At 38.4% G+C, this 288,358-nt stretch overlaps 9 protein-coding genes and 2 long non-coding RNA genes across 16 annotated transcripts; 5 read left to right on the forward strand and 6 right to left on the reverse strand.

Moving 5' to 3' along the window:
• Nucleotides 1–27,222: 27,222 nt before the first annotated feature.
• grcc10 (gene rich cluster, C10 gene) lies at nt 27,223–29,459 on the reverse strand. The gene is made up of 4 exons (XM_065268862.2): nt 29,331–29,459; nt 28,754–28,851; nt 28,494–28,670; nt 27,223–28,022 (listed from the first exon to the last, which is right to left on the reverse strand). The coding sequence occupies exons 2-4, from the start codon at nt 28,803–28,805 to the stop codon at nt 27,883–27,885; spliced, it is 369 nt and encodes a 122-aa protein (XP_065124934.1). The 5' UTR covers nt 28,806–28,851; nt 29,331–29,459; the 3' UTR covers nt 27,223–27,882.
• Nucleotides 29,460–29,719: 260 nt separating this feature from the next.
• Nucleotides 29,720–32,339, forward strand: LOC135750089 (uncharacterized). The gene is made up of 8 exons (XM_065268861.2): nt 29,720–30,099; nt 30,188–30,258; nt 30,338–30,517; nt 30,712–30,773; nt 31,735–31,782; nt 31,865–31,897; nt 31,973–32,135; nt 32,216–32,339. Exons 1-8 carry the CDS (start codon nt 29,939–29,941, stop codon nt 32,224–32,226), a joined length of 729 nt encoding a protein of 242 aa, XP_065124933.1. The 5' UTR covers nt 29,720–29,938; the 3' UTR covers nt 32,227–32,339.
• Nucleotides 32,340–33,264: 925 nt separating this feature from the next.
• saysd1 (SAYSVFN motif domain containing 1) lies at nt 33,265–34,822 on the forward strand. Its single transcript, XM_065268793.2, has 2 exons — nt 33,265–33,678; nt 33,821–34,822. The coding sequence occupies exons 1-2, from the start codon at nt 33,481–33,483 to the stop codon at nt 34,124–34,126; spliced, it is 504 nt and encodes a 167-aa protein (XP_065124865.1). The 5' UTR covers nt 33,265–33,480; the 3' UTR covers nt 34,127–34,822.
• Nucleotides 34,823–35,118: 296 nt separating this feature from the next.
• On the reverse strand, nt 35,119–42,282 carry LOC135750022 (NLR family CARD domain-containing protein 3-like). 2 transcript variants are annotated; one of them, XM_065268778.1, is made up of 6 exons: nt 42,137–42,282; nt 39,553–41,595; nt 38,579–38,743; nt 38,047–38,220; nt 37,070–37,116; nt 35,119–36,963 (listed from the first exon to the last, which is right to left on the reverse strand). In XM_065268778.1, the coding sequence occupies exons 2-6, from the start codon at nt 41,457–41,459 to the stop codon at nt 36,440–36,442; spliced, it is 2,817 nt and encodes a 938-aa protein (XP_065124850.1). In that variant the 5' UTR covers nt 41,460–41,595; nt 42,137–42,282; the 3' UTR covers nt 35,119–36,439. The 2 variants fall into 2 exon arrangements, with proteins under 2 accessions (XP_065124850.1, XP_065124851.1); XM_065268779.1 differs by lacking the exon at nt 42,137–42,282 and adding an exon at nt 41,784–41,838.
• Nucleotides 42,283–48,265: 5,983 nt separating this feature from the next.
• On the reverse strand, nt 48,266–72,482 carry LOC135750021 (NLR family CARD domain-containing protein 3-like). Its single transcript, XM_065268777.1, has 7 exons — nt 72,384–72,482; nt 62,453–62,600; nt 58,746–60,581; nt 53,292–53,465; nt 52,736–52,909; nt 50,327–50,373; nt 48,266–50,230 (listed from the first exon to the last, which is right to left on the reverse strand). The coding sequence occupies exons 2-7, from the start codon at nt 62,581–62,583 to the stop codon at nt 49,695–49,697; spliced, it is 2,898 nt and encodes a 965-aa protein (XP_065124849.1). The 5' UTR covers nt 62,584–62,600; nt 72,384–72,482; the 3' UTR covers nt 48,266–49,694.
• A 1,396-nt stretch (nt 72,483–73,878) lies between these two features.
• Nucleotides 73,879–85,204, reverse strand: LOC135750020 (NLR family CARD domain-containing protein 3-like). Of its 3 annotated transcripts, none has more exons than XM_065268774.2 (7): nt 85,077–85,204; nt 83,814–83,982; nt 79,609–81,480; nt 77,245–77,418; nt 76,602–76,775; nt 75,431–75,477; nt 73,879–75,334 (listed from the first exon to the last, which is right to left on the reverse strand). In XM_065268774.2, exons 2-7 carry the CDS (start codon nt 83,942–83,944, stop codon nt 74,799–74,801), a joined length of 2,934 nt encoding a protein of 977 aa, XP_065124846.1. In that variant the 5' UTR covers nt 83,945–83,982; nt 85,077–85,204; the 3' UTR covers nt 73,879–74,798. The 3 variants fall into 3 exon arrangements, with proteins under 3 accessions (XP_065124846.1, XP_065124847.1, XP_065124848.1); XM_065268775.2 differs by lacking the exon at nt 85,077–85,204 and adding an exon at nt 85,013–85,072; XM_065268776.2 differs by lacking the exon at nt 85,077–85,204 and adding an exon at nt 84,208–84,369.
• Nucleotides 85,205–91,586: 6,382 nt separating this feature from the next.
• cebpz (CCAAT enhancer binding protein zeta) lies at nt 91,587–119,036 on the reverse strand. The gene is made up of 16 exons (XM_065268773.1): nt 118,649–119,036; nt 116,455–117,944; nt 115,449–115,680; nt 115,247–115,379; nt 115,078–115,166; nt 114,944–114,997; nt 96,309–96,411; nt 96,157–96,225; nt 94,237–94,303; nt 94,041–94,147; nt 93,894–93,954; nt 93,074–93,255; nt 92,894–92,992; nt 92,197–92,264; nt 92,017–92,098; nt 91,587–91,871 (listed from the first exon to the last, which is right to left on the reverse strand). The coding sequence occupies exons 1-16, from the start codon at nt 118,820–118,822 to the stop codon at nt 91,726–91,728; spliced, it is 3,156 nt and encodes a 1,051-aa protein (XP_065124845.1). The 5' UTR covers nt 118,823–119,036; the 3' UTR covers nt 91,587–91,725.
• A 258-nt stretch (nt 119,037–119,294) lies between these two features.
• Nucleotides 119,295–127,326, reverse strand: LOC135750109 (uncharacterized). Its single transcript, XM_073816315.1, has 4 exons — nt 127,252–127,326; nt 121,585–121,638; nt 121,094–121,487; nt 119,295–120,874 (listed from the first exon to the last, which is right to left on the reverse strand). Exons 1-4 carry the CDS (start codon nt 127,324–127,326, stop codon nt 119,874–119,876), a joined length of 1,524 nt encoding a protein of 507 aa, XP_073672416.1. The 3' UTR covers nt 119,295–119,873.
• bcl11bb (BCL11 transcription factor B b) lies at nt 127,063–164,044 on the forward strand. Its single transcript, XM_065268780.2, has 3 exons — nt 127,063–127,837; nt 136,315–136,674; nt 159,554–164,044. Exons 1-3 carry the CDS (start codon nt 127,774–127,776, stop codon nt 161,500–161,502), a joined length of 2,373 nt encoding a protein of 790 aa, XP_065124852.1. The 5' UTR covers nt 127,063–127,773; the 3' UTR covers nt 161,503–164,044.
• A 16,503-nt stretch (nt 164,045–180,547) lies between these two features.
• LOC135750043 (uncharacterized) lies at nt 180,548–210,584 on the forward strand. The gene is made up of 4 exons (XR_010532562.1): nt 180,548–180,664; nt 206,117–206,366; nt 206,526–206,692; nt 210,035–210,584. It is a non-coding gene; the product is annotated as an uncharacterized lncRNA (long non-coding RNA).
• Nucleotides 210,585–230,151: 19,567 nt separating this feature from the next.
• LOC135750035 (uncharacterized) lies at nt 230,152–232,544 on the forward strand. 3 transcript variants are annotated; one of them, XR_010532555.2, is made up of 6 exons: nt 230,152–230,404; nt 231,103–231,248; nt 231,581–231,636; nt 231,777–231,862; nt 231,943–232,058; nt 232,197–232,544. It is a non-coding gene; the product is annotated as an uncharacterized lncRNA (long non-coding RNA). The 3 variants fall into 3 exon arrangements; XR_010532553.2 differs by having other exon boundaries at nt 230,152–231,248; nt 232,197–232,540; XR_010532554.2 differs by lacking the exon at nt 231,581–231,636 and having other exon boundaries at nt 230,152–231,248; nt 232,197–232,538.
• Nucleotides 232,545–288,358: the final 55,814 nt, after the last annotated feature.

Here is a 288,358-nt window from a genome sequence, read left to right on the forward strand (position 1 = left end):
AAAGAGGAAGATGCGACAAAGAAGACCTAAGACAGTTGAGCAACTAGAAGTCTGTATTAGACAAGAATAGGACAACATTTCTATTCCTAAACATTGGTCCTCCTCCACCTGTTCCTTTATATGTACATTTAACTTTTCCGGCCTCTTATTGCTACCTGTCCCAACTTTTTTTGGAATGTGTAGCTCTCATGAAATCCAAAATGAGCTAATATTTGGCATGACATTTCAAAATATCTCACTTTCAACATTTGATATGTTATCTATATTCTATTGTGAATAAAATATAAGTTTATGAGATTTGTAAATTATTCCATTCCTTTTTTACTCACAATTTCTACAGTGTCCCAACTTTTTCTGATTTGGGGTTGTATTATCTAATATTACAATTACAAATAACAAGGTCAAAACTTGCAGTACACAGACTGATGATAAAGTCACAGATCGAACTTTGCTTATGTCTCTTGCTCAATTATGTACAATATGGCTTTTGGTTTACCTTCTGTGGGTTTGAACTTTCCACTGACCACTTTAGATGTATCATAGCTGTAGAGAACACAGAATAAACCCACTAAAAATGTTGTCAGGCAAGATCTAATTTTGGACAAGATATTTTAGTAGGTTCACTGACATTTACTTACACCCCTAACAGTCACATCATGCTTACTGTATAAAAACTCAGTCTCCAATGCGTATTAATGAAAGAAGCAGAGGCAAGCACACGTGTTTCAACAACGTGTCTCAACAACTATATACATAGATGCCCCATTAATGACTGGGATTCATGGAGCGGTTGAATGGGGCATTATGTTTATATTTATATATATATATATATTGCCCATATAAATGTAATGTATTTTTTGGTTGTGTTCTAAAAAAATATATATATATGATCACTGTGCCATTGCAAAAACAAATATAATGGTGTGTGTGTGTGTATTCTAAATGGCATTGTCACTTTGCCATCTTGGGTGTGCATTATTCTCAAATAATTCAACAGTCTGTGGTCAATTAATTCTTACATAAATGACACGTTTTCTTCTGCAGCCCACCCTGCTTAATTTTTTAAAAGGAGATATTTTGGTGAAAATTCATCAATGTATCATATAGCACACACAGATCAACAGATCTGTGATTCAGATATAAATGTTGTACAATGGATTTTCATTATCATAAAATTGTTTAATGATGAAGAGAATAGTTCAATCAAAAATTGAAATTAGAACAAAACCTTATCACTCTATGATTAATAAACTGTGTGTATTAGTTTTGATGGACGGATGCATGTTTTAGAGCTTTAAAGGATTAGTAAATTTTCTTTAAAAAAAATCCAGATAATTTATTCACCACCATGTCATCCAAAATGTTGATGTCTTTCTTTGTTCAGTTTTTAAAGAAAACACTCCATGATTTTTTTCATAATTAATAATGGACTTTAATGGACCCCAACACTTAACCCTTAACTCAACACTTAACAGTTTTTTACGGAGTTTCAAAGGACTCTAAACAATCCCAAACGAGGAATAAGAGTCTTATCTAGCGAAACGATTGTCATTTTTGACAAGAAAAATAAAAAATATGCACTTTTAAACCACAACTTCTCGTCTATCTCCGGTCCTGTGATGCGCCAGCGTGACCTCACGCAATACATCATCAGGTCAAGCGGTCACGGATAATGTATACGAAACTATGCCCCAGTGTTTACAAGTGTGGGGAAAGAGGACCGTTCCGACGTTGTTGTATGTTTAATGATACTAATTAATGTCTTTGTGTCTGTTTTAGGGATGTTCACATTGACCGTTTAACCGTTAACCAAAGGTAAGAATTTATGACCAATTAACATTATCAGTTAAAATAAAAAATATTTGTTAATACATGGTGCGTGTCGTCATGAGCCGACACACATTTCGCCACTTTTCTATCTTTAATTTGTGAATGTCCTGTAAATGACACAAATGATTGCTGCCCTGACGGTCTGATAAAGTAATCATTTGTATGAGAAATCATTTGTATGCGTGTTTGGAAGCTGAACGGAGACGCGCGCGTGTCCGCGGAAGATGACGCGGTCCGTCTCGCGCACATCCGGACAGACGTTCGCTGATGGCCTCTGACCCTTACCATAAACATCTCTCTTTTTGCACAAACGGAGAAAGACGACGCAAAACCAAAACTTTCTGAAAAGTGTCCTGCTTTAGAAATGACCACTGTGGTAGATGAAACGGAGACAATCTGCCCTTTGGATATTAATCCTCTGGACCGACCGCGTGCTTTTTAATAAGGTAATGTTGCGTGAATATCTGATAATGTATGAATCCTGGTTCTGTTGTTGATCTGTCGCTGCTGTTTGCACGTTCAAATTAAATGTTTTGTTTTTACTAGTTTACAGACAACCGTCAACTGTATTTTTACTCAATGACAATTTCATATTAAAATCTTATAAGTTAACGGTTAATGTTCGGTTTAGAAGCTACGGTTGTCGGTCGGGAAAATTAACTGATATGAGCATCCCTAGTCAGTTTATTGTTTAAAATGCGCATTTCACATATGTAACACGTGACCTTTCTACGTCATTACCCAATTACGTGAGGTCACACTGGCGCATCACAGGACCGGAGATAGACGAGAAGTTGTGGTTTAAAAGTGCACATATTTAATTTTCCTTGTCAAAAATGACAATCGTTTTGCTGGATAAGACCCTTATGCCTCGTTTGGGATCTTTTAGAGTCCTTTGATACTCCGTTGAAAAAAACTGTTAAGTGTTAAGTGTTGGGGTCTATTAAAGTCCATTAAAATGAGAAAAATCCTGGAATGTTTTCCTCAAAAAACATAATTTCTTCTCGACTGAACAAAGAAAGACATCAACATTTTGTATGACATGGTGGTGAGTAAACTATCTGGATTTTTTTTAAGAAAATGGACTAATCCTTTAATAATGGGGCATTATCCTTCTTTTTTAATCCCCATTAAACCAAAGCAGTCTCATGCTGTTTTAATTTTCTTGTTAATGTGACATCACACAAACAAAGCCCTGCCCACAGCCACTGACTGACTGGTTAATTTTAACTCCAAAAAATGTGCTTGTTAGCACATCGTAGCACCAATGAACATAAATATACTATGGTATCAGACTTTATTCACAGGAATCAGATCTGTTGTTAAACTGAAAGCACTCACTGTTTGTTGGTAAGGGAGTGAGGAGCTGTGGCTCATTTGCATTTAAAGGTACAGACAAGAAAACAACACACAAATCTAAATAGGGTCATTTTGGACGTGCTATAATAAATGATCTGTGGGCTATTTTCAGCTGAAACTTCACAGACATGATCTAGGCACACCTAAGACTTACATTACATCTAGTAAAAATAGGCATTATATTGGCCCTTTAATATAACTCGGACTGTGTTCGGCCAAAATAATAAAGTAATATATACCTACACTTAGTATGGCTTGAGGGTAAATACAATAGGGGCTTATTTTCATTTCAGGGTGAACTATTCCTTTAACTCAAGACAGCAGATTCCAGCAACACAACGGCTAACATTCAACCACATCAGAATCCAGGAACGATTTCACACCCAATCTGTAAAAGTGTGATAATCTACTACAGTGAGCTTTACAAATTAAAAAATTGTGTTTCAAGCTTGTGACTTCCTGCTCATTACATTACCAAGCAAGCTCAAAATAAAACGCACTCGACAAGAAATATTGCTTGTCCCAAAGACATTTTGATTAGAACATCAAATCAGAGAAGAGGCATTAAATTCCCTAACTGAACTTCTGTCAGGATAAGATGAGATGTCACCTGGCACTCAAGAGCTGACAGACAACAAATCAAAGCACACGTTAACAAGACTGTCAGTAGGAAGCAAAACAGCATGTAGCTCATTTCTTCAGCACTCCAATCTGTTTAAATACAATCTTCCTTCATAACAAAATTGTTGCATTTAAGACATGAAGTGTCTGAGGGTTTGGAAAAATGAAGGCATGTCTTTAAAGTGCTCTGCATTACCCATTATGACAATTGTGTGGTTAGATGAGGACACAATCATAATACAGTAAAGAACAGTTTTGAAGATAAAAAAAAAAAATATCTGATCCATTGCATTTCAGGCATATGTTTTATTTATATTTAAAGATGTTTTTTTATTTTTTGACCATGGGTGCTATGTCACCAAGGTCGTGTTTGAATTGAATGGGGGCTTTTGGGAACCCCAGCTCTTGTTAGTCGTTTCTTGACCGCGGGCAGTGGTGAACTCAGCATTTTTTGTGGCAGCTACACTTGAACCCAATCATGGAGGACGGATTACGGATCAGGGCCAATGGGGAAATAAGTCACTGTACCGAAACAAAAAAATGAGCCACTGCAGATGTAAAATTGAAACAGAGAGACAAACCGCCCTTAAATATGTAGCGATAACTACCGCATGAGCAACAAACAAAGAAATAAGAAATGTTCAGGTCGCCCTAAAAAAGATCATATCTCATAGCAGTTTTGATGTCACAAAACAATTGAAGACTTTATATTATGATGAAAAATATTTGCAATGTAGTGTTTTGTAAATGGACTGTCCTCCAAAAATAACGACCTCATAGGTTGTTAGTGCAAGCACCTTATTACGATGTAGAGTGACGTATTAAGGCATTAGTGTCCTCTAGCATCAGTAGCTTATAAATACAACCTGTTGTTACGTTTTAAGTTTTTTGCCTTATACATCAGATTAGACACATTTAATTTTATGAATTTGTAAATGTAGAAACGGTTTCATAAACATTTATGGTTTTAAAGATATTTTGGAGCATCTAACCCCACCCCCACCCTCACCCTTACCCTAAACCCAACCACTTCTCAACCATATAAAACACAACACGCACGTAAAAGTACAGTCAGGTAAACAGTATAAAAGTTTTAAGTTTTTTCAAACCATTCGCGTTGCCAACCTTGTGAAGTAAAGCCATACGATTACTTTATATGAAGAACTCTGTGATCAAAACGCACAGTCAGATCTCATTCAAACATAAACCAGCATGTTGTAGTCGGTCACAAGAGCCAATAGCGCTTCAAATTCTTAGCTGACGTAATGATACAATCGGTCACGAGACACACGAGAGTCAATGCCTTTTCATAATCATAGATGCCATAGCATCACAGCAGTTTCTGAAACGGTGTACGTCCGGATCTGATATTTACAGGGGATTGTCATCACTATTGCATCTTTTCTTCAAATAAATCGATCGTTTGACCTCTGTACACTTGGAATATTTTAAGTTCATTTTTAAGAAGTTATGACTGTTTTGTATGCTGAGTTTATATCATATAATAAATAATTGGGTATGTTATTTGCCCTAAATGCCTGAATAGTGTAATGTGTGATAAAATACAATTAATCCTGGTGGTTTAAATTGAAAATCTTATCCCAGTACATAACATCATAGCAACAGTATACCCCAAAATATCATTTTATACCCTTATATATTGGGCCCTATTTTAACGATCTAAGCGTATTGTCTAAAGCGCACAGCGCAACGTCTAAATGGGCATGTCCGAATCCACTTTTGCTAATTTAACGATGGGAAAAATGGTTTATGAAGGGTTAAAAGGGTTGGTCCTTTTTTTTAATGAGTAATGGGAGTATTTTGGTAAACCAATGAGAGTCTTAGCTCTCATCCCCTTTAAAAGCCAGTTGCGCTGACGCTATGTCTAATCCCTATTTAGATGACGGACTTTGTAAACTGAAAAACTAAGCGGAGGAAGAAGATCCCCAGTTTAAGATTAATCTTAAATAATTGTGTTGTTTTTCACTTGTATTGAAATTGTTATTTTTTTATTAAAACCTTTAAAACCCGTTTTCTTTTAGTCATAGAAGTAAAAAAGCAGGCTTTTAATAGCTTTAAATGTATGGCTATCCAATATCATCAAAAAATAATTTACAAGTATGTAAGAAAAGGTTTGTACTGTAAAAATACTTTATTTGTAACAAACAGGAGATAAAGAATTTAAAAACGACTCTCCGCACGTTTCAGAACTTGGACAGCGTCAGGTTTTTTTTAAGCATTACTTAAAAATGTTTCTCATCTCACCATATCCACAGGTACAGAGTCATCATATACAATAAATCCGTGAGGGAGCATTTAAAAAAACATTTAAAAATAGATGCATTTGTTTAAAGTAACACTATGTAGTTTTTTTACCTTTAAATAATGTCTCTAAAATTATTTCAGTGATAGAACAACTTTTAACTGGACAAATTGTACTGTTGCTGCAACCTGATCAGCCTCCTAGCTGCTACAAGCACACTCTGAAAGTGGTGGTGGAGGGTAGGAAACACAGCCCCGCCCCTCCCCCTGCCTGCAGAAGAGTGTCTGATACCAGGCACTGTTGCGCTTTTCAACCACATGGGGGAGCAGTAAATCATTTTTACATGGAAACTACTGTTGCTTTAAAGCAAAGCATTTATTTTCTTACCAGGCTACAGATGAAGCAGCTCTTTGCGCCTTCTAATGTCTCATAATCGGTCCTCATTTATGTCTAAGAGACTCAATAATAATCTTTTACATTCAATCCTTTAATCTTTCATATTTAAATGCGTTTTTGTGCTGCTGCGCACTCATGTATGTGATAAGCAAACCCGCATTGTCGTCCCGTTTATAGGCGCATATTACTAATGCGCTTTTAAACTAACAAAAAAACTTATTGCGCCATTGACTTTAGACTTTAGAGCAGGTTTTTGTTGGTCAATGGCGTAGTCTATTTTAGTTGACTAAATAGCAACGCGCCAACAATGCGCGAACACACCTCGTTTTCAGACCAGAACGCCCATGGGCGCAAAAGGGGGCGCAAATGCATTTGCTATTTAAACAACGTGGTGCTAAACGTGAAAATGATAATTGCGCAGGGTGGAAACTAGCAAAAGACACTTGCGTCACGCATTGCGCCGGGTGTAAGTTAGAGCTCTAAAAGTCTAAGCTGTGCCTAGATTGTGTCTGTGAAGTTTCAGTTGAAAATACCCCACAGATCATTTATTATAGCATGTCCAAAATGACCCTATTTGGGTGGGTGCATAAAAGTGCTGTTTTCATGTCTGTACCTTTAAATGCAAATGAGCTACAACAGACAGTGAGTGTTTTTGGTTCTGATCTGATTTCTGTGAAAAGTTATTTGTACAATTATTTGTATTTTTTATTTAAATATTTTTATTAATTATTTATTAATTGTACATCTTATTAATTTGAGCATTTACTAATACATTTTTTAATCAAAATTTAAACTGTTAACATTAGTTAATGCCCCTCAAACTAACATCAATTACTGTAATGACATAAACACGAATTAATAAATGCTTATATACAATATATTGTATACATTTTTTGTTCATAGTGCATTTACAAATGTGAACAAATACAACCTTTTTGTACAGTGTTACGGAAATGTGCATTTCATATTATTCAGTACACATAAACAAATAATTCAGAGTTTGTTCTGTTTACAGTCATAGCTCTTATACAATATGAATATGAACCCTGAACGAGCAACTCGAATCAAACTCGTGTACAATTCGCTGTATAAATCTTTTTAAAGGTAGAAAAGTGATTTAGATTTTCTCTCAATGCTGTTTGATTAACACGAGTGACAGACAGGAGCAAAAATTAGGTAACTTCCCCTTTAAGACCAAAGTCCGGATCTAATATACGGTTACTCGCGTTTTCTCTTTTGGCTGTTTACGTTCTCTTAAGACCTAAATGATTGTGTCTATGAGAAAACTTGCAAAAATAGGAATTTTGATGCATGTGTGTATTTAGGGCTAATACAGCGGAATTTTGTAATTTGTAATTTTTGAAATTTGGTAGTCACATATCTAGTAAAAGACTACAGTGAACGTCCTGTAAGAACCATGGTTACCATGGGTCCGATGCCCAATTCAACTAAAGTTTGATGCCCCTAATATTAGAAATATCATAACTTTCTCAATCCTCAGCGGATTTTTACAATCCAGAAAATGTTGAGCTTTGGAGTTTTTGAAAATGTTGTCATCATACCAAATGAATGTCCAACCACCTTGTAAAAGTGGATTTTGCATAATATGGGCCCTTTAAAAAACTAAAACCTATGTGTTTACTGAATGTTAGGTAAGGTAAATGTCTTTGTGCTCAGGGCAGTGTTGGTCTTTTGAAAGCCCACTGCAGCCAAATGCTACACAGAATCGACTGCCTGTCAACTGATCGTCATGTTCTGTGTTCATTCTTCTGTATATGTTCTCTGAATAATTTTGTGGACTGTTGCTGTCGATGTGAACAGCTGAATAACTCTGCGAAAAAAATGGGCTGTTTATTTTTAAGGAACAAAAGCCGCAAGCTTGAACTGAGAGTGAAAACTGTGGTAACACTGAACATAAGGTTCAGACTCATTAGCATCATTAGCATATTTACACTCCCACTGTGACAAATACATCATTAACACTTCTGAAGTAAAGTTCAGAATCACAGACAGAAAAAAGGTTCATGATAAATCTTAATAATGATCTTACTTCATGTGACATTTTCCTTTCTTTACAAATAAACAGGTTAAACATCTTTCGTTAAGGCAGAATTTATCAGGCTGCAGTTTTCCTTTGTTTCTATTTCATCTTATCGAGGCAGCCTTATTAGTAACGGTTTGAAGTTCCCATATTGTAGTGTACATAAACAAACATTATTGAACAGATCTACTGTGACTTTTAATAGACCATTTAAAAAATGTAAAGGGCCGTTGACATTATAACGATAACGATAACTTTAACTATAAAAAATATAGTTTTGAAAATTGTTGTATATTAAAGACAAAAGCGGAGTTCGCACCATAACTATAAGGATAAAGATACAACGAGCGATATCGTTGGGGTCACTTTCTGAGCGTTTTCTCCCCACCTGATGAACGATAAACCATTGACAGCCAATCAAATCTATTTCAACATCAAGTGCACGCGCACTTCAAATGACAGTGGAAAAGCTCAATGCAGAGGTCTATTATATAAAATTACCTCAGGTATCCAGCGCTGATGCTGTGAAATTCACTAAGTAATGCTTTTTACTACCACACTCACTACGCCAAAAGGTAAGATATTAACATAGATTACACAAATTAGATTCACGTAGATTTACGCGAAACGCAGCATGTTGAGGACAATTGATGGTAACCCGCTAGGTAAATGCAACAAGAACAGCATATTTACATATTCAGTAACATGTAAACAATTGCAAAAGTTGTTATTACAAGTATTTGCGCGAGTGCCTAAAGCTTCTTCCATTCAAATAATACAGACAGCATGACTTGCTAGCAAGAAGGGTCTTAGCGTAACACGAAAACGTAACAGATGGAACAAATTAACTTAAAAACTATAAAACAAATCCCTTATCTTATCTTAAAGGAGTCATATGACATTGCTAAAAACATTATTTTGTGTATTTGGTGTAATGCAATGTGTTTATGCGGTTTAAAGCGTAACTAAACCCCTGGTCAGAGCCTGACTCCACCCACTGGCAATATTTGAAAAATGCAAAAAAAGTTGGCAGATCCCAAGGAGATAGAGGGGACGAACTAATGCTGCATTCCAGGTCGGTTTTTAAGTTCGTGAATTACGACTTCAAAACCACGACTCACGACTCTATGCGTTCCAGGCAGCCTGTAACCCGTGTTTTTACAACCGTCTACCTGTGAAAGTGCACTGGAACGGCAGTCAAACCCGTGACTTCCCACCCGTGAACTCGTACTAGATCGATGTACTCCCAGTTCAGAGTCGTGAGTCGTGGTTTTGAAGTCGTGATTTACAGGTTACAGGTTGCCTGGAACGCAGCATTAGTGTGTGGTGAGATCGTAACAAGGGCGTGGTGATCTTGAACCTGCTTACGTCACAAGGGTATTTTTTGGACCCAACATCCTAAAGGAAAATTCAACTGCAGTAGCCACCATTCAACCGGAAGAGGGCAGCACTCAGACGTTTTTACACCATATATTGTAGTATTGAAACACTTTACATCCAAACTTACTAAAATCAATGAACAGCACTAATAAAGCATCATTCTTACAGATCATTAACTAAAAAAGGTTGGTTTAGGGTTTAGTTACGCTTTAAGGTTCAAAAACACATTATTTTCCACATACTATACATTATTGTTGCTCCGCCTTTCTGAAACACGATTTTTACAAAGCTCTAATTGGCCAGATATCCAGTGCATTGTGATTGGCCAAATACCTCAAGCGTGTGACAGAAATGTAATGCCCCTTACCATATTTGGAATATCAGTTATACCAAAGCACTACAGTGAGAATAAAAGTTACACCTTTTACGTATATACGTATACATTTAGGTGATGTTATGCAAATCTTCGCACACAGTGATGTATATATTTGGAGGCGTTTAAGGAAGTGGATGAGCCTTTGGGTTTGAGTCTTTACAGATCTTCTATATGCACAAACAGCTTTTTACACTCCAAAGACAAATAAAAACATGAAATCGCATCATACGACCCCTTTAAAAAATTATGAATATTCCTGGTTACAAAGTTTGTTTAGTTAAATTAATGATTTTGTCCAAATGAAAAAAATCACCATATTAATCTATTAAAAAATAATACATGCACAAATACTGTGACATAGGGACTTGAGCGACCTCTGGATAAAAGGCAAGAGAGAAATATAAGGAGAGACACTAATACATGACCAGTTTATTTTTAGCCCAAAGGAGGAATCACATGATTCACACAAACAAGCTACACATACATTCTAGAAAATGCTGTTTTTTTTCAACCCATCCCTGCTGGGTTAAATTAACCCAGAAAATGTTTATATTTAACCAAACAACACAGAACAGAACCTAGCATTTTGGGTTGCAACAGCCCTGCATAGGTTCAATTACAACCCAGCAGGCCGGGGTCGTCCCTTTCTGACTCCCTGGGTGTACAACTGTTTATGTAAGACTTACAAGAAATACCAGAAATAAATACCATAAATACTGTGAGTGTTGTAGCATAAATAAGAGCCAGTGTTGGTCCGTTTATAAATCTGATAAACTCACACAATTATAAAGTTTCCAAGATGATCTCAGAGATCAAAGACCAGGTTTGTCCTCTGATGCTTATGAATTCAGCAGCCCTGGAGGAAAGTAAGATAGTAGCTATGGGGGTCCAGGAATCCCCCTCAGAAACACCTGAAACTGTCTTCCAGTCGCCATAGGAACAGCTGAGAGATTCTCTACAGTCTCTTCGTCCCTGAAACCATTTAGTTCAGCCAATTGAATCTCTTGAAACACCTGACATGAACCCTTCTGAGATTCACACTAAGCAACAAAATTTATTTACTTAAGGGGAAGCCCAATGGTTGCCTCTTTCTCTATTTTCACTCTCTCTCTCTCTCTCTCTCTCTCTCTCTGTCTTTATGTTGCTATTGTAGAATATACAGTCCGAAAACAAAATTCTCGCTGTGGGAGCTAATATAATAAATAAAAAGGCTTTGAAAGCTGCCAGAGCCGGGCATCTCCACAAACTCATAAAAAAGAACCAAAACAATCCAAAGTTTTATTTTAATACAGTTTTACAACTACTTTTTGAAACGCGCATCTCCATGCGTGCGTGTGCTTATAGAAAGTTTCATAGGACGCACGTGATACACGTCTGGATCCGAACTTTACTTCCGGTTTCGTTTTTTTAATGGTCTGACTAGTTGCTAAACTGATCTCTTGAACAAATGCCTTGTCGAAAATAACAAATGTTTTGGTTTCCTAGGTAATCTATGTGTTGTTTTCTTTTGCTTGTTATATAAATAAACTACGTTTAAAGTACTTTGTTGTTATTTATTCTTAGCGGAGTTTACCGGAAGTTACGTGCGGACCGCGACAGCCGCTTGTTTATGTTGTTACTGCTGAAACCATCTATAAGTAAGTGTCCATTTGACTATGTGTGTGAGTCTGTGCCCACAGAAAACAGCTCACTTTAACATCTTATTTTGGTCAGATTGTTTAAAATGGCTTGAATATGAATATTTGCAAGGTTTAGAAAAACATGCCAATGATAAACGTTCTATATAAATAGTTATTTATATTCTGTACAGGTGTTGATTGTTGCACAGAAAACGGAAACCCAAAAATAATCCTTAGGATTTTGGTGACGTTGATCCTTGCATGGTTCATCAAAATGCGTCTTAATGCACCTTTCGAACTTGTGCGTAAATGAAGAACGAATGCCTAACGCCTTAAAAAGTCATAATAAAAATACTTTGATTAGACAGCAGCACACATGTGTAAGTGCATGAGGGGAGTAAAATATTTGTTTAAATATTAATTAACAGAGAATTTCCATCACGGCAAAGATTAAACAATTTGGTTCCGTTAAAATGTTTTCTATGTATATAGGGGCCTACAAAGCGGCAGGGCTGTGGGGGTGTCCCCTACGCCAGTGCCCAAGAACCCACATACTGACAGTTTACCTCTCATTAAGAAACCACAATCCTAGTAAATTGTCAAATTACAAAGCCATTTTAAATCTGGTTTATGTAAAAAAGAAAAAAAAATGTGTCCGCTTAACTGAGCTTCTTCTTGCAAAAACATACAAAAAATTTCAGTCGTGATTCAGGCCCGATCACAGCACAGAAACTGTGCTTGATTAAAGTGCATTGGACAAAGGGTGCATCTCAGTATGAGTCTTACTCAACCTTATGTCATACATTTAGAATGATTGCAAAACTACATTTGATCCTACAAGCCTGATCATTACCATTTTGTTTATTTAAACTGGAAATTAGCTAAGGTAATGGTGCCACAGGGGTCTGGTTTAGGCCCTCTGCTATTTTCAGCATGCTGACCCTTGGTATTATCATTATAAAATAGAGGTGTAACAATACTCTGAACCGTGCCAAAAACTTGTAAAACACCACCCTTGGTACGTTCCACAATACTCTCAGGGCGTAACGAACATCCGTGCAGCACAAAGTGGTACAATCTGCATCCTCAGTTAAATAAGCCTCTTAAAGATGTTTTGCTCATTAATGTATTTTAAATAACTTGTTGTACTATTGTACACAGGCGGCGCGTTGCATGCTTTAGGGTTGAAGATGCAAACGCTTTCCACGTGCTCTGCTCAAGCACCCTTATAAATGGCTCATTATAGTTGTGCGTAGGTCCTACAGCGTAGCCCCAACTTCGTAGGCTACACGTCACCTAGATGAGGATCAGATCACATTTTAAGTCAAATCACTATAGAAAACCCATTCCTAGGGGTTCACATAATTTTATTTGCCACTCTATATAATAATAGATGACCAGAAATGTTCTCCTATTAAACTTGGATAAGACAGAGATATTATTTACTGAGCCAAAAACCTGTACACAGAAGCTCTTAGATAACAAGAGGCATTTGGAAGGATGCACTGTTACAGTTTAAGACCTGGGTCTTATAATAGAAAGCAGCTTCACATGTTTCACATGTCACAAGAACAGCCTCCTTCCATTTCAGAAACACCCCAATTTATGGATTTTATTATTCATTTCAGGTGCTAAAATGCTACCTCATGCATTTACGACTTCTAGTCTGGATTATTGTACTGCGCTAGTGGTTGTCCTGCATCCTCAATAAATAATCTACAGTTCACAAGCATTCAATTGTATTCCAGTTATATCAGTTCAAATCTATATTTTTCTTTAAATGTCTACAGCAGCTACGCTAATTATTCTCCATTAGCTTTTTGTGTCCACGTTGGGACGCCCTAGAGATTTTGCCAGCTTCGGTTTGGATCCAACATCTTATAAAGATTTCAGACAACACACCTGCAAAGAGATAATGCCAACCCCTGTGAGGACAACAGATGACTCTGAATCAACATGCAAAAATGCAAAATTTTTACATATATTGTACTCAGTATGATCACAACATGAAATCATTGCTCTACCGTGCTCATTGTTTTCGCTTAAATGAATACATTATGCTAGCTAGCATTGTACATTTCTGCCACATGGACCTTACTTTGACATCTCTGAGAAAAGATTACTTTGGTATCTTTGGATAGCAGAGGACTATTTTCAGGCGCGGCGTAATATCATTGCACCTCCTGCAGCCATGTTATGGCGGCAATGTACATCATTATTGCGCCAGAAATGAAAGTTTAGTTCCTAGAACATCGCAACTTAAAATGTTCAGTTACATCCATCTTAGTACACGATGTTTTTAGGCGCGATGCTAATGGTCTAATCAGATTCAATGGATTGTGCTAAGCTTTGCTAAAAGTGGTACCGCCAGACCCCGAGTTCGGCTGAATGGATTCCAAAACTCTTAAGGGGATCGCACACCGGCCGCGCCGTTCTAAAAAATTCTAACACATTGTTTTCTATGAGTATACGCACACCGGTGCCACCAGGTGGTGCCTGTCCGCGCCGCCCAGCTGTGAATCAGGAAGTTGCTCAAATCCCTGTCGCGCCACACAGCGCCACTCACATAGTTTAACATTAAATAACATCATATTTGTCCCAAATCATTAACGATTAACATTGGCTGCTAACGTATATTTTGCATTTTGAAGTAGACGCTATCTGACGAAGATCGTGCTATTTAATGTGTACTTCCAGTTTACAATACCTCCGAGTTGTCCTAGACGCTTCGACGCGGTGCGACGCTGAGCTGCGCGGCCGGTGTGCGATCCCCTTAAGGGAGCTGGAAAATGTGCATATTTTCAAAAAAAGTGGAGTGTCCCTTTAATACTGTGCCGCAAGAATCTAATTGGGGCCACAAGAATGCAAACGTCTAGAAAGGGTCATGCTACTGGCATCCCAACCCATTGGGCATCCATAGGAAAAAAGAAAATGTGAGTGCATCCTGCTTGTTATCTATATTAAAAACTATATTTGGAAAAACAAGTCGTTTCCGTTTATTCATTTTGGTTTCAATTGGAAAAATGAATGAAGGAATGATACACGGATTCCCTAATAATCCCATCAAAGCTGTGCAAAATCTGCTGTGAAAGCTGTTTGTGTAGTACACAGATATTGTGTGTGTGTGTGTGTGTGTGTGTGTGTGTGTGTGTGTGTGTGTGTGTGTGTGTGTGTGTGTGTGTGTGTGTGTGTGTGTGTGTGCGTGCGTGCGTGTGTGCTTGGTGTGCTTATTATACACCTACTTGCCACATAAGTAAATATATATAGGTTACACAAAATATTGATTTGATAGTTTTTACATTATTTGTAATAAATGCAAACCTTGAGAAAAAAAACATTTCCTATGTCTCCCTCTGCAGGTGAAGTCTACTTGAGAAAGGTTTGACACATGACACGTTAACCTCCACGGGCCCTGACATGCAGAAATACACCACCATGCTCTATAGCTGAAAATGGTGCCATCTTGTGGTACAATCAAAAATTGTGCAGAACTAAAACAGGCTTGGTTATGAACCAAATGTAAACTGCAGAAATAAATAAATGACATGAATTAAAACATACATCATAGATGCCATTGAAGTGATCAGAGCGAAATGATGATGTAGCTTTATGCTCTTCTGCAATGCTCGACCTGATCCATATTAAAGCATGGTCATTTAATGAGTCATTGATGCAGCTGTTGATCTGAAATCTCCTCAGAGACAAAACGTCATTATTATGCGCTCTCTATCGCGACCTCTGAAAAACGCTGAGCTCGGTTAAACGGACGACAAAGGTTGAATACCATTCAGAGATTTTCTCTCCGCATCCTCTGTAAGTGGAAATGACTGTTTAAAAATGAAAGCACTGTGAATGTTTTCACAATCCTTTTGACATCAAGACAGTTTTGAGATGAATATTGTTGGATTACACTGCTGAATACATAATCGGCATCAGATACCGGCTCAGACAAACAGATCTGAGTGTGTTCAGGATAACCTCCAATGACATCAGCCTCCCTCGTCTCCATAGAAACAGCAGCAGGCTCTCTCAAAATATTCACTGGTATATTGAAGTAAACTACAGCCATTTGAGACATAGAGGACCGATACATGGACCACAGTACAGAAGGCCATCGACTATATGAGTCTTTTTAAAAGCGACTTTGTGACATATCTGCACTCTCGTGAACACTGAGATAACCTGAACAGAAGCTGATGCTTCAAACTGTAGAAGACTTTAACAGTATTATGGGTTAGGATAACCTATAGAAAATGTTTGGCTAATCATTATAGTCATTTTATCATATTTACCAGCATTATATTAGAGTGTAATATCTGTAGCTCAGTAAATGGATCAAGTCAACTGTGTCTCAAGTTGATGTATTTTTTGGTCAAACTATGAAAATTCAGGTTAAAGGGCCCATATTTTGCAAAATGACTTTTGCACTTTTGCAGGGTGTTTGGACATAAATGACCTTACAATAAAAAAACATCTCCTTTTATTTTTTGACTGCAATTTTATTATCTTAAAATATATAGCCCCACCGACAGCCACTGACTGACTGGTTAATTTTACCCAAAATCTTTCCTAAATGTGTTGTAGCGCTAATGCGGCTAAATATACTATTGTCTCAGACTTTATCCACAGAAATCAAATCTAATTTTAACTGAATGCGCTCACTGTCTGTTGAAAAAGGAGTGAGGAGCTGTAGCTCATTTGCATTTAAAGGTACAGACACGAAAACAGCCAATATTTACTGCCACCCAAATAGGGCATTTTGTACATGCTATAACAAAATAAGCGGAAACATCACATATACATGCTTGTACATTTACAGGTGCACAAATCTGTCCAACTCGTAATCACTGTCTTTTTTTGCTATTTTTCAAATGAATAACGCTGGCTTGCTCCGCATAGTTGGCTGAGCCGCTAACGCTCTGTATAACAATCCGACATACAGCACACATCTCCTCACTATCTGCTTGCTACCTGACCGCTGATCAAACTGTAAAAAAAAAATGCACACTGTAGACAGCCCAGGCTCTACAAGCTTCAATATAGACCTTTTGCGAGTCGACGTCACAGTTACGTCACGCGCGCATGTGGTGGCAGAAAAACAGTGGAAATGAATGAGACACGAGTGAAACTAACAATATAACTCTCTAGAAAATGTTTTGTTGTGCTGTTGAGTGTCAGAATAGGAATGCCAAAATAGATGACCTTCTTTTTTATAGTATACCGTCGTCGAAGACACCATTTGAAGATAAACGTAGGTGTTTATGGTTGCAATAAAAGCCCTCAACCGGACAGACTGGAGTGATGAAATCATCTGAAAATCTTTTAATTATTTGAATAGAAAATAATTAGAGAAGATATCCGGTGTTCTGTCGAAGTCTGATCCCTCTATGTGTTTCTTATAGCGTTTTCATCACGTTACGTTTATAATTTATTTAGAAAGATTAAAGATTTGAATTAGTTCATAATATCAATAATATTACCATTTATTAAAGTTTTCGTATTTTTTCTTTTTCTATTACTTCTTTTTACCTTATATCTTAGCCTATGTCTTCTTCATGTTTGTTCTATGATGTTTACTAAAAATATATAAACAGGAAATGATGAAATATTTAATAAATGATATTATACAGAATACATAATAGTATTGCTCTTATAAGTACTTCAGCAATTCATACTGTAAAAATAATTGATTTACCAATAAAGAACAATACATATACATTACATACATGCACACAATTAGTAGCCAAGCCATTTAAACCTTTAATTTATTTAAAAAATAAACGTAACTTGGTGAAAACGTTATAAGAAACATTACAATTAAGAGAAATATAGGGGAAACAGACTTCTACAGAGACCGGATCCTTAAAAATCACAGTTTAATGCTAAAACACTTCACACAGCTATTGAGAAGCATTCACTTTCTGCCACCAGTTGGGCTCCGCCCACAAAAAACGTCATCTCTGTTTGCAAACATGCAAAAGGTCTATACACACAGTGGCCAAACCTGCACCACGAAACAAAACAAAGTTTTACAGCCAATAAACGCCAAGAAGGATTAGGGGGTGGGGGTTGGTCGCGTTCACGAAAGTACGGAAGGGAGGGGGAGGAGTTAGCTATGCTCCGTTTGTTTGAAAACAGTTCAAATATCAACAACAAGTGACGTCGAACATATTCGCTTAGAGAGCCTTTAAAAGAGTTATTTAGAGCAACAAGACTTAAAAGCGATCTTCTTTGCGCTGAGTCACACATCTGAAGCGCGTGCACACAAACGTGTGAGTGCGCAACCTCGATATAGTATTACAGTTTTAAAAATATCTGTTTTGACAATAATTCTCGCAGACATATTCTATTAGGTCTTGAGTGAATGTTTGATTAACTGTTGAGGAAAAATATCTATCTATTATATCCTTTGCAACCTATCCTTGCATTATACAGTAGATTTTAAAACTGTTTGTCTCAATGGCAATCAAATAAAATAAAAAAGTTAACAGGGGAAATTTCATGAGACTTTTTTTAAGATGTCAAATAAATCTTTGGTGTTCCTAGAGTAAGTATGTGACGTTTTAGCTCAAAATACCATATAGATCATTTATTACAGCATGTTAAAATGACCACTCTGAGGTGTGAGCAAAAATCTGCTATTTTGGGAGTGCCCTTTAAAATGCAAATGAGCTGCTCTCTGTACTAAATGGCAGTGTCATGGTTGGATAGTGCAGATTAAGGGGCAGTATAAACCCCTTCTGACATCACAAGGGGAGCCAAATTTCAATGAGCTATTTTTTCACATGCTTACAGAGAATACTTTACCGAAACTAAGTTACTGAGTTGATCATTTTACATTTTCTAGCTTGATAGAAGCACTGGGGACCCAATTATAGCACTTAAACATGGAAAAAGTCAGATTTTCATGATATGTCCCCTTTAATATATATTGATATTGTTTTGATTTTGTGTGTGCCAAATCTATTAGGTTCACCAGTGATTTTTAAGGTATGGATGTGGTAATTTTGGATGTTTCTCACAATTAATTTTGCTGACTCTGTCATCTTTAAACAGGTAGTTCATTCATGTTTTGTCAGATTCCAACAAATCATGCATTGTTTTGAAGTTTTTTAATAGAGAATGTCAAAATATATATAACATTTTTTAGAAAATTTGCTCATACCGACTCAATTTGCTAGCCTGACTATGTCAGACTTCGTACTTCCGCTCAATTTCATTGCACTTCTAAGATATCTCCCATTATAACCGTTTCCTTCGGCTCCAAAACGGCCGACACAATCAACGAACAGAGGGCGGTCTGAGAGCCGTGATGTAGACGCTAAGCGCCTTATGTAAGATTGTAGTTTACAGCGGAAATGGAGACACAGAAAGCTATTCGCTCTGCTGTGGAGAATATTCCGGGCATTTGCCAACTGAAGCCCGAACAAGAAGTGTTTGTTAAACATTCTGAATGGAGATGATGTTGTTGTCCTACTCCCGACCGGTTTTGGGGGAAGTTTACTTAAGTATTACTGATCATCAGCGTGAAACTGGGGAGGCCAAAGGCCGGCAAAGCAATAGTTGTGATTGTGTCCCCCTTGGTTGCTCTTATGGAGGATCACGAGGCAGCAAAACTCGGTCTCTGTGCTGAACAGAGCTTGGTGCACAATGATCGAGAAATCATGGAGGGGAATTTCATGGTTCACAGTTAATGGTGTACGACGCGTGGGCAATCATTCTTTGGTGACGTTCCTGATTAACCAGAAAATAAGGTCATGATTTGGGCCTGCTTTGTTGCATCGGGTCTGGCCAGCTTGCAATCATTGATGGGAAGATGAATTTCCAAATTTATTCTTCAGGATAATGTGAAAATGTCTGTACATCAGCTGAAACTATGTAGGTGGGTGATGCAACAAGATAACGACCCAAAACACCGGAGAAAGTCCACAACTGAATGGCTTTAGAAAAACAAAATCCACCTTTAAGAGTAGCCAACTCAGAGCCAAGACCTCAACCCAATAGAGATGCTATGGATTGACTTGAAGAGGGCCATACACATGAGACGTCCAAAGAATAAGACAGAGCTAAAGCAGTTCTGTCAGGAAGAATGGGCTAAAATTCTTTCTCAGTGATGTGAGGGTCTGATCCACATCTACAGTAAGCATCTGGTTGAGGTTATTGCTGCCAAGAGGGTCAACCTGTTTTTAATTCTAAGGGTTCACTTAATTTTTTCCACTGCCACTTGAATGAGTTCGTTTAATAAAGACATTAAAGATCTTTAGATACATTTTATTTGTCAATAACCTTGACTTGAAGATAAGATCACATTTTAAGACAAATTAATTCAGAAAACCACGAAATTCCAAAAGGTTCACATACTTTTTCTTGCCGCTGTCTATTGTAGAAACAATCATGTGGATTTTTGGCAGAAACGGTGTTTACCATGTTAAACTGCAGAATGCATCCTTTGAAGGTGTACCAGGGTTGGCAGGGAATTCATAACGCTATAAGGAGTGCATTACATCTTGAGATTCCTATTAATTTAAGACACTCCTATTAATTTGGGACTTATAACTAGCTAACAGGTCATAAATATTTATTCAGAATAATGCTGGATGTAAGAAACCATGCCAATGAAATGACTGTAGTTAAAAACAGCTACTATACAAGAATTTATTCATCTTGTTAAAGGTGTTTGCTTTTGCTTTTTAATATCCCAAAAAAATCTGAATGGAAAATCTGTGTTTTAAAGGTGTCTTTTTTCCTGTTTTCGCAGCTTTGATTGTGTTTACGATGCGCAATATAACATGTGTTTCCACAATTTACTTATCTCTATAGCGCTGTTTTTACTGTCCTAAAAACAGGCTGATGTCTTCCTTGTTATATGACAGGGGTTTTCAATCTTTTTTTGTGTGTGGACCACTATTTGTAATCAAGAATTTTGGCGGGCCACCTCATAATACTCATAATAAAATATGTCTACACAAAGTCCTGAATTTATCTGCACCTCTAAATAGGCTTACTAGCACAAAAACTATAACTGGTAATCACATCAGTACAACAGATTCTTAAAGGCGTTCTAAGCGAATCGGTATGTTGATTTTTTAAATGTGTTTTCAAACAAACTGAGCGTAGCTAACTCCTCCCCCTCCCCCTCCCTTCCGTGCTTTCAGGAACGCGCCCAAACCCAACCCCCAAATCCTTCTTGGCGTTTATTGGCTGGAAAACTTTGTTTTGTGTCTTGGTGCAGGTTTGGCCACTGTGTTTATATTGAAGTTTGTAGAGCCTGGGCGGTCTACAGAGATCGCGTTTTTTTACAGTTTGATCAGCGGACAGGCAGCAAGCAGATAGTGAGGAGATGTTTGCTGTATGTAACAAAAAAATTTTATGGTCTAAAACGCGTGAATCGCTTAGAGCGCCTTTAAATATAATTTTATATATTTTTTGCCTTTACACGGACCACTTGCAGTACCCTCACAGACCACTAGTGGTCCAGGACGACAGTTTGGGAATGGTCGTTCTATGAAGTCCCTCCTTCAGAAACACGTAACGAGTTCTGATTGTGTAGTTTGTTCAGTGTGTTGTGATTGGACAGCATCTTGGCGCACATTGTCCGGAAAGGTCACGCCAGATAAAGTAATAATCGGACCTCAGCAAAGGCCAAACAAAGGGGATTTGACTCTGGGATGAAAATAACAGCATCTCAATGGCATGGTGACAAAAAATCTCTACTAACACAACTCTTCTCCATGGAAACACAACAAGGTCACGCCCTTTTTTCGCAAATATTTCTATATGGAGAGGTTAGTCAAAAATTCAGAATATTGTCATCAAATAGAGAGCTGTAGTCTAAACCAGCCATTCTCTGTAGTCCTTGAAAAGCGAGTTCTGTCAAAGGAAAACCGTTTTTCAATATTTTACTTTGTTTTTACTATGTTCTCAACTTAGACAAATTAATACATACCTATATTTCTTCAGTGCATGCACTTAATTTTTGTACAATGCCTCGTGAATGTGTTAGCATTTAGCCTAGCCCCATTCATTCCTTAGGATAAATTTTACCTCTTAGCAAAAGGAAAAAACACCAAACACTTCCACGTTTTCACTATATAAAGACTGTTACATGAGTAGTTACACGAGTAAGTATGGTGGCACAAAATAAAACATGGTGATTTTTTCCATAAAAATATTTACTTAAATATTATTTTCTCAATAAAAAACAGCTAGCGCAGAATATGACCATGCATTTTCAAATATTGGTCCTCCAAAACACTTTCCAAATGATCTGCATTTAGTTCATTCTGCAAAAATTTTAATCCAAAGCAATGTACAGTGAATTCATGATAAACATTTAATCGATATTTGTTTCCACTGGAATTCAAACCCAGTATCCCCAAATCACAGCACTATCCTCAACCAGCTGAACCCAAAACAACGCAGAAGTGATTTACTGTATTCTCTATTCTAAAAGAACATCGATCACAATACCAAACACACTCATTGTGTAAAGATGTCAACAACCAATCACAGGACAATTGTCACAATTTAACTTTACAATGAATAACTGAGGGAAATGGCATGGAGGTAACACGGAACACAGACTTTTCACTGGCTGATGTGAACCTGCAATCCACAAATCATCTCTCTAAGCCTGAATTTGAGATGAATGAGAATGCCCTTAACATCTCATCCCATTTCTTACCTGAACTCTTGTCAAGGAAAAGGCAGCAATGTGTCTGCAGTATCCATGGTAACACCTGTGGCAGATGGAGAGATGAAGATGGAAATAGTACAATGGAGTAAATATCACACACAGAACAAGACAATCGGTGAGTGCATGGAGGGAGATGAAGAGATGAGATCAGCTGTTTTACTGTTACAGTTAATCAACCATCTGCATGTGCCAACCACATCACATCACTACTTAATCCCTGCAATCCCAAACTTCTCAAACACACAGCGTACAGTACATTATGTTCTGCACCTGATCCTTAAACATCACACAAGGTGCAGCCTCATAGAGAATTGAGCTATACGTAAGAGATGCAGATGATGATGTCATCAATGTTTTTTTTTTAGTATTGGCAACAGCAGGTGGGTTAATAATCTAACAAGGATTCGTATTCATGACATCTGCAGAGACGTCTGGAGTCACACGTGAATCTTTCTATCGTGTAAGTTTAACGCGTCTGGACGTGTTTTATCGATCATAACACTACAGTATATCATGTTCATGAACAGCAGCTGCAGTACCTTTTTCAGAGCTGACATTCTCCAGCGGCTGCCAGCATCGCTTCAGTCCTTCATCTGAATGATGTGATGTTTGTAAGCACGCGGGATCGGGCAGGTATGTATCAGCAGTCCATGCTTTTAATGTACAGAGAGATGGGCTCAGCGCTGCAGCATCAGCAGGAGCATCAACCGCAGGAGCATCATCTGACACACCATCGCTTTATAACCCACATACATTACAGACAAATAACAGCTCATAATTCATCACTACATGTGAATAAAGCCAAGAAAGTCACGTTTAAAAAATGTGACCTTGGCACATGCTAACAAAGCGTCGCTGCAATACATAACTTGACAACTTTTAAAGCGTTTTGACCACGAGGGGCGCCAATAGACAGACTGAGGCAAGGGCATGTTTTGTTATTATTTAAACTAGATTTCAAAGCGTTGTTCTTTAACTTTCTGCTTGAATTATAGCATCAAAATAAATTTGCAAATCATTTTAATTTACTTATTTAAATTGCTGATGAAAATACCTGAAAATGTTTGAAGAACAGAAATATAAGCCATTTCCTGAGCGTGTGTATGGTTCTTCGTCTGCAGCGCATATTGAGTTTCTGCACGAGAGCGCCCTCTGGCTTTTGGATGTGGCGGCATTTCACCGTAATTCATCTATATGGGGATTCGTATCCAGCATCATCTGCGATATATCGGTACACACCTAAAAACTTCTATAACTTATAAATACAAGTTGAAATTGCTTAGCTTAGTTTGAATTAAATAACTTAAAAACATGTTAATATGATTTATAGATAAAATCATTTTTTACAGTGCATATGCAACCCATCTTCATGCTATACTGAGCGTAGATTAAATAAAACAGACCATTAAAATATAATCGTATAAATTCTCATTTCAGTGTGATTTTAAGATAAAAAATTATTACATAATTTCCAATTCTTCAGAATCAGAAAAAGTATTATTAACCCTTTGTTGGGGATGTTTTCAACTACTACCGTATGTTTTTTTTTTTTTTGTCTTCATTTGGCCACAACTTTCTCTGTGTTTCGGCAAATGGAATGATTTTTGGTAACTAAACATATTTTTTGGAAAATGCTTAGAATTTTTTTTCAAAAACATCCAATAAATTAAATGGTTGTAAAAATGTATCAGATTATTTTTTACATTTGTTTTTACATAAATCTTTTAATCTACCTCAGTACTGATCAAAACTACCAAATGTCCATTATTTTTCCGTGTTGTGTTTGCAAAGATTTATGTGTGGTTAATGGTGCCACATGGTGATCAACAGTAAAAAATGACAAATTTTACCTCTTAGCAAAAGGAAGAAACACCAACCATCAAGAATGCATGATTATATGGTGTCATGGCTTTGCAATTAAAAAATGTCTTTATAATACAAGTCAATGGGGCAAAAACAGCCATGAACAATAAATGAGGGAGAAAAGAATAAAATCTGATGATGCACAAAAACAAAAAATTCATCAAAGCCAATGTTTTTATTAATCTTTGACATGCCCAAGATGATAAATGTTGTAGTAAAGGTTAAAAAAAATCCAGTCTGTCACTTTTTATATTGAAAATCTGTCATTCCCCCCCCCCCAATAAGTGACATCAGTTATGATCTTGACAATTAAAAAGTTTAAATTATAAGACATTTTTGTAAAGATTTGGTAGTTTTGATCAGTACCGAGGTTGATTAACAGATTTATGAAAAAAATCATCTGATACATTTTTACAGCCGTTTAATTTAGTGGATGTTTTCATCCACCAACGATGCAAAAGGATAGTGAATTTAAACAATGCACAAGGGTTAGGTTTTTTTATTACAGGAGCCTCCAGTGTAGAAAGTACAGACATAAACAAGAGTGCAACAAACAAGGTCCTGCAACATACGTAATATAGTAAAGACATACATGAAATAACTGTAAAAGCAATTCTATAACTATAAAGATGTATTTTATGAGTGTCCAATATTTATTATGTTTTTCTTTCTTTATTATGTGTTCAATTTAAGATGTATTTACAAATATGTGATTTTATGTGCAAATATGCAATTGTTCTGATGTCATTGTGATTGACAGTGTGAAGATTAGTTGTATAGTTTTCTTGACAACAAAACTGCAAATGTTAAGAACAAACTTCGTTCACATACAATATACATGAAATTTTAATTATTTATTAAATTAGTGATAACATTAAAGGTATATAGAGTTCTGTCTCATTGCATCTCTCATATTAATTTTCTTCTGAAAAAAACCTCTTTGGGGGAATTAAAGCTATTTCACGCGTTGCATAACTTAATCCCGATTAATCTATTGCAGAATAAAGGTTTTTGTTATATATTTTTGTAAATATATTTTTTTCTTAAAATTATACATGCACGTGTGCATATTTATATATACATAGTTATTATTCACAGTTTACACAAACATATGATGTAAACAAAACCTATATTCTGCAATTAAATGCGATTAATTGTTATGCAACTACTTAAAAACACTGTTTAAGAGTGGGATTCCTCATGCTAAACAAAAAAGCAATTGTAGTTGTTGAGTATTTCTGTGCCGAATGCACTTTGCCAGCGTTCGTATAAGGGGCTGGACACACCAAAGCTTTTACGCCCGCGGCCGGCACATGTTTTCAATTGATTCCTATGGAAACTCAGCGTTTTTCAAATAAGCAAGCAGCTAGCGAGTTTTTTCTGCGCTGAAAACCGGCGTTCGGGGTTTTTTCGTGCTGAGCGTTCAAAAATATTCAACTTCGAGTGAAAAGCTCCACTTATCAATATCAGTTCTCACACGGCCGTCCAATTACAGTGGATGAGGGGCGGGATATTACCACAGCAACCAACCAGCTCACAGCTGAAGTGTCACAGCTACCAAAGCGCTCGGCTGAAAAACAGCTGGCATTCGGCGTCCTTAAGGCGTTTCAGCCGCGTTTAAAAGTTTCGGTGTGTCCAGCCCCTAAGTTTCGGAAGTTTTTTCAGACTTGAAAAATTAATACGCAACAATCTTGCTTTATGTTTTATAGTCAATTTCAATGCAGTGAAAGTCCTTATATGGGCGCTTTTACCGGAATAGCGCATGCACACACCAACCAAGAGCCCACACACAACACCACCGTAGAAGTGTTTTGTTATTTGTGAAGGAAATTTAAGCTTTCCTCATGGAAACAAAGGTAGTTTGTTTATCTGGGGTAGCATGAACATGTAGTGAATCATAAGTTATCCAGAGATAGTGGCATAATGTTTTGTGTGTGTTGCTTGCTCGTGACTTGCTCCGCCCGTGGTACGCCTCCAGGAGCTTGGGTTTATTCAGGAACTTCCGCTAGAGCTGATCAGTCTTTGATAAAACTAAAGACTCTTTTTATATATGAAGGAACAAAAGGTGCAAAAGTTGTCACTGGGACGGTATCTTTGAGGTAGCAATATGCACCTTTTAGATACTTTTTAAAAAAGTAGTGCCCCAGTGACAACTTTTGTACCTTCTTGCACCTTTTATCTGAGGATGAAGGTACTCAAGATTAACATATGATAAGCAAAAACCGCACGTGTTATGTGAGCTTTAACCATTTTTATTTCTCTACTTTATCACAAAAAAAATATTATTGCCAAGAATTACTGCTGCATTGTTAAAATAAAATTTTGACTCAATACATTGTGTTGCTGGAGGTAGAATGATTTAAACAGAATGGGTTAGATTTGCAGATTATTTATTGCCCTAACGTGCCGTCGGACCAAATATGAAACATTTGGGCACAGAAACCAACACTGATTCAATTATGTCAATATTCATCTTAATTGTATTATTTTATCTTCATTTTGGATTGCTGCTGTGCACCTAGTAATGCTTTTATAATATTTTTTTTTTTAAACATCATAAATTAGGATCAAGTACAAAGTGATGGTGATTCAATTTACTCCACTGTTGTATTTCTCTAAACCATTTCTGTGATTTAATATTCATCAAAATGATGGTGTTCTGACGTGCTACCCTTGTGTTGTTGTACAGATGTTCAGAACACTAATTACAGTTTTCACAGTACTAAATTGTGGTTACTATAAAGTGAAATAATGAAAGCGACTGTTTATTACTCAGTTCTCGCATTAAAAAATGTGTGGTTGTTTCATAATGAAAAGCAAATCTCTTTACTTTCAGTAAAAAAAAAATATTTTATTGGACAAACACTGAATATTTAACAATTGTCAGTTTTGCTCAGCATATAGGAACCATGCCACATTAAAAAGAAAACTTTAAAAAACAAGCAGACCTCCAAATGGAAATCACACATTAGTGTCACATTTGATAAATATAAGCACATTCAACACTGGAAAAACAGAAGATAAGAAAAAGAATAAATATGATGAAGAAAATACAGATTTGTTTGAATCCTATTCATTTTGTTGAAAGCAAATGGGAATGTAGCACATAACTGCTGTGTTTTTTTTTTATTGAAACACATTGTTTTTAATCCTCCTCAGTTTAAATAGATAGTTCACCCAAAAGTGTTGTTTTAAACCTGTATGAGTTTATTTCTTCTGTTGAACATAAAAGAAAATATTTTAAAACATGATAGTAAGCACACAGTTGACAGTTTCCATCGACTTCCATAGTATTTATTTCATACTATGAAAGCCAGTGGATACCGTCAACTGGATACCTCAGGTTTAAAACAACATGAGGGTGAGTAAATGATGAAAGAATTGTTATTTTTGGGTAAACTATATCCCTTTAAGTCTGACTGGGAGTTTGTGCCGTGTCTATGACGTTGGAATTCCACTGCCGATGGGAGGAGTAGAGAGAGGAGGCAGTAAAATACTCTTGAGTTTTACTGACATAGCTGCGATCTCTGGGTCCTGAGTTTCATACATCTTCACTAGTCGAGCGAATTTGAGTACACCTGCAAGGGAAAAACAAAGCCATAAGTTTAAAGTTAAAGGGGATGGATGTCTCATGCATTCTGACTTATTTACACTGTTAAAAGAATTGGATTGGAAGATTGGAAAAAATTGGAAGTTTTTCTGTGCCAAATACAGTCTGTCAGAACTTCAGAAAGTTTTTTTGGGTATGATGTCATAAAGGGTGGAATTTCTTGTATGGGCACCTCTCCTGGAATAGCACGCACACACATCAACCAGACCGAAAGCATGCCCATCAACGTGCTTTGTTCGGGTTACAGAAGTCATGTGTAGTGCTGTACAGGACTTGTTTTGTCATTGTTGTGTTATTTGTAAGGTATGTTTATTTAACTTCCTAAACAACCTAATATAAATAAGGCCTAGTAGTGAATTAACCTAAACCCTGTTTGGGAAACTGCCTCAATATCTTTAAATGATTTTTTTGCAGTAGTGGATTGCATTTTTACTCTCACCCTCTCCTTCATTATTAAAGCCATATGCTTTAATGACCTCCTGCTGGATTTGGGTGGCCACAGGAAGCACGAGTTGCAGCATCTTGCCCATGTCATTGCAGGCACTCTCTCTGGCTTCTTCCATGCGGGCTGCATTCTCAGGCACAGAAAAGGCCTGGATCACCTCACTCAAAACAACTGGAACACATGAGAGAACAGTCTGGATGAGATGTGCTGCTGTCCGTGGATATGTGGTACTGTAACGCAGTGATTTCTCTCACCTCTGGCTTGCTCTACAGTGAGTGTGGGCTGCTGTGCTGGGGCAGAGGCCATGCTGGCTTACGCCACGGTGGAGATTTACTACAGATCTCTGCGATTGCTGTGAAGAGTTAAAACAGTAATACAATTACTAAAAAGATTTATATGATGAATTATGATCAATGCTTAATGTTTGACTATCTTCACTCTCACGACAGAATATATTTTTATGATCAACAACATGTAAATCTGATTTTAGTCAGATGAGTATTTCGACTGTTTTCATGTTACTGGTGTCACTACAAAATCCTGGCAAACCTGTAGACATGCATTTAATTATATAAATCATTAAAGTCTTATTTCAGGGTGATTTCAAGATGACTAATGCGATAAAAAATTATCACTGAATAAATATCAATACACTTCTATGACAGATTTATTAATGTTGTTGATATCGGAATGGAAACTACTGCTGATCTATCCATGCAACGTTACTTCCGCTATACGCGCCAATAGTATTTAAGTTATCTCCAACATCGAAAGCAAATACATTATTGCTTATAATGTAAATAATATTCAGATGATTTCAAAAGTACTTACATTTTTATTACCAGTACCAAATCGCAGACTCTCCTGTGATGTGAACGCACTTCCGACTGGTGCATCCGTAAAAGTGTCCGTGTGGAACAAAAACCGTTAGCAGTTAATGTACGATGTGTCATAATAATTCTTTCTAAATCGTGTTTTCATTCCAATAACTTAAAATGTTTGGACTGTGTCATTACAACAGTAAAAGTTATGATCCCAAACGTTGTTAAAGTAACGAGTGATAACGAACTGATTGTTGTTTTTCCCAGCACTGGGGCGGTTGTTGCTAGAGGGGATACAGCTACGGCCAAATCTCGCGAGATGTTAGAGTTCAGATTAGAATGAAAAACAGCGTGCATCCGGCGAGATTTCACGTGATTTTGTTGTAGTTGTATCCCTTCTAGCCATAATCCCGTTCTTTGTACATCCGAGATGAATATGCACATCCAAGATGACATTATCGCGCTAATTATGATCTGGCTAATTCGGTTATTCAAACGCAATTATTGTTGATGATTAGTATGGCTGGATTTGGTTATCTTGAGATAACTGCGCGTTTAACTGGTTTAAAAGAGGCTATGTATCGATAGCACAATAACTGATCAGCAACGCTGTTTACAATGGCCAAAGAGCGCGCTCAGTTTTTCTCTGCAGCAGAGCAAGAACTTTTACTGGAAGGCTATGCAGAATTCCAAACCTTAATTAAAACCCAAGGGAACACCTCAAAAGCTGCAAAAACCAGGAGAGAGGGCTGGCAAAAAGTTGCAGACAAATTAAATGCGTAAGTACTGACCATATTACATGTTTTATGACGCATTAATGTATATATTATGTACATCGTAACCTAACTTTATCATCTCTGATATTAGAGCCACCACAGGAGGACCCCTTAGAACATTGGAACAAGTAAAAATAAAATACAAAAATATTTTACAAAATGGTAATCTTTACTTCTTTACTACTGTTTAGTCTCTATTTCAAAAATAGACTGTGAAATAATGTTTGTCTGTTTATAACAGCCACTAAGAAAAAGGCTGAGCAAATAAAAACAGGTGATGGTCCTGCATCCCCATCTTATACTGCGGCTGAAGAGCTGGCCCTTGGGTTGAATGTCGACTGGCCCATTGTTAGTGGCATCTCGGAGGGCATCTCTTCCTTAGACACAAAGCCGGGGACCAGCAGCAGCACCTTCATTACTGGTAAATGAGCTTTTATTTGTTAATTATTTGCTGCCTTACATTAAGTGAAATCCAAATGTCTGTTTAACTATGTTAAATCTCGAGTGGGGATGAATTGCATTGATTTAAAATGAACTTCTAAACCTATTTCAGCGGAAAGCATTGCCATGATATTTTACTGTGTACTTCGTTGTGTTTTTCCCCCTAATGTACAGTTTCACATAATACACCAACACTTTTACCTGTTCCCATGCAAGTGGTGGCTGAAGCATGTGCAGTAAGTGGATTTTTTACATCATTAGTGAAGACGACACATCACTTTAATACATGGGCGTCAGTAAAAAAAAATGTGGGTGGGTCTAAGGTTCATTCACACCAGACGCAAGTGATCTACATGTTAAGTCAATGAAAGGTTCGCGTAAATGAGGCAGCACAAGTGACGCAAATTGAGAAATTGACGCGCAGGATTTGCGTTAAAAATCTGAACTTAACCTGAATTTCCTGTGTAAACCAATCAGGAGCTTGCTCTAGTAGTAACGTGATTACGACGTAGCGAGCTGAAGCAAAGTGTTTTATTAATCAAAATCAATGTCTTTATTCATAAATATGTCCTCATTGGTGTCAAATGACCTCTGCCAGTGATCTGACTTTTCTTTGTAAGCTTAGAATTTCTTCTTGTTACTTACATTGAACTGGTAAGTACAAGGAGATGTGGATGATGTGTGGATGATGCGAGTTAACTAAAAATGTTCAAGCGTCCAACAACGTGCAAATAGCACGATTAGTTCGTGTCTGGTGTGAACGCACAATAAAACTTGTACTGGAGCAATATTCTCATATTCTGGAGACCTTTACTTAAAAAATTGCTTTTATAACCTAAAAACTTAGTTTACCTTGTTGTGTCGCAGCCAGGAGTGCAGCAGGTGAAAGTAGCAAAGTACATTTTCAAAAACACCAAATGGATTTTAAATTATATGGAGCTCTAAATTAGCCAAGTGAAATGGATTTGAGAAAGCAGCAGCGTGGAAGTCAATCCTGTAGCTAAATGCGAAACTGAGTTAATTTATTAGGGCATTCCTCAAGTGGAATGGATTTCATTGACGGCGCTTTGACAACTGAACAAATTTATGCACTAAATTAGATAAAAAGTTGGTGGGTCCAATCATTGGTCTTAAAAAGTAGCACAAATAATGATTGCGACGTCCATGCTTTCATACCATTTTGTTTCCGTTGCATAGGACAGTGAAGCAACTCTCTCAGATGACTGTCCCTTGAAGGAAGAAGCTGTAAGTGTATCAGTAACCTCTTACCTAAATTTGATGTACTCATGTATGCTACTTTCTATTCTGACTATAGTATGATTTGCAGGAATCCACATCTGCAGAGAGAACGGATCCAGAGGTGGGCAGTGTTGTATTTTCCTCTTTATTTTAGCTGTATGAGGTCTGTATTGAGAGTTCAGTGTCTTCTGCACAGATGCCAGAGGGTGACGTCCAGTCCCTCTATAAAAGAAGTCTTCAACACAAGGTTGAGTACTACGAGCTAAAAAAGAAAAAAATGATGGGAGAAATTGAACTTCAAGCTTTAATGAAGAAAAAGGTTACACTAGAGATCGAGTTGCTTCAAAAGGAAGTTGAGAGTAAGTACTAATACACAACAATAGTCACGCAGAACACTATTGTTGACCTTGCATCACAATATGTATTTATATTTTTGCAGGCAAAAGATGACCGATAGCTGTCTTTTTTTAATAAATCTTATTAAAACTATATTTGTCTTGTTGTTTTTTGTGCACTGTCTGGAGGTCATCATCAGGCTACACCTCCACCATAGGTAGTTGTGTAATATAGCAAATGCGAAAATGTTGCACATCCTGTGTCAGGTGCAGCCCCCTAAAAAAACTGATTTATTTCAAAAGATCTAGAGCAGCTGATCTTCCTTAAACCCACAGCATATGCAACACTTTAAATACTGAAACATTTAATTTTAATTCTCGTTGTGTTTGTAGTTTATTACGAGATGGTGTTTCTCCTTTGTGCCATCGCAAATAATACACCCACACTTTTAGCCGTTCCCAAGCATGTGGAAAATGAAGCATGTGCAGTAAGTGATTTTTTTATGTTAATTTTTCATAAAAAAACAAATGCAACTGTTTTTGATAGCTATTTATGTTCAAGAAATCCTCCGATGACATTTCAATTGCATTATTCAAGAAATTTTTCTGACTGAAACACAAGAGTCCACATTAAATAAAAGTCCTAATTATGCACAGTGTAGTAAAAAAAGTGTAGTAAACAAAATGTTATCGAAAATATGTGGGGGAAAACAGTTGGTTATTTGCATTTGTCTTTTGGTCACGTGGACCTACTGTGATTTACTGATGCAAAAAATGGACAGGGTAACATCATTGTAGACATAGTTTCAAAGAAATAATTAGATACAAATTACTAACCAAAAATTTAAATAAACTTCGAACACATTTTGTTCATAAGCATCCGCAGGTTGCGCTCGAGGACACGTGACTGCTACAGACTTTCCGTATCACATCCGTTTAAAAAGGTACGATCTAATCTTGTTTACATGAAATAAGCCTGCTTCTGAGCAGGTTTACGCTTCCAGACCTGTTGCTATGACAACAACTCCAGGATGTGCTTTTAAATAGCAAATAATCCAAGATAAAGTAAAATTCAGCTAATTTAACTGAGTTAGCTAAATTACGTACGATGAACGACGGGCCTCAGTGATCGACTATACAACGCTGCGCAGACTTGCCGCGAGATTAACGCGAAAGCAGTTTAGAGCTGTGCTCTCGCGGTACTTTGATGTCAAACGCCGATCGATCTGCGCAGCGCGTCGTGAAGTTTAACAAGACCACGTGATAACAATACGGAAGTCTGGTACATATGGACCAGAGAGTATGCGTGGCGATTAATTCGACAACTTTCTAGATTTTCGCTGTCATTAAAGCTTTGTGGATATAACATATGGAGCGCAAGCTGGCAGAATTCAGAGCCCGAAAGAAAGTTCAGACCGAAGCGGCGAAACCTGCTGATTCCGAAATTCAGCCTGAGATTAAAGTTAAAGACGCCGAGCTTCAGATGAAAGATCTTGAATCCTCCACAATTTCTTCTGCTATGCCAGAGCTAAACCCCCCCACCAGCATTCAGAGGTCACCTACAGAGGTGAGAGGAGACACTTTATCCTTCAGCAACATAACAGCATTGTTTTGGTCATACCCTGCTCTAGCATACTATATTAACAAACATAGGTGCAACTTGCCTGTATATATTTTTTACTTTTAATTCTGTGTCATCTTTCTCCTAGGTTGGTGGAGATGGTGTGCTGGACTCTGGTTCTAGGCACTGGCTTTTCACCAAGCTGACCCTGTTAAAGGTGCTACTGTGGTTGGTGCTGCTGGGACTCTTCATTGAACTGGAGTTTGGTCTGCCGTTTTTCCTCATATCTCTCTTCTACTGGCTCTATGAAGGTTTAAGGAGCCCAAAGGCACGACAGCCAGGAGAACTGAGCGCATATTCTGTGTTTAACCCAGACTGTCAGCCCATCCTGGGAACTTTAACAGCAGAACAACTGGAAGGAGAGATGGGATACAGACCAATGGCCAGAAGATGACTGAACAAAAGCATCTACACACAGCCTTAGAGTTTTGCCATTTAAGTAGTGCACAATAAGAGTATAAACAGGACCTAAAACATACTTTTATACAACCAATCTGCATTATATTAATGCCTCTTAATTTAAACATATGGGGCGGTTTCCTGGACAGGGTTTAGATTAAGCCAGCACTTGGCTTTAGTTATATATCAGGTTATTTAAGGAGTTTTTACAAACATACCTTACAAAAATATTACTGGTGTGCATCTTTAGACAAAACAATTGCACTGATATATATTTTAAGATATGTGAGTGCAAGGTGTTTTTAATTAGGACGGCTTAAACATGCATTTTAACCTGGGACTAGGTTTAAGCCATGTCTGGGAAACCACCCCTTAATGTAAAACTATAAATCATAAATCATTATTTTTATTAAAGTTGAGACAAAAATTATAGTTTACGTAATACATCAAATACACTACCAGAAAAAAGTTTGGAGACACTTGACAGTTTATGTGGCAAAAAGTACTCGGTTATCAGAAGTTTTGACCTCCACATTCTGCATTTATTAAATAATGCTTTTATCTCAGTATCACACAACATGATCATTATGAATTCAGACATGAAATATATTGGTGATGGTTTTATGTCATCTGTCATAATCTTCATTCTGTTATATTAAAAGAATTAAAGAGCACACACTACATTCTTCTACATTTTACCCCTGTTTTGTGTTTTTGAACAAAATCTCAGTGATCAATGTCTTTTTGGCATGTGTAATCGTTTAAGTTGTTTGTTATTACTGTTCTTTCTAATCTGTATATCACAATGCAGAATTATTAGTCAAATTAACCCTTGATATAAGACAAATCATACAAAAGACAGCGCACACAAAAGAAAACCCCAATAAAGTTGTCAAAATACACATATATTTAAATATATTTAATGAATGTAAAAATGAGCTTTCTGCAAATAACCAAAACATTTCAGTTTGAAAAGTTTTATAGCAATTGTAACTGCTTAGTGGTTTTTATTTTTCCAGAAGGAAATTGTTAACATGGCACTGAAAGAAAGCAAGAGGTTATGTTTCAATGAATACGATCCATATATCCATCTATGAAGACTGCTTTCTCAAGTGCAACTAAAATACCCGTGCAATATCATTACTGTTTCTTTACAATTGTTCTTATTCCAGTGTTGTGCGTACACAATATAAAAACAATAAGTACAAAAACCTCCTTTAACTGCTGTAGGTCCTTTTAATAACCTGGTTCCATGACAGTGCATTTTGCTTGGTAAGCAGTATTAGTAACTTCAGTAGTCATCAATATCCAACTCTTCCATCTGTGAACCACGAAATAACGCCTCTCCAAAAAAAACTGTGCAGTAATGCATGATCATTCATTTTGAAGTTAAAATAACTCCATAGAAGTAGTGAAGTTGTTTTAAGCACGCTAGCCCTTTCTTTTATTGGTTTCTCCTTATTTTACCTTTTAAGATTTATCTTTGAAAGTTCAAACCTGGTGTTGTAGGTTAGGTATGTTTATGTAGTATGAAAAGTTAGAATGAAGCAAATTTCTCACAAGTGAAAAACAAGATTTGGTTCCCTAGTTGACGTAATAAAAACCTGTGCACTTGACTTTAAAGGGGAAATATCATGCAAATCTGACTTTTTCGTTGTTTAAGTGCTATAATTGGGTCCCCAGTGCTTCTATCAACCTAGAAAACATGAAAAAGATCAACCCAGTAACAGCTCAAGTCTCAAAGTAGTCCTCTCTTTCACAAGCTGTGTTTCCATTAAAGATTTGCACAAAACTTTGGCATATTTTCTAAATGTCAACAAAAAACTATAGAGAAATGATGGCGTTTCCATCAACCGATGTTATGCGACTAAAGTTTTGTGATGTTGTTGTCTTGCGTTAAGTCGTGTGTTCGACTTCATACGGTGCCACACAGACCAACATGCAGATGACATCAAAATACTGCCAGAGCGACTCGAAAGCATACAAAGCAGTCGACTCCCGAATTGCTCTCGCTGTATTTTGATGTCATGCACTTCTCGGTTCTTGTGACGCAGCGTGACGTTGAACACACCTCCTCCAACCATGCCATATTTAAAGTAGGGGTGTAAGAAAATATTGATACAAGTTGAAACTTCATCTGCTCTCTGCCACAGATCGTAACAGCTGATCCTCTTCCACACAAACAGATTTTTACATCATTGAAAGAAGGAAGTGATCAACACTGAAATCTGTATTTCTCCTGTCTCAGCGGCAACATGAATGGGGTTCTAACTATACAAAGCTTAATGCAAATGGGTGAAGTGTCCCTTTAACACAGAGACACTGTGGATCCATGATATAGTCCAAATCCAGCATAGAGGGGCTCAGTGAATTTGGAGTGAAATGTGTGTAAGTGTGTTAGTGTGTGCGTGTCAGAGACGGCGTAGAAGGACAGAGTCCCAGCCCGCCAATCCACATACACTCCTACTTTGTTGCAGGGTGGTGAAAGGGCCGGTATATCAGTGGTCTTATAATTGTGCCATGCGGAGTAAAGGCTATCGCAGCAGTAAAGATTCCAGGATATCTCATTCAATCCAAACCTACAGAAAGTCCCGCCGTTCCTTCTGATTCCTTTATACGATACCGATATGTGACTCCAGCCATCCCACTCCACTTCCCAATAACAGCGTTCCGACAGACTCTCCTTACACAAAACCTGCTCAAAGAGCCAAAATCTCTCGGGATGATCGGGGTACGACTGCTCCTCTTCAACACAGGTCACCTTTTTGTTTCCTTCAGACAGAACAAGGAGATTATGTGCTGTGTTTGGGTCCAGAGAAAGATCACATGGGTCTGTAAACAAAATCAGAGATTAAAATATTAATACAATCACTAGATGTCTGTATGTTTGCTGGCTTTTATGATTTTTATATACAGATGGATAGTAAGGGAGACCTACATTTTTGTAATCCTGGGGTGATTCGACAGGGTCCTCCAAAGTCCAAACTAAAGAAAGACAAACATGAAGACAAAATGATGTTTAATAGGCCTTGTGTAGTTGGTTACAATGAAATAAACACCACTGTATGCATTTACATCGTACCAAAACTATGGTAGGGTTTAAATTGGATTTATAGTTCTGTGTAGGACCTACGCACCAGTCTTCATTCATACTTTTGCATCATTGTTCGCAATTACACATGCAGATTGCACGGACATGTTACAGTTTCAAGGCAAAAACAAAAGAAGCATCAGCGGTGATGGACGTAAATAGACAGCGCTTTGTTGTTGTAGCTTGAGTAGGGTGACCATACATGCCATTCATTCCAGACGCGTCCTGGCCAGGATTTTGGGAGTTGTATTTTTTCGACCGCACACGTCATCAAGGTTCTCACACTTTACTTAAAAAATATAAGGCATACAATCTTTTTGTTCTTACTTTAAAGTGTCCTGGTTGCTTCTCTGAAATAGTAAACCTCTATGGATGACGTATGGTTTGACAAATACGACTTCCGGAAGACGCACCAGAAATCCTGGCCAGGATGCGCCTGGGAAGAGTTGCACATATGGTCATCCTAAGCTTGAGTTGTTAAATATAGCTCCTCAGCTTGGTCCATCTTTGTTTTTACCCTTCACACTTTAGTTTTTTCCTGACGGGAAGGGTTTAAGCAGACCAATCACAGCGCTTGCGTTCCACTGACATATTGTTACAATTTTGGAGATGTAAGCATCAAACTACAGCGTATGGTTTGCATCTATGCATAGGCTACAGAGTGCAACTGACACAGAAATATAAATTGGACTTAAGCCCACTTTCACTTATTTAGTATCCAGTTTAATTGCATATTATTCTAACACTGTAAAATTATTATTATAATATTACGCGATAATCGCGATAATCATTTTATAATTCCCAAAAATTTCAAGTGCACATACTTGAGTTTGTCTAGTCTGCAGTGTGGATCTCTCAGTAAAGCAGACAGCATCTGAACTCCTGGGTCTCCAGGATGATTGTAGCTCAGATCCAGCTCGATCAGATGAGATGGGTTTGATCTCAGAGCTGAGGCCAAAAAACAACAGCCTTCTTCTGTCACTAAACAGCCAGACAATCTACAAACAAACAAATATACACATTTTTATTAAATACTTTTCATTCCTCTGCAGAATGTAAGATTTTACAAAGCAGTAGATCAGAAGATCTGTATTTTGTGGTGTTTAGAAAGAAACAGACTGTCAGTGCATGCAGCATGATACAGGAATTTTTATTTAGCTTTTAAAGCACCAGCTCCCAGGAAAACTGTTCATTTACTTATCTTGTTAAGTAATAACTATTATTTTAGGTTGCCAACGCAACTATTTCAGGTGCAGTTTGGAGCCTCGAGAGGTCAAAAACGTCTGAAAATTCAATGTATCAGAACATTTTTAGAGATAGACAATGAAATATTTTGATAGTTCAGTTGTTGGGTACCTCAGTATCTCCAGTTTACAGTGTGGACTTTTCAGTCCAGTACAGAGGATCTTCACTCCTGAATCCTGCAGGTCATTGTTAGTCAGGTCCAGTTCTCTCAGTGATGAACGTAAAGCTGAAGCCACAATGTCACAGGACTGATCCGTAAGATTACAGGTAGCCAGTCTGAAAAAAGCAAAGCATTTTGGTTTCACTCTTAATGACAATGTAAACATGTTATGTAACTTGTCAGTTGTCGTATGCTGTTTCGTCAAAAGATGTGAACATATCTTCATCAGTGGTTCTCAAACTTTTTCAGCGTGCGACCCCAATTGTGTACGGTGCATCCCTTCATAGCCCTCCCCCAAAATGTATGACATAAAACATTTCAAAACTTAAAATTGGAATTAAACAAAACACATGTATTAATACAATGTAGTGCTCTTCGTTAGCAGCTTTTTCTGACGTAAAATGTATTTTATAAAATGGCCCCCCAGTTTGAGAACCACTGATCTACATTATTTTAAAATATTTAAAGACACAGTACACAGCATATTTTTTGCATACAAAGTCAATGCGAATAGACGCGAACTTGCGCAGGGCGATGTAAATGGTTCAAATTGGGCGGCGGCACCTGATAAACTTGTACTATTCGCCTCAAATGCGTCTTCACGCAAGCTGAAAATATTCAAGAAGCGAAAAATATGCATGACACAAAGTTAAAATCTGCAAGTAATCTAGAGCGAGGACCACGATGCTTCGTGTTTGGTGTGTATGCAGCACAAAGCAGAGAGAATTTTGCTCTTATGGGGCGTACAAACCAAACGCAATTTGCGTGAGTAGATTACACACAAAGTCAATGCAAAGAAGCGAATGGACGCAGGGCGATGTGAATAGCATAAATTGGGCTGCGCAAAAAACCCACGAGTAATCTTAAACGAGGAACGCAATGATTCGTGTTTGGTTTGTACGCAGCATTAGTCTTTAACACTCACAGTGCTTTCCTGCAGTTTCTCAGAGCTGGTAACAGGTTTCTTCGACCCTCTTCAGATGTATTGTATTTTTTTAGGTCCAGCTCATCCATCACCTCCTCTGACATCTGAAGTATATAGGCTATGGCCGAGCAATGTGCAGCAGAGATTTGATTTCTTGAATTTCCCTCCGACTTAAGAAACTCTCGAATCTCTCTGTACAGAGTCTGGTCGTTCATTTCAAACAGACAAAGGAACAAATTGATAGATCTGTCAGCTGAGAGACCACATCCATCTTTAATTTTGTTTTTGATGTAAGCAGTAGTTTTCTGGATGATCTTTGTGCTTTCCTCCGTGTGTGGCAGTAAACCCTGTAACAATCTTTGATTGGACTCAAGGGAAATACCGAGCAGAAATCTGAGGAAAAGATCCAGGTGTCCATCATCACACTTCAGGGCTTTCTCTACAGCTCCTTTAAGCAAAAAATAAAGTGAATCAAACATCTTCAGTGTCTCGGTTGTGTTTATTACATGGGTGTGAAACACGTAAAAAGCTGCGAGAAACTCCTGAAAGCTTAGATGTATGAAGCAGTAAACTTTCCTCTGATAAATCACAGATTCCTGTTTAAAGATCTCTTTGCAAATCCCAGAATATCGGACTGCCTCAGTGGCATCAATGCCACAATCTCTCAGATCCTCTTCATAAAACATCACATTGCCCTTCATCAGCTGTTTAAAAGCCAGTTCAGATAGTTTCAAAAGCACTTCTCTGTTGGACTGCTGGACGTTTAGGAAGTGTATGTACATTTCAGTCAGAGTTTTAGGGATTTCTGATTTGTCATTTTCTTTCAGGATTTTTTGAAGAACAGTGGCTGAGATCCAACAGAAGACCGGTATGTGACACATGATGTGGAGGCTTCTTGATGTTTTAATGTGAGAGATGATTTTGCTGGCTTGATGTTCATCACTGATTCTCTTCCTGAAATATTCCTTCTTCTGAGAATCACTGAATCCCTGGATTTCTGTCACACGGTTTATGTATTCAGGAGGAATCTGGTTGGCTGCTGCTGGTCTGGAGGTGATCCAGATATGAGCGGAGGGAAGCAGAACTCCTTTCATGAGGTTTGCTATCAAAACAGCCACTGATGATGTCTGAGTAACATTAAAAATATCCACAGACTCTAAAAACTTCAGCTCGATTCTGCTTTCATCCAAACCATCGAAGATGAACACAACTTTACACTCCTCATAAATCTTTGGGTGCAGATCTTGAAGTTCAGGATGAAAGTCGAGCAGAAGTTTGTGAAGACTGTACTGATCATCTTTAATCAAGTTCAGCGCTCGAAACGGAAGCACAAACATGAAATCTACATCCTGATTGGCTGTTCCCTCGGCCCAATCCAGAATAAACTTCTGCACGGAGACGGTTTTTCCGATTCCAGCGATGCCTTTAGTAAGAACGCTCTTGATTTTTTCTTTCTTATCTTCTCTGTCTTTCTCACATCCTGATTCAGGTAAGATATTAAATATATCACTGCAGTGGATCAGTTGGCATTGTTTCTGCGTCTTCAGTTCTTTGTCAATCTGTAACACCTCATGTTCTTCATTCACTCCTTCACTCTCTCCCTCTATGATGTACAGCTGTGTATAAATACCGCCCGAGAGGGCTTTAATGCCCTGTTGTAAACTTTCATACTTGTTCCTCATGCTGGTTTTGTGAATGTCTTTGACTCTCTGCAGAACATCATCATCAGGTTGTTGGTTCAGATCCATCAGTGTGTGTTTCTGCAGCGCTGCATCTGTGTAGTGTTGAGTGATGTGAGTCTGACAGTAGGAGCTACAGCAAGTCACACAGGACTTTACAGCTTTTTCACAGCACACATCACACATTACATCTTCAGCAGCAGCACCGTCGGGTCTGGATCCTCTCATGACTTTGTATGGATGCAGGTCTGTTCTTGATCTCTTTTTTATACAGGATAATCAGAGTCTTCAGATCCACTGGTATGGTATATGTTTGCATCCATGTTTCTGCATTGGCTCTCAGCAGTGTTGAACAGTAGAGTCACTACAAAACATTAAGTTATTAGTTAAACTACATGTCTTAGTGGGGTGGTCTCAACTACTTCATGCTGTGATGTTACTTATCAGCCATTCAAAAGTACTGTGGCATTAACTCGATTTAACAAAAAGTGGCAAAAGCTTTAAATTGTCAATCTAAAAATGTTTAGTAGTTTGTATAACAAACTGTCGTACAGGTCAGAGATCAGGGCTGCATGGCTTCCTTTAGGAGGTGCTTCAGTAGACACCTCATGAAAGCACGTAAATATATAATAATGTAAATATATTAAACTCACCTAAAGATTAAGAATCTGTGAAGAGAATGCTCGAATGAAACCAAAACATTCAGTTCAAGTGTGTGTTTGTGATGTGTAACTTAAAAAAGTGTAAACATTCATATAATGTAAACATTCATAACAAGAGAAACACGATACAGTTTGAACAACCGTGTCTGTAATGTAAGTAAGTAAGTAATCGTATCTTTTTAAAAACACCCTTTGACATATATTATTATAAAGTTAATCAAAACAACAATATGGAAAACTAACCTGGAAATTAATTTGGCGATTTCAGAAGTTTTTCCAGTCAAAGACGGCGTTCACTTACAACTTTCGCTTTCGCATCTTACCGGAAGCGCGAATCTATAGCGCGCGGAATCTCCAGAGCGGAAATCTCTGAGCATTGCGTACATATCTATATTGCGTATGCCAAAAACGTCACTCAAGGCTTAATGCAATATATGTTGTGATGTACATTTGTCACTAGATGGCGCTGTATGCTCTATGTTATCTATAAAAGCTGACAATTATTTGTTGTATGGCGTGTTTGCCTTGAGAATAAAACTTTAAGAATGGAAAACTTTCTTGTCCTTATGTTTTGGATTATCTGAATTGAAACAACAAATTGGCGACGAGGATTTGCTACATAAAGATGTCTGCCGTTTCTTATTTTCCTACGCCATTCTTACCATGTCCTGGTGAGCCATTCCTTCCTTCCCTAGTTTCTATCCTAAAATGTGTATTAAACATTAACAGCAAATGGTTTAGGACACAGCAAGCTCAAGTTCTTATAATGAATAATGAAAATCGTATTGTTTTTTATTGGCACTATATGCATAAAAATGACCTTGAGAAAATTTCACTCTTTAAACAGCTTTATAGTTGGAAAACCAGCATTTCTGGGTGACATCAAAATAAAAACAGATATGTCAGCAAATTTACCAACGATCAGTTAACATTGCATTGATATAAAAAATAAAATAAATAAATACAGTTGTCTTCTCTGATTTTTGGCTTATCAAAAAGTTTCAGACAGATTAAACTAAAATTTACTTTTGGGGGAAAGTGATCGAAACTGTGAACACATATTCCAGTTTTATAGAAAAATAAGTAAAGAGAGACTTTGTGCTTCCTGTGATATGCTTTTCTTATTGTTTTATTTTACTGCTGTATAACCTTCCAAATTTGGTTTTTGAGTGTTAATCAAATCTAGTTTACTGGTTTATTACAGCTGCGATAAAGATAAGAGCTTCCATGTTGATCATTCAGTTTTCCCAATTTATTTAAGGGACATTTCATGTTCAAAATAAAACCTGTGCAACATCAGTAACCCAATAAACCACTGTTATTCATAGTAGTAATATTTCTGCATTGGAAAATATTTACTTACAGATGTAGGAGTGTAATAGAAAAACAACAGAACAATTGGTCCTTGTATATTAATCCAACAATGCATATAAACAGATTTTTTTGAAAGGGCTGCACAATTAAATGATATTGTGAGTTATTTCCCCTGATATTGTATTAACATTTATCATTTTTATGAATAGTGTTTACATTGTTTTCATTTCATTATCATTGTATACCTGAGGCTTCATTGTAACACTATGTGACAACTAACCCCACTGTGTAAAAATGTTTTCAATCCCTGATATCAGTTACTAGGAGTTGCTGACGTGTTTCAAAATTGTGTTATGTTTTAGGTAACAAGACAGTGATTGAAATAATATAAAGGTTGGATTTGGTGACTTACACACACAACTCAGAAATCGGGGAAAAAAAACATAAGACGAAGAAATTTACTTTTGTGCCTCCAAAACACTGAAGATTTGTTTAATATCTTAACAAAAACACATCAAACTTTTCACAAATTCACAGGAGATCTTCTGACAGTAAGAGAAAAAGGTATAAATATTTAAAGTAGCTGCATTACAATTAACCCTGCGTTAGTTTGTGCCCATCACCCCTACAAGGAAACATGGATCAGTTTAAATATATCAGAATACTTGAAGGGATTAAGTTACTCTTTACAGAAGAGGAAATTACCCTAAAATGGGTGTTTCAACAAGATAAAAAACCCAAACACACAAGTGGGCATCTTGGTTCCAGACAGAAATTATTGAGGTTATAGAGTGCCCAGCTCAATCCCCTGATCTCTACCCCATTGAAAACTGTTGGGGTGACATAAAAAATGCTTTCTGAAAGCAAAGTTTCTGAAGCAAAACTTAAAATTTGACAGGAACTTTGAATCCTGGGCTGAAATATGTGTCAGAAGTTGCTTGACTTGATTTGACACAGATGTACAGCAGTTATCAACAACAGAGGTTATGCAACTAAATATTAGTAATTTAATAGTTTAACCCTAAAGAGAACCTTAAAAAAAATATGTATATGTTCCTAAGGCCAAAAAATGACACCTTCACAAAAACTGCTCTAAAAATATCATACATCCATATTTTTTCCCACTTTTAAGGTGCAGTGTGTAACTTTTAGGAGGATCTCTTGACAGAAATGCAATATAATATACATAACTGTATTATCATAAAGACCTTTCATAATGAATCGTTATATTTTTATTACCTTAGAATGAAACGTTTTTATACACATACAGCGAGGGTTCCCTTATATGGAAGTCACCATTTTAGGTCGCCATGTTTCCACAGAAGCCCTTAGCAGACAAACTTTTTTTCTAAGTTGTCTCAGACCATGACATGTTTGTCCTGTGTTGGCTACCGTAGCTTCTCAATCTGTTTCAAAAGTGAGGAGTGAGCTGTGGACTGAGACGTTGGTTGCAATTCGCAACCTCACCACTAGATGCTGCTACAATATACACACTGCACCTTTAAATTAAATTGTGAACTTTTGCTGCATGCATGTAATGGTGAAAAGTAGCGCCACCTAGTGGACAAGTATAAAAATCAAAACTTGAAGGCCAGTAGTCCAAAATGATATCTTGATATAAAGGTATGCATGAGGGCACACTAACATTATCCAAACCAAACCATGCCCCAGCGCGATTGTCTCCCCTCCCTACTCCCCCAGGTGCATGCACTCACACTGTACTTTTTATCGATCCGAGTCCGGGCACGCTTTCGTCATTAAGATGCGATTGTTTTGAAAAAGCAGGAAGTAAAGCTCTCTCTTAACACTGGAACCCACCGTAATGATAAGTCTGTGTTTTTTATTCGGAGTCGTTTGGTGCGCGATTACAGTCAGCCCACTCACATGTCATCATATTGCTTAGTTGATCTGTCACGTGTGCAGCTCGGACATTCACGTTACCCCGCTGCTCGCAGCAAAAGGTTTTTACGGAGGCTGATGAAGGCGAGTGGTCGCGCAACTGACGTCTTCACCTTTTGAATCGCGCTCAGGTGCGATTGCGCTCACACCACAGCCTCCCGCGCCTGAGCCCAAGTGAACCGCCCGGGCGCGGAACAGAGCGATCACACTAGTCAAACAAACTAGGCTTTGGGGGTCAAATGCGCTCGAGCGCGGTTTGGTTTGGATAGTGTGAGTGCGCCCTTAGTTTGTGTTAAGATAAATGGGGGTTCAAAAATGGTAGTTATAATGGTTTTCAATTGGGCATTTTTGGGCTCTAGGATCACATATTTTAAGCCAATTTAAAGCACAGATATTTTAAGCTAATTTAAAAAACTGAAACCAAAATTCTAAACAGATAAAAAATTATTAACCTTTGGCAATTTTGGGCAATATTCAATCATTACAGTCAAGCGGGTTTAAAAATAAAAATGTCCCTAGGATCTCTTGAGGGTTTAAAGTAAAGTTAAATCTTAAAAAAATTTCCTTCGGTTTATAAGTGTCTACAGAGAAAAATATTGACACTGCAATTTTTTTGAACAGCTTAATATTCATTTTCCCTTGCTTCCCTTTAAAAGAACAAGACTAATATTTTGATTTTAAATTGAACGTGTAATGTTTTCAATACAATTTATAACATTGTAACGGTCAGCCCTATCAGCTGAGTTACAAATAGTTAAAATGCGTCAAATCTTACTGTGTGAGGTTAAAACAATGATAAAAGGATGACACACAAGTGAAATGAAATTAAAGTGTGTTTTGCAGGGTTTTTTTTTTTACGAATTTCTGCAACTTGCTTGTGTGTAATAACCATTTAAAGTGCTATCCATTGTATTTTATGTTGTTGGGTATCACAAAACCCGAAAAAGTATGAAAAAGTACAGCGGTTTGCAATGATTCTCCTTTCCCCCACAACGCACTGTATGACGTCACGCTGGGGAGAGAATTTACCAAAGCCGCATTGAGAGCATTGAGAATGACTATAGAAAGACGAGTAAAGTACAGTTCTGATAGCGCAGATTATAGATAGATAGATAGATAGATAGATAGATAGATAGATAGATAGATAGATAGATAGATAGATAGATAGACAGACAGACAGACAGACAGACAGACAGACAGACAGACAGACAGACAGACAGACAGACAGACAGACAGACAGACAGACTAGTATAGAGAGATAGGCAGACAGCCAGATAGCATAACGTTAGCATATCTTCGTGTAGAAAGTAAACAAACAATTAACATACTCGTGCATGCTGGCTTGAGGGGGTCCATGATCCTGCCTGAAATGGGTGTAACTTTATGCGATCTTCAGCACAAACGGTTTTGGCAGCATGTCTCTAATCCAGGAAGGTGAGTGAGGCACGTCACATCTGTTCGCGGGGACCAGCGACCCAAACGCACTCGCTTTCTTACAGCCAGTAGCGGAATGGCAATCGAGAGAGTCGGGACTTTCCCGGTGGGTCGATCTGATAATAGTTATACATTTCGAGTTAACAACACCGTCTGGCGGCGTGATGTGCGCCGGTTCCCGCAGCCCGTTAGTCAAAGTGCAGCCTCTCTGCTCAACAAAGTATATGAAAGTGCTCAACCTGTTCGGCAGGTCCAAACATGTACAGGATTTATAAAAATACGGTGATCAATGAGCGGTTCCTCCTCAAATGGCATAGTCTGTCGTGATGTAAAAAGCCGCCGAACGCCTGTTTATTACAGTATGTATGCAGTCGGATCCGAGTGTGCTGCAGCTGCTGACTGCTGCGTATAAAATGATCGTGTGATTCGTTATAATCGCATAAACAATATAACAAAGCATCCTTTTATTTCACAAAACAATATATTTGAGATATTATTTGATAGACTAGTAAGTGTGGATAAAGGATGTTTAAAAATCTCTAGCCTGGTGGTCAGGACATGAATGGATCAAATCAGCAGATTTGCGAAGTTTTATTTATCTCCACAGATATCATAAATAATAATTAGCATGGTATCTTTGCAGTATAACACATTATATATTTCCTACGATGTATATATGATTTCCAAATTGTATACGTAAGTATTAAACAGCAATAAATGTCTCATCTATCTCTATGGCTCTGGCTGAGGCTTTCTCCACTTCTCCCCAGCGTGACGTCATCGCAGAATTGCGTAAAAAAACCGTTAATACCAAAAACGTAAAAAAGTGTTCTTTAAGACCATTTTTGAGACATTTTAAAAATTATACACATATCTTGAGTGATTTATGTACCCATTAATCGACAGTGGTGGTTAACCTGCAACACGCCCTTTAAAGGGATAGTTTGGCCAAAAACGATATTAAACCCATGATTTACTCACCCCCAAGCTGTCCGAGTTGCATATGTCCATCGTTTTTCAGACAAACACATTTTCGGATATTTTAGAAAATATTTTATATCTTTCAGTTGATTAAATGTAATGTTACGGGGTCCAGCAATAGTCCACGACCTTCAAGTCCAAAAAAAGTGCGTCCATCCTTCACAAATTAAATCCAAACGGCTCCAGGATGATAAACAAAGGTCTTCTGTGGGTAATCCGTGCGGTGTTGTTGTAGAAATATCCATATTTAAAATGTTATTAACGTTATAAACTACCTTCCGGTAGCGCCGCCATCTTAGACTCAGGAGAGAGTATTAGCGTAGTGTACGCACTTTTCTTAGTGACGTATGACAAATTCGGAGGGCGGGGGCACAGAGCAGCAGCAGAGAAACTCTGTACGCTGCGTAAGCTCTCATCCTGAATGCGCATCACTCTAAGATGGCGGCGCTACCGGAAGGTAGTTTATAACGTTAATAACATTTTAAATATGGATATTTCTACAACAACACCGCACGGTTTACCCACAGAAGACCTTTGTTTATCATCCTGGAGCCGTTTGGATTTAATTTGTGAAGGATGGACGCACTTTTTTTGGACTTGAAGGTCGTGGACTATGGGTGGACCCCGTAACATTACATTTAATCAACAGAAAGATCTAAAATATTTTCTAAAATATCCGAAAATGTGTTTGTCTGAAAAACGATGGACATATGCAACTCGGACAGCTTGGGGGTGAGTAAATCATGGGTTTAATATCATTTTTGGCCGAACTATCCCTTTAAATAAGTGTATTTACAAGATCACAATTAACTTAAAACAACACTTAGGGGCTAATCACACCAAACGCGCTTTACCCCCGATTCAGACAGCCAGCGACCATGAGTGGCAGAGCGACACGATCTCATTCATTTCAATGGAAACCGAGCGACTTCCGGCAGCACGAGCGAAAGTGACCGTTGGCGACCGTATGGGCGTGTCCAGCGATGCGAGAAAGTTAAGAAAAGTTTAACTTTATGCAAATGTCGAGCGAATTTCGGGAGCGACTACCAATGAGAACGAAGCAGTGGAGTTCACGTCATCCTTCTCTCGTCAGTTATTGCCGTGGATGGTACTCATTTGTGTATGACAAGCAAATTTAGAAACGCCTCATTGAAAGAGACGGGCGACACACAGCGATAACATCGCTGGCCGTCAGAATGCTGCGTTAAACGCTTGGAAACGCAAGGCAAGACGCACTGCCTTTTTTAAAAAAGAGCAGTGCGACGCGGCTTTTTATATAGCTAAGCAACCACCGAGTCAGCTGTCTTGTCAATTAAATATTGAAGCGTGAGCGCTCTTTTGCTGTTAACTGTCATATAAGCAGAAACTTTAAAAAGAGGGCCCTTGCTCTGACCTTGTTTGAGGATGAGAGGTGCACAAACACACAGGAGAGAGTGAGTGACTGCAGTCCAGTTCTTCAAAGCAACTGTAAACTTCCCTCACCACAACTTAAGGCCCGCCTCTCCCCTCATTCGATTGGACAATGGAAAGACGCAAATGACGTCGGGCGCTTCTCCGCTCTCAGCGCTCCTTCAAAGGCGCGTGCTGTGGTTGGCGGCAAAAACGCAAGGCGTTCGGTGTGCATAAACAGCGCGCAAACGCTCCCTGCCCATAGAATATCATTCAAAAAAGGCGCCTGCAACTGCCATAAACGCTTTTGGTGTGATCAGCCCCTTATGCATCCTTTCCTGTATATGGGATATTTTTCGAACGAAGGACTCAGTCCTTGGTTGCAATTCCAAGGATCCTTGACATCTGAACAGTCCTTCAACGGATGTCGATGATGTAGCATCCTCGTAATTCTGGCTTTCGAGGATCCTTCCTTGACATTGAGAAACAGACAGTGACTTGGACAGACCGTTCCTGCCAAGGAAGTATCCTTGACATTAAGAAACAGCCAATGTTAAAGGTTGCTGCGTAGATGTGGGTCGATGTGTACATTTCTAGTTTGCCATATAGCTTAATTTCATAATATGTTATATATAAAAGGTATAAAAAAAGGTTTGAACTGCTACTTGATAGATTAAAAAATTAATTAGATTTTGAAAGCAAAATTTTGATATGCCATAATAATATGAAATGTTTTAAAACACATTTTAAAAATCTAAATTGCTAAATGTTGATGAACATTCCCTCACATCTCACACAGACACACCGAGGAGTCTGAATAAAGTCCAAATCCTGCGCAGAGAGGCTCGGTGAATGTGGAGTTGAATGTGTATATGTGTGTGTATGTTTGTGGGTTTGTGTCTGAGACGCTGTAGAAGGACAAAGCGCCGGCGGTCCAGTCCAGGTAAACTCCTACTTTGTGAGAGTGAGATGAAGGAAGAGGAACGTTTGTGCTTTTCTTATTGTGCCACGCAGAGTAAATTGTGTCACAGCAGTAAAGATTCCAAGATTTCTCATTCAGTCCGAACCTACATTTGCTGCCTCCTTTCCTGCTGATTCCTTTATACGTCACTGATATGTGACACCAGCCATTCCAGTCCACTTCCCAATAACAGCGTTCAGACAGACTCTCCTTACACAAAATCTGCTCATAACGCTCAAATCTCTCCGGATGATCGGGATACGGCTGCTCCGCGTGCACGCACGTTATCTTTCGGTTTCCCTCCGACAGAAGGAGACGAATATGTGCTGTGTTTGGATCCATGGTGAGATCACATGCGTCTGTAGATGAGAGGAGACATTAGATTATCTATGACATCACTACATAATCAATATATGTACAAGACCCTGTGTTTTTGTGTTAAAGTGAGAACCTACACTTTCGTAATCCTGGTGTGATCCTGAAGGGCTCTCCGTGATCCAAGCTACATAGAGAAGAAGATAAAGAAACAAGGAAGGGTAAGACACAATAACAGTCCAATGAAAGGTTTATTAACCGTACTGTTTCCAAAGAGGAAAACCTGACAGACACAAGCTATTAAAAGATTATATAGTAACTTCCTATTATTGAAGAGGCCATTTAATCTGTTTTTGAACCCACCAAAATATTTTTAAATCAAAATATTAGGAAACACACATTAATTCCCTTTCGGGAAGAGAGCATATTTTATCCAAAACGGATAATATTAAAGGTAGGGTATCTAATTTTGAAAAATGCTAACGGTAGCCGACTAGCAATGAAATTACTTTACCACCCTCCATTCAAATCGCCATCCAAAGTCACGCCTCTTTCAAAACACATGAACACACACAGATCAGATGTCCACATCTCATGTCTCATTCACCAGTGAGAAAACTTTGCAGTACAAAGTGAATAACATTTTCAAAATAACCAACATAAACAACTGGTTTACATCAGAATTAGTTAAAGCACACTTTCGGTTGTGTAGACGTAGTAACTATATCGTTACTACAATCCATAAACAAAACCAAATTTCATTAGCAACACAATGTTTCATCAACGTAGAATATCTGAATTCATCTCAATACAATCATATCGCGTATCATATGACAAAGGGTGTCTGCGTGAACAGGCTGCGCGGTGGCATTCAAATTACCCTTACTGATGAGGAACAAAAAAGGCAACGTCCGTTTTTTGATCCTACGCCTTTCACAGATGACATAAATTTCTACAAATACATTTAAACAACTTAACATAGTGATTGCTATCAGGATGTGAGGAGACTTTTAACCAGCATAACTAAAAATATTTCTGGATCAAATCAGATACCCTGCCTTTAAAGGTGGAAAAGAGGATGTTTTGTTTTATACATGTTTACAATATTACTTGAAACTGTCTTTACCAGCTGATAAAAGACTATTTATTAGGTGCACTGAAAGTAATAATATTAATATACATAATCTGTGCACAAGGTAGGGCCTTAAAAACATAAGCCAATCTTTTACGCGATCATCGCGTAAACGATTGGCCCTCTGTCTTGTCAATCACTTCCATTGCGTTTCTTGTGAGAGATGTGCGTGCTCCAGTAACTTTAGACAGATGACGCATGCACATAGCGCATGAAACTCCGTTGTAAGTTTCGGTTTGTTTTCATTGTCGCTCCTTTTATAGGAGAAGAAGTGTTTTTGTTGTTAGTTAGACTGCTGTGCCATAACTCAGTCATTTTTGTTTCTTTTGTGCATTCTGGTTCGCACACGAGAGAGTTAAGGACACCTCCTAATACCCGTGTTAGTCTCGACAAAAACAGGCTATCAACCCACAACCTGTTTGGGTTTTGTGTGAAAGCTTATCCTGTCTCCTGCTCGTTCTTCTGGGGAAATAATACACGCCACCACCGCGGTTTGTGACCGGGAACCGGAAGTCGCCGGGAGCAAAAACATCCGGCGCATGGTTATGATGGTGTCTGTTGCTGTTTCGTTCAGCTTAGTTTTGAGCCCTACCATCACCAGAGATGTGCTGGGAAAAGCTAATAAGCCTTTCCCCATCGCCCACACATATAGCATGCATCCAACAGTTTCACTGTCTTCCCATCAACCCTCAATGATGACTGATTTTTGTTGTTCCAAGCCAACTAATGGTGCCAATACACATCCCGGTTAGTCACAAAGTCGAAGCTGGAAGCTAAGACGAGACGATCATCCCATTTCGGTCAAAGAACTGATGGCATCTGGCCGTGCCTTTTCTAATTATTCGGATCAAACTACTCCAGTTGTGCTTGAAAAATGGTGTAATAAGGCCCGTAGCTGTCTAAAATTGGGGTGCTATGATGGGCATTCATCTTATGAGGCGTTTCAGAAGTTGTTTGAGCTAGTGAGCAAGGTAAATGGTTGGGATGAAACTGAACAGTTGGGTCAGCTAGCAGCAGCTTTAGAAGGTGATGCACAGCAGTGGACATTCAAGGAAGTCAGCTTTATAGCACCGAGGTGCTACACAAAGCGCCGTCTTGTTGGGGATACCACAGTACCGATGGCTTTACGGCAACAGTTTCAGTTTGTGAGGGGCCTAACGGCAGATTGCTTGTGACAACAAGTACGGATAGCCCAGCCCTCTAGTCTGATGAGGCTCTAGACCAAGCTCAGATTATAGAAGGCATATTGAATGAGCAGCCCAATTGAATTGAAACTCACAGCTGTGGTGTGCCAACTTTATTATCTTTTATGTAAATGCAACAATAAACTCTGCTAACAGATAACTGCAAGCTACTTGGACAACTACCCACCCCACGCACGCATTAACCATGTCATAATCATTTTTTCCCAACATACTTGAGTTTGTCCAGTCTGCAGTGTGGATCTCTCAGTAAATCAGAAAGCATCTGAACTCCTGAGTCTCCAGGATGATTGTAGCTCAGATCCAGCTCGATCAGATGTGATGGGTTTGATCTCAGAGCTAAGGCCAAAAAACAGCAGCCTTCTTCTGTGACTAAGCAGCCAGACAATCTACATAGAGAGAGATTACTCTGTGATTTTTAAAACATGCATTTATTTCACCATTTTATTAAGTAAGTGTTACCATAGGATACATGTGCCAAAGCTGTGGTGCCTTCAAAGTCCCTTACAAACATAGTGGTCCAGCAGCACGTAATTTCTATTTTAATAGCACAATAATTGTTTGCCCTCGATTATCTTGTTTTTGTAATTGTTTGAATCCAAAATCGAAATTGAAAATCAAAAACGATTCATTGCACAGTCCTAGTAAACATTATTACTGCTTATTACTGATTAAGGAAAGATGGCTTTATGTGTACAACTTAACCATTGTGCATCTTAGTGAAAAAACAGCCTTGGTAAATTCTAATAAGATAAGAAAACTATTACATACTTCATTATCTCCAGTGTACAGTGCGGACTCTCCAATCCAGTACAGAGGATCTTTACTCCTGAATCCTGCAGGTCGTTGTTACTCAGGTCCAGTTCTCTCAGCCGAGGGTTTGATGAACGTAATGCTGAAGCCACAATTTCACAGGATTGATTTGTAAGATTACAGTCAGCAAACCTAAAGGGTAGCAGAACACAGTTTCCATATGTTGATCTATGAGAAACATGGCTAGGCAATTGTAGAAACCCATCTATATACAATGCCTTCCTAAAGTATTAGGACAGAACAGTAAAGACATCTGTAAGTTTAAAGGGATAGTTTGCCCCAAAATGAAAATGTGTGTCCACCACAGAGCCACAGCCTGCTGCAACATCTCCTGTGCTGGCTCTCCAGTCAGCTGCAGCCTTCCCGTCGCCGGATCACCAGTCTACTGCAGCTCCCCCTGTCCCAGCATCTCCTTCATCCTCCCTTGTACTGCCGTCACCCTGTTTCTCAGCCTGGTCCCATGGCTCAGTTTAAATGTCCTCCTTGAACTCTGTTCCCTACCCTGTCAGCCATGGTTCCCCCAGGCCCTGGTTTTCCCTTGTCTACTCCTTTTTCTGTCTACTTTATGCTCTGGAACTCTGTCTTGCCCCATTTTGTTTCCCATCACTCCTGGCTCAGCCCTGCCTTGATTTGTCCCCCTGGAGGGGCCCCTCCCAAACCCCCTGCTAAACCTGCAGCTTATTGTGACAGGATCATGGCAGTCCCACATGTTAGGTGTGGAAGCACATGGACATTTTTTGTTTTGGTGTGCCATCAGCTCACTGTCTCTAGACCCCGCCCCCTCTTCTCCACATTAATTAGCCATATTATTTGATTCATACCCCATACCTGTTGCCCTCATTATTTGCTTTCCTATTTAATGCCCTTGTGTTTGCTGTCCTGTGCTGGTTCGTCTGTTCACGTGGAATGTTTAATACTGTGTTGATATCAGAGTTAGTCTAGTCAAGTTTTGTTTACTATAGGGTTTAATCCTGTCTTTCTTTTATCTGATTTGTCCTCAGTTGTGTTGCCTCTCATAGGTTTTTGCTTTTCCCCATTCTGTTATTACACTGAAGTTTCCATTTGCTGTCTGCGCCTGGGTTCTGTCCTTGAAGAATCATGACAAATCCCCATTACTCCTTGTGACATATTGAGGTCTTGTGAAGCCAATCGATTGTTTTTTGCAAGAAAGTGAACGTTATCCACAAAATTTTTAGCATTAATGCAGAGCCTCGCAAGCCATGGTTGTGGCTAGAAGCGATACAGCAAAATTCTGATAAATTGTGAAATCTCGCCGGATAGGCACTGTTTTCATCCTAATCGAACCCCTAATTAGGGGTGTCCAATGCTGCTCCTTGAAAGCCAGTGTCTTTGCAGTTATGCTCCAACCCTAATCAAACACACCTAATCCAGCCAATCAAGATCTTACTAAGCATACTAGAAACTTTCAGGCAGGTGTGTTGAGGGAAGTTCCGTTAAACTCTGCAGGCCCTCCAAGAACGAGTTTGGACACCCCTGCCCTAAACCTAACCCTTAACCAGGGATACTCGTTACTGGAGGGCCGATGTCCTGCAGAGTTTGGCACACCTGCCAGGAAGTTTCTAGTCTGTGCAGTAAGACCTTAATCAGCTGCTTCAGTTGTGTTTGATTAGAGTTGGAGCTAAACTCTGCAGGACACGGGGCCTCCAGGACCCAGCTTGCGCACCCTTGCCCTAAACCCTATATTTAATGGGATTTCGGTTGTAGCTGTATCCCATCTAGCCAGAACTGATGTTTTCATTCTAATTCTACCCACAAACCTAACCCTAAACCCAACATTTCATAAGATTTAGCCTGTAACTTTATTCCTCCTAGCCAAAAGCGCTAAACGTGAGCTCAATCTTCTACTTGTGGTTGTTGGTGGCTGCACAGCCTCTCAGTGCCACCTATAGAGAGGGAGGGTAAAGTGCACTTCCTGTATTTGCCAACCACCACCAAACGCCACATAAAGAAGATTGAGCTCATGTTTAGCAGAGGCTCTGCATTAATGTTAATAATGTTGTAAATAACATTCAATTTCTTGCGATAAACAATCAATTGGCTTCACATAACATCAATATGTCACCAGGAGTTGTGGGGATTACTTTTGTATTGGATATATCTGATTTATAACGCTCTCAAAGTGGCAGATCCGTTGACTTGCAATATACGAATCTCAGAGCACTGGGGTTTTTGTTCTAATAAAGAGAAAATGTCACAAACATATCGGATGGCCTGAGGGTGAGTAAATAAACAGCAAATTTTTATTTTGGGGTGAACTATCCCTAACTAAAGTCCTTTTCACACAGACATTCCGCAAAATACACAGAAAAGGCATCCTGGATTTTTCCGGAATCATTCGATTTTTTTGTTCATTCACACTGACATGATTAGCCGGCATCTGATGGTCCCGGAAAGACACGTGACCTGTTGAAAGTCCTGCCCTCTCTTCTACGCAGCATCTGAAGTTTGCATATTATTTATTATTTCTCTCTCCAGAAACCACTTGCATGCATTTTTGTTTATGATAAGACTATAAAGGAGCGCGTGACGAGCCGTTCTAATGCTGGTGATTGATCTCAGCTTCTGAGTGGATATTTGACGAGCTCCCTGATCTCTGTTTTAATACAGTTTTCAGACATTTCTCATCGTGATTGTTTATATGCATTTAAAACCCGCATTTTGAGGAGCTGAACGCTATATCTTGTTGGGATGACGCACGGGCATCTTGGTTTATTATAGCTCAAATGAGCTTGTGATGCGATATTCTTTTATGCTGCTGAATGATCTCCGTTTCAACGCAGTAAGTAACCAGCTATTAACTTACCTGATATCTGCTTCAGTCCAGTTTGCAGACATTTCTCGTCGTGAATGTTGTAAATCCCTCATTTTAAAGAGTTGAACCAACTTCATGTTGCCATGTCACGCGCGTCTTCACTACGGCAAATGCGTCATTGTTTATTCATTTCCTGATAACTGCTTCAATCTAGTTTGCAACATTTCTCGTGGTGAATGTTTATATGCATGCAGAGGTGTAAAAAGTACTCAAAAATGTTACTCAAGTGAAAGTACAAGTACTGAGTGTAAATTTTACTCAATTAAAAGTAAAAGTTTCTGGCCAGAATCATACTTGAGTAAAAGTAAAAAGTACAACATTAAAATTGTACTTGAGTATTAAAAAAGTAAAAGTAACAGGAAAAACTAGAGTTTCTTGTTTAAGCTTTAATCTCTAAAAACATGAAGTGAATGCACCACATACAGGGTTTTATCTTGTTTGTATTTAATTGTATTTCATTATCAAACTATAAAACGACCTAATTTCAGTATGCAACATGCTACTCAAAGTTTTGAAACCTTGAATTTAACTAAAGCTGATTTTCATAATTGAGTATCAAGCATCTCACAGACAGCCAGTGCAGAAAGAGTTGTATTAGTTCTTGTTCACACTGTCAGTCCAAATCTGATTTTGGTGCTTATTCGATTGGAACTCAATCACATTTATAACGCGTGAACGGCCAAAAAGCACATGAAATCTGTTTTTTCTTTTCTGTTTCAAGCTATATCCAGAGGTGGTTTGAAATACTTTTCAGATCACATTTCCAGAAATAAATTTAAGTCTGACCGCTCTGATCGTATTTTTGTAGCTTTTCGGTTACGTCATGCTGTTGCGTCACGTAAAATTTAAACACGATTGTTGTGCCAGTGTGACGTCATTGCCATAGAAACAGTGCAGATAATCCAGAAAATGGCAAAACCCTACAGGACGCACAGATCGGATCTAAACAGTTGTGATACACAATGTGGACAGTGAGTCTGTCCAGTCAGACATGTAACAAAATTAGATTTGGATTGACAGCATGAACAAGGTCTTAGTCTTGATAGAGAGGCTGCAAATAGGGAACGTGAGCAGAGACTTCCTGGTGTCTGAAACTCAGGCCAGATATCCATCCAACTCTTTGCTGGCTTAATGTGTTGTCGGTTTCAAAGAAGCGAAAAAATCTTCTTCCGACGAGCCCACTCGCGAATCTCTAGCCCTTTCTCGGGCCGAGATATGGTCAACCCTTCCCGGATTTTTCCTTGGCCTTAGCTCAGGCACCTTAAGTCCAGGGCGTTCGCCCTTCGGGTCCCTTATCCTACCCAAGAGGGCCTTTCCAACAAGCCACACACGAGTCTCTAGCCCTTTCCCCGGCCGAGATACGGTGGTCCTTTCCCCGATTTTTTCCACGGCTGTAGCTCGGGCAGCTTAAGTCCCCTCGGGTATAAGCGACCCAAAGGCATCCAAGCTACGGTCGTGGGAAAATCAGGGGAATGACCGCTGTATCTCAGCCGGGGAAAGGGTTAGAGCGTCAGGGTTGGCTCGTTGGAAAGGCCCTCTCAGGTAGGATAAGGGACGCCAAGGACGAATGCCTAGGACTTAAAACGACCGAGCCACGGACAGAAAGTGTTAGAGAGTCGGGTGTTGGCTCGTTGAAAAGGCCCTCTCGGGTAGGATAAGGGACCCAAAGGGCGAACACACCGGACTTAAGGTGGCTGAGCTACGACCGTATGAATTTCAGGGAGTGGCACGCTGTATCTCGGCCAAGGAAAATAAATAACATTTAACTGGCCGTCAGCACAATTCAATTGGTTTGGTAAGAGTAAGGGAAAATAGAATAAAGTGATCTCTAAAAAATAAGTACTTTTTGACTGTAAATAAAATTGTAAGGAGTAAAAAGTACTTTTTTTTCTTAAAAAATGTAATTAAGTAAAAGTAAAAGTACTGATTTTAAATTGTACTCCAGTAAAGTAAAAATCCCCAAAAATAATACTTAAGTACAGTAATCAAGTAAAATTACTCAAGTACTTTACACCTCTGTATGCATGTTATCTCTCGTTTTAAGGAGCTGAACCATAACTTTTGTTGTGATGACGCGTGCGTCCTCACTACGACACACCCAGTACGGCATTGTTTTGGCTTCTTGTTCACACAGAGGGTTTTCCGTGTATCTGACTAGGTCCTCTCTCTGGCAATGATCCCAGACGATTAACGGGACGAGTTTGTGTTCACACAGATGCTTGTCTGGCAATTTTACGGGTATTTTCTGGGACCAAAGGTCTGTGTGAATGGGGTTAATAACAGTGGGTGAAACTGGTCTGACAAGTGAAGGGCAACATTGAGTGTTTGGTGATGATTAAGTCTATGTTGTATTTTGACACACAATTAGCATTACAAATCGGGTGATGGATGGACTTTTTAGTTATGAACAGAACTACATATCATTATTTTGTGGAAGTCATGTGGGTAATCTTACAAAACAATAGACTGGACTTAAAAATGTGGCTAGCTAAGATGTCAGATAAGAATCGCATTATGACATAATATAATTATATGATTTGTCAACACATACTCTAAATTAATTTCTGTAAGGGACTCACAGTGCTTTCCTGCAGTTTCTCAGAGCTGGTAACAGGTTTCTTCGACCCTCTTCAGATGTGTTGTATTTTTTGGGGTCCAGCTGATCCATCACCTCCTCTGACATTTGAAGTATATAGGCTATGGCTGAGCAATGTGCAGCAGAGATTTGATTTCTTGAATTTCTCTCAGACTTTAGAAACTCTCTAATCTCTCTGTACAGAGTCTGGTCGTTCATTTCAAACAGACAAAGGAACAGATTGATGGATCTGTCAGCTGAGAGACCATATCCATCTTTGATTTTGTTTTTGATGTAAGCAGTAGTTTTCTGGATGATCTTTGTGCTTTCCTCAGTGTGTGGTAGTAAGCCCAGCAACAATCTTTGATTGGACTCAAGCGAGATACCGAGCAGAAATCTGAGGAAAAGATCCAGGTGTCCATTCTCATGCTCCAGGGCTTTCTCTACAGCTCCTTCAAGCAAATTATAAAGTGAATCAAACATCTTCAGTGTCTCGGTTGTGTTTATTAAATAAGAGTAAAACACATAGAAAGCGGCGAGAAACTCCTGAAATAGATGTATGAAGCAGTTAACTTTCCTCTGATAAATCACAGATTCCTGTTTAAAAATCTCTGTGCAAATCCCAGAATATCGGACTGCCTCAGTGGCATCAATGCCACAATCTCTCAGGTCCTCTTCATAAAACATCACATTGCCCTTCATCAGCTGTTTGAAAGCCAGTTCAGATAGTTTCAGAAGCACTTCTCTGTTGGACTGCAGAAGTTTCTTTGGATCTTTCTCATCTCTCCCATCATACTTCTGACTTCTCACATTTGTTTGGACATTTAGGAAGTGTATGTACATTTCAGTCAGAGTTTTAGGTATTTCTGATTTGTCATTTTCTTTCAGGATTTTTTGAAGAACAGTGGCTGAGATCCAACAGAAGACCGGTATGTGACACATGATGTGGAGGCTTCTTGATGTTTTAATGTGAGAGATGATTTTGCTGACTTGATGTTCATCACGGATTCTCTTCCTGAAATATTCCTCCTTCTGAGAATCATTGAATCCCTGGATTTCTGTCACACGGTTTATGTATTCAGGAGGAATCTGGTTGGCTGCTGCTGGTCTGGAGGTGATCCAAATATTAGCGGATGGAAGCAGATCTCCTTTCATGAGGTTTGCTATCAAAACAGCCACTGATGATGTCTGAGTAACATTAAAAATATCCACAGACTCTAAAAACTTCAGCTCGATTCTGCTTTCATCCAAACCATCGAAGATGAACACAACTTTACACTCCTCAAAAATCTTTGGGTGCAGATCTTGAAGTTCAGGATGAAAGTCGAGCAGAAGTTTGTGAAGACTGTACTGATCATCTTTAATCAAGTTCAGCGCTCGAAACGGAAGCACAAACATGAAATCTACATCCTGATTGGCTTTTCCCTCGGCCCAATCCAGAATAAACTTCTGCACAGAAACAGTCTTTCCGATTCCAGCGATGCCTTTAGTAAGAACGCTCTTGATTTTGTTTTTCCTCCTCCTTTTCTCTGTTTTATATCCCGGTTCAGGGAAGGTTTTAAAGATGTCATTGCAGTATATTGGAGTGTCTTGTGAGTGTTGTGTTCTGGCCTTTATCTCCATGTGCAAAACCTCATGTTCTTTATTTACTTCTTCACTCTCTCCCTCTATGATGTACAGTTGTGTGTAAATACTGTTCAGGAGGGTTAGATTTTCTTGTTGGATTCCTTCAAATATATTTTTATTCTTGTTCATCATGCTGGCCTTGAAAAAATCTTTAACTCTCTTCAGAACATAATCATAGCTGCACTGAACCGGGGACGGATCATTACTGTACTCACTGTAGAGACAGAAAATGCCTTTAGAACATTTCAGATGTGCACAGGGAAAATACAAACAAAACAAATACATTTCTACACCAAAGGTGCAAGGTTTGCATATGGTAATAACATCAGTAAAGCAAAATTGTCTGTGAGTGTAATCTTGGTTGCCTGGGATAAAGGAAAGAGACATTACATCAGTAGATGGAGCCATAGGTGAAAACCTCTTTCACCTGGACTACTGAAGCTTGAAGCTACTGTTTATTGAATAATTTAGGACAGAACCCAAGTGCAGACAGCAGTTTCACAAAAAGACTTATTAAATAATCAAAAACAGGAAACAAAAGTCCACGCGGGAGCAAACAACATAAACAAGATATTTTAACACCAGACAGACTAAACTTGACTATAAACTAGACAATAAACTACACTTGACTACGCTTGTTGTTGTGGTGTAGCAGAACAATTCTGAGGTCCATTCGGCATGCATTATATAGCAGTAAGAACCCATCCACACTGGTGTGCTGGAACACCATTGGCAAGTGCATTGCATTGCCGTGGTTCAATAAAGCTTCAGTATTTCAGGTGAAAGAGGTTTTCCATCAGTTACTGACGCATGTTGTGTGAACCATAAATGAAAGGAAATAACATTTGCACCTGTTGTTACTTTATTAAGGGGATAGTTTTTCCACTACAAAACTCCTCACCCTCATGTAATTCCGTAGAACTTTTGTTCATCTTCGGAACACAGATTAAGACATTTTTATAAAATACAAGAGCTTTCTGTCCCCGATTGACAGCAAAGCAACTACCACATTCAAGACTCAGACAGACACTGAAGATCTCATTTAAACAGTCCTGTGTGACTATAATTGTTCAATCTTCATTTTATGAAGCAACAAGAACACTTTCTGTGCGCTGGGGTTGCTGCAGTGACAGAATTTTCCCACCGGTTAATCAGCGCGTGATAAACCCGGTGATACCGGTATTAGAAATGCGCATGGAGACGTGCACATTTTACTTTCACATTTGAACTAGACGCAACTGTTTAGATACAGCACTTGCTGCGTATGAATCCACATGCAATGCTAGTGCAACATCTGGTTTAATCCAATGCTTGAGTCAATGTGCGCACATATTTCTGACGGAAATCTTCCAGTCCCAAGCTGAGTAACCGTCTCTTTCTCAAGCGCTGCTTGAATAAAGGTTTTATTATTATTATTAATGAAAAACACAACAACAAAACTATCTCGCTTATATTAAACATCATATATGTATATTATAACAAAAACAAGTAAGCACGCATCTTCTGCCATGGTCTGGTCAGTCAGCTCGCCTCGCACACTCTGACAGAAATAAATGAAATCTAACACCTGCTGCTCTGTGACGTGATGCGCGTTCAGCTCCCCTGAATTCAGGCAGCAGACACATTCAGTTGTAAGTGTTTGTCTCTCTAACGAAACTAAATGATTTAATTACAAGAAAATATCAAAACAACGGTGAAAGACGGTGTCGCGGTGGGCAAGTGATCTAACCGGTGAGAGGCTGAAGCACCGTGTATCACTGGTTATACCGACTGTCACAACAAACCCACTGTGCGCAAAAGAAAATACCCCCAAAGAATGACTTTATTCCACATAGAGGAGTTGCACTGCAGGGGGTCAATAAGCATCAGGGTGAGTAATTCATGACAAAATTTCCATTCTGGAGTGAACTAACCCTTTAATGCTCTTGTTTAAATGAAGTAATCATGTGTGTAAAGGAAATGTACTACTATTAAAATGTGTTGAAAATGGAAAATACCAGAAAAATATAATAAAGATTTTAAAGGAGCTGAATGTTTTATATAGAGTGCATGAGTTTATCTTGTACTATAATTGTACTCTCTTACCAGACTTCAGATGTCACAGCTTTATCGCTGAGATCAGGAGGAAAATATTCATAGGATTTGTCAGTCCTCAAAGAGGTGAAGCTGGCTACTGGAGATGATGGTCTCTCCTTTTCTCTTTTATAGAGACTCATTTTAGAGGCTACTAGGCCTGAAAAGAGTAGATAACAGGGTTAGTTGATACAAGGGCTGTATGTCAGACTCAGTACTTAAGAATGCTTTTAGTGAAAAGTCAACAACTGTGTCTTTAATCCCAATATAGAGACAATACAAAGAGATTAAATTAATCTTAAATAAAAATAATGTTAACACTTTCTATGAAGCTCCTATTTACAATTCTTAAAGAACACCCATTACGTTGCTAAAAACATTGTTTTGTGTATTTGGCGGCAGTGGCTCAGTGGTTCATGTAGGTTGTCTACAAACCAGAAGGTTGGTGGTTCAATCCCTGGTTTCACCTGACCAAGTGTTGAGGTGTCCATGAGCAAGACACCTAACCCCAGCTGCTCCCGACGAGCTGGATGACAGCCTTGCATGGCCTGTTTATATGAAACTAATAGATGATAATAATAACCATCGCCAATCATGGTCATGAAAGCCCGCTATTGGCCATATGTCTGACGATCATCGATACACGATGTTATCGTCTATCGGCCCTCTGTTATCCAGACAAGCTTGTGCTACTCCCTCTTGCCCGTGGTTGTCCAATATTCTCCATGAGCAATGGACTACACTCAGGGCTGCTGAAAGGAAATGGAGCAAGTCCCACAACCGGGCAGACCTCTGTCACTACCAGTCTCTCCTCTTTCTCTGCTGCTGTCACTACAGCTAAAACATCTTTCTTTACCACCAAGGTAACTAACACAACCAACACAAGGCACACTTTTAACTCTCTACTCTGCCCCCCGCCCCCTCCACCCACCTCCTCTCTGTCAGCTGATGACTTTGCAAACTTTTTCACCAACAAAACTTCATCCATCAGAAACCAATTCTCTTTGCCACACACCTCAGAATACACTACACTTTCATCTGACCTCCATTTCTCCTTCTTCTCTCTGCTGACTGACACCGAAGTTATGAAGCTTCTCTCCACCTATTCCACCACTTGCCCCCTTGATCCAGTCCCCTCCTATTTACTACAGGCCATTTCAGACATGCTTACACCAGCACTTGCACATATCATCAACACTTCCCTCCTCACCGGCACATTTCCATCCCCTTTCAAGCAGGCCCTGGTCACACCACTGCTTAAAAAAGTCACGTTGAACCCCTCTCTTACTGACAACTAGAGACCTGTCTCACTACTTCAGTTCATCACGAAAACACTTTAGAGAGCTGTTTTCAAACAGGTATCTTCCTTTCTATCTCAGAATGACCTGCTTGATGACAAGCAGTCAGGCTTCAAATGCAATCACTTCATAGAAACAGCACTGTTAGCAGTCATGGAAGCATTATGGCTAACTAAGGCAGAATCCAAATGCTCGGTTCTGATTTTACTAGACCTATTAGCACCCTTTGAAACAGTCAATAATCAGATCTTACTTGCCACCCTATCTTCACTAGGGATCACGAGTACTCCTCTCCGATGGTTCAGATCTTATCTCTCCGACAGATCCTTCAGGGTGTCATGGAAGGGTGCGTGGTCCACAGCTCCCCATATGGTCACTGGGGTTCCTCAGGGATCAGTGCTTGGTCCACTCCTTTTTTCCATCTACACAACATCTTAGAACTTATTATAAAGGCACACGGCTTCTGCAACTATGCTATGCTGTTGACACACAGATCTTCTTCTCATTTTACCCTGATGATCCCACCATAGCAGGTCATATTACAGCCTGCTTAGAAGAGAACTTGGTTTGGATGAAGAAACACCACTTCCAACTGAACCATGCTAAGACGGAGTTGCTTGTTTTTCCAGCCAACCCACACTACAGCACGACCTATCCATTCAACTTGGTAACACAACCATTTCTCCTTCCAAAACAATAAGAAGACCTTGGTGTTGTCTTTGATGATGAACTGTTCATGCCGCTTTGAACTATACAATATTAGGAAGATACGGCCATATCTTACAGAGGATGACGCACAACTTCTGATTCAGGCCCTTGTAATCTCCAGGCTGGACTACTGCAATGCTTTTCTTGCTGGCCTTCCTGTACGGTCTATTAAACCACTCCAACTGGTTCAGAACGCAGCTGCTTGACTCATCTTCCAGGAGCACAAAAGGGCTCATGTAACCTGGCTCTTTATATTTCTCCACTGGCTACCGATTGAAGTGCGCATCAGGACAAGTCACTACTACTCACTTACAGAACTTTGACTGGGACCGCACCGGCATACTTTCACACCTTCATACATTCCTACACCCCATCCAGAACCATCCAGAACGTTCAGCAAATGAGCGGCGCCTGGTGTTACCTTCTTCATTGGGGCACTAAATCACCTTCCCGCTTATTCTCCTACACTTCTCTCTGCTGGTGAAATTACCTTTCTATTGCAATCCGGTCCGCCACATCACTTGTAACATTCAAAAAACAATTAAAGACCCATTTCTTCCAAAAATACTTGGCATAGATATTGAATACATTTCCTTTTCTTCTCCCTTTAAAAAAACCTCCACTAAACGAGGCCATAACTCTAAAACAAGATGGGCTATTAATTCCCAGACACAGAGTTAAGATTCATACACAGTATTATTGCATAATGTTATCAGTTACTCGGCCCTCTGAGGTGTCTGAGTATGAAACCCAGACAGGTATTAGCGAGATGGCAGACGCAGTCCCGTCTCCATCTCCCCTTACTTCCTTACCAGTTTTTGATGATGCTCTATGGGTATCAATTTGTAATGTTAAGCCCACTGGTCCCATGGGGATGGGACTCTAGTTCTTGTAAGTGATTCAGTGCGCCGGTGTAAGGACATTTTCCTGAATAAAGACAGCCCCTCATAACGGGTGCTACCCCAAATTTAATGTGCAATGTTTCACTCCCTCCAATAATTCTCTCCCCGTTAATCCATGAGTTTATTTCAACATACAGCACATTTTTTGAAACAAATATTAAAGCTGACATAGAATGATTGAACGGGGTATTTATCCTTGTTCTGTGATGTGACATGTAGACAAAAAAAATTTGTTTGGGTCTGTAATGCCTTAGAAGCTTCCTAAAAACCTCTCTCAGATAGCGGGGGATTTTAAACAAGTGGTTTTGCACCTATTTGGCTCCCCCTACTGGCTTAACTTGCAATCTCATTACTGATTGGCTGACTTTGCTGCCATTCAAAAAATGTAGCCAATTATTTTAAAGTGGAGGGGCAGTGAGATGCCTGTGATGTCATAAGCATCAGTTTTTCAGATTGGGCTGTTTTCTGGCTGACATTTCTAAAAGAGGAATCTATATACTATATACCTATTTCTACTTTTTTGCTAAAAATCCTTAGTGTTGAGTTCTGCTATTTAGAGTTTCCTGACCAAATTCTATGAAAGTGACTGCAGAAAAGGGGAGATATCATGAAAATCTGTCTTTTCCATGTTTAGCTGCTATAATTGGGTCCCCAGTGCTTTTATCAACCTAGAAAATGTGAAAAAGATCAACCCAGTAACTTAGTTTTGGTAAACCATTTTCTGCAAGCATGTGAAAAATAGGTTATTGAAATTTGGCGCCCCTTGTGATGTCAGAAGGGGATAAAACCACCCCTTAATCCACACTATTCAACCATTACACTGCCATTTAGTGCAGAGATCAGCTCATTGGACACACCCAAAACAGCACATCTTTGCTCACACCTACAAAGTGGCAATTTTAACATGCTATAATAAATTATCTATATGGTATTTTGAGCTAAAACTTCACATACGTACTCAGTCTGGAGACATCAAAGATTTATTTGACATCTTCAAAAAGTCTTGTAAAATGTCCCCTTTAACATTAGATATTTTGCTGCATTGCAGTAAATCAGATGTGAGAAATAGTTTAAAATTCAGCCTGACATTATGTTAACATCTAGTGTACTGCAGTAGGAATATATCTAATGGGTAATGTTGTAAGATTAAAATTATAGGAATTTATTACTTTGTCACAACTTGTTACAACCCCCATTTCCATCCTGTACCATCTGCATTCCTGTGCTTACTGATAGTGATCAAAGACTATTGTCACAGCTGTTTAGCCAGTACAATGGAGGTTAAATGTGATCTTCTGATTGGTCAGTTTGAATGTATCATGTTAGGTTTAGTCAGATGGTCAAGGGATAGAGGATAAATATGGGCTGATTATACACTGTTAACGATTTCCCTGTATTTTTACAGTACGGTACTGGCAGCACGGTTGCCAGTAAGTTACTGTATTTTGGTTTTACAGTACTGTACTGTAATACCATTTTACAGTACACAAACTAGTACTGTATAGTTACAAAGCAGTACTGTACTGTAATTTTACAATATTTTATTACAGTAGTCTATTTTTACAGTAATTTACTGTAATGTCTATATTGACCCATAAATACTATTTATTACTTATTACAGTTAATACAATAATATTATATAAAATAGCTAGAGATTTAGGTTTAAATCTATAGTTATTAATATGGTAAAAATGCTAAATTAAAACATAATGAATTAAAAGGCAATCCAAGCAATGTATGTATCAAAATTTTATTTAAAAAAAACATTTAATTGAAACAAAACATATTTAAAACAAGATTTTAAACAATAATAAACATATAAACAAGTTAAATAAAATAAAATCAACAAGTATAAACAAGTTTGGAGACCCCTGCTGTAACATATTTAACTCTGGCAAATAGAACACTGGTCCATAGTTTGAAGTTTTCAGTTTAAAGTCCATCATCGACTAAAAGGTAACATTTCACTGTGGTAAAAACAACACTGGCTCATAGTTTTAAATATTCTACTTGAATTTCATTGAACACTAAAAATAAATTAAAAATTAAACTGTGGCAGACAGACCACAGTGGCCTTTACTTTGAAGTCGTCCATTCGAACTCAATCAGGGACTGCATGAAGCTGTTCACATGGGGGTTAATGGCCACAGCTTTTCTCTGCACCAAGTTCCTTGTCTTTTTGCTTGCTCCTTGTCTGGATGTGCACTTTTTCCCATCTTTGGAATTAATTCTATCCAGAAACCTGTTAGAAATATCATAAACATTAAGTCAACAAATATAAGATAGAAAAAGATTTTTAAAAAACTAAACTTAGCCTTGAACTTACTCCTATTCTGAAACCTTTTGCTCTTATTCTACTGTTCCACACCTAATTACATTAAAATACAGAAGATTCACTTACCTCGGAACAAACTCTTTCATCAATGGACAGCATCCACCTGGATCCTGTCATGATTGAATGTCCTGAACAGAAAGTACAATTGTTACTGATTTGGACACAACTTTTTATTCTGAAAACAAAATATTTTGTCAATAAAGTCCAGGGACACCTCTGCTAAATAAATATATTTATTAAATTAAATTTCTTATAACCAAAGTCTGAATATTTCTGTTTGTATATTTCTACATGGCAAACTAAGACAATTGTGTGTTGTGTATGGTCGTGTTACAGTGTTGTGTGTGAATGAGTGAATGAGTGTATACATGGGTATTTAAAGAAACTGTAGTGGTAAAGTGCAAACTTACCGAACATAATGTGCTTGGTGTGTGTCTGGTATCACACGTTGTGCCTCCACATCTGCCTTAACTCCTGAAAAGTGCAATGACACTCATGTAAACTACAAATAAAAAGTCAGCCACATTCCTGTGTAATTTTGCATGTGACGTGAAAGCATTTAATATTGCAGTCGAAAAAATACATGACTTGTAACTGTACATCATGTACTTGCCTGGTGCCTTTAAAGATGATCCATCTTACCCAATCCAGCTTACAAGCAATGGTAAGACTGTAAAAAAGACAAATGTTACAAAATCTGTTAGCCATAGAAATAAGTAGACATTGTGAAGGAAATGGTAAAAGAAAATTTAGTAACACTTTACTATAAGAGTTTATTCCTTAACATTTGGTAATGCCTTAGCTAATATGAACTAACAATGAACAATATATTTTACAACATTAATAATATTTGATAATGTTCATTGTGCAGAGACAAAGTGATTGATTTAAAAATTTATTAAGTGTTTAAATCTAATATCATGCTATGCTAACAAATAAAACATTACTGTAAGTGTTTAGTCAGTTGTAAAACAACAAAAAAAAAAAATATATATATATATTAGTTGTTATATTATATATTATATCTAAATATCTAAATAAGTCTTTTTTTAATTATAACATCTTGTCTACAGAAAATCTCTGAAAATGTCTCGTTTAGTGCAGAAAATAGCGATTTACAGTGATAAGGTAAAAAGACTGTCCCTTTAATGTTTTACCCGGACCGGCTGCGGTGTAACACGCTATTTCACGCAAAGTTTTTTAACAAGTAGCTAGCTGCTCACTTTAAAGATAAACATGATCGCCTAAATCTGAGCAATCCTGGTGATGCCAGTTTCCTACACGATGTTATAATGGACTATTTTACATCCAGAGATGAAGGATCAGATGACAGAGACGAGAAGACAAAGGTACGTGAATGCGGAGCCCATTCTCTTTTCGTGCATTGATTTGATGTGTTTTGGAAACTTATATATACTGCATGTAATGCATCTGAAGTGGTGGAAACAATATGCCATAAAAATGTATTGGACAACTTACTGGACGTGTAAAACGCTTTAGAGAAGATATTCTCTGCTTTTGCGGATATACCGTAATATAATAACAACAACAATACGCGCGGCAATCCCTTTCGTTCATCTGATATTAAGATGGTCTGAATGATATTTGGTCGAAGTTAAAGCTGCGATGAGTTCGATGCATGTATCCAGTTAAATATGAGGTTTCTTGTTTTCACTTCTGTGGAGGAGTTCGGTATGCTGTGTACGGCGTGTCAAGTCCTGTCTGTTTACAACCACAGCCTTACCAAACAGTCGAACTTAATACTTTTCTCTGACGCTAACTGAACGGATGAAACGCCGAGATAAACGACCGTTATGCTGGGACCGCAAGACCGCGCTGGCGGGTTGTCTTTGTCCATTTCGTTAAAAATAGTTTCATTGTCACCACACTTTCAACACAATATAAACTCACCAAACCCTCATAATTTAGTTAAAACAACCCTATATTCATTAAAAAAGGTGTAAAGCGAGTTAAAGCAGCGGTAGACATCTGTGTGTAACGTTAGCTTACTTTCTGAGGGAGATTGAAACTTTGTTGGCGACCGTTTTTTTCTCTCATTGCACGTTTAAAACAATATTGTGACAAACTATTGACAACATTCTTAAACTAAGAATTAAGTTTTCATGAAACAGAAATATTTCAAACTTACCGAACTGCCAGAAATCAATCGTCCTCCTTCAGCTGCAGCCAGGAGTTGTGCTCTCTCTCCCTCTGTGTGATTTGACTCTGGCGCACTTTCTCTGATTATTGCAAGTCCACCTGGCACATTACAGCAATGGCTACAGCAAGGTTACATCAAGACCAAAATATACTGTAAAATTTTCCCGCTCAAACAAATTTACCCAGAATGCATTATGAACTGCAGTACTGTACTGTAATGTATACATACAGTATAGTACTGTGGATTTTTACAGTAATGTACTGCTAAATCTACAGCGACATCTAACAGTGTAGATAAAGGTCAAGGTTTTCATGAGCTCTGGGCTTTTGCTTTCTTCCCCTTGCTTTTCATCTTCACCTGAGTTCTTGGGTTTAGGCCATTAGGCCAAGATTCCAGATTCCAATTCCAGTTCCAGTGTGAATCTCTTTCTTCTAAACTTTCATTCTTTCACTGTTCTCTCTATGCTATCAGGTAATATCTCACATGCATTGGAAACAGTCAATTGTTTGTATTATTTACCATTTCATGCATTTATAGTGTAACCATTTCAATTGTAACTTTAAGTCAGTACTGTAATAAAACCTTTTCATTTACAAATCTGTTGTTTAGTATGGATTTAAGGCTAATACTTAATTGCTACATATTGCAATATAATATATTCATAGCAATGCTCTCCCACATATTTTGCTATCATAACTGCACTTATTTCTGTCATTTGTATAAACTGCAGAAGGGTGATAATTGACCAGAAATACACAGTTTTACGCCATCTTGCTGGTAACATTTCTTAGTCATTTTGGTGATCCTACAGACTGAACCACTGTAGTGAAAACACCCTTACAATGTGAAATAATTAATACTGATGACAGCAAAGCCACTGGTGTGTTTCAATGACATTCTGGACCTCTGATAGGATTTAATAAGTTTGAAAAAAAACTGTTTCTGCAATCCATTTTTTTGCATGTGCCCCGCACACACGTGCGTAAAGCTTACCTTCCATAGAAATTAATGAAAACACATTATTTATTAACTATGTAAACACTATGTGTTAACACTATGTAATAATTTTAGAAAACAAAACGTAGGGACGAAAAGGAAGAAACATATGAGGGTAAAAAGAAATCATAGAAAACTGAAAAAGTATTAAATATTTATTAAATATAGTATTAGAATACATGATATTTTTGCTTTTATAACCCATTTACTAACTCTAAATTAATTATAAACGTAATGATGAAAAATGAAAGTTATGAAAACGTTAAGAATCACTAAAGGGAAAAGACTTCGACAGAACACCTCAACTAAATCTTGTTTCAAAGATTGAGTTTCTGTTGTTTTCATATCGGAAGTCAGGAATGGAAAACTGGCGGCCCGAGGGCCGTACGCAGCCCGGTGTAAATTTTAAAGTAATGATCAATCTACAGGTTATTTGGTGACCTAACACATCCTGAAGTTTCACTTCTCTGAGTTTTTCAAAATAAGAGTAAATGTGAGGAGATCCTGTCGGGACTAAAGTAACACTTGTTAGGCTACTTTTGTCCCGCTGCTAATACTGTTGTATATGTTGAAAATGTATATTATTTTAATTTGATTTAATTTCATTTGTTCAAACTGTTGAAAAATGTTTTATTCTCAACAATTGAGGTTTGTACTGGTTGCTGTTGAAACATTTGATAAAACTGAAATTTACAATAAAAATGTATTTTCATTATTTTTTACAAAGATTAATTACAAAATATGTTTGCAGTTACATATTAACAAGGTCATAGTCATGTATAAAAACACGTGTAACACAAAAAATCTATCTTGTTTTGTTGTGTTACTTTCGTCCCTGCAGGTGGGGTTGAAAGTAACAATGCGCTTCTTATGTTTAAAGGGAAATTATACAGAAGTCGTTTTATATTTTTTCAAAATTCCACCTGGTATTGATGGACCCCACTTGTGAGTTATTGACCAGAGCAAAAAATATCTCTCTGTCTAACACATTATCTTTTAAAATTAAGTTTTTCTGAAAAATTTTACTTTCGCCCCTGCTCTCTCCTCTACACCTCTGCGTTTTGGGGCCCCTTAGTAGCTCAGGGCCCAAGGCAATTGCCGACCTTTGCTGGGTTAGTCCGTCCCATTTAAAAGTGCATTGCTTGTTACAGATGTTTAAGCAATGCCTTTAAAAAGTTTTATCTGAAATGCTTTTCAACTGAAAATAAAGTTCTGTTAGAATTAGCATAATTGCTAAGTTGTAAACGGTAGGTAAAATCTTTAAAGACATGTTAATTGTATATTGTGGTTTCTTAATAAAGGAAATTAAGAATGATGTAAATTGTGCGTGGTTCTGGCCCCCTTGGTATAAAGGATAAAAATGCTGGCCCTCGTTATTAAAGTACTCAACCCTGCCATAAGTGAAACATATATCAGCGATCTCCTGCTGTAAGACTGTAATTTTACTTAACACGGCATTATAAATACGAATTTAAACACTGTTACACAGATAATTTTTTTCCAAGTAAATGTATATATATAGGCTAACCACTGTTAAACTTACCGTCTAAAGTCGCTTATTTTCAGGCTTGTGTTTGCATATAAAGATCTGCACTGCGCTTTTACTTTCACTTTTGTGAAGTCAAATCAATATTTGGTTCGCGTCACGCTACCCGGTTAGTCCTGTTTTTGGCCACTCAAGACTTGTTTACAAAAAACACTTGAAGTGTTCTACCAGGTACACGCCTTATTACACACATTTTTAAAGAACAGATAAGCATCGCAAATTGCTTAATATTACCTTTATAATTAATATAATTTCACCCAGATGATCCTTTGTTACAAAATAAAGCAAAGGGAAACAGGAGTGCATCTTGAGACAAAACAATGGCACTTTAAGGCAGCTCAAACATGCATTTTAGGGTAAGCCGCCCATCGTGTTTGAAGTTTCTGTTTCTTGATAGTTTATCCTAAAAGGTGTAGCAAAATGTTTTTTGGTAGGACACAGCAAGCTCAAGTTCTTAAAATGAATACTGAAAATATAATTTTTTTCCCTTATACTGTAGGCACTATATGCATAAAAATGAGCTTAAACCATTTTAAAATAAAATTTTAAAATAATTTCACTCTTTACAGAATCAGCATTGGGTGACATAAAAACAGATCTCATCATGTAAGATATGTCATTAAATTTAACAACGATCAGTTAACATCACATTTCAGATATAAAAAACTTTTTTTTGTAATCAAAAAGTTTCACAGATTGAAATCAAATGTAATTTTGGGGGAAAGTGAATGAAATTATGAAAACATATGTATGGAGACACAAAACTTGAAATTACTACTTCTCACCTATATACAAAGCATTTAATAGCTAATCTTGCACCTTCATATATACCAGACATTATTCACCATTACACTCCGACCTGGGCTCTAAATATCAGCCACTTCAGCCACGTTTATAGTCATGTTGTTAATATTTAATTGATTTCTTTACTGTACAGTGTCCTTGAGTGTCCAAACAAATCAAATGTATAATAGTATAATAATAATAAAAAGTCTTACAGAAAAATATGTTTATGCTTCCTGTTATAAGCTTCTTGTTATAATATCCGTTGTGTCTCCCTCTGCTGGTCTTCGGTGTCTCTAGTGACTTTTCCCTCAGGACTCTAATTCCCATCATTCACCACTCTGGACTAATCATAGTCACACCTGTTTCCAGTTCACTTATTATCTTGCCTATGTATTCCCTGTTAATTTATTCACTCCATTCTGCATTTCTGAGCTTAATTTCTGTTTACGGCATTGTCTGGTCTTATGCCGCAGTAATTAAAAAAAATTCAGTTTTGCCACACTACTTATTCAAGGGACATACATATTAATATCTGTGAAAGGCGTTCAACATATATGTTTGAATTTTATGTGTATATAATTTATTTTATAAAACGGTTAGTTCCAATCCTTGATTCTGATTGGTTAATAGGTGTGCTTTATTCACGATAAAACACTGCTATGGCCGCTTCACCCAACAGTTCTATTTAATATCACTGCGCCCTTAGCAACACCCTTAGCAACACATAAACATATAATGAGACAAAGTCTGAGAACAGTTTGTTGTTTTTATTTGAGCTTTCATGTTGTTGTTCGCAGTCAGGGACTATTTTTTCTAGCGGAAGGAATGCTTTTATTGATTTAACGGCTGAAGGGGTTGCAGGCACTCCGCTTCGCGTCGTGCCTAACAACGCCCTTCAGCCGATACTTATTCACGATACAGCACAGCCTCTCGTACCTTATTGCTTACTTATACAGGTGGTTAGTGATCACGGATCACAGCTTTGTCCAATACAACACAATAAGCTGCAGCGAAGGCAATAAAGATGCTCAATAGGCTGAACATCCAACACTGTGTTTTTTCACAAAGACCCAATGTTTAGATCCTTGTGCTGTAATATTATAATGTTTACTTAATGTACAATCTAAAATACATATTACATTATACATTACAAAACTTGAGTGTTAAAGCAACACTATGTAGTTTTTTTTTACCTGTAAATAATGTCTCTAAAATTATTTCAGTGATAGAACAACTTTTAACTGGACAAATTGTACTGTTGCTGCAACCTGAGCAGCCTCCTAGCTGCTACAAGCACACTCTGAAAGTGGCGGTGGAGGGTAGGAAACACAGCCCCGCCCCTCCCCCTGCCTGCAGAAGAGTGTCTGATACCAGGCACTGTTGCGCTTTTCAACCACATGGGGGAGCTGTAAGTCATTTTTGCATGGAAACTACATAGTGTTGCTTTAAAGGGCCATGTCCCACTGTAAATCAAGGCAGATGAGCTTAACAAGAAACAACAAAAAATTATTCAACATCTATCACAAAGTCTTATTCAGTTTCTTCAGTCTATGTTAAAGTGTTGCTTTTAAAAATCAAAATAGCTAAATGTTAATAAACATTCCCTCCAATGTTGACGTTATTCCCTCACATCTCACACAGACACACAGAGGAGTCTGAATAAAGTCCAAATCCTGCGCAGAGAGGCTCTGTGAATGTGGAGTTGAATGTGTATATGTGTGTGTATGTTTGTGGGTTTGTGTCTGAGACGCTGTAGAAGGACAAAGCGCCGGCGGTCCAGTCCAGGTAAACTCCTACTTTGTGAGAGTGAGATGAAGGAAGAGGAACGTTTGTGCTTTTCTTATTGTGCCACGCTGAGTAAATTGTGTCACAGCAGTAAAGATTCCAGGATTTCTCATTCAGTCCGAACCTACAGTTGCTGCCTCCTTTCCTGCTGATTCCTTTATAAGTCACTGATATGTGACACCAGCCATTCCAGTCCACTTCCCAATAACAGCGTTCAGACAGACTCTCCTTACACAAAATCTGCTCATAACGCTCAAATCTCTCCAAATGTTCAGGATACGGCTGCTCCGTGTGTACACACGTTATCTTTCGGTTTCCCTCCGACAGAAGGAGACGAATATGTGCTGTGTTTGGATCCGTGGTGAGATCACATGCATCTGTAGATGAGAGGAGACATTAGATTATCTATGACATCACTACATAATCAATATATGTACAAGACCCTGTGTTTTCGTGTTAAAGTGAGAACCTACACTTTCGTAATCCTGGTGTGATCCTGAAGCTCTCCCCGTGGTCCAAGCTACACAGAGAAGAAGATAAAGAAACAAGGAAGGGTAAGACAAAACATAATAACAATCCAATGAAATGTTTATTAACCACATTGTACTAAGCTTTCCAAAGAGGAAAACCAGACAGACACAAGCTATTAAAAGAGTATTTAGTAACTTCCTATTATTAAAGAGGTCATATTTTATTGTTTTGAAATAAGAGACTACGCAAAACTTTCTCCTCAGTTCCAAAAAAAGTGTAAGCCACAAAACAGCATGTCATAATAACTTACTAATGTAAGGGTGATAAATGCATTAACACATGATTAGATGTTCAGTCATGATGATGTAATGCGGAGGAGGTTCCAAACCAGGCATTCCCAAACTTTTCATTTCACACTCACATAAATCCATCTAATCTGTTTTTATATTTTTAAATCAAAATATTACACACATTTATTCTCTTTCGGAAGATAGCAGATTTTATCCTTGTCATTTTATGAATGAAAAGTTGAACTGTAATACCAAAATATGAAACCATTGTCACCAGCCAATAATTGAAGTTATGTAACAATCACTGCAACAATTCATCAGCGTGACCCATCTCATCCTATGTTACAATCCACAAGTGGGTGCCTGCCTCATTAAAACCGATGACAAGGTGAAATAGAGAGGAAGTCCACCAGACTTGTGACATGGGTGACACATCTTCCATTGCACATATTTTCATGAAACCCCATTGTTGTGAAAGAGTAGATGGTTTATTTATAACAAGCTCCCTATTTTATAATTTAAAATACAATTAAGCGCACGCAAGTAAAGTGTCCTATCTGTTTTATGTAAATGCAAGGCTCAAAGTGGGTACTTCAAGCAGCAGTTTTCAACAAAAAAAGAAAAAAAGTTGGCACACCACAGCTTCTTTTAAAATTTTAATATGTTCTTACCACAGATGTCTGATGAAGAGCCATTAGGCTCGAAACGTCACCTGTGGTGAGAACATATTAAAAGTTTTGTTTGGAGCTGTGGTGTGCCAACTTTATTCTCTTTTATGTAAATGCAACAATAAACTCTGCTAACAGATAACTGCCAGCTACTTGGACAACTACCCACCTCACACACGCATTAACCATGTCATAGTCATTTTTGACCAACATACTTGAGTTTGTCCAGTCTGCAGTGTGGATCTCTCAGTAAATCAGAGAGCATCTGAACTCCTGAGTCTCCAGGATGATTGTAGCTCAGATCCAGCTCGATCAGATGTGATGGGTTTGATCTCAGAGCTGAGGCCAGAAAACAACAGCCTTCTTCTGTCACTAAACAGCCAGACAATCTACAGAGAGAGAGAGAGAGAGAGAGAGAGAGAGAGAGAGAGAGAGAGAGAGAGAGAGAGAGAAAGAAAGAAAGAGAGAGAGAAAGACAATTATTTTACACAATGAATCTGCGACTTTTAAAACATGCATTTATTTCACCTTTTTATTAAGTAAGTGTTGCCATAGGATACACGTGACAAAGCTGTGGTGCCTTCAAAGTGCCTTACAAACACACTGGTCCAGCAGCACACAATTTATATTTTAATCGTGCAATAATTGTTTTATCTCAATTATCTTGTCCTGTAGTTTGAATCAAAAATTGAAATTGAAAATCAAAAACGATGAATTGCACAGTGCTAGTAAACATTAATAGTGCTTATTACTTATTATGAAAAGATGGCATTATGTGTACAACTTAACCATTGTGCATCTCGTAAAAACCGCATTATTAAATTCTAATAGATTTTATAAGAGAAAACTATTACATACTTCAGTATCTCCAGTTTACAGTGCGGACTCTCCAGTCCAGTACAGAGGATCTTTACTCCTGAATCCTGCAGGTCATTGTTACTCAGATCCAGTTCTCTCAGCCTAGAGTTTGATGAACGTAATGCGGAAGCCACAATTTCACAGGACTGATCTGTAAGATTACAGTCGGCAAACCTAAAGGGTAGCAGAACACAATTTTCAGTATGTTGATCTATGAGAAACGCTAGGCAATTGTAGAAACCCATCTATATACAATAACAGTTATGCAAGTCAACAAATCCACCACTTTGAGAGTTCAAAAAGCAGATATTTCCAATACAAAAGTAACCCCAGTCATGATCCTGTCTCCTTTGTCATAGTTTTCTAGCTTATTGTGATAGGATCATGGCAGTCCTACGTGTTATGTGTGGAAGAACATGGCCATTGTTTGTTGTGGTGTGCCATGTGCTCTCCTGTCTCATCTTCAGCCCCAGCCCCCTTGTTAATTTGCCTTGTTATTTGATTCATGCCTCACACCTGTTGCCCTCATTATTTGGTTCCCTATTTAATGCCCTTGTGTATGCTGTCCTGTGCTAGTTTATCTGTTCATGGCTTTCTTTTACCTGCCTTGTTCTCAGTTGTGTTGCCCCCTCATGGTTTCTTCCCTGTTCTATTATTATAATGAAGTGTTTTGTCCATTTCCTGTCGGTGCCTGGGTTCAGCAAACTGAAAACCCAGCAGACTGCAAAGGACACCTCCCTCTCCGCCCTATGGAGCCGCCAGGCCACTGCAGTACAAGATGCACCATGAGGGTCCAACCGAGACTGAACCACCTGTCCCACTGCCTTCAATCCCGGAGGACCACATCATGGCTGTTGTGCCCCTGGAGGACCCAGTTCCACCCACCGCGACTTCCGAGAGCTGTCACACCAGTTAGCCTTTGCAGGAAATGGGGATGGAGGATTTCTGAGGAGTCCTCATCTGGTACGTCCTCCACAGAGCCAGCCACGGTGGAACACCATTAACCGGCCATGACACCTGTGGCATGACCCAGGAGAAAGAAAAAGTGAAAGGGAGCTTCCGTCCCTTGGCCAAATCCTTCTCCTGTGTCCACCAGAGAGCCACAGCCTTCTGCAGCATCTCCTTTGCCAGCTCTCCAGTCAGCTGCAGCCTCCTCATGACTGGCTCTCCATTCAGCTGCAGTCTAACTGTCACCGAATCACCTGTCAGCTATAGCCTCCCCACCACTGTTTTTCCAACAGCTGCAGCCGGCTCTTCAGTCAGTTGCAGTCTCCCTGTCGTTGGATCACCAGTCAGCTGCATCCCCTGTTCCAGTGCACAGTCAGCTGCAGCTCGCGCTGTCTCAGCATTTCCTTCAGCTTCCCATGTACTGCCATCACCCTGTTCCCCAGCCTGCTCCTTATTATTTGATTCATGCCCCATACCTGTTGCCCTCATTATTTGCTTTTTCAGTTAAACTCTGCAGGCCCTCCAGGACAGAGTTTGGACACCCCTGCCCTAAACTTAACCCTAAATCAGGTGTACCCAAACTCGTTCCTGGAGGGCTGGTGTCCTGCAGAGTTTAGCTCCAACTTGCCTCAACACACCTGCCTGGAAGTTTCTAGTATGCAGTGCAAGACCTTAATCAGCTGCCTCAGGTGTGTTCGATTAGGGTTAGAGCTAAACTCTGCCGGACAACGGCCCTCCAGGACCAAGCTTGGGCACCCCTGCCATAAACCCTACATTTAGGTTGCAGCTGTATCCCATCTAGTCAGAACCGCTGTTTTCATCCTAATCCTACCCCCAAACCTAACATCCCCCTAGATTTAACCTGTAACTTTATCCCTTCTAGCCAAAATCACAAAAAATGAGCTTGATCTTCTTCTTGTGGTGGTTATCTGCACAGCCTCTATATTGGATATATCTGGTTTATGAACTCTCAAAGTGGCAGATCCGTTGACTTGCAATATATGAATCTCAGAGCACTTGGGTTTTTGCTAAATATCTTCTTCATTGTTCAACTGAAGAAAAAGTGTCACAAACATACCATGGCCTGAGGGTGTGTAAATAAACAGCTAATTTTCATTTTGGGGTGAACTATCCCTAACTAAGACAGTGGGTGAAACTTTTGTCTGACAAGTGAGGGGGCAAAATTGAATGTTTGGTGATGTTTGAGGCTGTTGTATTTTGACAGACAATTAGCATTACAAATTTTGTGATATTATTTAGTTTTAAACAAAACTACATATCATTATTTCCTATTGTGAAAGTCATGGGGATAATCTTACAAAACAAGAGACCAGTGCTGGACTCAAAAATGTGGCTAGCTAAGATGTCAGATAAGAATCGCATTATAAGAAATATTTATTTCTGTAAGGGACTCACAGTGCTTTCCTGCAGTTTCTCAGAGCTGGTAACAGGTTTCTTCGACCCTCTTCAGATGTGTAGTATTTTTTGGGGTCCAGCTCATCCATCACCTCCTCTGACATCTGAAGTATATAAGCTATGGCTGAGCAATGTGCAGCCGAGATTTGATTTCTTGAATTTCTCTCAGACTTTAGAAACTCTCGAATCTCTCTGTACAGAGTCTGGTCGTTCATTTCAAACAGACAAAGGAACAAATTGATAGATCTGTCAGCTGAGAGACCACATCCATCTTTGATTTTGTTTTTGATGTAGCCAGTAGTTTTCTGGATGATCTTTGTGCTTTCCTCCATGTGTGGCAGTAAACCCTGTAACAATCTTTGATTGGACTCAAGCGAGATACCAAGCAGAAATCTGAGGAAAAGATCCAGGTGTCCATTCTCACACTCCAGGGCTTTCTCTACAGCTCCTTCAAGCAAATTATAAAGTGAATCAAACATCTTCAGTGTCTCGGTTGTGTTTATTAAATAAGAGTAAAACACATAGAAAGCGGCGAGAAACTCCTGAAAGCTTAGATGTATGAAGCAGTAAACTTTCCTCTGATAAATCACAGATTCCTGTTTAAAGATCTCTGTGCAAATCCCAGAATATCGCACTGCCTCAGTGGCATCAATGCCACAATCTCTCAGGTCCTCTTCATAAAACATCACATTGCCCTTCATCAGCTGTTTGAAAGCCAGTTCAGATAGTTTCAGAAGCACTTCTCTGTTGGACTGCAGAAGTTTCTTTGGATCTTTCTCATCTCTCCCATCATACTTCTGACTTCTCACATTTGTTTGGACGTTTAGGAAGTGTATGTACATTTCAGTCAGAGTTTTAGGTATTTCTGATTTGTCATTTTCTTTCAGGATTTTTTGAAGAACAGTGGCTGAGATCCAACAGAAGACCGGTATGTGACACATGATGTGGAGGCTTCTTGATGTTTTAATGTGGGAGATGATTCTGCTGGCTTGATGTTCATCACGGATTCTCTTCCTGAAATACTCCTTCTTCTGAGGATCATTGAATCCCTGGATTTCTGTCACACGGTTTATGCATTCAGGAGGAATCTGATTGGCTGCTGCTGGTCTGGAGGTGATCCAAATATGAGCGGATGGAAGCAGATCTCCTTTTATGAGGTTTGCTATCAAAACAGCCACTGATGATGTCTGAGTAACATTAAAAATATCCACAGAATCTAAAAACTTCAGCTCGATTCTGCTTTCATCCAAACCATCGAAGATGAACACAACTTTACACTCCTCAAAAATCTTTGGGTGCAGATCTTGAAGTTCAGGATGAAAGTCGAGCAGAAGTTTGTGAAGACTGTACTGATCATCTTTAATCAAGTTCAGCGCTCGAAACGGAAGTACAAACATGAAATCAACATCCTGATTGGCTGTTCCCTCTGCCCAATCCAGAATGAACTTCTGCACGGAGACAGTTTTTCCGATTCCAGCGATGCCTTTAGTAAGAACGCTCTTGATTTTGTCTTTCCTACTTTTTATCTCTCTTTTATATTTTGGTTCAGGTAAGGTTTTAAAGATGTCATTGCAGTATATTGGAGTGTCTTGTGAGTGTTGTGTTCTGGCCTTTTTCTCCATGTGTAAAACCTCATGTTCTTCGTTCACTCCTTCACTCTCTCCTTCTATGATGTACAGTTGTGTGTAAATACTGTTCAGGAGGGTTTGATTCTCTTGTTGGATTCCCTCAAATATATTTTTGTTCTTGTTCTTCATGCTGGCCTTGTAAACATCTTTTACTCTCTTTAGAACATAATCATCATCTTCAACTTCATCTTCATCATTATTATCATAATTGCACTGAACCAGTTCCAGATCAATACAATCCTCACTGTAGAGACACAAAATGCATTCAGAACAGTTGTTCAAGGTAAAAATATAAACAAAACAAATAAGTTTACACATGGTAATAACATCAGTAAAGCACTACAGAAAAAAATGTCTGTAACTGTAACCTTGGTTGCCTGAGAAAAGTAATCGAGACATTACATCCATAGCTGGAGCTATAGGGGAAAACCCTAAATTACACCTAAATTACTGAAGCTTTAAGTAAATACCAGTCAGGTGAGAACCAAACAATGAAACACGGCAGCTCATTCCTTATTTACATTGCAAAAGGTAAATACCAAGCCCTTAAGCAACGGACCTAGTTGAGAACATGCTTAGGCACGTTGTATACTCCAATCAGCACCACGATGCCGTGAATGAGAAAATTTATGTTGAGACTGGTAGTCTTACCACCAGTCTTCTAAACAAAGTCACATCACTGCGACACCATGCTAAAGCAACACCTGCCAGACACTGTTCAAGTCCCTCCCCCAGAGGATGTCATTCTTTAACGAATTATGATTGGCTATTTTACTGTAAGGCAGGATTAGAGCAGCCATATTGTTTGTTTATTTATTCTTAACGCCATTCCAGCATCTATGGTTATATTCATGGCAAGAACTAATCCATCTGCAAGTTGATCCACACAAGTTAATCCATATACATGTTGGTGAAGGGGCAATTTGGCATGTTTTTGTGGGAGGAAACCAAAGAACCCAAAGTAAACCCACACGCACACATGAAGAACATGAAAACTCGACACAAAATGGCCTCCTGACCTAGCCACGGCTCAGACCAGAGACACTCTTGCTGTGCTACCCACTGAGTAGCAGTGGCCCGTGACTGCTCATCCGAGGGGCGCTAATTCAAAATAAGTGTTTGTAGTGTCGAGTGTTGCTCGCATTTTTTAAATGTGTGTTTGTTCCGTCATGTGAACCATGTGCATCATGTGTTTTGTCAATAAAGTGCCTGCTGCACACGTGTCAAAACCGTTTATGATAAAAGAGACGCTCACGTTCACAAAATACACGCAAGACACTCCCTTAACAGTAAACTCTGATTACGCATGAGATTATGCGAGTATCTGGCAAACGCAAGGGTCTCTTTTTATCATAAACCCTTTAGATGCATCTGCAGCAGGCACTTATTTTGACAAGACACGTGATGCACACACAATCTCTCGAAGCACAGAACACATATTTTGAAAAAAGGAACCACACACATGACTGGCTACATACATGTTGTGACGAACTTTGCATCAAGCCCCCTCAAAAAAATAAGTCACCGGCCGCCACTGCCACTGAGCCACTGCCACCCGCGGCCATTTTGACTGTTGCAATCTCCCACAATTATAGCAATAGCAGTGAAGCATCTTTGTAATATTGAATATCTTTGTTACCATACAGTGGAAACATGCTATTAGGGGGCTTGTACACCAAGGTGCTTTCCCTGTGGCCGGCGTACATTTTCAGTTTTTTCTAATGGAAGCGCACGCTTATCTTATCAATATCACTTTTCACTCAGCTGACCAATCACTGAGGGAGTGTTATTTAGCGTGCATTATATAACTGGTGTGCTTGGCCAGTGTATTGCATTGACATGGTTCAATAAAGCTTTAGTATTTTAGGTAAAAGAGGATTTTATTCCACATAAAGGAGTTGTGTTGCTGTCAATTGGGGGGGGGGGGAGAAAGCTCTCAGATTCCATCAGGTGGAGTAATTATTGAGTGCGTTTACACGCACAGAATAAGCGAATAACTAATGGGGTAATGAGCAAAAACTACCTGTGCTGACCGGTTTTTGCTTACGCAGTTTATGGGCTTTCCTTGATTAATGAAAACCCTTTTAAACGTTTACATGACCCCACACGTTATAAGTTTATTAAGCATAATCTGTGTAATGGGGCATACACACCAAATGCGAATTCAACTATTTGCGCAAGTAGATTTCATACAAAGTCAATGCAAAGACGCAAACTGGATGGTGTGATTGCAGCAAAAACACGCGCTATTCGACTCAAAAATAGTTGAAAATATTCAACTTAAGCGAACAATTTTCATGACACGAAGTTAAATCCCACGAGTAATCTACAGCGAGTGTGTATGTAGCATTAGACTGTGCATGTTAACGCACTACTGACAAATTTCATTCAGGAGGGAACTAAGATTTTAAATAAATTTAGTTTAAATAAACAAATAAAGCAATCATGTTTGTAAAGTTAATGTACTATTATTAAAATGTATTGAAAATAGAAAAATAAAAGAAAAATATAGGTATATCTTGTACTGCAGAAGTATATATATATATATTATTTGTCTTATTCATTGTACTGTCTTACCGGACTTCAGATGTCACTGCTCTGTCACCGAGATAAGGAGGAAGATATTTATTGAATGTGTCAGTCCTCATGGAGACCCAGCTGGCTGCTGGAGATGATGGTGTCTCCTCTTCTCTTTCATCAAGACTCATTTTAAGGCTACTAGGCCTCAAAAGAGTTGTTGACAGGGCTGTTGATATACAAGGGCTGTATGTCAGAATACTTTTAAGTGAAAAGTCCAGTTACAAAACAGTGTATTATCTCTCTGTTAGTTTTTCCCACTTCAACTCACTTATATCTAAAAACTACCTACAATTACATAATCAAATAACCTATAGGTGTTGTCAATGTAACATTTAGTTTGTCCCTGTGCCAAATGAGTTTAAAACGCGTACACGGTAAAGCCCTGCCCTACCCTCTTCAAAGAGCACACAGCTTGACTGCAGCCTGAAGATCTCCAACTGAATGGGGGCGGGGGTTGAAAAAGACGTGGCTTCCTATTATTGACATGACACATCAATTCATGCCCAAAGCCTCAGCAGTATGCAAAAACAAAATGTGGGAAATACCCAGATGGTCTACTGTTGCGCCGAAATTCCAATCCGATTAACACTTTTCTATCCCGTGAGGCCACAGCAGTTGCCAACCTACAAATGCACGCTTTTTTCATTCATCTAACGTTACTACAGTAACTTATAACGTTAGTTTCTGACGCAACTACATCGCACGCAGACACTCAATATACAGTATGTGCAGTACCAGCTTGAGTTAAATTAGCCTGTCCTCTATCTTAAATGTTTAATATCAGACATTTACCTGACTGAGATACAGGGACAATGCCAACCTGATGGTCTCCTGTCATATTTAGCTGTCCAAATAAACAATTTGAAAAACCACACATGGCATCTAATTCGTCTGGTACTGTACAACAGAAAGTGCAATCCTGTCATATTAAGCGCTTCTCATTAATTTGTTGTGTGGTGTTTTTTTTGTACTGTTCCAGAATACATTTTTGTAATGGTTAACGTTAGATAATTTTAACGCAAATCATTACGAAAATGCAAAATTTCTTAAGTATAATCGTTTCGAGTTTCGCAAGTTTGACTGTCATTTTACTTAACACGTAAATACGAAATGAAACACTGTTATACAAATACAATTTTTCCAAGCACCACATAGCTAATGTAGCGTATACATAACCACTAGTTTAACTTACTTACCGTACGTCGCTTATTTTTCAGGCTCGTGTTTGTATATAAAAATATGCAGTGGACTTTTACTTACTTTCACTTCTGTTGTCTGTTCGCCGATAGCCTCAGTAGATTTGAAGGTCCTGTTCACGCTATTCACCGGTTAGTCTTTTCGGCCACTCCTACTATGAACTAGGAAACCCCTAAACCATTGTTTACAACAACACAGGCACGCGCGTAATACACTTTTTTTTTAAGAACAGACAGCTGTTCACTACAAAAATGATAAGTTAATATTACTTTTATAAAAAAATCCCGTAAATATAAAAAAGAAAAAAAAGAGTTATAAACGCTCTTATATGTTTTGTCTATTTTTGACAAAAAAATTAGAAAAATAGAAAAGACAAGTTAAAAACAGCTTAGGATGGTGTGTTGTTGTTTTAGCTTAGGCAGGCTGGTTTTAGGGGTTTTGGCCAATTTTCCAAACATGGAAATATTTGAAATATAGTTTTTAAGTTATAAAATATACATACATACTTACACACTTTAAAGTATTTATATTCACATCTCAGAAAAGAAAAACTACTTTGTATGTTACAAACCTGTAAACATAACAGGTTTAAAAAGTTAAATTTTAACTGCAAAAATATACTTACAATTGTATATTTTATACATACTATACATTTTATACATCAAAAATATATTTAATTTAGCTATACTTCTGCACCCAGGAGCCAAATCTGATCAGGCTGGGAGGACCAGCTTTAACCAGCTACTTCAATCTTAAACCTGTTATGACCAGCCAACCAGCTAAGCCAACCTTTTAGCCTGGTCAAGCTGGTAAATTAAATGGTCTTCAACCCAACCAGCTAAAATGTGTCCAAAACTCCTTTAAAACCAGCCTGCTGCACCATTTTAACAGCTGAAAACCAGACAGGGAGACCAGGGGTCTCATTTATAAACTGTGCGTATGCACAAAACAGGGCTGGGAATGTGCGTACGCCAGTTCCCACGCAAAGGTTGTGATCTATAAAAAACAAACTTAATGGAAGAATGGGCTTGCATGGTGGGATCTGTGGATGATTCATGTACGCTAGTGTTGTAGTTCTCGTGACCACTTTTTAAAGGTCTTGGTCTCATCTCGGTCTCAGACAAAGAGGACTCAGAATTTTATTTCTAGACCGGTCAAGACCACAACTGATGGCACATCACAATTTTTTTTAAATCATTTTATGCAGTTTATTCAGGTTTTGCATATGATGTTGGCATTATTTAAGTTTCTCCCAATGACAATTTTTCTAATTTTAATACTTAAAACACCTGCATTGTGTTAAGTGGATGGCAAGCCATGGAAAGACAGTTCAGAATAAATGGTTAAGTTGATTTCAGCTCTTTAGTGTTTGTTCACTTTTATTTGCTTATAGACAAAGATAAATTCCCACATATCTCCAATGCCTTTGATTATTTTATCAACTTCTCTGATGGCATACACACACATGTGTAACCTCTGTGTTATGTCTTCTGCCTAATATAATCTCCCGGACACCATCAGGTTTGTGGTAACAGCAGGTTTATTCCACATCTGCATTTATGACAAAGGAAAACAGAGTAGAACAGTCATCTCATGTGGACAAACACCATGCTCTGTCTTAGGGAAAATCCTCCATTGCTTTGAGAATTACCCATACGAACTACTCTTAAAGCTCTAAACAAAAGTAAATTACAGTTTGACACATTGATCGTATAGTGGATTTAAACGTATATAAACAAAATAACATTAAAACACACCAAATGTTCCCTCTTAATCTTACAGGGAGTGAAAAACGTAAAATACTGTATTTACACAGATTTCCTACAGTTACCTTTCCATTTGATGTTATGTTAACAGTTTATGTGTAAACAATCATATAACTTCATTACAATTCAACATACAGGAGGCAGACAAACAACAGAAAATACCTCAATCTTATGTTCAAACATTACAACACTTTATAACAACATATGGTAATATACCTGCATTTATGACAAAGGAAAACAGAGTAGAACAGTCATCTCATGTGGACAAACACCATGCTCTGTCTGGAAAGACAGCATCATGTTAAAGTTAACTAGCTATCAGCTAACCAAATAATTGACTTTATAAAAACATTGTGAAATTAATCAACAACACATATTATACAACCAAAGAAATCTAGCTTAACTTTTACATGCTTTTTAAGTGAGTTTAGTCCACAGACATTCACAGACACATTACCTTAGGGAAAATCCTCCCACAATCCTTCATCATTACTAGCATTCACTGCAGGTACACTTTATGACAGCAGGTGGCACTATAATCCAATTTAGTAGGATTTAACCTGAACCTTTTTAACTATGTTACACATGCACACACACAGACAAAAAGTGCCTAATCATATGCATGTTCCACATTTTTTTTTTGGTCTTGTCTAGGTCTGTCTTGACAACAACACTATGTACGCACACTTGCAGATGATCTGTGATTTATAAAGGGAACATTGCTTTGTTTTATAAGTCTTAATATTTTTTGGCATATGCCATTTTTGGCTTTTGTGCGTATTTTTTTTATTTTTGTAATTTATTTATTTATGGATAGCCCCTTGAGATGCAACATCTCATTTTCAAGAGGGTCCAATACACATAACATAAAACAACAACAGCAACAACAACAGCAAAAACACAATTGCTCAAATAAATTACTAGGCAGCCTACACCAACACCCTGAACCTATAGAGGGGTTGCAAGTTTACAAACATTGCAGGGTGCGCGCGCAACCAAGGGGCAGAAAGACCGATTGGTGAGCTGATCTGCTACTGCAACAACCTTAATTATTGAAGCGTTCTTTAATGTTTGTACATAAATAAGACTTGATTTTAGTTGTATCTGTTTTTCTGTCTTTATTTTTGCAGTGTTACTGTGATACATGTATGAATTATAATTTTATAATTATAATGCTAGTAACGTAATAGTCGCATCTACTGGTATGTTAACATCAGGCACCCAGCACTGACTCTGTTGGTACTATTTTCCACGCAAAAATTCCTTTGCATTTTGACTTACAGACACCGCTACTAGCATACAACACAATGCACGTCTCTTCTTTCTGCCCCTCGGTTGCGCGCGCAACCAGTTAGTGACGTCGCCGTGCAACCCGTCTATAACACAGCATAACCCTGACATGTTTTAACTATCACAATAAACACATCACCTTTACCTCAATACTCAATTGCCTCAGTACACAAATAGACCACATACTACATGAAATTCAAAAAAAAAAAAAAAAAAAAAAAAAGGAGGCTCCACAAAAGAAAGCCCAAGAATAAGTCCACCCAAGTTATATAGGTGAATAAAACAGCTGCATAAAAAAAAAATAATAGAGTAAAATGAAGAGTTATAAGCACCTATTCATTCTAACTCTAATAACATGCACACACATTGTTTAGGTATTGAAAGTAAGACAGCTTAAATCTACGAAAAGATGAAATGGACCTCAAGAACATAGGAAGATTATTCCAATCACTGGAAGCTTTATAATGAAAAGCTTTACGACCTGCTGCTGAAAAAATACCTGGTACGTTAAAGATAACGGACTGCATATCTCTAAGAGGATATAAAGAGCTACGCGGTACCAAGAGTTCTCTCAAGTATGGAGGACAGTCAAAATACACACATTTAAAAATAAAAATGAACCAATGTAAATCCCTTCTTGCGTACGGCTGAAGCCAATTTAATGCAACATACATTATGCAATGATGTGTTTTAAAAGGACATCTAAGAATAAATCTACATAAAGAGTTCAAAACAACATTAAGTGGCTTAAGAACAGCATCACTAGTGGTCATATAAATGATGTCAGCATAGTCAATAATGGGCAGAATCAATTGAGAAATTAACTTTCTATAAAGATCTATAAAGTGTTCTAAGACAACCATATATTCTCTTAGTAATATAGTCAATGTGAGGTTTAAAAGTCAGCTCAGAATCCATCCACAGTCCAAGATATTTAATTTTGTCCAATATGACCATAGAAGAACCATCAGCAAAATACAGTTGTAAGTTAAGTGCACATGGTCTTCTGTGCCTCGTCCCAAAGAGCATACAGCAAGACTTTTCCATATTTAACATTAGGTTGTTACTATGAAGCCATTTTTGAATTATGAAAAAGTCAGTTTGCAAACTCTTCTGGATCAGAAGTATATCAGAGTCAGCAGTATAAATAACGGTATCATCCGCATATAGATGTATATTACACATGGTGCAAATATTTGATAAATCATTGATAAAAATCGAGAACAAAAGGGGTCCTAAAGTGGAGCCTTGAGGAACACCCTTATCAACCAAAAATAATCTGACAATAAACCTTTAAAAGCAACACACTGCCGTCTATTATGAAGATAAGAGTTAAACCACAATAAAGCATTTTGATTCAAACCTATTGCCTGAAGCTTATCTAGAAGAATATAGTGATCAACCATGTCAAAGGCTTTTGAGAGATCAATAAAAATAGCTCCAGTTAGATATCCCTTATCACAGGCAGAGAAAATATCATTGGTGAACTTTAATAAGGCTGTGGTGGTAGAAAAATTGGGCCTAAAGCCAGATTGAAATGGACATAAGATATTATTCCTAATAATAAATTTTGATAATTGATTAAAAATAATTTTCTCAAATATTTTGGCAATGGTACAGATAATAGAAATAGGACGGTAATTATTCATAATAGAAACATCGCCAGATTTAAATAAAGGGATAACTTTTGCACATTTCCAGGTACCAGGAACAGTACAAGTATTCAAAGACAGATTAAACAGGTCCGCAAGTGGAAAAATCAATACATGAGCAGCGAGTTTAATATACCTAGCCTCAATCCCATCCGGACCAGCACTACTATATTCCTTTAGATTAGCTATAGCATTAAATAAGTCATTGTGCATGATTCTGTTAAATGTAAATGAGCCAGGTGTAAAAGAGAAAGTTGAGGCATGATCGTTAATAGGAGAAATAACATGATTAGAATCACCAATTTCAGTAAAATGCTGATTGAAAGCATGAGCAATAAGGGATGGATCAGAGATTGAAACATCATTCACTTTTATTTGGTTAACAGAGGTTTTACTATTCCTATTGAGAACTCGATTCAAATGGTCCCAGAACTGTCTAGGATTTTTAAAATCCTTAAGAAAACAGTCATTGTAGTAACTTGATTTAGCATTTCTAGTTTGAGTCTTACACTGATTCCTAAGAGATTTATAATGATTCCAATCAGGGACAGATTTAGTACAACGATATTTACTCCAAGCCTTATCTCTTTCCTTAAAAAGACTGATTAAATGAGAGCTGATCCAGGGTGAATGCTTCCCTTTGACTCTAATAGTTCTAAAAGGAAAATGCTTATCAATTACTTTAATAAGTTCAGAGTGAAAAAAAGTCCACGCATCTTCCACAAAAGGAATTAGCTGAAACCTATCCCAATTAATAAAAGTTAAGTCCTGTATAAAACAGTCAACATTGGTATTCTTACTTTGCCGTATTTTAATATATTTTGGAGGAAAATTAGCTAGTTTAATTTTCCAAACACAATAGATGACAGAGTGATCACTAAAACAATCGGATAAAACACCAGATTTAACTATCCTTTCCGGATTAGAGACCAATATCAAGTCAAGCAAAGAAGAGGACTTGCTATCCACTCTAGTGGGATCTTTAATAAGCTGTGTGAGGTTAACACTACTAAATAAGTTTTTATCCCCATCGGAAGAACGATTCAACCAGTTGGAGTTAAAGTCACCAAGAATAATCAGTTCTTTATGCCTGCATAATGAATTAATAGTAGACAAAATGCACTGTGTGGAATCTGATGGAGCAGATGGAGGCCTATAAATATTACCAATAATTAAATGTTTATTTTCATGAAAGATAATATTAATAAAAATACATTCAAAATTAACTGAATCAACTTCAGGGATAATACGCTCAGAGCTAAGATTTACATAAACATATGTGGCCACCCCACCTCCTCTAGACAACCTATCAGCTCTGTACAATAAATAACCATTAATTTCAATATCACTGTCAGAAATTATACTATTTAGCCAAGTTTCTGAAATGGTAATAATGGAAGGTTTGTACTGAGAAACCCAGACTCTGAGATAATCAATTTTTGAAGCAAGGCTTCTGATATTAATGTGAACAACCTTTAAACCTTTAATAGATTCCATTGAAAATGAAAAGAGAGGTACATGTCATATAGTTAAAAGTGAGAAGGGGGAGGGTGAAAAAAGCCGTTGTAGAAAACAAAACAAAACAAAACAAAACACACATTTAAACACAAAACAAAACACACATTTAAACCTTTGTATGTAGACCTTTAGTAAGGATCCTATGCACAGTTTTATAAATGAGGCCCCTTGTTTTGTAGTGAAAGTCCTTTTTACCATTTATTTATTGTCATTTTGCCTATTAATATTTTAACTTCACTGTTTAAAAGACACAGGCAGGTTTGCTTTGATCCTCACTGAAGGTGCAAGCAGGGATGTCTTATTTTAATCAAGTATGAAAAAGCACACACAACAACATCAGAACAGACTACAATCACAAAATGATTTAATAAAAGTCTGCACTTTACACAATCACAATCATAAAAAACTTAACTTTACACTTCAGTCCCTTATGCCTCCTTTCTTATAACATTAGGGAAGCAACTCACAAAGGAAGGGTTTCTAGTTTCATTTTTTTCTTTTAACAGTCTTAGGCTTTCTGGTTTTGCCCAGTTTTCTTTTGTTAAACATGGCCTTTTTCTTCCGGAGAGTTTTGGCATCTCTTCCACGGATCCAGTCATCGCGTTGAGCTTCCCATTTTAACTGTCTGACATCTAAACCGGAATACAAACAGGAAAATGAGCAATGACTTCATCCCACATATTCAACAGTTGTGCAATTTCTTCTTTAAACAGACGACTTCTCAAAGAAACTCTGTGAACTCTTATGTGCATAAAAATAGTTAAAATCAGCACTCACCGGCTTTATCTTTATTGGCCATTGCATTCATACCACTGTTATCAAACGCAGAGCTTGCGTTTTCATCCAGCAAACACCCAAACTGTTTAAAAGACATGTTCCATTAGCAAACGGGTTAAAAGAAATACTACATGTAATGTCAGACACTACAATAATCCTTAAACCCATTATATCACGCACCTCCTCAGCCGATGCAAACACTCCTCGGTCCTGAGTTTTTGTCTTTTTCTTCTTTGATGGTTGCGAGCCTTTAGGATGAGGCAAAAACAAAAAAAAATTTCACATAAGCTTGCAATGTCTGATCATTCTTACAAACAAACAACAATAACAATGGCAGACCTTGATTACTGATTAAAGGCCCCAGGTATACTTCATTTTCCACATCCGGCATGCACACGGGTGAGCACTGTTTTCAAAGTATACTCAACCATTGCGAGTGGCTGTGTTAAACATGTACGCAGTACAAATGACTTTTTATACTGTATCAGACCATCATGGCAGCACTGATTTTCCTCATTTACAGGACATTCGCAATTCAGGACAGATGAAGTAAAGTAGCGGATTCACCACTGCAAACAAAGTTTAGCACAAAAACAAAGAATGAAATGATTCTTTAAAAAAAAGAACAAAGACGATGAGGAGACTTTCTTCTCTCAACATTTTTCTCATGTAAGCGCTGTTGTACGCGTACAGTCCACACAATCTCAAAAAATTGCAAGCGTGGGCAGCGCCGAAACGCGGACAGACGAAGTATACTTTGGGCTTTAGTTTCTTTTTGGCTTATTTTCTGTATGAAATGTAATTTTTATTTCCTCCTTTTGATTTTGGAGTTAAATGTAATCTAGATTGGTGTGCCATTCATAAATAAGCAGCTCACCAGAAGAACCAAAGAAGTCCAGCTGCTCAGACGGCTTCCTCTTTCCCTTCCCATTTTCTGACCTGACATTGGGCAAATCCTCTATTTCCTCTTGAAACTCTGAAAGATAAAAAAAAAATTATACCACAGCTGGAGCATTTCTGTTACATAAGGCAAGAGGATAGCAAGGTTTTGACGTACCTGCATCATCACCACCTTCATCATCTGGATCCATGAACTCGCCACCTTCCTCCTCAAGTTCATCTGCGAACTCGTCCTCCATGCTGCCCAGAGACACCTCCTCATCATCCAGATCATCATCAGAGCCCACATCCGAATCAGATTCTCCATCTTTATCTTTCTTGGATTTGGACTTCACATTGCTGCAACAAAGACATGAAACCAAGACCACGTTGTGTGTTAGCAGATTTTGTGCTGATAAATTTGCCGACCATCATGACTTTCAAAATAAAGACCCATACACAAATCTGTCCCAAAGAGCGTTTGAATTATGTCAAATATTATGGGGGTCCCCTTGCTAAATCTAACAATCTGTCAATTCCTCCAGAAAAGTGTTAGGCGTACTTGAGTTTACATTTATTTCAGACAGAAATGTCTGTTTATTGCAAAATTGGGAAAAATAATGGACAGTATGGCTTTGTAGCAGCGCCGCACGAGAATTTTAAATTCATGTAGTATTTTATTTTAATAAAAATCAAGGGACACCCCAACCTCAATGCTTATAGGAGGTCCGGGACCCCCCTTAACCCGAACATTGGTCCCAAACATTCATTGAAACGTCTGTTATTGTGTTTCTTTAGCAATTATTTTATTAATTATATTATTATTTCAGCCAAGAGGTTATGCATGTAGTGATGGCATTATTAATACTGATCTATTTCCTTAGTAAGAATGACCATAAATTTCAAAAATCCCTTTTTGACACACATTGGGTCTTCAAAAGAAGGTGCTGATGTCCATAACTATACACAAGGCAAATTCATTGGAAGCACAGACATACCCTGCAAAGTCCAAGTCATCATCCTTGAATTCAGTGAAATAGCTGTCGCCTTCATAAGCATCTGAGTATACAAAAGAAGGCTAAGTTTATCTGAAAATATGAGATAACACGAGACTTTATGATCTTGGTGTAGATTTGTGGACCTACCGAGAATTTTTTCAAACTCATCATCATCCACATCCTCCACGCTCTCATTATCTCCTCCACCACTGCGCTTTTTAAAGCGTTTCTCTGTTTCACGCTTCTTAAAGTACCTGATACACACAATACAAAAGTAAAGACTCATTGCCACTTTTCTTTCTGGAATAAAGCAACATTGTGTTCTCCAGAAACTTTTACTGACCTGTAGAAGAAGATCTCATTCACGGGGATCTGACTCTCCTCTTTGGAAAGATATTCCTCACTGTTGACTATGACAATAAAACAGAAAAAAAATAAAAACCACACTTTCCTGTTGCTTTGAAATACAATTGCTTACTAAATGGAAAATGATGACTGATTAGGTTGGAAAATACAGCAACAAGTCATTAAAGGCATCACATGACGCTGACTGTTTTCACCTAACCACAATTATCGTGAAACTTCAGTGACTAAGACATGTTTAGGCAAAAATAGATATGTTTGAGACATGCAGTTGCATGTTTTTGGATCATTCAATATTATTGTACAAGGCCCTGTGTGTCCAACCAAGAGACTGAAGATGTATCTGAAAAAGTATCTTATAAATATGAAAATGCCAAGTCATTATTATGATAAAATTTCAGATTGCAATGACATACTGACTGTTTGTTAACAATGTTAAGAACTTTGTCAATCAGTGCCAAACAAAAAGTGGAATCTTTAAATATTATGAGTTTTCTTAGCATTTGAAAATGGGATCCATGAATTTTATGCAATTCAAATATAATTAGCCTTAATGCCTCAACTTGGAGGTTCTTTTACCTTAAAATAACGTTTCCAAAAAAGTTTCAGTGGTTCATCCACTCAAAACAGGGTGAATGGCACTTTCACATTCGCTTTGCAGCCCTCTATTGGCCAAAACTGCACTAAAGAAGTTTCCAACCGTCGGGCAGTGGTCCTGTAGTTCGAGTGAAAACTACAAAAACTTGCTTTACGGCAGACCTACAATCCAATCAGTGCCAGCTATGCTGCAGTATTTACGACAGTGCTAATGAACAATTACGCTTCTAACCTGTAGGGGGAGCAAAGAGCAATAACTCTTTAGTGTTGCTTTAATATTTAAAATGAACACAAGTGAACTGTGCATTAGACCTCTGAGAGGGGAATTAGGGCTCTTGTAAAAAATTAAAAAGTATCCACTCACTTGGTGGAAACACGAGATTGTGTTCACGAGATTGAGACGAGACGATATTTTTACACTTTTTAAGAAACCCTCAATGATCAAATAAATGAATAAGAAACTGAAATCACATTATCTTTAAATGTTTTAACTAATCAAGGACTGGCCCTAACAATTATTTTGCTAACTGATAATGAAGTAATTTGTTATTTTGGGGTAATAAAAATAGACCCAAGTGAGCAGTAGCATTTAAAATTACATAATAACAAAGATGCAATAATAATTGGTTCAAATAACGTATTAAAACCAAGTTGCATTAAACAACATTAACAAACACATTACATTTGTGGCCTATAAATAAAAAGCATTATGTACGTATTATAACAAATGCCTGCATCCGTCACATTATCTTGCTTTTTAACACAACTGAATGCTATTTTTACATAGTTTCTGTTCTGTTGTCTATAAAATAGTGACTAAACAGGACCAACGACCCAGTAACTCTTTGATTAATCAAATCAGCTCTTTCTTTAACTGCTGCTAAAAACGCGACATCGTCTGAAAAAAATCATCATTTGAATTAAGCCGTTTTAAATAGTAAAATTAAAATGGGAATCATGAAAAATCTATTTGTGGCGGCCAGTGTTGATTAATTAACATATGGGAGTAAATGCAGTTTAAAAATGCGACGTCCGAAGGATGCAGTTGCTTTGAGAAATGGCCAGCATTTCACCTCCACAAGAAATCTCGCGAGATTAAATGTGTTTCGCGAGACTAAATGTGTCTCGCGAGATCTCTTCACACCCCTATTTAACAATCTATATATAATCAAACTAAAAAAGAAAGGGAGTTTCTAGTCAGAGCAACACTATGCCAGCAGCCTCCAGCCAGAGGTGGTCTTTCACCTGCTGTGACGTATGTCACATGGACATCTCTCTACGGGTCTCCCAATGTTGAACTTACCAGGTATTGACTGAATTGAGCTGAATGTCCCCCTGTGTTTACGTTGCATCTGTGTGGTGTCTGTGTTTTCTAAAATTCAAACAAATAATTAAGCAAAAAACCGCAACCAAAATCACCAATTGAATTGTCTATATTGCGTTTAGTTTGCTTACGTTTTCCTATAGATTCCTTCGGATTCCTAAACACGAAGCGATCCAAGAATCGGATGAGTGTAAAATCCTGCAGCGGATCGCCGTTATACTGAATAAATTCTCCCTGTGGGACAAAAAATTGTTACGACTGGCGCTCACATTCACAATTTCAATTGTAATGCACTACTATGGTTATTAGGGGTCAAGCACCGAAGGTGCTGAGACACCTATTGTAATTGTTAGTATTATTATTAGGGGTCAAGCACCGAAGGTGCTGAGACACCTATTGGAATTGTACTTTTTTCTTCTTCTTAGCCATTGGTGCCTATGGCAGCCCTATGAACCGTACATAGGAAAATGATGAAATTTGGCACAGTTATAGAGGTCGTCCTGAAAAGTCAAGTGACCAAAAATGGGGTCTCTAGCATTAACTCTATAGCGCCACCAGCAGTGCAAAAAATCAATGTTCAAATGGTTATAACTGCTGATCCGCTTGATCTATGAAAATTCTACTTAGTACACGTGATTGCTCTCCTCATGCTTGTTGTTTTTATTGCTTTACAGTAAAACTCCACCCATTACAGTAGTGGCCATTTTGAAATGTACAGTATGCCGTTTATTCGCTACTCCTCCTTCAAATTTGGTTCAATTGTTATGAATTTTAGCACAGGTAATCTTTGGAGTGAGCCGCACAGAAATGACCAAACAGAATTTTGATATTTATCTTTGTTTAAAAGTAATAAATGCGCAAACTTAACAAGGTTGACGCAAAAGTGGTTCTGAAGCTGTAGCTCGGTCATTCTTTGATCAATTGAAATGAAATTTGGTACACTTCATGTTGACCATGAACTTGGGGTTCATGCCAAATTTGGTGACAGTGCCACCTATGGGTCATGAGATAGGAAAATAGGCTATTTTTGCCCATAACTTCTGAATCGTTTGTCAGAAAATTATGATCTTGGTGTCTACGGATTCCTTACCTCATGCCGCATCTGTCGATGTGTATTATGCCGGGTTTGACCGAACCGCCTGTCCGCCATTTTGAAATTTGTCATAAATTGTTATAACTTTTGAAGTATTGGATATATTGGCGCAAAATTCGGTAGGAAGCTTCGGCATGATGTCCTGATTGTATCTGGGAAGTCAGAATACAGCGCCACCCAGGGGTTATAAACTATAACAGTTCTTATAGAACTGCTCATAACTTCTGAATACTTTGTCGGATATTAATTTTCTTTGTGAAATTGTATTCACTGGTTTATGCCGTTTGCAACGATACATCGTTTGTCATTTTCCATCAATCTGTTCATGTGTTATTGTAAGGCATATGGTAAATGATTTTTTCGCTACTCCTTTTACAAATTTTGTTTATTTTATGCCAGGTTCTGCTCGTATAATGTTTGGAGCAATCCGCACAGAAATGACTGAACAGATTTTTCTTGCACCTAGGAATTTTTTTGATAAAAACCTCTGTAAAGTTGATCGTCCCTGTGATGTTGTCTATTTGTCATAGTTAATTACTTTATATTACATTTTATAGCGTTACTCTACGGAATGTTCTTCTTGTCTTCAATCTCACTTGAGCTTTTTGATTCTCATATACATTGTATTTCTGTGATTTCTGCTCTGCGGTGTCATTTCTACATCTTTGGTGATTGGCATATGTCAATGCTTGCATTTCTGTAATCTCTTTCCTGCTGCCCCTTGAGCTGTGTCTGCTGAGTGGCGCATCCACTAAGTCGTATGCATAGAGATCCTGAGTTCATGGGTTCGAATCCCACCTGAGGCAGGTGTTAATTTCTTCTATTAAAGTTTTGTTCTTTCCCACCTATTCTTCTTGACCTGTCTGTAGTTCACATATGTTCTATTTTTGCCATGTTTTCTGTTGCTGCTCTGCACTGCGGTGGTTCTGCTCTGTCATTGCAACGCTTTGGGTACTTGCTGCGCTTTGTGTTCTTGATGCACCTTGGGTGGTCAGTGAGCATTGGGTTATTGATACCTTCTATGTTGCTTGCTGTGCTTTGGGTGCTCATTGCGCTAAATCTGCTTGGCCCCGAATCGCTGCTTGCAGCTATATTTAGGGGCCAAGCACCTATGGTGCTGTGGCACCTATTGTTTCTGTCAGTATTATTATTCTTCTTAATCTTAATCTTAATCTTCCCCAATGGGAGTCTATGGCAGCCCTATGAAGCGTATGTAGGAAAACGATGAAATTTGGCATAGTTGTAGTGGTGGTCATAAATAGTCATGTGGCCAACAATGGGGTCTCTAGCAGTAACTCTATAGCGCCACCATTATCTCAAAAATTCAATATTCAAATGGTTATAACTCATGATCCATTAGATCTATGAAAATTCTACTTAGTGCATGTGATTGCTCTCATCCCGCTTATTGAATTTGATACTTTACATTAAGACTCCACCCATTACAGTAGCGGCAATTTTGAAATGTACAGTATTTCGTTTTTTCGCTACTCCTCCTTCAAATATGGTTCAATTCTTATGAGATTTGGCACAGGTGATCTTTGGAGTCAGCCGCATAGAAATGACTGAACAGAATTTTGATATTTTTTTTATTCAAAAGTTATTAATGCGTGAACTTAACGAGATTGACGGAAAAATGGTTCTGAAGCTGTAGCTCGGTCATTATTTGATCAATCGAGATGAAATTTGGTACACTTCATGTCGACCATGACCTGTGGGTCCATGCCAAATTTGGTGACAGCGCCACCTATGGGTCATGAGATATGAAAAAAGGCTATTTTTGCCCATATCTACTCAATCGTTTGTCAGAAAATTATGATTGTGGTGTCTACGGATTCCTTGGCTCATGCCGCATCTGTCGATATGTATTATGCTGGCTTTGACTGAATCGCCTGTCCGCCATTTTGAAATTTGTGATAATTTGCTATAACTTTTGAAGTATCGGATATATCGGGGCAAAAATCGGTAGGGAGCTTCGGTATGATGTCCTGAGGAAATCAGAGAATAGCGCCACCTAGGGGTTATAAACTATAACAGTTCTTATAGAACTGCTTATAACTTCTGAATTCTTTGTATGGCATGTGAGCTCTTTTCTGCTGCTCCCTGAGCTGTGTCTACTGAGTGGCACATCTGTCTAAGTCGTATGCATAGAGATCCTGAGTTCATGGGTTTGAATCCAGCCTGAGGCAGGTGTTAGTTTCTTCTATTAAAGTTTTGTTCTTTCCCACCTATTCTTCTTGACCTGTCTGTAGTTCACATATGTTCTATTTTTGCCATGTTTTCTGTTGCTGTTCTGCACTGCGGTGGTTCAGCTCTGTCATTGCAACGCTTTGGGTACTTGCTGCGCTTTGTGTTCTTGATGCACCTTGGGTGGTCAGTGAGCATTGGGTTATTGATACCTTCTATGTTGCTTGCTGTGCTTTGGTTGCTCATTGCGCTAAAGGTGCTTGGCCCCGAATCGCTGCTTGCAGCTATATTTAGGGGTCAAGCACCGAAGGTGCTGAGACACCTATTGGAATTGTTAGTATTATTAGGGGTCAAGCACCGAAGGTGCTGAGACACCTATTGTAATTGTTAGTATTATTAGGGGTCAAGCACCGAAGGTGCTGAGACACCTATTGGAATTGTACTTTTTTCTTCTTCTTAGCCATTGGTGTCTATGGCAGCCCTATGAACCGTATGTAGGAAAATGATGAAATTTGGCACAGTTGTAGTGGTGGTCATAAATAGTCATGTGGCCAAAAATGGGGTCTCTAGCAGTAACTCTATAGCGCCACCATCATCTCAAAAATTCAATGTTCAAATGGTTATAACTCATGATCCATTTGCTCTATGAAAATTCTACTTAGTACACGTGATTGCTCTCCTCATGCTTATTGTTTTTAATACCTTACAGTAAGACTCCACCCATTACAGTAGCGGCCATTTTGAAATGTACAGTATTTCGTTTTTTCGCTACTCCTCCTTCAAATTTGGTTCAATTCTTATGAGATTTGGCACATGTGATCTTTGGAGTGAGCCGCATAGAAATGACTGAACAGAATTTTGATATTTTTCTTTATTTAAAAGTAATTAATGCGTGAACTTAACGAGATTGACGCAAAATTGGTTCTGAAGCTGTATCTCGGTCATTCTTTGATCAATCGAGATGAAATTTGGTACGCTTCATGTCGACCATGAAATGGGGGTCCATGCCAAATTTGGTGACAGCGCCACCTATGGGTCATGAGATAGGAAAAAAGGCTATTTTTGCTCATAACTTCTGAATCGTTTGTCAGAAAATTATGATCTTGGTGTCTACGGATTCCTTACCTCATGCCGCATCTGTCGATGTGTATTATGCCGGGTTTGACCGAACCGCCTGACCGCCATTTTGAAATTTGTCATAAATTGTTATAACTTTTGAAGTATTGGATATATTGGCGCAAAAATCGGTAGGAAACTTCGGCATGATGTCCTGATTGTATCTGGGAAGTCAGAATACAGCGCCACCTAGGGGTTATAAACTATAACAGTTCTTATAGAACTGCTCATAACTTCTGAATACTTTGTCGGATATTAATTTTCTTTGTGAAATTGTATTCACTGGTTTATGCCGATTGCAACGATACCTCGTTTGTCATTTTCCATCATTCTGTTCATGTGTTATTGTAAGGCATATGGTAAATGATTTTTTCGCTACTCCTTTTACACATTTTGTTTATTTTATGCCAGGTTCTGCTCGTATAATGTTTGGAGCAATCCGCACAGAAATGACTGAACAGATTTTTCTTGCACCTAGGAATTTTTTTGAGAAAAACCTCTGTAAAGTTGATCGTCCCTGTGATGTTGTCTATTTGTCATAGTTAATTACTTTATATTACATTTTATAGCGTTACTCTACGGAATGTTCTTCTTGTCTTCAATCTCACTTGAGCTTTTTGATTCTCATATACATTGTATTTCTGTGATTTCTGCTCTGCGGTGTCATTTCTACATCTTTGGTGATTGGCATATGTCAATGCTTGCATTTCTGTAATCTCTTTCCTGCTGCCCCTTGAGCTGTGTCTGCTGAGTGGCGCATCCACTAAGTCGTATGCATAGAGATCCTGAGTTCATGGGTTCGAATCCCACCTGAGGCAGGTGTTAATTTCTTCTATTAAAGTTTTGTTCTTTCCCACCTATTCTTCTTGACCTGTCTGTAGTTCACATATGTTCTATTTTTGCCATGTTTTCTGTTGCTGCTCTGCACTGCGGTGGTTCTGCTCTGTCATTGCAACGCTTTGGGTACTTGCTGCGCTTTGTGTTCTTGATGCACCTTGGGTGGTCAGTGAGCATTGGGTTATTGATACCTTCTATGTTGCTTGCTGTGCTTTGGGTGCTCATTGCGCTAAAGGTGCTTGGCCCCGAATCGCTGCTTGCAGCTATATTTAGGGGTCAAGCACCGAAGGTGCTGAGACACCTATTGTAATTGTTAGTATTATTATTATTATTATTTTTCCCCAATGGGAGTCTATGGCAGCCCTATGAACCGTACATAGGAAAATGATGAAATTTGGCACAGTTGTAGAGGTGGTCATAAATAGTCATGTGACCAAAAATGGGGTCTTTAGCACTAACTCTATAGCGCCACCAGTAGTCCAAAAATTCAATGTTCAAACTGTTATAACTGGTGAACCATTTGATCTATAAAAATTCTACTTAGTACACGTGATTGCTCTCATCCCGCTTACTGAATTTGATACTTTACAGTAAGACTCCACCCATTACAGTAGCGGCCATTTTGAAATGTACAGTATTTCGTTTTTTCGCTACTCCTTCTTCAAACGTGGTTCAATTCTAATGAGATTTGGCACAGATGATCTTTGGAGTGATCCGCACAGAAATGACCGAACAGAATTTTTATAATTATTTTTGTTCAAAAGTAATAAATGCGCAAACTTAACAAGGTTGACGCAAAAATGGTTCTGAAGCTGTAGCTCGGTCATTCTTTGATCAATTGAAATAAAATTTGGTACACTTAATGTTGACCATGAACCTGGGGTCCATGCCAAATTTGGTGACAGCGCCACCTATGGGTCATGAGATTTAAAAAAATGATATTTTTGCCCATAACTACTGAACTGTTTGTCAGAAAAGTATGAACTTGCTGTCTATGGATACCTTGCCTCATGCCGCATCTGTCAATGTGTATTATGCCAGGTTTGACTGAACCACCTGTCCGCCATTTTGAAATTTGACATAAATTGTTATATTTTTTGAACTATTGGACATATCTGCGCAAAAATTGATAAGGAGCTTTGACATGATATCCTGAAGGTACCTGAGAAGTCAGAGTACAGCGCCACCTAGGGTTTATAAACTAATTTGACATATGTTAATCCTTGTAGCTTTCTAATCTCTTTTCTGCTGCCTCATGAGCTGTGTCATCCGAGTGGCGCATCAAGTTAATCATATGTGTTGAGATTCTGAGTTCCTGGGTTTGAATCCCACCTGAGTCAGGTATTTTGTTCTTCCTCATCAGTTCTTCTCAACCTGTCTGTAGTTCAAATGTGTTCTATTTTTCCATGTTTGCTGTTGTTGCTCTGCATTGTGGTGGTGCTTTCTGTGCTTTGTGTGCTTTGTGTGCTTGCTGTGCTTTGTGTGCTGGTTGTGCTTTGTGAGCTTGCTGTGCTTTGTGAGTTTGCTGTGCTTGCTGTGCTTTGTGTGCTTGCAGTGCTTTTTTGTTGCTATGCTTTGTGTGCTTGCTGTGCTTTGTGTGCTTACTGTGCTTTGTGTGCTTGCTGTGCTTTGTAAGCTTGCTGTGCTTTGTGAGCTTGCTGTGCTTTGTGTGCTTGCTGTGCTTTGTGAGTTTGCTGTGCTTTGTGAGATTACTGTGCTTTGTGTGCTTGCTGTGCTTTGCGTGCTTGCTGTGCTTTGTGTGCTTGCTGTGCTTTGTGAGCTTGCTGTGCTTTGTGTAATTGCTGTGCTTTGTGTGCTTGCTGTGCATTGTGAGCTTGCTGTGCTTTGTGTGCTTGCTGTGCATTGTGAGCTTGCTGTGCTTTGTGTGCTTGCTGTGCTTTGTGTGCTTGCTGTGCTTTGTGTGCTTGCTGTGCTTTGTGTGCTTGCTGTGCTTTGTGTGCCTGCTGTGATTTGTGTAATTGCTGTGCTTTGTGTGCTTGCTGTGCATTGTGAACTTGCTGTGCTTTGTGCTTGCTGTGCTGTGTGTGCATTGCGCCGAAGGTGCTTGACCCCGTGTTGCTGCTTGCAGCTATATTGGTCATTGTTTCTGTTAGTAAATTTTTCTTCTTCCCCAATGGAAGTCTATGGCAGCCCTATGAAGCGTATGTAGGAAAATGATGAAATTTGGCATAGTTGTAGTGGTGGTCATAAATAGTCATGTGGCCAAATATGGGGTCTCTAGCAGTAACTCTATAGCGCCACCATTATCTCAAAAATTCAATATTCAAATGGTTATAACTCATGATCCATTAGATCTATGAAAATTCTACTTAGTGCATGTGATTGCTCTCATCCCGCTTATTGAATTTGATACTTTACATTAAGACTCCACCCATTACAGTAGCGGCCATTTTGAAATGTACAGTATTTTGTTTTTTCGCTACTCCTCCTTCAAATGTGGTTCAATTCTTATGAGATTTGGCACAGGTGATCTTTGGAGTCAGCCACATAGAAATGACTGAACAGAATTTTGATTTTTTTTTTATTCAAAAGTTATTAATGCGTGAACTTAACGAGATTGACAGAAAAATGGTTCTGAAGCTGTAGCTCGGTCATTCTTTGATCAATCGAGATGAAATTTGGTGCACTTCATGTCGACCATGAACTATGGGTCCATGTCAAATTTGGTGACAACGCCACCTATGGGTCATGAGATATGAAAAAAGGCTATTTTTGCCCATATCTACTGAATCGTTTGTCAGAAAATTATGATCGTGGTGTCTACGGATTCCTTGGCTCATGCCGCATCTGTTGATATGTATTATGCCGGCTTTGACCGAATCGCCTGTCCGCCATTTTGAAATTTGTGATAATTTGCTATAACTTTTGAAGTATCGGATATATCGGGGCAAAAATCGGTAGGGAGCTTCGGCATGATGTCCTGAGGAAATCAGAGAATAGTGCCACCTAGGGGTTATAAACTATAACAGTTCTTATAGAACTGCTTATAACTTCTGAATTCTTTGTATGGCATGTAAGCTCTTTTCTGCTGCTCCTTGAGCTGTGTCTACTGAGTGGCACATCTGTTTAAGTCGTATGCATAGAGATCCTGAGTTCATGGGTTTGAATCCAGCCTGAGGCAGGTGTTAGTTTCTTCTATTAAAGTTTTGTTCTTTCCCACCTATTCTTCTTGACCTGTCTGTAGTTCACATATGTTCTATTTTTGCCATGTTTTCTGTTGCTGCTCTGCACTGCGGTGGTTCTGCTCTGTCATTGCAACGCTTTGGGTACTTGCTGCGCTTTGTGTTCTTGATGCACCTTGGGTGGTCAGTGAGCATTGGGTTATTGATACCTTCTAGGTTGCTTGCTGTGCTTTGGGTGCTCATTGCGCTAAAGGTGCTTGGCCCCGAATCGCTGCTTGCAGCTATATTTATTATTATTATTATTCTGCTTCTTCTTCTTAGCCATAGGCGTCTATGGCAGCCCTATGAACCGTACATAGGAAAATGATGAAATTTGGCACAGTTGTAGTGGTGGTCTTAAAAAGTCATGTGACCAAAAATGGGGTCTCTAGTACTAACTCTATAGCGCCACCAGCAGTGCAAAAATTCAATGTTTAAAGGGTTATAACTTCTGATCCGCTTGATCTATGAAAATTCTACTTAGTACACGTGATTGCTCTCCTCATGCTTGTTGCTTTTAATACCTTACAGTAAAACTCCACCCATTACAGTAGCGGCCATTTTGAAATGTACAGTATTCCATTTTTTCGCTACTCCTCCTTCAAATTTTGTTCAATTCTTATGAGATTTGGCACAGATGATCTTTGGAGTAAGCCGCATAGAAATGACTGAACAGAATTTTGATATTTATCTTTGTTCAAAAGTAATAAATGCGCAAACTTAACGAGGTTGACGCAAAAATGGTTCTGAAGCTGTAGCTCAGTCATTCTTTGATCAATTGAAATGAAATTTGGTACACTTCATGTGGACCATGAACTTGGGGTCCATGCCAAATTTGGTGACAGCGCCACCTATGGGTCATGAGATAATAAAATAGGCTAGTTTTGCCCATAACTTCTGAACTGTTTGTCAGAAAATTATGATCTTGATGTCTATGGATTGCTTACCTCATGCCGCATCTGTCGATGTGTATTATGCCGGGTTTGACCGAACCGCCTGTCCGCCATTTTGAAATTTCACATAATTTGTTATATTTTTGGAAATATTGGACATATCCGCGCAAAAATTAGTAAGGAGCTTCGACATGATGTCCTGAAGGTACCTGGGAAGTCAGAGTACAGCGCCACCTAGGGGTTATAAACTATAACAGTTCTTATGGAACTGCTTATAACTTCTGAATACTTTGTCTGATATTAATTTCTTTGTGAAATTGTATTCACTGGTTTATGCCGATTGCAACGATACCTCGTTTGTCATTTTCCAACATTCTGTTCATGTGTTATTGTAAAGCATTTGGAACATGATTTTTTCGCTACTCCTTTTACAAATTTTGTTTATTTTATGCCAGGTGCTGCTCGTATAATGTTTGGAGCAATCCGCACAGAAATGACCGAACAGATTTTTGATATTCTGTTCTCTTTCTTAGAAATACCACTCCAAAGTTGACTGTGCCTGTGCCGTTGTCTATTTGTCATAGTAAATTAATGTGACTGTATGTTACATTGTATAGCATTACTATACAGAATGATCTTCTTGTCTTCAATCTCACTTGATCTTTTTGATTCTCATATACATTGTATTTCTGTTAGTTCTGCTCTGCACTGTCAGTTCTGCATCTGTGTTGATTGGCATATGTCAATCCTTGCAGCACCTAAGCTGTTTTTTGCTGCCCTTTGGGCTGTGTTAACTGAGTTGCGCATCTGGTTAACCAGATGCCATGAGATCCTGAGGTCATGGGTTCGAATCCCATGTACAGTAATATTTTGTCTTAACTTTTTTCTCACTTAAGTTTATTGATTTTCATACAATACATTGTATTTCAGTTATTTGTGCTCTCTGTTGTCATTTCTGCACTTTTGGTAATTGCTGGATATCAATGTTTACAGCTCTATATCTCTATTCTATAGGTTGGACACACCAAGTCAGTGGTTTAATCGTTTACTCAGTGGCGTATGCGGTAACTGCTGTGCCTTGGGAACCTGAGTTCATGAGTTCGAATCCCATGTGCAGTGGTTTTTGTCTTAACTTTTTTTTCTCACTTAAGTTTTGTGATTTTCATACAATACATTGTATTTCAGTTATTTGTGCTCTCTGTTGTCATTTCTGCACTTTTGGTAATTGCTGGATATCAATGTTTACAGCTCTATATCTCTATTCTATAGCTTGGACACACCAACTCAGTGGTTTAATCGTTTACTAAGTGGCGCATGCGGTAACTGCTGTGCTTTGGGAACCCGAGTTCATGGGTTCGAATCCCATGTGTAGTGGTTTTTGTCTTAACTTTTTTTCTCACTTAAGTTTTGTGATTTTCATACAATACATTGTATTTCAGTTATTTGTGCTCTCTGTTGTCATTTCTGCACGTTTGGTAATTGCTGGATATCAATGTTTACAGCTCTAAATCTCTATTCTATAGCTTGGACACACCAACTCAGTGGTTTAATCGTTTACTAAGTGGCGTATGCGGTAACTGCTGTGCTTTGGGAACCCGAGTTCATGGTTTGAATCCCATGTGCAGTGGTTTTTGTCTTAACTTTTTTCTCACTTAAGTTTTGTGATTTTCATACTATACATTGTATTTCAGTTATTTGTGCTCTCTGTTGTCATTTCTGCACGTTTAGTAATTGCTGGATATCAATGTTTAAAGTTCTAAATCTCTATTCTATAGCTTGGACACACCAACTCAGTGGTTTAATCGTTTACTCAGTGGCGCATGCGGTTAGTGCGTTGCTTTGGGAACCCGAGGTCATGGGTTCGAATCCCAGCTCTTACTTTCACTTATTGAGATTTCCTTTGTGCTCCCTTTAACACGTTCTTCTCGACCTGTCTGGTTTTCCACACGTGTTATATTTTTGCCATCTTTACTGTTGTTGCTCCGCACTGCAGTGGTTCTGCTCTGCATTTGCTTTGCTTCGGGTTCGGGCTCTGTATTGCGCGCTTTCTGCGCTTTGCGCATTTGCTGCGTCGTGTGGTTTTTGCTGTGCTTTGGGTGCTCATTGCGCTGAAGGTGCTTGACCCCGCAATTGCTGCTTGCAGCTATATTTAGGGGTCAAGCACCGAAGGTGCTGAGACACCTATTGTAATTGTTAGTATTATTATTATTATTATTATTATTATTATTATTATTATTCTGCTTCTTCTTCTTCTTAGCCATAGGCGTCTATGGCAGCCCTATGAACCGTACATAGGAAAATGATGAAATTTGGCACAGTTGTAGTGGTGGTCTTAAAAAGTCATGTGACCAAAAATGGGGTCTCTAGTACTAACTCTATAGCGCCACCAGCAGTGCAAATATTCAATGTTCAAAGGGTTATAACTTCTGATCCGCTTGATCTATGAAAATTCTACTTAGTACACGTGATTGCTCTCCTCATGCTTGTTGCTTTTAATACCTTACAGTAAAACTCCACCCATTACAGTAGCGGCCATTTTGAAATGTACAGTATTCCATTTTTTCGCTACTCCTCCTTCAAATGTTGTTCAATTCTTATGAGATTTGGCACAGATGATCTTTGGAGTAAGCCGCATAGAAATGACTGAACAGAATTTTGATATTTATCTTTGTTCAAAAGTAATAAATGCGCAAACTTAACGAGGTTGACGCAAAAATGGTTCTGAAGCTGTAGCTCAGTCATTCTTTGATCAATTGAAATGAAATTTGGTACACTTCATGTGGACCATGAACTTGGGGTCCATGCCAAATTTGGTGACAGCGCCACCTATGGGTCATGAGATAATAAAATAGGCTATTTTTGCCCATAACTTCTGAACTGTTTGTCAGAAAATTATGATCTTGATGTCTATGGATTGCTTACCTCATGCCGCATCTGTCGATGTGTATTATGCCGGGTTTGACCGAACCGCCTGTCCGCCATTTTGAAATTTCACATAATTTGTTATATTTTTGGAAATATTTGACATATCCGCGCAAAAATTAGTAAGGAGCTTCGACATGATGTCCTGAAGGTACCTGGGAAGTCAGAGTACAGCGCCACCTAGGGGTTATAAACTATAACAGTTCTTATGGAACTGCTTATAACTTCTGAATGCTTTGTCTGATATTATATTTTTGCCATCTTTACTGTTGTTGCTCCGCACTGCAGTGGTTCTGCTCTGCATTTGCTTTGCTTCGGGTTCGGGCTCTGTATTGCGCGCTTTCTGCGCTTTGCGCATTTGCTGCGTCGTGCCGTTTTTGCTGTGCTTTGGGTGCTCATTGCGCTGAAGGTGCTTGACCCCGTATCGCTGCTTGCAGCTATATTGGTCATTGTTTCTGTTAGTAAATTTTTCTTCTTCCCCAATGGGACTCTATGGCAGCCCTATGAACCGTATGTAGGAAAATGATGAAATTTGGCACAGTTGTAGTGGAGGTCATAAATAGTCATGTGGCCAAAAATGGGGTCTCCAGCAGTAACCCTATAGCGCCACCATCAGCTCAAAAATTCAATGTTCAAATGGTTATAACTGCTGATCCGCTTGATCTATGAAAATTCTACTTAGTACACGTGATTGCTCTCCTCATGCTTGTTGTTTTTAACACCTTACAGTAAGACTCCACCCATTACAGTAGGGGCCATTTTGAAATTTACAGTATTTCGTTTTTTCGCTACTCCTCCTTCAAATTTGGTGCAATTGTTATGAATTTTGGCACAGGTGATCTTTGGAGTGAGCCGCACAGAAATGACTGAACAGAATTTTGATATTTATCTTTATTTAAAAGTAATAAATGCGCAAACTTAATGAAGTTGACACAAAAATAGTTCTGAGGCTGTATCTCGGTCATTCTTTGATCAATTGAAATTCAATTTGGTACATGTCATGTCGACTATGAACTGGGGGTCCATGCCAAATTCGGTGACAGCGCCACCTATGGGTCATGAGATATGGAAAATAGCTATTTTTGCTCATAACTACTGAACTGTTTGTCAGAAAATTATGATCTTTGTGTCTACGGATTCGTTGCCTCATGCAGCATCTGTCGATGTGTATTATGCCGGGTTTGACCGAACCACCTGTCCACTATTTTGAAATTTGTCATAAATTGTCATAACTTTTGAAGTATTAGATAAATCGGTACAAAAATAGATATGGACCTTCGGCATGATGTCCTGAAGGTACCTGGGAAGTCAGAGTACGGCGCCACCTAGGGGTTATAAACTATAACAGTTCTTATAGAACTGCTTATAACTTCTGAATACTTTGTCTGATATTAATTTTCTTTGTGAAATTGTATTCACTGGTTTATGCCGATTGCAACGATACCTTGTTTGTCATTTTCCATCATTCTGTTCATGTGTTATTGTGAGGCATATGGTAAATGATTTTTTCGCTACTCCTTTTACAAATATTGTTTATTTTATGCCAGGTTCTGCTCGTATAATGTTTGGAGCAATCCGCACAGAAATGACTGAACAGATTTTTCTGGCACCTAGGAATTTTTTTAAGAAATACCTCTGTAAAGTTGATCGTGCCTGTGATGTTGTCTATTTGTCATAGTTAATTACTGTATATTACATTTTATAGCGTTACTCTACAGAATGTTCTTCTTGTCTTCAATCTCACTTGAGTTTTTTGATTCTCATATACATAGTATTTCTGTTATTTCTGCTCTGTCATTTCTATATCTTTGGTGATTGGCATATGTCAATGTTTGCATCTCTGTAATCTCTTCTCGGCTGCCCCTTGTACTGTGTCAGCTGAGTGGTGCGGCGAGTAAGGCACACGCAAAGAGATTCTGAGTTCTTGGGTTCGAATCCTGCTTGAGGCAAGTGTTAATTTCTTCTATTAACGTTTTGTTCTTTCTCACCTATTCTTCTCGACCTGTCTGTAGTTCACATATGTTCTATTTTTGCAATGTTTTCGGTTGTTTCTCTGCACTGCAGTGGTTCTGCTCTGTGATTGATGCTACGCTTTGAGTTCTTTGCAGCGCCTTGTATTCTTGATGCACCTTGGGCTCTCAATGTGCCCTAGGTGATGATATGTTGTATGTTTCTTGCTGTGCTTTGGGTGCTCATTGGGCTGAAGGTGCTTGGCCCCGTATCGCTGCTTGCAGCTATATTTAGGGGTCAAGCACCGAAGGTGCTGAGACACCTATTGTAATTGTTAGTATTATTATTATTATTATTATTATTATTATTATTCTGCTTCTTCTTCTTCTTAGCCATAGGCGTCTATGGCAGCCCTATGAACCGTACATAGGAAAATGATGAAATTTGGCACAGTTGTAGTGGTGGTCTTAAAAAGTCATGTGACCAAAAATGGGGTCTCAAGTACTAACTCTATAGCGCCACCAGCAGTGCAAAAATTCAATGTTCAAAGGGTTATAACTTCTGATCCGCTTGATCTATGAAAATTCTACTTAGTACACGTGATTGCTCTCCTCATGCTTGTTGCTTTTAATACCTTACAGTAAAACTCCACCCATTACAGTAGCGGCCATTTTGAAATGTACAGTATTCCATTTTTTCGCTACTCCTCCTTCAAATGTTGTTCAATTCTTATGAGATTTGGCACAGATGATCTTTGGAGTGAGCTGCATAGAAATGACTGAACAGAATTTTGATATTTATCTTTGTTCAAAAGTAATAAATGCGCAAACTTAACGAGGTTGACGCAAAAATGGTTCTGAAGCTGTAGCTCAGTCATTCTTTGATCAATTGAAATGAAATTTGGTACACTTCATGTGGACCATGAACTTGGGGTCCATGCCAAATTTGGTGACAGCGCCACCTATGGGTCATGAGATAATAAAATAGGCTATTTTTTCCCATAACTTCTGAACTGTTTGTCAGAAAATTATGATCTTGATGTCTATGGATTGCTTACCTCATGCCGCATCTGTCGATGTGTATTATGCCGGGTTTGACCACACACATCTGTCCGACATTTTGAAATTTGTCATAAATTGTTATATCTTTTGAACTATTGGACATATCCGTGCAAAAATCAGTAGGGAGATTCAGCATGATGTCTTGAAGGTACCTTGGAAGTCAGAGTATAGCGCCACCTAGGGGTTATAAACTATAACAGTTCTTATGGAACTGCTTATAACTTCTGAATACTTTGTCTGATATTAATTTCTTTGTGAAATTGTATTCACTGGTTTATGCCGATTGCAACGATACCTCGTTTGTCATTTTCCAACATTCTGTTCATGTGTTATTGTAAAGCATATGGTAGATGATTTTTTCGCTACTCTTTTTACAAATTTTGTTTATTTTATGCCAGGTACTGCTCGTATAATGTTTGGAGCAATCCGCACAGAAATGACTGAACAGATTTTTGATATTCTGTTTTCTTTTTCTTATAAATACCACTCCAAAGTTGACCGTGCCTGTGACGTTGTCTATTTGTCATAGTAAATTAATGTGACTGTATATTACATTGTATAGCATTACTATACAGAATGATCTTCTTGTCTTCAATCTCACTTGAGCTTTTTGATTCTCATATACATTGTATTTCTGTTAGTTCTGCTCTGCACTGTCAGTTCTGCATCTGTGTTGATTGGCATATGTCAATCCTTGCAGCACCTAAGCTGTTTTTTGCTGCCCTTTGAGCTGTGTTAACTGAGTTGCGCATCTGGTTAACCACATGCCATGAGATTCTGAGGTCATGGGTTTGAATCCCATGGGCTGTGATATTCTGTCTTAACTTTTTTCTCACTTAAGTTTTGTGATTTTCATACTATACATTGTATTTCAGTTATTTGTGCTCTCTGTTGTCATTTCTGCACGTTTGGTAATTGCTGGATATCAATGTTTACAGCTCTAAATCTCTATTCTATAGCTTGGACACACCAACTCAGTGGTTTAATCGTTTACTAAGTGGCGCATGCGGTAACTGCTGTGCTTTGGGAACCAGAGTTCATGGGTTCGAATCCCATGTGCAGTGGTTTTTGTCTTAACTTTTTTTCTCACTTAAGTTTTGTGATTTTCATACAATACATTGTATTTCAGTTATTTGTGCTCTCTGTTGTCATTTCTGCACGTTTGGTAATTGCTGGATATCAATGTTTACAGCTCTAAATCTCTATTCTATAGCTTGGACACACCAACTCAGTGGTTTAATCGTTTACTAAGTGGCGCATGCGGTAACTGCTGTGCTTTGGGAACCTGAGTTCATGGGTTTGAATCCCATTTGCAGTGGTTTTTGTCTTAACTTTTTTTCTCACTTAAGTTTTGTGATTTTCATACAATACATTGTATTTCAGTTATTTGTGCTCTCTGTTGTCATTTCTCCACGTTTGGTAATTGCTGGATATCAATGTTTACAGCTCTAAATCTCTATTCTATAGCTTGGACACACCAACTCAGTGGTTTAATCGTTTACTCAGTGGCGCATGCGGTAACTGTTGTGCTTTGGGAACCTGAGTTCATGGGTTTGAATCCCATGTGCAGTGGTTTTTGTCTTAACTTTTTTCTCACTTAAGTTTTGTGATTTTCATACTATACATTGTATTTCAGTTATTTGTGCTCTCTGTTGTCATTTCTGCACTTTTAGTAATTGCTGGATATCAATGTTTACAGTTCTAAATCTCTATTCTATAGCTTGGACACACCAACTCAGTGGTTTAATCGTTTACTCAGTGGCGCATGCGGTAACTGTTGTGCTTTGGGAACCTGAGTTCATGGGTTTGAATCCCATGTGCAGTGGTTTTTGTCTTAACTTTTTTCTCACTTAAGTTTTGTGATTTTCATACTATACATTGTATTTCAGTTATTTGTGCTCTCTGTTGTCATTTCTGCACTTTTAGTAATTGCTGGATATCAATGTTTACAGTTCTAAATCTCTATTCTATAGCTTGGACACACCAACTCAGTGGTTTAATCGTTTACTCAGTGGCACATGCGGTTAGTGCGTTGCTTTGGGAACCTGAGGTCATGGGTTCGAATCCCAGCTCTTACTTTCACTTATTGAGATTTCCTTTTGTGTTCCCTTTAACACGTTCTTCTCGACCTGTCTGGTTTTCCACACGTGTTATATTTTTGCCATCTTTACTGTTGTTGCTCCGCACTGCAGTGGTTATGCTCTGCATTTGCTTTGCTTCGGGTTCGGGCTCTGTATTGCGCGCTTTCTGCGCTTTGCGCATTTGCTGCGTCGTGCCGTTTTTGCTGTGCTTTGGGTGCTCATTGCGCTGAAGGTGCTTGACCCCGTGTTGCTGCTTGCAGCTATATTTATTATTATTATTATTCTGCTTCTTCTTCTTCTTAGCCATAGGTGTCTATGGCAGCCCTATGAACCGTACATAGGAAAATGATGAAATTTGGCACAGTTGTAGTGGTGGTCTTAAAAAGTCATGTGACCAAAAATGGGGTCTCTAGTACTAACTCTATAGCGCCACCAGCAGTGCAAAAATTCAATGTTCAAAGGGTTATAACTTCTGATCCGCTTGATCTATGAAAATTCTACTTAGTACACGTGATTGCTCTCCTCATGCTTGTTGCTTTTAATACCTTACAGTAAAACTCCACCCATTACAGTAGCGGCCATTTTGAAATGTACAGTATTCCATTTTTTCGCTACTCCTCCTTCAAATGTTGTTCAATTCTTATGAGATTTGGCACAGATGATCTTTGGAGTAAGCCGCATAGAAATGACTGAACAGAATTTTGATATTTATCTTTGTTCAAAAGTAATAAATGCGCAAACTTAACGAGGTTGACGCAAAAATGGTTCTGAAGCTGTAGCTCAGTCATTCTTTGATCAATTGAAATGAAATTTGATACACTTCATGTGGACCATGAACTTGGGGTCCATGCCAAATTTGGTGACAGCGCCACCTATGGGTCATGAGATAATAAAATAGGCTATTTTTGCCCATAACTTCTGAACTGTTTGTCAGAAAATTATGATCTTGATGTCTATGGATTGCTTACCTCATGCCGCATCTGTCGATGTGTATTATGCCGGGTTTGACCGAACCGCCTGTCCGCCATTTTGAAATTTCACATAATTTGTTATATTTTTGGAAATATTGGACATATCCGCGCAAAAATTAGTAAGGAGCTTCGACATGATGTCCTGAAGGTACCTGGGAAGTCAGAGTACAGCGCCACTTAGGGGTTATAAACTATAACAGTTCTTATGGAACTGCTTATAACTTCTAAATACTTTGTCTGATATTATATTTTTGCCATCTTTACTGTTGTTGCTCCGCACTGCAGTGGTTCTGCTCTGCATTTGCTTTGCTTCGGGTTCGGGCTCTGTATTGCGCGCTTTCTGCGCTTTGCGCATTTGCTGCGTCGTGCCGTTTTTGCTGTGCTTTGGGTGCTCATTGCGCTGAAGGTGCTTGACCCCGTGTCGCTGCTTGCAGCTATATTTTAATGTTGGCTTCACAGAAACAAGCTGATACCTGTAAGATAGTCTTGGCAAACAGAGCAACGGAGGGATGGTAATGATGTGAGAGCTGAAAAAGAGAAAACCAGATATCAGAGGATCGATCACAGCGACAATGAAAACATGCAGAATCGGTATAAGACACAACACCTTCTGTAGCTCCCAGAGAACCGTATGATCAGCCCCGCAGTATAAAGGGTTTCTGTGGATGGGGTCATATGTTTCCTTTTTCTTACCACCTAAAAACAAAAGTGAGTTAATAATCAGGAAAAGGCTTCAAATTTATTAAACAAAATATGAAGTTATGAAATGTGCCCACCTATCATGTTTTCATGATGTACCCATGTTGCAGCGGGCTTCACCTCCTCGTGTTTTTCTTCACCCACATGCTCCTCCTCCTCTTCATCACTGATCTCCTCTTTAAGGTCTTGAAACGTCTCTTCATCTTCATCCTGCAGAGACACGTTTCATAAAGCCGCAATTAAATACACAAACAGTGTATGGCGAGGGAGCGTACTCACCTCTTCCACCTGCAGCAGTAACTTGAGGCTCGGCTTGGCCTTCAAGAGCTCTGACACGAGAAACAGCACACCGCACGTGAAGGCCGGGCTCTGCTCGCCGCTGACCTGCAGTAAGCGTTTCAGAAACGCCTTCACCCGTCTGAGCACTATATCGACCTTTAGAGACTTATACATCAGGTTGAGAAACATGCCCTGTCTTGAGCTTAATGACAATCCAGGGTCCAGCAACTTCCTGTGACAAACAATTACAAACATGACTCAAACATAACCCCAAGTCATTTTTGGTGATTTATTGTTTTCTGCATAAAATCATTTAACATAATGTAAATAACATTTTTAAGATTTTATATTCACACATTTTTATTACTGACTGAGTAAAATCAAGTCAAAGATTGAAATCAAACTTTGATGCTCCGACTTGAGTCTGGATTTCACAGACATGTGTGTTACAGTAATAAAAACCTTACTTTCCCTCTTACTTTTAAACAGATACTCAGTTTGTGGTTCATTCATATTTTTATGAAAACCCTACAACAATTAAACAAATTCAAACTCACTTATATTAAAAAAGAAAAAAAAATTAAACCTTTATTAAAGGCGGGATGCATGATCTCTGAAAGCCAATGTTGACTTTGAAATCACCTAAACAAATACACCCCTACCCCAATATCTTCTTTTGATAGACCCGCCACACATACGCACTTACATTAAAGTACAAAATTATTAAAGTATATTAAAGTACAAAGATTTAAATTCGACCATATTACACCAGTTCTGATTTCGCTTAATTGGCTACAGGTTAAATTTCGAATAGATTATAAAATTTAGCTTTTTGTTTTAAGTACAAAGTTCATGCTGTATGAAGCAGACTTGTGTCTCCGCTGTCAGGCGGTGTTGCTGGATCATAATTGATAAAAAATACGTTTTTATTAGGGAATTTCATTAGCGTTTTTTTATAATTTAGTTTATAATTAGTTGTTGCAGCATTACCACTAACTAAAATTACCTGTAGAGAGCTACATAGTAGCGATCTGAAACGGTCTGCTGGGAGTCCATGACCTGAAAGATCAGCATAAGTGCCTGGACAGCCGTGTGGAACTTGACAATGTGGACCACTTTAAAGAGCATGTCCAGCTGCTCGGACACTTTGTCGTCTCCGATCTTCGCGTACGGATAGGCTCTGTTCACTCCCGTCAGGAGAGCGCTGAGCATTTTAGACTCCACTTCGTCCTTGTTGACGCACGTTTGGAAAAACGTAAAGTAGATGGTGATGAGTTTGGCGGCCAGGTCTTCTTCCTCGTGGCTCAGGATCACTTGGTTTAGGAAGCATGCGGCGTAGTACTGAGCTTTGGGGTTTATGTTAGACCTGAACATGAGACGTTCCACCTCGCAGCAGACCACCACTTTCATGTTGGGGTGTTTATGAAGCAACATCTCCAGCAGGTAAGTGGCTTTGGAGGCGATCTTGTACTCGGGATCTCCTAATTTGTTGACGACCTGTATGAGAAGCGCTTTCTCCTGTTCCTGTCGGTTACAGAGAAGCTCAAAAGCGGTGGTGAGCGCTCGGATTTTAGTGGCCTGGACCGTATCGTGGCTCAGTCTGTCCAGGGCGACCACAAACTCGGCTATTTGGAGTTTTAGTTGGTGTTCGAAGTACCAGAGGATGAGCCTGCGGTCTCGTGCGTCTTTATTGCCGCTGGCTTTTTCCTCCAGCTTATCGAAAGCGTGCTGAGAGAAGGTACGAAGCTTACGGTTTTCCGGAAGCAAGTCCGAAAGCAGAAGTTCCTTCAGGGTGTCCAGAGCCATCAGGCCCTGCCTGCGACTTCCGGTCTTTTTCACCAGAGACACAACATTCTCGATGTGCTCTAGAGAGTGAACAGGAGCATCCTGGATTAGCACGGTCAAAGCTGCCATCCTATCAGCAAGCGTTCCTGTGGACACCACACTCTTCATCCAGGTGGAATTGGCACCTTTCTGGAAGTTCTTCTTGCTTTTGTACATGCCCGTTTCGGCCTCATATAGTTTCTGAGCTAACGCTTTATACTGAGAGACCAGAGATTCGTTTTGAACTTCAGACGTGCCCTCTGAGGTGTACTCTATGTCAAACCACTTCCCCCCGGGTTTGATGAGCAAAGTTTGTCTTGGATGAAACTCAAATAAGTTGACGTTTTTCTGCTTGGCCTTTTTTCCTGTGCCAAGGTCTGCGGACGGGACAGGGGTTTTTGTGCCTTGTGTTAATTGCTTTGTAACAGGCTTTGCATCCTCTTTCGTTTTGGCAGTTTTTGCCTTTTTCTTTTCCTTTTTGGTCAGTTCTGAAGAGGTTTCATTTTGTCCATCCTCATCTTGAATGATCTGTTGCTCTGCATAAGTGCGGATGCCCAACTTTTTGATGAAATCTTCCAGCTCCCCCTCCTCTAGATCATCGATTGCGCTCTTCTTTCCACCATTAATAAGCTCGGCGGTGTCGGCAAGGCCAGCCAACATGATATAATCTGACTGTGACAACATAAAAACATGTTTTTACAAAAAAATTACTCAGACCAAATAAAGTGATCACTTTTTATTTCGGTTGAATAGCAACAGTATGACATGCATTAAAGCTTTTACTAAATCACTTAAAGATTACTCAAGTTTAATATACACCCAAGCATTATTTCTTATTGACAATAATGAACAAATGCATATGTTTAAAGGGATGGTTCAACCAAAAATAAAAATTATATCATAATTTCATGTTGTTACAAACCTGTATAAATGTCTTTGTTCTGATGAACACAAAGGATGATATTTTGAGGAATGTTTGCAACCGAATTGATCATAAGCCTCATTCAATTCCATAGTATTATTCTTCTTACTATGGAAGTGAATGGGGCTTCTGACGGTTTCGTTACAAACATTACTCAAAATATCGTCCATTGTGTTCATCAGAACAAAGAAATTTATACAGGTTTGTAACAACATGAGAGTGAGAAAATGATGAGATTTTTCATTTTTGGGTGAACTATCGCTTTAACTTATTATTTTAAAACATTTAATTAACAAAAATATGCAAAACATTCTTTTTTATGCTGGTTTTACAAAAACTGATTTAATGTAGTAAAATGATCAAATAAGTCAGAAATCCTCACTGCTTTGTGTATTTATGCACTTTTACTGTATGACAACTGAATGACACGTGCGTATCACAGAAGCGAGCTCACCTTAGTGCCGCCCATGCGTAACACATCATCAAGTTTAAACTCTTCGTCATCCTCACTTTTGTCATTCTTCGTGTGATCTCGCTCATCATCATCACCTATGTAATCTTCATCATCTTCAGCTCCGTCATTTTCTGTGTAGCTGCTGTGTTGCTTCTCCATGATGCCGCGCGGCATGTTTCCTCTCGTGCTCACGGCGCCACGTGAACGCACAGGACCTTTAAATAAACTCTTAACACGCAGGACCTGATAGCAGCTAGACAACGGAACACAACGCAGAAGTATCGGGTGTTAAAATGACTATTTAACAAACGCAACGTTCATGACAACATGATCTTTAGACGACATTTCGTAAACCTGTGTCGTCCAGTTTCACTTTCTTCTTCTTTGGTGTTTTACTGCAGCTGGTGGCGTGCAAAATGTTGCACTACTGCCATCTGGTGGTTTGTGACCATGTCTGCGCATAAAAGTTTGATGGGACCATTCGTTTCAATACGATTTCAATCTAACTATCAACTGTCTGTCGATATTAAAGATATCAAGGTTATATTTTATTAAAAAGTTAGATTTTTTTCAGAGCAGTCAACAACATTAAGTTGATTCTAAACATTCGTTTTTATTAGTCTTTAATGTACAAGTACACCAAATATGCAGACAAATAAAACCAAAATAGCTGTCAGAGAAAAGTAAAAGGAATAAATTAAAAGGGACTTAGCTATAATTTTCTATCTAACACAGTTAGAGCAAACTAATGTAAAACTACTTACGGTATTAATAAAAATGCTAACAGAATCTGTTACAAATGTAAATCAATAACCACAGGTTGTCATTTGAACAACGTCAACCACTTAATCTGCTAATAGTTTAAAAAAACCTCAGTACAACATAACATTCAAAAGATTAATTTCTATTCATACATGAGAATAAATGACTTTTGCAGTGGAAGATCCTCACTGACCAAATCAAACTGATATTAACTTGTATAGAAAATGAATTTCACAAGACCACAGGAATATAAGAACAATGAATTTATGGCTGGGCATATCGTGTATATCGAGTGCTGGTAGTAATGCATATTTGTATTTTTCCCAGCAGGATATGGAATTAGACGATCCTGCCTATATTACCATGGTCTGATATAAACCTCCTTCAATGCAACAGATGCTTTGACAAAAATTTACACTGAGGTCAAATGTAAGCTTTCCAGCCAATGTGCATGTTATACTTTTTATTTTATTTTATTCTCATAATATGTTTCTTCTTCAGCATGTTTCTTCTGATGACTCTGTAAACTTCCTAAATAAGCGAATCTCTCTCTACAGATGGAGCAGTGGTAAGGTTTCTCTCCAGTGTGAACTCTCTGATGGGTCTTCAGGATATCTGATCGATTAAACGTCTTCTCACACTGAGAGCATTTGTAAGCTCGTTCTCCAGTATGAATCGTCTGGTGCTTTACTAAATTATTTTTTTTATTAAAACTCTTTCCACAAACATTACAGCTATAAGGTTTTTCTCCAGTGTGAATTCTCAGATGATGTTTAAGAGTTCTTATGTGAGTAAATCTCTTTCCACATTGACAGCAGAGGTGAGGTTTATCTCCAGTGTGAATTCTTTCATGAGATTTCAGATTATTTTTCTGGGAGAAACATTTATCACAGTGTGAACATTGAAAGGGTTTCTCATCAGTGTGTGTTTTTTGGTGATCCCTTAAAGTGCATGGATTCTTAAAGGTTTTTACACATTTACTGCACTGATACGGTCTCTCATCGCTGTGTAAAAACATATGATACGTCAGATGAGATTTGCGGTTGAATCTTTTCCCACAGTGAGGACACTCGAGCAGTTTTTCTCCTGTGTGAATTCTCTTATGAATATCAAGATTTGCTTTGGTTTTATAATATTTGTCACATTCACTGCAGTGAAAAAGTTTTTCATCACTGTGTGTCTCCATGTGAATTTTCAGCACAGATAAGACGAAAAAGCTTTTCCCACACTGTTCACAGTTAAACTGCTTCTTGTGCTCTTTTGAATGAAGATTCCTCTCTTGCAAGGAAGGAAATCTGATCTTACATATCCTACAGGTGAAGAATTTCTCTTCTGTGTGTTTTCTCTCATGTCTCGCTAAATGTCCCTGTGAGCTCAATGTCTTTCCACAGGTGACGCAGGAAAAAGTTTGTGCTGTCGGTCGCTGTTTTGTTTCTCCATCAGAACATGAATCACTGTTATCATCTGAAAGAAACATGACAGCATTAAAAAACTATTTTGACTTTTGATCCAACAAACTACAAACACAGAAAACAATGGGATGCAGAACAGAATTTCTGTATTATTCATTCACACAGAAGTGAATGCAGGATTTCATCATCTGATATACACACAGAAATCTAATCCAGAGTCAATGCACCTGCAGGATATTGTGTATAAAAATACAACAATGAGGAAACATACCTAAAGGATTAAAATCATCATCATCATTATGATTGTCATCTTCATCAGTATGATCTTCCTCTGCTGTGGTTTCTCTTCTCATCTCTATCAGGTTCCTGCAGTCCATGAGTTTAACTGAACACATCTTCAGGATCTGCTGCTGTTCTCCAGCGTTACAGACAGAATCCAGAGACTCTGTGGAGGTTTGATCCTCCTGTAAGCTCTGTTTACTGTCACACACTGTGGTGTCCTGAGCATCTGTGGGCTTTGACTCAGTATAACAGAGTAAAGTCAGACTGAGATCTGAGTCCTGTTTGTGCTTGGATTTCTCTTCAGAGAGTTTAGAGTCCAGCAGCAGCTGTGGTGTGGTATCAGTCACATACACTGAAGATTCACAACAAACCACATCCACATCCTGACAACACAACACACAGTAAGATAAGATTATAAATGATACAATGTTGTCAAAGTGACAAAGTGATTCAGGTAAAGGATGTTTAAACTGTACAAACCTCTTTTTGTCTTGATCTCAGTTTTGTCTCCAGTAACACCACCTCTTTCTTCAGCTGAGAGATTTCTGTGACGAAATCATCAATATCCAGCATGGACAGATCAGTTCCTACTGATTTACAGCACTTCACATCCATCTCATATCTCAGCATTAACATCTGAACACAAAAATAAGGCACATTTATAATACAGACAAACTAAACAAACTCAAAAACATGCTTTTATTATGCTTAATATAAATGACAACAAACAGCTAGTCCTTTAAATAACTTTAATTTTCTTATGTGCAGGAATATTATCAGATATTATAACAGGCTGTATATAATATATGATCACCTTCAATAAAATAATGAAGATCACAGGTCAGAATTTAAACAATATTTCCAGAATTCTTATCGTTTCTACTAAAATGGTAAATGATTTCAATCGTCCATCTGAAAACACCGAAAAAGGCTTCTGTAATATTTAATAAACAAATAAAAAGAGAAAATCACATTCAAATAAAAGTGATATAAACAAGAAGCGGCGGTGGTTTGGTTTGAGTTCTTTTTTTCTTTGCTGGGTTAATCGGCGGATTAAAGAGCTGCAGCGCGCCCCCTACTGTACTGGAGAAACAAGAATCAGAAACAAAATAAGAGTTTTATTGTAAGTATGTTTACACAAGATATTTGATAGGACACTAAGCTTTGCATTGTCCCGTTTTTATTGTAATAGATCTGGTCTTTCTTTGACTGTAGCTATATCATGTAACCATATTTGTACATTTATAGATGCAGCATTTACATACAACTGTAAAACATTTTTTATATTACTTTATTGTACCATACCATATTGCATTATTTAAATTAGTTTTTTCCCTTTATATTATTAGTGTAATATATTCTTTTATTTTTTTTATTGTTTAATTTCTATGTATGTTTGCAACGTTTGCACTAAGTCCCACCCAGAGCCATAGAAGGAGAGAGTTACGTCAAGTCCGTTGACTCCAATGGAACGGTTTTTTTACAGCAATGGCGGACCACGGAGTCTCTCCAGAGTTCCCGGAAGTCACAGTCAGCTCCATAGAGTTGCATTAGAAAGATTGAATGTGTTGAACCTAATACAAGATTTAAGGCTTAATACGCTTTACAAATAAGATTGTATGTTAGCAATACATGTGAATCGAATGACTTTATGCATTAGTGTGTTTGTAGTGCATTATTTCTCATTTAATAAGTACATTTAGGGGGTGTTAGTAGAAAACGGGTCAGGCTTGGACAAGCTGTGGATAACTTTAGCAACACACAAAACATCACGAATAGCCTTTTATTGGTAAATTTTGTTTTCTTAATGCAGATTCATTCATTATTGTAAATATTGTCTAATTAGAGAGGCTATTAAATAATGTGATGCTGGTATAAAGTGCATATGTATGCATCAAATGTATGGGTGGAGTGTTTTTGACACTGTGGTTTTGCTGGTTAATAAATAAAATAAAATAAATTAATTTATTAATAACTTGTCAAATGTATACTTACATAGTTAAGAGATCAGTAATCATTTAAAGTGATGATGATGTTATTTCCCATCAGATGTTTATATTAACAACAAAAAGAAGACTACACAAAGCCAGAAATATTATTATAATTTATAATAAATTAAACAAAGTGCTTTGTGAGTCTTTTTTTATGTTGTGCTTTGCATATTAATAAATTAAACCAGTATGAGTTACATACACAGCACATTCACTTTGTATATTATTAACAGGCATAAACTTACATTAGTACACAGTGTGATGCATTTTAAAGCTTTAAAGTTACTAAAGGCAGCGTAAAACATGTTAACAAGGGACATACCAGCAGATGACCATACAAATCTTCCTATATTGGTGAATTTAATTTGTCAAAAAACTTTGTTTATATAACTACATAACAATACTACCTTCACATTTTGATGTGATATATAAATATTGTAAAAAAACACGTTTCTTGACTGTAAATTAAGAAAAATCACAGCTCTTTGCCTCTAACTCAATGTATTTCAATGGCTCACTATGGGCTTCTAGGAACTAACTGAAATCTCCGTGAATCACGTGACGGGCGAGCTTCTGGACTTCCGGTGGCACAACTCTGTTTTTCTATGGCTCTGGTCCCACCCACACTAAGTCCAGGGCTGCGTTCAGCCCCGACAAAACGTTGCACAACGTTTATTAAACTGAAACGGTGATGCATTGAACACCCTGTTGTGATGACGCAAGAGTTGCAACTACGGTAGCTGAGAGGCCATTCTTTGTGTTCTTTTTTAAATGTTTCTAAAGCCTGATGAAATCGTTATAAATGTGTGTTTAATACTGTAAAATACCCTCGATGTTACAATCACTGACCTTGCTGTCCAAAATGAAAGACAACATTCCAATTTGAACCCATTGAGAGAGCTGTCTCTTTACTATCGCGTGGTTTTATACATCTTGCCGCTGATTGGGCCGACATTTCTGACACACCCACCAAACAAGAGAAAACGCTTCTAAAACCTGTTGCATTCCGTTGCACACCGTTTCCAGGAAACATGTCGTTCAACCCGGAAACCGTAGCAAAACGTTGCGCACCGGTGTGAGATTGAACATGCCCCAGTTAAAAGAACCAATCATCAATCGATAAAAACTGACGATTCTCTGGGGGAGGGGCTCTAGTCATGCAGGTAAAGAAAAAAGACGTGTCTTTCCATTTTCACCTGTTTCCTTTTGCTGTCCTTTATTTATTTTATTTAAACTGTTCTCTCAGTCCAGTCGAGATAATATAGTGGAATTTTTTATGTTGTTCAAAAAGCAGGGTTTAGAACAAAGATAACTCAGGGTTAAGCGCAGTGTGATAAGCCCTTATTATGACACTTTTGAAGATTTTTCAACACAGGTCACTACCTTAACATGAAGAAAGTATAACTTTATTAAATCTTCTGCATATCGTGTATGAAATAGGTGTCTAAAAAAGTTTTGGGGCAATTTGTATGTGCAGTAATTTCTAAATTTCACTTGCTACTTTAATCATTGTTCAAAAACTAAACAGGTCTCATTGTGAAGTGTAGTTTGTGTAGAAACAAACAAACAAAAAATCAATCAATGATCATAAAATAATAGAGGCCTACATAATTCGTGAATAGTGGCCGGTTGCATAAATATAGCCGTGACGTTAAGACTGCGTCTTAAGAATGATTCTGACTAACTAGCAATTAGTTAGGGATAATCAGTCTTATTATTTGGATTTAAATTAGACCAATTTACCTTTCTATGTAACATACTTAAAACAGTTATGATCAGTCTTGAAGAAAAAAATTCATGACTAAGCTTTTAAGACTAGTCTTAAAGTTTTATGCAACCGGCCACAGATGAATAAAAAAGAAATCATGGCTTTCAGAGAGATATTCAAAAAGTATTTGTCGTAAAAAAAAATTAAAACAACAATCGTTTTAGCATTTCTTTTCAAATATATGTGTGGCTTTGCTGCTCCATCAACCGGGTGTTTATTTTGATTCTCGTGCCAGCAAATGGTGCAGGTGGAGCTGTGTGGGTGAATCCGCTAGATGGCGCAATAGACTGTGAACTTAATCAGATCTTTGCTGACAACACTGTAGTTGGCATTATTAAGGAAATCACCAGTAAACAATCAAGAATTATATAATAGTAAACATCAGTAAATAAAAATAATATTAAGAAAATGTTACCTTCTTTTATTGATGAACCACAGATGTTAGTTTTCTCCTTATGAAATGGGAAAGCCCATATAGTGCTGTGTAAGCGATATAGAATTACATAACTTTGTTGTTATATGATTTATATGTAATTATATTTAAGGGAGTAATGTCAAAAATATTTATTTTATTGTCAAAGTTTTTTTCCACAAAATTCAAACAGATGTTTATGTCTTTCGTATCTCCTTTAAATCATCTATTATCATCATCATCTATTGGTTGAAAAACTGTCTTTAGATTTACAAACAAGTTTAATTGATTAATTGAACAACACACTTTCTTGATGACACAAAAAATGCAGTTTACTTAGGTAGTTTGCGATAAAGTTAAAAAATGTCTGTAGTCTGTAAATGTTTGCATTTTGGTTAATCTGCTAATTAATCTGCTTATTATTGTTAATCTGCACCACAGTAACCCTTAACAGAAAAGATCATGATTTGTTGATGAATTTACAGTTCTCCAGGACTGTTGAACACAATCTTTACACCTTCAGAGGCTCTGTAAGCTGGTGGATTGATATCACCATGAAACAATGTGTAACTGTCACATAAAAAAATATGGCAAAATAATATTGTGACTGATTGTAATATTAAGACAAAACAGGACTCAAGTTGGAAATTTCTTGAGGAAAGTTATATGACAATGCAATCACATGGCATTTACGAGGTGCATGGCTAATTCGTGTTAATTTGTACTACACTTTTTGCTTTTGCCCCTGTGACATGAAGGGTGAGGTTATTTAGACAAATAAATAAATAAATCTAAAATATTGAATTTTAAAATATAAACAGCTGATATATATGCATTTAATATAGACTTCATGCATTAATTAGACTTTAATTTATTTATTTGTTGAAACAAAATGATCAAATCATGTTAAAAGTAGGCTTGCAGTATAAAACACACTGTAAAATATTTTTCTGCAATTACATTTTTAAGTTTAATCAACTAGGATTTAATCAACTAGACAATTAAATCTTAATAAGTGATAAGATGCTGTAACTTTTTAAATCAAGCTGAATTTGCTGTAGTTATATCAACTTTATTTGATAAGTTACAGTAACATACCACTAGTCAATACAGTTAAAATTACTTGTTAATCCGAATTGATTAAAAAGCCATCGTGAAGCACCTTCATTTGTGTTTTACCATTTTCCTTATGACAACTAGTTGCACAAAACTGGAGCTGGTTTGGATCTGAACCAATTCTTAGCTCATTAAAAACTCTTCAGCCAATAGGTGGCGATATTATCTTAGATGGAGTGAAAACACTGTGTAGTGGGTCTTGTTTAAGCGCTGAGACTTTGCACTTTATAAATTATTATTTTCTAAAGTTGGATAAAAGCCAGCATGCACAACCAAAACATCATGTTTTTTAGTTTCTAAATGTTTAATCATGCTTAGTTTTTATTAAAATAATATTCATTTCACATTCATTTAACATTTTATACTGTGTGGGTGTACACATTTTTTTGTAGTCTGGAGGCCAAATTTCCCGCCAAATTATCATAGACACTATAATTATTATTATTAGTAAAAATAAATAAATAGATATGGGACCCCCATGGGACAATGTAGTATACTGTATGTTTTTGTACAACACACAAAAAATAAAGCACTTTTTTATCATTATTATTAATGACTGTGGCATTTATAATATTTAAACAAATAAATAAAAAAACAAATGTAAATGAAGTAAGAAGTAAGTTCCCTGATGATTCTGTTTAAAAATGTCCTTCTCCGATCCGAGTAACATCACCGGTGCGCACGGCGAACCCTCTGTTCCCAGAGTGCCACCACTAGCCGCCCCCTCCCGCGCGCTGGTTGCGCTCCACACATCGCGGACTTCACGTCACGTCACGTCCGTACTTGAACTTGAATGCCATTCCATTCTTCAGAGGCAACCCCTGCCACACACACTCACACACACACACACATACACATACACGCACGGGTGCCGGGTCCTCCCTGAGAGGGGCTTGTCGGACGTGAATGCGAGACGCAACAGCACGGGTCTTCATTATTGATCTGGAGAGGAGGTGCTGTCTGTCTTCACACGGACCGCAGGAGTCAGTCTGATGCCAAGCGCACATGGAGGACTGTGCCAAACACTCCTCTCACCCGGTGAGCCCGCCGTTCACGGATCTTGGATTCCCATTACAAAAGGACTTTTGATTGAATTGTTTTAGGGATTTTTAAAGACATTTGAATTCAAAGAGTGCTTTGGAACCGCAGGAAGAGGTTTTTACGCATCGCTTTCTCAGGTCATCTCCTTGTCGCTTTACATCATTCAAGCACGATTTAGTCTCTTTATAGAAGACACGTGCTAGTTTTGACCGTGATCGCGATTAAATCGGCCGCGAGCGCAGTGGAGCGGTACCGGACTGTGGAGGAAAGTTTGGAGAGCAGCGGGACTTGCGCGCACATCAGTCCGAGTGGCCGTGAGATGCTGCTGTAAATGCTGGGCAATGTCCCGACGGAAGCAAGGCAACCCACAGCATCTGTCCCTCAGCCAGAGGGAGATCACATCGAGTGAGTATAAAAACATTAATCAATACTGACCACAGATATTACACACCTTCATCAATACAAAGCCAAAGAAAACTTTCTTTCTTTCTTTCTTTCTTTCTTTCTTTCTTTCTTTCTTTCTTTCTTTCTTTCTTTCTTTCTTTCTTTCTTTCTTTCTTTCTTTCTTTCTTTCTATCTATCTTTCTATCTTTCTTTCTTTTAACGAAGGTGTAACAAACAAGGTTATGATTAATTTACACAAATAGTAGTAATAATAATAATAATAGATAACTATTACTAAATCATGCATTGTTTATAAATATGGCTCTGCAAGTTTCCCTCTTGGCATTTTAAAGTCCTGCAAAATAATAACATTTTGCAAAATGTAGAATTATCTGTGATACCCTCACTTAAAGAACAATAATAATTTTACAAAATCATTACAATCAGTCAATTAATGATAAAAATCTTGTTATTGATAATCTGTTAGGCCTGTTATTATTAAGTCTGTGGTGTATCCTCACTAACTGTGAATAAACAAACAATCTAGGGATTATAAACTGAAAAGTGTGCATGTCATACTGAACCCTTAACATATAGTATGACTGTATGAGACCCACACGCTCTCATCTGCTCTGTGCCCCCCCAAACACACACACACACACACACACACACACACACACACACACACACACACACACACACACACACACAGACACACACACACACAGACACACACACACACAGACACACACACACACACACACACACACACACACACACACACACTGGGGCCTATCAGAACTAGTTAAAAATTTTAAGAAGGGGCCAAACTAGGGAGTTGTGTGTTTATTTTTGTTTTCGACCTATTATCAGCGTTTTGTAATTGACATTTTTATTTTGCCAATTAGTTTTGTTTGAATCTAATTCCATTATCAGAGCTCGCATATTGATTTTAATGTGTCTATTTATCTGAAATGTTTTTGACACTGGCGCAAGAGCTAACTGCTTTCTGCAATTATTGAAGTTTTTTTTTTCTTTTAAAGCCTTTTATTCTTCTAAAAGCTTTTTTATTTGGCACAATAAAAGGAGATGTTAAAATGTAAACATTTGAAAACAGCATGTTGGAAAATGTTTACAGTAAAAGCCCTAATCGGTCTAATTTATAGCAGCTATATAATTCATATAATTGATATAATCTCCACTTGATGCATAACATATTCACAAGCGTTTATAACATCGTTTATGGACAGTAAAAGAGCAGGATTGTTTGTCTAATAATAAAACAAACATTAAAGACTGTTAACTTAGATCTATGAAGAGTCGTGCATGTGTGTATATGCATATCACAGATATGATCTCTCCTGTTTTATTTATGGATTCTCAGATTAATCGATTTGTGACATCTTCGACTTGCAGATTTATTTGCATTAACTCATAATCATAAAATATTTGACTCATTATCGCCAACATTTCCCTTGCGATTTTAGACCTTCCGTGACCTTTTACACTAGATGTTTTCTTGGTCTGTTATTCATTTAGCTATCTCTGGTTTCGCTGAGACAGTGGTTACAACAACATGTCTTCATGAATGCATGTGAATCAATTCTAGCGGGCCTTTACACGTCAAATTTCGCTAATGATGCTGATGTGGCCGTTTTACGAAGCGTGAAAACAGGAGATGAAGAAGAGGTGTGAAAACAGTGGGTGGGCTTATGGGCCTTTACATTCAAATTGTTGCCAGTCTATGAGTTTTTGCATCGATTCAGAGGTTTTCGGTGTCTTTACAGCCGGTAGTGCAATTGAGAATAAACACTAAACTATCGTGCATGCTAGTGCTTACTTTACCATGTATGTTTGAACAACGAAAAACATCCAATTTATGTGTGCGCTTGTGTGCTCGCAATTGTGTTTGAGCAGAATAATTATACTGTGACTCAAATACGTGTTTAGTTCAAACATAATTAGTTTGGCAGTGTGTGTGTGTTAGTTGGCAAACGTGTAGTTTACATTGAGACGTCCGTATCCTCTCTGTGTGCGCTCTCGCGTGTGTGTACCGAGTGTAAGCGGACACTTTTTTAAGTGGACTTGCACGCCAGCCTTTTTTGTGGCAGAAGGGTCCGTCTGGAGGGGAAAAACCGACGTGCCCTCATTTGGCTATGTCAACGCTCTTGGCACAAAACATGTCAGTTAGCTAGCAGGTTGCACAATAGAGAGATTCTGCCCAGAGCGACAGGAACCATACATCACACTCAAAGAGAAAACCAAGGAACAGGAATATCGACATACTTCACGTCTTGAAATAAACGCGGGGCGCTCTCTACGCCCGTATGTTCGTGCGCAGGTGTGTGCATTAAAGAAAACGACTGCCATGTAAAATGGCACGGCTCCTTTATACTCTCAAGTCAGGCTTCACAAGAAAACCACTCACACACCGTATTACTCTTGTGGCATGTAAATTGTGTTCATGTATGATTCATCACATGAATGGTTTGTGATAGACTGGTTCAAACTGTGGGTGGGGGCCGTCCATTAAACCCTTTACCGGCTCTGGCTCATCAAATGTCATTCGTTTTTAGTGAATGTTTACATGATGTTTTCCATGATCTTTTACTAGCTGGTGGACACTTGCATCACGCTTATAAAACGAAGGGCACGATGGTCCGACCACCGGGTCTTTAATTTCGGAGAGCAGAAAGGGTCACATCAGCCCTTTACTACTGACTCACTTTATAAGAAGGGATTTTACGGTGAAGTCCATCTACTTTATATTTTCTCTAAGCAGGAGGTGGAGGTAGTGTTTTCCTAAAAATTTTAAATACAAAATTAAATATTCTCCAAATTGTTTGTTTTAAGTAACACTGACTAAAGGATTTAGAGAAAGGCAGCAATTTATGTAGCATTTACGCTGAAGTGTTGAGGGTGTAATTACGAAAAACAGGCGAGAGGTCACGTGACAGAAGTAAGTGCCCCCCCGTCACTGCGATTGGTTGATTGAAGTACGTAGGGCGGTCTGAATGTGTCAAAATAATAATATTTCCGAATCGGAATTATTTTCTGTTTTTTATTTAGGTTTTGAATAAAGGTGTCTTATTAATAATCATTTCCAGACAACTGTTAATATTAATGTGGTAAAGATACATCAAATATTGTTATTATTTAATTATATTTGAAATGTAAAACGTGCTTCAAGATGTATGGGTCATAATTTATATTAGGTGTCTTCATAAAAAAAAGTATACAATGTCATGACATTTAAAGTTTCTGCATGTAATGACAATCTTGACCCTTACCCGTCCCCGACCCTTAACCTGACCCTAACCCGATCCACAACAACACGTGAGTGCACAATAAGTGCAATGCTCTTTCTTGTGCACTGTAAGTACCCAAAAAAGTAGGCCAAAGTTTGTATTAAAATAAAGCAATAGACATTAAACAAATATGATGAGTGTAAGATAAGTGATCAGGAAACGAAATGAACTTGAGAAAAAATTGACATTGCCAAAATTGTAAGTTTACGGGTTAGCACGAACTCAGAATGAGAACAGGACATGAGGGTTTTACAGAGCGCATGAAGCGAGAGAGCCGTTTGATTGATGTGCGGTTTTCTCTTGCTGATCGGACTCGTCTGACCTGACTTGGCAAATATCTTAAACCAGTCTCTGTTCTACTGCACAATATTTCAGTTTATTTTACGGGTGTCATATTTGCCCGTTTGCAGAGCTTCAAAGTGTGTGCGGTTGAAGCTGATAGGGGGAGCTGTAAGTCCTCACCAGAGAGAAAGTCATCATGTGTGTGTGTGTGTGTTTTCTTTCAGAATCTGCCTTCAGGAAACGTGATAACTGTATTTATAATAGTTAATACCCTCAATTGCTATCTTGCCTCCCAAGTGTATCATTCCCACACCCAGCTCACTATAAATCTCTTATCTTACGCTAAAGGTAATTAATTCAATTTATTGGGGTATAGATTTCACCCCTGGGAGCGGTAATCTAGATGCCGGTCATTGCTCCTTAACGTTTTACGTCCTCAGTTCCAACAAACTTTCGAAAGCAAAGTCATCGTGGTTCTGCTTCTTAATACACAATAAGGGGGGTCGGATGAATGAAACACTTTGCGCTTGTGTTTGGCACACGCTCCGGAGCAGATGTAAGCGTGTAGGCCTCTTACGTGAAGATAAGGAAAAGCATTTAGTTTATCAGGCACGGCCTGCACATATGCAGACGATTATTGCACTGTAAATGCACCTGGCGAGCTCAGAAATCGCATATAAGATCACAAGGCCTTTTTGCACATGCTACAGATGTTAACGGTGCTGCAAATATATATATATCACTCGCAATCTATGTGCTGAACGTGCTTGGTGCAGGCTGTGGTCTGCTGTGTGTGTGTGTTTTTTTAATTATTGCTTTAATGCACGACCGTTATCACTTTACACATTTGAGGATTACACGACCCTGCAGGGTTCGATAGCATTGATCATTAAACATTTAGATTTTGCTTTATTAAAAATATATATATTTTAAAAAAAGGAAAAAAAGTAAATCGTAATGTCTTCAATATGGCTCTTTTTTATTGTAAGCTTGAATCCACATACAGTAGATGTCACATGTTTATGCGAAACCTCATGATTTGTGTTATCTTAGCTTGTTATCAAGTTTGTAGAAAGGAGTTAAGATAAATAATTTATGTTACAAATTAGATTAACGTATAATGCATTAGTAATAAAATAAAAATAAAAGCATATATATATATATATATTTTTTTTTTCTATAATAGCATTTTTATTTTTTACTTTCTAATTTTAAATCAGTTTGCATCTCAGATTTCGTACTTTTGAACCATGCTGTATTGGGACCGGTTGATCTGTAAATCCAAAACAAATGTTATTAATAATAGAAAACATAATGTTGATGATGATGTCACAGCTTTAGGTTTTTATCACACACTTTATTTTGTTGTAGCACAGGTATTTATCAGTTTCATACATCATCTGCTATATTTTTGGGGTCAAAATATGTACCCTATAGCTGTCACTGGGGCTGACACCCTAAAGTGTTCATATTGGTGCTAATACCTATACCTTTGGTACGTATTAGGACCTTATAGGGTACTTCCCCAGTGACAGCTGGGGTACATATTTTGACCGAAAGTGGCTGACAACGGCACTTTCACAGCACCTCCATTGTGTCGTCCATTTGTTTGGGGGCCACATAGCATGCCCCCAATGCACATTCCTGTGGCATGGGGTCCACAGTGTTTGTGTTGTCATCCTTGGCATCATTCCACCGTTTTGATGGCTCTCCTGTCAGCCAGGAGGAAAGCAGCAGTTTAGTTCTGGTCTGGTGTCGCTCTCACAACTTCCTTCGAAAGACAGCAGTATATTGATTTATCACGGACCCCCTAAAACATAGATGAGATATTTTTAATTCTGATCAAGAAGATTGTTTTGTAAGAAGTCAAAATATCAGTAATATGGAAAGCCATAATTTTCCCAGCGTTCCTAGTGTCGACTCGAGTGCGTTTGTCCCTCGGGCAGGGACTGGAATTGATTTGCTATCGGATCTTATATCTGCCTCTGTTTTTTCCCCCGTATTTATGCTCTCAGCAAATCTGTTTTGCATCTCAATGTGGTTTTGCATGTTGGGTCAAATCCATTTCACATTGAAGAGCGTGTGCAGGTTCGTTGCAGCGGAGACGATAATGATGCAAGAAAACAAGGAATTTCACAAGGCCACAGAGTTCTAGACACCTATCTGGTTTTCACAAAAGAAACGACTGTTTTTGAGACTCCGTAACCACCTTTCCCAACGTGCACCTGTGATGCTGTGAAACACGAGGCGACCCGTGCCTGAGAACCTATTTTGAGGCTGTTTTGCGGCTTTAGCGAGTGCTAGTTTGTCTGCTGCGATATACCTGTATGATGCATGTGCACCTCTCCAACATCCGTCCAGCATGCAGAGAAGTAGACCGGAAACACAGATACCACTGCAAGATTGAGACGGAGTACTGTCTACCACACAAACACACACACACACGCGTGCACACAAATACACACACACACAGGTGTTTTTTTTCTTTACATTGTGAGCTGTGAATTTTACTTTACGATGAACAGGCACAAAAATATATAAAGTATGCATTCGCGTATGTGTGTCAGTCACAATGTGAGTAATGTGGTTGAGATGTTGTTGCCATCACTTTTACGCTCCAGTGTGCTCCAGATACAAGGGCTTAGGAATCATTTTGAAAACCTGTAAGACTTTGTGGAAAATATATGAGACTATAGCAGTTAAAGGGATAGTTCGCCCAAAAATGAAAATTCTGTCATATTTTCCTCATCCTCATGTTGTTGTAAACCTGTATGAATTTATTTTTTCTGATGGATACAAAAGAAGATATTTTGATAAATGATTGTTATCATTGACCTTCATAGTAGGAAAACAAATATTATGGAAGTATTGTGATAAATGATGAAAAAAATATTTTTAATCTAAATGATGGTAAGCAGTAAACGTGTTAATTGGGATACGATAATTGCGATATTTGCCGATGCGTCAAACTTTTTTCGGTGCAGTTACGGTTCAATGCAATTAATTTATCGATACTTTAATATTATGGTGCCTAGTTAAGCATTTTTAATAACTTAATAATGCAACCAAAATATATAACATGAACGTTTAATTAAACTCTTTAAAAAAGGCACAATCTCCGTCCAATTTGGGCAATTTACAATAACTATCTAAGAAAAAAATACACTTTTTTAAATAAAGTAAATAACGAGGGAAAAAATGTCACATAAAACCAAGCTTATGATTGCAACAGTGAAAGTCTTCAGCGTTTCAGCTGGTCCTGGCAAAGGTTTTCCAATCTGTTTGTACAATCCATTTTCCAAATACAAAAAATTTCCAATCCCATGGTTTGCGTTTGATAGCAGTCACAACGTCTTCTGCCTCTTTTGCTGTGTTTTCGCTGCTACAATCACTTTGCTGCATTGCATTCACTTGCTGACACTAGCACACAAAAATAAATGAAAATGCGCGCTTTGCCAGAAATGCATATAAAATGTGTCAAAATAAAAGTACCTCATATTGATATTTTGTGTGTGGCTTCGATGCATCGCATCGTTAGAAATTTAGTCAATGCATTGATCATTGATGACACCCTAATAAGTACACAGTTTATGGTACCCATTAAATTAAATCGTATTTGTTTTTCCTACTATGGAAGTCAATGGACACTATCTGCTGTGTGCTTACTATCATTTATCAAAATATCTTCTTTTGCTTTCATAAAAAACCCGAAATTCATACAGGTTTAGAACAACATGAGGATTAGTAAATGATGCCAGACTTTTCATTTTTGGGTGAACTATCCCTTTAAGTTAGTTTTTCATCAAACGATGAATTCAAGCCAATTTCGGATGTGCTCGGAGTAGTTGCAAAAGTGTGTGGAAATTTCCAGCTCATGAAGTAATTGAAAAAAAAAACAGATTTATTGTCTAGCGTGTGTTTGCAATATCCCAGCAAGCGAGTTAATCATGTCTGGACCAGTTTGATAGCCACACTGAAAAACAGATTTGCAGAACAAAAATCACAGACACACCAACAACAATTTGTCATTTAGAAACTTGACAGGTGCACCAATTAACTTATCTAACTACCTTAGCTTCAAACACAGCAGGGCAAGGCAAGTTTATTTATACATCACACACGATTGAAACTGTAAGTGCTATTTATGCAAATAATAAATATTTTTTGTCTTCTTTTAAGGACCATTTTCACGCTTGTTTTTGTCATATAAATTGACTACATGTTTAATAGTCAATAAAATAAAGTATGCACCATTTCATTAGATTATAGTCTATTTAAAAGGACTTTGCAATAATAATATTACAGTATATATATGCTATATATATTTAATTATTTCCCTGTTTTTCTGTGGTTTATTTTTCTTGTAAAGCTGCTTTAAAGCATCAAAACATTGTAAAAAAAAAGTGCTATAATGATTAATATGACTTGACTTAAACAGGATAAGGAGTAGTTCAGAAAGAAAATTCCTTAAATACACTCTCAGAAATGCTGGGTTATTTCCAACCCAGTTTTGGGTCTAATAGGGACAAACCCAGCATTTAGGTAAAATTAACCTAGAAAATGTTTATATTTGACCCAAGCATTAGGCTCGTTCCTTTCTGAGCCAATGAAAGCCAGTTTGTTTCCAAAACAAGATAACTCTGTTTTTAAAATATGTGTCAAAAAAGATTTATTATTATTTTATCATGTTTTTATTGTTGTATTTAATTTTTTTGTTATGAAAGCTTAAATCAAAACAAACCAACTGTAGTTTGATTGATATTAATTTAGTTTTGGAACCAAACTCGGTATATATAATCTTCAATATGAATCAGAGAGTATTTACGTTGAAACATATTGAATAATCTGTTATTGATCGTAATGTGTAACTATGCAATAATAATTTTATTCTATATTTTCAACTCTTAGCTACGGCCAATCATGATGCAGGGGCGGGACAGTGCCCATCAGATGTCTCTTTAGCCAGCCCTGCGGGCGGAGCCGGAGAGAGTGACCTGCTGACCTGTGGCCAGTGTCAGACCAACTTTCCTCTGGGAGAAATCCTAGTGTTTATCGAACACAAGAGGAGACAATGCCCAGGACCCAGCACGTGTTTCGACAAACCGTCCGACTGCGACGGTTCCCCGTCCCCCAGACCATCACGAACGGATGTCTGCCGGAGACCCGGACCGGTGGAGGTCGGGATTCAGGTCACGCCACGAGAAGAAGAGGAGAAACGACTGACTCCTGCCAGAGGAATCTGCCCTAAACAGGAGGGCATCCCTACAGGTTGGTGTTTTACACAGTTTGATCGTCTGAAGCTTTTGACAGGGAGACATTTGTGAAGTCACAAACACATAAAGAGTCTTGATGAATTTTATAATAGTTATACAAATCGAGGGGTGAGAACCAGAAGGGTGTAAGTGACAAGAGACATTCAAAGTATAGCACAACCTTAAGTGCCGTACTACACTAAAGTTGCCAACTACATACTACACAAATGTTATTTAATTAGGCAAATTTATAAAGTGTCATTTTTCCTCTTTGACGTGAACAAAAATTAGTTGTTGGTCCTGTCAAAAAATTTAATAATAATATCTAATACTACTTTTAAAGGAATCTCCTAAAACGCTATCTCATGACAATTCGTACGTATTTTACGAGGCGTCTAATTCGTATTTATTCATACGACCACACATTTGCAAATTTTTGTACGATTTGCCATTGCCCCTGTGAAGTTGGGGTTAGGGTAGAGTTTCATTATGTACTTTTTTATGTATTTTTTATGATTAAATTTGTACAATTTGGCCAAAACGTAAAAGATTTATCAGTCTGGTGAAACACAGACAGACAGACAGACAGACAGACAGACAGACAGAGGCAGAATCTTTGACAAAATGTCCAAGCTATTGTTTTCCATACAAAGAAATTGGGCGTATTATACTGCCAAGATCCTAAAAGGACAAAAATAATGAGAGTCCCATAATGGAGTCCATGCTGTATGAGTGTTCTGAAGACACATGATAGGGTTTGTAAATGTAAGTCATTGTTTACTGATAATCTTCCTCTCTGCCATAGCTCTCATATGTTAGTTGAGGTCACATTGTCAGAGTCGATTACTGTATGTGAGGTGATAACCGGTGTGTTTGACATCAACAAATACATTTAGTCGGCTAGATTACAGGTTACATTGTAACACTAAGTTATGGATGACTTTAAAAAGTTGGATTATAGCACACAAGGCATATGGGATGCTTTTTTGCTGCTCTGTTCCTGCCTGGAATTATGAATGACCGTCTAAAGCAGGGGTCTCCAACCTTTTAGTGAGCAAGGGCTACCACAATGGATAAAACAATTTGGAGGGCTACTTTTTTGATATATTCTACTATTTTTAGTTTACTTGTTTATTTTATTTTACATGGTGATGTTTTATTATTGTTCAAAATGTAAACATACATAAAAGAAGCCAAGCTAATATAAAAATATGTAATAAATAAATATTAAAAATAAGGCTTAGTAGAATGTGCTTTGGCGGGCAACTCACAGACTCCGTGTGGGCAACCTGTTGGAGACCACTGATCTACTCTAAAGCTTAGAAATTCTTTTGAACAACCAAAACAAGTTTAGGTTTGTAGAAATGAGTTTATGTAAAGTGTGAATTAATGATGACAGAAATAACACTCTTAGTCTTTCTTTAAGAGATATGCAGATATTTGTCTGTTAGTACCGAGGGGCAACCTTCCGATCTCTCTGATGAAGGCAATACAGAAGTGATTTAAACTGCAATTCATCGACTGGCCACTAGAGGCTGGCTGCAAAAGGGAGTCAATTCCCATAGACACTAGAGCCCTGCACGGGCTTAAAACTCCAGCCCTAACCCGGCCCTGACCCGACGTGTTCAAGAGCTACCCGACCCCAGCCCGACAATGCCTGCAATTTTTTCAGCCCGAACCCGACCTGACCCGAGACCAATATCAATTACTTTTAAGCTCTCTCTCTCTCTCTCGGACGTGCGTTCTCAAACATAATAAGAGGTGAAGTATAGCTTTAGCCTACAGAAATGCTTATTGCTTTAATGTAGGGAGTTGTTCACAGTTCATATTTATGATCTTATAGTCCATTTGAAAATTTTCGTACGAACTGACTGTATTCTTCAGAAAGCACTAAATAACTTCCCTTCCCTTACCTGTCGCTGTTCAGTGTGCAATTAATAAATAAAAATTAGTATGACGTTAATTTTTAAAAGTGTGCGAGGTCCGTGCACGTCCTCCGCTAGCAACACAGAAATGGCAAAAAGCGCAATCGGCTAAACGAGCATTAAATATTAATATGACGTTGATTTTTTGTTTTTATTAATTTATAGTCACAAAACGTATCAACAAAACATCGATTAAAATTAAGAGACAAATTATATGAAATGAAATTTATTTTAAAGTAGCAAGAAAAACTTAAATTAAACTCGGAAATAATGTCTGACCCATTACAATTCTACCTTCAAATTGACCTTTACAACACCCTATATGGCGTTTAAAATTACGGTCTATCTTTCGTATTAAGCTAACTAAATTTAAACAAAACATAAACAACATTACAACAATATTCAAACCCAACAATACTCAAACATAAATATAAAACAGACATTCTCTATAAGGATACATGAAACAATCTGATGTAGCGTTTATAATAGCTGGTTGGTAGATGTTTACTATTTTTGGCAAAACCTCCGTTGCAAACCTTCATTTACCTGAATAAAAATAATTTTTACTTTGAAAATGATGCGCTGTCACATTAACATGAGCTGTTTGTTTACATAAGACTCCGTCTACGTTCATTTACACTGCAGCGCAACGTCTGAGTTCTCAAACTAAAACAGGGTCTGCAGCTTTTGCGAACGAATCCATTTATGAGGGATGAAAGCGGTGGTGTGTAAATGAAAGGCATAAACGTAGCAAAAGTAACGTTTTAAAGGACAAACGCATTAGATGCACGCTGTCTCTGCTACACACGCAAACAAAAGCCCCGACGGGCTTGCAGGGCTCTAATAGACACCCATGTTAAAATGGCCAATTTTCCATCAATACGTTTACAGCCTGGTAAATGTTTTTTGTCTATTTTGCTAATTTTTTGCTAATTTTTGAAACTGTGAGGGGGGTACATTTTTATAACTTAGCCATTAAAAATTATATTAAGCCTTATGTTACGTACACACCAAACGCGGTGCATCACGTTACTTGCTCTAGATTACTTGCAGGATTTAACTTCGTGTCATGCAAATTTTTCGCTTCAACTTGGGCGAAGACGCATTTGACGTGTTTTCGCGGCAATCGCGCTGCCCATATCACGTCATTCGCATCACCCCGCGCGACGATGCGTCTGATCCATCTCTGCATTGACTTTGTATGTAATCTAATCGTGCAAATCATTTAACTCGCATTTGGTGTGTATGCTCCATTAAAGTTCTGAAAAATTAACGGCCGCTTGAGTGACAGGTGAATTGCTGCTGCTATCACTCCTGTTGAGCTAGGTGGGCGTGGTTTCAGCAACCAGTCTCCTTAGGTCCACCCACGTCCCACCTCTTTGCTGATTTTCAGTTATCCAGAGGTAAACGCACTGCCAAGATGGCGACGGAAGTGCTTTGGGCTTCATAAATGCTCTTCTTTAACCTACGAGTGACATCATCGACACCACGTCTATATTTTTTACAGTCTATGGTTAGTACACACACGTTTTTTGACTGGATGGCTTCTCTCAAAAGGTCTTGGGTCTTCTTCTTTTGAGTTGGCCCTTCAAGAGGGATTAAAGCTCCTCCTTGCATGATTTTATTAGAGCAAGACACACCATCTCTCTCTCTCTCTCATCTCTAAGTGAAGCATAAATGCCCTGAAAGAAAAAAAAAACTCCAGAAATCCTCGCCCAACGTGTTTGGGGGAAATATCATCGTATTAGGAAAGAAAAGGGTTTTAAAAGCCCATTAAAATTCAAGTGCAAAGAGACACAGTGTGCGGATTAATAAAGAAGATTCCTCATTCACAGGGTTAAAGACTCAGTTTAGTGTGAGGGCCTTCGGGGGTCTCATGTTATCTTCCATAACAGCACAGCCCATCCTCTTTTAACGCACAGACGGTCTGGACGAGCAAATGTTTCATTTGCCAACACTAATTCTGAGTTCCGTTAAAAAGGGGCAGATGTTTAAATGTTTTTTATATTTGACCCAACAATAGGTTAAAACAACACAACATTACAACCCAACATGTTGAATATATCCCTTACAATAATAAAGTATTTTATTATTATTATCTGAACTGTCTACAGAACAACTCTTGCTTCAGTTTTGCTTTGTAGACATACAGTAAGTGGGAAAAGTTGTCAAGGTTATGCACAAAAACAAATGCAGGACAGAAAGGCGCTTCAGGCTTGAATTAAATATTTCCAGTGGATGAAAGCTTTGCTCAACACTCACCACTTAGATTGGCACTTAACTGTCTTAAATTTCAGCCAAATGAGATTATATTTAATGGGACTAATTAAATACAATATGGAGCTATAATTGCCTAAGGGCAGAAGACACACATGCTGTAGGCCAAAACACCCGGCCTGATGGGCGGGAGTTAACCCATTCACATCCAGGGTTGCTAGAATGACTCTTCTGTTTGAAAGTCATTATAAAAAAATAAAACTGCAGAATACACAATTTAATAAAAGTTTTGAGGATTTAATGTCTTCTTTAGATATCATCTGTGTTTAGTGTGATCTCTCTTGGCACTAAACACATTTTGAGCGTTTTTTTAGTAGAATTAAGTAAAAAGACTAATTTCTTTAAAATTAGAAATAAGGATTTAATTTTATTTAGGTTTAGATCCTGCAGTTTCCTGCAATTGCTCAAGTGGAAGGGGAGTTTACCCTAAAAACTTGACACATCAGTTTACATTTTTATACAGTTTTTAATACTAAATACACATTTCCTGTATTTTCTGGATGTATTCTGTTAAAGAGACCGAGAAAAAATTATATGTGATCACTATAAAATTGCAAAAATAACAAATCTAATTCTGGCATGGTGGCCTAAGACTTTTGCACAGTATTGTATATATTTAAAACACCAATAAATTAAGCCAGCTGATTTTTTTCATATGCATGCGGTGTCTGCGTTTTATAGCTCCTGATTAGTTAAATAAAAAATATGCAAACAGTCAATAATACAAGCACACCCAGAAAATCTTTGCACTTTTTCACATGCATTTTGGATCTTAAAGGGATAGTTCACACACACAAAAAAAATTCGGTCATCATTCCCATGCTTTTACAAACCTTGTTCTGATGAACTCAAATCAAGATATTTTTATGGATGTTTGTAACCAAACCGATCAGAAGCACCATTGACCTCCATAGTAAATTGTAAAAAATGCAGAATGAAGTTGCAAGTCCATTCAACCTACTATTTTAACTACATAACAAGTTGAAATTGTTTTAAAAAAAAATTAGTTAAAGCAGCAAAAAAAAAAAAAAAAATCTGCATTTTAGTGAATGGTGCTTTTGATCAATTTGGTTACAAACATTCATCAAAATATCTTCCTTTGTGGAAATTAAAATAGCTGTTTCTCAGTAAAGCTGTGTTGTTTTTCAGATTTGTTTAAGGAATCATATTGAATAGTAATTAAAAATAAAATGTGTGACGACTAGCCCCCATCTCCTACGATCTCTCTGATGTTTATGCGCATCCTGTTTAGGTTTTATCTCTCATATGTAGAACTGCGCTTAGTTTCTCATCAATCCCTGAGCTATCTACCTAATCATACTTCATGAACTCAGGAGAAAGTGTACAGCATCGTGTGCTTGTCCTTTCCTACGCTCCTCTAATCACCTAGCGTGCGCTCATTTAAATATTAGAGTAGGCTTTAATCAGGGAAAGTAATCACAGTCATGAATATTCATAATGTGCCGGTCTAACAGTCTCATTGTCTCATTCCTGTGCCAAATCGTGTCTTCCTGCCTCTCAGCTGTCTGCTCCGACGGCCTCTGTCTGGTATAAACGGGAAGAACTTAAAAATAAATACACTATTCATGCATGATCCTGGGAGAACAGCGTGTGTGTGCGTGTGTGTTGTGAGAGAGTTTCAAAAGATGGAGAGACTGATCCCCGTTCCAAGTGATGAATATTTGTGGAAGGCTCAAGAAGACCTCATTTGCATAATGACTTTGTAGTTTTGCATTAATTAAATTTGCATATGAAACTGCGTTAATTACCTCTGATCATCTGTTTTCAGCGCCGCGGTATTTGATGTCCAGCCTTCAGGGTTGTGATTAGAGGTTACAGTGACTGTTTTACTTTGTGTGTGTGAGGACTGAGGTAGAATAGTAAGTGAATTTGATGAGTCAGTTTCACACTTTTTCTTGATAATGTCACGACGCATGAAGCAGAATGTCAAAATTGTGTTAAAAGTGAAGATTGTGTTTTTTAATATAGTGAAGGATTAATATCAACAGTTATTTTGGATCAGTACATGGATCTCAAGTCGTTCTGCCTTAAAATGGACATAAAGTGACAACAAAAGACCTTAGACGTTTACCGTACATGAGTAAAACAGTGATGTTTTTCTCTTGCATATATTTATGTGGATGAAAGCAGGTGCATTTGCACCGAAACGTCACATGAACTATAAAGGATATAGAAAGAATTTGCTAATATTTCATTTTGAATGTTTAATTCAGATTGAACCGAATAATCTAACAAGTTTAACAATAGAACTAAAATTTATTAAAATTATATCCGTTAGCAGTTTTTCAACACTTTTTGATGGTGCCACAGTCACAGTATTTACACCTCTTTGGCTGTCAACCTACTGCTAGCTTACTTTCGTCTGTTAAACTGGAATATTGACAAAAAATGCACATCACATTCACAACATGCATCTATACCGATCTCTCTGACCTCTGATCCCCAGCTATTAAACCCAGAAAACATAACAGAAACCATACCCGTGATCCCGAGCCATGCCAGCGTCTCTGTTGGAGGGTGCCTGTGGTTTGAGCCTCCGGGATTTCAGGCCTGCTCGTTTTTGGGATCCGTCCAAACGAGACCACCCCATCGCAGACTGATTGGTGCTGTCTGCCGGCAGGGGTCAACCTGGTCCATGTTGGACACGTTATAGAGCGGGTCAGCAGCGCTGCATGTGCGCTCCACGCCGAGCGCTGGAAGGAGTTAAAGTCTCCCACATGAAGGCATCAAACGCTCCACATACCACTTTATTGTAGTCATATGGCAGCAGATTTGATATTTTTCCTTCCACAGCGGGGAATAAAACTCGCCACTAATTTGGACTGCGAGCGTCGCCACTAAATTTCAACATGTGCGGATTGTGTTGACCAGATGTGTAACATTTTGTTTTTTCTTTTTTGTTCTCTTCACTGCTTCCATTATCGGCCTTTTGTCAAATTATCCATGCCTGATTTAAAAAAATCTGTTGTTTATATAAAATTACAGTAGCCGTGCGCAAAAGTCTGCAATATTTTCTAAAAAACATTTAGTTTCCATTATAGGATGTTATGTGATGAAAACAGGATTTCGGGTGCATTCTCCAGAAGTCACGTTGGTCGACCGCATGCATCATCAAGGTTTAATATTTCGGGTTCAATATCAGAAAAGCAACCGTTACATTTCAAGGTAAGAATGAAACTACAATGATTGTATGTCTTAAAAGAAATAAATCGTAACTTTTTTAATGTATTTTAACTGAAATGTGAGAACCTCGATGACGTATGCGGTGGAGCAGCTTGACTTCCGGAGAATGCACCCAAAATCCTGTTTGGGACATGTCTGGCGGAACTGGCACGAATGGCCACACTAGGTCAAAGCATTAATGGCATGTAAAGCCCCTTATACTTGGGAGCGTTTTCTGGGAGGATATACTACACAATTTTGCATCTTTAAAGAATGTTAATTTCACTTTTAAGGGGACATATCATGAAAATCTGACTTTTTCTATGTTTAAGTGATATAATTTAGGTCATTGAAATTTGGCTCCCCTTGTGATGTCAGAAGGGGATAATACCGTCCCTTAATCTGCACTATCCAACCACAGCACTGCCATTTAGTGCAGAGATCAGCTCATTTGCATTTAAAGGGACACACCCAAAAACGGCACATTTTTGCTTACCTTTTAATATGTTAAAATAAATTATCTTTATGGTATTTAGAGCTAAAACTTCACATACGTACTCTGGGGACACCAAAGAATTATTTGACATTTTCAAAAAGTCTTGTGAAAGCCCCCTTTAATGCGTGTCAGGTGTCCTGTAAATGCGAAAAAATGCTGTTTCCATATTGTTTCGAATGGCCTGAAAAACCACCTCACGTGTAAAAACGTTTTTGCGATATGTGGGAGTTTTTGCAAATTGTTGTGTTTCCATTGGGCACATTTTCAATTTCAATTGGCACAATTTGAATGGTAATGCAAACCAGCTAGGGACCAAAACAGTCAGTATACTTGTTGTTTGCAACTAATTTCCAGTGAAATAAATAGAAATACAGAGGTCTTATGGAAGCTTTTAAACATTTTGACTTGAATTCGTCCATCGAGAACTGACTGGATCAATAGAAGTTGCTATTGCTGGTCACGTTGCTATTTCCTAATCGTTGCGATCTTTTCCTGGGCCTTGCCCTCCCACCGTTCTTCATGACCGGAAGAAAAGAGAGATGATTTTGAGATGGTAGGAGATTTGTGTTTTTGATTAAAGATTATGAGGGCACATGATATTTTTTTAAATGATGAAGCTCACAGATTTGTAAAAAAATTTCCACAAAAACTTAATTGTGACTTTAAATGTGGCATCTTTAAAATCTGTTTAAAACAACCATCAGTGTAGAAATTCCGATTGTGTGACGATTGTGTGAATTTGGATGATAATGATGTGAAAGAAAAGTAACGTTTTTATCCACTTGACATCAGAATGACAGCATTCCCCTAATAAGACATTACGAAAATCTTGGCACTGCAGGGCCAGAAAGTGTTTTCATTTTCAGTCATTTGCCAAACTGGGATTATAGTGTCACAATCAGAGAGCCAAGCAGAGACAGCTGGGAAGATTCATGGGTACGAGTCTATCAAACATGTTCTACCATTTAGGGTATCTGGCAGACATTTTTATTCAAAGTAACTAACAGTTCAGTCAAGTATACAGTATGTTTTCCCTATGTATTAAACCCATAAACTGTTACATTTAACATTTTATGCGTTTCGTTTAGCATGGCTTTGAGCACATTGTCTGTGAACGTCCAAAATGATGTCAATAAAAACTGTGTGGTAGTCGAGATGAGATCTTGCGACTGTGCTGAATTACACTGTGGTAGGCAGCAGTTTCTTTTCGGCTCTTTTTGTAGTTTTAGCATCGGGTTTGTCATTGTGTGTCCTGCTGGGTGGCCCTGTAAATTCCAAGGCGGCTTTTTAAGGCATTGGGAAGAGCGATTGCATTAAAAACGAAATGTGCATTATTTATTTATCCACACTCTCTGTGTTGTTTTTGCTCTTGGTTCAAGAGCATTCGTGTAAAATAGGTAGTGGCACAAACACAACCAAAGAATTGTAACAATCATAAATTCCATGATAATTTTGCACTTGAAGGCCAGTTCTGATCTGGAATAATTTACTATGGTGATCTGATCATCTGCTATTAAAAAATATTAAATTTAAAGGACTACTTCACTTTCATAAAAAATCCTGATAATTTACCCACCCCCATACAATCCAAGATGTTTGTCTTTCTTTCTTGAGAAGTTGAGAAGAATTAAAGTTTTTTGAGGAATATATTCCAGGATTTTTCTCCATATAGTGAACTTAGTGGACCTCCAGGTTTAATGCAGCTTCAAAGGGCGGGTCTTGAGGCGAGATGATTGACAGTAGATGATAACGTTCATTGATTGACAGCTGCACAGGATGATCTAACGTTAGCTTGCTTTGCTCGTGTTCATAATAACAACAACATGATAATAACTTTTTTACGTAGTATGTTTACCGTAGTTACACACAACAAGCAACAACTAAGCCAAATTATGTTTTAGATATTTTTACCATTTTACATTACCTGAGTACGTGGAAAAACTGGGCTGAAAACAGTACTTGAAATCTTCCTGACGAAAGTGCTGGCCGCATATTCAAATTTTCGAGTAATTTTTTAGTGCTGTGTCAGCTGAGAGTCGCGTTGATGTAAACAATAAAAGCTCCCGGATGTTGTCCTTACAACCACATACCGCACAGGTTCTAGTCATCTTTTGGGTTTTGGTGATTTCCCCTTCAGAGACGGTAAAAGCTGAGTTACTGTTTGGTTGGGTTCATCTGCCGGCTTGACTTGAGTTGATTTGAGAGCAGGTTGAGCGGTAAAATAAGTTATTTGGTTTGATCAACTTCATGCGGCGCCGCAAGAACCGACAGCCGGATGATGTCAAAGTACCGCGAGAGTGATTCGCGAAATGATACAGATGAGTTTGCTTTTAAATCGCTATCGCCGAACTTTGACGTTATCCCGCTGTCGGTTCTTGCGGCGCAGCATGAAGTCGAACAAACCTGAAGGCCGCATCGGTCAAGAGTGGGTGGAGCTAATGACCCAGTTTCACGCAGTGCATTCTGGTTAATTGAGTCCATTAAAGATCGTTACGAAAATTTCTCTTCAACACACTATCAATCTATTAATCGAAGTCAGGCAAATTTCTTTTTTTTCTCACGTAAAATGCAAAATTGAAATAAATTACCCGTGATAACAGGCTAAAATGTCTCCAGGGGTTCAATTCCGCTTTAATTTGTATCATTTCACATACAACAATGTCAGAACGGACCTCTTTCTCCACACTTGTAAAAACTGGAGCGGTAGTTTCACATATGACATGAATGACCTTTCCACATGATAACTTAATATGTAAGGTCACGCTGGCGCTAGTGCGAGATGAAAAGTTGTGGTAAAAAGGACATATTTATTATTCTTTTGACGATCGTTTTGGGGGTTAAAGCTTACGTAACACATGCTGTTTCTGCATTTCTGATGTTAATCTGGAGTACCTATAGAGTAGTATGACATCCTTTATATCTCTGAAGAGTTTTTAGTTTAATCAGATTTAATAAAAGAAAGATTAGCTTTACAGAATCTTTCCGATAACGTATGAAAAAATGAAGAAGGAGGAGTTACTACTGCGGGTGGAGCGAGTACGAGTCATGCAACACTATACAACACATGTTTGTGTCATTTATATAATACGCACGCACCGATTTCCAACATAAGACAGAAGTCTTACTTACCGCGTGCAACTCATGACCCGGTTGGGAAAATCCACTGCATCAAACACACACGCAAAACTCCGCTGCTACCCCGGATAATAAACTATATCCATTGTTTTTATAAGGCTGGATTTCTTCTCCTTACATCCAGAAACACACTTCATCATCTTTCGTGCCATTGTTGAGTTTTGAAATTATACAAAGCTGAGTGGCGTGATAAGATGTTTGCAAGCTAGCGTCTCCCGCTGATTGACGGGTGGGCGGGGTTTTCCGGGTGGAAGTGCCCATATAAAGAAGTGATACGTATAGAAAACCCCTGAAACGTCAGTTGGACCTGTAATCGAAAAAAACTTTCCGAAACTTGTACGAACCCTGGCGAAGTGCATTCGTCACAGAAATACTCTGTAACACGTCCAACTGCTTTTTTGACACTTTGGCTACGTTTAGCATGAGGAAACAACTCTATAACTGTGTTAATAAGTCCGAATGCTTGAAATACCATTGAACCCCCCTTTAATACATTTTCAGATGTAATTTTATGAAAGTGGAATATTCCTTTAAATTTGATTTAATGCAGCGGGTATAGGACGTGGTTACATGGGATTTTAGGACCTCAAATTCATTTTGGATGAATAGACACCTAAATGCTTCCCACTGTATTTGCCTCTAAGTCTTTCTGATCTTTTCCTGTTGTATGTGCATTCCTTCTAAAGTGAATGAAGAAACTGATCATCACACTTATTATTTTAATCCATTCACCGGGTCTGTTACCATCTCAATGCAGAGATGCATTGAATCAGAGCGTAAGGAGTGGCTATTATAGTCTAAAGGCCGGCACGATAGTTTAGCATTAAACTCTCTCCGGCAGCCCAGCGAAGGAACGAGCCCTCGATCTTATCGGTTGGTGTCAGTAAGGGCCTGTTCTCACACGCAGCGCGCGGCAGATGTGGTCCTGCCGGTATGTTTGCTAAAGGCATTGGCTAGATGAAAGACTCTTCTAAACCATAAGCTATGCAGGGAGTCGTGCCAAAAGCTGAAAACGCATCGTTGTGAAAACAGCCCTGGGAGAAGTTGATCTCCCTCTGTTTGTTCCCGCAGAGGATGAAGAGGGCTTCTGCGGAGGGCTGAGGGCGAGACAGCACACGATGGAAAAAAAACTCTCATTATTTCCTTTTACGCCGATACTGAGTGCCAAGGAGAAGTGAACTGTGAATGTTGTCAATCAGTTAAAACACTTTCTTCAAAATGTCCTTCTTTTCTCTTTCAGGAGAATCTGTGGAAAGTGTTTCGTGTCGAACGTATAGCAAATTCACAATATTTACAGTTTGTTGCTCCATTAATCTCTGTTAAAAGATAAAAAGCAGATGGATTTGAATGATTAGTGTTTGTGAGTGTGTGTGGTCTGAGTTGGGTAAACATGCACTATAAATAACAATTCAATTCACACACTAAAAATGTGAGCCCTGAGAAAAATATTGAAAGCAATTTGTAACAATTATTATTATTTATTTGTGACCCTGTCTGTGAAGCCCATGCTAAAGTCTCACAATCTAATGATGAGATTAGGAGCATCAAAGATATCAAGGTTATATATGTGCTATACATTATGTAGGATGATTTTATGTAGAAAACGATAAATCACAAAAATGATTTTTTTACAGACAGGGTCAGATTTTGGATTATTAAGGGGCCCGTGTGATTCCTGCATCAGTCACAGAGTTGCATCGTGTGCAACAGCAGTGAAATCCATTCACATGACTGGCATGTGTCGCAGATCCCGCGCCCATAAGGGCTTTGCGGCATCTAAAGGAGCTGTTTTACGGGACCCTGATTGTTTTGGAAGGCGTCCTGAGGGCTTCGGGATTTTTACAGTGAGCTTTAAATGGGTATAGATGCTTGGGCCCAGCTGGGGACCATTACGGTACGCGTTATCCAAAAAATGCCAGGGCAATTATTATTTCACATACGGGATAGCTCTCTGTTCTTTTCTTTTCTGTTTTCCTTGCTCACACACACACAAGAGGGAATTTATTAAGCTTTTCTTGAAACCAAGTGGTCAAGGTTTGTCTGGTAACTACAGTAGATGCATAGGCCATCTTTCTTCATCGATAGCGCACTTCCAGAAGATCAAGTGTCCATTCTTGATTTAGACTTCCTTGTTTAAAGCGTACTAATTCAAATATCACACAGTTGTGTCTTTAAATGTTTAACATCCTACTTTCTCCGCATTTTCTTTGCTCTCCTGAGGTCGTTCTCTCCGTCCTGTTCGTTGGCACTTCACTTCAGCCGCAAACACTATCGTCATCCATCAAATTCCTGCTGCTCTTCTTGGACGCCTTTTCACGCCAGACAGATCACGGAACGGTGACGCACGCTCCGATCCGTGATTCACACTTGTTGAGATGCCACATAAAGCTGTGCTTATGTGCTTTATTTCTCACTGAGCCAGTAGCTCTTACCGACAGAAAAGTCTTTCCAGTTGTCTTTTCCCGTCTGCGCCATAGGATGCCGCTCTCTCCGGGTGTATCAGATGATGACAGGGCACTCAAAGATGGCATGTGTTTTCGTTTAGACGGCTGCACTGCTCCGGGCCGAGACAGGCGGTGCAGGAGGAAGCAGAGGGTTGATGTGGGTGTGCACGCATCTGAGGGACAGGTACAGAAGATCAGGGTACTGTAGATCAGGTTCAGGTCCCACCTGACCAGAAATGGCCTTCTGCCAAACTGCTGAATGGTTTTGTGTGGATGAATTTATTGCAGGGTCTTTATTTGGTTGTGTAAGTGTAGGTGTGGGTATGTGGAGGTCCCTTTGTGTGGTCATACGCATCGGTGGGTTTGTGCGTGTCGCAAAACAGCGCCTGCTTCTCTTCCAGTTTGTGATGCCCCACCTCTCTGTTCCTGTAGATGGAGACAGATTGGAACGGTTACTGCAACAGGCCTGTTTTTACTTAGACAGGAGACAGCCGTGTGTGTGTGTGCCTGCCATAACCACTATTACTGCCACTATCCACTGCGGCTTCTCTCCACACACACACAGTTTTTCCACTGTTGAATGCAAGCTATGGCCTTTTCAAATCCAGTTGTCCGTCGTCATTACAGCCATGAATCACTGATAACTGATATCCACTGGAGGACTGATCTACCAGAGGACTATATGGGTATAAAGCACTAGAGGAAAAGGCAGGTTTTCATATTAAGCACGTGAACCTTGGTAATCTAGACTGATGTGCAGGTCGACGTATATTTACTTACATCACAAAGATATCTTTACTAAACCAGTCAGTGTTTCCTCTAGGATTTTTTTCAACTGTGGCGGCAGGGGGCGCCCATGATGATTATAAATGTAAAAAAAAAATTTATGTAGAATATAGGCTACAGTAAACTAACATGTATTTTTTATAATTTTAACGCTGTCATTTACTTTTCCTTATATTTATAGCATATTGCTTTTCTATGTTTGATCTAAACTGTATTTTCTTAAAAAAACGTTACACAGCTACGTACGTAGTTCGGATATTTCATTGTAGTTTTAATGTAGTGTGCATTGCAAGTTCGTCCTCGTGTTTAGCGTACAGAGCTGTTACAAAGTCATGCAGTCCTGTTTGATAATCCGCACCGCTGTGATTGACCGAACAACCGACCAGTTATCCGACATCAGCAGCAATTTTATTTCACACCCGTACCATTTGACATAAAGACTGTGACCCCGAGCCGGTGTTGTGTCGAAGTCTGTTCCCCCTATTTTTCCCTTCAGTGTAGTGTTTTTTATAGCGTTTTTATCACGTTATAAGTTTTATTATTTATATATTTAAAGTTTTAATGGCTACTGAGATGTATATGTGTGCATTTCTGTAATGTATCTATATTGTTTTAATGGTACGTCAATTATTTTTACAGTATGAATCATATTATATGTATAATATATATTTATTATGTATGCAAACATTAAATTTTAAAAACAACCAGTAAAGGGGAAAAAAAGAAAAAGACAGGCTATATTTTAAAAGAAATACCCTAATAGAAAACTGTCAAATGTATGAAATATTTAATAAATTGTATTATAAAATACATGATATTATTGCCTTTTAGTATAACCAATTCAAATCTTTAATCTTTCTAAATGTAACGTGATGAAAACGCTATAAAACCACTACACTAAAGGGAAACAGGGGGAACTGAGTCCGACACAACACCGGTCACACCGCAAATCGCGCAGTTAAATATAAACCTTTACCGGTCTTCAGACAGATCTTAAACATAAATAAGCACGGGTCATTTAAAAACGAGTCGAATTTTGGTCTTGGATGTTAGACCCGCATTTAATCTTGTCTATTGAGTCCCGACCTGCATCTACAACACAAATGACACGCGAATAGCCTATTACACCCGCTAGATCAAATATTATGCAGTTCACCCGCGGGTACCTCGACCCTGCTGTTTCGTCTGAAAACAGATAAAACAGTCTCACCGTCTGCCTCAAGTTTCTATTACCAACGTTCTTCTCTTCCACAGGAATAATGTAAGTTTCCTTACAAACAGATTCGACTATTAATGTCTTGCTGTCGCATATAAGTAGTATACAGTATTTAGCCTTTTGTTTTTGGACAAATATCTTATCATTTAATGTGAAACTTTGTGAGTGTCGATCTAAAGCACAGACGACTGACTGACAGCTGAGCGCTCAGCAGCGCGCTGCGCTTATAGCCTATACTGAATAACTAATGGCCAGATAAGTTGATAATATGAGTACAGTGATTCCAAATGAATGTCCAAAAAAATCGTAATATGTTAAATCAAAAGTTTAATTATGTCTTTTCTCGCAGCCCTGCGCTGTGCTGGTGTAGATATGCGCCGGTGAACATCATATGCGTGATGACCTTGCAGCTTAAATTACCCTAAATTTATAGTCATAAAGATAAAAGTAAAACAACATTCGCAACTTCAAATGATGTATTTTTATTTTTGTAAACTCACAATAAGGAGAAAACCTTGTGCTTATTTATAATCATTAAAAACATGACGTGCTTTCTGCTGGTTTGGTTTTAGAGCGCGTCACAAAAAAAGAACAGAAACTCAAATACTTTTTTATTCGTTTTGTCAATTTAATAATTATTTAAGTGCAACATATTTCGTATAGGCTTATTTATTTTATTATTATTTCTCAAAACAGAAACGTAGCTTAATAATCCTCTGTTGATTTAAATCTATTTGTGCATGAAACTAAACCCATGGAGGAAATTATGATATTTTAGGAGATTTATTTATAAATGAGTGAACAACGCAAATCCAGAAAGGAATTTATTTCAAGACAGCCAGTCTCGCAGTAGCTTTTTTGCGAGCTCCCGCTGTGGGTTTTGTCTAGAAGGGATACAGCAAATGCCGAAAAGTTACGGATTACATTTGGAGGTAGGTTTATTAGGATGAAAACAGCGGTTCTGGCTAAATTAGATACAAATACATCCTACAATCGTGTGAAATTTTGTGTTTAGAGTTGGGTTTGGTTAGAGGATTAGGATAAAACAGTGCTCATCCAACGAGATTTCGTTTACTGTATCCCTTCTATCCACAACCGCAGGCGTGGCGGGGATGTTTTATGAGTGGCGGGCCGCCACGGTTGAATGTATATAGCGGAAACACTGCAGTCTGCCTTAAAACCTTGAAGAAACTTAAAATGGACAATTTACTCACACCCACAAGCATCCAAGATGTTCATGTCTTTCTTTCCTCAGTCAAAAAAAATTAAGGTTTTTGAGGAAACATTACAAAAAAAATGTCCATTATAGTGCACTTCAATGAGATATAATGGTTAAAGGTCCCAATTTTCAATGCAGCTTCAAAGGGCCCAGCTGAGGAATAAGGGTCTTATAGCAAAACGATTGATATAATATATAAAACCACAACTTTTTTAACCACAAACACTTGGCTTTAGATCTGTGATGTGTGTTGACTTCACGCATTATGTGTTTTATCTTTAATTTCTTTCTTTATTTTAAAAGTGCGTTTGACTTTGTCTTTTCATGTTTGACTTGTTAACACTAGATTTGTACTTAAGCCTATGCTAAGTGTGACCTTACGTAATGTGTGACGTCGTGGATGTGCATTGCAGAGCCAGTTATCATGAACTTGTTATTAAAGTGAACTCTTTTCCTTTAAATCTTTCGAAGAAATTGACTTTGATGTACACATGTTTGAGACCATAGTGAGACCCAAATCTGTATTTTCCTTTTTTTTTTTTTATATGTGAGCCTGTTTGAAAAATTCAGTCTAAAGTCTCGTAATCTAATAATGAGATGAGAATAGAGATGCATAAGATTAATCGTGATTTAATCTATAGCAGAATAAAAGTTTTTGTTTACATCACGTGAACTGTGTATAATAATTATGTATATATAAATATGCACACATGCATGTATAATTTTAAGAAAAATATATATTTATATATTAAGTATTTATATTATACATAAATATACAAATGTATATACATGTGTAAACATTTCTTAAATATATACATGCATTTGTGTGCATTTATCTATACAAAGTTATTATACACAGTTCACACACATATATGATGTAAACAAAAACTTTTATTCTGCTATAGATGAATCGTGATTAATCGTTATGTATCTATAGATGAGAATCAAAGTTTGATTTCACTCATTGATTTCACATTGATTTCAATCTTTGACATGGCCTTACTCTGTCAATATTTAAAACATATCAAGGTTATATTATTACAGAATGTGCTTTACATTATATAAGAGGATTTCATATTGAAAACAGTAAATCAAAAAAGACTTTAACTGGGTTTTTACAGGCATGGTTACATACTGCAGTGCATATAAATAGCACACAGTGTGAAAACTTGTGCAATACATGTGGCAAATTTCATTTTTTTGCCAGCCCAGTCTCACGAAATTTCGTTATATAGTCACGTATTTTTTTGATTCTTTTTTCGTGCTATTATCACGAAATTTCGTGTTTTTTTGTGATCGTATAACGAATTCCTGTTTTCGTGTGATTATCACGTATTGGTTACTCAACTGTTTTGTCCTATTTTCTTAACATTGTCGCTTCGGTTTAGGGTTAGATTTACATAAAATGACATCCCTAACCAAACCCAACTCTAACCCTAACGGCAGGCGACATATAAAAAAATTAATCAGAAAAAATAGTATAAACCAATATATAAAGTGACATTCTAATGCAAGCACCAAATCTAACCCTAAACCGAAGCGACAATGGTTTAAAAATAGGAAAAAGCAGTTGAGTAACCAATACGTGATAATCACACGAAAACAGGAATTCGTTATACGATCACGAAAAAACACGAAAGTTTGTGATAATAGCACGAAAACAGAATCAAAAAAATACGTGACTATATCACGAAACTTTGTGAGACTGGGTAGCTTTTTGCATGCATATGATACGCCAGTCCTTCCCGTTCACTTAATGCGGCGGATCTTTTCGTGTCGTTTTATGTATTGTTTTTTAAACAAATGTCACTTGGGTTTGGGGTTAGATTTGAGATTTGCTTTAGGATGTCATTTACAGTAATAGGTGTCTCCATGTTTTTGTCTATTTTTAAACCATGGTCCATTGAAGTTGGGTTTTGTGTTAGGATGTCATTTGAAAGGTTTAAAAAAAAGAGAAACCAATACATAAAAATTGCACAAAAAGATGTGCCATTTAAAGTGAATGGGAAGAACTGGAATATTATATGCATGCAAAATTGGAATTTGTCATATGTATTGCATGACTTTTCACACTGCGAGTTATTTAAATGCACTTCATGAGAATGGGCTGGTTTTATAGATAAATAGAAATTATTGAAATGATTTGGTTAGAATAACAATCTGAGAAGAAACTTTATAAAAAAAAGAGTTATAAATAATAATATAAAAATTCCATTTGGGTACCGCCTTCCTTTGCTTGAATCACATTATGATCTTGCTGTTGGAGGCAAGAACAGGCACTGACTTCCCAAACTTGAGATAAAAATAAAATAATATGGTCAAGTTCACAAATTTGCTAAGTGACTTTTTATTTTTATAAAGTCTTTTAAAGATTGTAATGATATTGAAAATACTAATAGAAATAAATTTCCACTGTAAGTGATATCTTCTAATCATCACTGTAAATCTGTCATTCTATTAATAGCAGAATAGAAGCACATCGGATATAAGCAGTGCACATCAAAGAGCACACAGACACGCACATATGCACAAATACACGCACATCACAGTGAGCTCTGACATTCATGCATGAAATAAACACTAGTATGATGGTCTGGCCTTTAGCTTGAGGTCTGGTTCTCCTCTTATCGCCGTCCCCCAAAATCGTAAATTTTGTTGTTGTTATCATTTACCAAACGCAATATGATTGTCTTTTCAACTCATCCAACCCTGAGAGAGGTAAAGAGAGAGCGATAGATAGACAGCCTACTGATAGCAAACATTCAACTTGTGACGTGCAGTTTTGCAATGCCTTAAAAGTTATCCACCGTATCTCACATGTATAATCATGACATTGTTTAGCTCTCTCTCTCTCGTTCTCACACACACAGACGCATTCACATCCCCTATCCCCCAGTGTGTGTCGGTGGCACAGACAGCAGAGTCGTGTTTCTCATTAGCATAGTGGCCTGGCCCCCTGATTAGCCGCGATCATCACAAACAAGACATCAGTGATGCGAGGTGAGGCCCCATGGGCCGCTGGGAGCCCCAGATCACAGGCATGCTAATGAGGGCCCACGATACTGTGGTGTGAGGTGTCAGCCAGGCTTGTGACAGGTGCACGGAGAGGACGTCGGGGGGGAGGGTCCGGAGGGGAGTGAAGGCGTGTCGTGGTCCCCACGGCATCATCCTGCGCTTTGTTCTCTATGCAAATTCACCGCTGCAGCTTTCGACAGCTAGTAATGTAGCGGATTTGAGCTGTACGGGTGCCGGGCCTGAATTGCACAAACATGCAAATATGATGTTGGGTTGCTTTTTGCAAAGTCTTTGTGCAAATGCACAGATGTTTGCGTTTTACAATTATATTTACAATTAAGCATTTGGCAGATCAAAGTGACTTAGGGTATACATTTGTGTGTTTCCTGGGTTCGAATGCATGACCTTTTGAGCGGTTAACGCAATTGAGGAGCACATATTATTAGGCAATTTTGCAATATCATGAACGATGGCTCGATTTTTAGGTTAACAGTTAACACTAACGTTGCTTCGCTCACGCAGCAGCAGGGCTTTCAAGTCTGACAGATTTATTCGCAGATAATTAAAAAACCCCTCCGGCCCCTCCTCCTGACTTCTCTGTCATTGCATTCATGCTCTTAAAAGGAAATTAATTGCCACAAAATGTTGAAATCAACATATCTAAACTCAGGTTGGAGGTCCCTGAGGATGGACTAATTGGCCGTGAGGTTTTGTACTACTAAACCCAAGAGAATCTATAACTTTAGTGTAATGCACAGACGTGCCCGTCATTAATCACATAGGCTACCCTACGCATTCGTCACAGCAAGTGTGCTACTGTAGAGTTGTTAGCGCTATGCACTCCAACAGGCCACGACTCAATTTAGCTGTTTAACCTGTAATCCCGGCAATATTTATTGAAGTGCACGAGGCAAGAAAATTAGGCTATTAAGCTCTTGCAATTGAATACACTGCGAGGAAAAAAAGGCGCTCTGCTAACTGGCAGTTGACCTCTGTGGCCCGCAGCGAGCGGCTTCATGGACACGGCCGCGGTAATTACTGCAAATTGAATCACGCCGATTCTGTAATGAGAGCTTATATTGGCTAGAGCGCTTTGCTGAGACATGGCCCTCCCAGGCCTCGGTAGCTTGGCACGCACACACATACAGAACAAGACCCAATGGACCATGATCATATGGAGATTTGTGTTCCTGAGGTGCCTGATGGGTAATTTCACACCATCATGCCACGCAAGCTGCTGTCACAAGACATGGAAGTCTGATGGGTCATTAGCATATCCTAACTTATTCACTGTGGGCTCCTCTCTCTCTCTCTCGTTCTGGCTTGTTTGGAAAGTTGATGAAATTTGTCTTTGGTCGTCATTAAGCCCGCCTGTCTGTTAGTTGACACGGTCCCTTAGTAACATATGGTGTTTTCTGTATGATGTGATAGGATGCAAATTGCAATGGCTCAGATACAAAATTATGGCACACGGACGCACATATGCACGTATTTGTTCATGAATCGTACTTTCAATGTGTTATGTTGAATCCTGTACTGCCCCCAAAGAAACAAAACATGTATTCGGATCACCTATACAGAAGTGGGCACCAGACCTGAGAGAAGAAATGAACAGCCTGTGTGTATTTTAGTAGCTGATCTTTGACACATCCCTCTTGCCAGGTGTCTGTTTAAAGGCTAGCCAAACTAAACACAAGCTGTTGACCCGTCATGCAGAACAACCTACATTGCATCATCCACATCTCTGTCTCCTTTCAAGTCATACGCAGCGTGCTGTGAAACCCTTAAACTTAATTCTATATCAGAGGTTTTGTTTATATCTGGTATTAACATCCATTTCAGTTCGGCTGAATAAAGTGGTCAGTGGTAAACCCTGGTGATCGAATCACAAATATCACAATTAGTGGTCAGACATTACATTTGTAGCTAAAAATAAAAGTACACAGATCAAGGCTGGGTCTATGGGGAGGGCTGGGGGGTTATTGCTCCCCCCAAAATGTCTCTTTACACAAATAGCGTCCCTTGTAGACTCATAATTATCACTTCTATCAACCATGACATAAGTTCAGACACCATTGCCTTTATTGCATGAAAACAAGAGTAGATTTGAAGTTAATGGTTTAAAAGCATAAATGCATTGAGATGCATTTGTAAACAAAAAATGTAATATCCTGCTAACAGTAGTATATGGTCAACTGCAGTGTTGGGGAAAGTTACTTTTTTTGCGTTACTTCGTTACTTTTCATGGAAAGTAATGCTTACGTCACTTTAAAGTTACTTTTGAGGTACTTTTTCTTACTTTGCTGGTGTTTTTTATGATTGAAAAGTTATGCATTCAGAAATTGCATATTTCTGTCGCACAAATGTCAAGCTCTGCCAATTCTGACTAAAACTGTTCATAGAGTGTGTATTTCTATGTTTATACGTTCAGTTTAATGCAGTACATTGTTTTTTTATATCTAATTAATTAAACTGAAAAGTAACTTTTTTTTAAAAGTAACTAAAATATTAATGTGTACATTCATAAAGTAATGCGTTACTTTACTCGTTACTTCAGAAAAGTAATATTATTACTTAATGCACGTTACTTGTAATGCGTTACCCCCAACACTGGTCAACTGTGCTAACTTGACTATGTCAGAGTATGGATCTGTCAACATGCCTCTATTTCATTTTCGATTTTTCATAATCCTCTCTTTCTTCTGTGGCCACAGAATTATCACCATATGGAAGTAATGAGGAGTGGGGGTGTTGATCAGGGAGTTATATATTATCATCTGGCTGACATTAGCATTAGCACAATGTGTTCGCTAACCTTCTCATGTTACTTAGATCCAGAGTACAGGCAGCTTTAGAGGAGCAGGGTACTGTAGATAACCTGCTAGGCTATCAGTGAGCTCTTGTCTTCTTTCTTAAGATGATGTAATTTTCATTCAGTCTTATGAAATGGCTGTCGCCGCAGCACGATGAGATGTCTCTCACATGTTGCCTGTTTAATTTTTAAAAAGAAATGATCCATGAACCTCGCCATAGAGGACTTTTGGCTTTGATTACATTCAAAGCCATCACAGAGAACAAACAGATGCGCGAATGACACGAAAAGCTATTAAAGCATGCTATCTCAGCCACCCCTTGCAGCGAATCTGAGTTAATAGCTAATATGTATATATTAATTCAGTTCACGTTTTTTGTCTTCCAGGAAAAGATGAGCCCTCCAGTTACATCTGCACCACGTGCAAGCAGCCCTTTACCAGCGCATGGTTCCTGCTGCAGCATGCACAGAACACCCACGGGATACGTATCTACTTGGACACTCACCCTACTAGCTGCTCTCTTACTCCACGCATGGCCCTTCCTCCACCGCTGGGGGCCGATGCCCTGCCACGTTCCCCTCTTGCCAGCTTTCTGGGTGATGGCAGCAACCCTTTCCACCTGTTACGTATGGCTGCACCGCTGCTACGGGAACCCCCTCATCCCGGATACATGGAAACCCGCTTGCCATCTACCCCACCCTTTGTAGGCCCTCCACCACCCCGCCATCCTCTGGAACGGCTTGGCCCAGATGAGATGGGCATCTTGTCCCAACATCCAATTGCTTTCGAGCGGGTGATGCGGTTGACACCCATGGGCATGGAACCGTCCATGGGATTCTCCCAACGTCTTCGAGAATTGGCAGGCAACAACAACAATGGTGGTCCAACCCCCCCTCTTTCACCTAACCGTGTACCGCCCATGCATCGGCTTCTCAGCCCCACCCTCTTCCAGACTGGCTCCAAGCCTCCTTTCATGACCGCACCCTCACAGCCACCATCGGTACCGTCCAGAGGCAACTCCTCACCACCATTAAATCAAGCTGGCAAAGCCAAGTCCTGTGAGTTTTGCGGCAAGACCTTCAAGTTCCAAAGCAACTTGATTGTGCACAGACGAAGCCACACTGGTGAAAGGCCCTACAAGTGTCATCTTTGTGACCATGCGTGTTCACAGGCCAGCAAGCTAAAGCGCCACATGAAAACCCACATGCACAAGTCAGGCTCCATGGGGAGTTCACCTGAGCAGGGAACACAAGACTCGGCTGGAGAAGGGCGTAAAACCAATGAGGAAAATGGAACAAGGGATGGACTGGATAATGATGAGGAGGAAGAAGAAGAGGAGGAGGAAGAGGGGGAGGAGGAAGAAGAGGAAGAACATCAAAATGGAAGCAGGCCTGATTCCAATGTGAGTATGGATTCGGAGTCAAGCAGAAACAGAGAAAATGGCCAAAGACCCTCTCCCGAGGAAAAGCCTATGGCCACTGACAGAGTGGCAGAAAGCCAATACAACAACCTCGACAATCACTTGAGACTTCCACCAGGTGCTCACAAAGAGACAGACAGAGATTCGGCAGGCAGGATAGAGATGGATAGAGACAGACGGCCAATGGTGAATGGCAGAGGCTGTGGCCCGGAGGATCCCTTTTCAGCATTATTCCATCGAAAACCCATGCCTATTTCAAGCCCAAGCCTTTCTGGATCCTCCGCCAAAAGGATCAAGGTGGAGAAGGACATGGAGGTGCATCAGGTGCCCGTCATCTCCCCTGAAAACGTGTACTCTCACTTGCTGGCTGGTTACGCCGCCTCTCGCCACTTCATCAGGGAGCCCATCCTATTTAACGACTCCAGGCAGTCACCTTTCGGAACTTCATCCGAGCATTCCTCGTCTGAGACGGGCAGCCTGCGCTTCTCCACCCCACCGGGAGAAATTCTGGAGGGGGGCGGGATGTCTGGAAGAAGCGGCAGCAGTACGCCCCACCTCCATATGCGGGGTCCAGGCCCCGGGAGACCGCCCAGCTCCAAAGAGAGCCGACGGAGTGACACCTGTGAATACTGTGGTAAGGTGTTCAAGAACTGCAGCAATCTAACGGTGCACCGGCGCAGCCACACGGGCGAGAGGCCTTACAAGTGTGACCTGTGCAGCTATGCTTGTGCCCAGAGCAGCAAGCTCACCAGACACATGAAGACCCACGGACAGTTCGGCAAAGAGGTGTACCGCTGTGATATTTGCCACATGCCCTTCAGCGTGTACAGCACCCTGGAGAAACACATGAAGAAGTGGCATGGAGAGCATTTGCTGACCAGTGAGGTCAAACTAGAGCAGGCGGACAGAGCTTGAGACCACTACCGATGCACTGCATTATGGGTATAGCTGGATAGTTTTTTTCTTGACTAGATTTTTTTGTTCGTTTTTGGAGTGTTTGATGTTTTGTTTTGAAATAAAAACAAAATGCCACCTGAGAAACAAGAAGCCAGGGAAATGTTAGTCTTCTTGCGTTTCCTAGCAGCTAACAGAGGAGTAGTCCATTAAGAATTCATGGAGCCTTTCTACTGTGCAATAATTTCTGTATTTATTGGATTATTTGTAATAATACATGGCATGTGCAGGTACATTATCGATGGGTTTCTAATGCATTCAGTTCCTGAAATTATATTTCTACGCCCCATCTTATGACATGACGAATACTGAGATTTTGGCATTCAGCCAATTTTGTGTTTTAACTATAGTTTCCTCAAAGGAAACAATGGGTAATTTCTAAAGAGGTCAACCTCTAAAATTCTGAGAACGTTTTCATGTTGCTGTCGACGGCCCCACTGATCTTGGGGGATATACAAAAGATAGATGTAAAGCACTGAATGTCACTTTGACAATAAAATATGAAAAACATAGGGGCCAAACACCTAGGGATGTTTCAAGGCAGCTGACAGGCAGTTTGACTGCATTTGAAAGTTATCAGTCTAAAATGAATATGTTCATCAACCAAGACGTTCTAACAACAAAATTCCCTCAATATTCCCAGAGTTCCTGTGTATAAACTGTGTTATGGCACCAGTGTCGAATTCCTGGCATATATTTTCTCAAAAGTTTTTTTTTTATGTTTACATTTCCTAATATTAAAGGGATAGTTCACCAAAAAATGAAAACTCAAGTTGTTCCAAACCTTTATGGATGTATTTGTATGTTTTGGTTCTGGTGAACACAAATAAAGCAATATTGAAAAAAAATCCTAATAACCAAATAGATATGGGGCACCATTCACTTCCATAGTATTGTTTTTTTTCATCTATGGAAGTCAATGGTGCCCCAGATCTGTTCTTCAAAATATCTTCATTTGTGTTCAGCAGAACAAAGAAATTTATAAAGATTTGGAACAACTTGAGAGCGAGTAAAGGATGACAAAATGTATACTTTTCAGTGAACTATCCCTTTAACCTTCCCCCATCTCTTATTTCAATTCCAATGCTTCCCAAACCTGGTATGAGGTAACATTCCTTGATTTGGTAATGGTATTAGTGTTTATTGTGAATTCTTGCCTAAATCAAACTAGATTTTGTTTTTGACATATTTAATATGTTTTTCAGTATGGATGATAAGTTTTCACTCAGTTTTGAGCGGGCTAAATGCTGTGTTGCTATTAGATTATTATTCCTAAATTACCTTGAGAGAGTGTAAGAGAGAGAGATCATTAATTTGTGACTTGTAGCTCAATTCTATGCACCATGTGCGTTGTTAAAACTGCAATCATCGATTTGTGTCGTGACTCTCTGGGAGCTCAGCCTCTTCTCTAAAAGATCCTGGGATTAAATGATTTCCTCATTACGGCCTCTGTTCCTACACACAGAGTCGCCTCCACCTGCCTCCATTCATACGGTACACCATCAGCTCAAATTTACAAGGCAGCCCTCGCCTACGCCCCACACACACACACCGCAGTTCATTTTCTGCATACACGCCTGCAGTTCATAATAATTTCTATTTTTTTGTGAAAGCATTTCTCTCTGAATAGAGCGTTTAATTGGAGCTAAGGCTGCACATGATGCCCACTTAGTATCAATTAGCAGAGTTAAACCGAAATGTACAGCACAAGAATATTTTTTTTAAATATGGATGTGTCATTTATTGTCACGTACTTCGCACACTGGCAAAGAAAGTGGGCATAACTTGAGAGAAAAATGAGAAGATGTATTTAAGTGAGACACATTGAACCAGACAGCATAGACGTGCCTCAAACTGATGTTCAGCCTTTATCTTCCGACAGAGTTGAAATTCACGACCCAACAGTATCATTTATTTTCATTAAGAGGAATCAGGAGGAATATTCGCTTAGGAAATGCAAAAGTGTTTGGTTTGTAAAAGGGAAAGTCTTAACGCACAGATGGGTTTGAAACAAGACTAAGCCATTACTTTACCGACCTGTTTCGAGAATGATTGACAGTGCAGGTGATACAATTGAATTGGAAAAAATAAACTATGACACTGTCTTTAAATGATGTTTACAGTGTTGAAGTATAATAATACTGAGCTCTTCTGTATATGTGTTTTAAATGAGACCGAAATGTTTTGTCCTCTGTTTTTCTACAATTTTGAATATCATAGCAGGGTTTTCTCTCGTTTGGTTTCTTTTACTTTCCGGGTGCCGGTATTTCCGTAAATTTCTATGGATATATGCGCGTGTACGTTTTGTTCATTGTTAAATACTCAATGTATTTGTAATTTTAGTGGCATTTTATGAAATGATGCAAAAAATCTTTATATTTTGCAGTCCATTATGAAATTGTGAGTCTATTCAAATGTTTTGTCACTCTATCTGTTCATAATTTTGGTAATTCCATCCACAGGAGGATGTAAAAAAATGAAATAAAAATGATGAAAAGAAAGAAAGAAATCATCTTTTGCAAATGTTTTTTTATTATGTTGTTGTCCAAGGTTAACATTTTGTTTCTGTCTTTATGAATGCTGCTTGAAATGCTGAGAAAATACTCAAAGGCTATCATTGGACAAATAAAAAACATTCATAGCAAGGTCTAAGTTTTAAAAAGTAAAATTGAATTTATCAGGTACTTTTACTTGCAGTAAACAGTTTGGACACACTTTATTTAAATGTATAATATAATATATTATTATTATTAGTAGTAGTAGTACATTATTATTATTTGTATATAAACGTGTATATACAGTAAAAGTATAACATCTTTACAAAACTATAATATCCTTTGTTCACTTTTTATTTACAATTTATTTCAACTTTCTTCACTAGTGAGGAGTTATAAAATTATAAAAAAAAAATGAATTAGTTTAAGTTATTTTTATAATTTATACTGTAATAAGTTGATTAAACCTAAACATTTAAATGCAACAAGAAATTTTTACAATTTTACAATTTTATAAACATTATTATTATATTTATTTTGTATTTACTATAGTTTTGTTTATTATTAGTTTAGAATAAATAAGTAGGAAGGAGTTGGTGTGTCCAAACCTTTAACCGGTAGCATCATGCTATTAAAATGTTTAATGTTCAATTTATTTACACTGTAAAAAGTGAAAAGTTGGATTAACTTCAATTGGTATTTATGTTTATTCAACTTAAAAATTCACGTTAGGTGAATAATTTAAGTAAAAAAAAAAACATACATTTTTTAGGTGTTACCAATTGAAGTAGTTTTTAATCTTTTTAAGCCAACATTTCACTTTTTGCTGTGTAAAGAGTACATATTAATAAAACAGTATTGACACAGTGGTGCACAAAATACACAATAACAGTAAAATCACATTTTTAAAAATTATTTTACACTAATAAGACCAAAATTACAAATCAGCACAATGAGATGAAACACATAAAAACATAGGTAAGTAACCATGACCGTTTCTAAAAAAGACAAAATAGCAAAATAACACAGTAAAATCAATAATTAAATAATTAAATAATTAATAATGTAAGGAATAAATGATGGCAGGTCATTGAAATATAAAAAAATTATGCACACCCAAGGTGGTAATGCGGCACCACAAATAATTTTCGAATAATTTAAAGGACCGGAGTCAATTATTCCTCTTATACTACGGTTTCCACAAACATTGCTCTGGTGTCTATTTTTAAGACATTTGACAAGTAAGGTGTGCGGTTTACAGAAAAATAATCAACACCCATGGAACATTTCTCAACCAATCAGAATCAAGCATTCAACAGCCCTGTGGTATAAAGTAACATAATGCATAAAACCTCAAAGACTAGTTGGTGTCATAACTAAAATCACTTTCGTTCTTAAATCTCACACTCGGGTAAGTACGTGTTTAGGTGGCGTATGTACTACGGCAGTCCATTTCAGATCCTCGGGGCGGTAGCAGCAAACGATCTGTCTCCTCTCATTTTACCAAATGTTTGTGGAATAACTAAAAGATTTTGTGATTCTGAGCAAAAACTGGAATGCATGAGGTGGCACACACGTCATCCTTTATGTTATTTTTATTGAGACTAAAATGTATTTCCTCCACTTATTCCATCATTTCCCACTGAAACTTGCAAGCTGAGCCCAGACAGGGCTGATGACCTTTGACCCGAGGACTTCACTAATTTGTAAAAACCCTCTTCTTCGCCGCACCTGCCCTTCCTCCTCTTTAGTCTAAGTGCAGGGCGCACAAAATCTTGTCCGACCTCTTCTGACCTCTCCCATCTTGCCTCTTTCCTTCTTGTCTTTTGTGAGGCAGGTGGGTCTTTTGTAGTTCCAACAATGTTTCATGTCGGGAGGGGAAGCACTTAAAAAACTCATCTAGCATTTACACATGGCCGGTCAAAGCGTAGACGTTTTTTGAATGAGACACTCGTGTGGAGACCCACAGCCTAAAAGCCGCCTGCATGGTGACCTAGAGATATTGTAAACAAACAATTACTCCATGCTTGTGTTGTCTCGGCTGTTTAAGCAACAAGCAGTGAATGTCCCTTTATAGAGCGAGGCATGAATCTGGTTACAATGGAGCCGGACATCTGGGAGACATCTTCTGCCCGCAAACATCCTGATCCCGGCACATCCCTGACGGCTTTAGAAGGCAGATTCCCAGAGTCTCGATCACGGCACCAGAGGTCCCACTTTCACACTCTAATTATGACCGGCCACACCAATGTACTGCCAAACAGCTCAGACCACGTCCCACACATGAGCTGGTGTCGTTGTTAAGATATGGCATCCCTTTTAGCAACTCATAATGGCAGGTCCCATTGGGCCTGTCCTCTCTCTGCCACTGGAATAGTCATACTCTCTGTGGTGGTGAAGTAGCCCCTTATTTGTCAGGCCAAAACGACCAGGATGGGTCACACACAGAGACACGGAAGGAAAATAAAGGGCCTGAATGGTGTGCGGTCGCATCACACGGGGTGTCACCGGGGGTTGCGGTTTGGGTTTTGACCATGCTGAACGACCGCAGATTCCTTGGTCTTCAAAGGACGATAGGGAATCTTCCCAGCGGTCCCGTGCTCCATAGATTCAATTACTAATCTCAGCTCCCCTGACCACTGCCCAATCACGCTGCATCCTTTGAGCAGGACGGACCCATGAGGCAGAGAAAACGCCAACCAGGGAAAATCTGCTCCAGCTGGGCTGCCGTGGGAATGAGAGCGTATGGAGGGGATTTTTGCTACGAAGTCAGGACGCACTGGGGCTGTTCAGCATCTGTTGGTTTTAAAGATCTGTCCACAGCACAGATATGACCTGAAGGAAGAAAGAAAGTTGGTTTTTGATTTCCCCTTCTCATTAAAGACGTGTGTAAGGGCGACTGATTAAAATTAAATGAAAAGCATGAGAAGAACCACACTGATGCAGAGAGAGCATGCAAACGAGAAAGACGTGTTGGTCAGCCAGGATGCTTTTTGCTGAGACAAGAATCAATCTTTGTGCAAGTGTTTGTCAATATGTCGTTTTCATATTTCTTCTGCTTCATTTCTGGTTTGTAGATCATTGTCTTTGTTCGATGTATCAGTGTTTTGCACAAAAACCATCACATCATAGACTCCAGACTGGATTATGTTTCTTTATGGTGGACTGGACTGAATGCAAAATGTGCTATTATAATTCAAAGTTATGTCAGTGTTTTGTGATTGGTTAATGGTGTTTTCTCTCAAGGTTGTTTCTTTTATTAACACACAGCGATACTGTATTCAGGATCTTTCATGTTTCACAGTTTTCATATTTAGCCCGAGTGAATAAATTATTTTGGTCTTTCAGGATTCAGGATTTCACACTGTACATCTGTAAACATTTGTGTTTAATAACCCAGTCTCTCTGAATAATTATTCATATTTTCACTGAGAAGCAGGCGCATACAGTAATGCCTACCAAAATGTTTGTATATGGCTCTGGGGAAATTCACATCTTTTATTACAGAATGTAAGAACGGCCTTGGGGACATGAATAAATTATTTTTCAGCGTAAATTCTAAATTTTTATTATATTATTAACCTAAATTATTTTTTTCTTTTATATTTAATATATGTGTTAGATATGAAGAGCTCAGATGCAAAAGCAGCTTAACACATCCTCAAAAATTGAATAATGATAATGACCGAATGCTCTCGGCACATTAAAGGGATAGTTTGGCCAAAAACGATATTAAACCCATGATTTACTCACCCCCAAGCTGTCCGAGTTGCATATGTACATCATTTTTCAGACAAACACATTTTCGGATATTTTAGAAAATGTTTTAGATCTTTCAGATCTTTAGACTCCTCAGTATTCAGGAGAGAGTATTGGCGTAGTGTACGCACTTTTCTTAGTGACGTATGACAAATTCGGAGGGCGGGGGCACAGAGCAGCAGCAGAGTAGCCTCCGTAAGCTCTCATCCTGAATGCGGACGCGATTAAGATGGCGGCGCTACCGGAAGGTATTTATTTTCGTTAATAAAGTTTTAAATAAGGATATTTCTACAACAACACCGTGCGGATTACCCTCAGAAGACCTTTGTTTATCATCCTGGAGCCGTTTGGATTTATTTTGTGAAGGATGGACGCACTTTTTTTGGACTTGAAGGAGTGGACCCCGTAACTTCACATTTAATTAACTGAAAGATCTTAAACATTTTCTAAAATATCCGAAAATGTGTTTGTCTGAAAAACGATGGACATATGCAACTCGGACAGCTTGGGGGTGAGTAAATCATGGGTTTAATATCATTTTTGGCCAAACTATCCCTTTAATGCGTTCATTAAATACTTTTGCTTTAAATCTGCTTAATCCCGGCTTTCTGGTCATTCAGAATTTTTTTTTTTGTTGGCAGAATCCGTTAAATGGCACAACAAAGCTCTCAATGTGCATGGAAGATGATTTGGATGAATGATGGGGTGCGGACATCAAGGTGAAAAAGTTAAAGCATGTATTTTTCACGCATTTTGGGCCTTTACCTTTATTAATAGAGGACAGTAAAAAGTGACTAGATTTTCTTAAAGTGGATTTTTTTTGCATTTGCTTAGAAGGTTTTAAAAATACAAGCAGTTGTTAAATACCAAAGAAATTTCTAAAGTGACTTGTGTGAAAATACGACATTTCAATTACTGACGATAACCTTTTCATTGCCATTAAATTGAAATTATTGAACCTAAACATTAGAGCCTGATAAAAAAAAATGCTCATTTACAAGAAAACATTTCAGATGCATTTGAAATTTCACAAGATTCTCTTAAGATGTAAAATAAATTTTTGGTGTCCCCAGAGTACATATATGAAGTTTTAGCTTAAAATACCCCTCAGATAATTTATTATAGCATGTTAAAATCGCCACTTGGTAGGTGTGAACAAAAATGTTGCGCTTTTGGGTGTGTCCTTAAAAATGCAAATGAGCTGATGAAATGCAAACACTGATCGCCATAATGATGGTTTGTTGAAATTGAAACTCAATTGTGCTGTCAATAATTTTCTCTCTCTCTCTCCCTCTGCACATAATGGCAGTGTCGTGGTTGGATAGTACAGTTTAAGGGGTGCTATTATTATAATAAGATCCCCTTCTGACATCACAAAGGGAGCCAAATTTCAATGAACTCTTTTTACATGCTTGCAGAGAATGGTTTACAAAAACTAAATTATTGGGTTGATCTTTTTTACAATTTTATAGGTTGATTAATGTAATGGAAACCCAATTATACAGGTAGCACTTAAAAAGTCAGATTTTCATGATGTGTCCCCTTTAATATACAGCTGTATTATATTTATTATATTTAAATTTGACCTGTGCCTGTGGATTTAAATGTCCATCAGATCTATGTATTCCCACTGCTTGTTTGTTCATTAAATAATGTGTCTATTATGATCACAAGCTCTTCTCTGCTATCAAGAAAGTTGCAAACTTTCAGCTTTACTTAAAATCCACGCATTTTGCAGAATGCAACATATTTGTGTTGGTAACAATTTGTAAAAAAATATAAAAAGCATGCACACATAACACAATAAATGCATTGTTTCAAAATAGTTAACAACCATTGGCAGAGCTTCGCCCCTAAAATGGAGGAGGGGGGGTGCGAGAGTGTGAAACTACGTTGTTTCCATCGCTATTGTATTCAAAGGCATGCTGACAGCCGTTCCACACAGTCCGATATTAATTTTCCCCCGCAGAACAATTCCATTTGTATAAATGAAACATGAGCTCAGGTCGTGCTGATACAAGCTCTCCAGATACTTGATGACACACTGGAATGGGTGAAACAGTGAAGCGTAGCCTGTATATAATGAAAAACCACACCTACGGTCGAAATAATTGCCATCACACTTTCCAAGTCGCAGTCATTTGAATTCCTGCAGTCAGACCTCCACGAAGCACCCAAACAGAGGTGAATTACAACGCCGTTTAGGCCGCTCTTCTCTCGCTCGGGGGGGTCAGCGTGTAATTGTTGACGCTGGAGTCCACGCTCGTCCCGAAATATGAAATCTTCTCATTTGATTTGAACTGTTATTATGTCGTAAAAGCAAACTGGCTGTGAAACTGCGGGCCCGCCGGTTGATTTTGCTTTCATCAAGTGCAGACTGGTTTAATTACAGACTACACGATCAGCCATCATTCAGTGCACAAACCTCCACTGTTGTTTTAGTTTCATTCTTCTGTTTGAAGCTAATCACAAGGTGATTGTGCTGTTTGCCAGAGGAATCTTGAAACAGAGAGACCGTGTGATCTCTTCTGCAACGTTCAAGGTTGGATAAGCTTTACTTTCCGTCAGGTATTCGGTCTGACGCTGTATTCAAACAGAAGAAAGATACAGGAGGTTAATGGGTCAGACATTAAAAACAAAATGACAAGGGTTTTTATATGCAAACATGACAACAAAATTAATTCAAGCAAGGAGATTTGACTTTTACAGGATTTTTTATTCTAACTCTTTTTGTGAGTTTTATGGTTAAATTAAACTAGAAAAAATATATATAATATTGTATTTATATCCAGCCTGCTCTCACTGTTAATACATTAATACGTAACTTTTAAAAACACAAAAATACTTCTTTGTTCGTTTAAATAGATTCTGAAGCGTACAATGTAGATGTATTTCATCATAGCATTATTACGTTTTTGCAACGAAAAAGTAAAACATTTACAAATCTTTCATACCATAAAGTTTGCTGTATAATTTCCCTTTAACCATTTTATTGATACTTTTTCTAAACCCAAACCCTTTTTTACACCAAAACATTTAAAACAGTTTACCCAATACAGTATGCAAAACAGTTGTTATTGCATAGGAGAAAAGCCTTTTGTATGTCATGGCAAAAAACGAAATATTACAAATTGGTTTAATGATTACAAAAATAAAATAAAATAAAATAAAATAAAATTAAATTAAATTAAATTAAATTAAATTGTAGTTTTGTTTAATGTGCAATTCTCTGAAAGTCATGAACATTTCATTAGGTAAATAAGTAAACTGTCTTAAATAAATAAGTCAGAAAATATGCATAAGAAACGCCAATGCCTGCGATTTTAATATTTATGAATAGGAATATGTAGAAATCTGTACGTCAGTTAAGCTGTTAATATGTATATGTATATAACATGCAAATATATCAAATTAAAGAACATACGTTCTGCTTTCAAACAAACAATAAACAAACAAAACGGGAAAAAAAATGTTTCATCCTATCTATATTTTTTCTTTAAAAATAATTTTTTTTAGCAAAAAGCTGAAACAATTGTATTTTTGTGAAGGAATTTTGTTAGAAATCAGATTCAGAACGATTATCAAAACATGCACAAAGTTTAAAATGAGTAAATAACGTTTTGGCTTTAGTATTTTTCACAAATTGGGTAAGTGCGGAATCTAGTGGATAATCGCGGTATTGCAGATTAACATAAAAATTTATCAGGAACACTTTTTTATGCAAATGTTTTCTGAGATAACTTGTCAATGTTCGGGAAAGAGTTATTTTTTACATGTTGTAGGTGTTAGCAACAATGTGCTATTTTTGGTTGTGTTCTTTTAAATGCAAATGAGAGTAATCTGCAAAATGGCAGATATTATTAAAACAAGATCCCCTTCTGACATCACAAGGGGAGCCAAATTTCAATGACCTATTTGTTCACGTTCTTGCAGAATGGTTTATCAAAACTAAGTTACTGGGTTGATAATTTTCACATTTTCTATGTTGATAGAAGCACTGGGGACCCAATTATAGCACTTAGAACATGGAAAAAGTCAGATTTTCATGATATGTCCCCTGTAAATGATGATAAAGTGACACATTAAAATGAAATAATTTACAAACACAAAACACCAGAAAAAACATGAGTGTACTTTGTGTTTTTAAACTATTTATATAAAAATGGGAAAATATGGACATCTTTTTAAACGTATAGACTACATATTTTTTGTTACCTATTTGCACACAATGTGCATATGACAAATGTCAATGAACTACTGTATGCCATATTTCATATGGTTCGTTGTCTCCACTGAAAAGAGGAGAAAATGAACTCAAGAATTCTGAGCTAGCGCTATACATGTAATATATCACTTGGATTATAAAATTGAAATGATATGACAGGACTGTTTCTATGTTGAGGCCTTCAGTGCGTGTGGGAATAAATATGTGCTTCTCATTTACTAGCAGATCATTTGCTCCTCATTTTTACGTGACTTTTATATCTGTCTGTTTTATGGCAGCACATCTTTAAAAGTGTTTGCTCAGCAGTTACAAAAGTAAGTGAAGGCAGATACTTCTCACTTTCACTCAAACCATGTGCTTCTGGTTGTGGTGCATTTCTCGTCACATTTAACCTTAGACACAACAATATTCTGGGGTCCTGACATTTGATATCAACACCTTAGCTCTGTGTTAAACATGTAAACGTGAATCTGTGATAATGATAATCTCCAATGTCATGTGCATAATACCGTCTAGGCATGCGCGAGTATAACCAAATGTATATGCCTGTGTGAACCACCAGAAATAAAATGTTTGTCCTCAAATGCCAACCAGCAATCTTTTAAAACAGGCAGACAGAAGCTGGAGACCTCATGTGGAGCGAAGCGCCGTGAGCAGATCAGTGAGTTTGAACAGAAGGAGTACAGCAGGAGACGCTGGTGAATTTGGACTGTATGGAGTTTGACCTCTTGTGTCTCAAGTGCATGATGGGGAATCAATAGGGGGGTCTGGAGGACCCAGGGGTCATTGTGAGCGTGTCTGTGAGACGTGGTTTTATTGTGAACGCTTACGAGAGCTCTTTATGACGTGATCACCTGTGTTTGGGCAGGTGGCTGGAGAAGAGCTCACATCTCCTCGCATGAGGGTCCTCTTTGTCCCCCGCTTAAAAGACTCTGTCTCATTAAAAGCTTTTTAAGAGGTTAAAGAAAATAGACTTTTCTGTGGAGCGAGACAGAGGCGCTAGAGGATGAAGATGAGGGGAGAGAAGAAAAAAGCTTTATTCAATTGTGTGGAACCTGTTTTCACATTATATATATACTGTATATATAGTATAACCTCTAGATTGCTTGGCAGATAATTGTTTGTCAATGCTACTGTTGTCGGTGACCTATTTTAATTACTTTGAAGTCACAACTGCATTTAATGCCATACACACAGGTGCCAGACAAGAGATATTCGCCTGTCTATATTATGAGTAAATAAAGCAACATTTGATTTGGATTGAATTTCACTGACTTACTGTAGTTTTGTTTTTATCAAATGATTCTTATGTTTAAATATTAAAACCTGCTTGTTTGTTGAGCATTACATTTTTTCTAATAAGCATTCAAACCACTTAGATAATCAAACAAGCGGCTTATCACAATAGAACCTAAATATACAGCATGTGGGTCTACTGTATGTCCAGCCTGGTCTCACTTTTAATATGTAGTATTAATATGTAACTTTCAAAAAAACAAACATATTATTTTGTACGTTTAAATAGATGCTGAAGCATTCAATGTAGATGTATTTGCATCATTTATTTGTAGTACTATTAAGTTTATACAGCTACAAAAGTTAAAACATTAACAAATCTTTCATACCATAATATTTGCTGTATAATTTCCCTTTAACAATTTTATTGTTAATGTTACCACCCTAAGCCTACCCCAAACCTTACCCTAAACCCTTATTATACAAATTTTTTATTAAATTAATAATGTATTCATTTTATATAATGCAACGTAACAAACAGAAATATGGAGGAAAATTTTAGTAACAATAGTAACAATATAGCATTTAAAAGAAACCTACCCAAAACAGTTTATTTAAATCATGAACTGTAAAAAAATAATCACAATAATTTATTTATTGCACAATTTCAAAAGCAGTATCAAAAGTAGTTAAAATGACGATGTGCTGCACCGCGGTCCTTTCTGGAGTTTATGAAGTACAAAGAAATATTAAAGTTATTAATCCACGAGAACGTTAATCTGGCTTCTGTCTGTTAAGGCGCACATTTCAAATTTCAAAAGTACATCGACTGAAAGACAAAAATGTTGCAAATCTGTGACATAACACGCAAAAGCCAATGACCATTTGATATCTCTGCCGTAAAGCAATGTGTCGTAAAGCTTCTTGAGGCGCAATATTTGAATTCAAATTTATAAGAAACACGAGATTTGCCGTTTATAGTCGCTGATGAGAACTGAGATCAAGATCACTGGATAAAGAGCTGAATTTGGATCTGTTCCTCGCAATCGTATGAATTTTTAAGATGTATACGAATTAATAAAATGTACATCTTTTGTGAATTTATGTTTGTTTTGGTGTAATTATTGCTGCATAGGAGAAAACGTCTTTTGTGTGTCATAGCAAACAAGCTTAATATTAAGCTTAAAATGGTTAAATGATTACAGAAATTGTATTTATTTTAAGGTTTTAAAGTTTAGTCTTGTTTAATATTGTGTAATTCTCTGAAAATCATGAACATTTCATGAGGTAAATGAGTAAACTGTCTTTAATAAGTAAGTCAGAAAATACGACTGAAAACATGCCATTAATATGAGTGAGAAACGCAAATACTCATACAAATCTGTACATCTGTAAAGCTGTTAATACGTAAATAACTAATGTATTAGTCCTGTCAACACATCGATATTATACAATTCAGTGTGTATGAAAACGTAAGAAAATGTACTTGTGGTACAACCACATTTTACATAAAAATACACACGTATACTAATGAGGTCATGTTGGACTGTCCCCACGCACACAAACTGAAAGATTAACTTAATATTACTAAATAGCATTAAGTAAAAGAAATGTTAAAATACCTGTGAAGTATTGTTTGTTTGCAAACATAGATTCATTTTTATCTTAAGTTAAACTTTAAAGTTAAACTTTTATTTTACCCGCTCACAGGGCCGGCGTCATGGGGGGGCATTCGCGGGCAGTGCCCCCCCCCCCCCGAACAGGTTGTTGTGCCCCCCTACAAAGTTTTTAATTACTTTAAAATATATATAGAATAATTAAAATAAATTAAACATTGAATGTTTCATGACTTGTAATGTAATCAAATGAGGAAAATATAGTTGATATATGTTTTCTTTAATTAAAATAGACCAGTTTCTCTGATTGGATGTATTGCCGCGTCTCACCCATCTTACGTCTTTAGCATTTGTGACTTGATACTAGCAACGTGTTTTTTCACGGCATTTTATGGATCGTGTAAAATATGGATATTAGAACATTTAGAATGAACCAGCACCGCCTGCTCCATCTTCATGCAAACACAGACTGGCTCAAACTCAGAGATTAGAGGTTGAGGTGGAATTTACAAATCTACAGGACACTGTTTTCAGGAAGTCTATTGTTCTTACATGCCGTCTTTAGCTATTTCAAAGGTAAGTTAGCGTTGTTTTAAATTACGTAAGCTTAAATGTGAAGTGTGGCTATAGACCGTTAACAGCATTACGACGTGATTATGGTAAAGCGGCTTTTTTAAAGCTAGGACGCGCTGCACTATGAAACTCATTCATTTCAATGGCTTGCGCCGCGCGAGGGCGGTTTGTTGTTGCGTCGAGTGAGCGCGAGCGCAGCGGAGCTCAGCTTGCGCTCACGCCGCGGTCGAAGTTCAATAGTTTTGCGCATAGTTTGTGGTCTTTTGCACTTTATACGGGAAATGAGTTGACAGTCTGTACCAGTTGTATGAGTGTGTGCTTGCTGTATTTGTTGTTTTAATGTCTTGTTTTTGCAAGTTATTGTTGCTATTGCGTGCCCCCCGTTGGAAGCCGAGTGCCCCCCTGTTAGTTATGGTCTGGCGCCGGCTCTGCCCGCTCACCTTTTGGGATTTGGGTATCAAAATTACTTCCAAACTTTCCAGATGTAAACACAACATCAGAGGGCATTCATGTGCAATACCCAGAAAACTCTTATTTATGATTATTATGATATCGTAGCATCAATTTGTCTTGTTGATGAACTATTTAAACATCATTAAAGCAAGATTTACTTCAGGTAACAGTTTCTGTGAGACGAAGACACAACAAAATACAAAAATTTGCCACATTTCCACATGGCCGAAGACCTACTGACCTACTTTTTTCAGTCATTTTGTTTGGTTATTCTTGTTTATTTCAGCATCTATATTTATGGAGAGTGGAGAGAACTGGTTAATCCATAAAGAAGTTGGGGGAAGACCAATTTGGCATTCCCAATTCCCCTAACTTGCATGTTTTTGGCCTGTGGGAAGAAACCGGAGTGCCCGGGGTAAACCCACGCTGACACAGGGAGAACATGCAAACTCCTCACAGAAAGGCCACCCAACCTAGCCGGGGCTCGAACCGGGGTTCTTCTTATTGTAAGTGCTATCTATGAGCAACTGTGCTGCCCACCTCAAAATCACTTTAATACTTGGCTAAAGCAGAGATAGGAATTAGTACATGTTTGATTTTTTGCTTAAATCGAGTATCCTCAAGTGGGGTTAATTTCTAGGAACACCTTTTATTATTTAAAGTTATTATTTAAATTCAAAATTAGTGATTTTTTGCATAACATGAGTGTGTGCTGTGTGCTTCTATCAACCTAGAAAATGTGATAAAGATCAACCCAGTAACTTTGTTTGGGTAAGACATTTACTGCAAGCATGTGAAAAAATAGGTTGTTCAGATTTCGCCTGTTTTGTGAGGTACAGTAGGTAGCAAGGCGAATTAAAATAATACCACCCCCTTTATCTGCACTATCCAACCACAGCACTGCCATTTAATAGCAGAGAGAAAGAGAGAAAGAAAAAATAATTGACAGCACAATTGAGTTTCAATTACAACAAACCACCATCATTGTGATCAGTGTTTGCACTTCATCCACTCATTTGCATTTTAAACGACACACCCCCAAATGGCACACTTTTGCTCAGGCCTACAAATTAGCAATTTTAACATGCTATAATAAATTATATGTGTAGTATTTTGAGCTAAAACTTCACATACACACTGGGGACACCAAAGATTTCTTTTACATCTTAAAAAAATCTCATAATATGACCCCTTTAAGAAACATTTACATGTATATATATTTATTTATATTTGTTTATGTTCTATATGATTTATAAATTTAAATATATATATATATATAAAATTCTGAAATGAATATATGTGTATATACATATACATAATAATTACACACACACACATATTATGAAAAAAAACACTTTTATTTTGTATGCGATTAATCGTGATTAAACTTTTCCCACCACTAATTTAAAGTCAAATAAACTTTGGGTACTTGGTAGCACTTTTATCTAAAATGTAAAGCTAATTAAAATACAATTTGAGATAAAGAGACAGATATGGCAATGGTAATGGGTTATCTGACACCCTTTGGATGATTCTGTATATCATTAAAAATGTACTCAAATGCAAAAATGTAAATTTGCAAAGCTCAAGTGGAAAGTTTTTATTATTTTTATTTTTAACAAATGTTTTCTTTGTCTGACTCTTACATTTTCTTAAAGGCTTAGGTCTCCCTAACACCAATGAGAATGTTTCATAGAGCCTACTAAGCTCTCCAACATCTCATTTTGCTATGTTGCAAATGAAAACACATTTAAATGAAACTTCTTTTAATAAAATAAACCTCTGATGATGAGCGCCTTTGTCATTGAAATAATTGGCTAAGATTTTAATTACATTTTAATCCACTGCTTGATTATATTGTGAGGTATACCGTAGGTGAAAAACAAGAAACACGCCTGATCATTCCTACATCATGAAGACCAAAGACTTGCCCATAGGAAATGAAACTGCTAGCAAGACCAAACAAGCGAATATAAAGAACAGCAAAGCTTTGAACTAGAAGCACCATGATGTACATTGTAGCAAAATGAAACATGCCTGGAGGAATCTAGACACTAACATCCAACTGTCCTACCAAACCGACCGCAAAAAAACAGTAACCAGATAAAACCCAGTTCTTCTGCTTAAATACAGTCAAAAATAAAACTGGGAAAACAGTCAGCCAGAGATTCCTGATAAAGGCAAAGATTTGTTTTTTCTTGCATGATCGAATGCACATTGGAAAATATGCATGAATGGTTTGGGGTGAAAAGTTGGTATTGTGAAGAGGCCAAGCCCGGATGAATGGGGAAAATTGTGAAACCAAAAAATTGCTGTCCACAGATGCTCTCCGTATAATTTGGTAGGGCTTGAGAAAATCTGCATAATAAAGTCATAGAAACAAACCCATGACGAATCAAGACTATAATTATAATATAATTAATATAATTTCTTTATGTTAGAAAAATGCATGTTTTTTATATAATTCATAAAATGTTAAATCTATGATTAAAGCAGTGGTTCTCGGTTTCCGTCCTACATTTTTTGTATGTCTCCCTTATGTAACACAGCAGAATTGAGACGATTTTACATTTCCTTTGGTGTGTAAGTGTGTATTAGTGCATGATAACAATACACAAAAGGTACAAACCCCAAGGTAAGGAGCGTCACATTTACGGCTGATGTCGGAAGTATTCAGGCCAATCACAACGTACAGATTAGCCTGCCAATCAGCGCTTTTTAAATGCGATGAGCTTTGGACAAAATCTGTTTATTTCAGGAAGAGAAATGTAAAACGTGGAGCTACAAAAATGTACGGTATGTGAAAAATAATGTGTTTTTTGACCCATAAACCATGCAAGCACATTATATTACACAAAATACACAAAACAATGTTGATTTTAGCAACGTAATAGAGGCTCTTTAAACTGTATAACTTCCTTCTTGGAACAAAGGTGTTGAGGTTTTTCAATAGCCCAATTGTTAGAGCAATGCAAAGGTCATGGGGTTCGATTCTCAGGAACATAAAAAGCAAAAGAACCAAAAAGTGGTCATTAATATATGTATACTGTATAACACAGCATCTCCAATTGTCAAGGAGGAGTTATGATTTCATTAAGTAGCGATTCAGCTCTAAAACGGCCAACAGCGGTATTGTAAATTGTGCATATGCAAAACAATATATACAACACCGAAGATATATTATCTATTTATACTTATTATTCTGATCCATGCATACATCATATGCCCAACACAATCCCAAGACTAAGTTATCAAATTAAATATCAGAAATTTGTTCAAGCACTTGAATATGTCAGCTAAAATTAATGCTCACTGTCTAATGAGAACCTATTTAATATATTGATATCCATCCTATTGATGCTTCTTAGATGATGTTTGGAAATTATGTATTTATAAAGTTAGTGCTTATATTTTAGATTTCACTTTGTAATCAGTAAATAATACTCAATCATTCAAAATGTATTTGAATAGCTAAACGTTACACATTTACATACAAGCACTCCATGGTATTCAAATCCATCATCTTGTCATTGCGCTGTGCTCAGGACAGCTTTACAGCATACAGACTGTTAACACAACTGTTAAAGATCATGCAAAGTTATATGTTTTAATATTTATTATTCATTTAAAAAAATTGTCATTTGGTGATGTCAGATGTATCCCCCTTAAATGTCTTCCCCACTTTTATAAACAACTATAGTTAATCATGAGACAGAGATAAAGAGTTGAAAGAAGTAGTTTTTGTGTGAAGTGACTATAAAAATATAAACCAATATTAGCATATTTGCATAAATACAGTATACATCCAAACTGCACCAAGTTTGTCAAATAAGGCAAAAAGCAGGGTCAATTTAGTCAGCGTGATTAAATGTAATTATGTGATCGTGTTAATCCAACTGTATCTAGAGTTGGACGATATCTGTGCTATTTTAGCAAGGCGGCATCACGGATAAACAAATTTCTGGTCGCAACGCAAACGTGGCATTATACGTGACACAGGGTCATCTCTGCTGTGCTAATAACGCTCTTCTTCACTGCTCTGTAGCAGGACTCTATTTATAAAATCATATTAATTAGCCAGTATTTTTAAGTCTTTGCATCCGAGTGATTTCCTGACACTCGAGGTCTCTTTCCTGTCACTCATTAGCCTTTATTATGCGACTCAATTTTTTTTCTTTGCAAGCCCCTCATCCGCTGAAGCACGGCCGCTCGTGGACCACCAGCTGGAGGCACTTAAGTCTCCACAGTTTAGATGTCTCGTGTCCATGGGAATCCGCATCATTAGCCCAATTCAAGTCCTACAGAATCGCACAGAACCTCTTTGACATTCACATACAGGCCATGCAAATCCTCTCGGCGCAGGCTGGCATCAGATTTGTTTTGAACTTGGCAGCCTCCTCGACCTCCAAGTAACGTCATGCTAGCGAATCAGTCGGGCAATTTGAGCGACTTTCATTGAGCGCACGAGATTGGCGGAAGAGGCAGGGGATAAACACGAGCACACCCACACGCGACAACGACATGGAATGCAGCAGCTGAAATTTGCATGCCGCTCGGTAATACATTAGTGAACATCACTTGGCAATCTGTTCATTCTGGCTTAATTGGATTTTAATACTGCCTCTGATCTTGTTTTCTAATTAACGGCAGTGGCTGGCAACCAAGCAGAACCGTGCAGAGAACAACACCTTTGATCCCGGCCATATGGAGCTCCTCCAAGCATGCCTGGGATAGAGAAATCCGTCACCTCCACGCTGGGTGTAAAGGTACGGGGGCGAAACAGGGAGGGTGGCGTGGCGCAGACCGACGCTCCGGGTGGCTTTCCTATTGATTAATTTTCCTCACGATCGGTTGTGATCACAGATTAATAAAACATGAGCCGGTGAACTGATGCAAATAAGCCCTTGCATGCTTTAGGGAAATGTCAATTGCTTTTCTAATCTGTTTATTTCTCCCCTTGTGGCCGTGCTGTCTCTCCTCTGTTTCTGATGAAGACCTGCTGAAATATATTCCTTTTCTTCCTCTGGCATGTCTTGTGATGTAGGCAACACATTTTTACACGCTCAACTTCCTTTTGTTATTGAATGCTATTTGATGACGAAAAGATGCCCTGGTACGAGAAATGACACGTATTGTGTGATCAATAGATATTCTTATGTGGCCTGCTTGAATCATGACGCAGTAAAATGTAATAAGAGAAGGCCTATTTGCCATCTGCAAATAAGATAACAAATGACATTGTGTGCTAAACTTCATGACACTACAAAGTGCTTATTTAAATAACACATGTTTGAAGGGGGAAATGAGATCGAATTGTGTGGTCAGATAATAACTATTCAAATTTTTGCATTGTGACATTTCTTTCTTTAATGAGGTGACATCCTTTGACTTTTTAAAAGTAGTGTCCTTAATACACCGATTGACCGGCCAGGCACCAGAATTGGCCGATTTTACACATAATCGGCCGTAACGGTAACCGGCAGGTCAGTTTCACGACATTCCAATTCCAAACTGGTGCTTTTGTTGCCAGTGGAGCATGCAATAATGTCTGACCTTCGCAGTTGGAAGCAGCCCCCGAACGTAATCCAACAGCAGTATCATTTTCGTGGACCAGGCCAGGGTGCCATGGGTGCTCTTTGTGTCCTGTCTCAAATGGCACACTTCTGACTTGTGGACTTCCGCAGAGTCCACACTTTGATGACATCATGTAGTGCAGACCTTAAGGACGCTTGACGCGAGTCCATGAGGACGACTCGAGCGACAAACCGGAAATAGGAAGAGAAGTTGCAAGCATGTGCAATATAAAGCCACAAGACAGGGCCTTGGAATCGGACTTCTCCGTTTGCTTTGAATCATGATACTGATGTCATACGCCCCAAGTGACAATTATTTGAAAATAGGAAAAACAATGAGAAAACAATACATAAAATGACACGAGAAATCCATGGTAACACGGAAACAACATCAGTGGTCCCGTCACAGAAAAAAGCTGAATTCCGTGACATGGTCATGGATAAAGTGAACAAATTTTCCGTGACTATAACATGGATTTTCATGAGATCATGTTGGTTTTCCCCATTGTGGGTTTTTGCTTTGTGTTTGTCTTGTTTTCTGTCCCTTAACCTCGTCTGCAATTGGGTTCGTTCCCCCGCTGTCTCGCTCAGTCGTGATAGTGACCAGGCGAGCAGTTCATGATAGTGTTAACTTGTTTCATGTTTCACTCTGTTCTTATCTTACCCTGGGATAGTAATTAAAAGCACACCCATCCATCAATAAAGGATTATGTTATGTGTGGGTTTTTTTTAAGTTTGATTATGTTTTTGATGCTTTTTTCTCATAAAAATGCATTCTTTTTCATATATTTTACCTTCACTCTACAGGGAGTGCAGAATTATAAGGCAAGTTGTATTTTTGAGGATTACTTTTGTTATTGTACAACTACAGTGCTCTTGGTCAATTCAAAATGTTAACAAACCCTCAAACCTGAACATTTAAGTAGTAAAAGTGAAATTTTGGCTTTATAAAGAGAATATTTCTATGTACATCATTATTAGGCAACTATTAGTGTGCAGAATTATTACGCAACTAAATGAAAAACAAAGATTTTACCAGCTCACTTTTTTTCACCTGTTAAAGTGAGAATAATAAACAAACTCTACATTTACAAAAAAATAATAATAAAACAATAAAAAATTTCAAAATATATAGACTCAGTGACCAATATAGCCACCCTTCTTTTCAATAACAGTCACAAGCCTTCCATTCATGGATTCAGTCAGTTTCTTGATCTGGTCTGAACCAACATTTTGTGCAGACGCAACCACAGCTTCCCAGACACTGTTCAGAGAGGTGTATTGTTTATCTTCACTGTAAATGTCCTGCTTAAGAAGGGATCAATAGGTCTCAATAGGGTTTAAGTCAGGTGAAGAAGGGGCCATGTCATTAGTTTTTCATCTCTAAGGCCTTTACTGGCCAGCCATGCAGTGGAGTACTTTGATGTATGTGCTGAAGCGTTGTCTTGCAAAATAATCAGTCTTCTTGAAAGATGCAAACTTTTTCCTGTACCACTGCTTGAAGAAAGTGTCTTATACAATACAGGCAGGCAGGCACAGACAGGTATTATTAAAGATGAGCTTGTTGGACCTTTTTGGGTTGAAAATGGAAATAAAAAACAACTCTCAGACCTACTGCCAATTTTTAGAAGACACTTTCTTCAAGCAGTGGTACAGGAAAAAGTTTGCATCTTTCAAGAAGACTTTTTTATGCAAGACAACGCTTCATCACATACATCAAAGTACTCCACTGCATGGCTGGCCAGTAAAGGCCTTAAAGGTAAAAAACTAATGACATGGCCCCCTTCTTCACCTGACTTAAACCTTATTGAGACCTTTTGATCCCTTCTTAAGCAGGACATTTACAGTGAAGGTAAACAGTACACCTCTCTGAACAGTGTCTGGGAGGCTGTGGTTGCGTCTGCACAAAATGTTGGTTCAGACCAGATCAAGAAACTGACTGAATCCGTGAATGGAAGGCTTGTGACTGTTATCGAAAAGAAGGGTGGCTATATTTGTCATGATTTCGGTCTTATTGGCTGCTTTGTCTTTGTTTCTCTATGTGTTGTGTTTTTGTTTTGACAGCTCCACACGTGCGCGTCCTCCACCTGGTGATCTCATTACCTCTGACTTCTCTCAACGGCATCCCGCACCTGATTCTTATTATTGTCCAATCCGGTTTGATTTAAATTCCCCTCGTTTCCTTGTTCTTTGCAAGTTCGTCTTTGTGTGTTCCTGCCCGCTAGCTCTGTCTAGTTCTTGTCGTGTCTAGTTCTTGTCGTGTCTAAGTTTATTCTTAGAATATTTTCACCGTGCTCTCTGCTGCCTTTGCCCCGTTAGATTCCCCGCCCTGCTGTCAGTCTCTCCCGATTGGTGTGGCATCTGTCAAGTCTTCGGAAACTCTAGGTCAGAGGAACCTCCTAGCGATATTCTACACCTTACGCTGTCCAGCCGCAGTGCGCTCATGAGCGCGTAATTCTGCTGAAAAGACGCTGACAGCCGCAGTGCGCTCTAGCGCGTAATTCTGCTCTACACCCTGACTGCCGCAGTGCGCTGTCCAGCGCGCGTACTGCTGAAGACTCTGACCGCTTCTCTCTCTCTCTCTGTGCCCCGCCAGGAACTCGTCCGTGTTGATGGACTATTGTGGATGTCTTACAGTCCGGCTGAGTTTCCCACATCTGAGCCCGACGAGAGGATATCGCTGTGTTTCACCTCTCCAGTGTTTCCAGTTCCCCACACCTTTTCAGATGGACTCAGAGTGTTTTTCTCTTATACATTTTGCATTTCATCTGAAGTCATTGAGTGTTTTTCTCGTATACATTTCACATATCATCTGAAGACATTGAGTGTTTGTCTCCTATACATTACTGATTAAAAACCCTCTGCTCTGGGATTCCCGTGTTGTGTAGTCCCTAACAGGACGAACTTGCCAGGATGGATCCCGCGGAGGTTGAGGACTTATCTGCCCGTATGTCGGACCTTTCCTCACGTTTGGACCAGCTCAGTGCCGATGCCACCCAACTCAGCCTGCCATCGCAGACGGAGCCTCATGTTACAGCCCCACCTCCATACGATGGTAATCCTGCCTCCTGTCGGGCTTTTCTTTCTCAATGCGCTTTGGTTTTTGCCCTCCAGCCCCGCCGCTATTTCTTAGAGATCACCCGGGTTGCGTTTGTGATCACCCTTCTGATTGGCAAGGCGCGCGAGTGGGCTACGGCCGTGTGGGATGCCCGCGATCCTTGCTGTCAGTTGTTTCATGAGTTTCGCAAGGAGATGGAGAAGCTCTTCGACCGTTCGGTGCGCGGGGAAGCCGCTGCGGCTCGGTTGGCACATCTGGTTCAGGGAAGACACACAGTCACCGAGTACGCCATTGAGTTTAAAACCCTAGCGGCTGCCTGCCACTGGAATGAAGCGGCTCTCCGAGCGCAGTTTGTTGAGGGGTTGTCTGATGATCTCCAGGACGAGATCGCTGTCCATGATCTTCCTCCCTCACTGGATGCCATCATTGACCTCGCTCTCCGGATCGAAGCCCGGAGATTGCTTCGCGATCAGCGACGCTCCATTCGCCAGCGAGCGTTTTCGGATGAGACCACCACTTCTCCCTCTTCATCATCTTTACCTTCTGCCGTGCCTGAGCCCATGCAGCTGGGGCGCATGCGCCTGTCACAGAGAGAGACGCTTGCAGAAGGCTCTGTGTTTGTATTGCGGGAGATCCGGACATTTTGCTAAGACCTGCCCGTTAAAAGGCCGCTGCCCATCAGTGAATACGGGAGTCCTGGTGGGCGCCACTTCCTCTAAACTCTCCCCTGTTTCCAGTACCCAACTCCCCGTCATGTTGTCCTTCGCTGGGCGTGATCATCCGTCCACCGCCCTTCTCGACTCTGGTGCGGAGGGAAACTTCATTGATGAAGCTCTGGTTCACGCCTGGGGTGTCCCGGTTGTCCCTCTCCAATCCCCTTTGGATGTCTGGTCCCTTAAGGGGCAGCAGATGGCGCGGATTACACATTGCACTTCTCCTGTGAGTCTCTCTGTGTCTGGTAACCATCGTGAGGAGATTGTGTTGCATATCCTTCATGCTTCTCTATCTCCTATTATTTTAGGGCATGGATGGTTAGCGCAACACAATCCTCACGTTGATTGGCAGCATAGTATTATCTTGTCTTGGTCCCAGTCTTGTCATGTGTCATGTCTTGGTTCTGCTGTTTCTGGTTCTGTTCTCTCTCTTCCTCAGGTTCCGGCGGTCGATCTGACCGGGGTCCCGGCGGAGTATGCGGATATCGCTCAGGTGTTCAGTAAAGCCCGGGCCACCTCCCTTCCTCCTCACCGGCCATATGATTGCGCTATTGATCTCCTCCCCGGCACTTCTCCGCCTAAGGGTAGACTTTATTCTTTATCGGGTCCTGAGAGAGAGGCTATGGACCAGTATATTAATGATGCCCTGCGTGCCGGTCTCATCCGTCCCTCCACCTCGCCCGCAGGGGCGGGGTTTTTCTTTGTTGAAAAGAAAGACGGCTCCCTGCGTCCTTGTATTGATTATAGGGGTTTGAATGACATTACTGTTAAGAATAGGTACCCCCTTCCTTTAATGTCTACTGCGTTTGAGCTCTTGCAGGGAGCGCAGGTCTTTACTAAGCTAGATTTACGCAATGCCTATCACCTTGTGCGTATAAGAGAGGGAGATGAGTGGAAGACAGCATTTAATACCCCTACTGGACACTTTGAGTACTGCGTTTTGCCTTTCGGGCTTTGTAACGCCCCCTCTGTCTTCCAAACTCTGGTCAATGATGTGCTGAGAGACATGATTAACAAGTTTGTCTTTGTGTACATAGATGATATTCTCATCTTTTCCCCCTCTATGCAGGAACACACTCAGCATGTCCGCCGAGTCTTACGCCGGTTATTAGAGAATAAGCTGTATGTCAAGGCGGAGAAGTGCGAATTCCATCGTCAGTCAGTTTCGTTCCTGGGTTTTGTTGTTGCCCCCGGTGAGATCCGTCCCGACCCAGCCAAGATCAAAGCGGTGGCCGAATGGCCAGTCCCCGACTCCCGTAAGGATTTATTAAGATTTCTGGGTTTCGCCAATTTTTACCGGCGATTTATCAGAAATTATGGTCAGGTTGCTCAACCTCTTACTGCTCTCACTTCCATTAAGGAGAGGTTTGTCTGGAATTCCAGTGCTCAGGAGGCCTTTGATAATTTAAAGTCCCGGTTTATCTCTGCTCCTGTTCTCTCTATTCCAGATCCAGCTGCTCAATTTATTGTGGAGGTGGATGCTTCGGATGTCGGGGTAGGCGCCGTTTTGTCTCAGCGGTCTGCTAAGGATGGCAAGGTGCATCCCTGCGCCTTTTTCTCCCATCGGTTAAACCCAGCAGAGCGAAATTATGACATAGGCAATCGGGAGCTGCTGGCGGTCAGACTGGCTTTGGGTGAGTGGCGTCACTGGTTAGAGGGGACCTCGGAGCCCTTCCTGGTCTGGACGGATCATAAGAATCTCGAATACATCCGTTCAGCCAGGAGGTTATCTTCTCGTCAGGCTCGTTGGGCGCTCTTCTTTGACAGATTTAACTTCACCCCCTCGTACCGGCCCGGTTCCAAGAATACAAAGCCCGATGCTCTCTCTCGTTTGTTCGAAAGCCCCGGTTCTGCTGGGGATGAAACCATCCTTCCGGAGGGGCGGGTGGTGGGTGCCCTGCGCTGGGGAATAGAACAGCGGGTGAGACGGGCCGGCCGGGAGGGGGAAGTGCCAGAAGGGTGCCCAGCGGGTCGATTGTGGGTTCCGAATGCGCTTCGCTCCGAGGTCATCCGGTGGGGTCACAAGTCCAAGTTTGTTTGCCATCCGGGGGTTCGGAGAACGTTGGCTACCGTACGTCAGCGTTTTTGGTGGCCCTCTATGGGTCCCGATGTCAGACAGTTTGTGTTAGCCTGTCAGGTTTGTGCCCGTAATAAGGCCTCTCATCAAGCCCCTATTGGTCTGCTTAAACCATTACCCATTCCCTCTCGTCCTTGGTCACATATCGCAATCGATTTTGTAACCAATTTGCCTAGTTCTAAGGGAAACACTGTAGTTTTGACCATTGTCGACCGCTTCTCCAAGGCGGCTCACTTTGTCCCTTTGCCCAAATTACCCACTGCCAAGGAAACTGCCCAGATTATGATCGAACACGTCTTTCGCTTACATGGTCTGCCCACAGACGTTGTTTCAGATAGGGGTCCCCAGTTCTCGTTTCTGGCAGGAATTTTGTAGACAAATAGGCTCCACAGCTAGCTTGTCTTCGGGATATCATCCTCAGACCAACGGGCAATGTGAACAGGCTAACCAAGATTTAGGTAGAGCTCTCCACTGTCTGACATCGCAATATCCGAGTTCCTGGTGCCAACAGTTACCCTGGGTTGAATACGCCCATAATTCTCTCCCTGTTTCTTCTCTCAACATGTCCCCTTTTGAGGCGTCCATGGGGTTTCAGCCCCCTTTATTCCCGTCACAAGAACCTGATGCGGTGGTTCCGTCTGCGCTAGCTTTTGTCCGTCGTTGCAAACGCACCTGGAGGAAGGCTAGATTTACTTTACGCCAGGTTTCCAGACGAACCAAAGCCGCGGCCGACCGTCACCGTAGAACCGCGCCCCGTTTTATCTGTGGGCAGAAAGTATGGCTTTCGTCCAAGGATTTACCTCTCCGTGAGCCTTCTCGCAAGCTGGCTCCACGATTCCTCGGGCCATACAGCATTGTTAAGGTTATCAATCCCGTGACGTGCCGTGTTTTTCATGTGTCTAAACTGAAGCCTGTGTATTTTTCCCACCTTAATCCTGTTCCCTCTGCCCCCACCCCCCACCCCTCAGCTTATAGATGGTGCCCCTGTGTATTCAGTTAAGTCTTTACTGGATGTGCGTCGCCGGGGTAGGGGATTTCAATATCTCGTAGACTGGGAAGGATATGGTCCGGAGGAGAGGTGTTGGGTACCGGCCCGGGACATTCTGGACCCTGAGCTGATAGAGGATCTCCGCCGGCGACGGGGTGAGTCTCCTCATGGACCGCCCGGTGGCGGTCGTGGGGGGGAGTCCTGTCATGATTTCGGTCTTATTGGCTGCTTTGTCTTTGTTTCTCTATGTGTTGTGTTTTTGTTTTGACAGCTCCACACGTGCGCGTCCTCCACCTGGTGATCTCATTACCTCTGACTTCTCTCACCGGCGTCCCGCACCTGATTCTTATTATTGTCCAATCCGGTTTGATTTAAATTCCCCTCGTTTCCTTGTTCTTTGCAAGTTCGTCTTTGTGTGTTCCTGCCCGCTAGCTCTGTCTAGTTCTTGTCGTCTCTAGTTCTTGTCGTGTCTAAGTTTATTCTTAGAATATTTTCACCGTGCTCTCTGCTGCCTTTGCCCCGTTAGATTCCCTGCCCTGCTGTCAGTCTCTCCCGATTGGTGTGGCATCTGTCAAGTCTTCGGAAACTCTCGGTCAGAGGAACCTCCTAGCGATATTCTACACCTTACGCTGTCCAGCCGCAGTGCGCTCATGAGTGCGTAATTCTGCTGAAGACGCTGACAGCCGCAGTGCGCTCTAGCGCGTAATTCTGCTCTACACCCTGACTGCCGCAGTGCGCTGTCCAGCGCACGTACTGCTGAAGACTCTGACCGCTTCTCTCTCTCTCTCTGTGCCCCGCCAGGAACTCGTCTGTGTTGACAGACTATTGTGGATGTCTTACAGTCCGGCTGAGTTTCCCACATCTGAGCCCGACGAGAGGATATCGCTGTGTTTCACCTCTCCAGTGTTTCCAGTTCCCCACACCTTTTCACATGGACTCAGAGTGTTTTTCTCTTATACATTTTGCATTTCATCTGAAGTCATTGAGTGTTTTTCTCGTATACATTTCACATATCATCTGAAGACATTGAGTGTTTGTCTCCTATACATTACTGATTAAAAACCCTCTGCTCTGGGATTCCCGTGTTGTGTAGTCCCTAACAATATTGGTCACTGAGTCTATATATTTTTTATTTTTTATTGTTTTATTATTTTCTTTTTGTAAATGTAGAGTTTGTTTATTATTCTCACTTTAACAGGTGAAAAAAACAAGTGAGATGGTAAAGTATTTGTTTTTCATTTAGTTGCCTAATAATTCTGCACACTAATAGTTGCCTAATAATGATGTACATAGAAATATTCTCTTAAGAAAGCCAAAATTTCACTTTTACTACTTAAATGTTCAGGTTTGAGGGTTTGTTAACATTTTGAATTGACCAAGAGCACTGTAGTTGTACAATAACAAAAGTAATCCTCAAAAATACAATTTGCCTTATAATTCTGCACTCCCTGTACACAACTGTTTCCATTCTCATAAAATGGCTGTTGAGCTCCTAGTTCTGTGAGGTCTTATGAACTCAGATTGGTTGGTTGGTCAATGTGTTGGTCATTGGCTTGGCACCTCTGCGCGTTGTCCGGAAATGCCACGCCTCTTACCATTAAGGGTAGTTGCATCTGCTCAGACATACTGACTGATCAGTCCAAAACATCAGTTGTCTCTATTACACTGTTAGTTGTCTCTATACCCTGCTGAAAAAAACAGCATCAAACCAGCATGGACCAGCATGGGAATTATGCTGGTCTATGCTGGTTTGATGCTGGTTTAGCTGGTGGTCACCAGCATACCAGCACCAAAACACAACATACAGTATGCTGGTCTTGCTGGTATGACCAGCATGGGATGCTGGTGCTAATGCTGGTTTGGTGCTGGTTTAGCTGGTGCTAATGCTGGTGCTGGTTTAGCTGGTGTTCACTAGCAAAGCAGCACCAAAACACAACATATACTGGTCTTGCTGGTATGCTGTTTTTTCAGCAGGGTAGTTCAAGTGTAGCTGCAGTAATGAAAATTAACCATGGTTTTACTGCATTAACCCTGTAGTCAAATGATAATTTACACTGATAACACAAACGGCACCCACATTCGATTTGGGCTGATGGATTTAGAAACAGGTTGAGGGGTTTGCCAGCATTTGTCAAATCAGAATTAGCCTTTAGCTTACTGGCTAGCATTTTGTTTACGCATATTGCTACCAATTATCATATTAGAAAACACATCACTAAAGAATTAAACATACTTACAGGTTGTGGTCAATAATCAACAGGTTGTCCTAATAAAGTGAGAATGAAGATGAGCTTTTCTGCAAAGCTAGAGCTAGAGGAAGATGTCCTCTGTAAAATGCCCAGGACAAAGCTGTATGTTGAGGTGATAATGTTCAGAAAACTTTTGTTCCCTAAGTTAGGGTGACCATAAGTGCATTCTTCCCGGACGCGTCTGTCCAGGATTTCGGGTGCGTCTTCCGGAAGTTGTATTTGTTGACCGCATACATCATAGAGGATTCATATTGTTACATTTTAAGTTAAGAATGAAACTACGATTGTATGTCTTAGGTTTTTAACTGAATGGCGTATGCGGTCAACAAATCCGACTTCCGGAAGACGCACCGAAATCCTGGACAGGATGCATCCGGGAAGAATGGCACGTATGGTCACCCAAAGTTCGATCTCTCTAGGAAGGCCATACTGTACAATGGGAGTCTGCAACCGGTTGACATTAACAGCATGGCATACAACGACTCCTCTTCATCTCTAGAAACACAACAAGGTCTCGCCCCCTTTATTCATTATAATTATTCAAATTATAGACATCGTGATGTAAGAAAGAAGAGAGCTGTAGTCCTGTATCAGCTGTTTGTTGTAGTCCTTTGAAAGCAATTTCTTTGAAAGAGAATGCCTTTGCGGTGAACTTGGAGCATTGTAATTCGGCATATATTTTTTATGATCAAATAGCATTAATAGATATTAAATAAAGGTGAAATTGCATAATAGGACCTGATTTAATAATTGACAAATCACAAGCGTCTATCAGTGGAAATGTCAGCATGCACATCCGGGCTGCCTGCTAAAATGCACCCTACTATTGCAACTACAAATATAATGTCAAAAGATTTCCTGTCACATTTGACATTTTCATAGATCTTTTTGATGCCATAATTAGGTAGTGCATGAAAGTTTGTGCAACTGTAGCAAACACATGAATGTTTAATGAGGTAAACACTGATTGTGATTGGTTGCCTGTTACTAAACAGCATCATTCTTGCCTTAAATACTGTACTGCATTTGGCACAGTTTTATATTGCAGAGGTTAAACCCCTTTTCAAAATCAGAAGTGGGTAAACGTTGTGTAATGATTCACTTAAACTTACGGTGCACAAAAAGTTTATTTTACACACACACATTTTAAAAGGGACACAAGCACTTCTTGTTAATAGGGAATTCACTTTTTATACAAATCAAATGCCTCTTTATTAATTTGTTTAGTTTTACTTATGAAAAACATGGTGAATGTTTTGCTGAATAGTGAATAACTGAAGTACATCTGTGCTCCTTGACCCACTTCAGCAATAGTTATTGAAATGATGTGTTTGCCCTTCAGAATGTAATTATTCAACAGAATGTGTTGTATCTTTAAGAGCAGGGCTTTTTGGCTAATATCCAAATGCATTTTACCTACAGTCCTACTCTGTACTAATGACAAAACACTATTAAAGCAATCATTGAATGTTAAATATCAAGGTCTTAGTCTAATTCTTCACTTTAAAGTGCACAAGTTAATGCTTGGTGCTGACCCTTCTGCTTTGTCTTATTTTGCTCTAACAATATAATTCCACACAATAAACTAATCAAAGCAAACATGTTTTAAACCTGGCTTACATATTGAATATGCATCAAGAAAAGTTTAGTTTTAGATGACATTTTTTGTGATTCACTATAAGAATATATTTGAAATATCTCTTTATGAACATGATTTTTATATATACACAATTAAAATTGAACAAAATCCCATTGCATTGTACGTTTTTTATTACAGTTCTGTTCGTTGTACCTGTATGTTTCACTTTGTTTTCAGTTATCTCCCTTTTAGTTTCCCTCACCTGATCATCGTCTGTCATAATCACACCTGTCACTCATCAGTTTATCAGTTCATTAGTATTTAAGTGTGTGGTTGTCAGTATTTGATCATTCTGGTTTGTATTGTTAGTGATTTGCTGATTCTTTGTTCCAGTTAATGATGCATTTAGTGATGCAACTTTATATTCGATAACCTTTTTTGTTTATTAAAAGTTATATGTTCACCTTATCTCATTGTCCTTGTATTCATCCCACACCAAGCCATAACAACAAGATGGCTAATACGATTTCCTTTTGCCTCTGTGACGTCTGTCTGTCTGTGTCTCCATGTTTTTTCAACTTTAGTATGCTTTTTTGGAATGACAAAACTATACATTTGTATTCTCTAATGATTTGTATATGAGTAATGCACTATTTATAGTGCTACTACTTAAAAACCGTGCAGACCGTAAGTGTTGGCGCACATTTAAGTTGTTTTGCTCCCGTGTTTTTGACGTACCAGAGATGCTCACAAGTCTCTGAGCTCGAGTCCGAGTCAAGTCTGAAGTCTTTGAGCTCGAGTCCAAGTCAAGTCTGAAGTCTTTGAGCTCGAGTCCGAGTCAAGTCTGAAGTCTTTGAGCTCGAGTCCAAGTCAAGTCTGAAGTCTTTGAGCTTGAATCCAAGTCAAGTCTGAAGTCTCTGGGCTCGAGTCCAAGTCAAGTCTCAAGTCTCGTTGTAACAAGAAGTAAAACTCTAATAACAAATAAAGAAATGATAAACATTTATAAAAAAGAACAAAGTTGCACATTAAGTAAGGTCTTAAATCAGCATTAGGTACGGAAATTAAATTAAATGGATAATTCTTATATATTAGAGATATATAAAGATAAGTCTTTATTGTACAAATTAAATATTATTATTATTATTTTTAGAGCAATAGAAGTGATTTTCTGTTTGTCTTGGGTTGTTTGATTAACATAAATGACACAGACTTAAGTAGGTTAATTGAGGTTACTGTCTCTTTATTAAGAACAAATAAGCCCAGACTGGTTTCTGACTGATTTCTTAAGACACAAACAAAAATGTTTTTATTAGAAAAAGAATACTGTGAGATCATTTTGTGTGTATGTGCCCTGTCAAGAAAAGAAAGATTTTATGTTGGATTAACTTTTGAAACACTTCTCTCTGTATGTGTGTCACAAGGTGACGATCTTTTTAAGGGCGGAACCAAAGTTAGGGAAGTTTGGTTCCGCCCGGAAGGTTTCCCACCGGGCTGCATTCGAGGACGGACCTTCTCACTTCCTGGTTTCCAGGACAACGTAATCAGGGCTTTACGAGCCACAGGTGAGAGGAATTAAGCAAGCGAAGTGTGATTGGAGGCTGTGTGAAATAAATAGCTCTGCTGAAACACAAAGAAGAGAGAGTCAGACACGAGAGGCGATTGACACGGGGAAAGCTCCTTTGCCAAAGGCAGAACAAAGACACGCACCTTTTGAAGAGCCCGAAGGCTCTGTTGATCCGGGCTGTGCTAGGGAAAGCCAGCGGAAAGAGGACAGAGCCACAGGAGGCGAAAGAAAGGCCCGTCGTGGATCTTTTAAAGGAGCACCCCAAGAGAACCTTTTGGGTGTGTGTGGAAGCGCTGTGTTGTGCCCGCTGGTACGCTGTTTGTGGCTGTTTATCTCGCTCTCTCTCACAGGCTGGAACGGTAAATTGTGAGGACATCGTGAACCTTAAAGGTTATGAGGAGAACGAACATACGACGGATTGAGACGAAGTGAAAGTGGATATTTAAAACGGCATCGCTGTGAGTACCAGAGCAAGCTGAAAGTGATTGTTGTATTGACCTGGTTTAGGCTAACTCCCTTCAGGAGAAGGAGGACGGCCCTACCCCTCATAGAGCGTGGTGCGTGAGCTGAGGAAATATTATCAAAGCAGACACAATAACGAACATCACTAGCTGGGCCGCATATTCCCATCGCCAAGCCTGAACGAAGCGAAGTGAGAGAAGACGGGCGTCCTTTTTGTACACTTGAAGTGGTGGGTGAGTCTTTGTGCTGTGGATACATTTATTTTTGACGTGGTGCTGTCTATTGCTGTGGGTTGCTGTGTTTGGCTGTGTGTGTTTTGTCAGATTAACCCCCGCCTTTACACACTTCATCAAGGGAAGACAAAGAGGCTGCTGGCGTAGTTAGTACAGTACAGCATACGTTGTGAGCGTGCTTCGGGCCTCCAGAAATAGTACGGGGCTCAGAAACGATTCTTCCCCCTGTTTAGCCATTTGGTGGATGTGAAGAGTGGCGGTGAAGAGCTGAAGAAACAGCAGAGGTGTGAGTACGATTTGGGGCTATTACTGTTGATGTTTTCCATTGCATAAACGTTGTTGTTGCAGAGAGAGAGGTGACGTAATCCCTTTGTCCCGTGGCCTCTACAAAGGGGCGCCCCTGACCAGAATTCGAACCCCTGACGGCAACGAGGAAAGGGCAGCGCTCGGCCCGGTGAGACGCTGGGATTTTCCGCCCCCCTGCTACCATCTACTGGTCGTGAGGGTTTGCCCCCGACGCTACCTAGGAATTACTTACCCCAGCACACGTCGCGCCGATTGCTGTAAGCCCGCCACTGTGTTTCTGGTCCAAGTCGATACCTGTGGAGAGAAGAGGAGAGAGAGTGATTATTCTGAGGAGAAACAGAGTGAAACCTGTACTTACGGTACGCTGAGTCCAGCTAAGAGGTGAGCGCCATCGTAAAGCAAATTAACTGTGTCCAAGTCGATACCTGTGGAGAGAAGAGGAGAGCGAGCGATTATTCTGAGGAGAAACCGAGTAAAACGTCTCGGTTACGGATGTAACCCTCGTTCCCTGAAGGAGGGAACGGAGACGTCACGTCGTGACCGACGAATTGGGAACTCGCTTAGAGAGACCAATCTGCTTCGTTTACTACTAAAACGCCAATGAACTTGGCATTGAGATATTTGCATAATGCTGGCGCCGCCCCGCCAGGTGCCTTTATAAGCAGCAGGTGCAAATAGGGAAATTAGCTTCTTTTCGCTGAGAAAGCCGGGAGAAAGTGACCGGTCGATAAACAGCAGGGAGCAGCCCTGTGGCGACGGGACGTGACGTCTCCGTTCCCTCCTTCAGGGAACGAGGGTTACATCCGTAACCGAGACGTTCCCTTTCAGTCGGTCACTACGACGTCACGTCATGACCGACGAATTGGGAATCCCTACCAAAACGCCACTAGGGGCTGACCTCTTCCAGTGTCTGCGTAAAAGCCCTCCGGTTCCACTTAAGGAGGAGGAGGTAGGTTTTAAGGCAGAAGGCCGGGCACTAGATGTTCCTTTAACCCCACAGAAGTGCCAGCGACTGGGAAGCGCCCTACCTGAGCGGGATAGGAACGCTGCGGAAGCCACCGCCCGTCTTAAGGGCTAATGGTGGGCGAAAGTCAACCGTAGTTGAGGAATAAAGACAACCGTGGCTGTGTAAGCAAAGCAGTGCTTTGCTAAGGGAAACGTGGGCTGGTAGGATTAACTCCACGGAAAATACTCACAAAGGAACCCGGTGGGACGCAATGTGGAGCCCGAGCCAGACACGTAGGTTCGCGAGGATACAGCTAGTGAAAGGCTGACAGCCAATGCTCCGCAGCAAAGGCTGCCAAGGCAGCGGAGGAAGAACAATTCAAACCATTACGCATTTTTGTTCTGAAGGCCTTCCATACTGACACAGTTATGAAGCATCAGTTGGAGGCTGCAAGCCGACCTGCGAGACTGCTCTCCGTGCTCCCCCTGGTGAGGAAAGAACACGAGAGGATACAGGCTCGATACGAACACTGTAAAATCTAATGAACGTATTAGGTGTCGCCCAACCAGCAGCTCTACAGATGTCTGTTAGCGAGGAACCACGAGCTAAAGCCCAAGATGAGGCAACACTCCGCGTGGAGTGCGCTCTCAAATTAAAGGGGCAAGGAATACCCTGAAGATTATAAGCCAGGGCGATAGTATCAACTATCCAAAGAGACATCCTCTGCTTAGTGACAGCTTTCCCTTTCTGCTGGCCACCATAACAAACAAAGAGCTGGTCTGAGGTCCTGAGGCTTTGCGTGCGATCCACGTAGAGTCGCAGTGCGCGTACGGGGCACAACAAAGCCATGGTTGGGTCTGCGTCCTCCGGGGGCAGCGCTTGCAAGCTCACCACTTGATCTCTGAAAGGAGTGGTGGGAACTTTGGGCACGTAGCCTGGTCTGGGCCTCAACGTTACACTCGAGGCAGCAGGACCAAACTGAAGGCACGAATCGTCAACAGAGAATGCATGTAAATCCCCCACTCTCTTCACTGAGGCCAATGCTAGCAGGGTCAGAGCTTTCATTGATAAAAGCTTCAGACTCGCGGCTGCAAAGGCTCGAACGGGGGGGCCTGAAGGGCTTTCAGCACCATGGACAGGTCCCAAGGAGGAATAGAAGGAGGGCGCGAGGGGTTTAGCCTACGAGCGCCTCTTAAAAATCTAATAACCAAATCATGCTGGCCAGCTGATCTGCCGTTGATAAGTGAGTGAGTGACGAGCAGAAATAGCGGCGATATCAACTTAAATGGCGAAGGGACAGCCTACCATCTAACCTATGTAGAAGATATAAAGCACAATGTTAATGGGCATTCTCTGGGGTCCTCGCGTTGCAAAGAGCACCGGGTGACGAAAAAGGTTTCATTAAGCGCGTAAGCCCGTCTTGTGGACGGTGCTCGAACCGCGTCGATGGTGTTAGATACCGTTTGCGATAAATCACCTAAACCTTGCGCGCGCTCACGACCACACATGGAGATCCCACAGGTCGGGGCGCGAGTGCCAATGTGCCCCTTCCTAAAGAAAGAAAGTCCTTCCTCAGGGGAATCCGCCAGGGAGGGCTGTCGCGAGGAGCATTAACTATGAAAACCAATTCCCAGTCGTCCAGTACGGACGATTATTAAAAAGGCTCTCCTCGTCCTGCCTGACTTCGCACAGAGTCTGCGCGATAAAGCTCACTGAAAGGAATGCGTATTTACGCATCCCCCGCGGCCAGCTGTGTGCCAACGTATCCACGCCGAGGCTGCCCTCGGATAGTAAACAAAGTAGGCGACAGTGGGTATCGTCCGGCGACGCAAACAGATCTATCTACGCACGACCGAACTTCATCCAAATTAGCTGGACCGTCTGGGGGTGGAGTCGCCATTCGCCGGGGGCGCAGCTCGGGAAGCGCGTCTGCCGCTGTATTGAGCGTACCCGGGATGTAAATGGCACGAAGGGACCTCAGATGCTTCTGACTCCAAAGGAGGAGATGACGAGCGAGATGCGATAGGTGACGAGAGCGCAAAACCGCCTTAACGGTAAATAACGCAACATTCGCAATGTTATCGGTGTCGGCTAATACATCCCTCGCATCTCCATAGCGGAGCGTACAAGTCCCAGATATACAGCGCACCGCTCGCGGCAGTTGGGGTGCTATGCATACCCCTGAGACTGCAAGCCCGTCATACGTGGCTGATCATCCCGTGCTGAGGGCATTGCACTACAGAATGCCAGGAGACCCCTCAGGGGCACAACTTCTATCGGAAATGCCGGGTCTACCACGGGGAAAAATTGAAATGACACGCAGGTGTAATGTTTACACGGTGTATGCCGGTGTGCCACGCTCTCCTCGAGACTCGATCGTAAGCCAACGCTGAAGCGGTCTCATATGAAGCAGCTCGGGCGGTGTCACAGCCGCAGCATGCTGTCATATGTCCAGGAGCTTCTGAAATTGTTTCAGAGGGACCGCGTACTTCCCTCGAATTAAACCGAGGCAAGTCAGAACTGACTGGTTGCGCGCTCTTGTAAAACACGCCAATTAGTCGATCGAGTCTTATTTCCATACTGGGAAAAAGGATCCTCTGCACCTGGCAAAGTTGCTCTTTCCCAGTCGACCTGAAGACAAAACGAGCGAGATGCCGAAGCATTAATTCTCTGTGTTCGCGCACGTCTGCCAAGAACGGGCTATTATAAGTCGACGTACATAAAAGCAGAATGCGAACAACGCTCTCTCTCTGATATTTTAATGCCATGACTACATGGAGACACGGAGAGAGAGAGACAGCTCGAACGGTGTACTTAGTATTAATATGCCCACCCCAGGACGCAGAGCGAAAAAACGGTCTAAAGCGAGGGGAAGCTAATTTCGAAGCTAATTTCCCTATTTGCACCTGCCGCTTATAAAGGCACCTGGTGGGGCGGCGCCAGCATTATGCAAATATCTCAATGCCAAGTTCATTGGCGTTTTAGTAGTAAACGAAGCAGATTGGTCTCTCTAAGCGAGTTCCCAATTCGTCGGTCATGACGTGACGTCGTAGTGACCGACTGAAAGGGAACCTGTACTTACGGTACGTTGAGTCCAGCCGAGAGGTGAGAGCCATTCAAAGCAAAATAACTGTGCTTTTGTGTCCAAGTCGATACCTGTGGAGAGAAGAGGAGAGAGAGTGAATAATCTGAGGAGAAATCAAGGAGGCCTGTACTTACGGTACGCTGAGCCCAGCCAAGAGGCGAGAACCGTCCAAAGCAGAGTAACTGTGCTTTTGTGTCCAAGACGATGCCTGTGGAAAGAGAAGAAAGAGAGCGAGTGAACGACCTGAAAAAGGAACTGTGTGAAACCCTGCCAGGGAGATAACGAGAGCCTGAAGAGGCCTCTCTCCCCTATTAATTTTATTTTAAGTAATTTAAATAAAGAGTGTTTTAATATTATGCTTACTGTGTGTGTCTGGTCATTGGGGTGGCTTTGGGAATCTCCTCGAGGTGGAGAAAGGGGCATGACCTTATTAACATCTGGGTCCACCCCTACCTGTGACATGTGCACTACTGAGGGCACTTAAACGCGTGCTCAAACACAGGCAGAGGGCGAATTCCAAACAGTGCTTCAGGAAGAAGATGCAGCAGTCGCTTCACATAAAAACTTTACGTTGTTTTTCATTGCTCTATTCAGACAATGTATGTTAATGGACTACACTACAGTATGACACAAAGTAGCGCAACTCTGGACCTGACTGGAGCTGGACCGGACACATTTAAACGCATGTGCGTACAGAAATCTGCTCACTTGAGCGCCTTTTTGCGGTTAAATTGTTTAACCATTTAAACAATTGCAAGCCTTAGAAACACGTTAATTAAAGACTTACCCTATTTAAATTGCATATTAATCCGCGAATCGCATGCGACAGCAGCAGCCGGTGCAGTCGACATGTTTGTTCGCGGCGGCGCGCGCGGAGCAGATACGTCACGTGTTACGTTGTGGGCAAGTTGTAGGTAACGGAGGGAGGGGTATGACAGACAGCTCATCAGACGTTTCCTAAAAATAAACATTGTTCACGAGTCGCGCGGCTCGAGTCGGAGTCGAGTCTGAAGTCTTTGAGGGTCAAGTCTCAAGTCGAGTCTGAAGTCACTGTGTGTGCGACTTAAGTCGCACTCGAGTCCGAGTCTCAAACTCGAGTCCCCATCTCTGTGGCGTACTGTTTCCTCTTGATAGTGGCCAGATACATATATTGCAACATACGTATATTAGTATATTATATTAGTGCAACCAAACGCAACAACCAGACGTTTTGATGCTGGGAAATCCTTTCAATAAACTTTCTGATTTTCTAGTTAATGTGTTAGAACCACTGGGGAATAACACCACTTCCGTTGCCTAAATGCGCGCGCAGGCTATTTGATCACGTGGGCTGTAAAAGGGTCTATTTAGGGTCAAATAACATTACTTTACATTTAGGCATTTAGCAAAAGCTTTATTCAAAGCGACTTTCAAGGATTAGGAAACAATAAAGCGATTTGTCATGTGGAGGCAAAAATACAAGAAGTGCTTATACCAGGTTACTTGTTTTCATAATTCCAAAACGATGCCTGTTGAGACAGAGAAAAAGGTTGGGGTGTTTTGTATACATTGTATTTTACTTTGTTATTGTTTTCGTGTTTCGTGTAGTGGTGTGGTTCTGGTTCAGCGCATCTCTCTCTCTCTCTCTCTCTCTCTCTCTCTTTCTGCGCATCTATTTGTTTGTCCTTTTAAACACTTAATGCTTAATACTTTGATCATTCTTACTAATTTGAGGATTGCTGTGCATAAGAGGGTCTACTGTTATCTCAGATGTATAAAGCGCTTTACGAATAGCAGCTCATTGATCATTTTCTGACTGTCCTTACAGTGAGAGTAGCTGAAATGAAAAGAAGTGCAGAAACAGTAACTCAGCCCATGTTATTAATGCCCAGTGGCGTAGACAATCAATTCAGCCGTTGTTCCAGCGATGTCAATCAGTCACCTCCCTCCGGCAAAACAGCAGTTTTGAGTCAGAGCGATGCACCTTTATACCTGTGGAATAATATCCAGACATGTCAATCAAGTCAGTGAGCACAACAAAGATATGTAAAGGATTATCACATGGCATAAAAAACTGATCAAAAATCAGAAACGTAATGATCTTTGCATGAGTCATCTGTTCAATGAGACTTCTTCCTGCTTGTTTGCATGAGCAAGTTTTTGGTAAAACTTATTACAATTTTCCAAAAAGTTTGGAAAAGCTTGCATGAGTTATTTTATTAAGACCAAGTGCAATTTAATAAATTAATGTTGGTCATTGATCATTTCCATCATTCAAATTTTACAACACAAGCAAAAAATCTATAACAACAAATGAAATTGTTTTGAAAGGCATGCTGTGTTAAAACCATTGTGTACGTTTCTTATTTCAGCATATGTTTCACTATGTATGTTAATATTGTGCTTATGGTCATGGGAACATTTTTGATGACCAAAGAGGGTTGACATGCTAATGGTGTGTCAAGATGAGAACACAAATGTGGCCACACAGGTTTGGGCTGAACTACGCTAACAGTCACCACACCTTCTGTAAGCTGATTTTTGATTGAAAGAAAGTTATGCTTTGACACACTAATAAGTATATAGAATATATAACATCACGCCCATAACATAGCATTTGATGTTTTTAATCATCCTTGTAACTGCACCGAAAAAAATGTGCATAATAACTTTTAAAGTACAGTACACTCCACACCTAGGCCAGGTGTTTTTACAGGTGTGAGTTGACCACGACACCCAAAACCACAATGCAAATTCAATCGGTTTCAGATTATTAAATTGTTGACTGTAAAGCAGAAGAGTGACGTGTCAAATCATAATCCTTTGCATGTGAAGCCGCTGCAGGTAAACTCGGTTATTGTGAGTCTTAGCCACTGGCCTGACATTAAAATCGCAGGAATGTTCTCTGAGCTTCTTGATTTATGATGTTTGTTGGCTTGCCAAACGGCCTGCTATGCATGTTGGGACGGATTGATTGAAAGATTCTGAGATTCCAAAACCTAGTGAGTTACCTGTCTACAGCATAGCTAATAAAGATGAAACCTCACAAGTGACCGACTGAGAAAACTCTTCACAAGCTTTATAAAAATAGTGCTAATAACTCATAACTGATTTCAGTAAAGATTGATTTTAAAGGGCACCTATAATAAAAAAAATCCACTTTTACAAAGTGTTTTGATACAAATGTGTGTTGGCAGTCTGTGAACATAACCACCCTACAGTACGATGACAAAAATCTATTTACCCCTATTAAACTAAAGCCGTCTGATTGACATGCCGTTTTGATTATCTTTGCAATGTGATGTCACACTGCTAAAGCCACACCCACAGCCGCTGTGTTACTATTGTGTCAGTGAGTTGATCGTTGTATGCTATTTTTCTTTGCTTTTTGCAAAATCAGATCTATTTTATCCAAAGCATCTCTTTTGGTAAGGAAGAGAAGAGCAATAGCTTATTTGCATTTTAAGGTACTCACAAGAAAGATTTTTGCTCCCACCCAAATAGGGTCATTTTGGTTATGCTATAATAAATGATCTGAGAGGTATTTTGAGCTGAGATTTCACAGACACATTCTGGACATACCTGAGACTTATATATTACATTGTTATATGATAATAATAATAACAAATGGTGTGAAAAATATTGGATAAAATATTATAGACTGAATAAAATGCCACAGTGCATTCTGGGATTGTGTTCTCCATAAAAATGAATACATGCAAGGCTGCCTTAGATTTTGGCCAAAAGAAAACATTTTATTCCGCTATCTACCTTTTAAACAATTTTTAAAGCACCTGTGATGACCTCACAGACAAGTCACTAGGTTTTAAAACATCTATTTTATTATTTCCCTCTATGTAGCAAATATTTCCTGGATTCTGTTTGTAATAGATATTTCATGCATTCTCTTATCTCTTTCATGCTGTTTGTTGCTGTGACTTGTGTGAGAACTAGGCTATCTGTTAAAGTCCTGCGGTGAGTCAGAATGTCAACACTGTTCCTTCTCTGTTTAGACCAGATTAACTTGTCAAACGACTGGTCGTTCACCAGACTGGTCTGCTGAGCGAATCTTAGAGTCTGATCCTTCACGGGCCAATGGCAAATACTTAACAAAGCGCATGGCCGATCAGAAAGAAAATACGGGGGATGTACCTGGATATGGCAGTGTGGTTCATATGGATTGGCTCTCTCTAAGTCCTGTCTACAACCAGCTCACAAACTCTGAACATTGTTTTTCTACATCACCCTCTTCACTGTAAAAAAAGTCGGTTTAACTGAAAAATATTAGTTGACACAACATTTTTTATTTTTGAGTTAACTAATATTTTTTAAGTTGAATTAACTCAAAATTGTAAGGCAACCAGGTAACTTACTTTTTTAAGTTGAACAAACAAATCTTTATTTACAGTGTTTTATCCCATAGACTGTAAAAAATGGACGACGCGATGCCGCTTCCTTCCATTGTAATGAATTGAAGCCAAAAATGTCCGACTATGGGCGCTGCCATGTTACCTAAAAACGTCAGTTTGGAGCCAGGCCATGCGCAGAAGACTTCGTCCATGGAACCAGAGGCGAAGCCACGGTATCAAACTTCCGCCTAAACGCTCCCATGCCCAATTCACAACGCCAATCACACGCCCTGTTTCAATAAACCAAACCAAAACCATGTTCTGGAAACTTTTCTTGGAAGTGTAAATCATTTTTTTTATTTAAGTCCCATTCCTTTGCATGGAGAGGGCGGGGTTTATCACTTGTATGGCAGTCAGCTACCAGGGGGCGATTAAAGAGCCAGCACTTCACTTTTCAAGATGTATAAGGCACACCCGGTTTACCCTCATTTATTATTTTCCTCTGTCTCTTCCTAAAGTGCGATTTCGTAGCTATGCTGTAAGCTGTACGTAGCTCTGCGTAGCTTGACGCACACCTCGACAAAATTTTAACAATGCATCCGTTCTACGCTGACCACAAGCATTGTGAGTGGTCCACTAGATCTGCTCCCTTCAGGTAAAAAAAACTACTACTGTGGTTACACGCATGAATACCGCCTACTAGCGGTCTGCATGTATAATTGCACGTCGACGCGGAAGACAACACAGAAGTATATATAAAAACCATCACGTAGCCTACGCCATCGACGCTACGCCATAGGACCTACGCACTATAATGAGCCCTTAAGGGCCGTTTCCTTTTCCATCGCGCTATAAAATAGTCTTGTCTTTTTTCTTTATTGCAATGACATTGAACTGTAATTTGTCGACAGACCAACAGTAAAGGCGTAAATGTAAAATCCATGTCCAATCTCTTGCAAAAAGGTATTCAACATACAGTGATGTGTGACTTCAAAAGTAATCAAAACTGTAGCTTTTGTTTACATCATAAAGTACCGACACCTGTAACAGCAAACTCTTGTTATATTGACAACATGGTAACACTGTAAAATTAACTCAAAATTTTAAGGCACTTTTTTAAGTTGAAACAACAAATCCTTTTTTACAGTGTCTTGTTTATGAACAGTGACACAAGGACTTGTTATTCTGATGCCAATTTCATGTTCAGTGACAGAAATATTTAATTTTGGGTGATGAACTAAACATTTTGAAGAAGTGACAGGTAATCTATGATGTGATGCTGTTTGTACGAATTGTTTACAATGCATTTCGAGAAATTAAGGCCTACCAATCAATGATCATGCTAAAGATAACATACTCTCACCTAAAGGATTATTAGGAATACCTGTTCAATTTCTCATTAATGCAATTGTGTAATGGTGTGGGGGATGTTTTCTTGGCACACTTTAGGCCTCTTAGTGCCAATTGGGCATCGTTTAAATGCCACGGCCTACCTGAGCATTGTTTCTGACCATGTCCATCCCTTTATGACCACCATGTTCCCATCCTCTGATGTCTACTTCCAGTAGGATAATGCACCATAAAACAAAGCTTGAATCATTTCAAATTGTTTTCTTGAACATGACAATGAGTTCACTGTACTAAAATGGCTTCCACAGTCACCAGATCTCAACCCAATAGAGCATCTTTGGGATGTGGTGGAACGGGAGCTTCATGCCCTGGATGTGCATCCCAAAAATCTTCATTTACTGCAAGATGCTATCCAATCAATATGGGCCAACATTTCTAAAGAATGCTTTCAGTACCTTGTTGAATCAATGCCACATAGAATTAAGGCAGTTCTGAAGGCGAAAGGGGGTAAAACACAGCATTAGTATGGTGTTCCTAATAATCCTTTAGTTGAGTGTAGTAATATAAAATAATAATAATATAATATGTTGGGAAACTCTGAACTAAATGACTTGTTTAAGAGGCAATGTCTGTCATGTGATAGCAATAGTTTTGTGTTTTGGCATGTGTGTAAGGAATTTGGGATGTCAGCATTGGGAATCACGCTCCATGAGCTGATATATGGGTGAAACAGCAAAGAGACAGGGATTAAAGTACAACACGTAAGGGCCCTTACATCACAGCTTGCTCTTACATTTGCCATACCTGCTCCTGTTTAGTGCTTTGCTTTAATTGGTTATTATTTTCCAGGGTTAATGCCTTAATTCAAATTGTCAGTGTATCGTCAGGAGCAAAGGATTAGGAGCCCCGGGGAGACGCAAGGAGAGATGAGACACTGGCAAAGGGAGGACAGCTCCTTTTTACACATGCAGGCAGAGAGGGAGGACAGCTCATCTTTGATCCGGCAGGGGCTTCGCAGGCCAGAGGGGTGACAGCTGCATTTTCTTTAGCCCACATTTGAATTTGAATTCTATCTTATGATGCAGCTATGTGCCGGCTTGGCAGGGCAGTGGGTTAATCTGCTCCGCACAAACGCCCGGCCTTTCTTCCCACGTGCCCTCGCAGAGATTTGAGTAATTAAACTTGAATTGAATGCAGAAAAAAAACTTCACTTGTACCGGTGGCTGTCTTGCTTGTGCCAGGAGTGAATAGTCAGGGCTGCCCTGTCTCTCTAATCCCTCTTACTACTTCTGCCCTTCTGACTTTGGCTGGCCTTGTGCTGGAAGCTTGGCATTTCTCTCCGGGAACAGCTTTGCATGCGGGAGAATGTAACTTCTGAGCTCCTGCAGTGCATTGGAATAAACATCTGTGTTGGTTGTCAGCTAAAGCATTCTGCTCCAGCAATTTCACACAGTCGAGTCAAAATTACGTCACTCGCCATAATTGATGCTGATGTTATCAAAACCGGACCCAAATACCCCTGATGGAGTGCAACACTGTGGTCCTATCCCATCTTCTGCATAGAGAAATGTATAGCATGTGCAGGCAATTTAATGTAAGAGACTGGAGGGCCCAAAGTCTGTTTGGGGAGATGCTTACAGATCTAACATTAAAAAAGTCCTTAGGCATAATACTTCTTATACAACCAAAATATTTTATTGTATACAGGGTGCTGTAATTGTAATCAAGCTGATGGATGACAGGATAAGGAGATAAGGTCCGATTTGGCACAGTCTTCCAACACAGGCGCCTCAGTGGCCGACGTGCAGATCCCACATCAAAGTAAGAGTGGAAAAAGTCTTGCGGGGATGACCTGTTACACCAAACAACAAATAAAAGACACAAGAGAGACAAAAAGAGGGAATTGATCGCGCCCCACGTTCGGTAGGTGGCATCGGCCCGACAGCATCGCTGTGAGGTAATTACATCTTATACGTCTCGGTGAGCATTATACGTGTATGTTTTCATTTACAACACAGGGACCTCCAAGGCCTGGACAAAAATCCCATTTAATAGTTACCTGTCAAGCGTAATTAACTGTGTTTTTCTTATCCCCTGCTTTTCATGTTGCCTGCAGCGAGACGTTCCTTTCGAGTTGTGTCTGTCTCAGCACCTTTGCCACCCAAAGCTCGGAGACGGTTTTAATTGCAACACGACAACCACAAGAAACGCACAAAATCCTCATAAAACTATAGGAGCTGGCTGCGTTCCCAATGAGGGCAGCAAATCGGGGCGTAATTACAGGTAAGCAAACTCTCCATCTCAGACAGCTCAGCGGGGAGAGAGATTTTTCAATATTTTAAGTACGGTCACAGCTTGGTGGTTTATTTAGTCTTTGAATGCTGACTGTAGGCCTGTACTCTGTAAGTACAGTGGTAAATAAGCAAATATTGACCAGTTATTAATCAATTATTAATTCATCTCTTTTTCATCATGTACTTTTTGGTTTTTGAAACAAAATGTTCATGAGACAGGATAATGTAATCTCTATTTTACAACCACACCTTAAGCCCTTTTCACACACAGATTATGGAAAAATACACCAAAACTTTTTATTTTTTAAGTATTTTATGATATCTCTCTTGAGAAACCATGCTTGTGCATTTTTCCAGAGGTGAAAAGAGTAATAAAAAATCTGGCAGTGTGCATATAGTACGCGCAAACTCTTCTGATGACAAAAATTGCGCAATGCGCACTGTACGTGGACCCTCGCATAGGTGTAAAAAATGGCAACATATCCTCCAACTCATACGATTGCTTTGGTCGTTTGTCCATTTCACTAAATACGACCAAAACATGCATTTACTAAATTAGCGCCTCTACCGGCAGCAGGTGAAACTTAGGGTATAAAATGATATTTTGGGAATCATTTTGCTATGATGACATGTACTGGGACAAGATTTTCAATTTATCCTCTTAAGACCTGGATGTCCACAGATGTTTTTTGTTACTTAATTCTCTGTAACTGGAATCTGTTGTACACAAACATAGACAGATACACAGCTTCATGTTCTAACAAAAATATTTGGTTATTATATTTATTGGTTCTTCCTAACCCCAAAATAGCTGAAAGAAATCTGAAAAAAAGACAACCCAAAACTCGGGTGTTAGGAGGTTAAACAGCCAGGTTTAATTGTTTTTTATCACGCTTTACACTATTCAGGCATTTAGGGCAAATAACATAACCATTTATTTATTATATGATATGCTGACGTCACTCACTTGTCTTCCGCCATTTTGAGGACCTGAAGTGGTCGCAAAAGAACTAGAAGCTAAGCCTTCAATATGCTGTGAGCATCAAAATCGCTATTTTAACAACACTAAGAAGGCTCAACACAACATGATATTTTGCTCGAAGTATCGCCTATGTCTCTACACGTGAACTCGAGCATTGAGAACATTGTTTGTGAACACAGAGTTAACTAAAAAGAAGGTTTTGAACAACTGACTTTGGTAGTTTTGGCGTCCTCTCGCCGCCTTCTTCCCAGTCAAGATGTTTCGATCTCCAATTGCGACATAAAGAAGGGAGGATTGTAAAGATTGATAGCTCCTAAAGCATAGTTCCATAAAAATGCACGGATAATTCGTTGTTTTGTCGCAGGTGAAAAACAATATTGACCTTCTAGTTGAAAAAGGAGCCTCATATGAGATTCATTCATTCGCATTCGGAAATCGATTATTTACGTCTGGCAGAGATGACGAGCGGACATCATAACAGCCAAAGTCAGTTGTACAAAAGCTTTATTTTTAGTAAACTCCGTGTACACAATCAATGTTCTCAATGCTCGCGTTCATGTGTAGAGATCCAGGTGATACTTCGAGCAAAGTTTCATGTTGTGTCGCGCCTTCTTATGGTGTAAAATAGTGGTAGTTCGGTAGCAGCGGACAGCGGCTGGAAGAACGCATCAGGGATCGAGTAAGCATCACACCCTAAACAAGATATATTTTTTTAAAGTAGCATTTTTTTCATGACAGTCAAGATGCAACATGTTGTCTTTCGTAGCCCTTTACTGTATCCGTAAGAATCATAGACGGTAAAAGATAAGAAATCTGTAAATCATAGCAAGGTAGCCAATGCTTGTCAATTATCTACTGGTACACGGTAGGTCCTCAAGATGGCGTGACGTAAAAGGTCACATGACTGAAATCCATCTATAGACTGTAATAAGGTGCTTGCACAAACGACCTATGATGTTCTTTATTTTCTGGAGGACAGTCTCAAAAACTTAACATATTTCAGCTTTAACCCTTAAACGTTTACCAGTTTTCTGGGATTGGGGTTTAAGTGTCAGAAATAAAAAATAGCTTTTATAATACAGTCATACAATTATAAAAGAAAATTTTTTAAAATAGTTTTTTTACAAGAATATAATAATTTTTTTTCAAAAAATACAGTATAATTACAAAAGTGGTATATTGAAAATAATATTAAAATAACCATAATATTTGTTTACTTTATTTATTATTATTATTATTATTAAATGTTATTATTAATTTTATACTTTACTTACTTAATTTTCAAGCTTATATTCACCCAAAAATAAAAATTGTATTAAAATTTTGTTACGTTCATGTCCTTCAAAAGCGGCATATGATTCTTTCTTCTGTGAAACAAGATATTTTGAGAAATTTGTCTGTGGTTTTTTGTCCATATAATGAAAGCCAATGAAAGTCAGTGTTGTTTGATTACCAACATTTTCACTGCTATCTCATGGCAATTCATACATATTTTACGAAGTGGCTAATTCGCATTAATTGGTATGACCACATTCAGACAATTTTGTACAATTTGGCTTGACCCCTGTGACATTGGGGTTGGGGTGGGGTTTCGGGTTTTTTTTATGATAATCATAAGTTTTTGCAGGATAAACTTTGTACGAATTCATATGAATTGGCCAACTGGTAAAATATGTACGAATTTTTGTGAGATCAAGTTGACATTCTTCAAAATATCATCTTTTGTGATCTGCAGAGGAAAGAAAGTCATGCACGTTTGGGATCCCATCAGGGTGCGTAAATGATTAAAGAATTTTCATTTTTGGATGACCGGTCCCTTTAGTTGCTAGAAAATCACCCAAATTATTTCACATTTTGAGTTGCAAAAAATGCAAATCTCATTAAAATTACAGGCTACAGAAACGGCTGTTTTGACCTCTGGAGGTTGATAATGAGAATTTATTGATTTTTAAGCACTGCCTCCCACATTTGTCTATCTATTAAATAAAGTCTCAATTTTCTACCCTGTTAATGAAAAGTGTTTACAACATTAACAGCGTGGACCCCACCATGATGTTGTCTTTGTCTGCACAGCTGAATTATATAAGTTTACACTGCAAGATATTCTGTTATCCTCATATCTGCGTGTAGTCCCAGCAGAACGTGCATGCCAGAGGTCAGAGGTTATTATGGCTTTGTGTCACATGACCCACTATCTCTTGTTTCCAGTGTGAGTTTGTCTTGATTGATCAACCAATCAGAGCAAGACTGCAGGCGCTCTGTTACTCAGCCAATTGAGCTTTTTTCACTTTGACAAGTATTCACAGTAAATTTATCAGACACAAAATCATTTCCCCAATCATTCCAAAGGTGACATTCTGCTGATTTTAGAGAAGTCGGTTCGTGTCGACTCCACCCTGAGCCGTTCTTCTCCAGGACATCTTCGCCTACAGGGCTACACGAGAGCCAGCGCAGTGTGTGGGAAAGCGTCCCTCCCTGCCCGTTCTCCAACATGCCTCACAGCTATTTCTACAGTTTGCATAATAACTGGCTACGTGTGGGGATCTTTCTAGAAAGCGTATCTTGGTAAGCGGAATAGTGGAAGATCTCTGGAGATGCGTGGAGATTCCACCAGGAGATGGGAAATCACAAAATAACACTAAAAAAAGAACAAAACACTGGAGTCTTCCTGATTTAACAATACTTTGGGAAGTTTTCAAACGGATGCTCACACAACTGCATTTCAATAATCAAGGGATTGATATGTGAATGTAAATTATTTAATTAGTCCCTATGAGTAATATTCTTGCTTCTCTTGTGCAAACCATTTTGGTTGAAAGCCTACATTTCTTTTTTTTTTTACTTGTATTTGTATTGTTATTCTTCAAAGCAATATCAACTAACACCCTGAAAATCTAAAAAAATCACAGCCTATACTTATTCATTTACTCCATTGTGATTGTTAACATGCTGTTGTGTTAAAAATTAAAGGGTCTTTGTTGGTCTGTTATGGTTCCATAAAGAACCTTTAACTTTCACAGAACCTTTCAATTGCACAAAAGGTATGAAAAGAAAGTAATATCTATTTTTAAAACATTCGACTACAAGGTTTTTTGAGGAACTAACATGGTTCGTCTATATCATCACTACCACCTTTATATTTTCAAGAGTGTTGGATAAACAAGGGTGGCGCAGTTGCCAGTTTTCTGTCAATTAAAGTAACCTTAACAGAAATTGCTGCAAGCAAGTTGTTTAAACAAACTTTGAATGTCCCTGCAGCTGATGTACCATAATTTGCTTTGGAAGAAAATTATCAGGTAGATTTGCAAGGACCAACAAATTTATTATTGGTTGGTCTAAGGCTATGTTTACATTAGTGCGCTTTCATTTAAAAATGCCTTACTTTTGCTATGGTTAGACTACGCCTGCTGTCCACAGCAACTACTCCAGAGATTTGGACCCTAATAAACGGAGACTTTTGGAAACGCATCAGACCCACTTTGTATAATGTTAAAAATGAAAGTTGGATCTGCTTAAACGATTACTCACTTTCATAAATAAAAAAAAAACAATGAGAATTTACTCACCCCATGTCATCCAAGATGTTTATGTTATTCTTTCTTCAGTCAAAAAGTAATTTCTCGAGGAAAACATTCCAGGATTTTTCTCCATATTGTGGACTTTAGTGGACCTCAACAGTTCCAGTTTCAATGCAGCTTCAAAGGACTCTAAATGATCCCAACCATTTCATAAGGGTCTTAACTAGCAAAACAATCATCTATTTTTGCAAAAACAAAAACAAAATTGCGTAATTATGTCGAAAGGTCACGCATGACATATGCAAAACTACTGCTCCAGTGTTTACAAGTGCGGAGAAAGAGGAGCATTCAAACGTTGTTGTGTGAGGAATGAAACTAATTAATGTCTTTATGTCCGTTTATTGTTTAAAATGGTCTGCAAGTGTGCATTTCACATATGTAACGTGTGACCTTTCGAGTTGCAATTTTAAAGAGCATCTATTTAATTGCTAAAAAAACTTTATTTTGTGTATTTGGTATAATACAATGTGTTCGCGTGGTTTATGTTTAAAAACACATTATTTTCCAGATACAGTACATTTTCTAGCTCCAAATTTCACTTTTATCCTGAAATGCACGGATTTGAAAAGCGTTGTATCCCTGTTTGACCAGCTAATCTGTACGTTGTGATTGGCCTGAATACCTCTGACGTCAGCCAGAAATGTGACGCTCCTTACCATGTTTGAAAGATTCAATCGTTAACAGCGGGAGGAATTATGATAATGTCGGTCTTGTCTACATCACCAATCCTAGGAAGTAAACTGTTTGCCTACAATCCGCGTGTTTGTTGTAGTCTAAGAAAAGAGATTTACATTGGAGACAATAAGGGTGTTTTCACATCTGTAGTTCAGTTCATTTGGTCTGGACGAAAAGCAATAAAATGATACATTGTAGCTTTTTTAGCAGTTTTGGTTCCTTTTCACACCACACTGATTGCTCTGGTCCACACCAGTTGAAACTAACCAAAATTCATCCAATGTGATAAGATCCACATCACTCATTGGCCACATCTATTTGAACGTATTTCCTAAACTGCTTCTCGATTGGTCAGAATCAACGTGCGCGAAATTCCAATGGAACCCCGGAAGTAAACAAAAAGGAGAAAAATACAGCAGACACCATGGACAGACAGCTGCGCACTGTAATTATGTCTCTGTGGTTGTTATACATAGTTTGTATACAGCGCTCTAGACAAACCGTTCATTTCCATAATGAATCACGAATGCGGTTTAAAAACAACGCTTTAATGCACTTCAAACGGCGAAGACACCAAATTTCTGAGACTCCGCCCCTACCTCCTCGCAACTCCAGGTGTGTCCGTGATCTGTCATGGTGCTTATATTGTTAATAGAAACTGTCAACAAACACTTCTTCATCCGATAATGCACACGCAGCTGACTACGGCAGCTGGTTTAGTCCAAAATGCGCAGTACTTTTGCAGTTAGGTCGATTCGATCCCGGATCGTGTTCTCACCACAAACAAACCGCTCTAGAGTTTGTTTGAAGGCGTACCGAGACCACCTCTTCAAGGAGGTCTCGGTCCCCTTGTCTGGTCCGCTTTTGGTGGGCACCAGAGTTTGATTGCTGCATTCTCATCTGCTCAAACAAACCGCACCAACTGAGCTATCAAACTCTGATGCGATTCAACCAAACTAATGAGGCAGGTGTGAAAACACCCTAATTTGCCACATTGTGTACTTTGGGGTTTGTATCTTTTGCATATCCTTAACATACTAATACACGTGTAAAAATGTGAATCGGTCAATAGGTGCACTTTAAACTGCATTGAAACTGTAAACCATTGAGGTCCACTAAAGTCCAACATATGAAGAAAAATCATGGAATGTTTGCCCCAAAAAACTTAATTTCTACTCAACTAAAGAAAGAAAGACATAAAAATTTTGGATGACATGGGGGTAAATTATCGGGAGTTTTTATGAAAGTGGGGTTTTCATTTAAAAAAATAATTCAATTGGTAACACATAAAAATGTACAACTTCAACTTAAAAAAAAAATCGATTTAAAAATTTTAACTTCATAAATTAAAGTAAGAAAATTCAGGTAGAAAAAACTTCAATTTTTAAGTGTTACTAATTAAAGAATTAATCCAGCTTTTATTTTTTACAGTGTATACAGACCAAAACGGAGACTCATGTGAACAAAGGCATGGGTGTCCATATTCGCTCCCTGATTGGGTCTTCTGGATCATACTTCCTTATTCATCAAGACCAAGATCAAATATGACCATTACACTCCAAAAGGACAACAATAACTAGCTGTTATAATTATCTAAACAATAACACACAAGAACAGCAGGCGAGCAACCCAAGTGTGCATGAATGGTGACATTGTCATGTTTTTTTTATCATACATAGTGTGGACGGATAGCTTTTTTCCACTCAGTGGAAATGGCAGTAAAGATGATGATGTTTTTTAACGCTTTGTTTTTTAAAGCACTAGAGTAAACGTAGCCTTAAAAGAACAAACAAACTGATCACAAACTCAAAGGTCATAGGGTACAAGTCTGTTTACACAGCCATTAACTCTAGAAAAGTGTTTAATGATTCGACTGTCAGGGCCAAGGTCAAGTGCACGACCTCATCCTACAACACTTTAAAAATGGCTGGGTTATTTTTGACCCATAATGGGTAAATATTGGACAGAACACTGGGTTGAAAATTCCCTTGTGCTGGGTTAAAAATGACCCAATGTTGGGTTGATGTTATGCAACCATGGGGTTTAAAAACCCAGTAGTTGGGTTGGGTTTTAACCCAGCGATGTGTTTACACTTAACATGGCTTAAAAATAACCCAGCCATTTTAAGAGTGAACAGGGGGATGCAAACAAGTCCCAAAAAGTGAACCACATCCAAAAGAAAAAAAATGCTTAGATGTATCATTTCTAAATCAACAGCATAAACATCCCACTTCATTTCAACAGTTTTACAACAGATGCAACCAGGTTTAGTCCTCTAACTTGATTTGGTCAAGCAGGTTTCCCTGAGTGCTAATGTTTAGTATAACAGCACTGGGACGTTCGTCTGTGTTCATATACAAGCAGTATGGAGTGAAAGCAGAGAGGGGAGTGGAGTTTTTGCCTTTGAGCGAGGATCAGGTTTTTGAACGATGGAGCGTCTGTGTTTCATCTCGCTCCAGGATTGCTTGGAGCGGGGTTTCTCTCACTAAGTGCGAAGAAAACAAGAATGTGAAACAAAAAACCCGGAGCCGAGCTGGAGTGGAGCGATTACACAACACAACTGGGGAAAAAATTCCGGTTACATATACTTACTGTATGTTTACCTTGGCATCAAAATGAGTAACACAATCCCAAACTTGCATTTAGAGATAAGCACGAGCCACATATAAGCAACAGAATGTCAAAGAGACACTTTTTCCAGAAAGCAACAGCCCAGCACCTATCAGAAATCCCTAACAACCCCTCTGAATTCCCAAGCAAAATTCGTAGGAAAATGAATCTCCCCAATTATATATACTCAGAATTTTTTTTTTGAAATTTTGATGGTTTTCTGTAGCTCAACCAATGCCAAGCGTATGGGTTTGATTCCCAAGGAACACACAATCTGATAAAGTATACTTAAAATGCACAGATAAAAGTGTCCACCAAATGCATCTGTTTTCAGGATAATATGTTGTTTACGTATGCAAGATAATTACATTTTTTTTTTTTAAGCATAATGTGATACTTTGACACATTATTTTATGGTGTTATCCAAATAGCCAGGATGCCATGTAACCCACCAACTCCCTTAATTCATCATGTGAGAGTTTAAGTAATCATAACTGACCATGATGAATGTAGCAGACATTGTGTAATTATTGTCATAGTTATCTTTGTCATCGCTGATAGCTTACATCACACTGTCAAAATCGATTTTCTGTGTGATTAATAGCCACAGTCCTGCGAAAGCATTAAGGGATTTAGCCTAATAAGAGCGCACGGGTCTGCGTTACATTAAATAGCTTCACATGTACTGGCTGAAGAGAGATTTAACATCTCAGAGTCAACTTTCACAAGAGTGAGATTAATCTTTGCTGCTGATCTGGGGTCATTCCTGCTATGCAGTACAGTTTCAGGTTGTATTACACTTAAGTTTTTTTTGTGTTTGTTATCTGACCTCATCAGTTATTGTCAGTCTCCCCATCCAATTCATCTTCTGTGTTGCTTTGTCATCTCTGGAGATAAGGTGTCACATCTGCAAACAAGAGGCCATTGAGGACGACATGCTACTGTATCAACCCGCGGTATAGAGATGACCAAGATCTTTGCACTCGTAGTCAGATGATATGGTCACTTTACTGAATGACTTGCACTGAAACCCTATCATTCATTTTTATGCCCTTTCTATTTATCCTGGGGTTGTGAGAAACAGCTAACACTAGAACTCATGGGACAAGCAGTAATACTGTATGTCAGATGATCAGGGCAATAAAGGAATAGATCACCCTAAAATAAAAATTAGCCTACTCACCCTCAAGCCATCCTAGGTGTATATGAGTTTTTTTCAGACAAACATATTCAGAGTTATATTAAATAATATCCTGCCTCTTTTTAGCATTATAATGGCATTGAATAGTGCCCCATCTTTACAACTCCAAGAAACGTATGCATGCATCAAAAACTTAACCATATAGGTATTAAATGTCTTCTGAGGGTGAGGTGTTTTTTTTATGCTGGGACAACTCTTTCATGAACATGCATACTGCTGTAGTTTATAAAGTGTGACATAAAAATGTTTTCTTACAAATTGCTTCATTTCGATAATTTAAATAATAATTTTAATAATCGTATGGATTCGGTTTTGCTATTATAAATCTGAAAAAGCCATTATATTATTTAAATTAACTCCAACTGTGTTTGGCTGAAATAAGAAAAACATTTCTTTAAGGACATGTCAATCAAATTCTGTTTAAATGTCATTTAAACACGTTCTCATGCAAGTCCATCTGCAAAAGTAATAATAAAAATGGGGAAAAATTAACCAGTCAGTCAGTGGCTGTGAGCGGGGCTTTGTTTGTGATGTCACATTAACAAGGGAATGAAAACAGCATGTCTAATGAGACTGCCCTGGGAAGTAAAAAAGAAGAAGATTGTAGATTTTATTTCATTGTGTGGTTGTTTTTGTCACACTCCGTCAACAGACATTTATGTCCAAACATCTTTCAGTAATGGATTTTGCATAATATTTGCCCTTTGCAGTTCATGCATTCCCTGGGAATTGAACCTCCGACCTTTGGTTTTATGTAGCCATGCATAAACAGTTACGCCCTTTTGACCGACACTCAGGGACAGTTTCCTGGACAGGGTTTAGGTTAATCCATGACTAGACATTATTTATATAAGGTCATTTAAGAAGTTTTTAAAACATACCTTATGAAAAACACTACAGGTGTGCATCTTGAGACAAAACAATGTCACCGATATATGTTAAAATTAGTCAGGACAAGGTGTTTTTAAATTAAAGCAACTCAAACATGCATTTTAGTCTGAGATTAGGATAAACCCTGTCCAGGAAACCGCCCCAAGATGACTTTCTACACAAGTTTTTATGAAGGTTGGTTATTTATTATAATCATGTAACTTTACATGTTGAATGGTGACCAACCATATGCCTCAACCCTACACATCTTGTAATTGGCTATTTACTCAAATCTTCTCTAATGATTAGAGTCACTCATTCTTGATTAGTTTTCATCACATTTTACAACAATAGAATAACACTAATGTAACTTTGGGATTTATTTTGTGTATGCATTATTTTTGACAACTTATATTTTACTCTCACAATGAGAGGCTTTTCAAAATCTATTTAAGGTGTTCAGATTTATTTTGGACTACTATTGGATGCTTCTTTATTAAGGGCATTTTAGATGCTAGGTGGCAGTCACAAGTTACCAATTCATTTTTATTAGAAGACACGTGGAAAGCAACAAAACGCGGGTGGTTTCACAGGTGGAGCGGAGGCGGTCCACACACGGTGCTTGGGCACCCAAAATCCAGACCTTGCTGCAGGCAAGGCACAGCAAGTGCCGCTGAATATACAAATATTTGCATCAAATGACAGAAATTAATGTGTTGACACAATTCAATTTTGTCGACAAAAGTCATTTAAAACATCACTTTTTATGCCATTATATTATAATTTTTAAACTTTGATCAGTGGTACATGGGATTATTACACACAAAAAAAAGGTTTTGCAAGTTAATGCAACCTAATATTTTAAGTTATAGCAACATAAAGATATATGAAGAGTTGATTCCAAAACGCAATAAATCCATTTAGACTAATGTGGGTAAAAATGTGTTTTTTATACCAAGAAAGTGACAAGATGAAAACCACTTTTTGTTACAAACTTTTGCATAGCATCTCTAGGTTACGATAACATAAAAAATTCAAATCCATAATTTCATTTTCAAAGATTTATTATAAAAACTGATTTTTTTTCCGTAAAATGCAATAATTGCATGACAAGTTTTTTTTAAATGCTATAAATCTATTGAATCGATATATAAATGTTCATTCATCTTTGCCATGTTATATTCATTTAGTTGACTAGTGGTATACACTGATTAAAAAAATAAACATTAATGGCATTAACCAAAACACTTACTTTATCAAATGAAGAACACTGTCATTGCTTCTATCTTTCTTGGGACGTCGTTGCTGAACTTTTTTGACAGCGATCAGCTGCACTCAAAAAAAATGAAATGTTGGATTTACTTAAAAATATTTTGTCAACAGGTTCCACATAATTTGTTAAGTAAACTCAACGAACAATAATTTAGTTCGTTTCACAAAAGAAGATTTAAGGCGTTCTAAGCGAATCTGCGAGAAGTTAGCTTTTGTTGACGTTTGAATTGTTTTCAAACAGACGGAGCATAGTTAACTCCTCCCCCTCCACCTCCCTTCCGTGCTTTCATAAACGCGTCATAGTTCACTCATAGTTAGCCACAGGTACTTATCTAAGGGGTTGTGTACACCAAAACTTTTACGCCCGCGGCCGGCGCAAGTTTTTTATTTGTTTCCAATGGAAGCTCGGCGTTTTTCAAATAAGCCAGCAGCTAGCGGGTTTTTTCCGTGCTGAAAACCGGCGCTCAGCGGTTTTTCCGCGCTCTGTGCTGAGCGTCGAGAGTTGAAAGAGATTCAACTTTGGGAGAAAAGCTCCGCTCGTCAATGTCAGTTCTCACACGGCCGCCCAATCACAGTGGAGGAGGGGCGGGACATTACCACAGCAACCAACCGGCTCGCAGCTGAAGTATCACAGCTACCAAAGCGCTCAGCTGAAGAAAGCTGGCACTCAGCTGAAAAACAGCTGGCATTCGGCGTCCTCAAGGCGTTTTCAGCCGCGTTTAAAAGTTTTGGTGTGTCCAGCCCCTAATGGTGCTACACTTCTGCAAGAGGGTGCCAGAACAACAACAATTACCCATAATACACTGCAACATCATCAGCCAATGAGATGCCAGTCTTATTAACTTAATTAAATTAAGTTCACATTGTTAAATTATTTTTTTTTAAGTAATCACAATATGAATGGATTAAGTAAAACTGGCAAAGGCGAAAGTTCATTTTTTTGAGTGTGTAAAATTTTTTGGTCCTGTTTGATTTTCGTTGACTTTGCGTAAAATAATGGAAAGTTTTTCATAAGATTCCCTGGGGTCAATGTGTTAGCATGATAGAAGCTTGATGCTGTCGGGAGAACAAGCAACAGCTGGCATTTTTCCATCTCCTGAGTGCCTCTCACGTAAATTATTTGATGGCTTATATTTTTTTTTCCCGTCACAGAAAACCACCACAGGTTTATCAATGCCATCAAAAGTATTATTTTGTTTTTGTTTGTTTGTTGATCACAAATTACAAAGTAGATGAGGAAAACTAGGATTCTGTGTGTATTCAAAGCGCCGCCATTATTGTTACAATGCGTGGAATGGTGCGCTGTGATTTGTTGAGTGGATTTATTGCATTCTGCAGAGAAGGAGGACTGGCGTTTATTGCGTTTTGGAAAAAAATTGAGAAAAGATGACAAAATAACACAGTGGATATTGGATTTTGTGTAAAAAGAAGAATTTACTTTTTAATACTGACCAGATATAATACCGATTTTTTATCGCGTTTTATTACACGGCTCTCTGGAATGCTTGATTCTGATTGGTCAGTTGAGACATTTGCAGGTTATTTCTTTTCAAATAATAACCGCTCCAAATTAATAACGCATAGCCGGACTACTTGCACGAGTAAAATCGCTCCGCGCCAATAAAGATCAATAAGATCTTTATCTGTTTGGCGCCATCTTGTGACAAACACTCGACAACCACGACAGACACAGAGAGCTTACTGAGACTGAACTTGACAAAATAGAGCATGACAGCTACGAAGCCAACACACCAAAAAATACAGAATGGGCATTAAAACTTCTCAAAGACTGGCTAAAAGAGAAAAAATGAAGACAGACAAGTATGAAGCAGAGGATCTTAATAAGGTATTACGATCATTTTATGCATCTGTGCAAAGTTTCGCGGAAGGATAAAAATGTTAATTTAAAACAAATATGCCAATGAAATGTTTCAAATTCATATTCATGTCCAGTTTTTTTCTTATGTGGCAAGTAGCGGTGTAATAAGCGGGATAATGTAGAGGCAGCCGGTAGTTATTGGGAAATAAGCCCCTTCAGTGTGATACAAGACCCTCCGCTTCGCGTCAGGTCCTGATCACACTGTCGGGGCTTATTTCCCAATAACTACCGGCTGCCTCTACATTATCCCTTACTTGGAACCAAACTCTTTATATGTTGATTTGACAAAAATGCTGCATATTTTTTTACAGTGTACTATTCATTTTTTGCTTATTTTCTTTCTTTCCTACCTTACTATTCATTTTTAAACTTTCTGAACAAAATACAAATTTTTTTAATTATCTTATTATGACTTAACTATGTGCTAACATTAGAATCTAAATCAGAAGAAACTTTATTGGCAAGGAATATATATATTTTTATTTTTTGGTATGAATAAAGCTTTTCAATACAACAGCAAGACACATAGTCAAGCATTACATGAGTATGAATACATAAACAGAAATACAAGAACATTTAAATAAGACAGGACAAACAAATAAAAAGGAAACATATATTTATAAAATAAATACCAAAATCAGGTAAGAAGAAAGAGTTGTTAATAAAGAATGAGTGCTAATATCTGCTTACACTGACTACTATTAGCATTCACTTCTGTTGGCTTGTCATTCTGTCTGTGTTGATGAGATCTGGCTGTTATCCAGAGCCTTTTCAACACTTAAAGAAATGGCATATGAAAGGGTGGAAGTAAACATGTACCAGACAGAAGAGTCATGTCTTTCTTAAAACAACAACTCATAACAATGTGGTGATTTGACTCAAAGGTTTTTAGGTGAACGTATCTCCGAGAACAAGGCCGTAGATTTGAGTTGAAAGAGATCTCGGGTCGCACCAATTCACACATTCGCTTCACACTTTCTCTCATCCTGTCATACAGAAGTGATAAACTGCGCGTTCACTGTATCCTTCTGGTGCTGCGGTAGATAGATGAGTCTTGACTCATGTAAAGATATTTACTTTGTGTTTCCACTAGAATGCCCACTGTCAGTACTTTAACCAACATCTACAAGTACAGTCTTACTTCGATTATGCCTAATAAACTGATCATGATTAAGGTCATAAATGCATTGTCTTTTATTGGGGAAAGTATATAAATGGCTAAAGCACGGGTAGATGTCTGACCATTACCACGATTCGGATGTAAACACCTTAACCAGCTTTCTGCCTCCATGTTTAAAAGTTAAAGTCACGAACGGAAGTAAGGCATAAAAGTCGGCCCTCAACTCATGCAATAACAAAGCAACTGCACAATTAAAAACTTGTGTACAACAGTATGGCTTTTGACAGATTTCCCCCTGGCTTTTGGAATGACTAGGCGGGCTATAGGCGGGCACGTCACTGCCTGCGTGAAACCTTCAAATCCCATGTGAACGCAGTTGTCTGTGAAGCCGGTTTATTGATTTGCATATAATGCATGAAACAGGTTTCTCCTGCTAATAATTTTTGATAGATATACTTGGGTACGTCCGATGTCCAGAAATGGCCTACAAATGCTCCCCACCTGTCTTTCCACACTTATTCGAGATCTCTCAGCAACCTGCTGCTGTTATAGATACAATATAATGCCAACTTTCATTCTGTGTAGTTAGATGTTTTGTGTTAATCAACTTTGCTTGAATACCCATTTTATATCACGAGTGCCCTGTAGGCTTCAGTTTCAAAGCAGCTTCACCAACATCTAATACATAGTGATAAATTATCATGTCCTGACTTTCCCTTTCTGTCAAGACAAATGATATGGTGAAGGTCCCCGAGCAGGGCGCACTTACATGTAACCGTGTCTCTCCGGGGTTCAGCAGCGCACCGCTCTTAAACTCACAGACACTCAAAGGGTCTTTTGTCCCAGCCATACAAAAAATCTTGCCCCACATCCGCCATCGTTCTCACCGTTAGACGCTAACTGTGCAGAATCCCCCCACACCCGCAGAGACCATGCGAGCAGCAGACGGCTTTTATGTTCACAATTCTGCTGCACAATAGATGTGCAAAGAGATTGACCATCCTGCACAGCCACCCATTGAAGTACAAAAGCACCAGGGCAAAAACCACACCTGCACCTTTATGCGGCAGGAAAGCGAACGCCTGTGCCGATACTACGAACGGCACCGGACGGCGCGCAAGTGGCACATGATACGATCAAGAGAAAAGCTTAGTGAAACATGAGCTTGCCGTGAACATTAACAGGGAGTGAATGTAAAGTGTGTCACTTGGACAGGGAACAGCGTGAGGTGGAATGATGTTTACACAGGGAGTGAATGTTGGCCATTATTAGACGAGGCGATTTTCCAAATGAACGTATTTGCTTACAGCAGCGCTCGGCTAATAGCGACATTATCCCAAATGACCTGTGGCATCTCATAAACCCTTTTCATGTGCTGGTAATATACCCTTACAGAAGCGAATTTACATAAATCATCTATTTTATTGCTCGCAGGCCTGATGCAATGCTGCAGAATCCAGACGCAAACCCATTTAAATTCACAGGGCCCGGGACCCATTTTTTTAGGAGCAAGGGGGCCACCTTTATCACGGATTTACCAAAACTATTGCATTAAAATAGTTAACTGCTTAAAAAGACTTTTAATCTGTGCAAAATAACTTTGTGTTTTTGTGTGTTTGTTTCTTGACCGAGTCACCACAGAGAAACCTCCACATATTTTTTTCAATACTCACACCGCGCTGCATTCGAAGTGTGAAACCGGCTCGGTCAGTCAGCGAGTGTTAAAAAACCAAACAAGATAAAGCCGCTTCTGGTTTTGATTTCACCTGAGAGAGTGTCTTACCCCTCTTGCACAAGAGCGAACCTGTCCTCAGCTTGGACAGCGGCCAATGAACATGCTAAAACCAATTCTGATCTTCAATGTGTTTCCCTCTCATCCTCCTCTGGCAGGTATTGATAGTGTATCATTGTGTTATTACTGAGGGACTCCGTAATAACAACGTTGAGCCCATTTGCTCAGTTTGGGTTGGGGGTCGTATCTGCGAAATGTGTCTGTAAACATCCCAGTGACTTGACTGTCATATTGTGTGTGTGTGTGTGTGTGTGTGTGTGTGTGTGAGAGAGAGAGAGAGAGAGAGAGAGAGAGAGAGAGAGAGAGAGAGAGAGAGAGAGAGAGAGAGAGAGAGAGAGAGAGAGAGAGAGAGAGAGAGAGAGAGAGAGAGAGAGAGACTAGAGTCCAGGCTTATATCTAAAGAAGTACTGGCCCCCCCTACTGGTCTAGAACTCTTTATTGGTGAATACAGTCATGAGACAAACATTTACAGACATTTACTTACATTTACAATGTCTGATGTATCCCAGTAAGCAATTTTGCGTTTGACGTCTAGACACAACCCAGACGTCTAGGCTTAAACAAGATTTGGGCTGTCAGTGAAAATTTATTAGACGTCTAACCATATCCCTAAATAAAATAAATTAAATTAAATTAAATATGAAAATAAATGAAAAGCACACACCTTGAAATCACTGATGACTTTGCTTACATGATGAGATGATGTACATCTCTCAAGATTTTATTTTTTGGCTAGCTGTGTGTTACTCATAGCCGGACTATACAGTAGTTAACCTAGCAACCTTTACTCAAGGCATTTCATGATATAGTCACAAAATATTTGATTTATTTGTTCATGTTCATGGACACGATTTTTGTGTCATTGAACACCAATGTCAGTTTCATGTCCCTAGCACAAGTTTTTCCATGACATTTTATGTATTGCTTTTTCCTTTATTTTCTATTTTTAAATCATTGTCGGTTGGGGTTAAAGGAAAACACCACCGTTTTTCTATATTTGACTACGTTTTTACCTCAGCTTAGATGAATTAATACATACCTAACTTTTTTAATGTGTGCACTTTAATCTTTGTACAGCGCCTCATAAATGTGTTAGCATTTAGCCTAGCCCCATTGATTCCTATGGCTCCAAACAAAAGTTTTATTTTTTGCCACCATACTTACTCGTGTAACTACTCATGTAAGAGTCTTAAATAAGGAAAACATGGAAGTGTTTGGTGGCTTCTAAATTCATCCCTGTTTGGAGCCATAGGAATGAATGGGGCTAGGCTAAATGCTAACACATTTACGAGGCGCTGAACAAAGATTAAAAGAGCACACATTAAAAAAGTTAGGTATGTATTAATCCGTCTAAGTTGAGGTAAAAACATATTAAAAAAAGAATTTAACAAGAACAAATTAAAGTTGGGGTTTGGTTAGGATGTCTGAAATGTAACAGAAATATGTTCTAACCCCAATCCCAAGCGACAATGGTAAAAAAAAATCAAGAAAAAAAAGAGAAAATTACATAAAATGACACGAAAAACATGAAAAATGCAGTGCTATGGACACGAAAAACCATTTAAAGGAAATTTGTGCTGAGTTACACAAAAAAGACATATGTGCTCAATGACACAAAAAAGCAGAAAAATGTGAACATGAACACGAATAAATAAATCAAATATTTGCGACTACACTCACCTAAAGGATTATTAGGAACACCTGTTCAATTTCTCATTAATGCAATTATCTAATCAACCAATCACATGGCAGTTGCTTCAATGCATTTATGGGCGTGGTCCTGGTCAAGACAATCTCCTGAACTCCAAACTGAATGTCAGAATGGGAAAAAAAGGTGATTTAAGCAATTTTAGTGTTGCATGGTTGTTGGTGCCAGACGGGCCAGTCTGAGTATTTCACAATCTGCTCAGTTACTGGAATTTTCACGCACATCCATTTCTAGTGTTACAAAGAATGGTGTGAAAAGGGAAAAACATCCAGTATGCGGCAGTCCTGTGGGCGAAAATGCCTTGTTGATGCTAGAGGTCAGAGGAGAATGGGCCGACTGATTTAAGCTGATAGAAGAGCAACTTTGAAATAACCATTCTTTATAACCGAGGTATGCAGCAAAGCATGGATGAAGTTACAACACGCACAACCTTGAGACGGATGGGCTACAACAGCAGAAGACCCCACCAGGTACCACTTATCTCCACTACAAATAGGAAAAAGAGGCTACAATTTGCACGAGCTCACCAAAATTCCATTTGAAGACTGGAAAAATGTTGCCTGGTCTGATGAGTCTCGATTTCTGTTGAGACATTCAGATGGTAGAGTCAGAATTTGGTGTAAACAGAATGAGAACATGGATCCATCATGCCTTGTTACCACTGTGCAGGCTGCTGGTGGTGGTGTTATGGTGTGGGGGATGTTTTATTGGCAGAATTTATGCCCCTTAGTGCCATTGGGCATCTTTTAAATGCCACGGCCTACCTGAGCATTGTTTCTGACCAAGTCCATCCCTTTATGACCACCATGTACCCAACCTCTGATGGCTACTTCCAGCAGGATAATGCTCCATGTCACAAAGCTTGAATAATTTCTAAGTGGTTTCCTGAACATGACAATGAGTTGAATGTACTAGAATGGCCCCCACAGTCACCAGATCTCAACCCAATAGAGAATCTTTGGGATGTGGTGGAACGGGAGCTTCGTGCCCTGGATGTGCATCCCACAAATCTCCATCAACTGCAAGATGCTATCCTATCAATATGGGCCAACATTTCTAAGGAATGCTTTCAGCACCTTGTTGAATGCCACGTAGAATTAAGGCAGTTCTGAAGGCGAAAGATAGTCAAACACAGTATTAGTATGGTGTTCCTAATAATCCTTTAGGTGAGTGTATACCACGACTTGCCTTGAGATTGGGTTGAACCTAGATGATGAAATGATTATTATATATATATATATATATATATATATATATATATATATATCACAAATATAAAATTAGGTAACAAAAATAACAAAATTAGGTCTTTATATCAACCTTACTGTAGAATTGTTTTTAATGTGAAAACTTGTATTATTTTACACAATTTTGCTTCCAAAATTATGGTTCTTGTTTAAAGGGGCTTTTACTAGATATCAAGAGTATGCAGTATGCATTCCACTGTGTACTTGTTAATGGCTCATTTAGAAAACCCTCTTCGTTATTGCCATGGTGACGCGTGCGAGACTGAAAATTACAGTGGATGCATTTGCATTGGACGCTGAAAACGTAAAGATAAACAAACAGCCGACAAAGACGCCAGACCACCTTTAAACTCCAGGACCACCTAAATGTTTTCCATCTTGTGCTCACAGAAGCCATAACGCTGTAATGTTTTAATTGCTCTGGGACTGCAAGGCTAATAAGGTTTCTAAATCAGTCTGCTTTATTTGTTTTCATTGCGACTTGCGGCAAAAGGAAAATGCAGCGGCTCTAATTGGAAGACTGTCATTAAGAGATATTTTGTATTAAACTTTCTTCCTTTAGTAATAGTTTTGCGGATTTGTTTTATAGCCGACTTGTCTTCCTCTTGTCAAAGCAGCTTCAAGATGGAAGTTATTTAAACCCAATATAGCTGTGTCATAAAATACAGTAAGTCCACAGATCCTTGGAGATGTGGTGTATAAATGAAGACCACCATTTTCTTATTGCAATATGGACCCTTTACCTCCCATTCCGCATAAGAATTTTCTTTTGATATATAACAGATATATTATTTTAATTATTTTGACATTTTTTCAAAGCAGAATTTTTTGGGGCAGTCCAGGTTTGGTTACGGTTATAGCTTAACTATATAGTGGGAACCTTGTACAGACATTACTACGCAAGCGATAATAAACTTTTTTTCATAACCAAAGCACATGGGAATCAACAAAGTGCAACAGTAAAAGTGATGCTTGTCCACTAGTTACATGTTACTGTTAACAAATTCCATTGTCATTTCGGAGTTTGGCGACATCGTTGAACTTTGTTGTTGTATCCTAATTGAGCTCCCGCTAATTAGCATTGGAAAGAAAAGCGAGGCGTCAAGGGTGTCACCCCGATGAACGTGTGACAGGTGAGTTTGACACTGGAGGGAAGGTCTGGATACCTGCTTCACGACACAATGCCATCGCAACTCAATTATCACCTGCTATATATACATGGCGCATCAAGGGAGGCCAAGACGGCAGAAAAACAAGACCTCAATCAACACAATGTCTGGAACGCATGTGAGAAAGTCAGGAGACGCTTTTGTCATTTTCTCACAGGTACTTCAAAATGAGCCTTAACTTTAACACTTTTTGACACAATGCAAATCAGCAGCAATTCATTTTAATTAGAAAAGACTGTGTCATAGACCTAATGTGTGGGATTGATTTTAATGTGATAGAAGTCATTGTTCCTGTGATGATTTGTTAGGATAGGACAATATTTGGAAATATTTGGATAAAACTATTGAAAATCTGAGGGTGCAAAAAAAATCTAAATATTGTGAAAATCACCTTTAAATTTGTCCAAATGAAATCTTTAGTGCCTCCACTAAAAGAAATATCTATAATTTTGACCCATACATATTTATTTCCTAACACCATTCCAGCATATATGGCTATATTCATGGTAAAAACTGATTAATCCATATACAAGTTAATCTACACACAAGCTGGTGAAGAATAATTTGGCATCTCCAGTTCACCAAACCTGCATGTTTTTGGCCTGTGGGAGGAAACCGGAGTACCCGGAGTAAACCTACGCTGAAACAGGGAGAACATGCAAACTCCACACAGCAAGGCCAGCTGAGGCTACCCACTGTGCCACCGCAAATCATCCTTTTGCTCCTCTGAAGACTGAAGATCAGATATCAGCTCTCAGTAATTGTGCTCATTCAAACAGAGAGATGATGCAACTATGTAAGAAATATAATTTGGGGATATACTGTAGTACCCATGAAAGAGACAAGCTATATGGAGACTGTCCTCGAAAATATAATGACCTCATAGGTAGTTTGTGCAAGCACCTTATTACGACGTAGAGTGACGCATTTAGGGATTAGTTTCCTCTAGCGGCAGTAGCTTATAAATACAACCTGTTGTTACGTTTTAAGTTTTTTGCCTTATACATCAGATTAGACACATTTAATTTCATGAATTTATAAATGTAGAAACGGTTTCATAAACATTTATGGTTTTAAAGATACTTTGGAGCATCTAACCCCACCCCCACCCTCACCCTAAACCCAACCACTTCTCAACCATATAAAACACAACACACAAGTAGTCAGATATGTATTGCATAAAACAGGATAAAAGTATTACAAACCATTCGCATTGCAAAACTTGCGAACTGAAGCCATATGATTACTTTATATGAAGAACTCTGTAATCAAAACGCACAGTCAGATCTCTTTCAAACATAAACCAGCATGATGTAGTCATAACAAGAGCCAATAGCGCTTCACAATCATAAATGACTTATCATCCCTTCTTCTGGCGGGAGTTTTTGAATCAGTGTACACCGGATCTGATATTTATAGTGGATTGTCATCACTTTTGCATCTTTTCTTCAAATAAATTGATCGTTTGACCTCGGTACACTTGGTATATTTTAAGTACATTTTTATAAAGTTATAACTGTTTTGTATGCTGTGTTTTTATCATATAATAAATAAATGGGTACGTTATTTGCCCTAAATGCCTGAATAGTGTAATGTGTAATAAAATACAATTAATCCTGGCGGTTTAAATTGAAAATTGTATCCCAGTACTGTACATGTCATCGTAGCAAAATGATACCCCAAAATTTCATTTTATGCCCTAACATATTAAGTTTCACCTGTGGCCGGTAGAGGCGCTAATTTTGTAAATGCATCTATTGGTCATATTTGGTGAAATGGACAAACGACCAAAGCAATCGATTTTTGTTATACACTTATTGATTAATTTGTTATGACGTTGATATTTTTTGTCATTTGTAATAACTAATAAACAGAAACAGAAGTATTATCAGTTAAATTATTGACTGAACTTACTGTAGTATCAAAATTGGTAACACAATCTCATTGCAATTCGTACATCTTTTACAAGGTGGCTAATTCGTATCAATTCGTACGACCACACTCGATTTCCTTTTGCCCTGTGATGTTAGGGGTGGGGTTTCATTATTGTTTTTATGGTAGTAGTATGTTTTTTTGGACGATTTTTTTGTATGAACTAAAATACGTTCATACAAATTCATGTAAAATCGATCTGTATTTTTATACTAAGCTGAACTGTTTCAAATGGAGCAATACTGTTGATATAAAGTTTGTGAGTTTTTTGCTGACTGTATTGATGCTGTTGTTATTTTTATAGTTTGTGTGTTGATGTTAAAGGTGCAGTGTGTAAATTTTAGAAGCATCTAGTGGTGAGGTTGCAAATTGCAACTAACGGCTCAATACACTGCTCACCCCTCGCTTTTGAAACACATAGAGAAGCTACAGTAGCCGTCACCGGTAAACCATGTCATCGTCAGAGACAACTTAGTAAAAAAAGTTTGTCTGTTAAAGGTTTCTGTAGAAACATGGCGGCACAAAATGGCGACCTCCACGTAAGGGGACCCTCTGTGTATGTAGATAAAAACGTCTCATTCTAATGTAATAAAAACATAACGGTTCATTATAAAAAGGTCTTTATACACCCCTGATAATATAGTTTTGTATATTATTTTGCATTTCTGTCAAGAGATCCTTCTAAAAATTACACACTGCACCTTTAATTAATATATTTTAGGTTTGTTTAAAGCCACCATTATTCATGTTTGTGTATTGCTTATTTAGGTTTATGTGTGTGTACGTAAAGCTATTGCACTATTGCATACATGTGAATTATTAATAATTTCCCAAAGAATGAAAATTTTTAAATATCTTAAATATCTAATTTTGTTACCTTTTGTGCAATCGTCTCCTCATATTTTTGAAACAAGACCCAAATCTTAATCTCGGACAAAGTCAAAATAACCTCCTTCTGGGTTTCATATAGTAAATGTTTAGTTGCCCTGATAAGAATCTATTAAATGACATTTTGCATTTAGTGAACAGTAAATTTCAGATTATATACAATACCTCTCAACCCTCCCGTTTTTCCCGGGATTCTCCTGTAACTTTTCATTCTATCCCACTATCATCCCGTTTAAATATTTTTCCATATTTCTCCCGTATTTTTAATCTTCCAAACATTTTTGATATGTTTGCTACATTCGCCTTCGGTAAAGCAGGTGGCAGTACTATATATATATAACATTAGCATAAGGGGGTTGTGTTGGGATTAGGAAATTTCACATATTTTAAAATCCCAATGTTGATCTAAACATTGATTCAAGTATTGATTAAGAAAGTTGCCGACACTCGTTAAAAAATCACAATGCAAACTTTTCTCCACAATCATGTTAGTTCACAGGCCATTGTTGGCATGCATACAGCACACAGCAAAATCACCAGTGTTAAATTTTCAGGGATGGTGTTAAATACACAGTGTTGATGCTGTTTTAACACTATCTGGTAATAAAATAACACTGCCATTGCTAGGCCAGTGTTATATTCACGACAGTGTCAGTGTAAAACAAGGGTGTTATCAGATTTCACTCTGAGCGGTGTAAATCAAGCCACGCCTCCACTAAACATATCCTGTCAGGGATTTTACCGCCATTTTCTTTCACAGGAGGACTGAAGAGATCAGGTAAATCAGTCTCATAATATTCACATGGTTTGGCTAAATTAAACTGTTATTTCTCTGTCTGACTCTACGCAGCCATATGCCAAAAAACCTAAATAAGATATTTTTCCCATTTTATTTCCCCTTTGTTCGTTATTTGGTTCAGTTTAATCAGAGCTACCTTGTGTTACGTTGTTCCCTTGTTAGTTTAGTATCAAGTTAAACTGCTAGCTAAAAGTTTAAAACCAAGAAGGATAATATTAACAGGAGATATGAACGAAAGAATTGAACCATGATAAAACGCGACATGCACTACAAATTGAAGGTATGAAATTAAGTTGAATGAAAGCTCGTTTATTCACCATATGATGCTCGTTATGAGGTAATCATATAGGCTAGATACCGTGAGTTAACGAGGTCGTTTACATGCACGTGAGTGCATGGATATCGGTTAATTATTCAAATTACTGAAAAACACGGAGAAAACCGCAACCGCATCGTCATGTGTTTTTCTAAGATGTATGCAAACAGGGGAAATATCGCCAAACCAACAATTAATTTGACCAAAACCTCACAATATATCATCATTTGTATGCACAGATTGGATGCATTGTGTGTTGTAAGCTTTTCGTGGCGCTAGATGTCAGACAGATGCAAATGGCAAATACACACGAAAGTGTAAAACGTGTATGGCGAACATTTGTTTTTTTCTGTCATTATAGATGCTAGTTTGGTGAAAGTTCACACTGAGTGCTTCAAATCATTCAGAAGAGATGCTGTTTTTAGGGCAGTTTATTAAAGAAGACCTGACATGGATGACTTCCAATGAGAAACGACTGCTAATACTTATATAAATTCATTACAGAAGGTAAGTTTATATATTTATACATATAAATCATTTTATTTGACATAACTGAACAGTTAACCAATCTTTTTAGTATATGTAGTTTTGTACATATTATTATTATTATTATTATTATTATTAATCTGGAAAGAAACTCACATGACCTGATGCCAACTTTAATAAAAATATATTATCTTCTCATACATCGTTTTGCTATTGATATCATATTAAATAGCAATCAAATTGATTACTATTTTGAAAATGTATAAATGAAGATTCATATTGACTTGAGTGCTGTTTTTAATATAAGAAGAATGTTGAGTTTTCAGAGTCTTTATTGTCATTTTTTGTGATAGGACCCTATCACATTCCTTAATCCAGTTTGGAGGATCAGAGCTTACCAACTAGTTATGTGAGTACACACAGTACATTAGTACTGTACACTGTCTCTAACATGATTTATTATACTGAGATGATTTTGATTCAAATAACGGTTAAAACTGCACCCTTTTTGGTATTTTCTTGACTCTTTTTGTCTTTGAAAATCTGCAGAAATATGCTGAGGTGATGTATTGCAAAATAGCCAACATACAACAATATGGATGACCCTCTGTCTGGTCAACAGGAGTTTAAATATGGTAAGTGTACATGGGTTTGCTACTTTTACGGTTTTAAAGTTTAACTGTATACTCATGGTGTTTAAATTCTGTTTTGCTAGGACGGGACAGTGATGTGGCAGCTCTTCCCTGGCTCATTCACCTCTTGCCTTTCATTTGTGAAAGGAAGAAAGAAGAAAGAGGGTCAATGTGCAACTGAAGCTACTGATTGTGCTGTGTAAGTTTTTTAGTATTTTGTTCTAGTTATTTATTCAGCAGTTAGTTTGCTTGCATTGTTCACCCCATTATAAATGCATACAAGTTCATAAATACACATCAAATACATTCATCAAATACACTCTTTTAAAACACTTAGGTGATGAGCATCAATCCATGCTTTGAGGGGAATGAATCAGCACAGCCCTGCCTGCACTGCGTTGGGAACAGAAGTTGCATCCAGAATTTTTGCATCATTCTGGACCAAAAAGCCATTCCCTCCATGATGAAGACCACTGATGCAGCCTTCCACTACATCATGAGTAAAACAACTACAGAACTAAATACCAGGTTGGAACGTATTTAATAAAAATGAAATGTCTTTTGAATTGAAATGTCTGTTTTGTTATGGAAAAATCTTTAGTATTGTGAAGGATAAGCATTTCTGCCTGCCAGTAAGGTAATTGCAGTGTATTTTAATGTTCAAGGTTTGAGTAGGGTGGCTAAAATTTGATTTATTAAAGACCTTTATAATAAGTGGTTTTCATGTCACTGCGCTGTGGTATAAGATAACTTTCATTATTCCATACTGTATTCTGTTTCTAATTGTAGCTGAGGTATTTAAATAAGCAGTGTTAAATGCAAAGTGTTGTGTGTATCAATGTAAATATTAAATGTGATGTACTTTAATAAAAAGAGGTTTTGCAATATTTCTGTCATTTGTCTTTTATATAAACAACCCATTAGCAACAAAAGTGGCTATTAATCAGTATTTGAACACTTAACATTGTTGAATTCACATTACACCGGTGTTGACTTTAAATTAGGAGTGTTAATTTTTAACACTGTATTTCTGTGCCAACACCAGTGTAGTGTGGAAACAACAATGAATAGTGTTGAACAAAGTGTAAAATTTAACAATATTGAGTGTTAAATTAACATATAATGAGTGTTGTTAAATTAACACTACACTTTTGACTAAATTAACACAGTGTAGTGTGGACACATATACACACTTTTCCAGTGTTAAATTTGACACCCTGGGTGTTATTTTAACACCAGTGATTTTGCTGTGCAGACTTCTCCTGATGTGCATCACCTTCAGCCTTCTAATATCCTCACAGTTTCAGGCCTCGCTCCTTTTGTTTAATGGCTGGCTGAGTCCTCTCTGGTGATTTGTCCTTTCCTCATCTGCATGGGCCGTAGAAATTCCCCCCGGAGCGCCGGAGAAGCTATTGTTCTCATCACAGGTTGGGTTCCTCCGCCTGAACCTGCTCTCGCTGATGAGTCGGAGCAAGAAAACGCAGGCTACGAATAAAAGACAGGCCTGACAATGATTGATGTCTGAGCCCTCTCCCTGATTCGCTGATTAAACCCATCAATCTATATGCAGAGGAGTTGTCCGATGCAAATGGATCCAATCTGCCGAAACAGAGCGGTATTGTCTGCGTGTTTTGCGAACGCGCCAGAGCTGGAGGGAGCGCGATTGGCAGCTCTGGGCTCGTGGCTGGAACTGGCACGCCGGTGCTATCGGAGGTTGTTCTGTGCTAATGGAAAAACTATTACACCCAAAGAGATATTCATATTTTGAGAGGGGTGGGGTTTCTGCTGTGTTAATTATGCATAAATCTCATGTGTACAGTACAGAGGGTGGAAAGATGTTACTCTGGCACATGACTATACAGTACGTATGATGAAATGCTTATTTTAGCATTAGTGGGACTTGTGAAGAAAACATCACGGTTATTATTGCTAATAGTTGGGGTTAGGGATTTGAACAAGGCACTGACCCTTGTATATCAGATATATTAGATCGAAAATATTTGGCGGGGGAAAAGGGTGGGTGTCTTTCAATAAACATACAATAAAAGGGGCACTTTGAGAAAGAATATCATAGGCCATAAATTTACACTGTCATTTACACATTCAGATTTTTGTGAATTGGAATGGTTTATATAAGATTACTTTTATTGCATGCAATATGGCCAACCTGATCTCATGGGAATTGTACATATTTTACGAATTGGTGAATTTGAAGTTAAAAAAGGTACAAAAGTTGTCCCTGGGACGGTACCTTTTACAGCACAGTCTCGGAAAATTATGTACCTATAGGCACGTAATTTTTCTATTGTTTTTCGTGATATTGTCACGATTTTCCGTGGTTTTTTTATGATCGTATTATGAATTTCTGTTTATGTGTCATTGTCACGTATTTACGGAGCCCCTAAGGGGACATGGAGCAAAAATTAAATAAAGTTTAGTATCGTGTGCGCACGTGAAACTATCGCATGCTCATGTGAAACTACCGTGAAACTATCGCAACCGTAACTAAACTTAAAAAAAATATTTCCATATGAATGTTTCGCGTGAGCAAATGAATGTTTCAGGTGAGCGCATGAAACTAAACTTTAGATTCTTTTTACTCCAATGTCACCTCAGGGGCTCGGTAAGTATTGGTTACTCAACTGTTTTTTTTCTATTTTCTAACCATTGTCGCTTTGGTTTAGATTTACATAAAATGACAAATCCAACTCTAACCCTAACACCAGGCGACAATGATTTAAAAATCATAAAATATAAACAATTAATCCGAAAAAATAGTAAACCAATACTTAAAGTGACATCCTAATGCAAACACCAAATATAACCCTAAACCAAAGCGACAATGGTTTGAAAATAGGAAAAAACTGTTTAGTAACCAATTCGTGACAATGACACATAAACAGAAATTCGTGATACGATCACGAAAAAAAACCCAGCAGAAATTCATTATAGTATCACTGGGTAAATAATTTTGGTACAGATACATTATGTACCTTTGAGTAACCAGTATGTACTTTTAAGGTATCTTATACCTTTTCTGTAAGCCTAAACAAGTTGATTCAACTTAAAAAACATAGGGTAACTAGCTGCCTTAAAAATGTCATGACAACAAGTAATTTTAAATATACTTAAAGTTGCTGAACATGCAATTTAACTTTTTTGTTCAGTGAACAAAACGTCTGGTTCCAGCAATATATCCTTGTTAGATTAACTAAACATTTTCTGTTACAAATGGTCAGTTAACAATATGAAAAAACTTTATTTCACACATCCTATTCTAATATAGTTTTATAAAACTTTTAGGGGCGGTTTCCCGGACCAGGATTAGCTTAATCCAGGACTAGGCCTTAGTTTAATTAGGAAATATAACTAGTTTTAACAAACATGCCTTACTAAAAACATTACCTGTTTGCATTTTGAGGTAAAACAAACGGCACTGATGTATTTTAAGATATGTCAGTGCAAGTTGTTTTCAGTTTGGAGAGCTCTTAAAAGTGTTTAAGTCTAGGACTAGTCTAATCCCTGTCCGGGAAACCGCCCCTTAATGTTAATAGAATAAAAAAAAAAAGAGGACACCTTGCAAATGTAACATCAAGTAAAGCAAAGGCTTTATCTTCACACAGAGACCTCAACACTCAAGTCTCAATAATGGTGACAGTAATCAAACCTCATGAAGTGAAAAGATGAGCCACAAAAATAATAAGCAACAATGATAACAAAAACAACTGCAGTAGTAGAAATGAACAGTAGCAGGTAATTTATGCATGCTGCAATGCATGATGGGTAACATTTTCAAATCCACAGATTAAAATAAGCTAAAATAAATTGATTCAACTAACAATTTTTGTTGTAAGAGAAATCATGCAATTCGTGCATTACAACATCAGGATATTTTTCAGGGTTTAAGTTTACATATTTATTTAAAGGTGCAGTGTGTAATTTTTAGAAGGATCTTTTGACAGAAATGCAAAATAATATACAAAACTATATTATTAGGGGTGTATAGAGAACTTTTTATAATGAACCATTATGTTTTTTTTTTATAAAATGAGACGTTTTTATCTACATACACTGAGGATCCCCTTACTTGGAAGTTGCCATTTTGTGCCGCCATGTTTCTACAGAAGCCCGTAACGGATAAACTTTTTTTACTTAGTTGTCTAAGTCGATGACATGTTTTTCCGGTGGCGGCTACTGCAGCTTCTCTATGCGTTTCCAAAGCGAGGGGTAAGCAGCGGACTGAGCCGTTGGTTGCAATTCACAACCTCACCACTAGATGCTGCTAAAATTTACACACTGCACCTTTAAGTTTAAACAAAATGAGCGTTAACAGTGTACTTTTGAAAAAAAGTGTACTTTATTGAGAGTGTACAAAATGTTCACTGCAAAATTTTTTTGCTACCTTCAATTTTTTGTTTAATCAACTCAGATTTACAAGTCATTTCAACTTACTTTTATTTATCTTAAATAGAGATGAGTTTTTATAACTTATAAAATATAGTTAAAATATGTCAGCTACATTTTATAAGTTGTAGCAACTCATCTCTTGTTAAGAAAAAAATAAAAGTAAGTTAAAATGACTTTCAAATCTGAGTTGATTTAACTTAAAAATTTAAGGCGAAAAATTATTTTTTACGGTGTATGATTATAAAAATTAATAATGAAACCCCATCCCTAATCCCACCACTAACCAACATCACAGGGGCCAAAGCAAATTGTACAAAAACATACGAATGTGGTCGTACAAATTAGCCACCTCGTTAAATACGTACAAATTGCCATGAGGTTGTGTTTATTTGGCTCACATTAAAATTTGGCTCTACATCAGATGATGTATAAAATGTCTGTTTATCTGATTAATGCGAGATAATTCAAATGTATGATGTGCACATTTAAATTTCCTATGAGAGTGATGATCTTTCTTCATAGCCTGTTTTAATAAATTGTTTATTGACTATTATAGAAAGCAAAATGAAAATAAAACTGTTATTCAATTGCACACAAACGCAAACTTAAGAGATCCATTGTGTGGCACAGATCAATTGCACCTGGAAATATAAACCCAGAAAGTTATGTCTAAAGTGTAATTCAATTGAGAAAAGAAAATAGATTTGCGTCGAAATATAAATTCACACAGAGATTTAAGGATGTGTCCTCTTCGACACGGGCCTGTAAGCAACCACCCGTACACTTAAGCAAGCCACAGCTCCGACAAACAACGTTCAATAAAACCCAGAAGAAAAGTTGCAATGAGGTTACCATAAAACCTTGCAATTAAACCAATCTTGTGTTTGAAGAGCTGAGAGGAGATGAGCAGAGGAAGCCATATGGCAGAATCCGCCTGTGTGGTTGGTTTGTGCTGCAGGAAACGCCGTCATGTCATTTCTTCATTCCCTCAGGCTACACCTCGCAATGACACCAGCAGGAAATTATGTTTGGAAGAGAAATTGTGTACCATTTCAAATGCTATTCAGCCATTTCTTGCCATCGCAATATTGTAAAGAGAGTTGTAGATCAAGTGTTAGGACCTGATATTTATTGTACAGTATGTTGTACAGGCTGGGCTGGGCTTTTGTTTAACCTCCTAAGACCTGGATGTCATCAAATCTTTTTGTTGGAACCTGTTGTACACATAGACAATTACACTGCTTCATGTTCAATGAAAACTATTTGGTTATTATATTTATTGGTTCTTCCTAACCTCAAAATAGCTGGAAGAAATCTGAAAAATGACAAACTAAAGCTCGGGTCTTAGGAGGTTAATTTTCTTTGCTCACGATCAAAGATAAGTCTATTTTACGCTGGTAAAGTATGTGATCTCTACTCAACAACAATCACCAAAAAAAATAAAAAATAATAATACTCAAACATGCACCTGGCAGTGGTCATTCTGACATACAGTTAGCCCCGCCCCAAACTCTTCTGAATGGTGGAGGCAATAAGTGACAATGTTTTCAGTGGAACCAACCAATGAATGGCTTATATCTGTGCATATAAATAAAAGTTTTCCCTGTTAAATGTCACACTTTGGCATTAAGATTGGAACCCTGAAATATCTTCGATGTTGCTTGCAGAAGTTTCCATTGCCCTAAAATACAAAACTTTCAAGCCGCTCAATGCTGCAGTTGTGTCATCTACCACCCAGACCACGGTCACCGAACCTTAATCCCACATTGACCTCTGACCCCTACCTTACCTGAAACACCAGGTGTCAGTGTCTAGATCACTTGCTCGCCCAAAACCCAGTCCGCACTCGCGAGTGTGCCAGGCAATCTAACAGCGCTTCTTCTTGACAACCAACGCCAGAGCCAGTTAAAAAGAGCAATAAAGCCACGAAAAATGAGTAAAGGAAGGCAAAGGGAAGCAGAGGGAGAGAAAGCAAGCAGGAGCGATGCCAGGGGGACCAACGGGCCGCTTTCCCCATCTCCCATAATCACCAGGGCGATGCTCGGATGCCTCCCCTATTTGCATAATGCCATCCTGACACTTTTACTTCCGCCATCCATCACCAGCGGTGTGAGTCCTGCGCCCGGCTTCATGCCTCCTTCTCCCCCCTGAATGCGTCCTGTGTTTATCTGCCCAAGCACAAAAGATTGATTCCCTGCTGTCTCTCAGCCTTATGTTCAGCAGATAGGGATTTTCGCAGAATGATGAAGCACCCAGTCAGCTAATGATAAACAGAAAACACATATTCAAAAGGACGGTCCGTCTTTCTTAGAGACGTCTGTCTTTTTTCCTTCCCGCACTTTCTCTCTCTGTTTTGTTTTGTTTTTTTTTCCGAGATGTGTGTGGGAAAAACGGATGTCAGGTTAAGGAACTGAACACACTCTGCCGGGACTTCAATTTGAAACGCAATTGTTTTGCTGTCAACTTGCCCCGAGTTTTTCCTTGATTTGCTCTGGGGGTGAAAAAAGAAGAAATGGGTGTGTAGGAGATAGCAATTAAAATAAAAAACGGCGTTTTGATGGCCGGCCTTGTTTCTCGACGCTGGATCTGACAGCTCGGCTTTTGTGAAGACGTTACGTCGGGGAGATAAGAGACGTACATGCGTGTGCATGGAAGAGCATTAAGAGAACAGGCGACGAAACAAGATCGTCGTTATTGTGCCGTTTTGTTGTGGAAGGTTTAAATGACCCGGAAACAAAAAGTCAAAGTCTGATGCGATTAAAGCAGTGCGCAACATAAATGTATTTCGAATGTTTTTTTTTTTCGAATGGCCGCAGAGATCAAAGTTACACCCCAGCTCCAAAATCACTCGAGCTCTGTCTGCGAAGTTTCATCTAACGATGACAAAATAGCATTAGCTGCTGTCACTTCTAAGAGAAGAGAGATTATTTTATTTATTGAAATGAGATTGAAATGATAAATCCCACCCCTCCTGATAAAATAGTTGGCCTCATAATCCTCGGCGTGGGGATAGGGATTTGAGAAGATGAAGGGCGAGAAGGAGAAATTCATAATGTATAATAAAACAAAAGGTGTCGTGGGAAACATCACTGATATTAAAATCAGTGGCAGACAGATCTATATGAGAAATGCAGATTTGCCCGTAGTAAATAACCACAGCCAGAGTGAATACTTTTGATTCAAAGAGAGACTGACAGCACAAAGAAACGAGAAAGACATTTACCCAACTAGAGAAAGAAAGAAAGAAAGAAAGAAAAAACGCTGTGTTTGGAAAGGCATATTGAACACTACAGTGTATATACGGCTTACTGTTTTATGTAAAATAGTATGCAGTGTGCAATGATACATAATGATCATATCAAACAATAGTATGGTGTATTATAATAACATGTTTGAATCAGTATGTGATGTATAGTTTATTGGTCACTTATTTAAAAAAAAATGTAGATGCATAGTGTTAATAAAGACAGCATTTTTTCCATTTGATATACATAGCAATACTTAATACGAAAATAATATCTGTATAGGTTTGCAATCAATACGTAATGTCCATTGTGTTTATTTACAGTAAGTAAAGTGTGTGCATCATTTTTTTACAAGATGTATATTACAAACTTTGATAAGAGGACTGAAATATCCCTAAATCGGATTTAATTGTTAACATAATAAATGTGAATATAAACATTACTTTTTTAAATTCAAGGAATAACTTGTTAATAATATGATTTATTAGATTACTTTTGGTCAGAAATGAACAGGTGATTGTGTCAATAATATCAGCAAATTAATTTCAAAAGATGACTGCAAAAAAAGACTTTTGCTTGATTTCTTTACTTAAACCTTGGAATTAAGGTCATTATGTGTAAGCATTCATGGATAATTTTTTTGTGTGATATGTGACCCTGGACCACAAAACTAGTCAAAATTCTCAATTTGTTATGCTAAAAATCATTAGGATATTAAGATCATGTACTAAGAAGATATTTTAATTCTTACCGTAAATATATAAAAATATATATTTAGCATTAGTAATTAAAAGGTTTTTTTTGACACTGGTCTGAAGTCAGTATAATGGTTATAGAGGTTACTAATTGTCTTCTTTACAGCAGCTTTGGATCAGGTCAGAACTAAAGCTCCTCCCATTTCCATACTTTATCCAATCAGGTCTTCATCTTGTAGGACAAGCCCTGTTTTTGTTGCAGCAGACTGAAAACTGAAAAGGTAAATAGAGGAAAAAAATCTTGCAGTGTTTTAAAGACTGGTCTGGATTCGGGATTGGATTTCTTTTGTTGATGTTGTTTAGGATAGTGTCAAAAATATCAGCAGATTGATGCCCACCAAATTCAAGAGATGACTGCAAAAACTATCTTGTTTTTTTTTAGATTACATCATCTGATATAATTTAACTACAGTACAGTATCACAAGAGCAAGAGAGCTGTTTTAATGAATATGAGCATGATTGCAATTGCGATAGTGATTTTATATGAACATTATCAAGACGTTAATATTTAGAGACAATTTGAACAGAATTTTAAACACAAGTTTTGCTGTTTTGGCAATGAAAATAGTTCTAAACATATCAGCTCCTTAGTGTTTGTATGTGTTTGTTTAAAAAATCCAAAGGAAAAGTACACAAAACTCACCACTGCAATAATGTTATTATTTTATTATTATGACTTTTTATGGTTTTCAGATTCTGGACTCAGTCTCGCCCTGCCTTGATCTCAACACATCAGAGTCTCAACAAAATCTGGTCTTGGTCTTTGTCTTGGTTTAGGTAAGGTAGTCTTGACACTTAACTGATGTATGTGTACTAATTATATTATAGTGTGCATTCACTTCATACTCTTCTGTCTTTAAGAAATACTGAGATACAGTCTGAACATAAGATATAAACATAAGACTTTATATAGACAGAACATGTGGAGCAACATATATGTGCATGTTCTTTACAATTTCATTTCTTTAAGACAAAGTCATCTTGTTTGGAAGTCAAAATCTTTTTTGACAAAGGTGTATTTGTCTGATGAGAGAAAGTGAATGGCAAACAGGTTTTTAAGTTTGCCAATATCAATGTTGTGGTGTTGCTGTTACGTCCACAGTCATTCTGTATGTTGACTGTCATCTTTTCCTGAATGATCCCATCACTTCAATGTCTGCAGGAATGTTGTGGACATTTTCTTCACGGCTCATCCACATGATCTTCTTTAACAGCATGCGTTTCTCAAGACATATGGTCCTCAGTGTTCACCTCAACACCAAGAGGGGCTTTTGAAGACATGAAAACACACAACACTATAGAAGAAGGCAAACATACTTCAACAACAGCTTTTCTCTTCATCCCCACCTGAAAAAGTAAAGAGAAAAAAACATGAATTTCTTGCATTGTTTTAAAGACTGCTCTGTTCCAAATCCGATTCTGGATTCATTACTTGTGTTAGCTAATGTTGAAGTAAAAAATATGATCCCTCCTGTGCTCTGTAGATCAATATTAAATCAAAGTTGACCCTATTAACTTTAGTATTACACATTTGTGCTCTTTGTGTGCATGGCTTATCAATTCATATAATGCTGAAAAAGAAATCATAATCAGCATAAAGAAATGACTTTTTTCTTTTTGTGACACGAGTTAACCAATATGGGCTCTTGGTCAGTGTTATTCAATGGCTGAATTGTTTTGCTTGTCATTGTTTTAGGTTACTCTTGTAAAATTATTTAAATGCTCAATGCAGTATTTTAATGCCTGTTAACATGAAAGATGAGATAATATGAGAGTGGAGAATCGTTATTATGCAAAGTACATAAAGAAACTGGACGTAATTGAACAGATGCTGAAATGTAAGCCTTTTCTATATGTGAGTGTATAAGGAAATTAAATGACAGATCAATAAAAACGGTTTGAGATTCTCTACTTATGACTTCGGGGATAAAAGGTCATTTACCGCATATTACATCACAGAGGTTTAATGACATTGTGATGATGAATGATGCTTTGGATGATGGTAGCAACACAAATAAAAGACAGGAAAAGCATGTACAGTACGGCGCTTTAACAGCATAACAGTAGATCATGTTTGAAAGTGACAATTGACTACCATCAGCATTGTCTTAATTGTAAATGACAACTAGTAAGTTAGGCCTTAAATAGATACTTTTTAAGATAATTTTTTAAAATAGTTTTTAGCACTTTTAAGCAAATATGGTAGGCTTACTAATAATACAATTTAAAGTAATTATGAACACTATTACTTTTATTTCTGTTAATTTGATTTTTAAGTAATTATTGTTTATAAGCACTTTATTGGATTAAAGCTCAATTACAGCGCAATTACAAAATAAATTCTTTTTGAGTCTCATTCACAACAGTAATGCTGAGGTTATGACAATAATAGCAAATAAGAAACAAAAGAAGCACCCTTGAGAGTGAACTTGACCTTCATACTTGACCTCATATATGAGTGCTAGTTACTTTTCAAGGGTGCAGCAAAATGGATTATAAAGGGTTAACATCTATGTCCGTGTTTGCTTTCATCCCAATTTTTGTTTTACTCAGAAAAATGTCACATTGCAGAAGTTAAATAGATTGCAAATGCTGTTTTATGTTGATGGTAAAGCAGAACTGGACAGATCGACGCAATTCATAGATCTCATGACACTTCGTAAGTATTTTATTAATTCGTAAGACCAATAATTAGCTCAGGCTGGACAGATAGGCATTCCTGTGTTTATGACCATAAGCGTGATGGGGTTGACATGAATCTATATTAGACCTGTCTATCAGTATTTGCCACAGACAGGAAAATCTGAAAGAATGTCTTTGTGTTTATGAGTGTTCAGTCATTTGGCTGCAGGCAGTCTGGTTCTCATGTTCGTAGGTCATGTCCAAACAAAGTCTCCATCTCTTTACAGTCTCTGCATTATATTACACATCAAGCCCCAACTTGCTAATTGTGTGTATGTTAAGCTAAAGAGGAAACTTAACCTGACCAGTGGACATCTCTCCCTCTATTTCTTTTTCTCTCTCTTTCTCTCTCTCTCGCTCTCTCTCAATGAAAATGTTGTCATATGTGCGGTATAAGTTTTATAGTTAGACATAATATATTAGTATATGAATGTTTAGTGTAATCATATGGACATGTTATTATTTATTACTCTACAATGTAAACATTTTAAGTTGGATCAACTTTAAAAAAATATTCAATTGATAACGCCTATATTTTTGTTTTTTATGGGTTTGTTTTGTCCTTTATTATTTTTACATATTTTAGTTGGCTAATTTGTATGAATTCATAAAAAGTGAATCGTACAAAAACACATGATTATTATAAAAAACTAGTATGAAACCCAACCCCTAACCCCAAACTGTAAATCAACATATATATTTTTAACTTAAAGGTGCAGTGTGTAAATTGTAGCGGCATCTAGTGGTGAGATTGCGAATTGCAACCAACGCCTCAGTCCGTGGCTCACTCCTCGCTTTTGAAATACATAGAGAAGCTTCATTAGCCACCACTTTTTTTGTAAAAAAAAGTTTGTCTGCTAAGGGCTTCTGTAGAAACATGGCGGCACAAAATTGTGACTTCCATGTAAGGGGACCCTCGTGTATGTGTATAAAAATGCCTCATTCCAAGGTAATAAAAACATAAGGGTTCATTATGTAATGTCTTTATACACCACTGATATTATAGTTATATATTTCTGTCAAGAGATCCTTCTAAAAGTTACACACTGCACCTTTAACAAATTAAGTTAAACAATTTCAACTTGTTTTTATAAGTTATGTCAACTTTTCAAAGTCAAAACTTAAAATAGTAGGTTGATGTGACTTGCAAAACCAAGTTTCATCCAGCATCACAGGTGCAAAAGTAAATTGTACAAAAACATGGCAATGTGTTTGTTCAAATTAATATGAATTAACCACCTCGTAAAATGTATATGAAATGTGTTAGAAATGTGGTAAATAAACTTGCCTTGGGATTAATGTGACACTTTCTGTTATGTTACATTTTTTTGTTTCATGCCAAAAGTATTTGCTGTGGTGCTTTAAGAAGGGGAGAATGTGCAAAAATGACTAAATGCTGGTGTTTAAATGTGTGAGAAATTTATGGTGACACATAGGTCCCTCTGTATATGACACCCAGCCCCCAAAATGATGATATTTTGAAATCAAATCCTATTCTCCTGTGAGAAGGGGGGGAAGCTTTCATTAAAATATTTCATGCATGCAAATCTTCTCCACAAAGAGACAGATATTTCACTCTATTTTTGTGTGAGAAAATCCCGAGAAAATCCATCAAATCCTTTGAAAATCCAATAATATTTGCATAGAGCTTAAAACACGCAAAGTCACTGAATATGAATTAAACCGAAAGCCCCAACTTATGCATTCAAATGGATTCTGACTCCTACAGGTAAACCCAAATCAGGGTCTTTGGTTAAACGGTGCTCGTTGGATGGGCAGAAATATGTGAAAGACCAACACGCATGCAGTGAAGACACTTCATTCATTGCCATCTTTACAATGATGGAGGCTATTTACTATGTACCAAAAGGGGTGTCAGGTGTTGAAAAAACAGCAGCTTCATATGTAAACACATATCTTTGTCTTTCGCTCCAGTGATAATAAACCAAGGCCAAATGACTGAAGGCTGACCAGTTTGCTCTCTGCCAACCCTGTAATGACAAACACACATTGGCAAAACAATAAGAACTCAACAGGCAATCTATTCAGCAATTAATGAGGTAGGAATCAGACCTTCTGAAGATGACACTCGCTCAAGAATACAAGCAAAGCTTTCTACAGCCTTGCCGTCTGCTTGCCCTTGATGCTTTTCATTGAGTGTCTCTACATTGTCCAAACCAAAGTGCTCAAAGAGAGCTCGCAAGGCCAATGTTAAAGAGAAAGTATAGAAATGCATGGAGTCAATACCCGTAAAGTAAAGCAGAAAGTTGGGAAGTTTAGGAAGGTATACTTTCAAACTGTGGTTTGGCAAACTACAAATTTATGTAGCACCAAGATATGTGACCCGTCACGGAAACCAGGGACTCAAGTCGGCAGCACAAGTTTCGAGAAAATGAGAAACAAAGTTTTTTTTTCGAAATTTGTGATTTTCGTTTTATTGCAGAATCTGTTAGTTGAGATCACGAAGAAGCCTCTCCATGTTTGAGATAGCAGTTTTTGTATATTTAAAAGCGTACATTTTGCGGTTAAAATAGGCTTGTTTTTCCGGAGATTCTAGCGTGCAGCGGGGGGCGTCATTGTCTGTGTGTATATTTACATACTGTATAAGCTTGTGTTTTCGCCTCCGCCCCCAAAGGGAACAGCGTGACTACTAAATAAGGATAGTTCGCCCAAAAATGAAAATAATGTAAGTAATGACTCACCCTTATGTCGTTCTAAACTCGGAAGACCTCCGTTCATCTTCGGAACACAGTTTAAGATGTTTTATCGTTAGATTTAGTCCGAGAGCTTTCCCCTTCATTGAAAATCTATGTATGGTTTCCATGTCCAGAAAGTTAATAAAAACATCATCAAAGTAGTCCATGTGACATCAGTGGGTCAGTAAGATTGTGTTGATGCATCGAAAATACAGTTTGGTCCAAAAATAGCAGAATTACGACTTTATTCAGCATTGTCTTCTCTTCCGGCTCGAGCGTGAAGTCACGTGACTGTAGTGACGCGCTGCCCTGTTCCTCAGACATGTTTGCTAAGTTTTTTTTTTTTCAAACTTATAGCCTGCGTCTCCCCAGACTGTAAAGCTCGGGCGCACAAAACAAAAGAAAAATAAAAGAAGCTGGGGCGGAACAAATAACAGTCAGCCGCATCGTACGTCAGCCGCGTCACTGACTTTATGCGGCGCCGCAGTCGGAAGACGTCAAAGTACCGCGAGAGCTCTTCAAGAAATCTTACGGAGTAGTTTAATTTCGACTCGCTCTCGCGGTACTTTGACATCATCTGTATGTCAGTTCTTGCAGCGCAGCATGAGTCCAAACACACAGAAGTTACACAGATATCGTTGTATTCTTCATATAATTGGCTACATGTTTTGTCTATCAATATTTTCCATGAAGTCATTGGCTGATGGAGGAACGAGCGAGCCATTGGTAACCTCTCTAAAGGATGTCACGTTTTCGACGGCGCTGTTTGGATGATCTATTATACTACTTCCCTATTTTAAATACAAACTTTGAAGGCAGGTTCATGTGTTTAACGGAGTGTAAGCTCATATACCCTTACATGTTACGATTTAAATAGTCTTCAGATTATATATTATATTGTATTACCAGACATTCATGCGAAATCTGATGTAAACAATCTATATTTCACGGATTATACGCATTTGTGGACAAATATGGTCATTGGATAATCTGAAACAGACTGGATTCGACTTCTGATCCCCACAAAGGTAAAAGAGTCATGTTTATTTTTGCGGGTTGTCATTTGGTCATAAAATACTACATATGATGCTAGAACATCTCAAAAAGGGTTTTACAGGGGGCATGGCTTAGCTAAATGAGATGTAAATGAGCCCTATTGTCTCCCCCAGCTGAAAAGAAGAGTCCCTTTCGTCTCGATTTTCTCGGTTTGAGTATTTCTGAGTTCCTATATTAAAATAGCCACAACTTCTCCAAATCTTATCAGATTTCCATGTGTTACACATCGTTGGAAAGCTTAGAAACTGCACTTTCAGAATCTGTGAATAACTCAAAATGCCCAGATCCGACTTGTGTCCCTACTTTCCGTGACTGGTCACATATGAAGAGTTTCGTTGCAAAACGAGATAACTCCGTTTTTTTTATTTTTCAGAAATCTCGTTTTTTGGTTGTGCATTCCAATTAATATCAATTCAACTGCAGTTGGTTTGTTTTGATTTAAACCTTCATAACTTAAAAATACAGCTAAGTAGCACCATAAAACAAAATAATAACATGATAACATAATAATAAACATGTTTTGACAAAAATTTTAAAAATGGATTTATCTCGTTTTGCAACGAAACTCTTTATATAGACGTATACACAGAATAGTTCAAAAACATCTGTTTTTACAAGAATTCACGAAAGCATAATAAGCATTACAACAAACTTGCTGAGCTCATTAATATCTATGTCCATTCAGCGTTTGTGCGATAAATAAAACGAAATAAAACAAAAAGCGTCAATGTTTTACAGTTGGGTTAAAAGAATTTTGATATTAGAAGCTCTTTTAAGATTTTTTAATTAATTCCAAAAAGTTTCTAAATAAGAGTGGCGAAAAAAGTGTCATTCATGCCATGCTTTAAGGGGTTTTTAATTTAGCGTTCCAGCAAACACGTGACACATCCCTATTTTCCACATACCCAGTGGCGGCTCATGACTGCTCATCCGAGGATGCACTAATTCAAAATAAATGTTTGGATTGTCACGTGTGTGGTTCCCTTTTCCAAAATATGTGTCCTGGGTGTGGAGAGATCCTGTGTGCATCACGTGTTTTGTCAAAACAAGTGCCTGCTGCACACACGTCAAAACCGTTTATGATAAAAGAGACGCTCACGTTCACAAAATACACGCTAGACACTTCCTTAACAGTAAACTCTGATTACACATGAGATTATGTGAGTATCTGGCAAACGCGAGCGTCTCTTTTATCATAAACCCTTTAGACGCGTCTGCAGCAGGCACTTATTTTGGCATGACACGTGATGCACACACGATCTCTCAAAGCGCAGAGCACATATTTTGAAATTACGAACCACACACATGACAAGCTACATATAGGTTGTGACGAACTTTGCATCGTGTGCTTCAGAAAAAGAAGTCACCAGCCGCCACTGCACATACCGTACATTTTTGTAGCTATAGATATCCCTGTCTTCCTGAAACGCATGGATTTTGTACAAAACTGTCCCTGATTGGCCAGCTAATCTGTACGTTGTCATTAGTTTGAATACCTCTGACATCAGCCAGAAATATGACACTCCTTACCATATTTGAAAGATTCGGTCACAATTCAATGCTAACAGGAGTTAACTTACAGGTTTTGAGTCAAAGCGGGATTAATTATGTCGGTCTTGTTTACATCACCAATCTGAGGAAGTAAATTGTTGCCTACAATCCGTGTGTTTGTTGTAGTCCAAGAAAAGAGATTTACGTTGCAGACGATAACTCGCGTCGTTGTTTACTTTGGGTTTTGTACCTTTTGCATATTGTTAACTTAAACTAATACACACTTACACACCAAAGAAAATGTAAAATCATGAATCGGACCATTGGTGCTCTTCAAGCATTTTTAACCAGGCCTAAAATAATGTAAAATAAATACATAATCACATAGGGCCCTATCTTGCACCCAGCGCAATTGACTTTGTCAGGTTCAGCGCAAAAAAGGAGACGTGTCACGGCGCAAACCATCCCTGATGCTATTTTGCAGTTTCAAAAAACAATTGCGCCACTGACCAAAAAAAAAACTATTCTAAAGTCAGTGGCGCGTTGCGCGTGGTTCATTATGCTATTTTAAGGGTGCATGCTTGACCATAATGTATAGCGTGCACAATGCGCACACAATTTGCTTATCTAATCTACACAGATGCAACAGTTATTTTTGCAAATCATAAATTGTTACAATAAAAAATATTAACACATGAGATAAGGGGAATCATAGTGGTGAGCATTGTGGTGATAGTTTTTATTTATTGTGTGGCTGCGTTACAAAAATTCTCATGCAAATAACGATTAAAATATTTTCATAAGTTTGTTGTGTGGCTGTATTACGTTTATTTTATGTAAATAATAATTAAAATGTTTTCATAAGAAACCTTAATGTATATGAACTTGATTTGTAAGAGTACTTTGGGGTTGCTTGCGTTTCTTGGGTCCGATTTCAAAGCCCCCAAACCCTTTCAGCGGTGAGGGTGGACGCAGATCTGTGTAGAGGTAGATCCACCTCCCGTTACACGGCGTGCCCGATTTATGCTGGCAAGCTTGGGATTCCCCCGTCTCCTGACATCATTGTAGCGCTTGGCGCAACGATGGGGATGCCAGCTGATGAGACATTTGCGGCTATGTCCTCTCACGCCTGTTTAACCTACGCTGATTTGGGCGGGTTTCTCCTATCCTCATACAAAACAACTTCTCTGTCGAGAAGAACGTGGGTCTCCTCGGCTGTGAACCGCTCCTGGCGTGCGCCTGGTAAATCCGTCATAATAATAGCAACCCGCCATGGAACTTGCGCCTTTGCGTTTAAAGGGAATGTTGGATGACGTTCTGATTGGTTTATTTGACATTACGCCCAAACCACACCTATGAATAATGAACCTACTTCAGACCAACCCCTTATTGATTTGCGCCTGGCGCAAGAGTTATTTCTCCCGCCGGGAAAATAGCAACAGCGCCCAAGATCCGCCCACAAACTCACTTGCGCGTTGCGCTTCGCACTTGCGTTTCAGATCGTTAAAATAGGGCCCATACTGTTAATATACACAACAATTAAAGTTTGCTCAATAAATTATAACATGGACATTTAGCCTGATCTCACGGTAATTTGTGTACGTATTTTATGAATTGGCTAATAAAAGTAAATTGGAAAAAAGTATGATTATTAAAAAAACATTGTTACAGGTTGCCAAGTCCGTAGAATTGGTCTACTTTATTACTGTTGCTGCAGGCTGTTTTTATGGCCACTGGTTGAGATATTCAATAATGTGATGCCCTGGAAATGCACATTTTATCAGATGAACACTGGCAAAAATGCTAATTTTGCACACAGAACGTGTTTTTACCCCCCTCAAAATGGGTTTGGGATAGTTTTGTGTAGCAATTGGTCAGGTTTTGCTGTGAAAACCTGGCAACCTTGGCCAGAGGTGCGAATTGTACAAAAGGACATGAATGTGGCCGTACAAAGTTATATAAATTAGCCATGTCGTGAAATACACAAATTGCTATTAAATTATGTTGCCAAATTAAATATTTTGATATAAAATACAAATTGGGGGACCCTTTGCCGTATTCTAAGGTGTCACAGACTACCTGTTGAAGACATATGAAGTAATATTTTTCCTATCAGACGTGTATTCATCTGACACAGAAACATTTAGGACATATTGTGTGTTTGGGTGAATTGCATTATCTGAATTTTAAAATGTCAATTAATACACATGAACGTTCTATGAACTTGAATCTCCAAAAATGAATCTGTCAATCCTTATTGAAACAGTCCACTTGCATGTGTTTTTGTGTAAATATATTATTGTAGGACCTACACTTAAGGCCATATGCTGCAAGCAAACGGACCTACGGTTTCCCCTTTTCTCTTCTTATGTGCTATATGGATGTCTTTCATCATGCATTCCTGCTATATTTCATGTGAGGTTACTCTGTCATGGCCCAATAGAACATTACAAACAGTAAAGAGCACCAGTGAAGGATTACCTGTGGTGTTGACAGCCCTCACCTTCTTGAGCTTTCAGCTTTGACTTATGCCCTACAGTAGGAATAGAAAAGCTTTTATGGGTCCACCAAAGGGAAAACGAGCAGCATGAAGCATCAACGCTGAACTGTACTCACGTGCATGTGTGTGCAGTATGAAATAACATGCAAGGCTTCTCACGTGGCCGACGTCTGATCCGTGCAACAAAACTTCACGCAACCACTCAAGAAAACTTTTAATTAATGGAATGTGTATCGTTTTAACATATGATCAAAATTAATCAGCCCTCGATTTGAGATATTAAAATCAAATTAATCATGTGAGAAAGCAAATGATGCTTGACACATCTCCAGCTGTGCCGAGTCCTTGTTTTTTCTCGCTCTTGCTCATCTCTTCAGGAGGACATTAGTGCACACCACTTGAGTCAACTGTTACTGTCACTCCAAATAGTTCACATATGGTAGCTTTAATATGTTGTGTTTGGTGGGTTTGCTCACTCTAGCGTCTGTATTAATAGATGTGAATTTGCACTGCTTGACTGACACTTAAGAGTTCATCCATGGCAAAAATAACATAAAGGGAGGGTGTAAAATATTCATAAGTTTCAGTTTCAAGGTGATATTTTCTACTTTAAATTACTGTTTCCTCGGTGCATTTACAATAAACCTTCATTGATGCCAGTTTTGGAGTTACTAAAAATACTGATGCTAAAAACTTCATTCTGTGTCCCTATAAACACATTTTTTTTAGTAGTGTGACAGTAGCTCGTCTTTTTAATTAACAAGCTACCTTCTCCAAAAAGCAGCATTGTCTTTGGGGGAAAACGAGAAATGTTGGGTTCGGGGACTCTATTGTCTTCTTTGGCAGGGTTTTTAAAACTTTGGGTCGGGACACACTTGTGGGTCACACATTGGGACTCAACAAAACTTTTAATTAATGGAATGTGTATCGTTTTAACATATGATCATCAGCCCTCGATTTGAAATATTAAAATCAAATTTATCATGTGAGAATGCAAATAATGCTTGACACTCTTGAATGATGCTTGGTGGGTCAATTGGCTGTAGTGACCATATTCCATAAGGTATTTTGAAATTTCAATTAAACTTACATTTCATTAATAAAATGGCATGGGGAAAAAATGTGTCAATATAAAAAATAAAAAATATGTGGGTCACGGGATGAAAAGTTTGCTCTACAGTATAGTCCACCCATTAGGCCAAGGAGAGAGGAGGTCCACTAAAATCATTCTGTCCTGCCCCATAATGTTTTCATGATCGCCCTGCCAACAAGTATCGAGATATTTAAGAAAGTCCATTACCGATGCAGCAAAGCAATAATAATCGGTCCCACTATAGGTTTTCGGATGAGACGTTAAACTGAGGTCCTGACTCTCTGTGGTCATTAAAAGTCCCAGGATGTCATTTGAAAAAGAGTAGGGGTGTGCCCCGGCATCCTGGCCAAACTTGCCCACTGGCCTACAGTACTAATCATCCCCATATATGCTAATTGGCTAATAAGCTGGTGTATGGTGGGCGTTCTGGCGCAATATGGCTGCCATCGCATCATCCAGGTAGATGTTGCATATTGGTGGTGGTTGAGAAGATCCCCTCCTTTATGTAAAGCGCTTTGAGGTCTGCAGAAAAGCGCTATATAAATGTAACAAATTATTATAATTATAATTGTTTATTTAACAATTGCATACATACATGTACAAAAACGTACACAGTGTCACTATTGTGTACAAATGTCCTATTACATTAAAAATAAGTACAAAGTATGTAGTTACACTCAGGCTCTAACCCTAAACATATCCTTAAAGTCCCACTAGGGAAAATCGGGTTTTATTGTTGTTTATATGTCTATGTGGTGTTTTTGATGTTTTAAGAGAAGCCATGTAAAAATGCATCATTCATCAACACCATTGCTGAGTATTTTCTCCATAAAATTGGAGACAGTCTAATTGCCGCAGTTTAAAATCAAAAGAGTTTTAACTAATACAATTTTGGACTCTAACAATATGTAAATAAACAATATATGTAATGTACTAAAGGTATTTATCTATAAGGTGACTATATTTAAGTTTTTAAAAATGGAGGACAGTGGGGCCAGGAGGCAGATGGACACCTGCAGTGGGTGTAGCAGCATCTTCTGTATTACCTGGTCTAGGTTTTTAATATTGAGGGGTAGGGGGGGCGTCACCCCAAATCTAAGGGTATGTAAAAAATATTTAAAAAATGTGAATACTATTATTGGATTTTATACAAACCTGGCTTCAGTATATTTTAAATGGGGACATATTATGAGACTTATTTAAGATGTAAAATAAGTATTTGGTGTCCACAGAGTGTGTAGGTAAAGTTTAAGCTGAAAATACTCAACAGATCATTTATTATAATGTGTTAAAATTGCTACTTTGTAGGTCTAAGCAAAAATGTCCCGTTTTGGGTGTGTCCTTTTAAATGCAAATGAGCTGATAAAAATGACTCATCTCCAATATGGTGGTTTGTTGAAATTGAAACTCAATTGTCTCTCTCTCTCTCTCTCTCTCTCTCTCTCTCTCTCTCTCTCTCTCTCTCTCTCTCAAAGATGGACATACCATTTGAATATGAGACTAAACACACACAAACAGTATGAACTTAAAAAACACAGTTTATATTTTAAAGGGGACTAAATCAATCACAAATTCATGTGCAGATTGTGGAATACATCACAATTTTTGCAGTTTGATCAATGTTGCAGGAAGGCGGGACCTAAAGAGACAGATCAAAGCAATGCAAAAAAAAAAAAAAAAAGCGCACACAATGAATGGCAACTGAAGAAAGCAAAAGCCAAATCCCGGACATTTTGGGAGATTTTGCAATCCATTCAGTGTTACATTTGGCAAGGTAGACGTGTTTGCTGTTTTTTACTCGCTGTTTAGATGGGCTAGGGATTCATGAAGGGATTGCGGGTTCATGAATGAATCACATTTTTTCATACTGATCTCACAGAAAGTCGTGTTATATTAAAATTGTTTTAATTTATTTGTGTCCATAGCACGAAATTCAGCTTTTTTGTGCCTTCAGCATGAATGTCTTTTCCTATAGTTTTTCCTGTCCGTGGCACGACTTTCTTTTTTCGTTTCATTTAATGTTTTTTTTTTTCATTTTTAAATCATTGTCGCTTGGGGTTGGGGTTAGAATCACTTTCTGTTACATTTGTAGACAACCTAACCCCAACTCCAGGCAAGAATAGTTTTAAAGGAAAACATGTAGAAACCAATACATAAAATTACATCCTAACCCAAACCCCAAATCTAACCCCAAGCGACAATGATTTAAAAATGGGAAAAAATTTGAGAAAACAATACATAAAATGAAACAAAAAAGAAACTTGTGCCATGGACACCAGAAACTATTTATAGAAATTTGTGTGAGTGTCACTAAAAAAAGCTGAATTTCGTGCCATGGACACAAATAAATTAATACAATTTTGCCTGACTATAACACAACTTTCCATAGTATCATGTTGCTTTTTTGAGTGGAATATTTAAGTAAGCCTGTCAAATGCATTAATAAAATCTGAATCACTTTGCAATTCTTTTTGAATCATCAGAAAATCACCAAAAGTACAAAAATGTAAAATACCAAAAAAGTTATATTTGTGGACATAGTTGTACATAGTATAATGTAATCAAATGGCACCATGGTATTATTTAAGCTTCATTGTATTAACATTTGATCACCCCACAATGTCTATTTGTCACATGCTTGCGTCCATTTTTTTATTTTTACTTTTTCATCTTTATACCGTTCCTGATTGTTTAGGTTGAAAGCCAAGACAAAATTGGGTTTACCCACTGGGCCAGCTGGTCTTCCAGCCTAACCAGCTAAACACATGGTAAACCCCTCTAAATACTGTTTCCTACACTCGTTTTAACCAGTTTGGGAGACCGGCTAAAACCAGTCAAACAGTATAGGCTGACTATTCAACAAGAAAGCAATGTGCCCAACACTGGTGTGATGCCCATTCATACGATAATAATAAGAATAAAAGCTTCCTAATTCATAGATATGCATATTCTTGTAGTTTTCTTGAATGCACAGTGGGTTGCTTTGGATGAAATTGTCTGTCAAATGCTTAAATGAAAAAAACAATATGTATATGCATAAAGTGCTAATTGAGGATTTCTTAGCATATGGAGAACAAACTAAGTCATTTTTCATACATTTTTCTTTAATATTACCTGTATTTCATTTTATTAACATCATTTAAATGATCATTTAAATAACAAAAAGATGACTAAGTGCCTAGCTGAGAGCCTGTAGCCTTTCATCGGTCAAAGCACGAATGGATGGGTAAAGTAACAGCTGATCACTTGATCGTGAGTGATGAATGGCCGAGTTGATAATCTCATCGCAGGGCTACAGGGATGATCCGATAAGAGCCGTGGAAACACTCACCGCCCTGCAGACTGCTTTGTGACGCATACAGTGAAGAGCTTAGCACGCAAACAGTCCAAGAGAGGAGTTTGGAAAATGTTGTTAGAATTCTCTAGACTGCAGAGCAACATGTTTCTGGATGAAGATGAAACCATGGTTGTTGTTAGCCATTTATGACTGTAGCGTGAGGCTTGTGACTTATTGATTTGAAGGAGGAATCGCAATGTGCACATTCATCAAACTGCAAAACCCTTTACCAAACTTCCCATCTATCTTGTCAAGTTAGTCTCTCTGTTAACTGATGGTAAACTTAATGATAAAGAAGAGACCCTGTAGTGATCCTGCTGATTGAAAGCCTCCTGTTTTGAAATGTAAATTCACTTACGAAGGTATGGAGACATTCAGATAAAGGGCTAAAGCTCTCCCGGGATGATTCCTGCAATTGGCGCCTCAGCTAAGGCGTGTCAGGTGGCTTGATGAATCCATGGGGAGGCTGCACCTCAACACCGAGTTCTCTTCAGATCATCATCCCCTCGTCCTTATTCTGTCAACCCCATTGATGAGGCTGTCAGGGACCGTGCTCATTTGAGGAGAGTGCCTGCCTCTCTTTGCATATGCACAACAAGAAGAAGGGAAGAGAGAGACACGCCAGGTGCTTGAGGAGGATGCCGCGGGGAATAGCATCAGAGGCCGAGGACATGAAGAACATTCCCAATGGAGTCGGCGAGGCCAGGGATGCTGAGATATACCCCCTCCCAACGGCATGAGCCTCGAGCTTCACCGAGGCGGTGGGGGTGCGAGTTGTAGGGTGCTGTAATCATAAAGTTCAGGAAGAGGAACGGAAACGTGGAGGCGTTACACTAAAATACTCTTAAAGCGTTTTGAAGAGGTCCCATAAGTTTGAGATTAAGTTGCGTCACCAAAACGGCGAAGCGACCAGGATTTCTCATCCGCGAGTAATAGAGGGCGCTAGAGTTGGCCATGAATTGGAAACTCTAATTAGCGGCACAGCGGGAAGATTCTGCAGAGTTGATACAGCACTGAGCGCGTGCAGACTGGTTTCTGCATTAATGATCTGGAACACACTGAGAACCGCTAAACACGCAGTGCTGCAGGGGCTGGCGCAGAGGCGGGTGGGTGTCCTGTCCCCTCTCACATCCCAGCAGGTCAGTGAATGCGTTACAGTAACAAGAGACTCCTAATTAGACCCCGACAACTCACGAGGGGCTGACATTAATATTAATCCACCTCTGAGTGCTGTGGTTAGGTTTGTACTCCATATGCAGAACCCACGTAGTACAGCAAAGTGATGCAGGAAGATAAATGCAGAGAAAATGAACAGAGGAAAAGGCAATACTGTAAATCTCTCCAGGGCATCAAGCAGATTACAGTACACTTAGGAGACACAAGTCCTCGATCATTTGGGAGACAAGCCAAAATGTCTGATTGATGTACATTTTGTTAGTATAATGTTAATAACAATGCCATTTGTGTTTTGCTTAGGAAAAGTTGTTCGACTCAGTTGGACTGACCAAATTTAGGAGCAATTGAGTTTTTGCAACAGCTTTATTGAAGATTTTTTTATGTATAATAATTGTAAAACAAAAAAGTGGAGTTGTATATCGTAGGGGATCTAAATGATGTGGGGCTGGGGATGTGGATACGGTTGATTGTAAGTAGGGATTCATACCTGCAAGTTTGTTGCATGTGAATCTTGGCATGATTGTGATCAGTCTGAAGGTATAATCACTCCAGGTGCCAAAGAGCACAAACAAAAGATACAGATGGGGTGATGGGCGAAATGTTTTAAATCATCCTTCAGCTGTTCTTCTTCTTGAGAAAGAGGTGAAATAGTGTCAAGAGCCGGGTGTGAAAGTTCATGAAAAATCTTAACGAAGCCTGCGGGTGACTTGTAAATGAATCTCAGCGAATAAAAAGTGGTGTTAAAAAGCAATTAAAACATTTAAACATAATAAAAATATATCAATGTTTAGAAGAAAGTTAATGTTTTAAATCAACTTCCTTATTGAGTCGAAGACCGCAACAACCAACGAAGACATCTCCAGTTACTTTCGCTGTATAGTTTCTCTAAAGTTGTCTCCTTTTGTGTTCCACACAACAAAGAAAATCACACAGGTTTAGAAACGTCATGAGAATGAACAAATGACACAATTTTCATTTTTGTCTGAAGCAGCCCTTTGAAGCGAACTCTCCCTGTCTGAGAAAACAAAACACACACTCTGCAGGAACAAGCTTGTGAGGGGACGGGGGTCAAAAAGTTTGTGCATTCCTAAGAACCACAAAGCCGAGAAACCAGACAGAAGATTTGGGGGGAGCTGGCAGACCTTGGGTCCCAGAGAGAGTACTTAAGGGTAGTTTCATTGCCTTCGGTATTCCAAAAGTTGGAGGCCCCATCAGGATGATATTGTCACAGAATGCATACCTGGAGGAGAGAGGGAGGGGTATTTGAGCTGTGCAGGAAAGCATCTGTTATTATGGTGGACCGGGCTGTTTGTCCTGCTGGGAGGTCTGGTGCACAGGGTACTTATTAGCCTAAGGACGAGACTTTGTGGACAGATTTAAAAGCATCAGCCAGGATGATTCGCATTGGTGCCAAGTTAAGCCACAGCGTAATTAGTGAAGCTCAGAGGAATGCTCTTCATGTGGCCAAGTACAATGGCCTCTTAGATAGATGCTGAAACATGCTCTTGCACTGTCCATGCATGCACGTACAGTACGGCTGTGATCTGCTTCACACATTCTCTCACATCTTTCTGTTTAACACACACTCACAGACGTGCAGAAAGGACAAATACTCCCATTAAAGTGGCCCAGATGCTTCCTTGATTAAATTTGACCACACAAACACAAATGAAAGCAAATGAGCGCACTTGAAGGGCTCCCTGAGCATATGTTCTTCAGGTCGCGTAATTGGCGAGAGCGAGAGAGTTAAGTCTGAAATTCACAGCCGAATTCTCGTAGGGTGGATTTGTAGATTAACCTCAGTAGTTTTGGGACACATTCACAAGCTAGACCTTTCCCTGTCCAATCTTTTTCCTCATTCTAAAAAAAGTCTGTAAACACGACATTGTCTCAAGAAATATCTGCATACACAGGAAACCACTGAAACTGACTCAAATCGATGTAGTATACATGTCAGACCAGCCTGTGGCGCTGTAACTCTCCCAACTTCCATAATCATTCGTTGCTCACAAAAAGTTTTGTTTTTTGTTACGTGGCGTAGCGTAGGGTTGTCTGACTAAGTTTAACACAATATCATCGTATCACAAAATATATAAATTGGCTGTACACATGAAACCGCAAGGGTTTCCTGTTCACATTTACTTTGGGACCCAGTAAAAAAAAGAAATTGCTGTTTCAGTCTCCTAAAATATCTGATCTATCTGGATGTGAACTCTAACCTGCGAATTCGTATTATGTGAAGACACCTGACCAGTAGAAAATTGGTACGTCACGGCATGACCTGTCTCTACTGAAAAGCAAAGATAGACGAAGCGCTCCCTTCCATATTCGCAACAATGTGTTCGAAAAATATTTGCATGCTTAAAGTCTAGTGTGACCGCACCCGTAGCCACAAGATTGTTTGGCAATATCCATGTTTTGCATGATCGCATCAGTCAAAATGAACAGTAAGTCCTTCTTCCATTACAGACCTACAAACTAAACGACAGATTAATTTGTCTAATGTATTACAGTCTTGCATCTGTCAGGCACTTTTATCCTTAGCAACCTACAGTACTCTAAATTCCAGGTACAGTATATAGTTTTTATCAGTATGTGTGTTCTCTGGAAATCAAACCCATGGCCTCTCCGCTGCAAACCCAATGCTCTCCCTACTAAGCTACAGGAACAAAATGCGAATTCAAGGTGGAGGAGCCACTTTTTATCCAGGTATAAAATAAACCTAAAAAGCACTGACTTGGAAATGCCCTTCTCTGTAGACATCAATAGTTTGTAGTTGACAGCATTGAATGCTGCAGACAAATGCAGAATAATTAGTATGGCGTTAAGCAAGGATGTTTTGTCTGATGTGAATGCCTTAGAGGCTGGCAGGACAGCTCCTCTAGATAAGGATGTGTTGACAGCAAAGAACAGATACGGAAGGGGATCAGAGGACATCACTTTGATTAGAGAGGATGGGATTGATGGGAGAGTGTTTGCAACAATGTTGGGTGAGGAGAATATTATTGTCTGAGCCAAGACTACAGGATAACTTTGTGGAGGAAGTGAAGCAGACATAGAAAGAGTTGGTTTGGAGTGAAATGAAGAGATTTGATAAGTTAGAAGAGTCCTGCTAAACATGATCATGGAATAAAGAGTAGACGGGAGTGACATTTTCAATTCTTGCTAATTGCAAAGTGAATCCAATTAACCTCTGTAATAAGTGAGTCAACAAGATGGCAACCTTTGGTAGTGCTCATGCCTCGACCACCTAAGTGGTCTTTTAAAAGACTTGAAAGTAGGACTGTACCTAATGCATGTGTAAAAACTTTGGGCTTTAATCTGTGCTTATATTCGACTCTCCAATGTTCACCTCCAACACATTCCCACTTCTAAGGCAAGTTCAAAAACCAAAACATGGTCAAATGGCAAAGGTACCCCCTTCGTGGTATTTTTTGTTGTGCATTGTACTTCTTTGCTTTCTGTTGTATGGATTATATATCACATAAAGATGCTTTAAGTGGTGCTCTGATGATAAAACCAGATCTTTAAATCTGATGTGCGACCGAGTAAACTAAATGCCATACACTTCTGTACCGACATTTGTTAAACCCCCGTTGTCTTTATAGACTTCAGTAAGCCATCTAGATGATAGGACTTGATTGGAAAATGCAAATTGCATTTTAAAGGTCTGGGATATCCTATTAATATTGTATGAGGTCTTATCAATTATCTGATGATCAGAAGGTGAAGCAATTTCTGTAAGTTTCGCCGTAAGTAACGACAATTAAATGATTGAGTTCAAAGTCAGCCCCCCTTAACCATCACATCGAAAGTTGTCTCCTTCAAATTACACAACTTACCCACGCCTCATTGCCGCATTAAACACCAAAGAATATAACTCCCAAGCTGGTGTGCTTTTCAAGTTAGGACTCCATTAACTTGGCAAGTGGCAAAATGAGGTTTTATCCCGGTTCTGCTCGGTTGAACTACAGACCATTTGAAGCCCTGAGTGAATGAGCGTTCCTGCGCTCATACAGAGGCTCTATTAATTACCCCGGCTGTGTTGAAGCTCGGGTGCGCCGGGGGGTTCAGGAGCTAATGCTTCCCGTTTGACCGTGGATGCTCTGTCTAATGCTTCCCCCGAGAGGAGTTTCACTAATTAATCCACCGTCTTCAGTAAGGCAATGCCCCCCCTCCCCTCCGCACAGATCTTTAGGGACTGAGAGACCAAGAAGGAGGGAGGACCGTTTCAATTATGCTCATACAATACTCAAAATCTGGAGGTGTGGTTGCGGAGTGGATTTTGATGAGAGAAACCTCTGAGCTGCTGTAGTTCTCAAGCAGCGTGAGGCAACTGAGATCTCTGTTATCCGAACAGCGTCTTCATCTGTTTAAGGGTGGGTATGGGCATACAAACCATTTATCCATTCTCTGAACCAAATTGTCCTCTCCAGGGTCAGGACTGAAGCTTACCCAGCATTTTGATATCTAGATATCCAGTGCATAGATCGTTTTTTAGAGTCTAATAGATTTTCAGGCAAAATAGAACAACAAAACTAAAATCTAATGATGCACCACTCAATGCTTGTGCATTTGATATCTACAATTCACCTAACTTGCATGTTTTTGGCCTGTAGGAGGAAACCAGAGTACCCAGAGTAAGCCCATGCTGACACAGGGCGCACATGCACCTGACCAAACCAGGGCCATATCAAGTTTTTAAGATGATTTATTCCGTAAAAACACATAACATGTACTGTAGTTGTGTTGTGTCATCTACATAAATTACATTATCTATTTATATACATTTTCATTTTATGTATTAAAGGGGACATTTCACATGACTTTTTTAAGATGTCAAATAAATCTTTGGTGTCCCCAGAGTACGTATGTGAAGTTCTAGCTCAAAATATCATATAGATAATTTATTATAGCATGTTAAAATTGACACTTTGTAGGTGTGAGCAAAAATTTGCCGTTTTTGGGAGTGCCCTTTAAAATGCAAATGAGTTGATCTCTGCACTAAATGGCAGTGTCATGGTTGGATAGCGTAGATAAAGGGGTGGTATTTTCTCCTTCTGACATCACAGGGGAGCCAAATTTCAATAATCAATTTTTTACATGCTTGCAGAGAACGGTTTACCAAAACTAAGTTACTGGGTTGATCTTTTTTACATTTTCTAGGTTGATAGAAGCACTGGGGACCCAATTATAGCAAATCAGATTTTCATGATATGTCTTCTTTAAATGAATTTTCTTTCAATGGATCAAAAACATTTATTTCCAAAATGCTGATTTTCCACCAAAGTCTTTAAAACGGACCTGGGATAGGTTTGACTATACTGTTTATGTATTGTCATATGTTGATAAATCTCATCATACAGTATTTGATATTTAGCAGTCATTATGTTATGTCATGTTTAATTATCAGTAATAATGGCCAGGGTATTGTGACTAGTGCATTCCTGTAAAGTGAGCAAATAGCATTTGGACCTCGTTTTGGCACGGAGACTCTGTGATGGTGCCAGTCGCTTAATAGGAGAATCCAAGCGTCTGGCCAAAGCCTGACTAAAGTGTAAATAACACCAATGAAATCAAACAAGACAAACAGAAAATTGTATAACTGTGTTTTTATAATTGTTGCTGTGTAAAAGGCAATATGGACATTAAACTCATCTTCCTCGACAAACACTGCATACAGTAGTTCACATGTTTATGCCATGTTTGGCATTGAGTTTATCCCATAAGTGTATGGCTGTCCCGGTTTGCATTAGCAAGAGGCCAAATGTCGCTTTCAAGGAACAAGCATGTCACAAATCAATTTAACGGAAAGTTGCAATTGAACAATAAATGGAGATAATAATAATCTCAAAGTAATAACAGGAATACATGGTTGCCCGAGCAGGCTGAGAGTCACATCAATGGAGTATGCTGCGGTTGTACAGCAATAAAGCTGTGGTCATTCTAAATAACTAGAGTGGGGATTTTCCTGATATCTTTTTAAACTGGGTATTATTTAAAAAACGGTGGATTTTAGGTTATTGATGTAGTGTACACACACACACACACACACACATGCTGATGCACAAACACACAGGAATGTTTTGCAATTTGTAATTTTTCTCAAGGCTAGTTTTAAATGTGAGAGACAACTCATATAGGGAATAAAACAAAGATTGATTATTAAAGTGTCAAAGATCATTTAAAGAAGCGGTTTTGGAACTTTTTCATTTTTCCATAGGGATATTAAAAGGCTCTTTAAAAAAGATTTCTAAGCTGTGAATCAAATCAACCAGCTCCAAGATTAATCACAACATTAATTAAAGCTTTTATAATTCGAAGCAAAAACTATAACATTCAGAAAAAAGGACAAAAATACATGACTGTAAAGACTCCTACTGTATGAATGCATGAAGTTCTCATCCCATAAAGCGTTTAAAGATGTTCTCAAATAAATGTCAAAAATAAAAAAAAATATTGTCATTGATTATAAAGACTAAACAATCTATTTGAGTACTTATTAGAAAATATTAAAAAATATTTATGAATTTGAACTTGTTTTCTTTAAGATTTCAAATTCAAATATTTTTTATTCAATATTTAGTAAATAAATGCAAATAAAAATATTATTACTATTATTATTAAACATAATAAGTGTCATTTTACTTAAATGCATAGCAGAAATAGTACATTCAGACTAATTATTTTTGCAACATATCACCACTGTATGTGTTGTCTTTTTCAAAATTTTTAGCATTTTCCAGGTTCCCCACAGTATACTGTATGTAAACTTTTTATGTCAACTATACAATGTTTGAGCTCTGAAATCTTGTATGCCATGATGTTCGTTGGGTTGGCTCATATGAACTTTAATCTGAGAGGCTTAGAAAAATGTGACATGATTTTTGATTCATCGATGTTGTCTGTTTTATGTGATACACTATGGGATTTATTAGTGAGTGAACAATTTACTGCACTGAAAGGATTCTGCAATTAAGACTCGTGCAACTACACATAACCTTATACCATAAGGGCATAATTTTTGTGTCCCTCTTTTTAAGCAAGTTTCACATGGAATTTTAAGCAATTTCTTAAAATAAATAAATAAGCTTAAACTGCTTAAAATTTATTCTAAAACTTACTTAAAAAAGTGGGTGCAAAAATTGTATATATATATTTTTTTTTGTAAATCCAGCGTATTATTTTTTTTAGTGCATAAAGTCTAGTCTACTGTGTAACTTATTGTGGAAAGTAAAGTGACCAATCTTGTTTTGTACACTTTAGAGTTGGTCTATCCAAACAAATTAAAACAGATTAAATAATTGACCAGTGTAAAAAAATTGTCTTTCAAAGATGTAAATATGGTGATTATTTTATCCTTAAAAGTTCTGTGGACCTTCCATAAAACAACCATTCAAAAAGTCAGCACTTTTTTGTTTACAACATTGTGTCACTTGATGTATATAGACATGATCACATATTATTTGTCATTTTGTGCTGCATAGTGAATATATTTTAACTGTGTTGTGCTCTCTGAGTAATTTTAATTCATTCAGCACACAGACATTTAACCATGTTCATGTCAATGAAATACAGGTAGACTGACCAATCGGTTTTGCCGATTAATCAGCACCGATACTTCATAGTTGAAACAATTGTCTATCTGCAAAAATCCATGCCGATAGTTCTTCTTCCGAGTTGTGTCCATTGCTTCCTATCATTATGAAGTAATTATTTGCTGATTAGATGCTGCATTAGCAGAGAAACAACAGCAGGAACCTAAGTTTGTCATTAAGCCTGACAGGACAATAATATTTGTAGTACCTCAAACAGTTACACAAAAATACACGCAGAGAAACCGAAATGTTTGATGTCATGATTATTACAAATGTTTTGCAATAGTTAATATCCAACTGGTTACTTTTATCCATGATTTAACCGGCTAAGCTGCATATCCAGCCCCGCCGCTCCCATAACGCGCATCACGCGCTGTGCGTGGGGCACCACGTGCTGAGAGGGCACCAAAAATAATAGCCTAATGAAAAAAATTATAATGCTGAAATTATTTCATTAGCCTATAGAAATATTATTAGGCACTTTTTATCCATTAATATGTTACAAAAAAGGGGGAACGAGATAATTTAATGGCTCTAGTCTAGAAAGTATGCCCCCCAGCCTTTGATGGTCCGTGCCGGTTGATCGCGCGGGCGCCTGACGAAGTTTGACAGAGGCCGTTGCTCAATCCGAAGGCTGCAGCCTGCAGAGGTCGCATATCTAGGCTGCATACGTCATCAAAACTTTCTTATTTCGTAATATTAACGATTATAAAGTTGACTATTATTCTTAGTTAATCGTAAATTGTTGTAATATGCTTATGACTTGCTAATGCAATGTTCAGTTAACTGAAATAGACCAGGCTTGATGACGTATGCAGCCTGCATATGCAACCAGGGCTGGACTGGGACAAAAAATTGGCCCTGGCATTTTGGCCCAGACCGGCCCACTACATATAGGATCACAAATCTTTGTGCAATCTTGACTATCAACTCCATATAATGATTAGAAAAATATATGAGCTGACACGTGACATTACAAAAATGTAAGCAGTGTAAAAGGCTTTGCAGGTTTTAAAAATCTGCTAATTGTCTTAGCCAGTGTGCACAATGTTTAAGGTAACCATTCTGACCACCTTATGGTAACACAGAGACCTGATAAATGTTACAATGAAGTCGCAGTCTCGCTTTTTCCTGACAACCTTTTAACCAATTCCAAACCACAGTAATTTTAATGACTAACATTCGTTTTTTTATATATTTTCCTTTCATTCTATTTTATGACCTTGAATCAGGATTTCTTTTCTTATGGTCACACCTCAATTTTGCAATTTCCATGCATGGCATCTTTCTTATGGTCATCAAATAATGAATTTCCAGTGTGTGTGTTAAACTTTTTTGGCCCATTTGAAATGTAAAAGCAAATGGGCCTAATTCTGCACACTTTTTTTCTGCTATTGTCTCCAGCCAGCCATCATTAGCAATAATGCATTACTTATAAATGCTTTATTTACTAAATTGATGGTAGTTTAAGAATTAATTTGTTTTGGAATTAGTAAAATATGTTTAATAAAAACTGTGATCAAAAGTTTGATTTAGCTACCTAATAATTCTGCCCACACTGTATTTTATTGCATCGTAATCACTGTCATTTTGCAAACAGTGTTTTGACTGTGTTTTATCAAGAGGATATCTAACGACAGTGTTTTAAAAGCAGTTCTGCTTACCGCACGTCAACTCGGTTCTCAGTCTTCTCTTATTTTGACAGACGTACACTGACCCTGCATGCTTCATAAAAAAGCTCAAAAAGTTGTGATTGGGCTAGCCAAATGTCAAATAAAAAAGAACCAATGGGCTGCTGATAAGGTTTCTCCTGGGCCGGTCTGTCCGAAAAAACAAACATCTTACGCTAACTTTTTTGGAAAATGCAGAACATTGTCAACGCGCCTTTTAGCACCATCAACAAACAGAAACAAAGAAAGAAAGCAACGCCCCGCGTTGCGCGATGTACGAGTGTTATGTGCTGGTCAGACAAAAATAATGAGATTTATGATACGTCTCACAAAATTAGTGTGTATAATAATGATACTCCCCCTCAGCATCTGATTTAAGAAACAGAAGGGGAGGTGTGGAGCCTGTTAAGAGATGATTGGGCCAGCCCGGTGCCAGTATGGAAAATGAACCAATGGGCCGCTGTCCCTGCTTTATGGGCCGGTTGTTGGCCAAATAAAAAAAAAATATTATTTCGACCGGCCCTCAAGTGCGTCGGCCCACCGGGCATTTGCCCGGTATGCCAGATAACCAGTCCAGCCCTGTATGCAACCTCGCGCAGGCTGCAGCTTTCGGATTGAGAAACGGCCAGTCAGTAGGCAACTTTTGGAAATGGCCCCGAAAAGACAGCAGGAGTCAGGATCGGAAAAAAAGAGAAGAAACTGCGAGTGCCCGTGCCCGTGCATCACTTGCAGGTAAGTCCATCGTGTTTAATCATTCCTAAATAAATGCGCATGGGCTGCAGCTGCTGCTAATAGTAATGCGCCTCGAACTTGCTGTGCTGACATTAACAAACTATGTTGTTATAATTTATAATCTCAGTGCAAGATAAATTGAGATTTTACTGTAAAACATTATGCATATGCATTTTACAAATAACTGACGCAGCTGTTACATTACTACGTTTCTTTAGATATTGAGCAGTAGTTTATTTTTTGGTTTATTTTGACGTGACGGTGGTTATTATTTTCTCAGTAAAAGTTAACGTTAGCAGTCAGTGCACATGCTAGGCTAACAATTCCTGACTGTTAAATATATATAAATATAAAACGTCATTATATGATATGAGGCAAACATTACTGTGACACTTAGTTCTCTGAATCATTGTTTTATTTAAGAATATTGAGTATTCTTGTTTACTTATTGATGTTTATTTAATGTATTTTTTTTAAAGTGACATTGTACTTGGGAAAAACATGTCTGGATTATTTTGATAATTTAAATTTGGTAATTTTTTCTATTTTGCTATTCTATAAAAGTTTGCACTTTCAAATGTGTAATGTGTGTTGGCTAAAGCTGTGAAGATTTTACTTTCTGCTATTATGTTATATGTTTGGTAATAAAAAATTAAACTGGCAAAATCAAACTTTTTTTCTAAGGGTCGGGGTGGGGGGGGCATTAAAAAGGAATTATGCTTAGGGCACCAAAATGGCTAGCAGCGGCACTGTGCATATCTTAAGTTAATAATGAGAGGAAGCAAACTATGCAGCTGTGTGCTACATTAACATTTCCAACAAATAAAAATTTCAATTCAATTCAATTTCAATTTCAAACGTGGGAGCATTTTACAGAAGTATTTACTTTAATAAATATTAATATAATTAATGTATTTGTATTTATACATTTATTTAATGTAGCCAATTTTCATGGTTCTTTGCTGTTGTTTTACTTTTGTAATAATTTCTGGCACTGTTTTATTTTGAGTGATTGTTTGTATACATTTTAAAAAACTATATTTGTCTATTAATCGGTTTTCAACAGGTACGGACAAACCTAGTTATCGGTATCAGTAAAATCCACTATCGGTTGACCTCTACACAGAACTCCATTAATGTTCCTGTAGCTCAGTTGGATAGGCATTGTGTTAGCAGCACAAAGTTCATGTGTTTGATTCCCAGGGAAAAACAAATGTTGATGAACTGTATAGCTCGTAAGGCACTGTAAGTCACTTTGGATGAAAGCTTCAGGTAAATGTACATTATTTTGACCATTTGAAATCACCAGACAAAGACCCAGTTTTCTAAACAAACAAAGAAGTATTAATTGCATGTTTTACTGCTGATGCAAATAGCCTGGTGGTATCGCTGCATCAAAACCTAATTCAGAACATGTTTTTGAAAGGTCAGGGCCCAGTTAAAAAAGCCATGCTCCTTAAACAAACTTTAGCTATAAACACTGTGACGCCAGTTAATTGTTGGTTCTCTCTCTCTCTCTCTCTCTCTCTCTCTCTCTCTCTCTCTCTCTCTCTCTCTCTCTCTCTCTCTCTCTCTCTCTCTCTCTCTCTCTCTCTCTCTCTCTCTCTCTCTCTCATTGTGATATGAATGTAGTCTACTCTGAATGTAGTGTTGCTGTCTGTACTGTGAGAGCAATAAAAGAAAGTGAAGGCTTGCGTATGGGATCCATTAGTTTGTTTATTAAAAGCGGTTCTCTCTTCTGCAAGGCACTAAACCACAGACATCTCTGCATGGGCCTGAAGACTCAGATGCGAGATGAGATGGGAGGACTCTGGTTAGATAAAAATATTTTATACTAACAAAAAGTAACAAAATAGTTAATTGGTATTAGCATGTTTTTGAACATATATCATGGTGAATTAATGATGACATCACCACAATATTTTCTTGTAAATGTTTGTTAACATGTTAGATACATCCGATCATTTCTGGATATTCATGATGTGGACAGAAAGCTTTTTAAAGCTAATGCAGTGAAATAAAAAGTAAATGATGCAGATCAGATGTTTATTTGCCCCAGAGAATGATGGGAAATGTAGTTCAGTCATACAAGCCTCTCGCCTCATTAACCTGATAATTGTTCAGTTTCTTCAAGCAAGATTTATTTTCATTTTTTTCAACAGTATCTGCACTCTTAGAAAAAGATACAAAAGACCTTTTAAAAATGTCCTAATACGTCCAATTTGGTACATAAAGCGCAAAAAAAAATGACTTTATTACTTTCTCTAAAAATTCTTAAATTAAGAGCAAATAATGAGCATTTTGACATAATAAAAAATCTCTTAAATCAAGTTTTAAGTCAATTTGTGCTTAAAACAAGCAAAAGCCAATGGGGTGAATTTTTTTTTAAATAATTTAATTTGTTCTTAAATATTTAATTCAAGAAAATGTGTCTCATCCCATTGGCAGATATTGTATTTTTGCTTGTTTTAAACACAAATTGTAAAAATTGAAATCTTTACTGTAAAAAAATCATACTTAAAAATGATTATGAATAATACCAAATTAAGTCTACCCACATGGCAAATAAATTAATTTCTCTGGCCAAAAATATGTTTTAAATACATGCTAAATACATTTTGTAGAAAGTAAAGCTTATTTAAATATATTTTTTTATTTAAACATATACAACCCCAAAACAGAAAAAGTTGGGACACTGTAGAAATTGTGAGTAAAAAAGGAATGGAATAATTTACAAATCTCATAAACTTATATTTTATTAATAGTAGAATATAGATAACATATCAAATGTTGAAAGTAAGATATTTTGAAATGTCATGCCAAATATTGGCTCATTTTGGATTTCATGAGAGCTACACATTCCAAAAAAAGTTGGGACAGGTAGCAATAAGAGGCCAGAAAATTTAAATGTACATTTAAGGAACAGTTGAAAGACCAATTTGCAACTTATTAGGTCAATTGGCAACATGATTGAGTATAAAAAGAGCCTCTCAGAGTGGCAGTGTCTCTCAGAGATCAAGATGGGCAGAGAATCACCAATTCTCCCAATGCTGCAGCGAAAAATAGTTTTCTGAGTTTCTCAGAGAAAAATTGCAAAGAGATTGAAGTTATCATCATCTACAGTGCATAATACCATTCAAAGATTCAGAGAATCTGGAACAATCTCTGTGCGTAAGGGTCAAGACCGGAAAACCATACCGGATGCCGGTGATCTTCGGGCCCTAAGACAGCGCTGCATCACATACAGGAATGCTACTGTAATGGAAATCATAACATGGGCTCTGGAATACTTCCAGAAAACATTGTCAGTGAACACAATCCACCGTGTCATTCACTGTTGCCAGCTAAAACTCTGTAGGTCAAAAAAGAAGCCATATCTAAACATGATCCAGAAGCGCAGGCGTTTTCTCTGGGCCAAGGCTCATTTAAAATGGACTTTGGCAAAGTGGAAAACTGTTCTGTGGTCCAACGAATCAAAATTTGAAGTTCTTTTTGAAAAACTGGGATGCCATTTCATCCGGACTAAAGAGGACAATGACAACCCAAATTGTTATTAGCGCTGATTTCAGAAGCCTGCATCTCTGATGGTTTGGGGTTGCATGAGTGCGTGTGGCATGGTCAGCTTACACATCTGGAAAGGCACCATCAATGCTGAAAGGTTTATCCAAGTTCTAGATACATATGATCCCATTCAGACGTCGTCTCTTTCAGGGAAGACCTTGCATTTTCCAACATGACAATGCCAGACCACATAGTGCATCAATTACAACATCAAGACTGCATAGAAGAAGGATCCGGGTACTGAAATGGCCAGCCTGCAGTCCAGATCTTTCATCCATAGAAAACATTTGGTGCATCATAAAAAGGAAGATGCGACAAAGAAGATCTAAGACAGTTGAACAACTAGAAGCCTGTTTTAGACAAGAATGGGACAACATTCTTATTCCTAAACATTGGTCCTCCTCCAGCTGTTCCTTATATGTACATTTAACTTTTCTGGCCTCTTATTGCTACCTGTCCCATCTTTTTTTGGAATGTGTAGCTCTCATGAAATCCAAAATGAGCCAATATTTGGCATGACATTTCAAAATATCTTACTTTCAACATTTGATATGTTATCTATATTGTACTGTGAATAAAATATAAGTTTATGAGATTTGTAAATTATTCCATTCCTTTTTTACTCACAATTTCTACAGTGTCCCAACTTTTTCTGTTTTGGGGTTGTATTTAATTTTAACATTCATATATTAACATATATTTCAGAATTTATTTCAGGGCAACCTAATTCATAGAGCAAAAAATATATATTCCTGGCCAAAATATATATTTTTTAATATAAAAATATTGAAGTATTAAATATTGAAGTATGTGAAAAATATAAAATTATAAGTATAGCTATTTTGCAGTTGAGCAGCTTAAATTTTATTTTAACATTTTCAATCATGTTATGTTTACAGGTTTGTAACATACAAAGTATTAAATATAAATGCTTTAAAATATAGATATTTATTTCAAAACATTAGTGCTGGGAAAAGATTAATCGTGATTTATTGCATACAAAATAAAAGTGCATTTCTGCCTAATATATGTGTTTGTACTGTGTGTAATTATTATGTATATTTATACACACACGCACGCACGCACGTGTGTGTGTGTGTGTGGGTTGGTCTATGTGGTTTACGAGGACATGAATAGTGTATAATGACATGTTTATTATGCTATAAAGGTGGTTTACGGGGACACAGAGAGTGTCCTCATAAACGGAAAAGCTAAAAAAACATACTAAATGGTAGTTTTTCATAGATTAAAGACTGGCAACAGGTTTTTGTGACATTGGGGTTAGGGACTGGGGTAGGTAAGGGGAATAAAATATAACAGTTTGTACAGTATAAAATGCATTGCATCTATGGAAGTGTCCCCGTAAACCACATACACCAACATGTGTGTGTGTGTGTGTGTGTGTGTGTGTGCGTGTGTGCGTGCGTGTGTGTGTGCGGCCGGGTAATTATCACGTTGGGGGGACCAATTGTCCCCACAAAGATAGGAATACCAGTATTTTTGTGACCTTGTGGGGACATTTTGATGTCCCCATGAGGAAACAAGCTAATAAATCAAACAGAATGATGTTTCTTGAAAATCTAAGGTATCAGACAGTTTCCTGTGATGGTTGGGGTTAGGGAATGGGGCAGGTAAGGGGAATAGAATATACAGTTTGTACAGAATAAAATGCATTACGTCTATGGAATGTCCCCAAAAAACATGGAAACCAGAACGCACACACACACACACACACACACACACACACACACACACACACACACACACACACACACACACACACACACACACACACATACATATATACATTTCATAAAATTTTTATTTATATATCCAATTTTTTTGCCATATGGGTATTTCTATTGTTCCCATGGCAATTACAACGTTGTTGTGCCTTTTAAGTGAACTTATTGATATAACATTTGGCAGAAATTGAAAGCAGAAATTGTCTATTTGTTGAAATAAAATGTTGTAAGTAGTAAAATACTTCCTACGTATTTGCATTTATGTTGTATACTGTATGTACCCAACGTATATGAATATAATTATAGTCTTGACCCAGCCTATACAAATCAGCATGTATGTACGCAATAAGTACAATGTATCAAATGCATTTCTTGTTATATAAGTACACAGTATTTAAAGAGACCTCATTTAAAGTGGGGCTAATATTGACTTGTTATGAAACTATAGAGAGATATACAACATTATTGCACAAAGGCTAATATTGCCTTGTATAACTATTGCTACAGGCAGAGCAACTCCAGAGGTGATGTATAAAAAGACTTTGCCTGTTATCTTTTGTCTGACTGAATATCTCTCGCATGTTATGACTTAATAATTTCATCAGCAAAACCGCCGCATGCATTATCTCTGACACACTATCTCGGGTGGAAGATTTCACGATAATCTGCACCGTTATCCCGTATATGACCACAGGCGGTTGTAGCGTATTGTACCGCAATGTATCACACCAGATTTGCTGTCAAGATCGGTCCCCAAAAATCATGCATTAGGTAAAATTAGCCTCATTTGACACGTTCCTTTCTTTTAGATAAGATGCCAGATTGTCTCTGCCACACCGACTGCAAAGGCGACTTTATTCATATATGCTGCCGTTTTCTCCCAATAAATGTGTGTGCTAAATGAATAAATGTAAATGTATGCAGTGCAACCGCGACTGTGAAACTGAGGAGGCTTGTGTCGGGATTATTTACTTTTGCTGGTTTACATTTTGGTTCAGCCATTGGCCATCAGATGTGCTCGAGGTTATTGCTGTAAAAGCACGCTCCAGCACCACCGCACATGTGGTCAACAGACCAGAGGACGATAGCCCACAAAATTGGATTAGCCTGTAAAATCACAGATATCAATCTAAAGAAAGATCTCCATATGAGATAAAAGACAGAGAACTGCTTTCAGTCATTTGGGTCAACGTGCGTGTGGTCTTGGGTGGGTTCACCGGTCGACCTGAGGGACTTGTTGTGTCCAGAGGTCCAAGTTAAGTGTGACATGCCGTTGTTTGTGTGTCCTGCTCACTGATCCACTTTAATTGGTCGTCATTAGGTCCTACATTATTCAATTGGGCGATTGCAGGAGTGGGAACCAGACCGTGGTGGAGAACAGTACGCTGTGCTTCATCTGAATAACACAACTCTGTAGAGCCACAAAATATTTTGCTGAGATTTTCTATCCAAACAACTACACATATCTTTATCACAGATATCAGTTCTTTAATAGGAGTCTTTTGGTGGATATGGGTGTATATTTCATCTACATGAAGGTACTTAGAGGCCTGGTTTTAAATCAAGGTCTATAGAGCAACTCAATGTGTTCAATCTGCAATCAACAGGAAAAACAAATATGGACATTATGAACTAAGCATCAGACTTCAAATACGTAACATGGAAAACAGCTCAGTAGCAATTTGTTGAAATATGAGTGAGTTATGAATTTTAGGTAAACTTTTAAAAATAAAGGTGCTTCACCAAGCCATACGAGAGCCATTTTGGGTTTCGTAAAGAGCCATTAACAGTCTTCTGAAAAAAAATAAATGCCTAGAAGGGGAAAATGGCTTCTTTATGCACGGTGCAGAAAATGAAAAAGGCACATGCATTTGCTGACTAGTGTTGCCAGATCTTGCATGAAAAATACAGTGAACAACAAAAATCCAATAATACACCTAAATAAATCCAAATACTTCATCTCAAAGATCAAAATATTGGGACTGGCAGCTTCTCACTTTACAGTATTTACACCAAAAACTTGATCGCTTCATGAGCTAAAAGCCATAAATGTTCGGTATTTTAGACTTAAAGCCCTGTTTTCAGATTGTTTATGGTGAAATATAATGGTTTTGACTGAAATTTCGACATTTGCGGCTGCCCTGAGAATTTTCGCGTGTTTGTGTTTCAGCTCAGACCTCTACAATCCTTCCTAAAATGCATTAAACTTTCGTTTACAAAGACGTGAAACTCACCGAGTGGTCAGGGGTGTTCACTGATATGCTCACACAAAAATCGCTGCAAAGATGCTTTCCAACAGCTGTTTTAGCATTCGTTGTTAACTTGTGGACCTATTTTTCCAAACGCCTCACACCCGTATATTCTTCCGCTTAGAGCTTGAATAATAGACACTCCAGCCCAGGTGGTGGCGCTAATCCGCCAAGTTCCCGGCGCGGAGTAATACCGTACCTCACAGGACATCTAATACAAGTCAATGGAGTTGGTAAAAACTACGATAAAACCTGTTGGAATGCGTCTTTTGCAGCGATTTTTGTGTGAGCATACCAGTGAACACCCCTGACCACTCGGTGAGTTTCACGTCTTTGTAAACGAAAGTTTAATGCATTTTAGGAAGGATTGTTCCAGTGCACCATTAAACCCATTGTAGAGGTGTGAGGTGAAACACAATCACGCGAACATTCTCAGGGCAGCCGCTCATGTCGAAATTTCAGTCAAAACCGTTCTATTTCACCATAAACAATCTGAAAACAGGGCTTTAAGTGTAAAATACCGAACTTGTCCTTTAAGTGCCACAACGGTAAGTACAAAAAATGAGGACCTGGCAACACTGCAAGACAGCACTGAGAGAAGCAGCTTTACAATTACTTACAACACACAATGTCAAGATGGTGGTTTATTGCAAACACAACTCTGTAATATTATGTTGGTCAAAGCTGTGAATGCTAACCACGCGAGATGGCAAACCGTTGCGATTGTTAACTTCATGTCAATCATTGCCGTTTTGGAAATGAATCTTGTTCCGTACACACATGGAACGATCAGGGGATTCACTCCCGAATGTCACTACCGAAAGTTTGCAGTGTGTATGGGGGCTAAGTGTACTCAGTTGTACTATTGTTTGGACTTTTTTTTAATACACTAAGAATCAAGTTATAGGGATAGTTCGGCCAAAAATGATATTAAACCCATGATTTACTCACCCCCAAGCTGTCCGAGTTGCATATGTCCATCGTTTTTCAGACAAACACATTTTCGGATATTTTAAAAAATGTTTTAGATCTTTCAGTTGATTAAATGTTATGTTACGGGGTCCACCCATAGTCCACGACCTTCAAGTCCAAAAAAAGGGCGTCCATCCTTCACAAATTAAATCCAAACGGCTCCAGGATGATAAACAAAGGTCTTCTGAGGGTAATCCGCGCGGTGTTGTTGTAGAAATATCCATATTTAAAACTTTATTAACGTAAATAACTACCTTCCGGTAGCGCCGCCATTTTAGTCACGTCTGCATTCAGGATGAGAGCTTACGCAGCCTACGGAGGCTACTCTGCTGCTGCTCTGTGCCCCCGCCCTCCGAATTTGTCATACGTCACTAAGAAAAGTGCGTACACTACGCTAATACTCTCTCCTGAATACAGAGGAGTCTAAGATGGCGGCGCTACCGGAATGTAGTTATTTACGTTAATAAAGTTTTAAATATGGATATTTCTACAACAACACCACGCGGATTACCCTCAGAAGACCTTTGTTTATCATCCTGGAGCCGTTTGGATTTAATTTGTGAAGGATGGACGCACTTTTTTGGACTTGAAGGTCGTGGACTATTGCTGGACCCAGAAAGATCTAAAATATTTTCTAAAATATCCGAAAATGTGTTTGTCTGAAAAACGATGGACATATGCAACTCGGACAGCTTGGGGGTGAGTAAATCATGGGTTTAATATCATTTTCGGCCGAACTATCCCTTTAAGGATTACTGGTATTTAGTCCTTTTTAAGACACTGAACCGAAGTAGAACTATACTTTTAATTAGTATGTATGTTGTGTACAAATTTTACACTTTTATTTAGCACAAAAAAATAACAATGTACTGCAGATGTACTTGCTGGTATTTAATATTTTAGTACATTTAACTATACCTTTTTACCTGGGTCAAAAGGTAAGAAAAACTAAAATGATTATCAGCAGGTTTGCACTCCTTAAAAATTAATGGGGTTATTTTCTACCCACTTTTACTGTAGGTCAAAAAGGATGAACTCAGCTTTGAGATAAAGGGGTGCTGTGTAACTTTTAGGAGGATCTTGTGACAGAAATGTAATATAATATTCATAACTATATTATCAGTGGTGTATAAAGACCTTACATAATTAGCTGTATTGTTTTTATTACCTTAGAATGAGACGTTTTTATCTACATACATCATGCGTCCACTTACATGGATGTTGCCATTTTGAACCACCATGTTTACACAGTAGCCTTAAATAGACACACGTAGCTTCTTTATGCGTTTCGAAAGGGAGGGGTAAGCTGTGGACCCAGAAAATGTTTATATTTGACCCAATAACTGCTTAAAACAACCAAGCATTTCTGGTTGAAACAACTCGGCACAGATCAAATAGACTGATCTCACGGAAAGTTGTGTTATAGTCACTATATTACATATATATAACTATATATTACATAGTTATTAATTTATTTTTGTCTATAGCACGGTTTTCTTTTTCATGGCATTTTATGTCTTGTTTTCTCATTGTTTTTTTCCTATTTTCTTACCATTATTGTTTGGGATTGGGGTTAGAATCACTTTCTGTTTTAGACATCCTTACCCAAACCCCAAATCTAACCCCAACTCCAGGCGACAATAGTTTTAAAAGCTTAAGAAAAACATGTAGGAACCAACATATAAAAGTACATCCTATTCCAAACCCCAAATCTAACCCCAAGCGACAATGATTTAAAAATAGGAAAATAAAAAGTAGGCTACATAAAATGACACGAAAAGAAAGTCGTCCCACGGACACCAGAAACTATTTATAGAAATTTGTGCGAGTGTCACGAAAAAGACGTTTGTGCTCAAGGCAAGAAAAAAAGCAGAATTTCGTGCCATGGACACGAATAAATTAATCAAATTTTGCGTGACTATAACACGACTTTCTGTGAAATCATGTTGGGCCTTTTTGACCCAGCATTTTTAAGAGAGTGCTTCTTAAACTTGTTCACATTGTAACGGTCCAAACACAACATATCAGCATCATCTCTCTTCTATGTATCTCACAAGTTCTGACTCAGCGACCGAAGCTGTCAGATGGTGATTGAAAGACGCCACACTTGAGAGCATTAGCGCCTTGTTCCTCTGGACCCAAAGAGCAGGACGCCTTTGAGCTCAGGCCAAACCATCTGAATCCACTCGGCCCATATGAGCGCTTAGCTTTCAAAGCAGATTCACTGAGGTCAGGCACCAACATCCCTGCACCATGTGAGCGAAGGGATCCGAGAACATCTAAGCCATTAGAAATGTGATACATTATATGCTTGATGTTTATATTGTCATCATGGTTGCATCTGGATGTTACAATTTGTACTTTTTGCATACAGTCATGGTGGTTAAAAACACATTTGTCAGTTGACCTGTTGAACAATAGAAACTGAGGTTAAAACAGTAAACCATGCCTGGAAAATGTCACTAAATTAAAATAGTCTGGGCATTTTCCAGGAACTTAGTAAACTTTGATGTATTATGGCTGAAATTTAAAAAATCTCGATACACATATAAAAAGTGTCCTTCAGTGGAATTTAATACAGTATATGTTTTCATTATGTGTTCAAACTGTGAAATATTTGTGTTTATTTAATGCTTATAGAAAGCAAATGGCAAAATGAAACAAATAAATGTTTTAGCCATCAAAAACAGTCGCAATAACAAATTGCATATGCTGTAATTTTTCGTCTGACCTCCTAGAGTTGACATTTTCTAATGTCACGCTCATCACACATTAACACCTTTTCCAAAACATCTGACACATATTATCTGAGACGGCAAATTTTCGTAAACGCATCCCATATTTTCCAGTTCTCATTTATAGCGCAGTCATGCTATTCCACATGTGAAACCCAAAGCAATCACACTGAGCATAAATTATTACAATAGAATCAACAGAGTATGGGCAGTCGTGTGTGGGAGAGAGAGAGAGAGAGAAAGAGAGAGAGCTCTTCTGATGTGGTCTGGCTCCTAGTTCACATGCTAAACTCAATCCACGCATTACACTCGTATATCTCTAAACAAGAGGGTCGCAAGGAAAATTAAGAGCAGAAGGCCTGCCAATGATACTGATCTCATCGTATCTGAGGTGACTGAATGATCTGACAAACCCAAACAAATCAAATCTCGCTCACGGTGTCGCTTCTGGCCTCTCGTTGCAGGGAGAAGTTTCCATATTCTTGTAGTCCAACGCTGTGAAAAATTAGTGAAGGATTTGTTGTCGGAGGTTTGAGTTCTCATTGTGAGAGGCAGTCAAACAGCGGGGGGATATGAGAAATGACAGTCATGTGGTTTAAATCATCACCATTTTAAAATGATTCTGCTTCTTTTTCTTTTTTATACCGTATATATTTTCTATGGAATTGAAATGTGGAAACATTGGGTAAATCCTAACATTTATTGGTTTTGGTTATCAAACATGAGTTAAATTATTTCTTTTTTTATTTGTCATTCAATGTTTTGCTGTTTTTATTTTACTTGTTTGTTTTTTTACTTTATTTATATTTATTGCATGGTCTTTTTGATTTCTTTTTCTTCTGAGTATTTAGTTTTGATATTTTTCCCCAAATAATTTATTCGGCAGTCTACACAGCAGTTACAGCAGTTTTGTATGGTGACACATACTGTATTAAAAATATGAAGAGTTTGGTTCCAAAATGCAATAAATCCATTTGACTAATTTGGGTAAAAAATGTGTTTTCTATACCAAGAAAGTGACAAGATGAAAACCACTATTTTCTGTTACAAACTTTTACATAGCATCTTTAGGCTATAAAACATAAAAAATTCAAATCCATAATTGAAAATTGATTTTCAAAGATTTATTATAAGAACTGATTCTTTTTTCCACAAATAATCCATGCAATAAATCAAAAAAAATTTTTTTTTTAAATGCTATAAATCTATTGAATCAATAAATGTGCATTCATCTTTGCCATGTTATATTCATAGTTGACTAGTGATACTGATAAAAAATAAACATTAATGGCATTAATCAAAACACTTACTTTGTCATATTAAAGGAGTAGTCCACTTTAAAGATGGGGCCCATTGACTTACCATAGTATTTTTATGTCCTACTATGAAAATTAAATGGACCCCATCTTTAAAGTGGACTACTCCTTTAAGAACACTGTCATTGCTGCTGTCTTCCTTGGGACGTCGTCGCTTAACTTTTTTGACAGAGATCGGCGGTAAAATGTTTTGGTCCTGCTCGATTTTCGTTGACTTTGCGTAAAATAATGGAAAGTTTTTCATAAGATCCTCTGGGGTCAATATGTTAGCATGAGAGAAGCTTGATGCTGTCGGGAGAACAAGCAACAGCCTGCATTTTTCTGTCTCCCTAGTGCCTCTCGCGTAAATTATTTGATGGCTTACGTTTCTTTTCTGTCACAGAAAACTACCACAGGTTTATCAATGCCATCAAAAGTATTATTTTGTTTTTGTTTGTTTGTTTGTTTGTTGATCACGAAGTACAAAGCAGATGAGGAAAGCTAGGATTCTGTGTTTTCAACGTGCCGCCTTTGTTGTTTACAATGCGTGGAATGGTGCGCTGTGATTGGTTGAGCAGATTTATTGCATTCTGCAGAAAAGGAGGACTGTCGTTTATCACGTTTTGAGAAAAAAGGGAGAAAAGATGACACAATAGCACGGCGGATATTGTATTTTGTGTAAAATTAAGAATTTACTTTTAAACACTGACCTGATATAATACTGATTTTGGCATTTATTGCGTTTTGGAACCAAACTCTTCATATATAGGTAAGATTCTATCCAAATTCAGCATTTCCAGAAAACTGTACATTACCAAGCATTACACACTGAAACACATGCCTAAAGTAAAGTCTGTTTTTTATAAAGATCCAATAAAGTCCTTCAAACAGCGCCAGTGTTTCCCACACATTGACTTTACCTGGGCGAGCCGCCCAAGTGGCATCAAATTGTTGTTTTTTTCTGTTCTTTCATGATAATGACACTCTTTGATATTGACATTTTGTGTGCGAGCACGTTGTGTCTCCCCCGATGAGTTTGGTGTGCATTTTCGTGTTCTCTGTTTTCAATAAATTTGGTGGGACACAAAGTGAGGACGGTGTCACATTGTATTCCTCCATGTTTCTGAACTTGAGCAGAGTTGTATGCATAAGAGATCTTACGGAGGACCCGGGACCCATATGTTTAATTACTTAAGGTCCCGGGTCTGATTAACATTGTGTGCAAACCCAAGTCGTTCAGAGAACGGGCGTGATCAGAGTCAGTCAACACTAACGTGGTAAAGCTCATGCGTGCCTCTGGTTTCTAAGGCGATAACAACTGGCTCTTGTTTAAAAAGTCACAACCACATATTTATGATCACACATTACTAGTTGTGAACCCCATTGTCACCCATAGTGGGGGGAAAAATACTGTGAAAGTCAATGGTGCTTGCTAACAAACATTCCTCAAAACATATTCCTTTGTGTTCATCATAACAAAAAAAGTTTATACTGGTTTGTAACAACATGAGAGTAAATAAATGATAACAGAATTTTCATTGTTGTGTGAGCTATCCTTTTAAGACCTCCCTAAAATCTCTTTCATTTTTGTTATTATCTCATAATAGTCTTGATTTCGTCATATTTAAGAATTCCCCACACAGATTTTTCTTTGCTTTTTTCAGTTGTACTCTGTCAGACTTGTTATGCCTTCATTTTTTCTTACTGTTTTTTTCACCTCCGCCCCCCTCCGCACATAAGGGCAGGTGTCACACCTACGCTCTGCTGCGTGGCAGAGGGTGCAGGCAGCCGGGTAGATAAAGTGAGCTCTTCCTGTGTGAGGTTAAACCCTGTGCCTGCATTGCTCTAACCACAGCCAGTTGTCTTAAAGACTGGTCTGGGACCAGTATCCCCCAGCCAAATCCACTACAAGCAAAACCACACAACAGGTCACAGATCAGCATGTGAGGATAAGATCTAACAACATCTCCACATGTCGGCAAAGCTACATGTGTGGTTAAGACGCCCAGGTGCTTCTCGGTGCGAGATGCTTTGAGAACCTCCGTAAGTCTCTGGTCTCATGTGTGATCAGATCATATGTCATTGCGAGGGTTGAGGTATTGCCGTTGAGACAGTGGTTTTAAATTGTAATCGTTCATGTTTTTCCCCCATACGTGCCTATGAGGTGACTTCTTATCAGCAAGTGGCTTTTTAAAAACAGCGTTGCTATTTATATGTCCTGTTCTTAAATTACCAAGGTTAGCTTTTATCACAGATCGTGAAGTAATATTTACGCTTCTGGTCCTCTGAGGATTAAAATATAATAGGTGGGTGTTGGTTCAGAATGGAAAATTGCCTTCTGTGACAATGTGTTTATTGAAGGTAAAGGGTTTCTCACTCTTTCAAAACGGCCTTGTCATTATGTTGCTGAGAGCAAGGCTTTGATTGCTATAATCCTTTCTTGGTATTTATATTGCATGCTAAATTACAGCAAAAGGAATTGAACTTGTATCAAGAGTGTTATTGTGTTACTTAAAACCACACACACACAACTAGAGTTTATAGGTATGGGATCGACAAGGCCATACAATTCAGCCGTAACGCTTCACAATTGATAGTAAGCGTTCTGCTAAAAAAGGATATTTAGATGGGGGCAGGGGCACTGCAGACTTCTGACGTGCCGTGACAAATAGCTTCCCCTTTGAATGGGACTTTGCAGGCCACAATCAAGCCTCGCCAAGACACTGCAATTGTGACAAATCAAATCTGCATCTATTAATAATTTTTCCAGGGTTCCTTTCGGCGGAGACGCGTGTCCTCTCCCGTCAAGGAATGTTTGATCGAGCGTTGTCTTTTTCCGAGCCAGGGCAGGCATCTGTCACATTGATAAACAATTCCCATAGCAGTATGAATAAACATCTTCATTGTATACCTCTGGCTAAATATCTTTGCCTTTTTCTAATTTTCATTGGCTTGTTATTTTAATGTTTGACTCCTTTCTGATGTTATGTAAGTGGACTGGAGTAAAGTATGGAGTGCCGCAAGGCTCTGTTTTAGGTCTTGTAATGATCTCCGTATATAGGCGAGGTGGTGAGATACCAGATATAAACTTATAGAAACTTAAAGAATATATGTTAAACAGGTAATTGTGTGCACCTCCCACCTTCTGGCTGTGCAGGACATAAAAAACACTTAAGTAAAAAATATGTAATGTAAAATTTTAAAACGCAACACTGATTTTGACTTCTTATGTTTAAAAAAGCAACATTTCGACCCTGCTGGGTCTCCTTCAGACAAAATTTTTTTTTTTCTACTTAAAGCAGTTAAACATAAAGATTAGATATTAAATTTTCTAACTAGCATAGAAATATTGCAAAAGTAAATAACCTACGTCAGGCATTTAAGATGTTCCATACTTACATCCTTAAAATCCAAACTGTGTCTGCTTATTTTTACTATTGCTACATTGGCCAGATCAGGTTTCTATCAACTATCAACATTTCTAAAACAAATGAAGATAAAAGTTGAATTAAATCTGTGTTTAAAAACCAAATACAGTTACAACCAAAAGCTTAAAAAATCCCTTGTGAATTTTACTTGTGTGCCCAATTCTAACTATGTGCCGATGGTGGCACACAGTAGTTGTGGCCCCCTACTCTACTACATCCGCATCCGCTTGAAAAAACTGATAAAACAAAGAAAGATACAGCTTCTCTGAGGTGGCAAATAACAGTTGCGAGATTAATTATCTGTAAATAAAGCAGATACAAATGTGCCTGTGGGCGGTTAGGGGGTAATAAAGAGAGAGAGAGAGAGAGAGAGAGAGAGAGAGAGAGAGAGATGGCTAAGTATAAGTCTCAGAGGAGGGAAAGAGGGAGTGCCCTGGGGTTGTCATCCTTTCTTTCGGACCAGCAATCATGGGAAAAATGTGGTGGCATCAAGAGCATTGAGCTGAAGTGGGACAGGTCTGTGGTGAGAGACATTCTGCTGTGACAGACCCGGCAGAGTGAGAAATGTGCTGCACACAACGCAACCCCACAAACATCGCACCCTGTTCGCCCCGCCTCTGTTTCTCTCTTACTCTCTGACTGTACCAGTGTTTCTCTATCTTTTTGTCTATGCCATTTTTGGATTTGCTTCTCTGTTTATATATACCTAAAGCAAAACCTTTTAAATATTTTAATAAACTTGAGAGATTTTATGGAGATTTTACTCAAATGTTACAATTTAGGAAAGAAAAAAAAACACAAATGTTGACAAACATTAAACAAAAACACATTCTTCTCAATTAATTCTAGCTAAGAGGGATTTATAAAGGGATCATTATAAATCAATCTATTGATAACACAACACAGCGTTGGCATTGTTACTTGCATAAATTATGCATCTGACCTGAGAATATACAGTGCAAAATGATGAGAAGAGAATTTCCCTAATATCTTGTGACTTCAATTTTTTAAAGGATTACTTCACTTTTGTAAAAAAATCGCATAATTTACTCACCCCCATGTTATACAAGAAGATGTCTTTCTTTGTTCAGTCGAGAAGAAATTACGTTTTTTTTTTTAGGAAAACATTCCAGGATTTTTCTCCATATAGTGGACTTTAATGGACCTCAACAGTTTACAGTTTCAATGCAGTTTAAAATTGAGATTCAATGTAGCTTTAAAGGTCTCTTAACGATCCCAAATGATCCTAAAACTATTGTAATTTTTGCCCTCCAATAAAGTACTTAACCACAACTTTTCGTCTTGCACTTCCAATGTGATGCGGCAGCGCAACCTTACATACTACATAATCATGTCGAAAGGTCACGCATGACCTATGCGAAACTACCGCCCCAGTGTTTACAAGTGCGGAGAAAGAGGATCGTTCAGACGTTGTCACTAATTAATGTCTTTGTGTCAGTTTATTGTTTAAAATGGTCTGCAAGTGTGCATTTCACATATGTAACGCGTGACCTTTTGATGTGATTATATAATACATAAGGTTGCGCTGGCGCATCACACGGCTAGTCCAAGATGAGAAGTTGTGGTTTAAAAGTACAGATTATTTTTAGCAAAAATTACGTTTTTTTGCTACATAAGACCCTTATGCCTTGGTTGGGATTGTTTAGAGCCCTTGGAGACAGCATTGAAAGTACAATTTTAAACTGCAATTTCTTTTCGAATGAACAAAGAAAGACATAAACATCTTGGATGACATGGGGTGAGTAAATTATCAATGTTTTTATGAAAGTTGAGTAATCCTTTAATGAACGACTCTGGTACATCACAATTTAAACATTGATAAGAACTCATCTTACCTTATACTTCTCTTATTTGTAAGAGGAGGTTGTGGTCTGTCCCGAAAACATGATATCCACATACGTCTGTCTGTGTCGCAATAAGACCAGGAGTGTTCATTAAGAAAGTAAAGTTGACTTTTAGGGGTCATATAAATGTCATGTGGCGTCACTTAAAAGTTTTTGTTCCAGGAGAACCAATCGAGATATGGAAGAGATCTCATTTGTGATATTTCTTGTCTATTGTTATGTCCCACACTTTCCCCCGATGCATAAGCTCTGAGTGCATTGCCATGTCACTTTATAAGGAAACGACATGCATTTCCAGCACTGCAGCGATCATAAAGAACAGATGTTTTAATATAACTGACTCCACTCCTTGCATCCCATATGCAATTCTGTTCAACATGCAAAAACTCAATGGACGAAATATAGAAATTGCTTTATGCATATTGAGGACACTTGTCATCCACATGTCACATAAAGCGTGGAAGGACAAGAGGCAGCGTCCCTCTGAGGCCTTTTTCTTCTCAAAAGTATCAAATTAGATTCAGTGAAATGGCCTCGCGTCTGCATGCAAAGCAGAGAGTTTTTCCGTGCTGCTTTGCATATAAAAAAACCGGGGCCCATGTAAATGGTGCACGATATACAGACAAATTGGTCATTCAGGATCGAAATGAAAATGACACTCGAGCGCAAACAGGAAATGGAGCCGCGCACCGTGAGAATTAGAGCCGTTAAAATGTCACGCCTTTCAGGTGTCCAGATGTATGGCTGAAGGAGACGCTGAGAAAAAAAAATGGAGCTGTTGATGAAGGTGACATATTATTGGCTGGTTGGCCAGAACGCATTGTCTTCCAGAAATGCTTTAGGTGGTCTACGAATTGTACCCACTCAGCTACATCCCCCAACTAGAATAGGTGAAGGCCAAACTGAGATCGCGTTTCAATTGGTTGCATATTTTTCAAAATGGTTTTCACCTCTCCTTTAAGGGGTTCATGGCAATCACCGCAACCCAAATCATAACTCACAAGTCTGTTTTCCTTTTTGGAAGTAAATGATATCTGAAGACTAAATGACCCCTTCGACTTCTACTTTGTGTTTTGAATGAGTCACTGTGGCAATTTGCCTGTTCAAATGGACATTACTGCAATGTAATGCCAAGCTCAACAACACGGGCTGCCCTGTTCACGCTGAGACAATCATCATTTGGACGTTCACTTGTCGGGGAATGGAAGAACACAGATATTATTCGCAGACGGAATGCATTCTGTCGGTATGCAAGCGAGCCTGAAATGAAATGCTTTTAAATGTAATAATCCATATTTGGTGCATTTTAAAGTGTATCAGCGCAACATTGGCAACTCTGTTGGACTGCCGTGCAGGTCTGTCGCGTGATAATCTCAAGGGTCCACTCGTTCGGAGACCCCAGCCAGCACGACGGCTGACAAATGACCCTAATGAAATTCGACAATTCAGCACACGTGCATATAAAAGAGACCTTAAATATTGATGTGGTATAGATTAACCCAGTCCTGCATATTCTGACGTTTAATATTTTAAGTACCTGACGGATGGAGTATAATTGCCTGAATTCAGGTTTTGTGAGCAGACGATTCGTACGCGAGATGATGTTGATATGTAACAAATGTATCTCTTTGACAGTAAAAATTGAGCATGCACATATTCTTTACAATCACCGCAAGGCACATACAAGATTAAATTAAAGCTATAGATTTAAAACAGAACGTAAGCGTGGACTGAGCTTTATTACAGAGTTTCATCAAAAGACAATACAAGCAAGATTATTCAAACATCCAGGATGATCTACTGACTCAGGGATCCACATGCATGCGATTTTCGGTTACTCTACCTATTGTCTTGATTATTTATTTCGCAAGAAGTGCTAAACTTTCTGAAGATGTTGTTGTATATCTCAGGGCGGAAAAATCTCTATATAATACATTTTATTAATGTATTGTTTTTAATTATTTCATATAAGTTCAACCTGTTAACATAATGTGGGATCGAATATGATTTACGGTATGATTTTTTTGCAGTAAAAATATGATATTATATATTATATTACTATATATTTTATTAAATAACATTACAATTCTGAAAACAATTTTGAAACATATTAATGAATTCCTAGGATAAAGATGCCAGAATGGGTAACAGGGTAGAAGATTTAGATGTATTTAAACTGCCCTATAATAGGTCAATTAATAAAAAAATTTACATTCACATGTAATTGTGCCCGAATAAATGCCTTGAATTTAAAGACAGAAAGGAAAATAATGAGAGAAATTAAACGTGAGTAAGATTATCTCCTCTGCTCCTGTCACGGCCTCATAAAGATGACATGAATAACAATTATTCAAATTCACTCTGATCTGGGTTCTCACAGCAATCAGTTAATGTCTTAAAAATCAATTTCAGTCCCACGTGGACTGCCGTTGAATGCCCTGAGAGCAGGCAATTATTAAACACACACACAGACCAAAGCCATCATTAGCGGGAGATCGTAATAAAGCTTATGCACTGAGAGCGACTGAACGCTGCACGGGACACAAGGGAAGTGCAGGGACCTCGTCTTGTTTCGTACCCCACGGTTGCCAGGTTTGTGATAAGACACAGTTCAATGAAGGAAAAATGTAAGGCCAAAATCTGGAAATGACACAGGTTTCTAATTTGGATTTTCAGATTAGGCCTACTATGTGTAACTAAACATGTCAAAGTAAAAAATTGTAGCAGCCACTGAATAAAACAACCCTGATAATGTCTGCTTTATTACTGAATTTTTTAATAAATAAAAAACGACCCTCCCAAATGAGACATTACAGACTTTAGTACACAAAAAAAATGATTCATTCAGTTTAATCAATTAAATTTTTTTTTTACGAATTTTGACTTACGAATTAGCCACCTTGTAAAATACGTACGAATTGCCATGAGATTGTGTTTAAAAGTTTGCATACACTGTAAAGCAAATGCAACAATTTGATCAAATCAACATATATTTTTATAAAATAAAATATTAAGTTAAACAACTTCAACTTGTTTTATAAGATAGCTCAGCTTGTTTAAGGCAAAACTTAAAATGGTAGGTTGAATTGACTTGCAAAACCAAGTTGTTTTAACGTCATACTGCATGTTTTTACAGTGTAGTCCTTTATGCATTTATTTTACAAGCAACCTACACTGAAAAAAATATTAATTCAATTTACTCGTTTTTTTAAGGTACAGTAAGTGGTTGCAATCAATTTATTTAAGCTACATTTAAACAAAAGTTTTTTTTTCTAATTTTCTTTGTTTAAATGTAGCTTAAATAAATTGATTGCGACCACTTACCTTAAAAAATTTGAGTAAATTGAATGAATAATTTTTTAGTGTAGGTTGCTTGTAAAATAAATGCATAAAGTATTACACTGTAAAAACATGCAGTATGACGTTAAAACAAATTGGTTTTGCAAGTCAATTCAACCTACTATTTTAAGTTTTGCCTTAAACAAGTTGACCTAACTCATAAAAACAAGTTGAAGTTGTTTTACTTAATATTTTAAGTTAAAGTAACATAAAAATATATGTTGATTTGACCAAAATGTTGCATTTTCTTTACAGTGTATGCAAACTTTTAAACATGGCAATTCGTACGTATTTTACAAGGTGGCTAATTCGTAAGTCAAAATTCGTAGAATTTGCTTTCACTCCCGTGACATTGACATTGAGTGGTTTCATTATTGTTTTTTCCAGCCTAATCTCACAAGAAATCATACATATTTTACAAGTTGGCTAATTCGTTTTAATTCATATGAAGTTAATAGTGCAAAAACGTAAGATTCTCATGAAAAAAAACAACAAAACCGAACCCCTAACCCCACGTCACAGGGGTCAAGGCAAATCGTACCAAAACTTACGAATGTGGTCGTATGAGTTAATATGAATATGGTCGAAATTAGTTTGAACCGAATTTGGGCAAAATAGATGGACAAAACGAAAATTTTCTCACAAAAAATCTTACATTTTTTACGAGTTGGCTAATTTGTATCAATTCATATGAAGTTAATCTTGCAAAATTGTACAATTTTCATGAAAAAAACTACAACGAAACCTAACGCCTAACCCTGCACCTAACCCCAATGTCACAGGGGTCAAGGCAAATCATACCAAAACTTACAAATGTGGTTGTATGAATTAATATGAATTAGCCAACTCATAAAATATGTACGAATTCTCG

This window comes from Paramisgurnus dabryanus, chromosome 12 (assembly GCF_030506205.2).
Source record: "Paramisgurnus dabryanus chromosome 12, PD_genome_1.1, whole genome shotgun sequence".
Taxonomy (NCBI): Eukaryota; Metazoa; Chordata; class Actinopteri; order Cypriniformes; family Cobitidae; genus Paramisgurnus; species Paramisgurnus dabryanus.

What these genes read in the sequence shown, in the direction of transcription:
- grcc10 (XM_065268862.2), bottom strand. Translation starts at nt 28,805, where the DNA reads ATGGCCTCTGCCCCAGCACAGCAGCCCACACTCACTGTAGAGCAAGCC. An exon ending in CACTGTAGAGCAAGCCAGAG is followed by an intron (nt 28,671 to 28,753) that starts GTGAGAGAAATC and finishes CATGTGTTCCAG; the next exon opens with TTGTTTTGAGTGAGGTGATC. An exon ending in CTTTAATAATGAAGGAGAGG is followed by an intron (nt 28,023 to 28,493) that starts GTGAGAGTAAAA and finishes TTTCCCTTGCAG; the next exon opens with GTGTACTCAAATTCGCTCGA.
- LOC135750089 (XM_065268861.2), top strand. Translation starts at nt 29,939, where the DNA reads ATGGCCAAAGAGCGCGCTCAGTTTTTCTCTGCAGCAGAGCAAGAACTT. An exon ending in GTTGCAGACAAATTAAATGC is followed by an intron (nt 30,100 to 30,187) that starts GTAAGTACTGAC and finishes CTCTGATATTAG; the next exon opens with AGCCACCACAGGAGGACCCC. An exon ending in TGGTGGCTGAAGCATGTGCA is followed by an intron (nt 30,774 to 31,734) that starts GTAAGTGGATTT and finishes TCCGTTGCATAG; the next exon opens with GACAGTGAAGCAACTCTCTC.
- saysd1 (XM_065268793.2), top strand. Translation starts at nt 33,481, where the DNA reads ATGGAGCGCAAGCTGGCAGAATTCAGAGCCCGAAAGAAAGTTCAGACC. An exon ending in TTCAGAGGTCACCTACAGAG is followed by an intron (nt 33,679 to 33,820) that starts GTGAGAGGAGAC and finishes TCTTTCTCCTAG; the next exon opens with GTTGGTGGAGATGGTGTGCT.
- LOC135750022 (XM_065268778.1), bottom strand. Translation starts at nt 41,459, where the DNA reads ATGAGAGGATCCAGACCCGACGGTGCTGCTGCTGAAGATGTAATGTGT. An exon ending in TGTAAACTGGAGATACTGAG is followed by an intron (nt 38,221 to 38,578) that starts GTACCCAACAAC and finishes GTTTGTTTGTAG; the next exon opens with ATTGTCTGGCTGTTTAGTGA. An exon ending in TGCAGACTAGACAAACTCAA is followed by an intron (nt 37,117 to 38,046) that starts GTATGTGCACTT and finishes GTCTTTCTTTAG; the next exon opens with TTTGGACTTTGGAGGACCCT.
- LOC135750021 (XM_065268777.1), bottom strand. Translation starts at nt 62,583, where the DNA reads ATGAGTCTCTATAAAAGAGAAAAGGAGAGACCATCATCTCCAGTAGCC. An exon ending in AGAAACTGCAGGAAAGCACT is followed by an intron (nt 53,466 to 58,745) that starts GTGAGTCCCTTA and finishes GCTACCCTTTAG; the next exon opens with GTTTGCTGACTGTAATCTTA. An exon ending in TGTACACTGGAGATAATGAA is followed by an intron (nt 52,910 to 53,291) that starts GTATGTAATAGT and finishes CTCTCTATGTAG; the next exon opens with ATTGTCTGGCTGCTTAGTCA.
- LOC135750020 (XM_065268774.2), bottom strand. Translation starts at nt 83,944, where the DNA reads ATGAGTCTTGATGAAAGAGAAGAGGAGACACCATCATCTCCAGCAGCC. An exon ending in GCAGTGACATCTGAAGTCCG is followed by an intron (nt 81,481 to 83,813) that starts GTAAGACAGTAC and finishes GTGTCTCTACAG; the next exon opens with TGAGGATTGTATTGATCTGG. An exon ending in AGAAACTGCAGGAAAGCACT is followed by an intron (nt 77,419 to 79,608) that starts GTGAGTCCCTTA and finishes GCTACCCTTTAG; the next exon opens with GTTTGCCGACTGTAATCTTA.
- cebpz (XM_065268773.1), bottom strand. Translation starts at nt 118,822, where the DNA reads ATGCCGCGCGGCATCATGGAGAAGCAACACAGCAGCTACACAGAAAAT. An exon ending in ACATCATGAAAACATGATAG is followed by an intron (nt 115,167 to 115,246) that starts GTGGGCACATTT and finishes TTTTGTTTTTAG; the next exon opens with GTGGTAAGAAAAAGGAAACA. An exon ending in GAAGGAATCTATAGGAAAAC is followed by an intron (nt 96,226 to 96,308) that starts GTAAGCAAACTA and finishes TTTGAATTTTAG; the next exon opens with AAAACACAGACACCACACAG.
- LOC135750109 (XM_073816315.1), bottom strand. Translation starts at nt 127,326, where the DNA reads ATGAAGACCCGTGCTGTTGCGTCTCGCATTCACGTCCGACAAGCCCCT. An exon ending in AGGACCCGGCACCCGTGCGT is followed by an intron (nt 121,639 to 127,251) that starts GTATGTGTATGT and finishes GAAATCTCTCAG; the next exon opens with CTGAAGAAAGAGGTGGTGTT. An exon ending in TGATGATTTTAATCCTTTAG is followed by an intron (nt 120,875 to 121,093) that starts GTATGTTTCCTC and finishes TGTTTCTTTCAG; the next exon opens with ATGATAACAGTGATTCATGT.
- bcl11bb (XM_065268780.2), top strand. Translation starts at nt 127,774, where the DNA reads ATGTCCCGACGGAAGCAAGGCAACCCACAGCATCTGTCCCTCAGCCAG. An exon ending in CCAGAGGGAGATCACATCGA is followed by an intron (nt 127,838 to 136,314) that starts GTGAGTATAAAA and finishes TTCAACTCTTAG; the next exon opens with CTACGGCCAATCATGATGCA. An exon ending in ACAGGAGGGCATCCCTACAG is followed by an intron (nt 136,675 to 159,553) that starts GTTGGTGTTTTA and finishes TTTGTCTTCCAG; the next exon opens with GAAAAGATGAGCCCTCCAGT.